The 281,967-nt window shown below is 45.5% G+C and overlaps 6 protein-coding genes, 1 long non-coding RNA gene and 18 gene segments (V, D, J or C); all 25 read left to right on the top strand.

Annotated features, from left to right (window-relative positions):
- Nucleotides 1–5,080: 5,080 nt before the first annotated feature.
- Nucleotides 5,081–6,887, top strand: LOC128338041 (immunoglobulin lambda variable 2-23-like). The segment is given in 3 exon segments: nucleotides 5,081–5,157; nucleotides 5,322–5,636; nucleotides 6,769–6,887. Coding segments are annotated over 3 exon segments (480 nt in total).
- Nucleotides 6,888–8,674: 1,787 nt separating this feature from the next.
- LOC128338039 (immunoglobulin lambda variable 3-19-like) lies at nucleotides 8,675–9,203 on the top strand. The segment is given in 2 exon segments: nucleotides 8,675–8,739; nucleotides 8,884–9,203. Coding segments are annotated over 2 exon segments (366 nt in total).
- A 3,626-nt stretch (nucleotides 9,204–12,829) lies between these two features.
- Nucleotides 12,830–13,557, top strand: LOC128338038 (immunoglobulin lambda variable 3-19-like). The segment is given in 2 exon segments: nucleotides 12,830–12,998; nucleotides 13,151–13,557. Coding segments are annotated over 2 exon segments (453 nt in total).
- Nucleotides 13,558–21,587: 8,030 nt separating this feature from the next.
- Nucleotides 21,588–23,866, top strand: LOC128338037 (immunoglobulin lambda variable 4-69-like). The segment is given in 2 exon segments: nucleotides 21,588–21,650; nucleotides 23,556–23,866. Coding segments are annotated over 2 exon segments (357 nt in total).
- Nucleotides 23,867–26,266: 2,400 nt separating this feature from the next.
- LOC128337921 (immunoglobulin lambda variable 9-49-like) lies at nucleotides 26,267–27,518 on the top strand. The segment is given in 2 exon segments: nucleotides 26,267–26,351; nucleotides 26,516–27,518. Coding segments are annotated over 2 exon segments (378 nt in total).
- A 3,947-nt stretch (nucleotides 27,519–31,465) lies between these two features.
- Nucleotides 31,466–32,140, top strand: LOC128338036 (immunoglobulin lambda variable 2-23-like). The segment is given in 2 exon segments: nucleotides 31,466–31,536; nucleotides 31,818–32,140. Coding segments are annotated over 2 exon segments (381 nt in total).
- Nucleotides 32,141–33,771: 1,631 nt separating this feature from the next.
- LOC128338035 (collagen alpha-1(XII) chain-like) lies at nucleotides 33,772–38,885 on the top strand. The gene is made up of 6 exons (XM_053279897.1): nucleotides 33,772–33,835; nucleotides 34,905–35,066; nucleotides 35,182–35,301; nucleotides 36,942–37,106; nucleotides 38,171–38,311; nucleotides 38,881–38,885. Exons 1-6 carry the CDS (start codon nucleotides 33,790–33,792, stop codon nucleotides 38,883–38,885), a joined length of 639 nt encoding a protein of 212 aa, XP_053135872.1. The 5' UTR covers nucleotides 33,772–33,789.
- A 5,118-nt stretch (nucleotides 38,886–44,003) lies between these two features.
- On the top strand, nucleotides 44,004–44,541 carry LOC128338034 (immunoglobulin lambda variable 3-19-like). The segment is given in 2 exon segments: nucleotides 44,004–44,080; nucleotides 44,225–44,541. Coding segments are annotated over 2 exon segments (363 nt in total).
- A 6,199-nt stretch (nucleotides 44,542–50,740) lies between these two features.
- LOC128338033 (probable non-functional immunoglobulin lambda variable 1-50) lies at nucleotides 50,741–54,459 on the top strand. The segment is given in 3 exon segments: nucleotides 50,741–50,808; nucleotides 53,083–53,394; nucleotides 54,455–54,459. Coding segments are annotated over 3 exon segments (363 nt in total).
- A 13,669-nt stretch (nucleotides 54,460–68,128) lies between these two features.
- Nucleotides 68,129–72,674, top strand: LOC128338032 (immunoglobulin lambda variable 3-21-like). The segment is given in 3 exon segments: nucleotides 68,129–68,174; nucleotides 69,642–69,956; nucleotides 72,349–72,674. Coding segments are annotated over 3 exon segments (687 nt in total).
- Nucleotides 72,675–76,344: 3,670 nt separating this feature from the next.
- Nucleotides 76,345–78,186, top strand: LOC128338031 (immunoglobulin lambda variable 3-19-like). The segment is given in 2 exon segments: nucleotides 76,345–76,396; nucleotides 77,852–78,186. Coding segments are annotated over 2 exon segments (381 nt in total).
- A 4,306-nt stretch (nucleotides 78,187–82,492) lies between these two features.
- On the top strand, nucleotides 82,493–86,632 carry LOC128338030 (immunoglobulin kappa chain variable 6-17-like). The segment is given in 4 exon segments: nucleotides 82,493–82,538; nucleotides 82,896–83,213; nucleotides 85,787–85,858; nucleotides 86,295–86,632. Coding segments are annotated over 4 exon segments (774 nt in total).
- A 3,981-nt stretch (nucleotides 86,633–90,613) lies between these two features.
- LOC128337924 (uncharacterized) lies at nucleotides 90,614–98,844 on the top strand. Of its 2 annotated transcripts, XR_008312474.1 has the most exons (5): nucleotides 90,615–93,524; nucleotides 93,772–94,257; nucleotides 94,932–96,296; nucleotides 96,386–96,595; nucleotides 96,859–98,844. It is a non-coding gene; the product is annotated as an uncharacterized LOC128337924 (long non-coding RNA). The 2 variants fall into 2 exon arrangements; XR_008312473.1 differs by having other exon boundaries at nucleotides 90,614–93,524; nucleotides 94,932–96,595.
- A 2,468-nt stretch (nucleotides 98,845–101,312) lies between these two features.
- On the top strand, nucleotides 101,313–104,740 carry LOC128337923 (immunoglobulin lambda variable 5-37-like). The segment is given in 3 exon segments: nucleotides 101,313–101,421; nucleotides 101,815–101,968; nucleotides 104,438–104,740. Coding segments are annotated over 3 exon segments (267 nt in total).
- A 1,496-nt stretch (nucleotides 104,741–106,236) lies between these two features.
- On the top strand, nucleotides 106,237–119,928 carry LOC128337916 (immunoglobulin lambda-1 light chain-like). Of its 2 annotated transcripts, none has more exons than XM_053279599.1 (5): nucleotides 106,237–106,586; nucleotides 106,932–107,255; nucleotides 110,093–110,378; nucleotides 116,110–116,183; nucleotides 119,378–119,928. In XM_053279599.1, the coding sequence occupies exons 1-5, from the start codon at nucleotides 106,541–106,543 to the stop codon at nucleotides 119,710–119,712; spliced, it is 1,065 nt and encodes a 354-aa protein (XP_053135574.1). In that variant the 5' UTR covers nucleotides 106,237–106,540; the 3' UTR covers nucleotides 119,713–119,928. The 2 variants fall into 2 exon arrangements, with proteins under 2 accessions (XP_053135574.1, XP_053135576.1); XM_053279601.1 differs by lacking the exon at nucleotides 119,378–119,928 and adding an exon at nucleotides 116,671–117,205.
- Nucleotides 119,929–125,057: 5,129 nt separating this feature from the next.
- On the top strand, nucleotides 125,058–125,896 carry LOC128338015 (immunoglobulin lambda variable 3-19-like). The segment is given in 2 exon segments: nucleotides 125,058–125,127; nucleotides 125,565–125,896. Coding segments are annotated over 2 exon segments (378 nt in total).
- An 8,380-nt stretch (nucleotides 125,897–134,276) lies between these two features.
- LOC128337922 (immunoglobulin lambda variable 9-49-like) lies at nucleotides 134,277–135,291 on the top strand. The segment is given in 2 exon segments: nucleotides 134,277–134,358; nucleotides 134,947–135,291. Coding segments are annotated over 2 exon segments (375 nt in total).
- Nucleotides 135,292–137,041: 1,750 nt separating this feature from the next.
- Nucleotides 137,042–140,095, top strand: LOC128338014 (uncharacterized). The gene is made up of 4 exons (XM_053279871.1): nucleotides 137,042–137,122; nucleotides 137,485–137,796; nucleotides 139,401–139,478; nucleotides 139,770–140,095. The coding sequence occupies exons 1-4, from the start codon at nucleotides 137,074–137,076 to the stop codon at nucleotides 140,093–140,095; spliced, it is 765 nt and encodes a 254-aa protein (XP_053135846.1). The 5' UTR covers nucleotides 137,042–137,073.
- Nucleotides 140,096–150,333: 10,238 nt separating this feature from the next.
- Nucleotides 150,334–248,457, top strand: LOC128337918 (immunoglobulin lambda-1 light chain-like). 6 transcript variants are annotated; one of them, XM_053279603.1, is made up of 4 exons: nucleotides 150,334–150,430; nucleotides 150,807–151,117; nucleotides 242,891–242,924; nucleotides 247,823–248,457. In XM_053279603.1, the coding sequence occupies exons 1-4, from the start codon at nucleotides 150,382–150,384 to the stop codon at nucleotides 248,149–248,151; spliced, it is 723 nt and encodes a 240-aa protein (XP_053135578.1). In that variant the 5' UTR covers nucleotides 150,334–150,381; the 3' UTR covers nucleotides 248,152–248,457. The 6 variants fall into 6 exon arrangements, with proteins under 6 accessions (XP_053135578.1, XP_053135579.1, XP_053135581.1 ...); XM_053279604.1 differs by lacking the exons at nucleotides 150,334–150,430; nucleotides 150,807–151,117 and adding exons at nucleotides 194,482–194,551; nucleotides 194,954–195,264; XM_053279606.1 differs by lacking the exons at nucleotides 150,334–150,430; nucleotides 150,807–151,117 and adding exons at nucleotides 197,284–197,343; nucleotides 197,772–198,080 and having other exon boundaries at nucleotides 242,889–242,924.
- On the top strand, nucleotides 153,035–154,285 carry LOC128338013 (immunoglobulin lambda variable 9-49-like). The segment is given in 2 exon segments: nucleotides 153,035–153,106; nucleotides 153,960–154,285. Coding segments are annotated over 2 exon segments (375 nt in total).
- On the top strand, nucleotides 156,750–160,314 carry LOC128338012 (immunoglobulin lambda variable 3-19-like). The segment is given in 4 exon segments: nucleotides 156,750–156,837; nucleotides 157,258–157,572; nucleotides 159,545–159,555; nucleotides 160,039–160,314. Coding segments are annotated over 4 exon segments (651 nt in total).
- Nucleotides 162,669–272,274, top strand: LOC128337920 (immunoglobulin lambda-1 light chain-like). Its single transcript, XM_053279609.1, has 4 exons — nucleotides 162,669–162,761; nucleotides 163,092–163,397; nucleotides 268,071–268,106; nucleotides 271,643–272,274. Exons 1-4 carry the CDS (start codon nucleotides 162,713–162,715, stop codon nucleotides 271,963–271,965), a joined length of 714 nt encoding a protein of 237 aa, XP_053135584.1. The 5' UTR covers nucleotides 162,669–162,712; the 3' UTR covers nucleotides 271,966–272,274.
- Nucleotides 219,814–257,570, top strand: LOC128337919 (immunoglobulin lambda variable 5-52-like). The segment is given in 4 exon segments: nucleotides 219,814–219,902; nucleotides 220,007–220,329; nucleotides 252,949–252,985; nucleotides 256,941–257,570. Coding segments are annotated over 4 exon segments (729 nt in total).
- On the top strand, nucleotides 222,963–224,630 carry LOC128337915 (testis-specific serine/threonine-protein kinase 1-like). The gene has a single exon (XM_053279598.1). The coding sequence runs from the start codon at nucleotides 223,006–223,008 to the stop codon at nucleotides 224,086–224,088; it is 1,083 nt and encodes a 360-aa protein (XP_053135573.1). The 5' UTR covers nucleotides 222,963–223,005; the 3' UTR covers nucleotides 224,089–224,630.
- Nucleotides 259,567–265,112, top strand: LOC128338010 (immunoglobulin lambda constant 7-like). The segment is given in 3 exon segments: nucleotides 259,567–259,580; nucleotides 260,550–260,656; nucleotides 264,493–265,112. Coding segments are annotated over 3 exon segments (444 nt in total).
- Nucleotides 272,275–281,967: the final 9,693 nt, after the last annotated feature.

Here is a 281,967-nt window from a genome sequence, read left to right as displayed (position 1 = left end):
AGGGATGGATAGGGCCAGTTGCTCTCCCCCTGCTCAGTATAAGAGAATCAGCACTTTTTAAAGGTTCCTCTTTGCTCAGTTAGAGGTTCTATGATCTTTATCCTCCTTTATTAGTTATAGCTATAAACTATTAGTTATAAGCCATTACAATGGTTCTTTATAATATAATGAGCCAGGTCTCACGATCAGTGAGACCCGGTTTGCAAGAGTGAGCGGGTAAGCCCGCTCTCCCCACACACGGACAGGGCTGGAGCCCTGGGTGGCCGGATTGTCCACCCACACGACTGCCGGCTCTGTGACGGAGCCGGCGGGGGCTGTGGAGTTCGGGGGCCACACAGCCCCCGGAAGCCCCAGTATGCCCTGCGCAAGCACACAGGGCATACTGGGGAGACCCCCGAGCCGGAAGGCTGCTTTTTAGCCTCCCGCCAGGGGTCTACTCGTGAGTAACTGCGGCACGGAGCCAGACCTGGTTTAAGCAGCCGAGGCCAGTGGTTCTCATGACTGTAGAAAATCGGGCTAGTGGAGGCTTGCCCGATTTTGCCCGATTAGTGGAGGCTTGCCCGATTTTCTACAATCGTGTGAATAGCCTCAATATCTCTTAGCGGCTTTCAGTACCATTGACCATGGATAGGCTGGCTGATATCCGTGGACGGCACTCAGTGGTATCTCTCTTTTTCATCAGACGCAGGTGAGGTGGTGACACTTTTCCTCATATTTATCACCAGTTTGCATTGGATCCCTTTGTTCCACTGGAGAACCAAGCCGTGTGTTCATTTCTGTTGTCTATTTGAATCTGCACCTTGGACATTCTTTAGATTTGTTCAAAGCAAAGTATGCAATTTCGCTTCAGTTAAAATCTTGTTGCTGTCCTGTCCTTTGCCTCTTGGGGGAGATGCTGGTCCATTTTCGCCACATGCTGCACATAGACCACACCCTGCACCTGTAGTGTGAAGCTGGAAAATATTTGCATACTTAAACAGACATTTTCCTTCTGTGCACTCATGCTTGGAGATCAAGGGCCCATTCGCAACGTTCTGTGTAACTAAGAATACAGTCCCCAAGACTGGGCAGACCTTGGAGTGCATGGATTTTGTCCAGAGACGGCTAGTCCAGTCCGGCTCGAGTTTGATCCGGACCCGAACCGGACCAGGCCAGTTTGACCCTGAATCATCGAACCTGTTCAATGTCGAACCTGTTTGCACATCCCAGACCTTAAGCAGAGTCCCAGGAAGTTGACATCTTCAGCTGCAAATGATCCAGTGATGAGACACTAAGTGATGTGATGATTTCAGTTCTAATGATGCAGATCAATGTGTGAATTAGCTTTTAGGACTAGCATGTGACAAGTCCACACACAACAGTGAGCTGGTAACGGAGTTTTATCTCTCAGAACATTAGGACACTGGAGCATGTTGACCAGTGTTCCTTTGACAAGATCAACTTCCACTTCTACTTGAAAAAAGAGACATCTCGAAATGGAGGTCACCGAGTCACCGTAGTGTGTGTGTACTTGTTCATTCAAGTTTCGTACCCATTTCCACATTATGGAATTTATTGCTCCTCTTTGAGTATACTATTGTTCCATCAATATTCCCCATTGTTTTGATTTTGCTTAGATTGACTATAATTCCAAATACAGATTTATTTGACTAGGTTGTGTTTGTTTCTTATTGGTCAGTCTGGTGGGGGATCTTTTTAGTTTCACATTGGTGTGTCTATATTAGATCCCAGTACATTTTACAATTTTTCTTGTCGCTTGTGAAAAGGCCATTTCTTTCCAGCCCTCTGAACATTTTCCAGAGTGATTTCTGCTACATGACTTCATTTTCATCCGAGACAAAGAACATTTTAAAACAATGCAGATTTGGCCTGTGACCAGTGACTTCACTGAAAGTAAAAGGTTTTGCCGTTGAGTCGGTGTCGACTCTGTGTGACCACAGAGCCCTGTGGTTGTCTTTGGTAGAATTCAGGAAGGGTTTCCAATTGCCATCTCCTGTGCAGTATGAGATGATGCCTTTCAACATCTTCCTATATCGCTGCTGCCCGATACGGGTGTTTCCCATAGTCTGGGAAACATACCAACGGGGATTCGAACCAGCAACCTCTTGCTCCCTAGGCAAGTTATCTCCCCGTTGTGCCATTAGGTGGCTATAGGGTCACTTCACTTGAGGAACCTATATTCTCTGGGAAAACATGAGACTCAAGCAGAGCCAATGACTGTAGGCCAACTTTGCATGAAAGGCGTCACCTTTTAGCTTGGGAAGATTGAAGAAGAGACGGGGAAGGTGCCAGCCAGCTAACTGTTTGCTTCTGTAAGCCAAAGTTCTCTAGAGCGCCCACCATGGCCTGGCCTCTGTTTTTCTTTACACTTCTCTATTACTGCTCAGGTAAGGAAGTACATGACTCATTTAATATAGGCATCTGGGCCTATGACCCCATAAATGCTTTTGTGTGTTTTTGTGGTGTTTGGGAGCAGAGAATATGAATGCAAGTCATTAATCTCTCTCTCTCTCTCTCTCTCTCTCTCTCTCTCTCTCTCCTTTCTTTCTCTTTGTGAAGATGTCCATTCACAGGCAACTTTGACTCAGCCTGCCTCCCAGTCCGTTTCCCTGGGCCAAACCGTTAAGGTCTCCTGTGCAGAAAGCAGTGGTGGTAGTTGGAGTAGCTACTACCACTGGTATCAACAGAAACCTGCGCAACCTCCTCGCCTTGTGATTTATGACACTACTAGCAGGGCAAGCGGGATCCCAGATCGGTTCACTGGTTCTGCCTCTGGAAACACTGGATCCTTAACCATCAGTAATGTCCAGGCTGAAGACGAGGCTGACTATTACTGTGGCGTGTGGTACAACACTGATAGCACGTTTCACAGTGATGGAATTGAAAGGGGAACTGAGACAAAAACCTTCTGTCCCATCGTAAGGAACCAAGACTACTTGGAAAGCTTCTTGTGACCAGTGTTGCCATCTGTGTGTCATTATAAAAAGCTGAAATGCATTGAAAAGCTGTCTAGTTCTTCCTGCTGCTGTACAACCAGACTGCCTGTCCACTCTCCCAGATCGCCCCACATAATTAGGTCATCCGCACAATCAAAATCTGTGTTCTATCCGGGTTTGGGGGCTGTGTGTGATCCCACTTTCTGGTTGTGGGGAAGCAAGGTAGGATGAAAACCTGGGCAACTTTTCCTCCTACCTTGCTTCCATACATTCAATTCTACCAAGTTTTTCTCCCATCACTTCTATCCCGGTTTTCCTCCCACCTTGCTTCCACACAGTCACTTCTATCCAGGTTTTCCTCTGGCCTTGCTTCCACACAACTGCAAATTAGGACCATAGACAGCTCCCAAACCCGGGTAGAATACAATTTCTGACAGTATGAATGACCTCTGTGATTGCCCCACACAATCCAACTGGAGGGCCCCATAAGCAGAGATCGTGGTGAGAATGGGCAGGTTCTTTGTAGAAGACAACTTGCTGTGTCCTCAAAGCAAACCCTATGTAGAGCAAACAGCTCCAATTGACTCAACCAGGTGAGATCCTGGATCGGATGCCACATGCCCACCACTGTTCTCTCTAACCGGGATTCCCAGATGTTGTTGACGAGAACTCCCAGCACTCCTAGCTGCAATGGCCTTTGGCTGGGGATTCTAGGAGTTGTACTCAACAACGTCTGGGAATCCCTGTTGGTGGGAACACTGGTGCCCACTTCAAGAGGCGTTAAGTATAATGGTTCTGATTCCCAGTTTAGGCTGGTGCTGGAGGAGTGTGTGTGTGTGTGTGTGTGTGTGTGTGTGTGTGTGTGTGTGTGTGTGTGCTTCCTTCCTTGCCTTCTGGTATGTCTCCAAGGGTTCATTGACTTAATCACTCTTAGGGACAGGATGGAAGGACTAGATAGGGCTTGCTCAGGTTTGGCTGGATTGTGCCCAAGAACTTTGCTTTAAACTATTAGGCAAAGCGTATGCGATGTTGGCTGCCCTTGCTTCAGCCTGCAGTGGGTGATGTTTGGCCAGTTTCCACACATAGCACCAAAGGAGAGATGCTCAAAGGCCACCTGCATGCTCACTCATGTGTGGTGAAGTGGAGCAGGAGAATGGTTTGCCACCCACGGGTGCTCTTCTTTCTGGGTCTTCCTGACTGAGTTCAATCAGGCATAGAGCTGAACTGCCAAGGAACTTCTGGCTCCATTCGAGAATCGAGTCGGAATGTTGAATAATTCCTGCCCGACCTAGGAACTGGCCTTATCCGTATCGGTTTCCTTGTGTTCTGAATGGAAAAGTGGCTAGAGAAAAGGCCTGGCCCTGAGTCGGCACCGGACGAGCTGTGCTTTACTCTACCATGGAAATAAGAGGCAATTCAAATGCTCCAGTTTACCTGGGTCATGTCTAAGACTATTTTTTTAAAATGTCAGGGGGGGAAATCTGAATAATGTCATTGGCTGTATGTATAACATCTTCTTTGGCCATCCTAATGTCGCTGTAAATGGTTCCCTCATATGACTTCCCCCCAGCCTAAGAGGTCATTCACACAATCAAAAACAGTGTTCTTCCCGGGTCTGGGAGCTGTGTGTGCCCCCATATTTTGGCTGTGTGGAAGCAAGGTAGGAGGAAAACCTGGGTAGAAGTGATGGTGTGGAAGCAAGGTCGGAGGAAAAACTACCTAGGTTTTCCTCCTACCTTGCTTCCACACAACCAAACATTGGAAGGACACACAGCCTCTACCCAAACAAGGGTAGAACACAGTTCTTGCTTGTGTGAATGACCCCTAAGTGTAGCGAAGCCATGTTCAGTTGCTGTTTGTAAAAGTTCCTGGGCCGAAACATTCATGATGAATTATGAGTGGCTACCCTGACTCCTTCCTCTTCATCCTGGCCAAAGTGGTGGCTGGTCCCAGGCTGTTTAATCTCTTCTGTATGCAAATCTGTTCTGTGGTGTCTGCCATTGCGAGAACATCATGTCTCCTCCCTGGGATAGGAAGTTCTAGCGGAGCCAATGAGAGGAGAATGTATTTGCATTTTCATGAATATGTATTATGTTATTCTGGAGGATTTAAGCGAGGAGGAGGAAGATGCCACCCCGTTATCAGCGAAAGCACAATCCCTCTTGAGAGATCACCATGGCCTGGGCACTGGTTTTCCTTACACTTCTCAGCTACTGCTCAGGTAAGGCCATGGAGGACTCACGTCAAAGATCTCAGGACCAAGAGCAAAGCTTTGCTCTTTATTATACGCATTCTTACAGGATGTTTAAAATACAATTTTCAGACACAGACACTGAATTAAGGTCGTTGAAATCTATTTTCTCTCTCTTCTTCTCCCCGACACAGGTGTCATTTCACAGGCAACTGTGACCCAGCCTGTCTCCACATCTGGGTCTCTGGGACAAACTGCCAAACTCTCCTGCACCAGAAGCAGCAGTGGGAGCTGGAGCAGCACTTATTACTGGGTTCAACAGAGACCTGGACAGGCCCCTCGCTTCGTGCACTGTAACGGCTGTAGCAGGGGAGAAGGGATCCCGGACCGGTTCACTGCCTCTGCCTCAGGAACCACTGCCCAGTTAACCATCACCAACGTCCAGCCTGAAGACGAGGCAGATTATTACTGTGTTGTCTGGTATAGCACTGGTAGCATGTTCCACAGTGGTACAATCTCATGGGGAACTGAGACAAAAACCTCCTCTCTCCCTCCCCAGAGGAGGGAGCCGAATCAAGAAACTTTAAAGAGCTGGCTTCCACCAAAAGGAAAGAAAAAAATCACACATTATCAAATGCCAGGCTGCAAAACCAACATGAACAAAAAAGATGAACACTCTGTGCTGGTGCTTTAATGGCTTGAATGTATCCCCGGCTTAAAAGTGCTATGGGGCAGGGCCTCAATCTGTTTAATCACAAGTATGGAATGCACAGACAGACCATCTAGTTCCACTCCTTTTGACAAGTCAGGGCAACAGCAACCCAGATCGCCTCACATAACCACGCAGGGATTACTCATGGTGCATCACGGATTGGGCCAAGATATTGTAGGGCATGATTTCCTCTCCCCACAGCCCTCGTGGGGCTGACCTTTTGGTGAGCTTTGGAAGTGTCACAGGGGGCAGGGAGGTTGAGAGCACCCCACTCTCTCTTCTTGTGCTTCTTGCAAACCTTGCAAGGTACTGTGGGGTAGAGGCTCTCTTGTGTGGGGCAGAGGGGTCCCAAGGAGCTGTCCCGATGGCAGCAGTGTGTGTGTGTGTATGGCGGGGATCTCACAACCCCACTGGCACTCCATTAAGATGCTGCCTGAGATGACTCCCTCATCTTGTCTCATGAAAGGGCTACCCCTGCTCACCCAACTCAAAGCCATTTCTTTGCCAATCCAAGCTCTCCAGATATCTGACTTGAAACTTCACAAGATTGTAGTACAAGAAGCCCATTTTAGGAAGGCTGTTTTAGGAAGACGAACATGGAAGAAATCCTCTGTTCTGAGTTCCCACAGGTGGTGCTGGCTACATGTGAGCACTAAGATCTGATGGAGCTGCTCTGGGAAGAGCAGCTGTCTGCTTGCATGCAGAAGGTCCCAGGTCCCCTCCCTGGTAGCAACTCCAAGATAGATAGGTCTGAGAGAGACTCCTGCCTGCAACCTTGGAGAAGCCGCTGCCAGTCTGGGTAGACAATACTGAGCTAGATGGACCAAGGGTCTGACTCAGTAGATGGCAGCTTCCTGTGTTCTTATGGTGATAGCTGGCTATTCTGGCTGTCTCCTTTAGGCGGAGATGTTGCTCCATTCTCTCCACAGTTGAAGAATTAGACTTCAGAGACCCCCTGCAGACGCAGCACCTGTGGTGTGAGTTGAAGCACAAGACTATTCAGCATGCACGCCTCCTCTCTGGGGACATTTTCTTCACTCATGCTTAGAGATGAAGTCATCGTACCCCACCCAAGAAGAGAGGCGAAGACTCATGGCTGTAAAAAGACCTGAAGTTGACTGTGTGACAATGTGCTACGAAGGATCAAAGGCTTTGGAAGGGTCTCTCCTTTAGGGAACTGCTCATTCCAGGTCCTTATATTGTGGACTGTGCACAGGAGTGAGCAGCTGTTGTTCAAAATAAGGTGCACATAGTGTGGTTTGAGTGGACAGAGAGAAGCTTTCCTCCCTCTCTCATAGTAGCAGAACCATTCATCAAAGCTCAATTCAGGACGGAGAAAATAACTTAATCCTTTGCACAATGTGTAGTTAAATCTGTGGAATTCGTTGCTGGAAGATCTGTTGAAGGCCATCAATGTAGATGGTTTTAAAAAGGGATTAGGCAAATCCACGGCTATTAGTCTCAGCCTGGCTAGCTGTATATTTCCATGAGGATCAGAGAGGGCATACCCCTGTTGCTCTGGAACACCAGCAGGAGGGGCCCGTGTCACTCTTTCCCCCGGTTGTGGACTTCCCAGAGGCACCTGATGGGCCACTGCGTGAATCAGGATGCTGGACTAGATGGGCCTTGGGCCTGATCCAGCAGGGCCTTTTTTAACGCTCTTAAGATGCATCTGAATCTGGAGGGATTCTCTGGCAAAGTCTCTCTTGCTGTTCGTAGTACAGAACAGGGTCTTAAAGATCAACTTGCTTGGATCCTAGACAGTGGTAGCTCAAGACCCTTGTGCACCTGAACTGGGTCCAGCTCCCTCGGTTCTGAAATACATGCACCTCCTCCTCCAACAAATAAGATGAATGGGAGTCCATTTTGAGAGCCTCCATTCATTGCTATTCATGATTCTAATTAGGAAAAGAAAACATGATTCTCTCTTTTAATTGTGATTGGGAGGTTGACCACACAGCTGCCTTTCTCAGGCGGAAGCAAGCCGACTCCCATAACAATTAAAGACTGCCAAAATGAGGAGGAAAAGCCAAGATTTCGGATGTTTCCCACACCTGGCATTTTCCAAAAGTCTGTATTTCTGTTTAATGACTTCATAAGAGGCAAGCCCCCTCTTAACAAGAAAAGTAAAGACACTTTGCAAGCCGTTGAATGTCCAAAGAAAATTCAATAAAAACAGTATGCAATAAAGAGTTATGTATCCTTTCTCCACGACCTGATTATTTATTTATTTAGTAAACATGTAATAAATATCAATGTATTTATTAATAAAGATTAATACCTATATTTATATTAATAAAATAATAAATATTTAATAAATATCAATATCTTTATTCATATTGATGTTTATTTATGTATCCGATCTCTATACCGCCCTTCCAAAAATGGCTCAGGGCGGTTTACATTAAAAAAATGATAAAGGAATATTTGCACAATCCAAACTCAAAATGCCCCACCTGCAACCTATCCTACACTGAGCATATCCACAAGTGACAGGTTTAATACTAAACATGTATTCTTGGCAATTCATATGACAATGCCCTTTCTTTTCATTTCTCGCAACATGTTTCACAGTAACATTTACACTTCCATGGCCTCATCTTCATCCTGGACACAGCAAGGTGCTTTCCCCGATATTTGTCGATATCTCTTCCATGCAGTTGTGTCCTGTGAATATTTGCTTTCCTAGAACAACACATATTCTCAGCAGAACTAGGAAGTTCTAGCACAGCCAATGGCCCTAGGGCAAATTTGCATGGAGGGGGTCCTTCTGCAGCTCCGGAGGATTTAAGAAAGGAGCGAAAAGGTTCCACCCAGTTATCTGGTTCCTTCAGAAAGGCAAAGCCTTCTCGCCATGGCCTGGGCTCTGTTTTCCCTTGCACTTCTGAATTACTGTTTAGGTATGATTGGTTTTAGATCAGTCTCTGTGTCAGGAGCAGTGAATCTGTTTGCGTTAATTATGCTATCATGGGGTCATCCTGTCTTTGTGCTATTTGAGGGACCAGTAAATTCATTATACTCTTTTTTCTTTCTTTTTCAAAAAGGGGTCAGTTCTCAGAGTGTGACTCAGCCTGCCTCTGCGTCTGCGTCCCTGGGCCAGACCGTGAAACTCTCCTGCACAAAAAGCGGTGGCGGCAGCTGGTACGACTGTAGTTGGTACCAGCAGAAACCTGGTCAAGCCCCTCGCTTCGTGTGGTACAGCAGCAGCACCAGGGGAGACGGGATCCCGGATCGGTTCTCCGGCTCCACCTCTGGGGACAATGGGCATTTAACTATCACCAACGTCCAAGCTGAAGACGAGGCAGATTATTACTGTGCCAGGTGGCATTACACTGGTAGCAAGTATCACAGTGGTACTGTCTAATGGGGAACTGAGACAAAAACCTGCTCTCTTCATCCCCAGAGTGTGGAACCCAGAATGCTAAGAAAGCTAAATGTGACCAGTGCCTCAATCTGACACAATAAAATGCAGTGTTAAAAAGTAAAAAAAAGAGAAACATTTAAAAAAAGGTTTAATGCTTGCTAATATACCAGGAACGAATAGGCACATTTGCCTCCAATAAAAAATGGCACCATGCATCCCTGCTTGTATATTTCTTGGGGGCTTGCTGCTTGAGCCCCATATCTCTTGGATGGCTGAGGGTACCCTGTGGGACCAATACATCTGTTCTGAGACTAGTGCGGGAGGAATTCATAGCTGGACACTCAGACTTCTGATCACACAGTCATTGACGGTGTGATTGGGTGCAAATTCAGAAATACTGCCACAGGGGCGTAGCAAGGTTGGTGCAGGCCCAGAGACCAGATTTTAAAGCTGTTCTGGTATCTCCAGGTCTTAACACTCACATCAGTTTCGGAGGATGAATACAACTGAAGGAAGCCTGGGCGGGTGTGCAGGTGGGGGAGTCAGTCATGTGACTTGCCTCTGGGGGCCCCCCCCAAGGCAGTGGGCCCCCAAACAACTGTCTCCCCTTGTCCTATTATAGTTACACCCCTGTATTGCCAGGGAAAACAGCCAAAAGCATGCCCGAACCATGTAAGGGGGGCAATTTTGGAGGCCGGCGGGGAGAGGAGGTGCCTCCGGAGGCCCCCCTGCAGCCGTGCTAGTGACCCCCGGAGGGGGTAAGTGACTAAAATTTTATTTTATTTTATTCATGATCCCTCCACAAACTGAACAAAATGGGGGGCGGGGGTTCGAGGAGGTGCCGGACCGAACAGGCCAGCCGGTTTTGTGCACACCCCTAATATCCACAAGTGTCCTTGGAAACACTAGTAAAAATTCTATTCTTTTCTATTCTTTCAGTCCCAGTTGCTTTTCGCAGTGTCTTATATGCCTCCATCACCTCTTTTTTTTTTTTTTTTGCATCTTGGACAAAGGGTTTCCCCAATATAATGAAATCTCTCCTTCATGCAAATGCCCCATGATCATTGGCTTTGCAAGCACAACACATATTCTCTGGGAAGAAACAAAGCTCTAGCAGAGCCAATGACCAGAGGCCACATTTGCATGGAGAGCATCCTTCTTGAGCTCGAGAGGGTTTAAGAAAGGCTGGCCAAGGTACCACCCAGTTATCTGTTTTCTCCATTTATCTGTTATCTGTTTCTAGCGGACTCACCATGGCCTGGGCTCTGTTTCTTCTTGCACTTCTCAATGACTGCTCAGGTAAGGGCATGGCAGTGAAACTTTACATAGCCCTTTTGACCTCGAAAAGCAAATCCGTTTGCATTCTTTGGCTGATCATTGGATTGTCATGCTTTTTGAAATGATATTTGGGAGACCATTATGAAGCGCTTTGTGAACTCATTGCCCCTTTATCCCGCTTTCTTTTTCTAAAAGGTGTCCTTTCTCAGGCAAGTGTGACTCAGCCTTCTTCCGCATCTGTGTCTCTGGGCCAAACGGCAAAACTCTCCTGCACAAAAAGCAGTGGAGGGAGCTGGGGCAGCTATTATACCTGGGTTCAACAGAGACCTGGACAGGCCCCTCGCTTTGTGCACTGTGATGCTTGCGGCAGCAGCAGGGGGGAAGGGATCCCGGATCGGTTCACTGCCTCTGCCTCTGGAGATGTTGGTTATTTAACCATCACCAATGTTCAGGCTGGAGACGAGGCAGATTATTACTGTATGAGGTGGTACAGCACTGGTCGCATGTTCCACAGTGGTACAATCTAACGGGGAACTGAGACAAAAACCTTCTCTATTCCTCCTCAGAGTAGAGAACCCAGAATAAAAAGAAGAGCTTTATGTCATGAGTACCCAAACCCGTTTGAATTATTATGCTGAAATGCATAGAAAGGTCATTGACTTCTTTGCAAAAGGAACATAGGAAGCTGCCTTCTACTGAGTCAGACCATTGGTCGATCAAATGCCGTATTGTCTACACAGACTGGCAGCGGCTTCTCCAGGGTTGCAGGCAGGAATCTCTGTTTGCCAGAGAGGGAACTTGGAACCTTCTGCAGGCAAGCATGCAGATGCTCTTCCCAGAGTGGCCCCATCCCCTAATAGGGAATATCTTACAATGCTCACACCTGTAGTCTCCCATTCAATGCAAACCAGGACACAGCCTGCTTAGCAAAGGGGACAATCCATGCTTGCTACCACAAGACCAGCTCACAATTCAGAATCACCTTCCCACACTCCCAAATCACCCCACATAATCCAACTGGAGTGTCCCGCAAGGGTCCCTCATGTTCCTTAAAGCATTTCATAGCAAAACACCGAATTCCAGATATCTCAGAGAAGTGAGTTCTTAAACTCTACCGGACTCTCATACAAGAAGTTCATTTTAGGAAATCTGACATGGAAGAGAGACCCCATGAGTCCTTGCCGGTGTTGATAGCCTGCTATTCTGGCTTTCACCTTTAGGTGGAGGCATTTGGCCATTCTGTAACTGAATATTTAGACAGACAATATTTGGACAATTAACTGAATATTTATACAATTTTACTTGCTACCAATCCTGCACTGAGAATATTCACAAGTGACACATTTCACATTAAATATGTGACGTGCAGAGCTTTAAAGATGATAATCAGCACTTCATATTTCACCTGGAAACATACCAGCAGCCAGTGCACCTGTTTAAGAACAAGCATGGTGTGGTCTCTCCGAGTTACCCCAGAGACCAATCTGGCTGCTGCATTTTGGACTCCCTGGAATTTCTGGACTACATACAAAGGCAGAAAGCCATAGAGCTCATTGCTAGTTACAGGCGTAACTGTCCTATCAGCCAAAGTGGGTGAAAAGTGCTTTTGGCCATGGCCTCCACCTAAGACACCAGCATGACACCAGGATCTAAGAGCACTCCTAAACTACATTACTACTTTTTCTAAGGGAGTGTAACCCACTTATAACAGGAGCTTCTATCCCATCTTCCAGATTATGACCCCACCTCCAATTAACACCTCTATCTTGATTGGATTCAGTTTCAATTTATTATCCTTCATCCAGCCCATTACTGCCTATAGGCAGGCATTTAGGGAGATAATACCATTTCCTGATGACGATGACATGGAAATAAGGATTTGGGTGTCATCAATATGTTGAAAACACCCAGCACCAATTCCCCTGATGACCTCACCATGTAGGTGGTTTCATGAAGGTGATAAAAAGCACTGGTGACAGAAGTATCCTTATAAATATAAAGGAATCTGAATTCAAAATACTCTAGCCTATCCTACACTGAGAATATCCACAAGTGACAAGTTTAACACTAAACATGGGTTCTTGGCAATACATGTGGAAATGACCTTTCTCACGAAACACATGTTCCTGGCAACACTTACAAAAATGCCCTTTCGCTGTATACCTCTCAGCTTTTTTCACAATGACTTATGTACTTCAACATACACGTTTTCACCCTAGACTAAGCAAAGGGTCCCCCCCCCCTATTTTAAAACACATCTTTCATGCAAATTTATCTCATGGTCCTCGGCTTTATTAGAGCAATGCGTATTCCCTGTGGAGATATCAAGTTCTAGCCAAGCCAATGACCAGAGGACATATTTGCATGACAGGGGTCCTTCTTGATCTCAGCAGGGTTTAAGAAAGGAGGTGGAAGCTCCCATCCGATTACTTGGTTAATTCACAACGTCAAAGTCCTTTGGAGAACTCGCCATGGCCTGGGCTCTGTTTTTCTTTGCACTTCTCAGTTACTGCTCAGGTAAGAGAATGGAAGATTGGCATTGCACAGGTCTCTGGACCAAGAACATAAAATCTGTGTGCATTATTAACTTTGTCATTGAATCAATATATGTTTGTGATATTTCCAGAAAATTAATTATCCCCGTTTCTCTCTGTTTCTTTTCCTGAAAGCTGTCAGTTCTCAGAGTGTAACCCAGCCTGCCTCCGCGTCTGGGTCCCTGGGCCAAACAGTGAAAATCTCCTGCAGAAAAAGCAGTGGAGGGAGCTGGGACAGCCACTTCTCGTGGTATCAACAGAAACCTGGACAGGCCCCCCGCTTTTTGTATTACAGCAGCAGGGGAGAAGGGATCCCGGATCGGTTCACTGGTTCCACCTCTGGGGACAATGGTGATTTAACCATCACCAATGTTCAGCCCAACGATGAGGCAGATTATTACTGTGGAAGGTGGTCCTACACTGGTGGTACCACGTTCCACAGTGATACAGTTGAATGGGGAACTGAGACAAAAACCTCGTCTCCTCCTCCTCAGAGTAGGCAACCAAGAATACCAACCAAGCTTGATGCGATCACTGCCTAAACCTGTTTGAATCATAAAGCTGAAATGCATAGAGGGGCCATCTAGCCCACTTCTTTCTACAAGCCAGAACCAGGTAACACCCTCCCCATTCACCCCACCTAATCCTCCTGCTGTGTCCCACATGGATTGCTCATGGTTGGGTTGGACCAAGATATTGTGGTGCCTGATAGGGGTGTGAATGGAACTGGCTGATCACGTCTGGTTCGAGTCTGATATGGACCTGAACCAGACCAGGCCAGTTTGGTCTGGCATCCCCTCAACTCCCCCCACAGCGTTTCGGTTCGGTGCAGGAGGGGTTCACAAATGGATTTAAAAAACAACAACACCGTAACCCTTATGGGGGTGTTCTTTGAGGTGGCAGCAGGGTGGTGGTGGTCTGTGGAGGTTCCCCTCCCTCTGCCACCTTCCCTTCTTCAAAACCCTTCCCTTCTGTTTGGAGGCCATTGCGTGCATGCAATGGGCCTCTGCGTGGCCTGGTCGTGGGAGAGGATGTTCGGTACAGGGTCGAGCTGAACCAGGGTTGTTTCGGCTCAACCCCGAACCTTCAAATGGAACCGGTTCGATATCGAACGGGCTCAGATTCAAACCTGTTTGCACACCCCTAGCACCTGAGACAAGACGTCAAGGGCTGCCTTGCCCCATGGCTCTGGCGGGGGGCAGCTCCCTTTCGAAATTGACCTTTGTGAGCTTAGAAGGTGATGCACGTGGGGTGGAGAGCAGGGAAGGCTGGCAAGCTACAGCCTCCTCTTCTCTCCCCAGGCTTCCTTAAAGCTTTGCAAGGAGTGTGTGCAGAGTCCTTCCCAACAAGGGGCAGATTGGTCCCAGAGAGCTGCTCTGAAGGCAACAGCCAGGGACCCTACCTTGCTGGTGCTGCAGGATTCTGCTGCTGAGACAACCATCCCTCTTTCCCTCATAAAAGCTCTTCCCCTCCTCACAGTCATTTCATTGCCAAATGAAGAACTCCAAATATCTCAGAGGTGAGACCTCTTGCTTCATAGGAATTGGACATACAACCAGGCTATTTTAGGAAGACAGACATGGAAGTCTGTGTTCACCTGTGTTCTGGCTTCCTGTGGGTGGTGAGAGCCTGCTATTCTGGCCTTCACCTTTAGGAGGAGATGTCGTTCCATTCTTTCCATCTCCGGAGAACGAGACTTCAGAGACACCCCCCCCCGCCCCCCCGAACACCCTGCACCGGTGGTGTGAAGTGAACCGGCCAACTGTTCAACATACATGCTTCCTCTCTGGGGGATTTTGGACTTCACTCTTGCTTAGAGATCAAGTAACCATGCATGCCCCCCTAGAACATAGGCTAAGAGTATTGGCTGTGAAAAGACCGACTCTTAACTGGGTGGTTCAGTGAAGGCACAGAGGCTTGGGAAGAAGGCTCTTTCCTTTGCAAAACAGCTCAAGCCTCTGGCTTCTGTGTCTGAATGAGAAGCTGGGTTTCAAAAGGAGGTGTGCATGGTGTGTGGATCAAGTGGACAGAGAGAGGTTTTTCTTTTCAGGAAAGACAAAAGAAAGTACCTCTCTACAGAAGTGGAACTATGTAGTTGAACTATATAGTTTGTACAGGGGCACTATGGGATTCACTTCTGGTGGATGCCATGATGGCCACCAATCTAGATGGTTTCTAAAAGGATTTGGACAATTTCATGCAGGATAGGGCTATCAGTGGCTACTAGCCTGCACAGTGGTATACTAGGTGTGTGCAGAACGTCCCAAGGTCAGAATGTTCCACCTCAAATCAAGTTGTTTTGAGCTCAGAACAGCCCTAAGAAGGGGAGCCTATTCCGAGCTTGGGATGGAATGACCCGTTCCGAGGTGGAACATCCTGACCCCATTCTGAGCACCATTTTGGATTCTGAAATGGTGCTCAGAATGCTGTTGGTCTGTTCAGATGGACCAGGGTCATTCTGGCAGAACAACTGGCTCACCTGGTTGTTCTGATGGAACCTTTTGCTCATTTTGTGTTCTGTTCCAAGACCGGAAGGAGAGCAAAATCCGTTTCGTGCACACCCCTACTGCATACTGCCTTTTAGGAGCAGAGGGGGCATGCCCCTGATCACTAGGTGCCAGGGAACACCAACGGGAGGGGGCAATTCCCCTCTTTCCCCCAGCTGTGGGCTTCCCAGATGCAACTGACTGCCTACTGTGTGGAGCAGGATGCTGGACTGGATGAGATTTGGCCTGATCCAGAAGGGCTGTTCTTATGTTCTTAAGCATAGCAAGTTGGAGGGTTTCTCCAGCAAAGTCTGTTCACAGTATAGAAGAGGGTCTCAAAGATCAACTGACTGGCATCCAAGACAATGGTGGCTCAAGACTCTTGTGTACCCTAAATAGATTCAACTGCTCTCACAGGCAGGAAGAAAACCAACTTCCATAACAAACACTCCCAAAGATGGGGAAGGAAAACAAAGCTCGGAAGTTCCGAGTGCTGCTCTCCATCGGTTTATCTTTATATTTATTTGCTGAATAAATTCGTAGAGCCCCTCCTAAGAGAGCACAAGAAAAGAATGTTGCGAAGTGTGGAGTGTACAAAGCAAGCTCAGTAAAAACAATCAGCAATCAACAACTGCATATTCTTTTTCTGTCCTTGGTCATAAATGGATGGTTTGGTTTTGTTTTAATGGCTGTCTTTGGTGCTTTGATGTTTTTGTACTTTTAATTGCTTTTAACATTTTTGATGTGATTTTGTGGAATTTTAGTCTTCCTTTTGTATACCACCTTGGGATAATTTTATGAATGGATTTATATATAACTAAATCAATCAAATATTCAGGTTTAAAAGGCTTCACCTGCTAACTGCACTGGGAATATTCACAAGTGACGTGTTTCACACAAAATGTGTGTTCTTGGCAACAGTTGTGAAAATCCCTTTCTTTCTATTCCTCCCAACATATTTCTCAGCATCCTATATGCCTCCCTGACCTCTTTTTCACCCAGACCAGGCATCCCCAAACTGCGGCCCTCCAGATGTTGCTGAACTACAACTTCCAGCATACCCAGCCACAAAAAATTGTGTCTAGGGATGCTGGGAGTTGTAGTTCAGCAACATCTGGAGGGCCGCAGTTTGGGGATGCCTGACCCAGACCAAGGAAAGCACTTTCCCAAATATTTCTAATCTCCCGGCTTTACTAATGCAGCACATCTTTTCAGGGAGACTTGATGCTCTATGGCAGCCAATGAGCAAAGGGCAAATTTGCATAAGGGTATCCTCCTATAACTCTGGAGGATTTAAGACAGGAGGTGGAAAGTCGTAGCTCATCACCTGCTTTCTTCAGGAAGCCAAGGCTCTCTAAGAAGCGTACCATGGCCTGGGCTCTGTTTTTCCTTGCACTTCTCAATTATTGCTCAGGTAAGAATAGGGAAGATTGCCTTTACATAGGCCTCTGGGTCAGGAACACAAATCTGTTTATTTATTTTCAATGGGTCATATGGTTTTTGTGATATTTGGGAGACCAGAAAATTAATTATGCTCTTTCCCCCATTTCTTTTTCAAAAAGGGGTCAGTTCTCAGAGTGTGACTCAGCCTGCCTCTGTCTCTGCTTCCCTGGGCCAGACAGTGGAACTCTCCTGCACCAAAAGCAGTGGAGGGAGCTGGGGTTCCTGTGGTTGGTACCAACAGAAACCTGGTCAAGCCCCTCGCTTCGTGTGGTTCGGTAGCAGCACCAGGGGAGACGGGATCCCGGATCGGTTCTCCGGTTCCACCTCAGGGGACAATGGTCATTTAACCATCACCAACGTCCAAGCTGAAGACGAGGCAGATTATTACTGTTTGAGATATTATGGCACTGGTAGCACGTTCCACAGTGGTACAGTCTAATGGGGAACTGAGACAAAAACCTCCTCTCTTCCTCCTCAAAGTGAGTAACTGACAATGCTGAGGAAGCATTATGCGCTAGTGCCTAAATCTGTTTGAATCACAAGGCTGTCATGCACAGAAAGGCCATCTAGAACCACTTCTTTCTACATGTCTGGACCAGCTAACACCATCCCAAATCACCCCACATAACGCTCCTGGAGTGTCCTACAAGGACTGTTCCTGGTCAGGGTGGGCCAAAGTTTTGTGGCACACCAAACCTGCTTTGCCCTTGCCCCCATGGTCCTGTTGGGGCCCAGCTCCCGTTCAAAGCTGACCTCTTCAGTCTTTGAAAGTGGCACAGGGTAAGTGGATAGAAGGTTGCCAGCAGACTCCTCTTCCTCCTCTTGCTTAGCTTGTGAGCAGAGACTCTCCTTCCATCTCTGATGCCCACAGTCTGGGAACCTACATTGTATTCTAAAGCCTATTCTAAAGAGGAGAGGAGAGTGTTGGCTAGAGCATCTCCTCCCCTCTGATTTTACAATATGGTGTCACTGGCATCGTAGTGACCTGGTGAGAGGGAGTGGAAGATAAGTTGGCAGTGGGCCACCTCAATATTTCCCAGCTCAGAATATTTCTCACCCAATGCAGCCCACTCCAGTTCACAATATGGACAGCCAGCCCTGCTTCTCCCCCTGCAGAGGAGAACGGAGGCCTGTTGTCCTTTCCAACTCTGTGGTTCAAAATGGCCTCGAGCAAATGCATTTCCACAATAAATCTGAACTCTGCGATGGAAGAATGAAAGCAGTGGTTCCTTCCTTGGGAAGTGTTTAAAAACTGCCTCCTTTTACATCCTGGATGAAATAAGGGCTGTGCCCAGTGTGTTTATAAAGCTCACTTATGCAAATTTATCCCATGGGGTTTGGCTTTGCAAGAATATCTGATTTTCTCAGTGGAGGGATACAGTTTTAGCCGAGCCAATGAGCACAGAGCAGATTTCCATGACGGGCCATGATGTCATCCTGCAGGATTTAAGAAAGGGAGAGGGTCACGGTCCCAACCAGTCACCTGTTTTCTTTAGGAAGGCAGACTCCTCTAGAGAGCTCATCATGGCCTGGGTTTTGTTTTTCCTTGCTTTTCTCACGTACTGCTCAGGTAAGGGTGTGGAAGATTGACTTTGCATCGGCTTCTGGGCCAAGAAGAAGACATCTCTTTGCATTATTATGTTATCATGGTATCATAATATTTGGGAGACAAGAAAATTTAATTACACTCTTCCTCCCCTCTTTCTTTTTGTATAGGTGTCAGTTCTCAGAGTGTAACCCAGCCTGCCTCTGCATCTGGGTCCCTGGGCCAAACAGTGAAAATCTCCTGCACAAAAAGCAGTGGAGGTAGCTGGGGCAGCTACTTTTCGTGGTATCAACAGAGAACTGGACAGGCTCCTCGCTTTGTGCACTGTGATGCTTGCAGCAGGGGAGAAGGGATCTCAGATCGGTTCACTGGTTCCACCTCTGGAGACAATGGTTATTTAACCATCACCAATGTTCAGCCCGAAGATGAGGCAGATTATTACTGTATGAGATATTACAGCACTGGTAGCATGTTCCACAGTGGTACAATCTAATGGGGAACTGAGACAAAAACCTTCTCTCTTCCTTGCACAAGTGGGATCCCAGAATATCAAGAAAGCTTAAATGTATCCTTTCCTGGTTCTGTTTGGATTATAAAGCTGATATGTGTAGAAAGGCCATTTCGCCCCTCTTCTTTCTATAAGCCAGCATCACTCCCCAAATCACCCCACATAACCCAGTGGGAAAATCCCCAGGGATTGCTTGTGGTCTTCAAAGCAATTTCTGTGCAATAGAATGCGCTCCAGACATCTCAGAGAAGTTAGATGTGGTACTTAACAAAAGGCTGATATAAGAAGTCAACTGTAGGAAGGGGAAGCTGGAAAAGATGCAACGTCCTGAGGTTGTGCTGGTGTGACAGCCTGAGGTTATGAATGCATGCTGTTCTGGCTTTCACCATTAAGGGGAGAAGTTGGACCATTCTCAATTTGTGGTGGAGTCAGAAGACTTCAGAGGCCACCTGCATACCTTGTACCCATGAAGTGTGAGCGGAACCAGGCAATTTCAGCATACGTGTCTAGTCTCTGGGGGATTTTCTGTTCATTCATGCTTTGAATCGAGTAACCGTGCCCTGCCCAAGAACATAGACGAAGCCTCTTGGCTTTCACAACAGAGCTGCCTACTAGGTTGACTGCCCACTTGAAAAGATTGACTGGGTTGTCAACAAAACAAGAGAAACCTTAGGCAGGGTCTTTCATTGAGAAAACGGCTCCCTTCCCTTCCCCCTTCTCTTGGCTTGTGCCCAACCTCTCTTGGGTGGTCCCCTACATCATGGAGGGTTTCGCTGGCTAAGTCACTCTTGCTGTTCACCATGCAGGGAGCATTTTCCATGTACATGGTTTTCCTACATTCAGGAACATTTTCTGAGGTCCATACCAGTAAACGAATAATGTGTGGTGGGCTTCATCAAGATTAGGGGCCATGCTGGAGGTCTTAAGAAGCCATATTTATTTATTCACTTTATTTATTTATTCACTTTATTTATTTATTTATTTATTTATTTATTTATAATATTTATACCCTGCCCCTCCAGTGCACTAATGCTCAGGGTGGCTCAGGACAATAGACACAGATGCAATGAAAGTAATAAAATCAACTTTTTTTTTTTAAAGTCAGATTAAAACCCACAATTATTAGTTTCAATTTAAAACAGAAAATTATAAAAAGCTAAAGGACCTAAAGAACCTACCAGATATAACAAAATAATAATGGAGCATTAAAAGGTCTCCTTAAAAAGGTGTGTTCTGAGATGTTTTTTAAAAACACAGAGGGAGGGAGCATGGCGAAGTTCTTCAGGGAGGGCGTTCCAAAGCCAAGGGGCTACAACTGAAAAGGCCCTGTCTCTAGTCTCCGCCAACCAGATCTCGCTTTGTGTGGTTCAGCAGCAGCACAAGGGGAGGGAGACAGGATCCCGGATCGGTTCTCTGGTTCCACCTCTGAGGACAATGGTCATTTAACCATCACTAACGTTCAGGCTGAAGATGAAGCTGATTATTACTGCACATGATGGTATTACACTGGTAGCAAGTATCACAGTGGTACTGTTTAATGGTGAACTGAGACAAAAAATCTGCTCTCTTCATCCCCAGAGTGTGGAACCCAGAATACTAAGAAAGTTTAGTGCGACCAGTGCCTAAATCTGCTTGGATTATAAAGCTGAAATGCATACAGAGACAATTTAGCCCCACTTCCATCTACAACTGGGACTACCTACCCACCCTCCCAAAGGTTCTCACAAAATCTAGCAGAAGTATACTGAAATGGTCTTCAAAGCAATTTCCCTGTAAAACAAAGCACTGCAGACATCTCAGAGATGTGGTACTTTATGAAAGTCTGATAGACGTAGTCACTTTTAGGAAGACTAGCACGGAAGAGATGCCACATTCTGAGTTTCTGCTGGTGAGCGAGCCTGCTATTCTGCCTTCCTCCTTCAAGGGGAGATGTTGATCTGATATCTTCACTTTGGGTAGAATGAGATGACTTCAAAGACCCCCTGCAGATCCTGCACCTGTGGTGTGAAGTGGACCAGGGAACTGTTCAGCATACATGTTTACTCTCTGGGGGATTTTGTCTTTAGTCATGCATAGAGATCAAGTAACTGTAGCAGACCACCCATGAACGTTGGCTCAGACTCTTGACTGGCATAACATGGCTGCCTGCTAGAAGCTGAAACATCTCTCATTTGTAAAGACTTTAACTTGCCTGGCTTGTGTGGCAAAGCAACAGAAGTTTGGGAAGCATGTTTCCGTGAGGAATCTGCTTGCTCCCAGTTCCCCACTTTCTATTTCTACCCTAACTCTGAAGTCTGTGATGGAAGAATGAAAGCAGTGGTTCATTCCATAAGAAGTGTTTTAAAAACTGTCTTGGCTTTCGTCCTGACAAAAACAGACTGTTCTCCGTCTGTTTATAAAGCAACTTTATGCAGATTTACTCCATGGCATTTGACTTTGATCACATTTTCTCAATGAAGTCACGAAGTTCCAGCAGAGCCAATGAACAGTGACCACATTTGCATGAAGGGTCAAGATGTCATCCTGGCAGATTTAAGAAAGAAGGGGGAAGGAAACTCATTCGTCACCTGCTTCCTTGAGGCAGCCAAACTCCGAAAGAGCTCACCATGTCGAGAGCTCTGTTTTTCCTGGCATTCCTCACTTTCTGCTCAGGTAAGGGTATGCACATTTCAAAGGCCTATGGGCCAACAACAGAAGTTTATTGCATTATATGTCATCATTAGGTCATAATGGGCAACATGCAGACAAAGCTAGTTAGGATTCCATCGAATTGCAATGAAATGGGCTAAAGGAAGTCATGACCAATTTGTCCCATTTATTTCAATGGTGCTTAGTAAGTGGATATTTCTGTATTTGGGAGGACAGAAAAAGAATGAAGACCTTTAATTTTCTCTCTCTTCGTTGTATTGTTTTTCAAAGGTGTCAGTTCACAGGCAACAGTGACTCAGCCCGCCTCCGGGTCAGTGTCTCTGGGCCAAACCATTAAACTCTCCTGCACTAGAAGCAGCAGTGGGAGCTGGAACATTGAATATCTCTGGGTTCAACAGAGACCTGGGCAGGCCCCTCGCTTCGTGCACTGTAACGGCTGCAACAGGGGAGAAGGGATCCCAGATCGGTTCACTGCCTCTGCCTCAGGAACCACTGCCCACTTAACCATCACCAACGTCCAGCCTGAAGACGAGGCTGATTATTATTGTTACATCTGGTATCGCACTGGTGGCATGTTGCACAATGGTACAATCTAATGGGGAACTGAGACAAAAACTTTCATTCTTCCTCCCCAGAGTGGAGAACCAAGCATGCTAAGAAAGCATTATGGGGCAGTGTTTAAATCTGTTCAGTAACAAGGATGAATTGCATAGAAAGGCCACCTAATTTCACTTCTTTCTAGAAGTCTGGACTACCCAACACCCTCCCAAATCAGACCACGGAATCCACCTGGGATGCCTCAAGGAATGCTCGTGGTCAGGGTGGGCCGAGACGCTGTGGCACTTCAAGTGAGGCATCAGATGCATCCTTGTTCAAGATTGGAACTCCAGTCACATTTAGGTTGCAGTGAGTTTCGTCACCACAACCCAAGGTTCCGGGCAGTACATCCACATTCGTAACCGCATGATCTTGGCCCTGGAACTGGAGCTGAGGGAGGAAGCTCCTCCCTCAACTTTGGCATGATTGGCTGTATGGACTTTCTTTCTGTCAAGAAAGAAGCCCGCAAATTTGATCTTGGGTTGTTGGCCTGAGTAGAACATTGCTCCTAAGCATATCATTGGAAAAATAATTCTATACTGTTGTGACATGTTCTGGTCTTCGGGCATTTCAATAAGCATTTTTTCTAGTGGCACTAGGGCTCTGAAAAGTACTTTTAAGGGAAGGCAATCCAGATCCTTTTGTGATTTAGATCTTCTGGAGCAAAAAGGGGAGGTGCTTCTGGTGTCTTTTGAAGCCAATGAGCAAGCAGTGCATTGGCATACAAATCCAGATGTGGTTTAAAAAGAGGGAAAGAAAGGGTGCTAAACAGTGCTGAATTCCCCCACAAAGGCAATTGCACACCTTTCCCATCATGCTTTGGGCCATGCTTCTCCTTCTCCTTCTTACTTACTGATCTTCAGTTTCAATTATTCAATAAGCATTTCCTTCTAGTGCCAGGAGGACTCTGAAATCTTCTTTAAGGGAAGGCAACCCAGAGCCTTTGGGGATTTAGCTCTTCTGCAGCAAAAGGGGGAGGTGCTTCCAGTGACTTTTGGAGCCAATGAGCAAACAGGGTATTTGCATACGAGGCTGGATCAAGACTCCAGGAGCTGCTTAAGAAGACGGAAAGAAAGGATGCCAAACAGTGCTGCATTCCTCCAGAACGGCAATTGCTCACCTTTCCCATCATGCCTTGGGCCATGCTTCTCCTCCTCCTCACTTACTGCTCAGGTGAGAGGATGAGTTAGTCAGGTAAAACTTGGAAATGGAAGAGCACCTTCATTCTAAAACTTTTTGATGAGTTTTCAATGGCTTGTTTGAAGACACCAGACCACCAAGTGATATGTGAATGTCTGTCTTTGTTTCTAGATGTCAGCTCATACGCGACTCTGACGCAGCCTCCGTCCCAGTCTGCCAGACTGGGGAACCCAGTGAGACTCACCTGCACTCTCAGCAGTGAGCACCAGAGCTATGTTGTTGCTTGGTATCAACAGAAAGTCGGGGAGGCACCGCGGCTTCTTGTATACCGTGATAGCACAAGAGCCAGTGGGATCTCCGATCGGTTCACTGGCTCCAAATCGGGTGGGGAGCGCTATTTGAGCATTAGTGGTGTCCGGGTAGAGGATGAGGCCACCTACTACTGCGGTGAAGCTGAAGGCAGTGGGAGCAGCTACATGTAACCCACAGTGATACATTCAGAAGGGGAACTAAGACAAAAACCTCTGCTCAGGGGAGGAACAACGTTTTTGCTCTGGAGGTTGATTCACTGCCTTTGAAAAGCATTGCCACAGAGACTCTCAGACTAGATGGAAGAATCCAAAGCCTTGCCATAGGGTGGCTGTTGCCCATGCAGAGAGGCTGATTTCTGTTGGCTCCATAAATGTGGTGATTCTTTGGAGATCCAGAAATGTGGAGATCCAGAAATGTGGAGATTCAACTTTGGGGAGTGGCTGTTTTGCTTCCTGATGTTCAAATGAGCGACATGATGAGCGAATTTGGAGGCATTCATTTTGTTTACCCACTTAAAAATTGTAATAATACAGTGCACAATCCTTCCACAAAGCATATGGAAACATAGAGACATTGGAAGCGGCCATATACTGAGTCAGACCCTTGGTCCATCCAACTCAGTACTATCTCCCCAGTCTGGCAGCAGCTTCTGCAAGGTTGCAGGCAGGAGTCTGTATCAGCCCTATTTAGGAGATGTCGGGGTGGGAGGACCTAGAACCTTCTGCATGCAAGCAAGCAGGCTCTCCTCCAGTGGTCCCTATCCCATACGTTGTTGACTATAGCTCCCAGAATCCCTAGCTGCAGTGGGCTTTGGCTGAGGATGCTGGGAGTTGTAGTCAACAACATTTGGGATCTTCTGTTAGAAGGGACATTGCACATACCAGCATGCTTCTTGCAAACATCGCAAGGACTGTGAGCAGGGAGGATGTCCTTGTAAGGGTCAGATTGGTCTAGATGAGTTGCTCTCATGGCAGTAGGTGGGGCTTCCTGTGGGTGCCCCAATATTCTGCCCCTTGAGACCACGACTTCACTTTGCCTCGTGTTAGGGGTTCCTCTGCTCACAGTCCTCAAAGCCATTTCCTTGGGAAAGAAAAAGCTCCAGATATCTCAGAGAAGTGAAATACGGTGCTTTATAATAGTCTTATATGAGAATTTCATTTTAGGAAGACAAACCTCCAAGTTTGTCTGAGTTCTTCTTGCTGCTGACAGCCTGTTATTCTGGCTTTTGCCTTTAGGAGGCGATGTTGGTCCATTCCCCCCCACTTTTGGGGAACTTCAGAGATCACCTGCAGACCCTGCCTCTGTGGTATAAAGGAAGCCAGTCAACTCTTCAGCAAGGATGCCGACTCTCTGGGGGATTTTGTATTCACTCATGCTTAGTGATGATGTATCTATGCACCACCTAAGCATGTAGGCTAAGACTAAAGTAGTAAAGTTGTGCCGTTGAGTGGGTGTTGACTCCTGTCGCCCACAGAGCCCTGTGGTTGTCTTTGGTAGAATACAGGAGGGGTTTCCCATTGCCTCCTCCTGCGCAGTATGAGATGATGCCTTTCAGCATCTTCCTAGATCGCTGCTGCCTGATATAGGTGTTTCCCATAGTCTGGGAAACATACCAGCGGGGATTCGAACCAGCAACCTCTTGCTCCCTACACAAGTTACTTCCCTGCTGCGCCATTAGGTGGCTTTTTTACTGGCTGTGAAAAGATTGGAAATTGACTGGGTTGTGCCACAAAGCGATAGAGGCTTTGGAAGGGGCTTTCCTTTAGGAAACTGCTCAGTCCATTTCTTCATATCTTGGCTTCTGATTAAGAGTGAGAAGCTGGGGTTCAAAATAAGGTGCAGAGTAAACTGGAGAGGTTCTCCTGCAAAGCCTCTCTTAGGAACACTTGCCTTCTACTGAGTCCATTGGTCCATCTAGCTCAGGCTTGTCTACCCAGACAGGCAGCGGCTTCTCCAAGGTTGCAGGCAGGAGTCTCTGTCAGCCTTATCTTGGAGATGCTGCCAGGGAGGGAACTTGGAACCTTGATGCTCTTCCCAGAGCGGCCTCTGCATAAAAATGTATGTTAATATATTTATTTGATACATTTGTCTAGTACGTTTTGAGAGAACAGAAAGAAAAGAACTTCACCAGGTGAAACGTGTACCAAACAAGTATTTGTTTGTATTCTTTTTCTGTTATTTGAATATAACTGAATAATTAGCTGTTAGATTTCAAAAGGCTTCACCTGCATCCAATCTTATGCTGAAAATATCCACAAGTGACTAATTTCACAGTAAACATGTTCTTGGCCATGCTTGTGAAAATACCCTTTCTATTCTTCTTGCTATTTCCTCAGTGTTGTATATGCTTCCACAGCCTTTCCCACCCACTCTGGAAAGAGCAAGGGGTTTCCCCAATATTTTAAAATACCCCTTTCATGCAAATGTGTCCTACGATCATGGATGTTGATACAGAAATGAAGTTCATACAGAGCCATTGACCATAGGACACATTTGCATGGACAGGGACCTTCCTTCATTCTCCAAGATTTAAGAAACGACAGGCAAGGTCCCACCCAGTTATCTACTTACTTCTGGAAGTTAAAGTACTCTAGAGAGCTCAGCTCACCATGGCCTGGGCTCTGTTTTCCTTTGCACTGCTGAGTTACTGCTCAGGTGAGAACATGGAAGGCTGTTTTTTACATAGGCCTCTGGACCAAGAACAGCATATATTTGTTGCATTGCTATTTTTGTCATTGGGTCATCATGTTTTTATGATATTTCCAGAAGTTTACTTATGTTTTCTCCCCTTTCCCCTTTCCCCTTTCTTTTTCCAAAAGGTGTCCATTCACAGAGTGTGACTCAACAGCCTGCCTCTGCGTCTGTGTCCCTGGGCCAGACAGTGAAACTCTCCTGCACCATAAGCAGTGGAGGGAGCTGGGGTAGATATTATGACTGGTATCAACAGAGACTTGGGCAGGTCCCTCGCTCTGTGCACTGTGGTCGTAGTGGATGCGGCAGGGGAGAAGGGATCCCGGATCGGTTCACTGCCTCTGGCTCTGGGAACAATTTCTACCTGACCATCACTAACGTCCAGGCTGAAGATGAGGCTGATTATTACTGTGCGGAATGGTATAGCACTGCTAGCATGTTCCACAGCGATACAGTCTAATGCGGAACTGAGACAAAAACCTTCTCTCTTCCTCCCCAGAGTGGGGAATGAAGACGATTGAGAGAACACATGGCAGTACCTAAATTGGCTTGACTCATAAAGCTGAAACGCATAGTTGTCCACCTTTCTACAAGTCAGGGCCAACTAACACCCTCCCAAACGAACCCACATAATCTACCTGGAGTGTCCCACAAGGATGAAAGCTGGTTAAAAAGCCAAGATTTCACACGCTCTCTAAAAGTTGTGATGGAGATTGTGATGCCCTGCTATTCTGGCTTTCACCTTTAAGGGGAGATGTTGCTCTATTCTCTCCACATTTGGAAGAGATAGACTTGAGAGTCTTCATCTGCAGACCCTGCATCTGTGATGTGAAATGGATCCATCCTCCATCCTGTTCAGCATATGTGCCAAATCTCCTGTTTGTGAGGTTTTGTATTGACCTTGTCGTTAAATTGTAGCCGGGGATTATGGGAGTTGTAGTTCAGAAACATCTGGAGTGTGATAGGTTAGGAACCCCACAGTTAATATATTTGTATGTCACCTCTTGAGAGAGAGAGAGAGGAAGACACTTTGTAAGGTGTTGAATGTGCAAACCAAGTTCAGTTAAAAATGGAACAAACAATTGTGTATCCTTTTTGTATTGTTCGATGATTAAAAATCTCCGACAAAGCAAGGAACATTTATTTCTCTTCCAGAATATGTGCTACCTTATGCAACCTGCTTCAGTTCTCCACATGGATGGGATGACCCTGGTTTTTGGTCCACACAAAAAGAAGATTCCCCTCTGCTCTTTCCCAACTCTATGGTTACAATAACAAATGAATCATTCTGCATTCCCAAATCTGAGAAGAGTGAAAACTTGGATTCTTTCTTTCCACAAGTAGTATGAAGATCTATCTTTGTATTTCACATGTCTTCTATCTGAAGTTAGCAACAGTGATTTATGACCACGGTGAACATTTATATACCACTTTTCAATAAAAGTTCCAAAAAACAAAAGCAGTTTACATAGATATGAAATAAATAAAATGGTTCCCTGCCCCCAAAGGGAAGATGCTCTCACAGTCTAAAAAAAGAAGAAAAGAAACACAAGATAGACACCAGCAACAGCCACTGGAGGGATGCTGTGTAGGGGATGGATATGGTCAGTTGCTCTTCCCCTGCTATATAAGGAGAATCACCATAGGAAAACAGGAAGCCGCCATATACTGAGTCAGACCATTGGTCTATCTAGCTCAGGATTGTCTTCACAGACTGGCAGCGCTTTCTCCAAGGTTGCAGGCAGGAATCTCTCTCAGCCCTATCTTGGAGATGCTGCCAGGGAGGGAACTTGGAACCTAGATGCTTTTCCCAGAGCACCGGCTCCATCCCCTAAGGGGAAGATCTTACAGTGCTCACACATCAAGTCTCCCATTCATATGCAACCAGGGTGGACTCTGCTTAGCTAAGGAGACAAGTCATGCTTGCTACCTCAAGACCTGCTACTTACTTACTTACTTAAAGGCTCTGGGTAGTGCATAGCAATATATACTTCTCCTACATTATGAACGTTCACAAGTGTTATATTCCAAACTAAAAGATTCTATGGGAATCAAGGCTTCTTTTCCTGATCAACTTTTGTTGAGCTGGGCGGTGGTTCTCAAACCTGGATCCTCAGATGTGGCTGGATTTGGGATTACAACTCCCATCAACCCCAGACACAATGGTCAAAGGCCATTTTGGCTGGGGATAATGGGCTTTGCAGTTCAACCACATCTGGCAACCCAGGTCTGAGAAACCCTCGGTTAGATTGACCACCACCACCTCATCGCTTTTCATCCTGGCCCAAGTGGGAGCTGATTCCAGCATGTTTAAATCTTGCCTTTATTCAAATTTGGTATTTAGCTTTGCTAGAACATCACACCTACTTCGGGGAGGCAGGAAATTCTAGTGGAGCCAATGAGCACCGAAGATATTTGCATTTGCATGAATGGCAATTAGGTCATTCTGGAGGATATAAGAAAAGAGAGGAAAGATCACAGCCAGGTACCTGGAAGAATTAAACACTTGAGAGCTCACCATGGCCTGGGCTCTGCTTTTCCTTGCACTTCTCAGTTACTGCTCAGGTAATTGTGTGGAGGACACATTTTCCATAGACTTATAAGCCAAGAACAGAGCATTTATTTGCACTATCCACCCCCCAGAACAGTACTTCCAGTGACTGTTGCTGGTGTCTCTTATGTTTCTTTTTTAGTTTGTGAGCCCTTTGTGGACAGGGAGCCATCTTTATTTAGTTTATTATTTCTCTATGTAAACCACTTTGGAAACTTTTGTTGAAAAGCGGTATATAAACATTTGTTGTTGTTGTTATCTATACATTTATAAATTATCTATAAATATATAAATTTATATATTTATATATCTTGGAGCAGGAAAATGAATGGAGGTGACTCATTTGTTCTCTCTCTCTCTCTCTCTCTCTCTCTCTCTCTCTCCTTGGCAAAGGTGTCATTTCACAGGCAACTGTGACTCAGCCTGCCTCCGTATCTGGGTCTCTGGGCCAAACTGCCAAACTCTCCTGCACCAGAAGCAGCAGTGGGAGCTGGAGCAGCTATTATAACTGGGTTCAACAGAGACCTGGGCAGGCCCCTCGCTTTGTGCACTGTAACAGCTGCAGCAACAGGGGAGAAGGGATCCCGGACCGGTTCACTGCCTCTGCCTCTGGGACCACTGCCCAGTTAACCATCACTAACGTCCAGCCTGAAGACGAGGCAGATTATTACTGTTACATCTGGTATAGCACTGGTAGCATGATCCACAGTGGTACAATCTCATGGGGAACTGAGACAGAAACCTCCTCTCTCCCTCCACAGTACAAGCAAGCAGCAATACTAAGAAAGCTTACAGTGATCAGTGCTTAATTTGGTTGGAATTGCAAAGCTGAAATGAACTGATAGATCATTTCGTTCATTTAGAACAACTATGTTTCCCAGAATATGGGAAACACCTCTATCGGGCAGCAGTGATATAGGAAGGTGCTGAAAGGCATCATCTCATACTGCGTGGGAGGAGGCAATGGTCAACCCCTCCTGTATTCCACCCAAGACAACCACATGGGTCTGTAGTTGCCAGGAGTCGACACCGACTCAAGGGTACAACCTTTAAGTTAAGAACAACTTGCAAAACACACTTATCACTTTCCCATGAAGATTATTGCTAACCTTCTGTTCTCAGTGTAAACCTTTGGCAAAAGCTTCCTTCGAAAACCTGCTGTTAAAGTTGTGCTGTGACACAGGAATGTAGGAAGCTGCCATATACTGAGTCAGACCATTAGTCCGTCTAGCTCAGTATTGTCTACCCAGACTGGCAGCGGCTTCTCCAAGGTGCTCCTGGAAAGAGCACCTGCATACTTGCTTATAGAAGGTCCCAGCCTCACTTCTTGTCATTATCTCCAGACAGGGCTGAGAGAGACTCCCGCCTGTAAGCTTGGAGAAGCTGCTGCCAGTCTGTGTATAGAATCTGAACCTTAAATGTTCTTTAGATTTGTGCAAATCAAACTTAGTAAGTTGGCTTCAGTGAAAACCTCGTTGCTATCCTGTCATGTACCATTAGGGGGAGATGTTGGTCCATTTTCTCCTCATTCCCCAGAGACCTCAGAGATCAGCTGCATTCCCTGCACCTGTGCTGTCAAGTGAAGCAGGAGAAAGTTCCCCATCCTTGAGCACTCTTTTTGCTCATTGGTGCTTGAGAATCAAGTGCCCATTCACAACTTCCTCTGATGGAGATAGTCTAAGATTCAGGGCTGGCCTTGCCTTGCATGTGTTGAATTCAGTCCAGACCTGACTGATATATTTTCATGCTTTGTAAATGAACATGGGACTCGGAGGATCTCGTGCTTCTTTCAGCATTTTTGGTTCCGGCAGTCACAGGCCAAGCATGAATTAAATTAAAGGGAGGAGAAGAGGAAGTGGAGGAGAGGAGAGTGTTGGGATAGAGCATCCTCTCTCCTTTATTTTTACAGCCACAGACAATTGTGGTTCCTGCCCTTCGCAGGAGGATGAGCGCTTTCTGTCCTTTCCAACCTTATAGTTGAAATAGGTCCAGAAGACATTAGGTCCAGAAGACCCATGATCACTCTGGAATCTCAAATTGAAGAAGGCAGAGTAAAAGCGTTGTTCCAGAAGCATTGTTTAAGTGGTTTCTCCCATTTCCCATTTCTCTTATCTGAACATGAAATTAATAGCTGATTGTAAAGGGTCCACCTGTCACTTCTCCCACTTAGGGACATCCAGAAGTGTCACTTTTTAGATGAAAAAATATGTTCTTGGCTCCAGTAGTCAACATTTGCTTTGGTTCCCCATCAAACCTTTCCCCCCAATGGGAAAAAGCAGCTACCATGGTCTCCTTTTCACCCTGGCTAAAACTAGAGCCATTTCCAAGGTGTTTAAACACATCCTTTTATACACATTTGTTCTATAGGATTTGACCTTGCTAGAGCATTGCGTTTCCTCAATGGAGACATAACATTCTAGCAGAGCCTATGAGCACAGACCAAATTTGCATCAAGGGTCAAGATGTCATTCTGGAGGATTTAAAAAGGTGGGGAAGGTCCTCATTAGTCACCTGCTTTCTTCAGGACGCCAACATCTTCCATGGAGATCACCATGGCCTGGGCTCTGGTTTTCCTTGCACTTCTCAGTTACTGCTCGGGTAAGTTGAAAATGGCAAACTGGGCAAAGAAGTGAGTCCGGTGGAGGCCTCACTATTTAAAGGCCTATGAGCCAAGAACAGCTGCAAAAAATGCATTGTATATATTCTCCAGACTGTTGTCTCATATATGTACATGGTGTGTGTGTGTGTGTGAGAGAGAGAGAGGGAGAGAGAGGGAGGGAGAGGGAGATTAGTATGGCTGTTGTTCCTATGACAATATATATATATATGAGAGAGAAAGAGAGAGAGACCATTATTTTGTTCTTTTTCTTTTTGTAAAGGTGTCAATTCTCAGAGTCTGACTCAGCCTGCCTCTGTGTCTGGGTCTCTGGGCCAAACAGTGACGCTCTCCTGCAGAAAAAGCAGCGGTGGGACCTGGGAACCTTACTATCGCTGGGTCCGACAAATACCTGGACAGGTCCCTCACTTTGTGCACTGTAATGGCTGCAGCAGCCGGGGAGAAGGGATCCCGGATCGCATCACTGCATCGGCCTCGGGCAACACTGGCTATATAACCATCACAAACGTCCAGGCCGAAGACGAGGCTGTCTATTATTGTTGCAATTGGTATAGCAGCAGCATGTGCCACAGTGGGACAGCCTGATGGGGAACTGAGACAGAAACCTTCACTCTTCTTCCCCAGAGTGGAGAACCGAGACTTTTCTCAGAGCTCCTTTTGATCTGGGCCTCAGACTCCTTATATTATAGCATTTGAATGGATCATCCATCTAGTCTAGTTCTCCTTCGGGTCTGAAGGAGTTCCTCCCCACCCACCAGCATTGACTATTCCATACAATCCAACTACTACAGTGTGTCAAAAATGGAATGCCGACTCCCCGACGGAAGTTCCTTGCAATAGAAATGTCTCCAGATATCAAGACTGATCTTCACAAAAGGGTCCCCGTTCTCCTCCCACATGCTGCAGACCATAACTGGGTGGGCGGACGGAAAGCTGCCACCGATCTGGGAGAGAAGCCACTGCTGGTTACGACTAGTGGTGTAAAATGAGGCAGGATCTTTCTCAGTTCACAGGGCTAATATGTCTTTCTGCTCACTCATGTATAGCAATCAAGTGCTCATGCACAACTTTCTTATCCTAGAAACAGACTAAGACATTGTCCTTACCCAGACAAGGCTGTATTGTGTGCTCATGTGCAACTAAGTGCATGTTCTTTTCTTGCCTAAGCGGAAAGGAGGCTTGGGTCATAGGAACGTAGGAAGCTGTTCTATACCGAGTCAGACCATCGGGGCCTCTAGCTCAGGATTGTCTACCCAGACTGGCAGCGGCTTCTCCAGGGTAGACCCTGCTTAGCAAAGGGGACAATTCATGCTCGCTACCACAAGACCAGCTCTCCTCCCATAGTTGATGAACACCAACCCATCAGTGATTGTCACAGATGCAGAAGACATATCCATGGAAGCTGCCTAGATTGCCTTGAAATAAATATTATTCATATGTGTAGATCATGTTTCCATATACTGCCGAAATGATTAATACTAATGTTGACATTCACACTTTGTCGGGGACAAATCTGATGACTATCTTTAAGAAGACTTTTTAAAAATCAAAATCTACCAAGGACTGTAGGATGTTGTTAAAGGTAGCATTATATTCCAAGTCTGATATTTAGAGAGCAGAACATTCAAACCTGAAATGCTCAACACCCAATTACAATACCATTCGGGAAATATGAAAAGAAAAGATAAGAAGCAGCAGCATGAAAACCATTTGCCAAGGGCAATATATGATGCCATCCATTTGAATCTGTACCTTAAAACATCCTTAGACTGGTGCAAAGCAAACTCTGCAGTTTAGCTGCCATTACAATCTTGCTGCTACCTTGTCTTTTACTTTTAGGGGGGCAAGTCCAATTTCTCCACACTCGATCGAATCAGGAGATTGTAGACACCACCTTCACACCTACACCTAGCCTAAATGAATAACTTCCACAAGGGGCACATTCTAGACTAGATCTCTAACATTTGTGACAACACCTTTTTCCTAAGTCTTCATGATTGGTGATGCTCTCCATTTTCATCTGGAAGAATCAAGGAACTCCCCCCACCATTGATTTTGGTAGATCAACACACGTTCTCAGTGGAGATATAAAGTGCCAGCACAGCCAATGAGCACAGGGCATATTTGCATAAAGGGCATCCTTCTTTCACTCTGGTGGCTTTAAAAAAGGGCAGGGAGAACCCAGTTGGTAATTTCCTTGCTTCGGGACACCAAACTCCTCTAGAGAGCAAACCATGGCCTCAATGCTGCTATTCCTTGCACTTCTCCATTTCTTCCCAGGTAAGAGAGTGGAGAGTTCACCTTCATATCTGGACTCTGGACCAATACTAGAATCTATTTGTATTGCGTTTGTGGTTTTTTATAGTTTTAATTGATTTTTAAAATTGTTTTTAAAATGGCCTCATGTTGTTTTTGATTGTTTTTTAAAATTAGTTTTTAACATGTATTGTCTTTTCTTACATAAAAATTGTGCTGTAATTTGTTTGTTGTGTTTTATATCAATATGAATCGAATTGATCTGAATAGAATTAAGAAGCACAGGGTTTAGAACATGAATAGAATTTAGAAGCACGGGTAGAATTTATGTGCTTTCAGTGCTTGTTTTTTTTTTTAAATGTTGTGCGGTTGTGAGCCATCCAGAGAACAATTTGTTATGGGGCGGTTGATAGATGAAGTTTATCATCTATTTATTTACTTATTTATTTAATAACAGGAGTTTTTGAGGTCATCCACACCATCAAAAACTGTGTTCTACCCGGGGTTGGGGAGCTGTGTGTGCTCCCAATTTTTGGTTGTGTGGAAGCAAGGTCAGAGAAAAACCTGGGTAGAAAGCCAAGCACAACTTTCTTATCCTAGAAACAGACTAAGACACTGTCCTCACCCAGACACCTTTGTGTATTGCATGCACAGAGCAACTGAGCACATGTTCTTTTCTTGCCTAAGTGGAAGGGAGACTTGGGTCATAGGAACGTAGGAAGCTGCCATATACCGAGTCAGACCATCGGTGCCTCTAGCTTAGGATTCTCTACCCAGACTGGCAGCGGCTTCTCCAGGGTTGCAGGCAGGAGTCTCTCCCAGCCCTATATGGAAGATGCTGCCAGGGAGGGAACTTGGAGCCTTCCATATGCAAAAGCAAGCAGGTGCTCTTCCCAGAGTGGCTCCATTTCACATGCACCACCAGTGGTTCACACACACGTGCAAAACTGGGCTGGGCTCCCTTACCCCCGTTTTGCACGTTTGTGTGTGTGTGTGTGAATAGCCTCAAGGTCTACCTCATGGACATTATAGGAGAAACCTGGAGAAAACAGCAGCCAGTTTAATGCAACAGACACTTTTTTTTTTTTGGTAGTTGGTGTGGCAGGACTGGAAAGCCAAACCAGCGCAGAAGCAGAGATTGTGTTTCTAGTGGATGGTTCGTGGAGTATCGGTCGACCTAATTTCAGAGCAATGCGCCATTTCCTGGGCAGTGTTGTTGACGCCTTTGATATCGGTCCTGATAAAGTGCAGATTGGTAAGTCTTGAAAGAGCAGGGTATCTATGGGTTTATAGCTTCAGGACAATCACTTGGTCCCAAAATAAGTAAACGCAAACAACTGCAATGAAGAGATACTCTCTCTCGTCCTCAGCGGTGGCCCAGTATTCCGGAGATCCGAGAACGGAATGGCACCTCAATTCGTACAGCACCAAACAGACTTTAATGGATGCAATCGCCAGGTTACCATACAAAGGAGGCAACACCCTGACAGGTAGGAATTCTCTTACTGATTTCCCCATAAGCGGCACTGGAAAAACAGGATATACAATAATACCCTATTTTTGCACATATGTACATGGGGGGATAGAGGTTTTGTTGCATCTGGTGAAAGGGGGTGTGGGGATCTAAATAAGTGCAGGATATACAATTTTAAAAAAACATAAAATAGCTGTCAGGGAAGTCTCTGAGCCTCCTCTCTGCACGGCTACTTACATTCAATTTATTACATTCAATGCTCCCTCTAACAGGGATTCCCAGATGACGAGGACTACAATTCTCAGAATCCCTAGCTGCAATGGCTTTTGGCTGGGAATTATGGGAGTTGTAGTCAACAACCTCTGGGAATCTCTGTTAGAGGGAACACTGATTACATTCACGAGGGGAGAAGTCCTTCCAGCAAAGGCAACATGGAGGAGGAGGTGCACAGAGAGACCCCCATCTTCCCTAGGGTTCCCCAGCTTCACCCCCAAGTTCCCCTGTCCTCGAGATTGGCAACAAGTTCCATTGGGAAGGCAGATGAGGCACTTTCTGGCATATGCCCCACAGGTTTGATACAGGTGCGAGATATGCAGGTACCACCCCCCACAAGTAATGGCTTTCGGCAGGGAATACTTGGGTGCGGGGTATATGCGCAAAAATATGGGATATGGTCCTGTAAGTGGTTTTCTTCAGATATCTTATGCTGACCATCATATGTTCTTTGTTCCTGATCAATGATCGGTTTTAATTGTTTTGTGGTATTTGTGAAAAGCCCTGAGCTATTTTGTAAGGGCGGTCCAAAAATCGAATAAATAAAATAAATAAATAAAATAGGGTGGACTGTGCAGTTTGCATATTATTTATTATGGTTGCGAGGTGAACAGGTTATGACTGTTCAGAATGCTGTGTGAGGGGACTTCCAGGGCAGGTGACAGGAAAAGAATGATGGACAGATATCATATTGTAATACTTTCTCCAGCCAGGGGGAAAGGGTTAAACACCCCTTCCCCATTGCTACCCTGGTCAGACTGGCACCTCTCCTCCACAATTGCATTTCAGTACAGAAACAATAGAACAAGAGAACAATCACGGATCTCCCATGTAATGTGCATTCTGAGGGGGAAGGAAATTCCTTTCTTGGGGAGGGAAGTGGCCAAAGGCTCCCCTCATGGCTGCACGCCATTGCAATGAGTTCCATATGCCTTGCATCGGTGCCCTTGTGGTTCAGGGGATACAGAGTCAGTGGCTCATGTTATTCTTTATTGTCAATTCTATAGGGATGCCTGTATTAAATTCCTCTCTTAAAAATATTATCCTGGCCATACAGACCAATTCTACTTGGAACTGTTGCTGTCGAATTTTACATTTGTTATCTCTATTAATGTGGCCAAGTTTTGTTTTGTTGCATCCAAACTTCGTAGAGCTTGTACTAGCAACTTGAATATTTTGGAGACTATAAATGTTTTATTCTTAAATGTATTTTTGGTCTAAGACCGTAATGAACTTACTCCTCTTCCTCCTCCTCAGCGCAAGTAGTCCAGAGCCTTTCTGTTCTCCAATGAATGCTTGCCCCACTTTTGTGTAGGCAACTTTTTAGGCAGAAAACGATGGCTAACAAATAATGAGTGTGTGTGTGTGTGTGTGTGATTTCAGGAACGGCTTTGAACTTCACCTTAAGCAACCACTTCAACGCACAAGCTGGTCTGAGGCCTGGAGCTCACAAAATTGTTGTTCTCATCACTGACGGCAAATCTCAGGATGATGTTAAGGCTCCAACTGCAAGAGTGAAGGAAGCAGGTGTAGAGCTCTTTGCTGTCGGTGAGTCTTATGGGGAGTCAGGCAGTCAGTATAGATATGGGTTGAGAAAAAAGTGGAGCAGTCCTCAGAATGTTTACCCCAAAGTAAGTCTCGCGGGATTCAATGGGATTTTATTCGTTTGTTTGTTTGTTTGTTTGTTTGTTTGTTTGTTTGTTTAACATACTTTTATACCGCCCAAAATGTAAGTCTCTGACATAATTTGTTTAACTGAATATATGCTTTAAGGACTGCAGCCTGAATCACTGGTTACCACACTGTAAGGCCGTACACAAGACCATAAGAGAGGTGGGGAGGGCGAGCGGGGGGAAGGCAAAGACAAACCTACCTTCCCCCCAGAAGAGCAACAATCTCCTCTTCAGTGTGCCATTTGCACACCCACACGATCCATGCTGCTCAGTCTTTGAAGCCATTCACATGATCAAAAAGAGTGTTCTCCCCGGGCTTGGGGTGTGTGTGTGCTCCCATTTTTTGGTTGTGTGGAAGCAAAGTAGGAGGAAAACCTGGGCAGAAGTGATTGGGTGGAAGCAAGGTCGGAGGAAAAGCTACCCAGGTTTTCCTCCTACCTTGCTTCTACACAACTGAAAATTGGGAACACACACAGCTCCCAAGCCCAGGGAGACCACCATTTTTGATTATGTGAATGGCCTCTCTGTGTCTCTTAAAAACGTGTGCACCTTCAGCACTATTCAGGATGGATTGGCAGGAGCACAAGGGCAACCATGCTCTTCCCAGAGCAGCCCCATCCCGTCGGGGGAACCTCTTACAGTGCTCACATGTAGTCTCCCATTCAAATGCAAACCAGGGCAGACCCTGCTTAGCAAAGGGGGCAATTGGTTGTGTGGTTGCTTGCTATCGCAAGTCCAGCTCTCCTCCCATAGTTCAGCTCTTCTTCAAAAGACCAGCTCTCCTCCCATGATTTGGCTTAGGCCAAATGGGTGCTGAATTCCAAAGGAAATTCAAGAAAGTGCTCTGACGACGCTTGTTATTTCTTGTATGACATAGAAAATGCATTATCGAAAATCCTTAGGTTATTTCAACTGCGTCCCACCTTTACACTTTTTCAGGTATTAAGAATCATGATGTAACTGAACTGCGTGAGATTTCATCAGACCCAGCTGAGACTCATGTTTACAGTGTTCGAGATTTCAGCCTTCTTGGCGATATTGTGGATGACCTCACTAATAATTTGCGCAACAGCATAAAAGGTACAGTAGGCTTCCTTTTTTCTTTCCATGCATTTTCCAACATGTTATATATGTGGCACATCCATGGTCCCCCGCCCCTCGCATATTTATTTTTAAAAATCTAATTTGTACTGTGCATCTTTACGATAGGAAGACAGTGGCTTTGTGATCTTTGGGAACACAGAAAATGGATTCGGATCATTCATCTTGCTCTTTCTTTTTGTAAAGGCTTTTCTCAACCACATTTGACTCAGCCTGCTTCCAAGTCTATCTCCCTGGGCCAAACTGCTAAGCTCTCCTGCACTAGCAGCAGTGTAGGTAGCTGGGGCAATTTTAACTGGTATCAACAGAGACCCGGCCAAATTCCTCGCCTTCTGGTCTATGGCACAACTGACAGAGTGGCGGGAATCCCGGACCATTTCACTGGCTCTTCCTCTGAGAGCATTGGCTATTTGACCATTACGAACATCCAACCTGAAGACGAGGCTCATTATTACTGTGCTGCCTTGGAGAGCACATATGGCAACAAGTGCCACAGTGACACAATCTAATGAGGAACTGAAACAAAAACCTCCTCTCTTCCTCCCCAGAGTGAGGAATCAAGAAGATGAGGAAAGGAGAACTTAATCTCTACCTAAAGGGGTTTGAATCATGGCGCTGGACTGGATTCAAAAGCTGTCTGGAGACATCATCAAGGAAGGACCCCCTACCCAGCAACTCATCCAGCAACTCAACCACAGTAGTGCTGATCTAAAAAGTGAAAAGGGGAGTTTAATGCATTGATGAGGCAAATAATTCATTCATTCCATGGAGGTGCTTTCTGTTGATTCCTGGCAGTGGAAGGTGTCCTTATTATCTTTAAATATATATATATATATATATTTCATTGTTTATCTTTGTGATTGGTGGTGGCCAACGCTCTAGAAGTGCTATCATTCTCCCTGGTTGCTGGCTTTGTCCAGCCACCATTTCTTTCCCATAATGCCTTGAGAGGTTTCCTATGTCATGACGTGACATCATTCCAAGAAGACTTCCAGAAAGAAAAAAATGGCTGTGCCAATGGACCCATGCCGAACCTCCCACTGAGATCTGGATTTGAACTGTCATCCATTCCCACTTTTGCTGTGTTAGGATCTGGCCTAATTCCAGGCAGATATCTAGGAAACATTGCCCTGGAACCATGGCCAATGCCCCATGCCAGTCTGGAACTGATCTCACAGGAGTTGGGAGCAGTGAATGTTCCCTGTAACAGGGATGCCCAGATGTTGTTGACTACCACTTCCATCACCCCCAGCCAAAGACCATTGCACTTGGGGATGATGGGAGTTGTAGTCAACAACATCTGGGCATCCCCATTACAGGGAACACTGATTGGGAGAGCCATAAGAGCATCTTCATAAGTTGTGATGAAGCTGTTGATCGGGAGGTGGCTTCTTCTCTCTGCTGGGAGTCAGGGAACCAGGGATGAAAGTAAGAAGGATAAAGATGATTGACCATTGGTAGTTTATCCATCCCTCCACATCTGAATCCAGAAAACCAGTTCCTCCTCTTTCCCCCTCCAGTATCCAGGACTGCAGGGAGATTGTAGCCCCCCTCCCCTCCAGCAAGGGTCCTCGGGGTGAGGCCGGCGGAAATGCAGGCCACTGGAGGACTGATCAAACTACAGCAGATCCAAAAGTCTTTTACCTTCACTCGCTTAAACCCTAAAAAAGATAGGCACATTCTTTTTGAAGGGAGAAACAAAAAATTGTGCTTAAATTTCCCAATGAAAGAAGCAGGAATTAAAGATGCTCAACTTTGGCTGGATTGCACCCTGCAGTTTCATTTAAGAACATTCTGCTGAGCTTCTGTGATGCCTGATATCCCACCTTTAACCTCTAGAGGGGGATATCAGTTCAGTTTTCCTACATTTGGCATCATGAGATGAGCTCAGAGACCAGCTGTACACCTGTGCCTGAGCGCTGATGTGAAGCAGGACAGCATTCAGCATGCATGAGTCCTCATTCTGGGCCTTACTGGCTGAGCTCACTAGGGCAGAGTGATCAGGTTAGCAGTCATGGGATAAGGGGACAAGTACATGTGTGGATTGCTAACTGTTTGAAAGACAGGAAACAGAGGGTAGGGATAAATGGAGAGTTTTCGCAACAGAGGAAAGTAAGAAGTGGGGTCCCCCAGGGATCTGTACCAAGACCGGTGCTTTTTAATTTATTCATAAATGAGCTAGAAGCAGGGGTAAGCAGCAAGGTGGCCAAATTTGCAGATGATACCAAACTCTTTCAGGTAGTGAAATCCAAAACGGATTGTGAGGACACATACAATAAAAACACAAAACACATTAAATCATAACAGACAAAAAAGAAGAAAAGAAAATACAAGATAGAATACAAAGCAGCTTTAAAACCCATTTTAAAATTAGTTAAAAAATCAGATCTGATCTGAAAACCAGAATTTAAAAGTCCTGAGTGAACAGTATTTATTTATTGTTCAATTTTTATACCACTTTTTATAAGGCATCCCAAGGCAGTTTACAAATACCAGATATTCCTGTTATCCTTGTTGAAAAACACACACACCCTTCTTTGCTATTCCTCTGAATGGCAGAGTGAGTTAAGCTACCAGAGCCTCATTTTCATTCCGGAGAAAGCAACTTGCCTTTCGCCAGTGTTTTAAGGTCTCTCCTTTCATACACATTTGTCCTGGGATCATTGCATTAACTCAAGCAATAACATGTTCTTGATGCTGATATGAAGTTTTGACAGAGTCAAAGGCCTTATGTCTAATTTGCATAAAGGCTGTCCTCCTTCGGCTGTAGCAGATTTAAGAAAGGACCTGTGAGGTCCCACATCCACCCATTTATTTCAGTCAACCTCCTGTAGAGAGCTCACCATGGCCTGGGCTCTGTTTTCCCTTGTCCTTCTCAGTTTTTATGCAGGTAAAGGCCGAGAGGATGCACTTCCCATGGGTCATTGGGCCAACCACAGAAATCTGTTTATTGTGTGCATTTTGTCATGGGAACATCATGGTTTTCTGATATCTGGAAGCAGAGGAAATGAATTAAGGTCATCTTTTTCTCTCTTTCTCTTTGTAAAGGTGTCCGTTCTCAGGCATCGCTGACTCAGTCTGCCTCTGCGTCTGTATCTCTGGGCCAAACAGATAAACTCACCTGCACAAAAAGCAGTTCTGGCAGCTGGGACAGCTACTTTGGCTGGTTTCAACAAAGACTTGGACAACGCCCTCGCCTTGTGATCCATAGCAACAGCCAGAGGGCAGAAGGGATCCCGGATCGGTTCAGTGGTTCTGCCTCTGGAAACACTGCCCATTTAACCATCACTAACATCCAGGCTGAAGACGAGGCTGATTATTACTGTGCTGCCTGGGAGGGCACCGGTGGTAGCAAGTATCACAGTGGTAGAGTCTAATGGGGAACGGAGACAAAAACCTTCTCTCTTCCTCCCCAGAGTGGGCAGTCAAGAAGACTTCAAAAAGAAGGATTTGCTCTGTGCAAAACTGGTTTCATTCATGGAGTTGAAATGGACTGAAAGGCCATCTGGTTCCGTTTCTTTCTTCAAAGTGAGACCACCCCTCCCCACCCACACAGAAAGACAGAAGTGCTGATCCACGTGGTCAGAAAGGGAGTGTAGGATCTTGGTGTGCTAAAAAAAGCACAACACTTTTAAGTTTCATTGGGGGGGGGGGTGGTGGCTTACTCGGTTTTGGGTAATAGTTGTGGGTGTCTTGATACTTTTTAAAAAAGTGTATTTCATCTCACAGTTGTGTGGTCTGTGGTCTTCACATCAGGAGTGCTGGAACTGGAAGAATTATGTGTCTGTCCAGCCACCATCAACCCCCCTTCCCTGCATAATGCCCTGGGAATTTTGCTGTGTTATAATGCAGCATCGTTCTAAGAGCAGCCTTTATGCTGTGGCAGTGGATGTGGAAAGGGAACGTCCCACCGAGATCTAGAATTGCTCTCACAGCACTTGGGAGGGAGAATATGAAAATGCATATCTTGGCACACCAGCTTTGTAAACTGGGGAGAAGCAGCCAGTGAGGAGTGTCTCTTTCACTCTGCTCTTAGTCAGGGGGCCAGGAAGGAGAACAAGGGGGCACAGGTGATCCAACACATGACAATTTGACCTCCCCCTGCCTATATTAGGCTGCAGAAACCAGATAAAGGCTGCATTTGTATGTAACGCAGAGCTGGAGTTGAAGGGGCCGGTGGTTAGGGTTAGGGTTTCTTGGAGCTCTGTTTCCACTTGGATAGCAACCAAGGTTCATTGGTTCATTGGAGGTTCATTGGCTGCGTGGGCTGTCCTTCATGAAAGAAGGAAGTGCACACAGCCAGTTTTCCCTTCTCTCTGCAGTCTCCCCACTCTCGTTTCCGAATTTGGATGTAATGGAGAGCTCCCTGGCTGCAGCTGAGTGCCAACTGAAAGCACTCCTTTAGATCCGAATTCGGACAGGAGGGTGGGGGCGGAGCGGGGAGTGGAACCATGGGTCCATTGGACCAGTGGTTCTGTGTGACATGTGAATGTGGCCTAACACATCTTCTCCGGGTTCCCCCAGTATCTAGAGCTGTGGGGAGAATGTAGTTCCTCCCCTCTCCAGCAGGAGTCACTGTGGTGAGTCCTGAATCATAGGGCACTGAAATGCTGACCACTGGAGCCCTGAACAAATCAGGGCCAGCTCAATAGCCCTGATGCACCCAACATATTTGGACACCTGAAGTGGGCTGAAAGATGCTTCCACTCTCATTTCCTATCTTTTCTCCCCCCATCCAATTGCCGCCATCACAGCCTGTGTGACTCCAGAAACGCTGAAATCCTCCTGCAATCTGAGCAGTGACTCGGAGAATGAAGGTACCTCCTGATGCCAACAATCATCAAGGCACGCCCAGAGCCTGGACAGGAGCATGTTCAGTATACTCGTCTTTCTGTTCTCCATCACAGTTTTTAGAAAGCGTATTAAAACTTGGCTTTTTACCCAGACTCTTATATGATTGTCTCTATTGCTGCTTCTTTGTATATTGTATTTTGTATGGTTTGTATTTTATGCTTGTATTTTAAATTTTTAGTCAGATTCATGCTTTTATATTTTAGCTTAATATTTTTAATTTGTGTATTTTTATAGTCTTGTTTTAATGTTTATGTGAACTGCCTTGGGATTGTTTTAATGAAAAGCAGTATATAAATTTAACAATAAATAAATAAAATAAATAAAATTTCTGTTCACTGAGGCTTAAAAATGGAACTCCCACACACAGTTTCCTCGTACCAAGAACATCGTCTGAAATGTTGGGAAGGCCTTGAGATGCAGGCATCTGAATTCTGTCCAGAACTGACAAGTGTGTGCTCTTGCCTGGAAAAGGAAAGTGAGACTAGCCCCTCTGAACCCCACACTGCAATATGTCCAACCGGGCATGCACCCTTTCTTCTTGTTCCTCACAGCATTTTTCTTAGTGAATTATCCTAACGCTCATTTTCACCCTGGGCAAAGCAAAGTGCTTTCTTACCAATCTGTTTAAGGATCTCTTTCATGCAGGTTTATCAAATGATCTTTGGCATTATTAAAGCACAAAATATCCTCAGGGGAGATATGAAGATCCGGCACAACCAATGGCCAATGGTCCAATTTGCATGAAGGGCGTCATGCTTTAGCCACAGAGGATTTAAGAAAGGATGGGGAGGCTTACCCACTACTTACCTGTGGACTTCAGAAAGTGCAATTCCTCTAGAGAGCTCACCATGGCCTGGGCTCTGTTGTTCCTTGCACTTCTCCGTTACTGCTCAGGTAGGGGTGCGGAGGATTCATTCTACATGGCTCTCTTGGCCAGCAATAAATCTATTTGGTGTGGGTGTTTTGCCATAGGAACATCATGCTTTAGTGATATTTGAGAAAATTAAAGCATGCTTTTTGGTCTTTCTTTTTGTAAAGGTGTCGGTTCTCAGAGTGTGACTCAGCCTGCCTCCTCGTCTGTCTCCCTGGGGCAAACAGTGAAACTCTCCTGCAGCAAAAGCAGTGAAGGCAGCTGGTATAGCTACTTTGGCTGGTATCAACAGAAACCTGGGCAGGCCCCTCGCTTTTTGTATTACAGCAGCAGGGGAGAAGGGATCCCAGATCGGTTCACTGGTTCCACCTCAGGGGACAATGGTTACTTAACCATCACCAACGTTCAGCCTGAAGACGAGGCAGATTATTACTGTGGAAGGTGGTACAGCACTGGTAGCATGTCCCACAATGGTACAATCTAACAGGGAACTGAGTCAAAAACCTTTTCTCTTCCTCCCCAGAGCGGGGAATCAAATTACACTAAGAGAGTTTACCATGACCAGCACTTCAATCTGTTTGAATCACGACACTGAAATGCATACAAAGTCCGTCCAGCCCCATTTCTTTCCACAAGTCAGAACCACTACCCAAATCTCCTCACACAATCCAGCAGGAGTGTCTCACAAGCATTGCCCATGGTCCTCAAAGAAGTTTCCTTGTAAGACCAAAAGCACCAGATACATCCGAGGAGTGAGATCGGGGCACAGGAAGTCCATTTTAGGAGGAGTTCAACATGGATGAGATGTCATGTGCTAATCCTCTAGTTGTGCTGGGGTTATATGGCTCAGGGAGGGCTGCAATGTTTCTGCATTGCAGGAGCATTGCCAACCTTGAAGGCTGCACAGATTGGCATGGGACAATGCTCCCTGTATGCGCCTTGACCATTATGGTTGGGGAGGAAGATCATCAATGGGTTTTAGGCTCTCAGGTTGCTGTGATCCGGAGTGTGCATTTAGGTTAGGAACTTGCTCCTTGGATCATGAGTTGTTACTACTCTCACTGTTTAGGTGGGTGGAAAGCCAATCCCCATGTTCCTTGATTGGATTGGATTAAATAAAGTTGAGCACCTTTATCTCCAGTTAATAGCAATAGCAATAGCACTTACATTTATATACCGCTCTATAGCTGGAAGCTCTTTATGTGGTTTACAATGATTTAGCATATTGCCCCCCCAACATTCTGGGTACTCAGAATGTTAAGCCACATGACTTCATTGGAGTGGGTGCAATGTCTGTTTCTGCTAGACAGTTTGTAGTAGTAGTAGTAGTAGTAGTAAGTTTATTATGGTCTTTAGACCAGCTTAGACGGTTTGTAGACAACACTGCTAGCTCAATACAAGCTTTGGCACCTTGGGTTTCTTTGACTTCCATCTTAGGTCAATTTTGCAAACTCTTGCTACACTCCTTTAAAGCATTAAACTGATTAAAGCATTAAGTCCCTGGTATTTTGGGAGAAGTCCTGAGTATGGAACCCTCGAGAGCCCCTGTCAGACGCTGAGGACCATACTGAGCTGGATGCACCAATATTTTATACACTGCTATAGTCCTCCTCCAAATTATTGCTGAATTCTCCAGTGGAGCTTGATGGAGGCTCTCCAGGATGCTGGGGACCTCAGCTCCAATAAGTTACATGCCAGTGGTTGGATTTGGAAGACAGTTCGACTTGCAGTTACCCGGTGCGTTGGAGGCAAGTAGAAGTAGAAGTAGAATTCCAAATTATACATTTTCAAATCAGAAATTTCAAACCTGAAATGATCAGCTATCCAATCACAATTTCATGTAGAAAATATGAAAAACAACACACACCATGAAATGCATTTGCATAGTGTATTATATGCTGTCATAGGATCTAAACCTTAAATAGTTTTTAGATTTGTGCAAATAAAATGCCGTTAAAATCTTATTGCTGTCTTTAAAAAAAAACCCCTTTAGGAGGAGATGTTGGTCCATTTTCTCCAACAGAATTAGGAGACTTCATATAGACCAGCTGCACACCCTGCACCAGTGCTGTGAAGTGAAGCAGGAGAAAGTTCCCCATACTTGAGCACTCTCTGTCTTTTTGCTCATTGGTGCTTGAGGAACAAGTATCATCTGGTGAAGAAGATAGTCTAATGCTCCAGGCTAGCCTTGAAATGCATGCGTTGAATTCAGCCCAGAGCTGATGACAAATCAGCTTTGCCAATGAATGTGGGACTGGAAGGGTCTCATGCTTCTTTCAGTTCTTTTGATTCTAGCAGTAACAGGCCAAGCATGAATTAAATTAAAGGGAGGAGACGAGGAAGTGGAGGAGAGGAGAATGTTGAACAGGAGTAAGGATCAGCAATGTATGGATCTAGATCGAAATATGGCCCAGCATGGATGCAAATATGGCTACTTTTCCCACATTAGGTACATTCAGAAGTGTTGCCTTTCAGATTTTAAAAAAAAGTGTTCTTGGCCTCAAAGGTCAACCTTTGGTTCGGTTCCCTATCAGCCTTTACCCCAATCAGCTAAAGTGGCTCCTGCTGCCTTCTTTTCATCCTGGCTGAAACAAGAGCCATTTCCAAGATGTTTAAATATGCCTTTTATGCAGATTTGTTCTGTAGTATTTGACTTAGAGTGTCACATTTTCTCAGTGGAGACATGAAATTCCAGGAGAGCCAATTGGCACAGAACAGATTTGCATGAAGGGTCATGATGTCATCCTGGAGGGTTTAAGAAAAGAGGGGCAAGGTTCTAGTCAGTCACCTGCTTTCTCCAGGAAGCTGAATTTTCTAGGGAGCTCATCATGGCCTGGGCTCTGTTTCTCCTTGCACTTCTTTGTTATTGCTCAGGTAAGGCTGTTGGGGACTTATTTTTCAAAACCCTATGGGCCAAGAAAAACAACTAAGGTTGCATTTTATCAGGGTTGGCCATCCACTAGGCAGACATAATGGCATGGATGGCCACTGAGGGCAACCACTGACATTTCTGACTTTGTTGGGAGTGCCCCTTTGCTTTCCTGCCTGGAGGAGGGATCGAGGGGAGAAAGAGGGATCTCTCTCCCATCCTGAATTTTCTTCTATCCTAGTGAATGAGTGGCTCAAGTGGATAAATGAATGAATAAATGAATGAAGGTTCAAGCTGAACCTATTTGGTTGAACCTATTCAATGAACAGAGGTTTAGGCACCTCAAGTGAACGACTGATTGATTGATTGATTGATTGAATGAATGAATGAAGTTCATTATGTCATTCTTTGTTTTCCTTTTGCAAAGGGGCCAGTTCTCAGAGTGTGACCCAGGCTGCCTCTGCGTCTGCCTCTCTGGGCCAAACAGTGAAACTCACCTGCACTACCAGCCGTGGCGGTAGCTGGGAAACGTACTACCGTTGGCTCCAACAGAGACCTGGACAGGTGCCTCGCTTTGTGCACTGTAGTGGCTGCAGCAGCAGAGGGGAAGGGATCCCGGATCGGTTCACTGCTTCCTACTCTGGGAATAATGGCTATTTAACCATCACTAATGTCCAGGCTGAAGATGAAGCCGATTATTACTGTTACAATTGGTATAGCACTGGCAACCAGTTCCACAGTGATACAATCTAATGGGGAACTGTGACAAAAACCTTCTTCCGCAGAGTGGGGAACTGAGTCTTCTAAGAGCTTCATTTGATCTATGCTTCAAACCTGTTGAATCGTAACCACTGGAATGGTCCCCATCAAGTCGTCCATCCAATTAGGAAGAATTCCTGCCCGCCCACCCATATGGATCATTCCATACAACCCAGCTTTAGTGGGTTATAAATAGAAAGTAGAACCACCAATGGAATTTCCTTGCAGAATAAATATTTGCAGATATCTCAAATAAGCGGGATCATGTCTGGGCTTTTCAATTATCAGATGAAGTCAGTTTTAGGAAGATCTAAACATGGAGGGAAGGTGCTACTTGCTGATTCTGTAACTCTCCCAGGAGATATTATTATTTATTATTTAACATATTTTTATACCGCCCAAAACTTACGTCTCTGGGCGGTTTACAACAAAATAAAAACAGGAAAAGTAAAACATTATTTAAAACAAAAAACAAAAAACAAGTTTAAAACATTACAACAATAAAAATAATAATTAAAAAATAAAACAGCATTAAAACCATTAAAACAATATTAATTAAAAACCTGGGTGAACAGATGTGTCTTTAAAGACTTTTTAAAAGCTGTCAGAGATGGGGGGCTCTTATTTCAGTAGGGAGCACATTCCAAAGCCTCAGGGCAGCAGCGGAGAAGGCCTGTCCCTGAGTAGCCGCCAGACGAGCCGGTGGCAACTGCAGATGGACCTCTCCTGATGATCTCAATGGGCGGTGGGGTTCATGACGAAGAAGACGTTCTCTTAAATACCCAGGGCCCAAGCCGTTTAGGGCCTTATAGGTTATAACCAAGACCTTGTATTTTGCCCAGAAACATATCGGCAGCCAGTGTAGCTCCTTCAAGATGGGAATAATATGGTCTCTCCAAGATGACCCAGAGACCAACCTGGCTGTGGCATTCTGGACCAACTGTAGTTTCCAGACTACATACAAGGGCAGCCCTACACAGACTGCACTGCAGTAATCCAGTCTGGAGGTTACCAGCAGATGTACCACTGTTTTGAGGCCGTTCATCTCAAGAAACGGACGCAGCTGGCGTATCAGCCAAAGCTGATAGATAGATGAATTCTTTCCACTCTTGGGAGAGTGTCCCTGGGAACCAATCAACTGCCTATTCCTGGGGGATATAGTGGACAATGGACTATATCATCATATATATAGAAGATGGGGCTTTGGTTTGGTCCAGCAAAGCAGATTTTAGAAATATCCGACAGGTTGGTTCTCTTAGCTCTGGACTGGGGAGGAAGCACTATTTAACCATCACCAAATTCCAGGCAGAGCGTGAGGCTCTACCCACTACTACTGATATGTATATACTCTTCTGGTGTGACTCACAGCGGTTACTCAACCTTTATACTTCACAGTGACACAATCAAATGGGGGAAGTGAAACAAAACCTCTTTCTTCCTCCTTTTCCTTCTAGAGACCTATTTTTGTTTCAAAAGATATTTTTAGGGCAACACAAACTCAATTGTGCTTCCGCTTTCAGAGTCTTCACTTTCCAAGGACCTGTTTATTTTCAGAAATGATGTTTAGCTCAGATTCCTTTGCTGAGCCTTCAGCTTCTCATTGGGACCTCAACCAGGCATGCACACTCAGCACTTTCTCATGCTGACTGTTGTTAACTACCTCCCAAATCAGGGGTGCATTTCAGAAGTTAGCATTTCCAAATGTTTTCTTAGCATTCCCCCTTCGCATTTGAGAAGTTCTCCCCAGGTGCTTTTCTGTCCCACAAAACACATTTCTTGCTCCACCCCCCGCCACAAAGTCTTTCCTACCACAGCCCAAATTTAAGTGAGGAGTTGCTCTTCAGACTTTGTCTCTGTCAGGTTCTTGTTCTTCCAAGTTGCTCCTCAATTTCATGGTAGTGAGCATGAACTGTCCCCTTTGTTAAGCAGCATCTGTCTTAGTTTGCATTTGGATGGGTGATTCAATGTGAACACTGTAAGATATTCCCTTTGAGAGAGAGGGCCAGTGGAGGAGCATCTGCTTTGCAAGCTCCTGGGTTCAGCAGCTCCTCCAAGGTTGCAGGCAGGAGTCTCTCTCAGCCCTATCTGGAGATGCTGCCAGGGAGGGAACCTAGGACGTTCTGCATGTAACGCAGACTGCTGTAACTCTACTGCTGAGCTATGGCCTCATCCTGGTGCTATGTTTTGTTAGATGCTATCATCCATGTCCCTTTGGCAAAGGGATTTGTGATATTATGATTCTGAAGCTGCACCCTGCAAATTCTGCACACTTGGAAAATCAAAATTACGCAATTGCTTTTTAGTTTTTAAGAATCTGATTCTATGTAGCCTGTGTGATGTCCTGCACTTAACCTCAAGAGGGAGATATTTCTACACGTTTGGCAGTATTTCATGTTCAAAGATATTTCCTCCTACATCCCCTGAATGTGTGGCATAAAATAAGACAAGATTGTATTCAGTATGCATGGATGATCCTTCCTTCCTTCCTTCCTTCCTCATGCATTGTGATGAAGTGCTCCTGTACAACTTCAATGGTTCAAATGAACTCAGGCCAAACAATACAGATATTCCCAATGGAAAGGACCAGCATGCTGCTGTCCAGAAGCAATTTAAAAGCATCTCACAGCAGCACCCCATCTTGGCGCCATCAGACTGTCTTTAAAGTGAATCAACAGACCGGGCTTTACCCCTCACCATAAACGGGAGACTTCAATCTTGTCGGCCACTCTGAATGTACATATTCCAGGCAAAAAAATGCATCCTTGCCATTAGTTATTAGCACCACCCTTTATACTTGTTCTTGGACAGCTTTCTTGTCTTCTTGCCTAAAGCAAGGGCAATTTCCTGGTATTTTTTAAAAAATAATATCCTTTATGCAAATGCATCCTTCATTGGTTTTGCTGGAACATCACATTTTCTCAGTGGCAGTAGGAGGTTCTACAGAGCCAATGCCCAGAAGGTCAATTTGCATGAAGGAACCATTCTTCACTTCTGGAGGATTTAAGAAGGGAGGAGGAAGATCCCACCCAGTTCTCCATCTCTTTGATTCAGGAAGTCTAACTCCTATTGAGTTCACCATGGCCCGGGCTCTGCTTTTGCTTGCTCTTCTCATGTATTGCTCAGGTAAGCGGGAGGATGAACTTTGCATTAAATGTTTGGGGAGGGGAATCTAATTGGTACTGCCCAAGTATAGGAGGAAGGCAGTGATTTTGTGACCTTTGATAAGACATAACATGGATGGAGGTCAGGTCATTCTTCTTGCTCTTTATTTTTGGAAAGGTGTCAGTTCTCAGCCAGCTTTGAATCAAGCTGCTTCCTCATCTGTGCTTCTGGGCCAGACAGCGGAACTCTCCTGCACTAGAACTAGTGGGGGTACCTGGCACACCTACTTCCATTGGTATCAACAGAGATCTGGGCAGGCCCCTCGCTTTCTGCACTGTGATGATTGCGGCAGAGGAGAAGGGGTCCCAGATCGGTTCACTGGTTCTACCTCTGGGGAGAAAGGCTATTTGACCATCACCAACGTTCAGGTTGAAGATGAGGCAGATTATTACTGTGCAACATTCTATCACACTGGCCAGATGTTTCACAGTGGTACGATCCAATGGGGAACTGAGACAAAAGCCTTCCTTCTTCCTCTTCAGAGTCATGAGCCCAGTACAGATAATGAGAGAGGTTTCAGGCAGAAGTCAAAATCAGTTTGTGCTGTAGGAAGAGCAGCTCTGTGACTGACACAAAGGCCAGCCAATCAACCCCTACAAATACACTTCTCCTCCAACCAGCAGGAAAACTCTCGGTCTCAACTCTTTAATATTGCACAGAAAGTTGGATGTTGCAGGGTCATAACAGAGAGAAGTCAAGACCGGAGGTGGGCTGGGGTATTGCTTTTGTGCCAATGGTGACAAATTCTAGGGAACGTGATCTGCCCACATATCTACACTTCTAAAGTGAATGCACTTTGATGGAAGAAATATTCTTGTTCTTAACTCTCCCAAGAAGGAAATGGAAATGCTCTACTTTGGATGGATTGAGCTTTAGCGTTCCATCTGAAAACACTCTGCTTAGCTTAGGCGATGTCTGCTATTCCAAATTAACCTTCAGGGGGAGCTGTTGGTCCAATTTCCCCACATTTGGGGTTACTCAGATGAGCTCAGGAATCACCACCAGCACCACCTGCATCTGTGGGGTGAAGTGAAGCAGGACTGTTTTCAGCATGCATGGGTACCTTTCTTCACCTTCTTGACTGAGCTCACTCAGGCACAGAGATCAAGTGTGAAACAAAAACTTTTAGAACCTAACCAACCACATAGTCTGCTTTGAGCTAGACCAGGATGGGACTCCAGATGTTGCTGAACTTCAACTCCCATCATCCCCAGCTACAAGCTACAAGCTGGGGATGATGGGAATTGTATTTCAGCAACATCTGGAGTACCACCAGTTGACAAGCCCTGAGCTGAACAGAGGCATCAAAAATGGAACCAGATGTGAATGGGTGCTACCCATCACCAGATCCAATGGTTCTGGGGGAAAGGCATACGGGGGGGGGAGACTTTATGAATGGGGGCTGATGTTCAGAAATCCCATTCGCTGCCATTCTTTTTCTTTTCTAGGGGGAGGCAATAAAATGAATGAAAGTGTGCACTGTATATTTATTATCAGGTGAAGAATCTCAACACCACACAGCTGCTTCACTCAGGCACAGATCCAACTGGTTTCTGCAATCTGAGAGCTGGTCTGACTGCACAGCTTTATAGTCATTACTACCTACCCAGACTGGCAGCGGCTTCTCCAAGGCTGCAGGCAGGAATCTCTCTCTCAGCCCTAACTTGGAGATGCTGCCAGGGAGGGAACGTGGAACCTTCTGCATGCAAGCAGGCAGGTGCTCTTCCCAGAATGGCCACGTCCCCTTAGGGGAATATCTTCCAGTGCTCACACATGTGTCCCATTCAAATGCAAACCAGGGTGGACCCTGCTTGGCAAAGGGGGCAATGCATGCTTGCTACACCAAGACCGGCTCTTGCAGAGCCAATAACCATTGGCGATATTTGCATGAACGGTGCCATTCTTTGGCCACAGGGGATTTAAGCAAGGAGGGGAGAGATCCGCCCAACCAGTTGTCTGCTTACTTCTGAAATTCAAACATCTCTGGAGAGCTCACCATGGCCTGGGCTCTGCTTTTCTTTGCACTTCTCAGTTCTTTCTCAGGTAGTTTGGTGGAGGGTTCACTTTACAATGTCTGAGAGCCCACAAAAGAAATCTGTTTGCTTAATATAGTTTATATAGCTTGTTATAGGAACAAAATGGTTTTGTGATATGTTACAGGGACATTTTTGGTTGATATTTGGGAGATGAGAAGATTCACTCTGGTCATGCTTTATGTCCTTTCTTTTTCTAAAGGTGTCCATTCCCAGAGTGTGACTCAGCCTGCCTCTGCATCTGGGTCCCTGGGCCAGACCGTGGAACTCTCCTGCACCCGAAGCAGCGGAGGGAGCTGGGAAAACTACTTTCATTGGTATCAGCAGAGTCCTGGCCAAACTCCTCGCTTCGTGTGGTATGGCACCAGCAACAGGGGAGACGGGATCCCAGATCGGTTCTCCGGTTCCACCTCTGGGGACAACGGTTATTTAACTATCACCAACGTTCAGGCTGAAGATGAGGCAGATTATTACTGTTTGAGGTGGTACAGCACTGGTAGCATGTTGCACTGTGGTAGAAACCAATGGGGAACTGAGACAAAAACCTTCTCTCTTTTCCTCCCTAGATAATAATAATCACTTTTTGTGGATAAAAATTGTAATCAGTGCTTGGATTTGTTTCAATCATAATGTTTGGATGCATAGAAAGGCCACCTAATCCCACTTACTTCAGCACTTCCGGAACACCTCCCTACCCACCCACACACCCAACCAGATCACCCCACACAAGGCAACTTGAGAGTCCCACTGGCAGAACTCAAGTTCATCAAAGCCAATTCCTTGGGGAACAGAGATCTCCTGAAGTCTCAGACATGTGAGATCTGGTAATTTACAATAGTCTGAGACAAGAAGGTCAATTTAGGAAGAGCTGACCCTGGAAGAAATGTCTCATTCTGATAAGTACTGATTTTCACAACCCACACCCACTGCCATTCATTTATAAACCATTCTCTGCAATAAAATGAATGAACGTTTGTGTCTGATCTTTGTAGTTCCTGGGAGGTCCTCCATCCCATACAGCTGCCTCACTCAGCCAGAAAGCCAATTTATTTCGGTAATATTTGCAATCTCCCAAACATGAGGAACAAGCACACAGACTTCACTTCCTGCCAGATTATTTACATAGGAGTTTAATGGTGCTTCATACATTTATAGACTGTAATTTAAGGGGGGGGGAGTTGTTGATCATGGGGAGCAAATGCAAGAAAAACCATATCAACCTCATGAAATCAAGCACAGTGATTTCTGTTACAGCCGTTTTAAAATCAAAAGGATATTGAGCCAATTAGATTTCATGATGCTTTTGCCTGCACTCTGTCTTACATGAAGTACATCCACATTCCAGTGTAAAGCTCAGGGGTGTTGCTGTAATTCACTGGATGGGTTCAAAGAACCCAGGGCCCCCAGCTCCAAAGGGGCCCCAGCTCCACCCCTCCCTGTTTTCCTCATTATCTCCCTCACTCTGAGGGGCTGCCAGGGAGAGGGGCAAACATGGGCCCCCTCTCCCCTAACAAAAATAGGTAAAATTCTAATTCTTGGTATCAATGCTTGATCTTCCTCTGAACATTTCTCAGAGTGAGTTGCCTGACGGTGGCATACAGGAAGTGGTGATGGTCACCAGCCTGCATGGCTTTAAGAGTGGCTTAGACAAATTCATGGAGTGACTATAAGTCTAAGGGCTATAGGCCACCTCCAGGCTCGAAGACAAGATGCTTCTAAACACCAGTTGCAGAGGAGTGACAGCAGCAGGAGAGAGGGCATGCCTTCATCTTCTGCTTGCAAGCTTCCCGGGGCATCTGGTGAGCTACTGTGTGGACAACAGGATGCTGGATTAGATATTCTTACATTCTTATTAGTTCCTTCTGCTACCACAGCCTCACTTTCATCTGGGACAACACAGGGGCGTTTTCCTAATATGTTATAACCTCTCCTTTCATACACATGGTTCTATTAGCTAGAGCAATAACATGTTCTTGGCAGTGTTATGAAGCTTCCAGAGAGCCAATGGGCACAGGTCAAATTTGCATGAAGGATGTCCTTCTTCCACTGCAGCAGATTTAAGAAAGGACCTGTGAGGTCCCACATTCACCTCCCAATTTCAGAAAATCAACTTCCTCTAGAGAGCTCATCATGGCCTGGGCTCTCTTTTTATTTGCCTTTCTTAATTTTTACTCGGGTAAGTGTGTGGAGGATTCACTATAGGTGAATCCTCCAAGAACACAAATCTTTTATTTCCTCTGTTTTGTCACAGGAGCAACGGGGCTCTCTGAGCTTTGAAAACCGAGAAAATGAATTAAAGCCATGCTTTTTTCTCTTTCTTTTGGCAAAAGGTGTCAGTTCTCAGGGAACGTTGACTCAGCCAGCCTCCCAATCCGTGTCTCCGGGACAAACAGTTCAACTCTCCTGCACAAAAAGCCGTGGAAGTAACTGGCACGGCAACTTTTATTGGTATCAGCAAAAACCTGGACAAGCCCCTCGCTACGTGCACTGCTATGGCTGCAGCAGGGGAGAAGGGATCCCGGATCGGTTCTCTGTTTCTGCCTCTGGGAACACTGGCTATTTAATCGTCGCTAACACCCAGGCTGAAGATGAAGCCGATTATTACTGTGGTGCCTGGGATAGCTCTGCTAGCATGTTCCACAGTGGTACAGTCTAATGGGGAACTGAGACAAAAACCTTCTCTCTCCCTCCCTCCCCTGAGCAGGCAATCAAGAGGACTTTAAAAAGATCTTGATCTGTTCCTGAATCAGTTTGAATTGTGGACTTTGGATGGATTGAATGGAGTCAGGGAATCAGGAAGGAAATCAAGCAGGGCCAGGGTGATTTGAGACATGGTGATTTAGCCCTCCTCTGTTTATTTCTGGCCAAAGCCAAACACCTCCTCTCCCGGTTCCCCCCAATATCAGTGTTGTGGGGAGAATGTAGTCCCTCCCCTTTCCAGTAGGGGTCACTGCAGTGAGGCCCAAATCATAGGGCACCTAGAAGCTAACCATGGGAGCATTGGTGCATTGGACCCACCCGGGCTGATCCAAAAGGCCTGATGCACATATTCTGATGCCTGAAATGGGGTGCAAGATGTCCCTCCCCTCCCTTCTTGTCCCTTCCAGTTGCCACGTGCACAGCCTATGTGACCCCAGAAACATGGCGAGACTGACCTACTATCTTAGCAGTGTGCATCGGATGAAGGTGTCTCCCAAGATGAACAGAAACCAGAGCCTGCCTAGGGCCTTGCGCTTGACCCTGGTAGTTCCAGAGCCAGCAGGACCCCAGGCCATTTCTCTGCCTCTGCACGAGGCAGCAAGTGCTATTTAACCACTGCCAACCTCCAGTCGGAGGATGGGGCTACCTTTTGCTGTGGGATGCCTCAAAGCTTACCTAAACAGCCAAGGACTCTGTCCCAATATAGTGTGCACGATAGCCTGAAAAGACCTGGGGACAGAGTTGCACCTAGGGAATTTTGGAACCTGGACCTAAAGGCCTTTGGAGGCCCCCCTCCCTTGCAAATTAAGCATCATCATGCTCGACCAGGAGACCACACAAGCCAGAACAGACTAAAGAAGATTTTTGGGGGGCAGGGGCTGTGGAGGCCCTGGACTTCGGCCCCAAAGTCCAGGGGTAAGAGCACCTCTGCCTGGGGAGTGGATGTCCCTGCCTGGACTAAGAGGATGGGAAGCTGATCTCCTCTTCAGCTCTGCAGTCCAAACGGCTCAAGCCTGGGAAATATGGATTTCCATAATCGTAGCAGATTCCCAGATCTGATCAAGAAGAGTGAAGGTTTCAGTACATTGCGCAAATGACATTCATTGGTTTCTCCATTTCAATTTCTATGCTTTGAAGAGAAAATCCCTACATAGCCCATTCAATGTTTAAGTGTCTGTTCTATCCCTCCCATTTTAAAAATCATTGAGTGGTGACGTATTCCAAGCAAAAGATGCATTCTTAGCCTCAGTTGTAAAAACTCCCTTCAGGCTGCTTCTGTCAGCTCCCTTTTCACACTGTCCAATGTATGTATTTCTCCTAGTAACTCTATGCAAATTCACCCTTTACTGGATTTGCAAGAACACTCCATATTCACAGCAGAGTTATGATGTTCTACCAAAGTCAATGATCAGAGAAGACATTTGCATGAAGGGGCCATTCTTCATTGCTGAAGGATTTAAGAAAGGAGGAAGAAGGTCCCATCCAGTTCCAAATCTGCTGTCTTCAGAAAGTCAAGCACTTTTATTGAGCTCATCATGACCTGGGCTTTGCTTCTGTTGGCGCTTCTCACTTACTTCACAGGTAAAGGTGCAGAGGATAAACTTTCCATTACCATATGAAGCATCAGAAAAACCCAGTTATTTGTATTGTGCATTGTTCTAATGGGAAGACAGTGCTTCTTCTGATTTTGAATACCACAGAAAACTGACTAAGATAATTCTTCTTCTTTCTTTTTACAAAGGTGTCAGTTCTCAGAGTGTGACTCAGCCTGCCTCCTCATCTGTCTCCCTGGGCCAAACAGCGAAAATCTCCTGCACAAAAAGCGGTGGAGGTAGCTGGGGTAGCAACTTTGGCTGGTATCAGCAGAGATCTGGACAGGCCCCTCGCTTTTTGTATGGCAGCAGCAGGGGAGAAGGGATCCCGGATCGATTCACTGGTTCCACCTCTGGGAACAATGGTGATTTAACCATCACCAATGTTCAGCTCGACAATGAAGCAGATTATTACTGTGGAAGATGGTACAGCACTGGTAATATGTTCCACAGTGGTACAGTCTAATGGGGAACTGAGACAAAAACCTTCTCTCTTCCTCCCCAGAGTGAGGAACCCAGAATACTAAGATGTGTTCATACATCTGTATGAATAATCAAATTGAAATGCATAGAAAGGCCACCTAGCCCCACTTCTTTCTACAAGTTAGGGCCACCTATCTCAGAAACAACCACCACCCCCATAACCCATCATTGTGCATGGGTCTCAAAGACACATTCATGACAAAGAAGGCACTCTCTTAAGTACCCTGGACCCAAGCCATTAAGGGCTTTACTGAATTAGATCTCTGAATCAAAGAATTGGAATGGGTAAGAAATCCATCTCGTCCCACCTCCCACTACAAATCAAGAGTACCTATGTCAGATTACAAACTGGAAAGAAGCAGACAAAATAGAAGACCATTGCCAAAGGGCATTTTTTGGATCTCATGAATGTGAAATTCGCACCTTGCGAATGATTTACATGTGCGAAGACTAAACTGTGCAATTATGCTTCCGTCTTTGAAATCTTGCTGTTGTAGCTTATGTGATGCCTCTATCTTGCTCTTAAACTCAAGGGGGAGACATTGACCCACATTTGGTAGCACTGTATGATCACAGGAACTCCATGGAGTAAGACCATGCTCACTCAGAGGCGTAACTATAGGGGGGGCAGGGGGGGCACGTGCCCCGGGCGCCATCTTTTCTGGTCACATGGGGGGGCGCCGACATGACAAAAATTTTATTTATTTTTTAATTTTTTGTTAATACAAATGTTTCCTGCTCAGTGCAGCAGCGCTGCAGCAGTCAAGGGAGCGCGTAGGCAGCCCATCCTCCACGAGCGGTCCCTTCCGCGCCACCTGTGCCCCCCCCCATTGCTTTGCTGGTGCCTGGCGGCCAGTCAGTGGCCTGGCTTGGCGGCGGCGGCGGGCGCTTCGGAGGAAAAACCTAAGTATAATGTAGTATGTTGTGGCACAGGGGGGGGCACGGGGGGCGCCATTTCAGTGCTTGCCCCGGGCGCCATTTTCCCTAGTTACGCCTCTGTGCTCACTATAACCTCAAGTGACCAGTGGGGCATTAAGAAGCCTTTCTGCCCCTTCTTGAGAAATGGGAAAGCAGGGTGGGGGGTGGGGAGCAAGGGCAGATGGTGATGTTTATCTGTACATACATCTGCCTAATGTTAGCATTTCCCAACAGTGTCATGTAGATGGTCATGTTGCTGGGGATGTGGGACATCGTGGACCTCCTGGAGATTTCTGGCAGTGAGAGTGGCGGGATATAACTGTAAATAAAAGCATTTTCGCCCATCACCAGCGCCTGGCATCGACCAAGCCCAGCCAAGAATCCTGCAGGGAGGCCGCCCTGCTCTCATAGCACCACTTCTGCCCATGTGTGGATGCCCATTGGGGGGTTAGCCTGGCAAAACATGCTATGCTTTGCCTCCAGGAGAGGTAAGATACTCCTGGTGAAGAGGAATCAGCAGCTATGGCTGCTCTTCCTTCCAAAGTCCAGGAAGAAAAGATTATTTAAAAGAAAAACTAGACTGAAGGGAAAGGCACAGGGTTTCTTGGGAACTGTAATATTTCCTGGGGCTTCTGCAAGGACCACCACTCTGGAAAAGACTACACGTCCCTGAATTCAAGCTTCAATCAAAATGAGCTATGTATCACAGGCTCATGTGATGCCTGTTTTCACAGCTTTATGCTTTAGAGGGAGATGTTGTTCCACATTTGACAGAATTCAATTACCTCAGAGTCCACCTGCACACCCTGCGCCTGTTGTGTGAAGTGAAGCAGGAGAATGTTCAGTTTACATGGGTTCCCCCTCTGGGACTTCCTATTCAATCAAGCAGAGAGATCATGTGCCCTACTGTAGATATCTTTGACTGCTCTGGGATATAGGTAGAACCAGGGACTGGCAAAGACAAATATACCTTCTGATCCATGCTGATGAGTCGATGTTCTTCCCTCACAAAGGAAGATGGGGACAGAAGTGCCTCCAGTTCTATGACCTGAGCTGATTCAGGCCAAGGACAAATTATATTCCGCCATGATGGTTGATTCTGAAACGTGTAGGATAGAGAATGTTTTGGCCATTCTCACAAGGAGGTTTTGAGATTGGTTCTTGTATTTCCTGCCTGTGGTCTCTAAAAACAAAACCCAGCAGAAAACCCAACACCTTATATCGACTAGAATATATTTTTGATATGGCTCTCTTGCTTTAACCAGAGCTGCTGCATCTGAAAATCAGCAAATTGGAGTGTGTTAACACGTTTATTACACTTGGACTAGAGTCCAAAGTGGTGCTTGGAATGTCTTGAGTGTTTCGAGCTCATTCCATCAATGCCATTCTCACAAAGAGGTGTTGAGAGTGGTTCTTGTATTTCCTGCCTGTGGTCTCTGAAAACAAAACCCAACACCTTATATTGAAGAGTATGTTTTTGTTATGGAATTGGCTCTCTTGCTTTTACAGAAGCTGTTGCATCTGAAAATCAACAAATCGGAGTATGTTTGGGCTTGACACATTTATTGCACTTGACACATTTATGACCCTTGGACTGGAGTCCAAAATGGTGCTCGGGATGTTTTGATTGTTTGAAGCTCGTTCTGTTGACCGGTTGGTCTGATGGAACATTCTGGGCATTTGCATTCCATTCCGAGCTTGGAAAAACAGTTCCATGCACATCCCTAGGCAAAGAGCAGAAGCAAGAAATGGGCACTGAATTCTTTTTAGTCATAGTAGTCACCAGTCCAGGTCTGAGACTGGCCATCAGCTCAGCTGTGGAAAGCAGAAGCCGAATGAGGGTTATGGGGCAGAATCAATGAATGTGGGAAAAGTTAACCATGTTCCCTTCTACCTGCTGATTTTCCCACACAAACTCCCACCACCCATGGTGGATGTTTCGATCACGCTTCCCGAGGTAACATTTTGGTGTCCATACTGTACCTTGCTAGCCTTTGCCACTCTGAGTTTCGCCACAATTGCACATCTTTGACAGCCTCAGCCAGTAATCCTTTCTCTCTCCCTTTTAAAAAGAATCCCTCTTCATGCAAATGTTTTTGGTGGTCATTGGCCTGGCTAGACATGATGTCTCCTCAGAGGAGGTGTGCCATATCTAGCAGAGGCATTGAGAGCACAGAAATTTGCATCCAAGGGCAAACGAATCTACATTTCTGGAGGATTTAAGAAAGAAAGAAGAAGATCTTTCATCGTGATCTGTCCTGTTCACAAAGCCACACATCTTGGAAGAGCTCACTATGGCCTGGACTCTGTCTTGCCTTGCACTTCTCACTTACTGTGCAGGTAAGATAAATCACCTTAACTAGGCAAAGAGACCCCTTTGGAAATAGTGGCTGTCTTATATAGTGTGGGGAATGATAGAATTATAAAATCTGAGAGTTGGATGGGGTGTAGGAGGTCTTCTGGGTAACCCTCTGCTCCAAGTAGGAAACTGCTAAAGCATCCTTGACAATACTCTTTACCACTAAACCATTTTCAGACTAACTATGCATATGCTAGGCAACAATAATGGATGCATTGGTACTGTGAATTCCTCACGGAAAGATGATGTTTCTGTGAAATTTGGGAGTAGAGAAAATGAGTGAAGGTCCTGTTTTTGCTTCTTTTTTTAATAGGTGTCATTTCTCAGGCAACTTTGACTCAACCTGCCTCTGAATCTGTGTCCCAGGGCCAGACAGCTAAACTCCCCTGCACTAGAGGCAGTGGGGGAAGCTGGAGCACTTATTACACCTGGATTCAACAGAGACCTGGGCAGGCCCCTCGCTTTGTGTTTGGTGGCAGCAGCTACAGGGGAGAAGGGATCCCGGATAGGTTCACTGGCTCTTACTCAGGAAACATGGCCTATTTAACCATCACTAATGTCCATCCTGAAGATGAGGCTGATTATTACTGTCTTGAATGGTATAGCACTGGTAACATATTCCACAGTGGTACAGCTGAATGGGGAACTGAGACAAAAAACTTCTCTCTCTTTCTCTTTGAGTGGGGAATTGAGAATCTGTGTAGAGATTCATTTGACCTGCTCTCAATATTTCTTTTAAACTTAAGGTTGGAGTGGATAGGGAGGCTCCAGAGTGGGTCTCTGGGACTCCCCAATTCCCCGAACTATTAACACTAACTCTCCTGGGAGGTAAAAGAAGCAGAGAATGGGAAGACGATGATGCCTGCCCTTTTCCTGCTGGACTTTCTCCCCCTGCAGAGTTGGTCTGATTCTTTTCCCCCCAACCTGCCCACCTTTTGGGGACCAAGGTTGAAAAATGGAATAGAATTCTATGAATGTCTGAATGAACAAATCTCCTTCTTCAAGGTCTTGTCAACACGACCTCAGGTCACATTGCCAATGGGACCAGAGTTGGCTGGGTTAGGACGGAATGGAAAGGAAACCATGGGTCCCTCCAACTCCAGTCCCCTGTTATGGGCGAACGTGGCCTTTGTTTTGTTCAAGTGGAACTTGAATGACTTTCAAGATCAACCCACACAGCCTACAGTGTGCCATTATATTTCACATTTGCTTGGAAATGTATTCCCTTTGTAAAACTTTGGCAAAGTCTTTAAATTGGTGATGATCAAACAATGCAAACCAGCTTTATTCAAAATCTTCTTTACACAAAGCCTATGTGATGCCTGCTATCTCAGCTTCTACCTTTAGGGGTAGGTGTTGGTCTTGTTTTCTCAAATTTGGCAGCATTAAGATGCTGTCAGAGACTTTCTGCACCTGTGGTGGTCTGTGAAGCAGGAGAATGCCATTTGAAATACATGGGTGCTCTTTGCAAGCCTTTCTTTCCCCTTATGCGAAGATAAAGCACCCATGCAGACATTTCTCTGACCAAGAACACAGAATTAGCATCTTTTCCACTCCCAGCCAGCCTTGATCACATTTTGAGTTTTAACACAGCTGCAGTTTTGTTCATTTCTGACAGTCTAAGACAGGAACCTTTTGTCGTCTTTTAAAAGAATTTCCTTCATGCAAATGTGTGTTCATTGGCCTAGCAAGAATGCAATGTCTTCCTGGAGTTGGTGTGCTGTATCTCACAAAGCCATTGGCTGTGAACAAATTTGCATGTGAGGACCACTCTTCTTCTCTGGGAGATTTAAGAAAGGAGCAGGAAGGTCCCACACAGTTTTTCTGTCTGGACCAGGTGACCAAACATCCTTAGAGAGCTCACCATGGCCTGGGCTCTGCTCTTCCTTGCATTCCTCACTTACTGTACAGGTAAAATGAAGCTGGTACCTGGGCAAAGAGGCACCATATACAGTGGTGGCTGTTTTATATTCAGGAGGGGGGGATGATGCAACCATAGCTTATGAGGTCTTCTGGTTCACTCCTTGCCCTGTGAAGGAATCTCCTATGATGTCCCTGACAGATGGCCATCCATCTTTTCTTTAAAAGCCTCCAGCAAAGGAGAGCCACACTTCATGAGGCAGGCTGTTCCACTGTTCAACAGCCTTTACAGCTAGGAAATTCCTCCTAATGTCTAGCCTGGTGTATCTTTTTAGGATTTGGAGACCACTTTACAGCCAGGGAAACATTTCTCATTCATTTTCATAAGAAAATCATTTTGTGAACTGTACCAAAGAAATATTCTTTAAAATGATGATGATGATGATGATGATGATGATGATACTTTTTAGGATTAATATTACATAGGACTATGGGGCAACATCAGCAGAATTAGGTATTGTGTACATATCATAGGAAGTAATGCTTTTGTGATAGCTGGGAGAAGAGAAAATGAACAGAAGTTGTGTTTTTTGCTCTCTCTTTTCATGAAGGTGTCAGTTCCCAGGCGTTGACTCAGCCTGCCTCAGCATCTGTGTCCCTGGGCCAAACCGCTAAACTCTCCTGCTCAAGAAGTGGTGCTAGTAGCTGGGATAGCTTCCACTGGTATCAACAGAAACCTGGACAGGCTCCTCGCTTCCTGTGGTATGGTAGCAGCACCAGGGGTGAAGGGGTCCCGGATCGGTTCACTGGTTCTGCCTCTGGGGACAATGGATATTTAACTATCACCAACATCCAGGCTGAAGACGAGGCTGTTTATTACTGTAGCAACCAGTATTACTCTGGTACCTTTTGGCCATCCCACAGCGATTCATTCTAATGGGGAACTAAGACAAAAACCTCTTCAGGGCAGGGAACTGATAATTCTTCAAGAGCTTCATCTGACCAGTCTTTGAAACAATTTGAAACATAGAGTTGGATGGGATAGAGTGGGCTGTCCCACCCCCACCCTTAGAGGGGTAGAGAGAGACTTAGATCCTGTCCTCATGACCACAGCTGCCTAGGTTGGACAGGGCTACTCCAGGTAGTTCTGGTCTTCTGGGATTGGCTACCCAGGTTAAAAGTGAGGTAGGAGGAGAAGAAACCCTTTCCTTCCTTCTCCTGTGGGCATCTGCACAATCACCACTTGCAAAACTGCTCTCGGGCAGTCGGCGGCCATCTTGATCAGAGAGTTGGCCTGAGCGAGGGGCCATACAGAGTGGAGCTGATGCCACACCGAGGGCTGTCATTTTACTGCTTGTGCAGTGCATTGTGGGCTCCTGGAGGACCCAGCGTAAGTTTCCCCCTCCCATCTGAGTTCTGGAGCTTGCCAAGAAGAGGCTCCTGTCATGTGCGAGCAGGAAGGTAGTAGCCCCCTTCTGCTCCCGCCATTGAAAACAACCTTATACTGTGTATAAGGGAGTTGACCTCTGTTTGTTTTGTTTTATTACAGCCAGATTTTTATGTGTGTACTGTCCGTTTTTCAATATTGTAAGCCACTTTGGAGAAGAAGGTCAAAAAGCAGGAGAGAACTCTGCTAATAAATACATTAATGAGCAAACGTATGGATAAATATCTTCCCTCAAGGCAGGAAGGACCACCACCCCACTTGCCTTACACAGGTCTGCAAATTTATCCTTATGCAAGTCTAGTTGGGAAAAGTTAAACATGGGAGAGAAGATACATCCTGATACTCAATCCAAGACCACTGACATCTGGAACAGGCACTCATGACTGCAGCCTTTACCACCCTGGGATCACATCTGTATATCTCATTGTTCACAGAGACACATTCATCCTTCTGTGTGGATTCTATGCTTTAATTCCACCTTCAGCTAATTGTGTACTTAGAAAAATAATAATACATACACAAGAGGGCTCCCTGTCCCCAGAGGGCTCACAATCTGAAAAGAAACCTAGGATAGACACCAGCAACAGCCACTGGAGGGATGCTGTGCTGGGGATGGAGAGGGCCAGCTGCTCTCCCCCTGCTCAGTCAAGATAATCGCCTCTATTAAAAGGTGCCTCTTTTGTTCAGTCACCTCTTCCAACCTAGGTGTTTGCTCGCACACAACTCCCAAAGCTGGGTAGCACACTAATTATGTTAAATTAATGTTGTAATGAATGTCTACTATCTACTGAACTGTTTCATCACAACTAAAAATGGATTCCTTGTACTCAAACTGGAAATGGACAAGGAAGAGATACCATTTCCTAGTTGACTGATTGATTAAGTGCTGTCATGTTGGTGTCAACTCTTAGCAACTACATAGGTAGATTCTCTCCAAGATGATCTATCTTCCGCTTGGCCTTGAAGGTCTCTCAGTGGTGCATTCATCTTTGTTGTAATCGAGTCCATCCACCTTGCTGCTGGCTGTCCTCTTCTTCTCTTTTCTTCAACTTTTCCCAGCATGATGGACTTCTCAAGGGAGCTGGGTCTCTGCATAATGTGTCCAAAGTATGATAGTTTGAGCCTGGTCATTTGTGCCTTGAGTGAAAATTCTAGATTGATTTGTTCTAGGATCCATTTGTTTGTTTTCCTAGTAGCACCTGAAAATACCTGAATCTGCATTTGGCAATGACTTTAAAACTGGTGACAATCAAGCTATGCAATTCAGCTCTATTTAAAATCTTCTGTACACAAAACCAGTGTGATGCCTGCTATCTCAGCTTCAACCTTTAGGGGTAGGTGTTGGTCTTGTTTCCTCAAATTTGGCAGACGACCTGCGTCTGCAGTGTGAAGTGAAGCAGAAGAAGGCCGTTGGGTATACATGGGTGCCTCCTTGCAGGCCTTCCTGCCCCCTTCTGCAGAGACATCAAGCACCCATGCACACCCTCCCTGCCAAAGCACAGAGCAAGGCTGGTCTGGCCTAGAAAAGGATCTGGTGGGCCACTGTGTGAAACAGGATGTTGGACTAGAAGGGCCTTGGGCCTGATCCAGCAGGGCTGTTCTTATGTTATATGCCTTCTGTCTTATGCCTTCCATAGTGTGGGGAGCTGAGGAGCAGGTGGCGTCAGACGTACCACTTGCAGAATCCAAATCTGTGCCACTTTAGTCAACTTTTCTATTCTCTCTTTTTGTGTAATTCTATCATTTCCTATAATGTCCTCAGCAGCGATAGAGGAAGATGCTGAAAGGCATCATCTCATGCTCTGTGGGAGGAGGCAATGGTCAACCCCTCCTGTATTCTATCAAAGACAACGACAGGGCTCTGTGGTCGCTACGAGTCGACATTGACTCGACGGCACATTTTACCCTTTACCTCTGGGTTTAAACAAGGCTCCCACTTCAGTGCAAACTGTAGCAATTTGGAGCTGAATGCAATCCTTCTGGTTGATTTCTGATGCAGTTCCTTCTCCATTTCTGTATCAGCCTTTTCCATTCTGAGATTTGCCACCGTTGTATCTTGATTCATACTTAGCAACTGACACTGGGTGGGGGCCTTTTCTCATCCTGTTGGCAACATCTCCATCCATGCACATTTATTCCATGGGCTTTGGCCTGGTTAGAATACGATGTCTTCCCAGAGGAGGTGTGAAATTTTGAGGAGAGCCAATGAGAAGGGATCGATTTGCATGAAGGGCCATTCTTCATTTCTGAAGGATTTAAGAAAGGAGTGGGGAGGCCCCACACAGTTATCTTTTTGCTTCAGGAAATCCAACTCCTTTGGGGAACTCACCATGGCCTGGGCTCTGTTTTTCCTTGTGCTTTTCACTTCGTGCTCAGGTAAGGCAAACCCAGATAACTGGGAAAATGGTCACTTTTTTAAAAATGGTGGCTGTCATAAAGAGCAGAGGGATTATAGAAACATAGAACTGGAGAGTTGGAAGGCATGTAGGTGGTCTTCAAATCCAACCCAAAGCACAGAACAGCAAACTGTTATACATTTCTGACAATATCCTTTACGACAAAATCAACAATAACAATACCTAAGTATTGCATAAATTACCCAACAAGTAGCACACAAATATTGCGATCCCCTGATAACTGAGCAAAACGGCACTTTTAGAAAGCTGTGATTCTCTTTATTGAGCAGGGGGAAGAGCAACGAGCCCTATCCAACCCCAGCACAGTATCCCTGCAGTGGATGTCGCTGGTGTCCATCTTATGCTTCTTTTTAGGTTGTGAGCCCTTTGGGGACAGGGAGCTGTTTTATTTGGGTTTTTAAAAATATCTATATAAATTGCTTTGGGGACTTTTGTTGAAGAGCAGTATAGAATTATTCATTGTATTTGTATTTGTAATACCATCTCAGACTGACCTTCCATAGGTCTTTGGACCATCACGACAAATTTATTTGTGCTGTGCATTCATTGTAGGAAGAGACTGCTTCTGCAACATCTGAGAGCACAGAAAATGAGTGATGGTCATGCTTTTTTCCCTTGTTTTTTGTAAAGGTGTCTGGTCTCAGGGAAGTGTGACTCAGCCTGCCTCTGCGTCTGTGTCTTCGGGCCAAAGGGCAAAACTCTCCTGTACTAAAAGCAGCGGTGGTGCCTGGTTTGGGTGCTATATATGGGTCCAGCAGAAACAAGGACAGGCTCCTCGCTCTGTGTTCCCTTGTACCACCACCAGGGCAGAAGGGATCCCGGATCGGTTCGTCAGTTCTTCCTCTGGAAACACAGGCTATTTAACCATCACTAATGTGAGGACCGACGACGAGGCTGATTACTACTGTGCAGACTGGTATAGCACTGGCAGCGTGTCTCACAGTGATACTCTCGAATGAGGAACTGAGACAAAAAATGTTTGCTCTTCCTCTTTGAGCAGGGAATTGGCAGGAGCTTCACTTGATCTCCTCTCAAAATGTTTTAGAACTTGGAGTTAGAGCAGATACAAAAACCACATGGTGTCATTCGAATTTGCCTTTAAAAATTAACCCCACCAATGATGAATGTTTATCAGCAACCTACTTTGCTGAAATTTTGTCCCCTCTTTCATTCCCCTATTGCATATTACCCCACTGAGTTTTGCCCCATCAAGGATTTTTTCATCCTTGGCACCAGGCACCATTTCTAAAGAACCCACCCCCTCCTCACCCCTTCAGGCACGGTTATTCCCTGGGCTAGAAAGTGATGCCTCCTCAATGGAGGTGTGTCCTTTAAAACAAAGCCAATGGGAGTGCACAAATTTGCATGCAGGGGTTTAGACACTGTTTCTGGATGATTTAAGGATGGAGGGGGAACATCCAAATGACTTGTCTGTTCAGTTCAGTGGGCCAGACTGCTCTCAAGATCTCACCATGGACTGGTCTCTGCTTTTGCTTGCCCTTTTCACTTACTGCTCAGGTAAGGTGAAAGCTGCAGACTGGGAAATGGGGCACCTTTCCAGGGGGTTGCTCCTTTGTGAGGAGATCTACTGTCCTTCCTGCATTCTGTCCCTGCCAGTGTCCCTTTGTGAATTCTCCTTGCATTCTTCTCCTTCTCCTTCTTGATTTGGTCAGTGAACTATTTCCTTATTCATTTTGCTATGTTACTAACCACATTGTGAACTGTTTACATAGAAGGTAATGGTAAGTATCCTATGCTGCTTATAAGAATAAATAGGGTGTTTAGAGATAACCTTTCATTGGCCTATGGGCCAACGGATATATCTTAATTGTGCATCAATCATAGAAAGATCATTTTCTTGTAAAGGTGAAGACAATGCACGGAAGTCATGACTTCTGCCCTCTCTTTCTGTAAAGGTGTCCATCCTCGGGCAACCTTGACCCAGCCTGCCTCAGTGTCTTCATCCCTGGGCCAAACATCAAAACTCTCCTGCTCACAGAGCAGTGGTACTAGCTGGAATAACCACATCAGCTGGTATCAACGGAAACCTGGACAAAGCCCTCGCCTTTTGGTCTATAGCAACAGCAACAGGGCGGAAGGGATCCCAGATCGGTTCACTGGTTCTGCCTCTAGGGGTGTTGCCTATTTAACCATCACTAACATCCAGGCTGAAGATGAGGCTGATTATTACTGTTGTGACGTGTACAACGCTGGTAGTTTTTGGCCGTCCCACAGTGATGCAGTCTAATGGGGAACTGAGACAAAAAACCTCCCGTATCCCTCCCAGAGTGAGTCACTGAGAATTCTTAGAAAGCTTCATTTGATTTGGACTCAAAATAATTTGAATTTTAGATTAGCAAGGAATAGAGAGTCCACATAGTCTAATGCCAACTGTCCAGTGAGTGAGGAGAATGTCTGGCTGTATGAAAACCACCCAGTGCTTAAGGTGATTTAAACCCATCCTTTCCGAAATGAATCAGATTATCCACTTGGCAAATTCTATAAATTCCTTTTGGGCAGATTTAGTTAGCATCTTGTCACGCATAGCGTAAGTGGTACCTGCTATCTCAGCCTCCGCCTTTAGGGGTAGGTGTTGGTTTTCTTTCCTTTAATTTGGCAGAATTAGGAGACTTCAGCGCCTCCCTGCTTGAGCGGTGTGAAGTGAAGCCGATGAAGGGAGTTTGGTATACATGGGCTTTTCTTGGTGGGTCTTTCTACTCACCTCTGAATATGCATATTATGGTGTTATTTAGAACAACTAAAGTGATTAGAAATAACATTTCATAGGCCTATGGACCAACAAAAGTATGTATGTATGTATGTATGTATGTATGTATGTATGTATGTATTTGATTTATATACCGCCCTTCCAAAAATGGCTCAATATTTTTCTCATGTATTTATTACTGTGAAGTTAAGTTATACTCTTGTAAAAGCAGATACAATACAAACCACTCCTGCTGTCTGCTTCCTCTTTTGGTAAAGGGGCCAGTTCTCAGGCCACGTTGACTCAGCCTGCCTCGGTGTCTGTGTCCCTGGGCCAAACAGCAACACTCTCCTGCACCAGAAGCAGTGGAGGTAGCTGGAACGACTGGTACAACTGGCATCAACAGAAACCTGGACAGGCTCCTCGTCTTGTGTTCTCTGGCAGCGGCAGGAGGGGTGAAGGGATCCCAGACCGATTCACCAGTTATTTCACTGGGAATGTGGCTCACTTAACTATCACGAACAGCCAGGCTGAAGATGAGGCACGCTATTACTGTTGCGACTGGTATCGCCCCAGTGGTGGCATGTCCCACAGTGATACAGCCTAATGGGGAACTGAGACAAAAACCATCACTCTATCTTGCAGAACAGGGAACTGGGAATTCCTAGAGAGCAGGCATAGCCTTTGGACAAGCTGCTATATTTGGTTTTGGTTTGTGTGTGTGTGTGTTTTGGACAATTTGCTCAGATGGTTTCTCCACATTTCTGTTGCCACAGCTGCTGCACCTTTTTCACATTTAAGCCGCCAGGAGTTCCTTTTCTTTCTTTCTTTCTTTCTTTCTTTCTTTCTTTCTTTCTTTCTTTCTTTCTTTCTTTCTTTCTTTCTTTCTTTCTTTCTTTCTCCCCCCCCCTTCTCCCTCCCTCCCTCTTCCCTTTCCTTTCCTTTGAGGAAAACCTGGGCTATTTGCCTGCTTGAGAAGGTCTCAGGGCTATTGAGCTGATCACTTCTGCCCTATCCTCCTGGCTGCCAGACTTCAGTACCTTGGAGAGCTCCCAAGAGCAGGCCAGGAGCCCATGTTCCCTGTTACAAGACTCCCAGACATTGTCAACTGTAACTCTGATCATCCCCAGCTGCAATGGTCTGTAGCTATGGATGCTGAGGATTGTAGTCAACAGGGTCTGTGAAGTCCTGTTACAGGGAACACTAGAAGTAGAGGCTATTTCCTTCCTTGCCTGCTTCTGAGTGTCCCAGGGCTATTGAGCTGTCCTATTCTGTGCTCTCCTGGTTGCCCTTGAGAAGAAGCCAGACAAAGGGGGGAAATGCAGTGAGGCAGTGGTGAGAGGTGAATGGAGGAAAGGTAATGGTGGAGTCAGTCTTCAGGACACTGGACAGGTCCCAAGGAATAGGCTAGCTCAACACCAGTCAGAGATAGACAGCCATCAAGGACTTCTGACCCCAGATTACCCTCCTTGGTCTCTCTGCCTGGAGAGTGCTACTCTGGGGCTGATTCTGCAGTAGGCTTGGTTCTGGAGACGCTCCAGGGACCCCAAGCCCTGAAGACATGTTCTTGTGGGGTCCAGCTCCAGGGCTCTCTCAGGTTTTGGCCCGGAGTTATGATCCAGGGATGAGCCTAGTGTTGGACCTGCCTCCTCAGACTGTGACCGAGAGTCACTGCTGTGAACAGGAGTCCCATCAGACTGGGCCACAGCAATTGCTGGGGTCAGAGTGCGGGGAGGAGATGGATCTTCACTTTATTCTGGCAAGGCAGGTATTAGGTTCTGCAGAGAGGCCCCTGGAAAGCCTGTGTGTGTGTGTGTGTGTGTGTGTGTGTGTGTGTGTGTGTGTGTGTGTGTGACAGAACTGTGGGTCCATTGGACCTGCAGTTCTGTGCTATGTCTGAACCTCGATGCAGTGAATATGTCAAGAGTTAAGCACTTTCCTTCTACCTGCTGACTGAGTTGAGCACTTCCCTTCTACCTGCTTAATTCCCCCTACAGATCGATGCTGGATCCCTCATTAGTGATGGATGTTCACCAGGAGAAAGGTTTTCTGAAGTAGCATCTCTTCCACTCCCAGGAAGCCTTGATCACATTTTGAGTTTTAACACAGCTGCAGTTTTGTTCATTTCTGACAGTCTAAGTCAGGAACCTTTTGTCTTCTTTTTAAAGAATCCCCTTCATGCAAATGTGTGTTCATTGGCCTAGCGAGAATGCAATGTCTTCCTGGAGTTGGTGTGCTGTATCTCTCAAAGCCATTGGCTGTGAACAAATTTGCATGTGAGGACCACTCTTCTTCTCTGGGAGATTTAAGAAAGGAGCAGGAAGGTCCCACACAGTTTTTCTGTCTGGACCAGTTGACCAAACATCCTTAGAGAGCTCACCATGGCCTGGGCTCTGCTCTTCCTTGCATTCCTCACTTACTGTACAGGTAAAATGAAGCTGGTACCTGGGCAAAGAGGCACCATATACAGTGGTGGCTGTTTTATATTCAAGATGGGGGGATGATGCAATCATAGCAAATGAGGTCTTCTGGTCCACATCCTGCTCTGTGAAGGAATCTCCTATGATGTCCCTGACAGATGGCCATCCATCTTTTCTTTAAAAGCCTCCAGCAAAGGAGAGTCACACTTCATGAGGCAGGCTGTTCCACTGTTCAACAGCCTTTACAGCTAGGAAATTCCTCCTAATGTCTAGCCTGGTGTATCTTTTTAGGATTTGGAGACCACTTTACAGCCAGGGAAACATTTCTCATTCATTTTCATAAGAAAATCATTTTGTAAACTGTATGATAGAAAAATTCTTAATGGCAGTCTTGATGATGATGATGATGATGAAGATGATGATGATGATGATACTTATTAGGATTGGGCAAAACAACAACAAAATTGCATATTGTGTACATATCATAGGAAGTAATGCTTTTGTGATAGCTGGGAGAAGAGAAAATGAACAGAAGTTGTGCTTTTTGCTCTCTCTTTTTATGAAGGTGTCAGTTCCCAGGCGTTGACTCAGCCTGCCTCAGCATCTGTGTCCCTGGGCCAAACTGCTAAACTCTCCTGCTCAAGAAGTGGTGCTGATAGCTGGGATGACATTCACTGGTCTCAAAAGAAACCTGGACAGGCTCCTCGCTTCCTGTGGTATGGTAGCAGCACCAGGGGTGAAGGGGTCCCAGATCGGTTCACTGGTTCTTACTCTGGGAACACAGGCCATTTAACCATCACCAACATCCAGGCTGAAGACGAGGCTGATTATTACTGTAGCGATGCATATCGTAGTGGTGGTTTTTGGCTGTCCCACAGCGATTCATTCTAATGGGGAACTGAGACAAAAACCTCTTCAGGGCAGGGAACTGAGAATTCTTCAATAGCTTCATTTGACCTTTCCTTGAAAAAAATTGAAACATAGAGTTGGACTGGAGAGAAAGTTCCATTGCTGTGGCTGACACTCCCCTGGGCTATCAGCACTTACAGTCATGTGAGGGAGAAGAAACAGAGAGGGAGAAGCAGTTGATTTTGGCTCTGCTTGAGTGGATTGTCCCACCCCCTACCCCACGAGGGTACGAAATGGTTATTCCAGTGAGCTCTGGTCTTCTGGGGCAGTGGGAGCCCTCCTAACGCAGAAGCTCCATCCCTGGGTAGCCCAGATCAGCTACCCAGGTTAAAAGTAGGGTAGGAGAAGAAGGAACCCCTTCCTACCTCCTCCCCTGGTCCTCTGCACCACCGTCACTTCCAAAACTGCTCCCGGGCAGGCGGTAGCCATGTTCATCAGAGAGTCAGGCTGAAAGAGCGGCCAGGCAGAATGGAGCTGATGCCATGCCGACGGCAGTCATTTCACTGCTCGCGCAGTGCATTATGGAACCCTGGAGGACCCAGCACAAGTTTCCCCCCTGCCATCTGAGTTCAGGAGCTTGCCACTGCATTGCTCATGTGGGCGCATGTACGATAGGGCCGAGAGGAGGCTCGTGTCACGTGGGAACAGGAAGGTAGGAGCCCCTTTCTCCCCCACCGTTGAAAACGACCTTATACTTTGTACAAGAGAGTTGGCCTCTGTTTGTTGTGTTTTATCACAGTTGGGTTTTTATGTGTTTCCTGTCCATTTTTCAATATTGTAAGCCATTTTGGAGCAAAACAGGAGAGAACTCTGCAAATTAAAAAAATGAACAAATGTATGGATAAATCTCTTCCTTCAAGGCAGGAAGGACTAGCCACCCACTGGCCTTACACCAGTCTGCAACTTTATCCTTATGCAAGTCTAGTTGGGAAAAGTTAAACATGGGAGAGAAGATGAGAGTCAGCGTGGTGTAGTGGTTAGAGTGCTGGACTAGGACTGGGGAGACCCGAGTTCAAATCCCCATTCAGCCATGATCCTAGCTGGGTGACTCTGGGCCAGTCACTTCTCTCTCAGCCTAACCTACTTCACAGGGTTGTTGTGAGGAGAAACTCAAGTATGTAGTGCACCGCTCTAGGCTCCTTGGAGGAAGAGCGGGATATAAATGTAAAAATAAATAAATAAAATAATAAATAAGATACATCCTGATACCCAGTCCCAGCCCACTGACATCTGGAACAGGCCCTCATGACTGCAGCCTACCTAGGTGTTGCAAGACTTTACCACCCTGGGATCACATCTGTTTATCACCTTGTTCACAAAGGCACATTAATCCTACTCTGTAGATTCTACATTTTAATTCCACGTCTAGCTGATTGTGGCCATGCAATGCCTCAGCAGCAGCAAAGGAAGCACCCTAGGTGGGGATGGAGAGGGTACCTGGAAGCCACTCCATGAATGGTCACTTATTAGCTGCTGCTTGCTGTTGGCTCCGGCCATGTGGTTTAGCTCAACATGCTCCAAAAGCATAGGTCATATTGGTGTATCCAGTTTATCATTGTCATCATCGTTGTCGCTATCGTCACCCATTATTTATTTTCATTACTTATTATTAATTAATTATTATTAATAATTGCTATTGTTATTTCTCAAATACGTTGACCGCCCCAAGTTTCCATCTCTGGGCAGTTGATAGCAACATAAAACAAATTCAAAATGAAAGCCTTAAAATAATTTTAAACCATGGTCCAGTTAGAAAGCTTGGGTGAATGTAATAAGTCTTTACCAGAGATAGGGAGGCTCTTATCTCAGCAGGGATGATCTCAATGGGCAGTGGGGCCCATGGCGAAGATGTTCTCTTAAACTTTCAACAGTCAAGTTGGCATACTTGGAGACTAATCAACTTGGAGCAAAATGGCTGATTTACATTGTTTAATAGCAGGCTAGCTCATCTGATCATCAATTGGGTAGGACATGCATCCTGCCCAACTTTGGGGGCTGTGTGTGCCCCCAATTTAGCAAAAAGTCAGGTGAGTCAGGAGGTGGGGAGGATCGTGCTGTCCTACCCAGCATTTGAGTGGTTATAAATATGCCTTATTAAAAGTTATCCTCCCCAGCTCCTGGCTCACAAAGGATCACTCTCTTTCTCCCACCCCGACTATTAATATGACCACTACTACTACTATTACGAATATTTATATACCACTTTTTGACAAAAGTTCCCAAAGCGGTTTACTTAGAAAAATAATAGTACATAAACCAAGATGGATATCTGTCCCCAAAGGGCTCACAATCTAAAAAGAAATGTAAGAGAGATACCAGCAACAGCCACTGGAGGGATGTTGTGCTGGGGACGGAGAGGGCCAGTTGCTCTCCCCCTGCTCAATAAAGAGAATCACCACTTTTAAAAGGTGCCTCTTTTGTTCAATCTCCTCTTTCAACCATGTTGTTTGCTAAAACACAACTCCCAAACCTGGGTAGCACACTAGTTGTTCTCAGTTAATGTGTTAAGGAACATCTGCTATGTACTGAATTGTTTCATCCCTATTAACCGTGGAGTGGGGGTGTTATCAGGTGAGAACCAACTATTTCAAACCGGAAATGAACAAGGAAGAGATGTCATTTCCTAATGGCACATGAAATTACCTGACTCTACATTTGGCAATGTCTTTAAAACCGGTGACGATCAAGCTTTGCAATTCAGCTCTATTTAAAATCTTCTGTACACAAAGCCTGTGTGATGCCTGCTATCTCAGCTTCAACCTTTAGGGGTAGGTGTTGGTCTTGTTTCCTCAAATTCAGCAGATGACCTGCACCTGCAGTATGAAGTGAAGCAGAAGAAGGCCGTTCGGTATACATGGGTACCTCCTTGCAGGCCTTCCTGCCCCCTTCTGCAGAGACATCAGGCACCCACGCACAAACCTCCCTGCCAAAGCACAGAGCAAGGCTGGTCTGGCCTAGAGAAGGATCTGGTGGGCCACTGTGTGAAACAGGATGCTGGACGAGAAGGGCTTTGGGCCTGATCCAGCAGAGCTGTTCTTATGTTGTATGCCTTCTTTCTTATGCCTTCCATAGTGTGGGGAACTGGGGAGCAGATGGGGTCAGACGTACCACTTGCAGAATCCAAATCTGCGCCACTTTAGTCAACTTTTCTATTCTCCCCTTTTGTTATATATGACTGTGATTCCATCATTTCCTATAATGTCCTCAGCAGCGATATAGGAAAAGAATCTCAGAGGGAAACTCGGAAATCAGACACTTTTTAAAATAGTGCTTTTTACAATTCAGATTTTAAAAAGTGTCCGGTTTCCGGGTTTCCCTCTGAGATTATATGACGTTTCATCACATCCCTTAAGATTCTCTGAAGTTACATCACTTGCCCTCCAATTCTCTCATGTTATATTACTTTTCTTCCGGGTTTCACGGTGACTCTTTCCTGGTTACTTTAAAAAAATGAATTGGATGGTGGGGGGATGGGGGGAATGCATGCTCACAAGCCTGGATGGAACAAGAGGTCTCCTCCAAGAAAGTGTGCTATGTCTGGCACAGCCAATGGGCGTGAAGAAATTTGCATGAAGGGGTCTTTCTTCATTTCTGGAAGGTTTAAGAAAGAAGGAAGAAGGTCTTCACCAGCGATCTGTTCCTGAAAGCCAAACTCACCATGGCCTGGACGCTCTTTCTCCTGGCACTTGTCACTTATTGCTCAGGTAAGAGAACATCTGCTAACTGGGCAAAGAGCGACCTTTTAATGGGGTGGGTTTTGAATGTTTAAAAGGTGAGAGCAGCCATTCCTGTTCAACCCAGCATAGGATCCTGCTCAGTGTGTAGTGGTAGTGGTAGATGTCGTGGTGGTAGTGGTGGCAGCATGGGTATTGACTGTGAATCCCTTTGAGCCAATGAACTGTTTTTTACATTCCTTTTGCTAGATAAACTACTAGGTCAGCTGATCCCAACTGGAGGCCTCCAGATGTTGCTGAACTACAACTCCCGTCAGCCCCAGCTACAATTTATTGTGACCGGGAATTATGGACGTTGTAGTTCAGCAACATCTGGAGGCCCCCAGGTTGGGAACCACGGTTCTAGGTGAACCTTTCATTGTACAGTGGTATAGAAACATGGACAAGGATGATGTTCAGGACTTTTAAAGTGGCCGTTGTGCTTACGACGCAGAATAGTATTTATATTTTGCATTTCTCATAGAAAGAGCATCTGTGATGGTTGAGAGCACAGAAAATGAGTGAAGATCATGCCTTTTCTTTTATTGTAAAGGTGTCAGTTCTCAGGCAACGGTGACACAGCCTGCCTCAGAGTCTGGGCTGCTGGGCCAAACAGTTAAACTCATCTGCACTGGAAGCAGTGGTGGTAGCTGGGAAGGCTATTACCACTGGATACAACAGAGATCTGGGCAAGCTCCTCGCTATGTGCACTGTAATGGCTGCAGCAGAGGAGAAGGGATTCCAGATCGGTTCACTGCCTCTGCTTCTGGAACCACTGCCCAGTTAACCATCACTAACCTCCAAGCTGAAGACGAGGCAGATTATTACTGTGGTGCCTGGGAGAGCACGGGTGCTTGGAAGTTCCACAGTGGTACAGTCTAACGGGGAACCGAGACAAAAACCTTCACTCTTCCTTGCAGAACAAGGAACTGAGAATTCTCAAGCAGCTTCAGTTGATAACTACAGTACTGTCAACAACAACGAGGAATCAATTGGCATTGGCCCATGGGCCAACAGAATTCAAAATATGATGGTTAAATGGGCAGTGGTTCAAGAAGCAGTGGTTCCAGAAGTGTGTGTATCATAGGGAGAGCATGTTTTTGTGGTGTTGCTGAGCACAGAGAGGAGAGCTGGTCTGGTGGTAGCAAGCATGACTTGTCCCCTAAGCTAAGCAGGGTCTGCCCTGGTTGCAAATGAATGGGAGACTAGAAGTGTGAGCACTGGAAGAGATTCCCCTCCGGGGATGGGGCCATTCTGGGAAGAGCCTCTAGGTTCCAAGTTCCCTCCTTGGCTTCTCCAAAATAGACTGCGACCTTGGAGAAGCTGCTGCCAGTCTGTGAAGACAATACTGAGCTAGACAGAATAATGGTCTGACTCAGTATATGGCAGCTTCCTATGTTCCACAGAAAATGAGTGAAGCTCATTGCTTTCCTTCTGTTTGGAAAGGTGCCAGTTCCAAGCCAACAGCAACGGTGACTCAGCCTGCCAGCATGTCTGTGTCTCTGGGCCAAACAGCGAAACTCTCCTGCACCAGAAGTAGTGCCTCCTGGAGCAACCACTATGCCTGGTATCAACAGAAACAGGGACACGTCCCTCGCTTCGTGCTCTATCAAACCACCAGGAGGGGCGAAGGGATCCCGGATCGGTTCACTGGGACTTACTCTGGCAATGTGGCCTATTTAACCATCACTAATGTCCAGGCTGAAGATGAAGCTGATTATTATTGTCACGATGAATGGTACACTGGCAGTGGTTATATGTTTCACAATGATATAGTCTAATGGGGAACTGAGACAAGAACCTTCTCTCTTCCTCTCTGAGCAGAGAGCTGAGACTTCCTCAAGGGCTTCATTTGATCCGGTCTGACCCCCGGGGGCAAGGCAGCATTTTGTGTTTTCCCTCAGGTGCCCGAATATCTTGGAATCTCGCCGGCTGGGATAACATGTAGCTCTCTTCTCTGTTCCCAGTTTAGGAGTGCAGAGAAGTTTCTTCAACGAAGTAGCAGTTCTGGTTTTTCTGAATTCCTTCAAGGAGAACTAGAAATAAGTTTATTTATTTGTTCATTCATTCATTCATATTTATTTGATTTATATACTGGCCTTCCAAAGGTGGCTCGGGGAGGTTTACATTAAAATAAAAAACACATAGTTAGAATCAAAAACCAATTTAAAACAGATTAAAATTACAATTTAAACTTGATCAAATGAAAACTAAATATAGTTAAAATCCAGGCTAAAAAAGGTGGGTCTTTAAGAGTCTCCTGAAGGCCTCCACAGAAGACAATCCTCTTATCTCCACGGGGAGAGCGTTACACAACAACAGAGAAGGCGCTATCCCAGATCGCCCGCAGATGAACTGGTGGCACCCAAAGACGGACGCCTCCTGATGATCTCAGTGAGCGGTGGGGAACTGGTAGAGAAAGGTGTTCCCTCAGGTAAACAAGACCTAAGCCATTTGGGGTTATAAATTGGAAATTATTTCCAAATTCCAGGGTTCTTCCCCTTGAGAAACTTCGGAGAATTGTCTCAGATGGATTCTCTGCTTCCTTTTTGCATCCTTTGGTTCCCTGGCCATTTAAAGCCTGCAGCCTTGTCTCTCTGTTAAAAACGAAGCTCCCTAAACGCAAATGTATCCTGGACTCACTGATGCCTTTTGAACATGACGTCTGATCAGAGGAGGTGTGGCTTTTCGAGAACAGCCAATGGGAGTGGGCTAATTTGCATGCAGGTGAGATTTTTCATTGCTGGAGGATTTAAGAAAGGGGAGGTCCCTCTCCGTTACCACTTTGCTTCAGGAAGCGAGACTCCCGTTGAGAGCTCACCATGGCGGCCTGGGCTCTCTTTTTCCTTGCACTTCTCAGTTATTTCTCAGGTAAGATAAACGCTGCTGCCTGGGTAAAAAGTCACCTTATGGAAGATGCCACCTTACCAAGCACCTCATAAAATATGGCTCTCTTTCCTTTACCAGGGGAGAGCAACTGGCCTTCTTCTTCCAAGTGTAGTATCCCACTCAGTGGTTGTTGCTGGTTCCTCTCCCACCGTTCTTTTTTGACATTTGTGAGTCTATTTTGGCCACGGAACCTCCCCCCTCCCATTCATTTTGCTTTGTAAACCACGAGGACAACTTTTTATTCAGAATTTTTTTTATTGAGCAATGCTCTACAAATAGAACAGTTATTAATAAAAGGACACTCTTTGCATAGGCCCCTGGGCCAACAGCCAATGAAATCTAGTTGTGTTGTGTTTTTATCATGGGAAGGTGACACTTTTGTGATATTGGAGAGCTCAGAAAAGGAATGATGAACGTGCATTTTTCCCCTCTTTCTGCTTTTTGTTTGTTTTGCAAAGGTGTCTGTTCACAACCGACGGTGACTCAGCCTGCCTCGATGTCTGTGTCTCTGGGACAGACAGTTAAACTCTCCTGCACGAGAAGCGGTGGTGGTAGCTGGGGAAGTGTCTATTCCTGGTATCAACAGAGAGATGGACAGACTCCTCGCTTTCTGTGGTATGGTAGCAGCACCAGGGGAGAAGGGGTCCCGGATCGGTTCGCTGGTTCTTACTCTGGAGACACGGCCCATTTAACCATCACCAACCTCCAGCCTGAAGACGAGGCTGATTATTACTGTGCTGAATGGTATAGCACTGGTAGCATGTTTCACGGTGGTACAATCTAATGGGGAACTGAGACAAAAACCTTCAGTCTATCTTAGAGAGGGAGGAATGGAGAATTTGTAAAGCACTTCAGCTGATACCACAAGTCAGGAAGGCTATTCTCAGAAAGCATCCCTAAAAGGGGCTTTTTCAAATGATAGTGATGGTTACTACTAAGAACATAAGAACAGCCTTGTTGGATCAGGCCCAAGAAGGCCCATCTAGTCCAGCATCCTGTTTCACACAGTGGCCCACCAGATGCTGCTGGAAGCCTACAGGCAGGAGTTGAGGGCATGCCTTCTCTCCTGCTGTTACTCCCCTGCAACTGGTACTCAGAGACATCCTGCCTTTGAGGCTAGAGGTGGCCTATAGCCCTCAGATTAGTAGCCGTTGATAGACCTCTCCTTCATGAAGTTATCCAAATCCCTTTTCAAGCCATCCAGGTTGTTGGCTGTCACCACATCTTGTGGCAGAGAATTCCACAAGTTGATTATGCGTTGTGTGAAAAAGTACCTCTGTTTGCTGGTCCTAAATTTCCTGGCAATCAGTTTCATGGGATGACCCCTGGTTCTAGTGTTATGTGAGAGGGAGAAGAATCTCTCCCTATCCACTTTCTCCACAGCATGCATGATTTTATAGACCTCAATCATGTCTCCCTGCAGTTGTCTCTTTTCTAAACTAAATAGCTCCGGGTGTTGTAGCCTTGCCACATAAGTAAGGTGCTGTAGGCCCCTGATCATCTTGGTTGCCCTCTTCTGCACCTTTTCCAGTTCTGCAATGCCCTTGTATCTAACTGTTGTTAGGTTGAGGATGGTTGCGAGGGGAGGAGAGCTGGTCTTTGTTAAGCAGCATCTACTAAGCTCTAGGTGCCCAACTCTGTTTGTGCTCGAATTCCACGCAGTCTGAGCATTCACACAACCCCGAACCTCATCCCCTTTCACCTAGGTAAAAGACTGGGTAAAAAACATGGGCTACCAGAGGAGGCAATGCCAGGATCGGCTTCAATCCTGGTGCTCCACACAAGGAGCCCTACCCAAGGCTGCGTAGGGCTGCTCATGAGAATAGCCTCAATGTGTTATGTAACAGGATGTGACAGCATTATGAGGGGAATGGAGACCTATCCAATTGTTACGTTTCAGTTCTGTATTTTGGACACATGCTTCCCCCCACAATAAACAGTTTGTTTCCTCTGGAAGGTGTGGAGTATGGTGTGTGGATGAGTGGAATAGCCCCTCATTTAAAGGCATGTACAACACCTCTATTGGGCAGCAGCGATATAGGAAGATGCTGAAAGGCATCATCTCACATTGCGCGGGAGGAGGCCATGGTCAACCCCTCCTGTATTCTACCAAAGACAACCACAGGGCTCTGTGGGCGCCAGGAGTCGGCACCGACTCGACGGAACACTTCACCTTACATCTGATGCACTGCTACATCCAAATGTGATGAATGTTCAAGGGGGTGTCAGCTTTCTATAGGCACTGCACTGCTTGCATCTTCTGCCTCCAGCCTGTTGGTGGGGATATTGGTGCATTTCCCCCACATATGCTGGACTTAAATTATTATAATAATCAGAAGTTCTGCACCTGTGGTGAGAAGTGAAGCAGGGAGCTTTTTATTCAAATGTGTCCCTTTTTCTGGCCCTTGCTGCTCACTCGTGCTGCTCGATCAGCCCCATCAAATACCTCCGAATGGAGCCGAGGTCGCTATCCTCCTGATTCCCTTCCTACATGCTGATGGGTACGATGCATGTAATCAGTTCCAAACTTTAATTCAGGGACAAACTGCATTCTCAAAATTCACCACTCTAGCTCTACAGGATATTCTCCAACAAGGCGAATATGCAGTGACCAATTTTCCCAGCTCGGAATTTATTAGTCTTTAGACGAATCAGCGGGAGGAAAGAGTGTGCATTTCCTTCCCTTCTTGCCAGACCTCCCATTCACTGCCCTCTCTGCAATTCAGTGTCTACATTCTCTTTTCTGAAACCTTTTCCTGTCAATTTATTAACGGGCCACAACAAAAAGTAATCTCTGCATTTCTCTCAAACCTTTGGGTAAAGGGCTAGGATTGTGTTTCTTCCCCACACCCATCATAAAGCTGGAATTTTTGAAATAAGACATGTTCTTGAAGGCTACAGATCAGAGGCACAGAAGTTACACATGTAATGCTTCTATGCGCGCTCACTCTGTGCCCGGATGCTTGGGCCAATGTGTAGGGGTCAGGCACTGGGGTCTGTGAGATCCCATCCTGCAGATACTCATTAAGTGTAAATATGGTATCTACTGTTTCTAACACAGCCAATGGGATTAGGAAGATTTGCATGCAGGAGGGGTCCTTCTTCCTCTCTGGAGGATTTAAGAAAGTGCAGCGGGGGAGATCTCGCATAGAGAGATCACTTTGCTTCAGGAAGCAATAGGGCTTTGAAGAGCTCACCATGGCCTGGGATTTGTTTTTCCTTACACTTCTCACCTACTGTGCAGGTAAGGCCAATGCAGCTAAGTGCAGAAAGGAGATCCAATGAGTAGCGGTTCCAAAATATTTAGCAGGGGGAGAACAGCTGACTGTCCAGTCTCACACAGCATCCTTCCCAGTGGCCATTACTGGAGTCTCCCTTATGCTTCTTATTAGATTGGGGGCCCTTTGGGGGGCAGGGCATTATTTTCTCATGACCTTTCCTATGCAGACCACTAAGAGCAATAAATAAAACAATAATAGAAAGAAACTGTACATAGGCAAAGAGTGTTGTACGTTGCATTTTATCATAGGAAAGGAGTGCATTTTGAGCAAAGAAAATGTACTAAGTAAGCTTGTCTTTTTCTCCCCCATTTCTTTCCAAGGTTCCAGTTTGCAGGCAACGCTGACTCAGCCTCCCACGGCGTCTGTGTCTCTGGGCCAAACAGTTAAACTCTCCTGTTCCGGAAGCAGTGATGGGAGCTGGCTCGGCTTCTCCTGGTATCAGCAGAAACCTGGTCAGGCCCCTCGTTTTGTGCACTGTAGTGTTTGCAGCAGCGGAGAAGAAGGGATCCTGGACAGGTTCAATGCTTCTGAGTCCGGGGACACTGGCTCTTTAACCATCAGTAATGTCCAGGCTGAAGATGAGGCTGATTATTATTGTGCTTGTGTAGAGCTCAGTAGTGGTTGGGAGTTCCACAGTGGTACAGTCTAATGGGGATCTGAGACAAAAACTTTCACTCTTCCTCTCAGATCAAGTCACTGAGAATAATTAACGAACTTCAGCTGAACTGGTCTCAGTGCTGTTAGAAAGACAGGGTTGGAACAGACGGAATGCCTAACAGTTTTGCCCCATCCCTGGGTAGTAGCAAGAATTCTCTTGAGATGGAGAAGAAGCCGAGGGAAGGAGGCTGGGGTTGAAGCAGGGCATGATGAATTAGGTGGTGTGGTACCCTGTCATAGGAACATAGGAAGCTGCCATATACTGAGTCAGACCATTGGTCGATCTAGCTCAGGATTGTCTGCACAGACTGGCAGCGGCTTCTTCCAAGGTTGCAGGAAGGAGTCCCTTTTAGCCCTATCTTGGAGATGCTGCCAGGGAGGGAACTTGGAGCCTAGATGCTCTTCCCAAAGCAGCTCCAACCCCTAAGGGGGAATCTCTTCCAGTGCTGCTCACACATCAAGTCTCCCATTCATTTGCAACCAGGGCAGACCCTGCTTAGCTAAGGGGAAAAAGTCATGCTTGCTGCCACAAGACCAGCTCTCCTCTCCTGTCAAGGCAGCAGCTCATTCCTGCCTGGAGCCTCCCTGCTGTCCCCACTTCCACCGGTCCCCAGAGCATGGCTTCTGCCACAGCACCTGCACCCTGACCCAGCCAGGCCTCTGTGTACAGCTGAGTGGCTGGCAGGGGTCTGGAGACAGCAGAGGCATGGACAGGGAGATTCCAGGCTGGAATCTCTGCACTGTCCCAGTAAAGAGAATCTCCTTCTTATCATGCTCATGATTCTACGTCAGTGCTTCTCCCATTTGATCCGGCGTTTTCAGAAAAAGTCGCTTAGAACCAGCATTTTAAAAACCTGAAGACAATACTGAGCTAGATAGACCAATGGTCTGACTCAGTATATGGCAGTTTCCTATGTTCCTATGCGATAAGCTAGAATTCGCATCACAAAGCCCGGTTTGTGTGTGGAGTGGGTCCAAAATCCCGAAGGGACTTGGAGGTAAGTTTGGCTGGTGTGTGAACGCACACACTGTCTTCTGAAGGAGATTTATTTGGGGCAGAAGCCCTGTGTGTGAAGCCTTCTGGAGTTGACACCGACTCGATGGCACAACCACTTTGGGATATTTTTTCTTGAAAAGCGGTATATAAATATTCTTTGTCATCGTCCAAGTAGTTGTGCAGCCCTAAGGGACAGATTTCCAAGAGGCATGGTGGGCTTCAGGGGGAAGGAGAAATGGTTGGAAATTACCACCGCCCCATGAGAGATGAGGCTGCATTCTTCTGGATTCAATCAACATTGCAACAGCCCAGTGCTAGTCTAGAGGTCAGCCACTTTCCCCCCTCGGTCATGCAGTTCCCTTCCAGGACCCAGGATAGAGAGCTCCAGATATCTCAGACCACCGAGATCTGGAACTTTATGTTTATCTTTAAGTTCTGTTTAACTTTAAGTTTCGTTTAGGAGGAGTGAGAGATGCCGTGCTTTGATTCCCAGATTGTCCTGGGGCTGAAGAACAGGGCAGAGTCACTATCTCCTTCCTTGCCTGCTTGCAAGTATTCTGGGGGCGTTGAGCTGGACTAGGTGGAAGTTTTGATTTGGTCCAGTGAGGCAGATACTATTTTATGCTGACGCAAGATATTTTAATGCTGTGAAAACAAGACAAGCTGCAAGAAAACCCCAACGCTTCACACATCGAAAGCCTGCATCTTCTCCATTTAGTCTGTTGGTGGAGATCTTGGTCCATCTTCCTCACTTTTGGTAGAATTGCATTAAAGATCTGCACCTGTGGTGGAAAGGGAAGCACAGATGGGAGCCTTTTTCTGCTCCTTCCTGCTCATCCATGCACAGAGTTCATACCTGTTCAACCAAAGCAAACAGACAGTTGAAAGGAACAGAGTCTCCATTCTTCTGCCCATATCATAAATTCTCCCCACCACTGATATGTTGGTGGAAAGTATCTACATTTCCTTCCCTGCTGCGGACTGAGCCTGGCAAATAGGAACGTCAGAAGCTGTAGCATAACAAGTCAGACCATGGTGGGTTTGTCTACACTGACTGACAGTGGGTCTGCAAGGTTTCTAGTAGGGGTCGTTCTCAGCCCTACCTGGAGATGCAGCCAGGAATTGAACCTGGGACTTCTGAATGCAAAGCACAAACTGTACCACTGAGCTATGGCTCTACCCCCTAAGGGGAATACCTGACAGTGCTCACATGTGGTCACCCATCCAAATGCAAACCAGGGCAGACCCTGCTTAGCAAAAGTGCCCTGTCCATTGCCTGACCCCCTACACATTAGTCCACACAGTCTCTGCACATAAGAGAATACTGAAGGGCGGCTGAACTGGCTTAAGTGTTGGGGTGGTTTTCTTGCCGTGTTGAATCACAGTTGGAGAGATTCTATCCTGCATATCCTCATGCAGCATAAATATAGTATCTGCCTTTTCTGGCAGGGCCAATGGGCGTGGACACATTTGCATGCAAGGGACCCTTCTTCCTTCCTGGTGAATTTAAGAATGGAGGGGGAAGATCCCGGGCAGAGTTTTCTGTTTCCATCTGAAAACTAAACTGCTTTGAAGTGCTTGCCATGGCCTGGGCTCTGATATCCCTGGCACTCCTCAGTTATTGTGCAGGTAAGAGAAACCCAGGTAAAGAGGCAAACAGACACCTTTAAAGGCAACGCTGCTCTTATATTGAGGAGGGGGAGAGCAACTGTCCCTATTCAGAGAAGCATTGTATCCCTCCCTCCCGCTGTCTGTGGCCAGTACCTCCTCTGTGTTTCTTTTTGACTGGTAGCCACTATGGGCCAGAAGACTATTTTCATTCTGTTTACTATCTAACCCACTTACCGATAATAGAATTTCGGGATAACTTCACATAAGTCTATTGGCCACGTTTCTATCTGTATTGTGCATTTTATATGTTTGTGACTTTTGAGAGAAGAAAATGTATCAAGCCGCCTTGGGGTTATCTTTTTAATGAAAGGCGGTATATAAATGTAAAAATAAATAAAATAAAATAAAAATATCAAGGTTGTGCTTTTTGCTCCTTTTATTGTTTTCCCCAAAGGTCTCAGTTTACAGGTGAGTGTGACTCAGCCTGCATCAGCGTCTGTGTCCCTGGGCCAAACCATTAAACTTTCCTGCACTAGAAGTGGTGTTGGTGGTAGCTGGGGAAATGACTACTCCTGGTATCAACAGAGAACTGGACAGGTTCCTCGCTTCCTGTGGTATGGTAGCAGCACCAGGGGTGAAGGGGTCCCGGATCGGTTCACTGGTTCTTACTCTGGGAACACGGGCCATTTAACCATCACCAACATCCAGGCTGAAGATGAGGCTGATTATTACTGTTGCGAAACTCATAACCCTGGTAGTGGTTGGACGTTGCACAGTGGTGGAACCAAATGAGGAACTGAGACAAAAACCTTCACTCTTCCTTTCACAGAGCAAGGAACTGAGGATTCTTAAACGGCTTCAGCCGGTCTGGAAATAATTTGAAATTTAAATTTGGGACAGATTAAGGGGCCACAGAGTTTCTGTGACTCCCCCCCCTTCCACCATAGGCTTTCAACACCAACTGTCTTGTGAGGGCGAAGAAGCAGAGAGAGGGAAGCTCTCAGTGCCTGATCTTCTTCAGTTGGATTCAACCCTCCTTCTCTCAAGGGCTATCTTACATCCTTTCCTGTGAGGGAGTCGAGTTGGTCCCCCATTAAGTTAAGGTTGAAATTTTATATATTTCCTGTATATTTCCAATATCATAAGCCACTTTGGGGACCAAAGCCAAAAAGTAGGATAGAAACCTACAAATTTATGAGTGCATGCAGGGGGCAGGAGCAATGAACGAGAAACCATTCTCTGTGCAGTCTTTGTTATATTTGACACTGGCTGCATCTTGTTTCATCCCTGGCAATTTGAACCCCAAACCTGCCCTTTACTTTTTAAAAGAATCACACTTCATATGTGTTATATAATAGCCATTGGTGTGCTAGAAGATGATGCTTCCTCAGAGGAAGTGTGCCATTTCCAGCAGAGCCAATGGGAGTGGATGAATTGCATGTGGAAAGCATCCTTTGTTTCTGGAGGATTTAAGGAAAGAGGAAGGTTCTACATGTGTGCCTCTTTGCTGCACAGAGTGAAACTCCATTCAAGGATTGACCATGGCCTGGGCTCTGTTTCTCCTTGTTCTTCTCACTTACTGCTCAGGTAAGAGCAACCTTGCTAACTGGATAAAAGGGCACCTTTTAAAGTGGTGCCTGACTATATTTAGCAAGGAGAGAGCAGTTTCCCCTGTTGAATCCAACACCGCATCCCTCTCAGTGGACTGGGATTTCTGCCTGCATGTGAGCGAACATTGGACAGAGCAGGGAGTGAGCCTGTCAGAGAAAGGAGCTGCCTCAGTAGAGCTGATCAGAGCAAATCATAATGTCAGCATTTCTTTAAAAACTTTGGCCAAGTTTCTTTTCCTTTCCTTTTTGTAATACTGGAATTTTTGGAATAAAATAGATGTTTGCAGGTTGCAGATCAGATGCATGGACTGGAGGCTGCACAGGTACTGCCTTACATCTTTACAGGTGTTGGGACGAGTGTGTGGGGGTCAGGCAGTGTGGCATAGTTGAGGAGGTCTCATTCCACGGATACTGACTGAGCATAAATATGCTAGCTACAGGTTCTAGTACAGCCAATGGGAGGCTGAAAATTTGCATGAAGGGTCCGTTCTTCCTCTCTGGAGGATTTAAGAAAGGAGGGGGAAGGTCCCACACAGTTATCTCTTTGCTTCAGGAAGGAGCCATGGCCTGGGCTTTGTTTTCCCTTGCACTTTTCACTTGCTGCGCAGGTAAGATGAATCCAGATAGCTGGGCAAAGAGACACCTTCATAAATGGCGGCTGTCTTATATTTAGCAGGGTAAATAGCAGAGAGCAGCTGTCCGTCTTCAGACCAGTACAGCATCCTTCCCAGTGGCCCTTATTGGTGCCTCCCTTATTAGCTTGCAGCCCTTTTAGGGGCAGGAAACTATTTTCTCATTCCTTTTCCTATGTTAACAACATAAGCCTATTGGCCAGTATCATGCAGCATAACTGTATATTGCATTGTATCGTAGGAAGAGAATGCTTTTATGACATTTTGGGGCAAGGAAAATGTACTAAGGTTGTGTTTGTTTCCTTATTTCAAAGGTGCGAGTTCTCAGGCAACGTTGACTCAGCCTGCCTCAGAGACGGTGTCCCCTGGCCAATCAGTTAAATTCTCCTGCGCTGGAAGCACTGGTGGGAGCTGGTACTACTTCTCTTGGTATCAACAGAGCCCCGGGCAGGTTCCTCGCTTTGTGCAATGTGCTGGTTGCAGCAACAGCAACAGGGGAGAAGGGATCCCGGATCGGTACACAGCTTCTCAGTCAGGGGACACGGGCTATTTAACCATCACTAACGTCCAGGCTGGAGATGAGGCTGATTATTACTGTTCTGCTTGGGAAAACAGTGGTAGCGTGTCTCACAGTGGTACAGCCTAATGGGGAACTGAGACAAAAACCTCCACTCTTTCTTTCAGATCAAGTTACCTACAGTTATTAAAGAGCTTCAGTTGATCTGACTCCTGCTCAGGCATTCAAGAGAAACGCTGATGAAGATGCTTACAATCCCTTAACTAACAGGGATTAAACCTGATCCAAAGTAAAACTAGGAAACTGTCGAAGATCAGGACTAGGTACTATGTTGAACTTGACAATATAATTCTTAATTAGCACAGCTGGCCCTTGTCATCAGCAGACTCACGGATCGCAATTTCACATATATGTGGTTGGGTCAAAGAAACACATTTTCTTTTTTCATGATTTTTAAAAAGGCAAAATTGGCTTATCCACAGTTCCTGGGTGGCCAGAAATGACTTCCGCTGTCATTTCTGGTGCCATTTTGCAGAATGGAATCATTTTGTGGCTCTTTTTTGTTTTAAAAATATATAAGAAAAATAAGAGGATTTGGGGGGTAGGGGCTTGCTGGGAAGCTGGGGGCCTGGAGGTGCAGTGCTTTATCCCCCCCCCCCCGCTTTTTTGCTTTTCTGGTAGTCTTTTTAACCAAACTCCTAATTCCCATAGCGTTTAGGTCTCATTGTTTGCAGTTTCCATGACAGCCACATGTATCCCTGTATTTATACATACAAGAGAGAGAAATATAATTACATGTGTATATATTAAAATTCTAATCACACACACACACCGTTCCTTTACTTCTACTCCAGGAAAAGTTTCCCCTGCTGCTGGTGATTCCAGCTGGTGATCACCATTCCCCTAGTGATGCTTGCTATGCCGCTTATTCCCACCACCCATCCCCATTTGGGGCTAGATTTCTGCCCATGCAATTGTGGAAAGGGACGTGGGACGCAAACCCCCCAGTTCCCTGATGTGCCTCCCTTCTTGAAATCTTTCCCCTTTACAGTACTGCTGTCTGCATATACTTTATAACCCTATGGGTTGCCAAAACCCTTTGCATGCAACTTTGTATATATATAGTACAAACAACTCCTTTGTATATAATTGTGCTTTTGCAACGTACTGTATGCTTTGGCAGTTAGTTGGTTAAAAAAAAAATCGTTGTCTTAAATACGTGCTTTCTGGGTGGTTTCCCAACATCTTAGGAAAGTAGGGAAGCGACCTTCTACTGAGTCAGACCCTTGGTCCATCTAGCTTAGGACTGCCGACACTGACTGGCAGCAGCAGCAGCGTTCCGAGGTTTCAAACAGGGGTCTCTCCCAGCCCCACCTGGAGATGCTGCCTGCCAGGACTGAACCTGGGAGGACCTTTTGCAGGCAAACACGACACGACAGGCAGCAATCTGGTGCTGCTCCTGATGCGTTCTACGCAGGCGCAAAATCCGTCTCGCGAACTCATTAACATATTTGTCTTTGTTGAAACGATCACAACCGCTGTATAAACCACTCTAGTTGTTTAAAAACAACAACACCCAATTAAAAAACGAAAATAAGAAACAGCGATTTTAACACCCTCCGAGAGTGCCCGTGACGTCAGAAGCTCCGCCGTCCAGCTTGTACTGCGCATGCGGAAAAAAGTCCCTAAAGTGGCCATAAAAATGGAGGCTGGTACTCGAGCTGCGCAGGCGCAGAGACTGCAGCGCCACGGCGGCCATGACACGAAAGGCAGGAGGCTGCTCCCAGACTCTTTAGTTCTTTTCTTCTTCAGCCTCCACTTCGTAACAGCATCTGGGAGAGCTGGCACATGCGCAGTAGTTCAAGACGGGAGAATTTGGCGGTCTTTCCAGGCGCGCGCCTCCCGCTACTCTCCCTCCGACTCCAGCGAGCCCATCCCGCTTCCCGGATTGGCTGCCTGGATGACATCAGGCGTCTCCCATTGGAGGACTGCTTGACAGCCGACTCCGCCTCCCGCAGCTGAGGCGAAGAGCCTCGAGCGCGCCTAATTTGAGATTGCTGATTTGAGACAGCTGAGGCGGGAGGAAGGACGAAGCGGTCCTTGCTCGCTGCCTCAGGAGAAGGAACCCAAGGGAAGAAGAAGAGGACTCGTCGAAGACCACCTCAGCCACGCTGCCAGACCCCTAGAAAGGAGCGCCGAGGCAGTGGCAGGAATTAGGGGGCTTCAAGCTCCACGGCCACTTTGCCATGGGAAAACCTCTGAGGAGAAACTAGGTCGAGGACAAGCCTGAGAGGCACTGCAAGGAAGGGCTCCATGCCCAGCCTTGGTCCTCACCAAAAAATTATCTGAGGGAAGGCTGTCTTCAGGACAGTGCGAAGAAGGGCTTTATGCCCAGCCTGGGACTCTACCTCAACAATAATAGGAATAGTTTCTGAGGGAAGGCTGTCTTCCGGACAGTGCGAAGAAGGGCTTTATGCCCAGCCTGGGACTCTACCTCAACAATAATAGGAATAGTTTCTGAGGGAAGGCTGTCTTCCGGACAGTGCGAAGAAGGGCTTTATGCCCAGCCTGGGACTTTGCCTCAACAATAATAGGAATAGTTTCTGAGGGAAGGCTGTCTTCAGGACAGTGAGAAGGAGGGCTTTATGCCCAGCCTGGGACTTTGCCTCAACAATAATAGGAATAGTTTCTGAGGGAAGGCTGTCTTCAGGACAGTGCAAAGGAGGGCTTTATGCCCAGCCTGGGACTTTGCCTCAACAATAATAGGAATAGTTTCTGAGGGAAGGCTGTCTTCAGGACAGTGAGAAGGAGGGCTTTATGCCCAGCCTGGGACTTTGCCTCAACAATAATAATAGGAATAGTTTCTGAGGGAAGGCTGTCTTCAGGACAGTGCAAGGAAGGGCTTTATGCTCAGCCTTGGACTTTACCTCAACGATAATAGGAATAGTTTCTGAGGGAAGGCTGTCTTCAGGACAGTGCAAGGAAGGGCTTTATGCCCAGCCTGGGACTTTGCCTCAACAATAATAGGAATAGTTTCTGAGGGAAGGCTGTCTTCAGGACAGTGCAAAGGAGGGCTTTATGCCCAGCCTGGAATTTTACCTCAACAATAATAGGAATAGTTTCTGAGGGAAGGCTGTCTTCCGGACAGTGCGAAGAAGGGCTTTATGCCCAGCCTGGGACTTTGCCTCAACAATAATAGGAATAGTTTCTGAGGGAAGGCTGTCTTCAGGACAGTGCAAGGAAGGGCTTTATGCCCAGCCTTGGACTTTGCCTCAACAATAATAGGAATAGTTTCTGAGGGAAGGCTGTCTTCAGGACAGTGCAAAGGAGGGCTCCATGCCCAGCCTGGGACTTTGCCTCAACGATAATAGGAATAGTTTCTGAGGGAAGGCTGTCTTCAGGACAGTGCGAAGAAGGGCTCCATGCCCAGCCTGGGACTTTGCCTCAACAATAATAGGAATAGTTTCTGAGGGAAGGCTGTCTTCAGGACAGTGCAAAGGAGGGCTCTATGCCCAGCCTGGGACTCTACCTCAGCGATAATAGGAATAGTTTCTGAGGGAAGGCTGTCTTCAGGACAGTGCAAGGAAGGGCTCTATGCCCAGCCTGGGACTCTACCTCAACAATAATAGGAATAGTTTCTGAGGGAAGGCTGTCTTCAGGACAGTGCAAGGAAGGGCTTTATGCTCAGCCTTGGACTTTACCTCAACAATAATAGTAATCTCTGTTGCCTCAGGAAAAGGAGGAAACCACTTAAGTCATGCTACTCTGTCAGAATTTTTTTTTTAATGTGTGTGAGAATGTGGGCTTCAAGCCCCCTGCCAGAAAACAGTCTCTGAGGGGAAATGGAATTTCTAAGTGGGGAGTTCACCTCTCTGCTTGTGCTTCATCTTGCCTAAAAACCTCAACTCCCCTCTGAGGATGCTGCAGCCGTGCTGACGTGTACAAAAGCCCTGCCACCTCATTGCCCACATTTATCGCATTTTGTCTGCAGAGGGTAAAACGCGACAGATTCTCCCCGTCCTCAGAACGCTGGGGCGCCACAGTCTTCTGCATCACGGTGAAAACCTGTCCACTATTAGAGCGTTCTTTCTCTCTGCATACTAATGTTATAACGGTGGACAGCGTAGGGCAGGACTTCTGAGCGCAACGGCACAGGGGCTGTAGCAGAGAATCCCGTGAGGCCTGGGGCTGTGTAACAACAGACTGGGCCATTTTAGTCTGAGGCTGTCAAAAGAAACCTGAGACTTTTTTATTCTCCCGACAGCTGTGTAAGGCAGCATGACTCCTAAGATAGTAGCTGGCTTGAATGGAACACCCTCCATGCGTGTTAGAAGCTTCAGGCTTCTAGATTCTGCCAACACCTTTCTGAGGCAGCATGATCTCTAAATCTTCCAGTGGGCTTGAATGGAACATGCTTCATGCATGTGGGAAGCTTCAGGCTTCTAGATTCTCTCAACTGAAGAGAGAATTCTCTAATTAGCCTCTCAGATTTGGTTTAATGAGTCATTCGTTTTTATCTTTTTATATCTGTGAACTGCAATAGCCATCTAGGTCAGGCGGTATAAAAACCTAAAACATAACACAGCTGTGGGAGGCAGTACAATCTCTATTATGGTGGCTGGCTTGTAAGGAAGACGCTTCATGTATGTTAGAAAAATCAGGCATCTTTATAATTCTGCTAGCCTTATCAGGCAGCATCTCCGATTTAGTGGCTGACTGGAATGAATACACTTCATGTGTGTTCTGTTCTACCCCCTCAACAACGCTTTGTGGCAGCTTTGGCAAAAAGAAATAGAATCGGCGCATGTGTCCAATAACTACTATGCCTGAGTAGTGCATTTGGAACATTTTCTCTTCCCAAGAGACCTGACTGGCAAGGAAAGTCTCAAAAACAGAGAATGGAGCAACAAAAAAAGGAAACCCAGGTATCAGGACAAAATATACCAGAAAAAGAATCCCTAGCTGCACCATTGCATGTTTTGATAAGGCTTTTCATAAGAGGGCTGAAGAATGTATAACAAAAATATTTATTCAATATTTATTAGACAATGAAAATTACAACCTGATAAACAAACAGATCTGGGGAAGGAATATAGGCAAAATCCCAATAAGATAAGGCTGGGAATTGCCCTTACTATAAAATAAATGACACACTTTGCTCTTTTCAAACAGACTTCAAGAAACAACCAAAGGAGGCAACGTCACAGAAACCAGGAAGACATGAAAGCAGCCAACCACACACACACACGAAGCTTCAGGCTACCTTATTGTCCCAAGAATAATAAATGTTCTGTGGGCAGCTCACAACACCACATGGCAAAACATCCAATAAACACACATACAACATGACAGACAAAGCACAACACAAAACAGCTGTGGCAGGCAGCATCACCTCTCAAATAGTGACCACCTTTAATGCAACACACTTCATGCGTGTTAGAAGCTTCAGGCTTCTTTATTCTCCCAAACAACTTTGAAGGGCTACAGACAGGCTGCCTTTAATGGAAAATGCTTCATGCATGTTCCATTGTATCCTCTTGACAACGCATCATAGCGAATTTGGCAAGAAGAAACCGAGTCGGCCCATGTGTCCCAAAGACTTCTGTGCCTGAGTTTGCTTCTGGACCATTTTCTCCTCCCAAGAGGCCTACCTGGCAGGTAAGGCTCAGAGACGAGGCCCCCCCCCACCCAAGAGCACTATCTTTATAGAGGAGACAATCTGCCAGACCCCTCCGCCCCAGCTGTATCACTGTACAGAGACTATATGTTTAGTCAATATGTAGAAGTTTTGTTTTTACAATCTGCCAACACTTCCCCTGCAACCCCCGAGCTGTATCACTGCATTATGTGCAGGTTTCTGATGTTGATGCACTCCTTAGGAAAATCCTCATAAGATAAAGATATGATATTGCCCTCACTTCAGAATAAATTGCACAACCGGACCAACTAAAAGTGAACTCTCAGGTTGTATGAGATGATCTCACAGGAAAATAACTTCCCTTGCTGTGGAATTGTATTCTATGATGAAGTGCCTCATCAGACGACTGAAGACTGTATACCTGAAATGTTTGCTCAAGATTCCTTAGACATGGATTGTCACGGGTTAATATAAAAATGAAACAATTGTGATCAGCTCATTATCCACAAATTCTGATATATAGTAATTAACTTTGTATTTAATTTGTGATGCTTTATTGTAAACTGCCCAGAGATGTATGGTTTGGGCAGTTTACAAATATGCTGAATAAACAAATAATCCTTAGCAACTGTCTCATGTTACAAGATAAAGATGCCATATTTCCCACCCCAAAATCTTTCTTCCTTGCCTACAGATTTCTTTCCTCCAGACTGCAGGAAAGAAGTAAAGGAGTCTCAAGAGAGAACAAGAAGAAGCAACAACATGCAATATAAGTCAAGCCCTAGAAGATACTGAATATAGGGGCTCTCCACAGGAATCCCAGGCTTCTTTATTCTCCCACCAACTTTGTCAGGCATCATCATCAGAAATGGTGGCTGTCCTGAATTTAACATCCTTCTTGCGTGTTGGAAGCTTCAGGCTTCTATATTCTCTCCATGGATTTGTTGGGCAGCGTCATCTCTAAGATGGTGGCTGTCTTGAATGGAATGTGCTTCATGCGTGTTCCATTCTGTCCCCTGAGCAATGGTTTGGCAAGAAGAAACAGAATTGGTGCACCTTTCTCAAGGACCTCCATGCCCGAGTGGTGATGTTGAAACGTTTTATTATTATCCTATTATCTTACAAATTTGATACTTAACGCAATTCAAAATAAATGACATAACTTGCTCTTTTCCAACAGATTTCAGGAAAGAATGAAAGAAGGCAATGACACACAAGTCAAGAAAGAACAGCAAGCAGCTCGGGCAGGAACGGAAGAAGGCAACAAGAGAGTCAGCCTTGGGGCTGCAGGATTCAAGGCCCAGAAATCACAAAATTTCTGGGGTTGTCAACAGAAGCTTCAGGTTTCTTTCTTTTTTCAACAGAAGTGTGAGGCAGCATAAACTCTTTAAGATGGTGGCTCTCTTGAATGGAACATGCTTTGTGAGGGTTGCTTTCTGTCCTCTCAGTAAGCTTTTGCGGTAAGTTTTGGCACAAAGAAAGAAGAGTTGGCACATTTTTCCTTACAACTTCCATGCTTGGGTGCTGACGTTTGAATGAAGTGGCCTCTGTGATAGGTAAGGATCAGAGACAGAGATTGGACCAAGGTGAAGTGCACACAAGTGAACAAAAAGAGAACTCTCGGGGTATAAGGGCTGCCTAGTGTAAAAATGGGTTTAAAATGGCCCACAGTTGAAAATAAAAGTTGTATCTTGTTCTTTCCCAACAGATTTCAAGTAACAGTGCAAGGAGGCTACAAAAGTCAAGCCAGGCTCAACCGATCTCGTTTGTCATGAGGAAGAACTTCATCAAAAATACCTGACAAATCTCTAAGACAGTGGCTCATATGAAGAGGAACATGCTTCATTCATATTGCATTCTATCCTCAGAAAGTTCTGTGAGACCCGGGGCTATGTCACTCAAGGCTACTGGCTTGAGTTCCTTCAGTCTCTAAAAACTGTAAATCCAGGAGCTGTAGAACTGATGCTTCATGTGTGTTCTCCCAACAGCTTTGTGGACCATCATGATCTCTGAAACGGTGGCTGGCTGGCAAGGAAAGGAACATGCTTTGTCTTCCCAGGTACGTTCTGCAGCATGCCTGGCAGGAAGAAAGAGTTCACGCACATTTCGCAGTGATCTCTATTCCTGAGTGGTGATTTTGCTTCAAAGACAGAATTAAAAAGATGGTGTGCCTGAAAGACAGAGACAGTACCAAGGTAAAGACCAGCCAACAAAAAGGGAACTCTCAGGGTGTAACGGAAAGGTGTACCAATGCCTTATGACGAGGTTCCTCATCAGAAGAATATATACAAGATCTATATCGTCAGGAGATGACAAGCAGACTAACTTCCTCAATAATACCACTCATGAGTAATTAAAGTAAGTTACTTTAGAGTAGACTAATGAGTTACTTTGGAATAGTAGACTAATCCAGCTTCCTTTGGGTAATTTTAATAAGATGTCATGCTATCCAATATTTACTACATTTTGATTTTTGCAAGACGGTAAAAATGAAAGAACTACGAGAAGTATATTGCCAATAAATCTAAGACTTAATCCTTAGCAAATTTCTCTTATTGCCTGCAAGATGTGATATTGCCTGCTCTTCAAAATAAATGACATAACACATTCCTTTCCAACAGATTTCAAGAAAGAATGAAAGGAGGCAACAATGCAGAAGCCATGTCAAGCAAAACTTTGTGAGCCCTTTTGGGTCAAAGAGCCCCCTTCTTTTCTTACATAAATCACTTTGAGAACACCTTGTTGAAAAGTGGCGTATAAATATTTGTAATCATCATAATAATTGTGCTATCAGTTTAAGGCTCTCTTTCAGATAAATATCTAAGACACTGGCTGTAACCAGAGGCTTCAAGCATGAGTTTCTTACTTGCTTTATCTTCAGAGAGCCCTGGGAGGTAAGTTAGTTTGGCATATGCTTTGCTGATGAACTGTTAATGCCTAATAAAGAAAGAAATATACAAATAATATTTCTGTCCTACACATTCAACACACTGCTGCTAAACCTATCACTTCTAAATGCCACCCTGTTCTACTAAATAGAAGAAGAAAAAACACCTGAAACACTACTAAATGCAAAATAAAATAAAATAAAAATAAGAAATAAACCCACTACTAAATGCAAAAGACTCCAACCTCACTAATAAATGCAAAACCACACAGATAAGCGCAATAAAAAGAATTAAACAAGAACCACAGATAAAACAGACATAACACAACAACCAGGATTAAAAACATTAAAACGGGAAACCCAGTTACAAGCACCATTAAAATTACAATATTTGAAACTGAGATTAGAGGAAAAGTCAAATTTTTCTTTGGGTAAATTTTCTGAGATGGCTCCTTTGTGTGAGTATATTTTCAGTGGATCTGAAAAATATCTTCGTAATGTTTGGAACTAACACTAATATTTAACACTTGTACATTTAAGGATATTTTGTGGTGCATTTTGAATGTTGATATATAAATCAGTTCCAAAGAAGAGAGATTAAATATTAATGTGTCTTTAGCTTTTTTTTTTTTTAAACCCCAGCAGGTTGATCTAAATGGATTGTTACATGGAGTATAGATGAATTCCTCAGAAAATCAGAAGTGTATAAAAATGGCTAATGTCAAAGTGGTCGCTTTTACCTGGACTGCCATGTAGATTGTAGGTGAATCCCCCACTTAGGAGGATATGGCAAGAAATCAGAAGTGTATAAAAATGGCTAATGTCAAAAAGGTACGTATTCAGCCATGTTGAAAGTTCCATCCCAGCAGGTTGCTTTTACCTGAACTGCCATGTAGATTGTGGGTGAATCCCCCACTTAGGAGGATATGGCAAGAAATCAAAGTGTATAAAAATGGCTAATGTCAAAAAGGTACGTATTCAGCCATGTTGAAAGTTCCATCCCAGCAGGTTGCTTTTACCTGAACTGCCATGTAGATTGTGGGTGAATCCCCACTTAGGAGGATATGGCAAGAAATCAAAGTGTATAAAAATGGCTAATGTCAAAAAGGTACGTATTCATGTTTAGATCTTTTTTCCAGATATTCTTTTTCCCTAGCAGGTTGGTTTATATGCATTGCTATGTAAACTGGGGATGAATTTAGGTTTCATGTGAATATCCTACCCCGGAGGGCAGACTGTTTAAAAATGCCTGTCAGTGATATGTATTGACTTATATTTAGATGTGGTTTTTTTGCTTATAAGGATGTTGGATGTACAATTTCAAGCTGTGTAAACTAGACTCTCTAGCTGCTTTTCCTCCCAAAACAGACCTGTGTGGACATATTGCAAATTGTTCTTACTGCAATATCGTAGGGACGTAGGAGCTGAAGTCCTACGCTCAGGGTGAAGTGCTGGTAACCTCTCCCCTGTAGTTTCAGCAGTGGCTGCAATGGGCTGTGATGCTTCCTTGGTCTACATTATTGATGGACATGGACAGGGTCATCTCGTATTACTTGGAAATTGTGTTTTCTTTATGTGAACAATATGTGGATTTAATACTCTGTAAAACATTCATGTGGAACCCGGGTTCTTCTTTTCTGTAATGTGTATATTAAATGTTTGGCCTAGTCAAATGTTTGAAAGAAGTTATTGTAAAAGTAAAAGACTTGAGTTCACCTTGTACACTTCTGCTGTTGCTAAACTTTTGGACAACCCCGTGGTTCTGAAGTGCAACTCCCTGACCGGATGCAAAAAAAGCGAGGGCCCTCTTCCTTGGAAATCTGTGGTGAATCCTGATCCTTGGGCTGCTCCAAAGAGAGCAATACATGACAGAATTGGACTGGCTTTTTTTTTTTAAAGTGAGGACCCATTAATTAAAGAGCAGCAAGTACTGTGCGGTTGGTTTCTGCCTGAGGGACACATTAAGTGCTTGACAATACAAACTTCAGAATAAATAAGGGGACAATATTCCTCGGAGGCCAATTCCTACCTCATCCCAGCAATCTTCTATGTCGGAAGGGTAGGGGGTGGGTGGGGGGGGAGGCAGGCCCGAGTGCTGCCAGTTCCAAGTGCTGCCAGTTCCAAGTGCTGCCAGTCTTGTTCTGTAAGGCTTCTAAAAACATGCAGCCAGGTACACAAGGTGTAATTTGAAAAGAAAAGCAGTTTAAAAAACAACTTACAGTTCAAAAATTCAAGTCTTGCAGAAGTTGTATTATGTTAGAGGTGATGTAAAAAGAGATTGAGAAAAGTCCAGTGAGTAGCCCAGGCTCCGGAACCCAGCTCCTGATCAAGTGTACGTACCCATTTTTCCTTCCACTGACAAAAACGCACCCTACAGTGTCTTCACCAATGAATATCACATTTCGCAGCACTCCGTAGGCTTTTAAACGCCATGGAATGTGATCCTAGATGGTAAGGGATGCACGCTACACACCTTGCACTCACCTACCATTGGGCCGTTGTGAATGTTCCTTTGAAACAGGTCCTGGGTCAGGTTTTTTCAAGCCTGTCTCAGCAAAGAGAGTAATGCAGTTTTGACTCACTGAGGCTGTGCTGCAGAAGAAGGCCTCTGAGCTCTGGTCTAGCAAGCCAACCAGTTGTTAGACACATCTTAGTGGCACTAGCCACCCTTTATAGTTGCTTTGCGGTGGGTGTTGCCCTCTTGGCATGCAGACAGCTTCCGTTGGAAGCTTTAATAGAGTACACACCTTTCTGATCTCTTAGATAATCCCATTTATTATCACTCTGTCCTAAGGTTCCTCCTGATCTCAACAATGGGGTTGCCCTATTCTGCCTCGACCAGCAGATGCTGGTCCTCTTGGGCATGCTAGCTCCTTATTCCACTGTTAGTGTGTGCACTCTCTCTATATATAAACACACCCCAATAATTATTGGCCAAAAAGAGAGAGAGGATTCTACATTGTGCAGTGTTTTCGCTGCAGCAGACATCCCCTTTAGAACAGGTCACATTTTTAATTATAGGTAGCCAGACTGCTCTGTTAGTGGAGTGTGGGGGCTTGCAAAGTCACAGGGCCATAACATGAACAGGACTAATTAGAGAGTCAGAACTGAGCAAGCTTTTGAGTTCACCAGAAAGCTGCTTGAGGTTGGATGTTGGGCAAAGCAACAATCCGGAAGAGAGTGAGGACAGCGGATGCTCTGCCACTGAGCGAGGGCCCCACCCGACCCCCTGGCAATTTAGGAAGCTGCCTTCCAGGAAGTCAGACTATTGATCCATCAAGCTCAGTATTGTTTCAGGCCTGCTCAACTTAGCCCCACCCCCCCAACCATTTTTGGACTACAACTCCCATAATCCCCAGCCACAGTGGCCAATAGCCAGGGATTAATTTTAAAAAAATTTGATATTTTATATCCCGCTCTTCCTCCAAGGAGCCCAGAGCAGTGCACTACATACTTAAGTTTCTCCTCACAACAACCCTGTGAAGTAGGTTAGGCTGAGAGAGAAGTGACCGGCCCAGAGTCGCCCAGCAAGTATCATAAGGCTGAATGGGGATTTGAACTTGGGTCTCCCCGGTCCTAGTCCAACGCTCTAGCCACTACACCATGCTATTAGTTGTATGGCATTGTTTGTATGGCAAAGGCATGGTGTCATATGGAATCACAGGACGTAAGCTATATGCCTGGGTCAACAATACAGAAAAAAGTCTGCAGCCTTCCTGTGGGGGAGCAGCTGGTTTGCCTTCTGCAATCTCTGGCAATTTTTAAAAAGCATTTGAAAACCCATCTTTTCAACCAAGCGTTCTCAGCTTCTTAAAATTTGTCAGTTTTAATTTTGTGGTTCTTTGAACCTGCTTGAGTAATTACAAATTATTCTCTGGGAGACTCACAGCAATCTTGTGTGCTGAAGTACAGTTCCCTCCTCCATTTCTTCTCGGCATATACTAGTCTGAACTTTGTCACATCCGCATCTTTCCCCAACCTTGACTATTTAATCCAGAAGCCTTTCCTCATCCTTTATAAAGGAATCCCCCTTCAACCTCCCCCACTTTTTGAACCCTCCTTCAGTTATTTTATATTCATTGGTCTGTCTAGACTCATGGTGCCTCATCATAGGAAGTGTAGCTGAGCCAATGAAAACAGAAAAATTTGCATGAAGGGGCCGGTCTTTGTTTTTGGAGAGTTTAAGAAAGCAGGAGGAAAGGTCCAAGTGGATTATGCTTCAGGAAACTAAACACTTTTGGAGAGCTCACCATGGCCTGGACTCTGTTTCTTGTTGCATTTCTCACTTACTGCTCAGGTAAGCTAAAGCCCACTAGCCAGACAAAGATGCACTGTATGATATTATCGTATGATTTATCAGGGGGCAAATGATTGTTGCATACTGGCAACTACTCCCTGGTAATCCCAGCAGAGTTTCCTTCCCAGGCTCTGCTTGTGAAACACCACTGAGTTGTTATACTTTTAAAAATTGTTCTTAAACTGCTCTGTGAGCTTTTTATGGGTAAGTGCCACATTAATCCTCTGAATAACTGCAATAACAGCAGTAAGAAGGGTGTTCACATCTATATTTACTTAGGCCGATGGACCTTCAAACATAATGTGGATTTATCACAGAAGGCTAATGCTTTTGTCTTGTGAGAGCACAGAAAGTGAACGAAGATTGTGCTTTTTGCCCTCTCTTTCTGCAAAGGTGCCAGTTCTCAGCCAAGTTTGACTCAGCCTCCCTCGGCGTCTGTGTCCCTGGGCCAAACAGCTAAACTCTCCTGCTCAAGAAGTGGTGCTAGTAGCTGGGATGACATTCACTGGTATCAACAGAAACCTGGACAGGCTCCTCGCTTCCTGTGGTATGGTAGCAGCACCAGGGGTGAAGGGGTCCCGGATCGGTTCACTGGTTCTTACTCTGGGAACACGGGCCATTTAACCATCACCAACATCCAGGCTGGAGACGAGGCTGATTATTACTGTTGTGACTGGCCTAGTGCTAGTAGCATGTTCCACGGTGGTACAGTCTAATGGGGAACTAAGACAAAAACCTTCACTCTTCTTCCCCAACATGGGGAACTGAGAATCCTCAATGAGCTACATTTCATCTGGTCTCCAAATTTCTCTGAAACTTGAAGCTGGAATAGCTAGAAAGGCAAAATAATATCATTTGGGGTGGGGGCGGGGCACCCAAGCTACTAGCCAAGAAAGGGAGGCGAGTGATGCCTGCTCAGCTGCAGTGGACTATCCCACCCACCCACCTCCATATCTTTGAAGGCCACCTAACATAATAAGGTCATTCACATGAGCAAAATCCCTGGTGGCTAGATAGGGCTGGCAGGGGGGGATATACCTCCCTCCCCACACCCACAGTCTCCTGCAGTCTTGAGCTGCACCCTGCTGCCACACGCACGGTTATCTCTGCAGCCTGGCCTCCCGAAATCCCACAATGCACCACGCAAGTAGTGCGGTCCATTGGGGGATTCCCCTGCAAGTCTGTGTCTGTTCGGGTTATGACTGGGTACCTAGGTAGAAGGGTATGCTTGTGCCCTTCTGCATAGGTAATAGCCCGGGGGGAAACCTTGGGTCACCCCGTGGGGCATTGCTGGGATCGGCCCCAATTCCACACAAGCAGCTCTACCCAGGTAGGGCTATGTATGCCCGGATAGGATTGCTCATGTGAACAACCTTGATGTGTTACATAACGTGGTAACAATGTCACAGCATTGCAAGGGGGATGGTGACTTTTCTAATTCTTCTGTATTTTGGATGTATCACCCCCCCCCCCGCAACAAACACATTTTGTATCCGCTGAAAGGTGTGGAGTATGGTGTGTGTGCATGAGTGGAATGGCACCTCATTTAAATGCATTTACATCTGATGCACTGATGAAAAATGTGAATGTTCAAGGGGGTGTAGACAAACGTTCAATGAGGTATGGACTGTTTAAAGGCACTGCACTGCCTGCATCGTCTGCCTTCAGCCTATTGGTGGGGGTGTTGGTCCATCTTCCCCACATATGCTAGAATGAAACTATTATGATAATACCAAGGAAGTAGACACTGCACTGCCTGCATCTTTTGCCTTCAGCCGGTTGGTGGGGTTGTCGGTCCATCTTTCCCACATATGCTAGAATTAAATTAGAATAATAATCAGAAGTTCTGCACCTGTGGTGAGAAGTGAAGCAGGAAGCTTCTCATTCAATTGTGTACCTTTTTCTGGTCTGTACTGCTCACCTATGCAGAGAGATCAAACTTCATCAGCCCTAAGCAAGTATGCCTGAATGGAGCAGCCGAGATCTCTCTCCATGCCATCCTTCTCTATCATAAGGCCTCTCCACACTGTCTTACCCCTCTGATTCCCTTCCTCACTGATCATGGGGAGGAAGGAGTGTGCATTTCCTTTCCTTCCTGCCAGACCTCCCATTCACTGCCCCTCTCCGCAATTCAACATCCTCCTTCTCCTTTCCGGAACCTTTTCTAACTGTCGATTTATCAGCTGACCACAACAAAACGTAATCTCAGCATTTCTCTACAACCTTTGGGCAAATGGCTAGGGCAATTGCCTCTTGATAAAGCTGAGATTTTTGAAATAAAACATGTTCTTGAAGGCTACAGATCAGAGGAAGAGAAGCTGCACATGTTATGTAGTACTTCTATGCATGCTTACTCTGTGCAGATGCTTGGGCCAATGTTTAGGGGTCAGGCACTGGGGTCTGTGAGATCCCATCCTGCAGATACTCATTAAGTGTAAATATGGTATCTACTGTTTCTAACACAGCCAATGGGATTAGGAAGATTTGCATGCAGGAGGGGCCCTTCTTCCTCTCTGGAGGATTTAAGAAAGCACAGTGGGGGAGAGAGAGAGAGAGATCTTTGCTTCAGGAAGCAATAGGGCTTTGAAGAGCTCACCATGGCCTGGGATTTGTTTTTCCTTACACTTCTCACCTACTGTGCAGGTAAGGCCAATGCAGCTAAGTGCAGAAAGGAGATCCAATGAGTAGCGGTTCCAAAATATTTAGCAGGGGGAGAACAGCTGACTGTCCAGTCTCACACAGCATCCTTCCCAGTGGCCATTACTGGAGTCTCCCTTATGCTTCTTATTAGATTGGGGGCCCCTTGTGGGGCAGGGCATTATTTTCACATGACTTTTCCTATGTAAACCACTAAGAACAATAAATAAAACAATAATAGAAAGAAACTGTACATAGGCAAAGAGTGTTGTACATTGCATTTTATCATGGAAAGGAATTTTATCAGGAAAGGAATGCATTTTGAGCAAAGAAAATGTACTAAGTAAGCTTGTCTTTTTCTCCCCCATTTCTTTCCAAGGTTCCAGTTTGCAGGCAACGCTGACTCAGCCTCCCTCAGCGTCTGTGTCTCTGGGCCAAACAGTTAAACTCTCCTGCTCTGGAAGCAGTGATGGGAGCTGGCTCGGCTTCTCCAGGTATCAACAGAAACCTGGACAGGCCCCTCGCTTTGTGCACTGTAGTATTTGCAGCAGCAGGGGAGAAGGGATCCCGGACAGGTTCACTGCTTCTCAGTCCAGGGACACTGGCTCTTTAACCATCACTAATGTCCAGGCTGAAGACGAGGCTGGTTATTATTGTGCTAATGCAGAGCTTAGTAGTGGTGGGGAGTTCCACAGTGGTACAGTCTAATGGGGAACTGAGACAAAAACTTTCACTCTTCCTCTCAGATCAAGTCACTGAGAATAATTAACGAAACTTCAGCTGAAAATGAAAACATCCAAAGCACCAGAACTAGAGGAGAAGCACCAGTGCTGCTGGGTATTCTTCTAAAACAGCCCAGATACTGAGGCGGTGAGAGGAGAGGCCATTTTCAACTAACCGCCCCCCACCCCCTTCCATCTGAAGCCCACCTTGCTTCCCAATAGTATGTCCTGAGGGTTGTGCAGCCTTATGGGACAAACTTCCAAGAGGCAATGTGGGCTTCAGAGGGAGGGGAAGCTGTTGAAAATTACCCCCACCACCTGAGCAATGAAACTGCATTATTCTTGATGTCAATCATCATTGCAACATCCCAGTGCTAGTCTGTATCTGAGCCACTTTCCTTCCTCAGTCATGCAAGTCTCTTCAGGGACCCAGGATAGAAAGCTACAAATCAATAAATATATACATGTCCGTCTTTGAGGCAAGACCACTCACCCACTGAGCCACATAGATACACACCCACAAAACCTGAGCTGAGTGTGAGGGCACAGTTTCCAAAGGAGGTTTCTTGGGCAATCAAGAGCTCCACATATCTCAGATCACTGAGATCTGGAACTTTATGTTTATCTGATGTAAGTCTAGCTTAGAAAGAGTTAGACATGCCATGCTTTGATTCCCGGATTGTCCGGGGCCTGAAGTAGACGGTGGGGTTACTATTTCCTTCCTTCCTTCCTTCCTTCCTAGTATTCTGGGGGCGTTGAGCTGGACTAGGTGGAAGTTTTGGCTTGGTCCAGTGAGGAAGATATTATTTTATGCTGGTGCAAGATATTTTAATGCTGTGAAAACAAGACAAGTGGCAAGAAAACCCCAATGCTTCACACATCGAAAGCCTGCATCTTCTCCATTTAGTCTGTTGGTGGAGATCTTGGTCCATCTTCCTCACATTTGATAGAATTGCATTAAAGATCTGCACCTGTGGTGGAAAGGGAAGCACAGATGGGAGCCTTTTTCTAGTCCTTCCTGCGCATCCATGCACAGAGTTCATACCTGTTCAGCCTTAGCAAACACACAGTTGAAAGGAACTGAGTCTCCATTCTTCTGCCCATATCATAAAACCTCCCCACCACTGATATGCTGGAGGAAAGTATCTACATTTCCTTCCCTGCTGCGGACTGAGCCTGGCAAATAGGAATGTCAGAAGCTGTAGCATAACAAGTCAGACCATTGCAGGTTTGTCTACACAGACTGGCAGCGGCTCTCTGAAGTTACAGGCAGGAGTCTCTCCCAGCCCTACCTGGAGATGCAGCCAGGAATAGAACCTGGGACTTCTGAATGCAAAGCCGAAGCTGAGCTACGGCTCCATCCCCTTAAGGGAATACCTGACAGTGCTCATTTGTGGTCACCCATCCAAATGCAAACCAGGGCAGACCCTGCTTAGCAAAAGTGCCCTGTCCATTGCCTGACCCCCTACACATTGGTCCATGTAGTCTCTGCACATAAGAGAATACTGAAGGGTGGCTGAATTGACAAGTGTTGGGGCGGTTTTCTTGCTGTGTTGAATCACAGTTGGAGAAATCCTACCTGCATATCCTCATGCAGCATAAATATAGTATCTGCCTTTAGTGGCAGGGCCAATGGGCGTGGGCACATTTGCATGCAGGGAGCCTTCTTCCTTTCTGTCCAATTTAAGTACAGAGGCAGAAGGTTCCAGGCAGACTTTTCTGTTTCCATCTGAAAACTAAACTGCTTTGAAGTGCTCACCATGGCCGGGGCTCTGATATCCCTGGCACTCCTCAGTTATTGTGCAGGTAAGAGAAACCCAGGTAAACAGGCAAAGAGACACCTTTAAAGGCGAGGAAGGGAAGAGCAACTGTCCCTATTCAGAGAAGCATTGTATCCCTCCCTCCTGCTGTGTGTGGCCAGTACCTCCTCTGTGTTTCTTTTTGACTGGAAGCCACTTTGAGCCAGAAGACTATTTTCATTCCGTTTACTATTTAACCCACTTACCGATAATAGAATTTAGGAATGACATTATTTAGGTCAATTGGCCACGTTTATATCTGTATTGTGCATTTTATATGTTTGTGATTTTTGAGAGAAGAAAATGCATCAAGGTTGTGCTTTTTGCTCCTTTTATTGTTTTCCCCACAAAGGTCTCAGTTCACAGGCGAGTGTGACTCAGCCTGCATCAGCGTCTGTGTCCCAGGGTCTAACCATTGCACTTTCCTGCACTAGAAGTGGAACTGGGGGTGGTCGGTGGGCAGATGAGTATGCCTGGTATCAACAGAGACCCGGACAAGCTCCTCGCTTCGTGCTCTTCCGCACTACCCAAAGAGGAGAAGGGATCCCGGATCGGTTCACTGGTTCCTACTCTGGAAATGCGGCTTCTTTAACTATCACCAATGTCCAGGCTGAAGATGAGGCTTATTACTACTGTGGGGACTGGTATAACTCTGGAAGCTGGATGTTCCACACTGGTACGGTCTAATGGAGAACTGAGACAAAAATCTTCACTCTTCCTTTAAGAGCGAGGAACTGAGAAGTCTTAAATGGCTTCAGCTGATCTGCTCTTGAAATAATTTGAAACTGTATTATTTATGTATTTATTTATTACATTTATAGCCTGCTCTTCCTCCGATGTGCTCAGAGCCATGTACATGCTTATTTTTATCCTCACAACAACCCTGTGAGGTAGGTTAGGCTGAGAGATACATAACTGGCCCGGAGTCACCCAGTGAGTTTCATGGTTGAATGGGGATTTGAACTCAGGTCTTCCCGGTCCTAGTCCAATACTCTAACCACTACGCTATGTTGGCTCTCGCTTCCTTTTGTTAGGGTTACCTTAGAGAGCACCTTCTGCATGATCCTCACTGCACATTAAGGTCATCTGAAGAGGTCCATCTCCAGTTACCACCAGTATGTCTGGTGATGACTCAGAGGTGGGCCTTCTCTGTAGCTGCTCCTGGGCTGTGGAATGCACTCCTGGCAGAAATCCATAGTTTGAGTTCATTGTTGGCCTGGCCTTCTAGGGTTTTTAAACTGTCCTAAATGTTTTAGGATCGACCATTCATAGTCAAGGATCCAGCAGTCAAGAAATACGCTGCAGACTAGCACTTGGTAGGGTTGCAATGAAGGCCTTGAAAAGGATATTTAGATGCCATGACGTGTCTACACCTACAAAGATTAGAATCGTTCAAACAATGGTATTCCCCATGACATTCTATGGATGCGAAAGCTGGACTTTGAAGAAGCAAGATAGAGAAAGCATTGACGCTTTTGAACTTTGGTGCTGGAGAAAACTTTTGAGGAGACCATGGACAGCCAGGAAAACAAACCAATGGATCATAGAACAAAAATCACATGACCCTTTTCTCCGTTAACTCCATTTGCTCACATTTGGACATACAGATACTAGAACTGGACATGAAGGGACCTCTGGTTTCATGTTACGTGTGAAGGTGGCCTAAATCTGCATTTGGCAAATTATTTTAAAAGGTGGTGAGCAAACTGCAATGCAGCTACATTTGAAATCTTATCACATGCCCCTATGTGATGCCTGCTCTCTCAGCTTCCACCTTTAGGGGTAAGTGTTGGTCTGGTTTCCTTTAATTTGGCAGATTTAGATGACTCCACAGGTCCCCCTGCACCTGTGATGTGAAGTGAAGCAGAAGAATGTCGTTTGGTATACATGGGTGCTCTTTGCAGGCCTTGCCGTCCTGATCTACAGAGAGATCAAATCCACAGAGACACATTTATCTGCCCAAGAACACAGCTAGGATTCTGGGCTGGCCGAGAGAAGTATGCAGGTGATGAGTTGAGGATACTGCAAAGCAAGATGGGAGTTGAAGAACCTCTTCCTCATCTAAATGTATGAAATGATTTTCATCTTCACTCTGGATTCTGAGGGTGAAGGTGTTCCTTGTGGCATTTTAATCTGATTTTGCATTGGAAGTCATGATTATCCCAACTTGTGCTCCAGGAATGATAATCAGCCCTGCAAAGGAACACAAAAGCCAGACGAGACGCTGTGGGGAAGAATCAGTGAATACGGAAAGAATTAAGGACTTTCTATTCTACCTGCTAATTTCCCCTTACAAGTTCCACTCACCCATGATGTCTGCTCAGCCATATTTGCTGAGGTAACACAATCCTTCTTCAGTGCCCTGCCAGCCTTTTAACATTCTGAGTTCCGCCACTGTCTCATTGGTCAATATAAGCATCAACAATCTAAGCCAAGAACCCTTCAAGAATCCAGAAGCCTGTGCTAAGTAGGGTCCACCATAGTTGGCATTTGGATGGGGGACTCCATGTGAATACTGTCAGATATTGCCCTTACGGGATGGGGCCTTAGTAACTCAGTACTGGAGCATCTGCTTTGCAGGCAGAAGGTCCCAGGTTCATTCCCTGGCAGCATCTCTAGGTAGGGTTGGGAAAGACTCCTGCCTGAAACCTTGGAGAGCCACTGCCAATCAGCGTTGACAATGTAGAGACCTCTGCCAGTCAGTTCCCCTAACCTAGAGGACCAATAGTCTGACTCGGTATAAAGCAATTAATCACCTATCTCCCTAACCTTTAGTCTTCTTTTAAAGAACCCCCCTTCAGTTTCATGCAAATTTGTGATCACTGGCCTGGTGAGCTGAATTTGTGACAATTGGCCTGGTGATGTCACCTCAAAGGAGGCATGGCATATCTAGCAGAGCCAATGGTACTGGACAAATTTGCATGCCAGGGAGCATTCTTTATTTCTGGAGGATTGAATCAAGGAGGCAGAAGATCCCACAAAGTTGTCTCCCTTCTCTAGGAAGCCAGACTCCTCCAAAAAGCTCATCATGGCCTGGGCTCTCTTTTTCCTTGCACTTTCCACTTACTGTGCAGGTAAGGTAAATCTTGCTAAATGAGTTCATCAGCACTGCTTAAAGTGGTGGCCGTCTTACATTTAGTAGGGAAAGTAATAGAATCAGAGAGTGGGAGGGGATTTAGGAGGTCTCCAAGACCTGCTTAGAGCAGGAAACAGCTCCAGCATCCTTGACAATGTGCTTTCAAACAAAACAAACAAGAAGGAGAAGAACAGAAATAATAATAAAATATATATAGAATGTTTTGGTTGAGCATTGCATAGGCCTTTAAGATGAAATCAACAGCAGCTATAGCAAGAAGAAAAAGAAGGAATATATATTGTTTGGACACATTTTGCATCATTGATTGGGTCAAAGCAGCAGTGTATCTTAGGAAATATGATGGTTTTGTACTGTTTGAATGACAGAAAATGAATGAGTGTTTCAAGCCATGCTTTTTGCTCTCTCTTTTTGCAAAGGTGTCCGTTCTCAAGCAACCTTGACCCAGCCTGCTTCCATGTCTGTGTCCCCGGGCCAAACCATTAAACTCTCCTGCTCACAAAGCAGTGGAGGCAGCTGGAACAACTACTTCTTTTGGCATCAGCAGAGACCTGGACAGGCTCCTCGCTATGTACATGGTGAAGGTTATAGCAGAGGAGAAGGGATCCCGAATCGGTTCACCGCTTCGGAGTCTGGGAGCACTGGCTATTTAACCATCACCAATGTCCAGGCTGAAGACGAGGCTGATTATTACTGTCAGGACTGGTATGGCACTGCTAGCATGTTCCACAGTGGTACAGTCTAAGGTGGAACGTTGACAGAAACCTTCACTCTCCAGAATGGGGAACTGAGAATTCTTAAAGAGCTCCCGTGGTGTCAATACTACTTGAAAGAGAGTTGGTGGAAAAGTCATATGTTACCATTCCTGGGACTGCCACCTCCCGAGCTATTAGCACCAACTGTCCCATAAAAGAAAAGAAGCAGAGAGGGAACATAGGAAGCTGCCATATACTGAGTCAGACCATTGGTCTACCTAGCTCAGTATTGTCTACCCAGACTGGCAGCGGCTTCTCCAAGGTTGCAGGCAGGAATCTCTCCCAGCCTTGTCTTGGAGATGCTGCCAGGGAGGCGACTTGGAACCTTCTGATGCTCTTCCCAGAGCGGCTCCATCCCCTAAGGGGAATACCTTACAGTGTTCACACTTCTAGTCTCATATGCAACCAGGGTGGACCCTGCTTAGCTAAGGGGACGAGTCATGCCTGCTACCACAAGACCAGCTCTAAGCATGAGAGGTGCCTATTGTGCTTCAGTCGGACTTTCCCCTCTCCCTGAAGGCCATCCAACATACTATCCTTGGAGACAGCTGGTCTGAAAATCGCCTTGACCATTGACAGACCTGTTCTCCATGAATTTGTCTAAGCCCCCTTGAAAGCCATCTGAGCTGCTGGCCATCACATTTCGTGGCAGAGCATTCCATTTGCTTTGCTGAAGTTGAATTGCACGTACTTACTGGGTTCCTTTTCAAAAGTTGCCAGCTATTTTGAGGATAAAGGTCAAAAAGCAGGACAGAAATGTACATTATTTTTTTTAAAAGGTGAATCCACGTCCTTTCTCAAGGTGGGATCACTTACCATCTGCCTCTTACAGACTGACATGCACAACCAAAAGAGCAGGGGCGTAACTATAATAGGGCAAGGGGAGGCAGTTGTCTGGGAGCCCACTGCCTTGGGGGGGGGGCCCCAGAGACAGGTCACATGACTGACTCCCCCAGCCGCACACCCGCCCGGGATTCCTTCAGTTGTATTCATCCTCCGAAATTGATGCGAGTGTTAAGACCTGGAGCTACCAGAACAGCATCTCTTTCTCTAGTACCATTAAATGACTTGCATATGCCCCTACAAAAGAGTACAAAGTCTCCAAATAATGTTTCTTGGAGTACAAAGAATTCAGGGCATGAGGCCATCGAGGGACTGTAGTACAAGCCACAGATGCCCACGTGCCCTCCCATGCTGCCCACATGGGCAAAGGGGGCTGGGGAGTGCCAATGTCAGGCTTCACCTGAGGCACTCTGATCCTTGGGTCGGCCCTGATAACTGGGCTAACAGCAGCAAGTTGTATTTATTTACTGTATTTTCTATGCAATATTGTCAAATATTGTATATGGGGCCAAAGTAAAAAACCTGTTTGGATGGTTAGATAGATGGATGGATGGGTAGATGATAGATAGATGGATAGATCTCCTGGTTGAAGGCAGGACCGTACACCCACTGGCCTACGTGCATCAACTCATGCAACCCAACCAGAGTGTTCCATACACAGAGTTCAAGGTCACCAAAGAAAGTATCTTAGAAAACAAAGAGCTCTAGATGTCTCAGACAAGAGAACTTGAGATCAGAAAAGCTCTGTAAGTTAAATCTCATTTAGAACGAGTTAGAGATGCCATGATTTGATTCCCGGATTATCCCGGGGTTGAAGAAAAGTTGGGTGCCATTTCCTTCACTGCCTGCTTGAGAATGCCGTGCAGGCCAAGGCAGATCATTTCTGGGCTCAAAGTGTAGGGACTAGCTGCAGAGCTGGTTTGGTCACAGCAAAGCAGGTTTTGGCTTATGCCACTGCAGAGTTGTTGAGCCATAGAAGTAAGTCTGGATGCAAAGAAATCAACCCCAAACCTTTAAAGCCAATTCCATGACTCATCAATACTCCATCGATAGATATCTTCTTAAATCCTCACTGGGGCTGCATTGAAATTGCTAACTCAGGAGGAATAGTGAAGTGATAGCCTCAGGAACAGCAAGGAGGGGAGAATTTAACAGAATCAGTGTCAGGATGTTTGTTGAAGAGAAGCAACAGTTCCTAAGGAGGTTTCTGCAGGGTCTTTTTCTCTCTTTCTCTCTGTGTGTGTGTGTGAGAGAGAGAGAGAGAGAGAGAGAGAGAGAGAGATCCTTTTTTTGTATGAAATGCTGACTGAGATGCATCTTCTGGCTTCAGCCTGTTGGTGGAGATGTTGGTCTAGCTTTCCCACAAATGACAGAATCAAACTATTATAATAATTGGAAGTCTTGCATCTGTGGTGGAAAGGAAAGCTGAGCACCTTTCCTTTGGACCTTTTCCTGGACCTTTCTGCTCCCACATGCAGAGTTCAAACTTGATCACCGCTAAACAAGTAGCCCTGAACAGAGTCTAAATCTCTCTCCCTGCCCTCCTAAAGCATAAACCTGCTCCCTGATGGCCGCCCAGGTTGATGAGCAGAAGTGTCTGTTTCCTTCCCTTCCTGCCTTCCTGTGTGAGCATAGGCTCTGTGCAGATATAGGGATCGGGCAGAGAGATTGCATCCTGCATATGTTGATGGAGCAGAAATATTGGCTAGTTCTAGTCGATCCAATGGGAGTGTGTCCATGATGAGTGGGCCCCTGTACCCAAAGGGTTCACAGTCTAAAAACATACCCAGAGGAGACACCAGCAACAGCCACTGGAAGGATGCTGTGCTGGGGTTGGATAAGGCCAGCTGCTCTCCCACGGCTAAACAGAAGTGTCTCTTTGCAGGGATGTTGGGACCACTGTGTAGGGGTCAGGCAGGGAATCATGATGTGTGACCTCCCATCCTGTATGCATATACTGAGCATAATATATTATCTGCTGTTTCTAGCAGAACCAATGGGAGTGGAGAAATTTGCATCCTTCCTCTCTTGGAGAATTTAAGAATGGAGTGGGACGTTCTTACACTGTTATCTGTCTCTATCAGGAAGCCAAACTCCTTTGAAGAGCTCGCCATGGCCAGGGCTTTGCTTTTCCTTGCCCTTCTCACTTACAGTACAGGTGAGATAATTTTCCATCCAGCATAGCATCCTTCCAAGTGGCTGCTGCTAGGATCTCCCTTATACTATTTTTATTTTTAAAAAATTGGAGTCCCTTTGTATCAGGGCACTATTTTCTCAGTCTTTTTGCTATGTAAAGTGTGTCGTGGATTTTTAATTGAAAAGTAGTTTATACATATTCTTAATATTAGTAAAGATGACTTTAAGGGTGTTCAGAAATAATTTTATTCTAAATAACAAGAAGGTCTGTATTGTGTATTGTTCTTAGAAAGAAAATGGGTTTGTGAGAGCAAGAAACCTGAATGAAGGTTGTGCTATTTGCTTTCTCTTTTGCCCACCAAAGGTGTCAGTTCTCAGGTGTTGACTCAGCCTGGCTCAGTGTCTGGGTCCCTGGGCCAGACAGTGAAACTCTCCTGCACAAAAAGCAGTGGGTCCATGTGGGACAATGACAACACTTGGTATCAACAAAAAACCGGAGAGGCTTCTCGCTTTCTGTGGTATGGTACAAGCACCAGAGGAGACGGGGTCCCGGACCGGTTCACTGGTTCTGAATCTGGCAACACCGGCTATTTAACCATCACAAATGTCCAGGCTGAAGATGAGGCAGTTTATTACTGTTGCGACCAGTATCATGCTGGTAGTTTTTGGCCGTTCCACTGTGATGCTGTCTAATGGGGAACTGAGCCAAAAACCTGTTGGGGCAGTGAACTAAGAGTTCACACCCATTTCGGAGGATGAATACAACTGAAGGAAGCCCGGGCAGGTGCGTGGCTGGGGGAGTCAGTCATGTGACTTGCCTCTGGGGGGGCCCAAGGCAGTAGGCCCCCAGACAACTGTCTCCCCTTGCCCTGTTATAGTTATGCCCCTGGCTCCAAGTACATGTTTTCATAAGTCTTTGGAACATGTATTTAGGGGTGATTCAGATGTACAGTGCCTAGAAACAATTTAGGGATATGCCAAGAGGGTGTTGGGGTATTCATGGAGGATGTCCTGAAGGGCATGATTCTAGTGCTTCCTACTTATGTGCCATAATGTTTCAAGCAGCCTAATGTCCGAAAAGTACTGTTGTTAACCTCAGCGTGGTTTTTTTAACCCCCTTGAGGAAATTGCCTTTCCCCCCTTTTATTAAAGTGGGAGTATTTGGAGCAATGTTTTTGTTATAGATACAGAAGCTACACATGTACAGTGCAAAATGTGAGGCACGGTATATGAGATCCCGACGTGCACACCTACAAAGATTAGAATTGTTTGGACAATGGTTTTCCCTGTGACACTCTATGGATGCGAAAGCTGGACTTTGAAGAAGCAAGAAAGAAAAAGCATTGATGCTTTTGAACTTGAGTGTTGGAGAAAACTTTTGAGGAGACTATGGACAGCCTGGAAAACAAACCAATGGATCATAGAACAGATCAATCCAGCAGTTTCACTCGAGGCACACATGACCAGGCTCACACTATCCTACTTTGGACACATTGTGCGCAGATCCAACTCCCTTGAGAAGTCCATCATGCTGGGAAAAGTTGAAGGAAAGAGAAGACGAGGACAACCAGCAGCAAGGTGGACGGACTCGATTATGACAGCAATGAATGCACCCCTGAGAGACCTTCAAGGCCAAGTGGAAGACAGATCATCCTGGAGAGAATCTATCTGTGTGGCCACTAAGAGTCAACACTGACTTGATGGCACTTAATCAATCAATCAATCAATCAACCTGCATATACCCACTGAGCATAAATATGTTATCGCTCTTTCTAGCAGACCTAATGGAATTGGATATATAATAAAATAATAAGATGGTTCCCCATCCCCAAATGACTGATGCACAAAGTAGACACCAGCAACTGCCCCTACAAGGATGTTGTGCTGGGGATGGATAGGGCAGGTTGCTCTCCCCTCTGCTAAGTAAAAAAGAATCACCAGTTTGAAAATAGCACTTACACTTACATTTATATACCACTCTATAGCCAGAGCTCTCTAAGCGGTTTTACAATGATTTAGCATATTGCCCCCAACATTCTGGGTACTCATTTTACCGACCTCGGAAGGATGGAAAGCTGAGTCAACCTTGAGCCCCTGGTCAGGATTGAACTTGTAACCTTCTGGTTACAGGGTGGCAGTTTTACCACTGCGCCACCAGGGGCTCTTTATCTTTTAATAGGCTCTTTTAAAAGTGCCTATTTATCTAGTGTTTGTATCTGTGTGTAGGGCTCAGGCAGTGAGGCTCCGTATGTGACATCTCACAGGGAGTAGAGCTGGTCTTGTGGTAGGAAGTATGACTTGTCCCCTTAGCTAAGCAGGGTCTGCCCTGGTTGCATTTGAATGGGAGACTAAAAGTGTGAGCACTGGAAGATCTTCCCCTCAGGGGATGGAGCTGCAGCAGAAGGTTCCAAGTTCCCTCCCTGGCAGCATCTCCAAGTCAGGGCTGAGAGAGATTCCTGCCTACAACCTTGGAGAAGCTGCTGCCAGTCTGTGAAGACAATACTGAGCTAGATAGACCAATGGTCTGACTCAGTATATGGCAGCTTCCTATGGTCCTATGATCCTGCATGTACTCATTGTGCATAAATCTGTTATCAGCTGTTTGTAGCAGAGCCAATGGGAGGGTGGCAATTTGCATTCTTCCTCTCTGAAAGATTTAAGAAGGAGAGGGAAGTTCTTACACTGTTATCTGTCTCCACCAGGAAACCAGATTCCTTTGAAGAGTTCACCATGACCTGGACTCTGTTTTTCCTTGCACTTCTCTCTTTCTCTGCAGGTAAATACTGCCAGGTACCTAGGCAAAGAGGTGCCTTAGGAAGTTGTGCTTCTAATATAATGAGCAGTTGGGGATTGCAGTTGTCTTCAATCTGTCCAGCAAAGCATCCTTCCCAGTGGCTGCTACTGGTGTCTCCCTTATATTTCTTCTTTAGATTGGGGGTCCCTTTGGGTCAGAGAACTATCTTATTCATCTCGCTCTGTAAATGATGATGTTCCCTTTCTCTTGAAAAGTGTTGTGTGTGTGTGTGTGTGTGTATGTCTGTATATAATATTACACACACACACACACACACTGACATTTTCTTAATATGAATAGTAAAGACTACAAGAGCAGTTTCCAGAACTGATTTTACTTACATCTATGGATCAACAGCAACAACCATGTCTGTACTGTATATTATTTATCATTGGGAGGTGATGCTTTTGTGAAAACAAGGAAAATGAGTGAAGGTTATGCTTTTTGCTCTCTCTTTTTCTGCCAAAAGGTGTCATTTCTCAGAGCGTGACCCAGCCCACCTCCATGTCTGCGTCCCTGGGCCAAACAGTAAAACTCACCTGCACAAAAAGCAGTGGGGTCAGCTGGAGTGGTGGCCCAGCCTGGCATCAACAGAGACCTGGTCAGGCTCCTCGCTTTGTGGTCTATCAAACCACTAGCAGGGGAGAAGGGATCCCGGATCGGTTCACTGGTTCCTCCTCTGGAAATAATTATTATTTGACCATCACGAACGTCCAGGCTGAAGACGAGGCTGATTATTACTGTTGTGAACAATACAGCTCTGGTAGCAGCTGGCCGTCCCACAGTGATACAATCTAATGGGGAACTGAGACGAAAACCTCTTCATGGCAGGGAACTAAGAATTCATTTGATCTCTTCTCATAACAATTTAAGCATTAGACTTGGGGTGGATAGAAAAAAGAATACCCTCACCCTCCTCCACCCTGGGCATGAACACAAACTGACCTCTGAATGAGAAGAAATGAAAGGGAGGCTGGTGAAGCCTGTTTTGCTTAAGTTGGATAACTGCCCTGATCCCCACCTTGAGAGACAGTCAATAAATAATATTTTCAGGGCTCTGGTCTGATTTTGTCTTCTTTTGTTAAAGTGGGATTTTAAGTGGAAGTACTTGTTTGGATTGTTTTGTTTAAGGGGTCACTCAGATGAATAGCCATCACACATGATTATGGATATGTCAAAAGGGTGGACACCCTGATAAAGGGATGTGAGAACAGGTTTGACATGGAACCAATTTGGTTCAGTATTCAACCGAACCCCTCCCTGGTTCAGTTCTCTATCAAACCCAACCCCTCCCGGCTGTTCGGGGAAGGGGGGGTTCACAATAAAAAAAACTCTTAAAAATTAAATTGTACTTACTGCCACCCGATCCGGGGGCTTAGATTCGGCTGCTGGGGGCGGGGTGTCTCCAGAAGTTCCCCTTCACCCCCTGCCAGCCTCCATTTATGTCCAAGTTGCTCAGTTCACATGGTCTTCCGTGCCTGCCCTCCATTGTAGCAGCCATTTTGGAGACTGCCATGCATGCCCAATGGGTCTCTGCATTTTGGGGGTCACCACAATGGAGGGTTTCATCACCTCACCAAATTATATTTCCCCGCATTTTAATGTAATGCCTGCAGAACCTCTGGCCCATTCAACTGGAGATCTTCATTTGAGATCTGGCCATTCAACTAGAGATCTTCCGTATGAATGCGGCCTTTGATTCCAAACTGCAAAGGAACAGGGAGATTAGGCCGGGGGCAGATATAAATAAATGCAATGACATCAATCTGAATCTGCAAACTGGGCAAATGCTTTACGTTGGTGTGGATCAAACTCTACAGTTCTGATTAATTTAAAATCTTGTTTACACCTAGCCTACGTGATGCCTGCTATTTCAGATTCAACCTTTAGGGGTAGGTGTTGGTCTTGTTTCCTCGGCATCAGCAGAATGAGTCTCCTCACAGTTTCATACTCCCTGCTCCCTGATTGTCTCCCACACTGATAAGCTGGAGGAAGGAGTATACATTTCTTTTCCTTTCCTTCCTGCCTGAGCTACAGTTGACTTCCCTTCCCTGTAATCCATTCTCTGTTTTGAAACATTTCAACTGTAGACTTATCAACTAATCAGAACTCAAAATTATTCCTGCATCTTTTGTAACAACCTTTGAGCAAGTTGCATTTTTAATTCCTAGTGCAATGAGAGACTTTATTATTTATATATTAAATAATAAAGTTTCTCATTCTTTTTTGAGAAGAAGTATTACTTATATATACCTCTTCTCAAAATAGAATTTCTCCACGAGGTTGCACAGAAACCATAAAGTCAGAAGATGGTCCCTGTTCCCCAAAGGGCTTACCGTCTAAAAAGATGCACAAAGTAGACACTGGCAACAGCCACTGGAGGGATGCTGTGCTGGGGATGGATAGGGCCAGTTGCTCTCCCCCTGCTAAATAGAAGAGAGAATCACTACTTTGAAAGGTACCTCTTTATCCAGTTAGCAGAGGTACATGAACCACTGTGTAGGGGTTAGGCAGTGAGGCAAAATGTGTGAGATTCCATCCTGCATGTGCTCATTGAGCATAAATACATTATCAGCTGTTTCTCTCAGAGTGAGTGGGAGGGGGCAAATTTGCATCTTTCCTCTCTGAAGCATTTAAGAATGGAGGGGGAAGGTCCTACACAGTGATCTGTCTCCATCAGGAAACCAAACTCCTTTGGAGAGCTCACCATGGCCGGGGCTATATTTTTCCTTGCACTTCTCACTTACTGTACAGGTAAGATGAACACAGGTAACTAAACAAAGTGACACCTTTAAATGCAGTAGTTCTAATATATTTATAAGGGCAAACGAGCAACTGTCCTCATTCCGTCCAGCATACCATCTTTCCTAGTGTCTCTTGCAGGTCTCTCTCTCTTATATTTCTTCTGTATTTGGAGTCCCTTTGGGCACTATTTTCTCATTCCTTTCGCTATGTCAATTGATTGATGCACATTGTCTTGAAAAGTGGTCTATACATATTTTTAATATTGCAGTAAACACTTTGATAAGAGTGACCGGAACTAATTTTACTTAGGGCTATGGATCGATAAAAAACAACAACCCCACATGTCAGTGCTGTATATTTATCATAGGAAGGTGATGCTTTTGGGACATGAATGAAAGTTGTGCTTTTTGCTCTCTCTTTTTTGCCAAAAGGTGTAAGTTCCCAGACAAGTTTGACTCAGCCTGCCTCCATGTCGGTGTCCAGGGGCCAAACAGTGAAACTTGCCTGCACAAAAAGCAGTGGGACCAGCTGGGACAACGACAATGCCTGGTATCAACAAAGACCTGGACAGGCTCCTCGCTTTCTGCACTGTAGTGGCTGCAGCAGCAGAGGAGAAGGGATCCCGGATCGGTTCACTGCCTCCGCCTCTGGGAACACCATGTATTTAACCATCGCAAATGTCCAAGCTGAAGACGAGGCAGATTATTACTGTGAGGATGAGTACAACACTGGTAGTGGTTGGGCGTTCCACGGTGGTACAGTCTAATGGGGAAGCGAGACAAAAACCTCTTCAGGGCAAGGAACTGAGAATTCTTAAAAAGCTTCATTTGATCGGTACTCAAGGCAATGTAAAGTGAAGAGCTGGAATGGATAGAAAATCCATGCCCCCACCCTCCCTGTCACTGGGTATGAACACAAACTTTCCTGTGTGAGTGAAGAAACAGAGAGTGGGAGGTTGGTGATGCATGCTTTACTTCAACTGGAACACAGCCCAGTCTACCCTGAGGGACATTCAATAAATTGTCCTTTGAAAGATTTGGTCTGATTTTGTGTTCTTTTTTTAATGTGGAGATTTCCTATATTTACTGAGGATTCTTCCTGCCCGCCACATCTTGTAAGTAGCTTTGGCGAACATGGGTGAAAAGCAGGATAAAGATCTTTGGATGAAAGAAAGAAAGAAAGAAAGAAAACATCTCTTTCTTCAATTCAGGGCCAGCACCTACTGGCCGACACAGATCAATACAAACACAAGGAATATGTATATACTACTATAACTAAACCAATAAAACTGTTGTAAACTGCCTAGATAATTTGGTAGTGGGTGGTACATAAATATGCTAAACAAACAAACAAACAAACAAACAAACAAATTGGCTCCCTGTCCACAATGTTCTCACAATCTACAAAGATCAAGCCACACAACCCAACAGAGTAGCCCAAGAGCTGTGTGTAAGGTGACCAAAAACGGTCTTACTGGGGCACAAATTGCTCCAGATATCTCAGAACAGTGGAGTTTTGAACATTTTGCTCATGTATGTATGTATTTAGCATATTTCTGTCCCACCCAAAACTCACGTTATGTGGATGCAACTCCTGTTAGGGAAGAATTAAGCAAGGGAGAGATCCTTCCCAGATCATATTAGGATTGATTGTAATATTCATATTCAAGTTGACATATGTGACTCTTAAATAGATTTACTGGCATTGATGACTTGGAGCAAATATTCATCCATTTTACACTCTTTTACAGTGTGGTTCTCCATAGCTTTCATGTTCACTCTTCAATGGACCTTGGCTATGGACTGAACTGTTTGGTTGGTGCTATAGGTGGACCCATGTTACAAACATTCTCAAATAGAAAACTATGATACCAAAGTGCGAAGAAACTAGGGGTTGGGGGGATGAAAGTTATTTTCTAGGGGCATATGCAGTGACATGCATCTGAATCTGCAAACTAGACAAATTCTTCTGGTTGGTGATTATCAAACTCTGCAAAGCAGTTGATATTTGCCTTACTGTGCAAAAACAACCAGAATACACCCTTCACTGAATTCATAATTATACTTCATTATCTGATCTTTGTCTTGTGTGCTACAACCCTTCCCTCTATGGATTGTACATTGCACACACGGAGAAGGCCAAGCATCACCCCAAGTGGGTCATTCCAATATGCACCCATGTTTCTTTAGCAGGCCAAAGGGCAGGGAAATCAGACAATGGCTGTTTTTGCATGTAACGGGGGACTGGAGGTGAAGGGACTTGCGGTTTCCTTACCGTTATGTCCGAAGGCATGCAGCTCCATTGCACGACCTGAAGTTGCACTCACACACCAATTTAAACCCTCAGTTTATAGTGGATGTTGCTGCTCAAAACTGAGGGTCCATGGACCTCTGTTCCATCCGAATGGAATGGAGGATGCATTTGTCCGGACTGGAGTGGAGGAAGGAATCTCCGCCCTCTCTCCCTGTGTGATTGGCTGTGCAGACTGTCCTTCAAGCATGAAGGAAGCCCGCCCAGCTAGTTCCCCCTCCTCTCTACAGTCTCGCTGGCTGCAGAAAGGATGCTTTCCCTGTTGTCTGAATACATCCCGGGGGGTGGGGGACTTGCAGTTCCGCATGCTGTGCGAATGCGGCCAGTATATAATCCAAATTGTCTCTTCTTGACCATTTACCAGCAATCATTTGGGCTGAGGTTACATATGGCGGTCTCTTCAGCTCCCTGACAGCCTTCTCTTCTGTTTTATAGTGTTCCTCTTCATGCAAATTTGTTTGGTGGTCATTGGTCTTACTAGAGTGTGATATCTCTGAAGAGGAAGTGTGCCATTTCAGACAGAGCCAATGAGCATGGACAAATTTGCATGCTTCATTTCTGGAGGTTTAAGAAAGGAGGTTTGCTTCAGTTTGCTTCAGGAACAGGAAGCCAGTCTCTTTGAAGACCTCGTCACCATGGTGTGGATTCCAGTTTTGCTTGCACTTCTCAATTACTGCTCAGGTAAGATAAAAGCTTATTAAGCAGGCAATGGGACACCTTTTTCAAGTGTGGCTCTCTTATATTTCTCATGGGGAGAGGAACCATCCATATTCATCACATCATAATGTCCCTTCCAGTGGCTGCTGCTAGCGACTTCTCTCCTCCTCCTCTTCCTCCTCCTCCTCCACAATAATGATGGTGATAATGATATTAATAATAGTGTTTAGATTTTACACACGAACGTGTAGTCCTGTGGAACAACAACAAATATATTTTCATAGTATATATATTACAGGAAGATAATGCTTTTGTGAAAGCAGAAAAAAATGAATGAAGGTTGTGCTTTGTATTTATTTTTATTTTATGTTGTGTATAGGTGTCAGTTCACAACCAACAGTGACTCAGCCTGCCTCTGCATCTGTGCCTCTGGGCCAAACCATTAAACTCTCCTGCTCTACAAGTGGTGGTAGCTGGAGCACTGCTTACTCCTGGTATCAACAGAGACCCGGACAGGCTCCTCGCTTTGTGCTCTATCGCACCACTACCAGGGGAGAAGGGATCCCGGATCGGTTCACTGGCTCTTACTCTGGAAACACGGCCCATTTGACCATCACCAATGTCCAGCCTGAAGATGAGGCTGATTATTACTGTTGCGACTGGTATAGCACTGGTAGCATGTTCCACAGTGGTACAATCTAATGGGGAACTCAGACAAAAACCTTCACATGTCTTCCCCAGAGTGGGGAACTGAGAAATCTTAAGGAGTTTCATTTTATCTGGTCTCACTATATTTCAAAGACACCATTGACATCAATAGAAAGGCACAATAGTCCAATTTCTGGGAATGTCCCTCCCCCAGGAGAGGAGAGCTCTCTTGAGAGGATTGCTGGTCTTGTGGTAGCAAGCATGACTTGTCCCTTTAGCTAAGCAGGGTCTGCCCTGGTTGCATATGAATGGGAGACTAGAAGTGAAAGCACTGTAAGATATTCTCCTTAGGGGGTGGAGCCACTCTGGGAAGAGCAGAAGGTTCCAAGTTCCCTCCCTGGCAGCATCTCCAAGACTGGCCTGAGAGAGACTCCTGCCTGCAAGAGAAGCCACTGCCAGTCTGTGTAAACAATACTGAGCTAGATGGGCCAAGGGTCTGACTAAGTATATGGCAGCTTCCTATGTACCCTCTTACCCCATAGGCTCTTCCTATGCGCTCTTACCCCTGGACTTCGGGGCCAAAGTCCAGGGCCTCCACACCCCCTGGGGCCCCCCAAATCCTCTTTAGTCTGTCCTTGGTAGTGTGGTTTGTGCCCTCAAGAATGATGCTTAACTTGTAGCGGAGAGGCCTCCAAAGGCCTTTAGGTCCAGGTTCCAAAATTACCTAGGTACACTTCTGTGCCCCCTCCCAAGTTATTAGCACCAACTGTCCCATGAAGTAGACAATACTGAGCTGGATGGACCAATGATCTGACTCAGTATATGGCAGCTTCCTATGTTCCTAAGCTTAACAGAGGGTGTGAAGTTACCATGGTCAACCGTCAGGCTTGTCTTTATCCCTGGAAGTGACCAGTGCTCTCCTCTAATCTCCTGACTATCCAAAGCCCTTTCTCAAGTCTGGCTATCATTTGCAAGAAGTGATGGGGTGCCCCTCTTGACTGCCTCACCACTGCACTTGTATCAGTCTGGGAGACGGAGACGACAGAGACGAAGTGTGTGAAATGGACCCCATGACACAGCCTATGTAAGGTCTATTTTAGCCTGTAGGGGGAGATGTTGGTCCAACTTCCCCACATTTGATAGAATTAAATAATCATAATAATGGAAAGTCCTGCACCTGCGGTGGGAAGTGCAACAGGAAATTGTTCAGTACAAAAGTGCACCTATTTCTGGTCCTGATGCTCACTCATGTGCAGATATCAGACTCGTTTCTTAAAATAAAAACACCTCTGGGCAAGTTGCCAGATTGCCTTATGTAGGCCACACAGAATAGGTGTGGGCATAATTACTTGGCATTGATCAGACAGGTGTTATCTGTACAGTGCAGAAGTGCAGTGGAAGAGACCTGAACCTACATTCTCTGCTAAAGTGAAGTTGATTAGTATGACTTGGTAATTGGCAGGGGTTTCAGGATGCATCCAGACCTAGACTGGGGCAAAGAAAGAAGATGGACATTCCCCCAGGAAAAAAAAAAAAAAAAGATCTAGCAGGTATTCTATTTCTGCTCCGATAATAATACTAAACAAGTTGTTCTAGTAAGAACTAATCTGCCTACTTCTCTTTCACTATCTCTATAGCTGGACTCAATTTGTTTCAAATTGTTAGACCTCTTACACCTCAAATGTTCACACATCCGCCATCTTGGATCGGGGTGGATGACATCATCACAAACTACACCATTGGGGCATCCCTATGTGTCCTTACAACAGTACCCAATTTGGTCCATATTGGTCCAGGCGTTGCGAAGTTGGGATGAGAGGAGAGCTGGTCTTGTGGTAGTAAGCTAACCCTTAGCTAAGCAGAGTCTGCCTTGGTTTGCATTTGAATGGGGGGCTACATGTGAGCGCTGTAAGATATTCCCCTCAGGAATAAGGATGGAGCCACTCTGGGAAGAGCATCTAGGCTCCAAGTTCCCTCCCTGGCAGCATCTCCAAGATAGGGCTGAGAGAGATCCCTGCCTGCCGCCTTGGAGAAGCCGCTGCCAGTCTGGGTAGACAATACTGAGCTGGATAGACCAACGGTCTGACTCAGTATATGGCAGTTTCCTATGTTCCTATGTACCTCCACCCTGAAAGTCATTCAATAAATTAGTCTTTGAAGGAATTGCTTTGATTCTGTCTGTTTTGTTGAAGTGTTGTTATAGTGTCATTTTTTTAAAGTGTTATTGGTGTTGTTTTTTCAAAATAGAAGAGAACCAGCACTTTGAAAAGTGCCTTTTTATCCAGTTAGAAGTGGATTTTGGATCGATATGTAGGGCGCAGGCAGTGATGCCCAGTATGTGAGATCCCATCCTGCATGTACTCACTGGGCATAAATATGTTCTCGTCATTTCTAGCAGGACCAATGGGAGTGGGTCAATTTGCATTCTTCCTCTCTGAAGGATTTAAGGAGGAGGAGGGGGTAGTTCTTACTCTGTTATTTGTCTCCATCAGGAAGCCAGGCTCCCTTGAAGAGCTCACCATGGCCGGGGCTCTGTTTTTCCTTGCGCTTCTCACTTACTGTGCAGGTAAGATAAAGCCAGGTACCTGGGCAAAGAGGTGGCTTAGAAAGTCGTGCTTCTAATATATTGAACAGGTGGGGAGGGCAATTGTCCTCAATCTGTCCAGCATAGCATCCTTCCCAGTGGCTGCTGGTGGTGTCTCCCTTCTATTTCTTCTTTAGATTTGGAGTCCCTCGGGGTCAGGGACTATCTTCTCATTCATCTTGCTCTGTTGGTGATGATGTGCCCTTTTCCTTGAAATGTGGCTTATAGATATTCTTCATATGATAGTAAAGACTACAAGAGCGGTTTTCAGAACTAATTTCACTTAGGTCTGTGGATCAGCAACAACAGCCATCTCTGTACTGTATATTATTTAAAATAGGAAAGTGATGCTTTTGGGAATGCAGGGAACATGAATGAAGGTTGTGCTTTTTGCTCTCTCTCTCTTTTTTTGCCAAAAGGTGTCAGTTCTCAGGCCAGTTTGACCCAGCCCACCTCCATGTCTGCGTCCCTGGGCCAAACAGTGAAATTCACCTGCACAAAAAGCAGTGGGGTCAGCTGGAACGGTGGCCAATCCTGGCATCAACAGAGACCTGGTCAGGCTCCTCGCTTTGTGGTCTATCAAACCTCCAGCAGGGGCGAAGGGATCCCCGATCGGTTCACTGGTTCCTCCTCTGGAAATTCTTACTATTTAACCATCACAAATGTCCAGGCTGAAGATGAGGCTGATTATTATTGCTGTGATGCATACCTCAGTGGTAGTTCTTGGCTGTCTCACAGTGATAAAGTCTAATGGGGAACTGAGATGAAAACCTCTTCAGGGCAGGTAATGGAGAATTCATTTGATCTCTTCTCATAACAATTTAAATATTAGACTTGGGGTGGATAGAAAAGGAATGCCCTCACCCTCCTCCACCCTGGGCATGAACACAAACTGTCCTATGAATGAGTTGAAATTATGAGAGGGAGGCTGTTGAAGTGCTTCAATTGGATGGCGGTCCTCATCCCCACCCTGAGAGGCATTCAATAAAGCATCATTTCAGGGCTCTGGTCAGATTTTGTCTTTTGTTAAAGTGGGATTTTAAGTGGAAGTACTTGTTTGGATTGTGTTTAGGGGTCATTCAGATGAATAGCCATCACACGTGATTAAGGATATGTCGAAAGGGTGGACACCCTGATAGGGTCACTCCCTGTTCATGAGAGCTGCCAGGCCATATCATTTGAACCCGACTAGTGTCTGAAGACAATTGCTGTTCACTTCCAATGGAAGATTGGAAAAGAGCCACCTTTATTCTAATGTGCATTTAGGAACACTTTGAGTAGTGGTTAAAAAATTGGCAGTGAAATAAGTGAAATGAAATAGGTTTTTGTGCAGTCGAGAACAGAAATAGAAGATAAAAAAGGCAAAGAACAAGATGCAAAGAAACAAAGACGAAGATGAATAGTTCCCTTTCTGTTTTCATAGGAACATAGGAAGCTACCGTCTACTGAGTCAAACTGATCCATCTAGCCAGAGGTGCGCTTACCCCTGGACTTTGGGGCTGAAGTCCAGGGACTCGAAAGCCCCTAGACCCCCAAATTCTCTCTAGTCTGTCCCGGATAGTGTGGTCACCCGGCAGAGCATGATGATGCTTAATTTGCGGGGTGGGGAGGGGGCTCCAAAGGCCTTTAGGTCCAGGCTCCAAAATTACCTAGGTGCACCTCTGCATCTAGCTCAGTTTTGTCTACACCAGGGATTCTTAACGTTGGGTCCCCAGATGTTATTGGACGTCAACTCCCATAATTCCCAACCAAAGGCCACTGGGGCAGGGGATTACGGGAGTCGAAGTCCAATATTATCTGGAGACTCAACATTGAGAACCCGTGGCCTACACAGGCTGGCAGTGGCTTCTCCAAGGCTGCAAGCAGGAGTCTCTCTCAGCCATATCTTGGAGATCCTGCCAGGGAGGGGACTTGGAACCTAGATGCTCTTCCCAGAGTTGCTGCATCCCCTAAGGGGAAGTGCTCACCCATCAAGTCTCCCATTCAAATGCAAACCAGGGCAGACCCCTTATCAAAGGGGACAATTCATGCTTACTCCCACAAGACCCGCTCATAACCTTTCTAGGCGCCAAGCTAGCCATTTGTTCCCACAACACTTCCCCTGACTTTTGGTGACCTTATTCAAGAAGCAAGAAACGTTGTGGGGAATAATACATGACTGTGGTCAAGCACTTTCTCTCCTACCTTCTGATTTCCCCTTACAGGTCCCCCCATCCATGATGCCTGCTTACCAGCAGTCATCTGCAGGATGATTGCTACAGATGCAGATTACTAGCAGGACCCCTGCTAACTTGGCAAAGAGGCACCTTTTAATGTGGTGGTTCTCTTTATTTAGCAGGGGGAGAGTAACTGGCCCTGTCCACCCTCAGCACAGGACCCCTCCAGTGACTGTTGCTGGTGTCTATCTTATGTTTCTTTTAGATTGTGAGCCCTTTGGGGATAGGGATCCATCTTATTTATTTGTTGTTTCTCTGTGTAAACCGCCCTGAGCCATTTTTGGAAGGGCGGTATAGAAATTGAATGAATGAATGAATGAATCTCTGCTGAGGTAACATGCGGTTTCCTCCTCAGTTCCCTGTGGCTTTTGACACTCTCTCTTTGATCACAGCTGCATCTTTAAAAAAAAAAATCCTTGACCATTTAAACCTTTTCTCATCTCTTACAAGGTCTTCCCCCTCCATGCTCATTTTATTCTGGTGGTTTTGGCTTGGCTAGAACATGGGGGTCTCCTCAGAGATGGTGTACCATTTCCAGCACAGCCAATGGCATAGGGTGAATTTGCATGGGGAGGAGGGTCATTCTATCTCTGGGGTGGGTTTAAAAAGGTGGGGAAATGCCCCACCCAGCTATCTGTCCATTTCAGGGAGCCAACTTCACCATGGCCTGGGCTCTTTTTTCCTTTGCACTCCTCACTTATTGTGCAGGTAAGAGAAACCCTCTTAAATGGGGAACGAGGGATCTTTTAAGGGCAGCTTCTCCTGCTGAAACTGTGGCAGGACTAATCTACCTAACCTAACCTAACCTAACCTGTTAGTCCAACTGTTTTGGACTAACCTTCCCTAGACTGCTGCCTCAACCTTCACAAGCCGTGTTCTTTTGTCTTTCTGTTTCCCAAAGGTGTCAGTTCCCAGGCAACATTGACTCAGCCGGCCTCTGCATCTGTGTCTCAGGGCCAAACGGCTAAACTCTCCTGCTCACAAAGCCGCGGGAGCACCTGGGGCAGTTGGTACTCTTGGTATCAGCAGAGACCTGGACAGGCTCCTCACTTTCTGGTCTATCAAACCACCACCAGAGGAGAAGGGGTCCCAGATCGGTTTACTGGCTCGGCCTCCGGAAACACAATCTTTTTAACCATCACAAACGTCCAGGCTGACGATGAGGCTGTTTATTACTGTAACGACCGGTACAGCACCGGTTCTATTTGGGCGTCCCACAGTGATACAGTCTGAAGGGGAACTGAGACAAAAACCTCTTCAGGGCAGGGAACTGAGAATTCTTAAAGGGCTTTATTGGATCTATTCTTGAATTCATTTAAAACAAAGTTGAAATGGATAGAAAGGACACAGAATACCATTTCTGGGATTCTCCCACCACCCAGGGCTCTTAATACAAATTGTCTTGTGAGGGAGAAGCAGCAGCGAGAAAGAGGCTGGTAACTCTTTTAAGTGGACGTGTGGTACAGCATTTACAAATGGAAAACTATGGTCACATCCACACATCATGTGGAACTCTGACGGACCTGCATTCTGCTCCCCCTCCCCACTATCTCCTTTCTGCATCTGGACAACAGGGAGAGTGCCCTCAGCAAGACTGCAGAGGGGAGGGGGACAGGGCTATGTGGGCTGTCCTTCATCCATGAAGGACAGCCCACACAACCAACCATGCCAGAGTTGTGGGAGGAGCTTCCTCCCTCAATTCCGGTTCCAGATGACACAGCCTGGAGTTCCAAATTTGCTGCTCTGGGAAGAACATCTAGGATCCAAGTTCCTTTTTTGGCATCTCCAAGATAGGGCTGAGAGAGATTCCTGCCTGCAACCTTAGAGAAGCAGCTGCCAGTCTGGGTAGGCAATACTGAGCTAGATGGACCCATGGTCTGACTCAGTATATGGCAGCTTCCTTTGTTCCTGTGAATGCAGCCTCCACTGCTGCATTTAGATGGTGCAGAGGCTCCTTGGACCCTTGGTTTTGAGCAGCAATACAAAATGAAGTTTCCAATTGGAGCCTTCTGGGCACAACCTTGGGTCGTGCAACAAACAGGACTGGAGTTGCATGCGTTCGGACAAAATGGTAAGGAGACCGGAAGCCCCTGCAACTCCAGTCCCCCATTACATGTGAATGCAGCCTTTGGGATGGTCCTGGTTGGCTGGCCTGCTCCATATGATAAAGGAGTACACAACATGATGAGTGTGTACATCCCTTCTCCCTACAGCACACCATTACTTAACCAGGGGAAACAGGTTGTGTGAACCCACACAACAGAAATACTACTCTAAGTGGATGACTCATGTGCATGCATCCTTAAGAAACAGCACACTTTGATGGAGACATGCACAGTTAATGTATGCACATTTTTATCCTGTGCAGCAAGCCAGTCAGAAAACGTGCCATCTAAGCTGATGCCTTCTAACATAATCCTCTTTTTTAGCACATTTGTCAGGCCAGTCGGACAACATATCATCCAAACTGGCCCCATCATGGATGCTTGCCAGCAATCATGTTCAACTGAGATAACACACCGTTCCCGCCTCAGATCCTTGCATGCATCTGCCACTCTGAGTGCGTCACAGGGACATCTGTTTTCATCCTTGACCATTTAAGCCTTGACCTTTTCCTCTTCTTTTGTAAAATATCTCCATGCACATCTGTTCTGCATTTGGCTAGAATGTCTAGAATGTGATGTCTTCTCATAGGAGGTGTGCCATTTCTAGCAGAGCTGGTGGGAGTGGACAAATTTGCATGTGTGGGTATGGAGGGGGTCATTTCCCCCCTCTGGAGGATTTAAGAATGGAGGAGGAAGGTCCCACCCCATTATCTCTTTGATTCAGGGAGTCACACTCATCTGGAGAGCTCACCATGGCCTGGGCTCTGTTTTTCCTGGCGCTTCTCAGTTACTGCTCAGGTAAGAGAGACTCCTGCTAACTGCCTAAAGAGGCACCCTTTCAAAGTGGTGAGGCCCCTTCATTCAAGCAGGGCGGGGGAGCAACTGTCATTTGGCCCACCATACAGTCCACCCAAGGTATTCTTGGAATCTCCTCTTTGGCCATAGAACTATTTTCTCATTTATCTCCTGTTTAAAGCACCACATGAACATTTATTGCACAGCATTCTACTGCTACTGCTGCTGCTGCTGCTGCTGCTTCTACTACTACTACTACTAATAATAATAATAATAATAATTGCTGCAATGAGCCACTGGAATATTTGCAAGAATTACACATTGCCAGCAAGTAAGAATTGGTGGAATCATCCAATTGAGAAGGGCACAGAAAATGAGGAGGCAAAAATCCTTTGGGATTTTCGGATACAAACCGATAGGCATTTAGCACTCAACACGCTGGATCTGACAGTCATCGAGAAGAATCGGGTTCTGATCATCGATATTACAATCCCAGGGGATAGACGGGTCAACGAAAAACAATAGGAGAAAATAACCAAATACAAGGACCTTCAGATTGAAATTGAGCGGCTCTGGGAAAAGAAAACAACAGTGGTGCCAATAGTTGTTGGTGCCCATGTTGCAGAACCAAAGGAACTTGAACACCATCTTGACACCCTGGGCATCCATTAAATGACAACACATCAGCTACATAAGGCCACACTACTTGGGACAGCACGGATACTACAATGCTATCTTTAATTTTTCTTTAGTTGTCCTAGACCCTTGGAAAGGGCCCGATAATTAAAGTACCAAATCCAGTCAATAACATCTGGTAGACTGTGTGTAAATAGCATCATCATCATCATCATCATCATCATCATCATCATCATCATCATCATCATCATAAATACTTTGAGCTATTTTACATTGGCTGCTGGACCAATTCCAAAGTTTTACTTTTATATTTAACATGTTGTAACCTTTGAAAGCCCAGAAAAATGTGTGAGGATTCTTCATTGTGCTCTAATTATTATTTTTTCTTTTGAAAAAGGTGTCCATTCCCAGAGTGTTACTCAGTCTGCCTCTGCTTCTGTGTCTCTGGGCCAAACAGCTAAACTCTCCTGCAATAGAAGCAGTGGTGGTAGCTGGTACAACTACAATGCCTGGTATCAACAAAGACCTGGACAGGCTCCTCAGTTCCTCTGGTATGGTAGCAGTACGAGGGGAGAAAGGGTCCCTGATCGGTTCACTGGGTCTTACTCTGGAAACACTGGGTATTTAACCATCACTAACATCCAGCCTGAAGACGAGGCTGATTATTACTGTGGTAACTGGGAGACCACCAGTAGTAGAAAGTATCACAGTGATACAGTCAAATGGAGAACTGAGACAAAAACCTTCTCTAGTCCTCTCGGAGCAAGGAGCTGAAAATCCATTCAGAGCTTCATTTGATCTGGTCTCAAACTCTTCAAAGGACAGATTTGGAATAGATAGAGAGGAGGCTGCAAAGGCCCAATTCTGTCGATGTTCCCCCTCCAGGGATTTCAACTCCAATTATTCTGTGAATGAGGAGTTGCAGAGAAAGGGAAGTTGGTTATGTCTACTCGGAAATAGTAATTCCACCCCTCAAACCCCAGCGACTTCAACCCAACCCCCAAGAGCCATCTGACCCACAAAGGAACTGAACTGATGTTTTATTTTCATAACATGGAAGTTCTACATAGGCACAATATTTTCCCAATATTTTATGCTGCTTTGGAGCTAACCAATGTGAGGAAACTGTCAGAACTGCTGGAATGAAGATGAGCTTTTTGATAAAGTTGGAATCTTTATTATTTTGAAGTTGGAAAACTGTTGGGGCTTTGGATGAGACTCGGACCTCCTATGGAAATACCAGTCTTCTGATATTACAAAGAGGAGTGGTTTTAGCCACTAACTGAATATCTTCATTGCTGAAAATAAATAAAACTTTTCAGATGTCAATTAGCGATGTGCAAACTGGCTCGACGGCTTGACGGTTCACTGTCGAGCCGGTTTGGTTTGAAGGCTCAACGTCGAGCTGACTACCCCCCCTCCCGGTTTGGCTCAATGTGGAGCCGAACCACCCACTCCCGCGGCAGTCTGGGGGGGTTCACGAGCCTTTTACTGTAATAATAATTAAAAAATAAATAAACTGGGCCAGCCGGATCCGTGCACATCCCTAATGGCAATATCGTGTTTCTCCACCCAGTTTTGCTGATTAGTATTTCAATTTCCATTCATGACATTGAAGAAATGTACATTGATGCAACCTTAAGCAGCTTGTGTGATTTGAAACTCTGATTCTGTAATGGTTAGGCAGAAGTAAGTTTCAGGTATCCCTGTAAGCTTTAATTTCAAGTATCTTCCAGCAGCTGAAAAATCCTTTGCATACTCTGCATCTTTGTGAGCCTTGAAGCTCATATGGCGCGGTGTGAAAAGTTGAATGCGGCCCAGCCTGTGAAAGGCCTGCTCTTATGCCTTTAGCCAGTAGAGGGAGAGCTTGACCCATCTATCCCACATCGGGTCATTTAAATAATTAAATCATCATCATAATTGAAAGTGTTGCATCTGTGCTGGGAAGTGAAGCAGGAAGTTCAGTACAAATGTGTGCCTGTTTTTGGTCCTGATGGTCAGTCATGCACAGAGATCACTCTCTCTCTCTCTCTCTCTCTCTCTCTCTCACACACACACACACACACACACACACACACACACACACACACACAGTCACTTTCTCTCTCTCCATTGGCTACAAGGAGAACACGGAGGCATGCATTGTGATGAATCTGCACAAAAAGAAAACCTGAGAGAAGAGGGGAGGGGCTGCTTCCCACATGCCGTGAGTGTAATTTGAAGTGGCTTCGCTCAACATTTACCCTGAGAGCTAGTGGAAGCTATGCGTGGAAAAGCTCCTAGTGATGATGCCGGGGTGGGGAGATGGCAGCTTAAAATTAAGGTTTCCGTTTGATTTTTTTAAACTTGTGAAATTGACCAAAAAGAAGACAAAGAGCATTTGAATATTTGCAAAAATCCACATGCCTCAATATTTCTGAACATGCATCATATAAGACCATAACATTCATGATCAATACGCTTCACCCAATATTTGTCATCAGCAATTTGTTCGTTTGCTTTTTATGGAAATTATACATAAAGAAAAGTCCCTTTCCCCAATGTGTGCAAATTCAAACATGGCACAGCCTATGTGAAGCCTGCACTTCCACTTTTAACCTTTAGGGGGGAAGATTGGTCCACCTTTACTGCAATATGAGAGAATTCAATGATCATAATAACTGAAAGTTCTGCACCTGTGGTGGGAATGGAAGCCGGAAATTGCTCTGTACCTATTTGGGTGACTATTTTTGGTCCTTCTCTGTCATGCGCAAAGCCTTAAGCAAGTCACGTGAACTGAGCATAGCTCTGTCTCCAAATTCATCTTCATGTCATCAAAGCTCCTGAGACAAGAACAAAACATTTGATTTTTGATTTATTTATTTTTTTAGAATGATGCCTCCCAGCCCCCACCCCCTCCATTTAGCAAAGCTGGAATGTTTGGAGTAAAATCCTTAAAAAAGAAAGGAAAAGGGGGGGGGGGAGTCCAGCTCACTGACCCAGAGACTGAAGAAGTCCTACTCTGTGCAGAGGTCTGTAGCAATATCCTGGCAGTCAAGTATGAGTTCCCACGCTCCGTGCCACTTATTGTTCAAACCGAAACCATCAGGGAGGCAAGGCTTACAAGGAAAGACTACAACATTTATGGGTTTTTGAGCAACTAATGGGAGACATGACAGAGGTTCATAAACCTATCCATGATTATAGAGAGAAGTCCTGCTCCTTCTTGTATCTGCTCCATGTTCTTTCGCCAGGATGGAACATGCTGCCTCCTCAGAGGTGGTCTGCCATTTCTATCAGAGCTGATGGGAGTGGTCAAATTTGCATGTGGAGGCCATTTTTCAGTTCTGGGGGATTTAAGAAAGGAGGACAAATGCCCCCCACATAGTGATCAGTCTCCTTCGGAAAGCCAAACTCCTTTGAAGGGCTCAGCATGGCGGTCTGGGCTCTGCTTTTCCTTGCTCTTTCCAGTTACTGCTCTGGTAAAATCAACCCTGCTAAGTGGTCAGAGAGGCACCTTTTCAAGTGGAGAACCTCTTTTAGTTAAGAACCTAAGAAGAGCCCTGCTGGATCAGGCCCAAGGAAGCCCATCTAGTCCAGCAACCTGTTTTGCTCAGTGGCCCACCAGATGCCGCTGGAAGTCCACAGGCAGGAGTTGAGGGGCCACTGTGCGAAACAGGATGCTGGACTAGATGGGTCTTGGACCTGATCCAGCAGGGCTGTTCTTATGCTCTTTTGCAAGGGTAGAACAGCTGTCTCCAGAGATGCCCAGCAGAACATCTCCCAGTGACTTCGGCTATCTCCCTTGATTTTTTTGCTTAGGATTTTGAGCCCCTTTGGTCAGAGAACTAGTCTCTCCTTTCCTTTGCTATGTGAATCACTAAGTGGACTTTTCATTTAACAGCATGAGGAGGAGTAGGAGGAGGAGGAGGAGTTGAGAACTAACGTTACACAGACCTGGGTCACCAGCAATACTCCTATTGTCCTTCCATCATTTTGTGTTTGAGAGCATGGAAAAAAGAATGAATGTTGTTCATTGTGTTCTTATTATGATGTTTCTTTTCTTTAAGGTGTCCATTCTCAGAGTGTGACTCAGGCTTCCTCGGCATCTGTGTCTCTGGGCCAAACCCTGAAACTCTCCTGCACTAGAAGCAGTAGAGGTAGTTGGGGCAACGACTACAACTGGTACCAACAGAGACCTGGGCAGGCCCCTCGCTTTGTGCACCGTCCAGGCGGCAGCCGGGGAGAAGGGATCCCGGATCGGTTCACGGCCTCTTCCTCTGGGAACAATTTCTACTTAACCATCACCAACATCCAGGCTGAAGACGAGGCCGATTATTACTGTGGTGATGGAGAGACTGCTGGTGCTTGGAAGTTCCACAGTGATACAGTCTAATGGGGAACTGATTTGAAAACCTTCCACTCAGAGTATTTTATTAAGAACTTCATCTGATCTGGCCCCAAGCTCAGATAGAAAAAGAGAAGAGAAGAGAGGCTGCATAGGCCCATTTCTGGGACGATTTCCCCTCCAGGGCTCTTAACACCAGGGACCCATCCCCACGTTATGTTCAATACTCGTACAATGAGTGTACCATGTACACAGATCTGTACACAGGTACAGCCACAAACATGTTGTGTTGAATACAGGTGCGGAGGTACTCATCCTATCTGGGCCATGCATCTGAAGGGCCTTGATCCAGGTTCACTTTTAAACTGAACACAGGCCCAGTCATTCACACAAACACATGCACAAATGTACAGATATGTCTGAATTGCTCTCAAGTATCCTATGAATGAGAAGAAAGCGAGAGGTGGTGGTGGGTGGCATCTTCTCTGCAGGGGTGGCACCAGAAAAATAATAATTGAGGAGAGCACAGAAGGAGCAAAGTGCATTATTGGTAGGCAAACTGTGCCGGCCATGTTAGATTGTAGAAATAGAAATGGGGCATGGTGGGGTTCATGCAACTTTCCTGGGGCACCAGTGCACCTTCTGAGCTGCTCTTGCTTCTTTGCTTTAGAAGTACTGCTTTAGGAGAAGAGAGCTGGTCTTGTGGTAGCAAGCATGACCTGTCCCCTTAGCTAAGCAGGGTCTGCCCTGGTTGCATTTGAATGGGAGACTCCATGTGTGAGCACTGTAAGATATTCCCCTCCGCAGGGGATGGAGCCGCTCTGGGAAGAGAAGAAGGTTCTGAGTTCCCTCCCTGGCAGCATTTCCAAGATAGGGCTGAGAGATATTTCTGTGTGCAACCCTGGAGGAGCCGCTGCCAGTCTGGGTAGACAATGCTGAGCTAGATAGACCAACGGTCTGACTCAGTATATGGCAGCTTCCTATGCTCCTAAGTACTGTCTTGATGTTACAAGAATGGATGATTCTAGCCACTTACTGAATATCTTTGTCATGCCACTGGTCTCCCCACAGCTGTTTTACCTCTCCTTCTCGCCTCCCCCGGCAGAGCCTCAGAATTTTTGAGGAGAGGGGGTTTGGTTCACTTGAACCCTCCTCCTCCTCCAGGCTCCTCGGGGTCACTGTGACAGTCTCTCTCCAGAGGCCTCAACCACTCAAGCTCCAACTGCCCCTCATCACTGGCCAAGCCTGCCTTGAATTCCTCCTGGCAACTGATGTATCCTACGCCCCCGCTAATTGGACCTCCCCCCTGCCATATCAGGCTGCTCTCACCCATATCCCCCTCAGCTGCGCTTCTGTCGGCTGCTGCCTCCTCCCTTGAAGCATCTCCCTTGTGCATTGCGGATAAGCTGGCCCTGAATTCGTCAGTTCCTGTTCACTACAGGAGAGGGCAAGTCACAGCTAAGAAATCAATCCAGAAGCTTGATTTTGTTTTTAAATGCGAAGAAAACGAAAAGCAGCAAAATATTTGCAAAAGCTTCACATGCATTGATACTTCTGAAGTGCACCATATAATTCACCCATAGGGAACAATGTGGGACTCAAGTCGTCTTCTCCCGCTTCTGTTGTTAAATATTCCCCTTCATGCTAATCTGTTCCGTGTTCTTTAGCCTGGATGGAACATGCTGTCTCCTCAGAGGTGGTTGTGCCATTGCTGTCACAGCTGATGGGAGTGATCAAATTTGCATGTTGAGGCCATTTCCCTCTTCTGGGGGATTTAAGAAAGGAGGGTGAATGTCCCACATGGTGATTAATCTCCTTCAGGAACCAAAACTCCTTTGAAGGGCTCACCATGGCAGTCTGGGCTCTGCTTTCCCTTGCTCTTTTCAGTTACTGCTCAGGTAAGATCAACACTGCTAGCTGGGCAGAGAGGCAGTTATTTGAAAAATGGCGGCTCTCCTTTCTTTAGCAGAATGTCCCCCATCACTGTTGTTGCTGCCCTTGATTCTTTCTTTTAGGGTTGTGAGCCCCGTTAGTCCGAGAACTAGTCTCTCCTTTCCTTTGCAATATTAAATCATGAATTGACCTGTTATTTAACAGCATTAACAACAATAATAATATGGTGTTGAGAACTAATAGCACATAGGCCTCTGGGTCACCAGGATTACTTCTACTGTGCTTTCAACATTTTGTGTTGCTTGAGGGCACGGAAAAACAATTGAAGGTTGTTCATTGTGCCCTTATTATTTTTCCCATTTAAAAGGTGTCAGTTCCCAGGCAAGTATAACTCAGCCTGCCTCCGCATCTGGGTCCCTGGGCCAAACCGTGACACTCTCCTGCACCAGAAGCAGTGGGAGCTGGGAAAGCTTTTATCACTGGTACCAACAGAGACCTGGGCAGGGTCCTCGCTTCGTGCACCGGCCAGGTGGCAGCCGGGGAGAAGGGATCCCAGATCGGTTCACTGCCTCTGGCTCTGGAAACAATTACCTTTTGACCATCACTAATGTCGAGGCTGAAGACGAGGCGGATTATTACTGTGGCGAATGGGAGAGCACTGGTGGTTGGAAGTTCCACAGTGATACCGTCTAATGGGGAACTGAGACAAAAACCTTCTCTCTTCCTCTCAGAGCGAGGAGTTAAACATTCATAAAGAGCTTCATTGCACCTGGCCACAAACTCTTTAATAGACAGAAACACCCCACTGGGTCATTTTTACCACTGTCCTCCCTTCAGGGCAATAACAACTAAGCGTCCCGTGAATGAGAAGAAGCAGAAGGAGGGCAGCTGATGATGCCTGCTTCAGAAGGACAGTTTCACCCTCCCACCCCACTCCATCCAACCAGTGAGACTCTCTTTCATTTAGCTGAGGGGAGAACAACAGTCCCTGTTCAGTCTGGCATCATTCCCTCCAGTCTCCTTTAATTTCTTTTAATGTTGGGAAGTCTTTTTGCTCATGGACTTGTTTACTCATTTCTTTGCTATTTAAATCACCAAGTGAACTTACTATTAAACCTACTACAACCACCACCAGCATTACTACTACTATTACTACTAGTAGTAATAATAAAGGTGCTCAAAACTACAGTCACATAGGCCCCTGGACCAAGAGAAATTTTGTGTTGTGATGCTTAAGAGCACAGCAAAAATGAATGAATGTTGTTCATTGTGCTCTTATCGTTATTTTCTTTTTCAAAGGTATCAGTTCACAGGCCACACTGACTCATGCTGTCGAATGGGCCAGCTGGGGTGATGCTTTGCTTGACTGGCCTGTTCCACATGATAAAGACTGGCGCACTATATGCCAGTATTGATTGATTGATTGATTGATTGATTGATTGATTGTTGGATTTATATACCGCCTTTCATTAAAAACAACCCCAAGGCAGTTTATGCACACACATCGCCCACCACTCCCACTTCCTTTATGACCCTCTCCTACACACACTCCAAATACTACTTTAAGGGCATGAATCCTGTCTCTGCGCAGTTCAGAAACGGCATGCCATGTGCCCATAATTAAAGTTTGATGCAAAGCTTTCTAACGTAGGCCCATTAGGCAAAGCATCATCCAACTTGGCATGGTCCATTTTAATCGTCCCTGCTTTTTGTTTTTAATTTTGTTTTACCCTATTTTTTAAATCTCAATCTTCTATGTAAATGATTCTTTATATGTATATGCATGTATGTGTTAATATTGATATCTACCCTCAGGGTAGATTTATTTGATCTAGATTGTGTATTTGATCAAAGATCGCAATAAACTGAACTGGCACAATCTACCATGTGTGCATCCTTTCAGCATGTGGGGCAGGACAGTAGAGGTGTAAATCATCCAAACTTCCCCCATCAAAAATGTTTACAGGAATCATATATGCTGAAGGAACATGATGTTCCCTCTTCAGTTCCTGCCTCCATCTAACTATCTAACTCTGACTTTGCCACCGCAGGTGAACTTTTATCCATCCTCATCCATGTATAAGCCAGGAAGTTTTTTTTCTTCTCTTTTCAAGTATCCACCCCCATGCAAATTAAGTCTATGTTCATTAGCCTGACTTGCAGATTATGTATCCTGAGACACAGCCATGCCGTTTTTAACCAGAGCTGATGGGAGTGGGCCAATTTGCATGCAGATTCGCCCTCCTGGAGGATTTAAGAGAGGAGATTCAATGCCCCCTGCAGTTACTCCTTTGATTCGGAAAGCCAAACTCACCATGGCCTGGGCTCTGTTTCTCCTTGCATTTCTCACTTACTGCTCAGGTAAAGGAAACCGCTGCTAGCTGGGTATCTCCCCTTTGATCATAACACTCTTTTCTCATTTCTCTCCTATTTAAAGCACTGTGTGAACAGTTTATTGACTAGCATACTACTACCACCACTGATGATGATGAAGAAGAAGATGGCGATGTTTTGAGCTACTTTACATTAGCCACTGGACCAATCACAATGTTTCTCTTTTACATTTTAACATGTAGTAATGTTCGAGAGCACCGAAAAATGAATGAGGATTCTTCATTGTGCTCTTATTAATCTGTGTTTTCTTTAAAACAGGTGTCCATTCCCAGAGTGTGACTCAGCCTGCCTCTGCCTCTGTGTCTCTGGGCCAAACAGTTAAACTCTCCTGCACTGAAAGCAGTGGGGGTAGCTGGGATTACTTCAGCTGGTATCAACAGAGACCTGGACAGGCTCCTCGCTTCCTCTGGTATGGTACCAGCAGCAGGGGAGAAGGGGTCCCGGATCGGTTCACTGGGTCTTACTCTGGAAAGACTGGCTCTTTAACCATCACCAACGCCCAGGCTGAAGACGAGGCCGATTATTACTGTGCTAATGCTGAGGGTACTGGTAGTAGCTTCAAGTTCCACAGCGATGCACCCTAATGAGGAACTATGACAAAAACTTTCACTCTTCTTCTCAGAGCAAGAAACTCCGAGTTCATTAAGAGCTTCCTCTCTTAATCGGGCCCCAAACCTTTTCAAAGGCAGAGTTAGAATAGATAGAACGGCTGTATTGGCTCATTTCGGTGACTGTTCCCCCACTCAGGCTGTTAACAGCAACTGTCCTGTGAATGAGAATACACAGAGAGAAGGCCGTTGTTGTTGGCAGCTTTGCTCCACCTCCCAACAGCCATCTGACCTGCAAGGGAGCTGGTCTGTCATTGTTTTGTTTTCTGAAAGTACAAGTTTTAGGTACTGTATTTCCCCCCTATATGTTATGTTGCTATGTGGTCGCTAAGAGTCGACACTGATTTGATGGCACTTAATCAATCAATCAATCAATCAATCAATCAATCAATCAATGTTATGTTGCTTCGGAGCACAAAGTCTTTTTGAAAATCAGTGTCAGGAATCTGACAGAAAATGCTCAAGTGAAGACTGGCTTTTGGATACGGTTGGAACCTTCATTCGAAGTTGAATAATACTCTGTATAAGCTCATTCTGAAAATGGTGAGAGTCAGATCTCTCCGGGAAACGCCCAAGGTTAAAAGAATGTGTGTTTTTGACCACTTACTGAATACCTTCATGGCTGAAAATAAATATGGCTTTTCCAATGGCCGCATCATTTTTCTCTACCCAGTTTAAATGACGAATGTTTCAATTCCCATTCATGACACTGAAGAAAATCATAATAACTAGCTGGCCTGGGCACAGAGCATCTGTGCCTATAGTTCTCCTCCCCCCCACCCCCAATTCCTCTCCCTCGTTCTTGGCTCTCCTCCTGTTGTCGGACCCCCTGGCCACTACAGCTTTCCCTCCTCCCCCCAGCCTCCCCACCGCCTTCTCTCCCCTCCCCTGGCTGCCGCCACTTTCCCTCCCCACACATGCCCCTGCTGTTTCTCCCCCATCCGCCACAGCTGCTTATTCTCTCCCCAGCTGCTGCCACTTTCTACTTCCCCCCCCCCAGCCTCTGCCGCTTTCTCTCCCCCCTGCCACCACTCTCTATCTCGCTCCCTCCGGCACTGCCACTACTTTCTCTCCCCTTCCCAGCAGTTCACTCTCAAACTCCTGTGAGAGCTGCCACAGAAAGCATCAGGCATGGGTATGCCTTAGCAAATAATATATAGAGATGCAACGAAATGAAAGCAGTTCCTGCTGTTGTAGACACTGGTTCTGCCTGCAGAGATAAGTTACAACTCTCCCCAAATATGATGAATTAAATGATCAAAATAATGGGCATGTCCCCTAAAAAAATTCTTATTTTCCAGTTCTCACTAGAAAGTGATTACAAGTCACCTGGTATTTCTGAAAGATGATCAAAACCTCCCACAATGAAAGTCCTGCAGCTGTGGTGGGCAGTGAAGCAGGAAACTATTCAGGACAAATGTGCACCTATTTCTGGTCCTGATGATCACTCATGCACAGAGATCACATTTGTTTCTTTAAAAAAATAAATCTCTGGCCAAGTTGCCAGATGTTTTTCATTCATGCAGAGTAGAGACCACAGATTTGGAGGCAGCAGATATTTTACATCTATGCTCATAGGCTCTGTGGAGAAGTCTGGATGAATGCATGGAGGTCAGGGTATTTGACATAAGAGATCCCATTTCCCATGCACTCATTGATCAGAGAGGTATTATCCATCCAGGGCTAAAGTGTGGTGGGAGAGGTTTGAATCCACATTCTGTGCCCAGCTTAATATCATTCATGCTAGACAGTGGCTGCATTCACACATAACGTGGAACTAGGGTTGAATGGGCCTAAGGTTCTCCAAGCATTACAGACGAATGCAGTTCTGCATGGTGACGTACCCAAGGTTTCATTTTCATTATCCCTGTCTGAACTCTCGGGTTGTAGCAAGTTTAATCACCGTAACTCGAAGTTTGATGTAGGCTGCGTTGCGTCCAAATTCCGAACTGCAGGCTGCACCACTTTGAGCCAGAGTTGAGGGAGGAAGTGATTGGCTGTGTGGCTGTGTGGGCTGTCCATGCAAGAAAGAAGCCTGCACAGCCAGTTCCTCCGCCTCTCTGAAGTCTCATTGACTGCAGAGTGGGTGCTCCCAGTTATGGCCTATTTCGGACAGGAGACCGGCGGGAGGAGGGGGCAGAACTAGGAGCCCCATGGAAGCGAAAGAACAAATGGATGCTGAGGTAACATACAGTTCCCTAGTCAGTTCCCTGCCTGCATTTACCCCACGGAGTTGGCCACCAGAGCATCCCTCTTTTGAGCCTTGACAATGACGCCAGAGACCTTTCCTCTTCTGATTTAAAATATCTGCCTTGATGCAAATTTGTTTCATATTCATTAGCCTGGTTGGGACTTGCTCAAAAGAGGTGTGGTTTCTATCACTACTGCCGGGAGTGGTCATATTTGCATGTGGGGGCCATTTTCCCCTTCTGGAGGATTTAAGAAAGGAGGGCAAATGACCCACACAGTGATCAGTCTCCTTTAGGAAGCCAGACTCCTTTGAAGGGCTCACCATGGCGGCCTGGGCTCTGCTTTTCCTTGCTCTTTTGAGTTACTGTTCAGGTAAGATCAACTCTGATGTCCGGGCACAGAGATGCCTTGTCAAGTGGTGATGCCTTTTACAAAAGAATAGTCTCTCCTTTCCTTTGCAATATTAAACCACTAAGTGAACTTGTTATATAAAATAACAATAACAATATTGATGGTGGGGTTAGAATAAATAATGAATAAATCTCTAGGTCACACCAGCAATATTTCTATTGTGCATTCATCATTTTGTCTTGTTTGAAAGCACAGAAAAATGTTTGAAGATTGTTCATGATGGCCTTATTACCCTTTTTTCTTTTAAAAAGGTGCCAGTTCACAGGCAACGTTGACTCAGCCTGCCTCTGCATCTGGGACTCTGGGTCAAACAGTTAAACTCTCCTGCACCAGAAGCAGTGGGAGCTGGGACAGCTATTATCCCTGGTATCAACAGAGACCTGGGCAGGGCCCTCGCTTCGTGCACTGTGGTTATAGTTCATGCAGCCGGGGAGAAGGGATCCCGGATCGGTTCACTGCCTCTGGCTCTGGGAACAATTACCTTTTGACCATCACTAACGTCCAGCCAGAAGATGAGGCTGATTATTACTGTGCGGAATGGTATAGCACTGCTAGCATGTTCCACAGTGATACAGTCTAATGGGGAACTGAGACAAAAACCTTCTCTCTTCCTCTCAGAGTGAGGAGCTGAGAATTCGTGAAGAGCTTCATTTCACCTGGCCCCAAACTGTTTTTAAAAAGAGAGAATCGGAGTAGATCGAATGGCTGCAAAGGCCCATTTCTGGGACTGTTCCCCTTCTGGGGCAGTTTTCTAACCAAGTGTCCCATGAATGAGAAGAATGTTGGCGATGCCTGGATCAGAAGGGCGGTTCCACCTTCCCACCGCACCCCAAGAGGCTTGATCTGACCAATGAGGGAGGTGGGCCCATTTTCTTTTATCTTGTCAAAGTAGGAGATTTATCTATGTCCTGTATTTCCTGAATCTCTTCTGCTGTTTGGCACAGCTCAAGGTCTTCTTGAAAGCTGATTTGAGGAAGTTGCCAGAAAACTGCTGATGTGAGGAGGGGCGTTTTAACAGTGCTGGAACATTCTTTTCAAAGTTGAAAAATGTTTTCGACCATCTCTGCATGTCTCTGAACACTTGTTAACTAACGTCATTGCTGAAAATATTTTTTTAATGGCCATATAAGACCATAACATTTCTGATGAATTTGCTTCTCCCAATTCATTAGTTTGTTTGTTTTACAAAAACTATACTTCAAGAAAAGTCCTTATGTTTTCCAGTGTGTGAAAAGTTGAACATGAATGGCGCAGCATATGTAAAGCCTGCTCTTCTGCTTATAGCCCATAGGGGGAGAGGTTGGTCCACATTTATCACATAGGAGAAAATTCAGTGATCATAAAAATGGAAAGTCCATTTTTCCTAGTCTATGCTGGGAAAGGAAGCCGGAAATTGCTGTGTGCAGAAGTGTGTACCAATTTCTAGTCCTTCTCCCTCTCTCTCTAAGCAAGTCACGGGAAGTGATCACAGCTCTGCCTCCATATTCCTCTTCATATCATCAAAACTCCCTACTGATTTTCACTCCCTGTTCTCAGAATGCCTCCATCTCTGGGAAGTTGGGGGAAGGAGTGTGTCTATCCTGGCCTGTCCTCCTTGACACACATATGGTCCCCACCGCCTCCAGCTTCTCCAGTCTCTTTTAAAAAACGTTTTATTCTAACAGTAGAGTTGTGAACTAATCAGAACAATTAAAAAAAAAAAAACTTTAGAAAGTTCCATTTTCCCTCTTTTATGAAAGTTGAAATGTTTGGAGTAAGATTTGTTTCTTTTTCTTTTTTTAGAGTACAGATCACTGGTACAGAGGCTGAGGAAGCACAGCTTCAGGGAAGCCCAACCTGCGGTCTGTATTCTACCAAGAAAACTACAGGGCTGTGGTCACCCAGAGTCGACACCGACTCGACAGCACACTTTACTTTACTTTAGCAACTAATGGGAGACATGATAGAGATTCATAAACTTAGATAGGGTTTATGGAGAGAAATTATTTTCCCGCTTCTGTTATAAAATATCCACCCTTCATGCAAATCTGTTCCATGTTCTTGAAGCTGGGTGGGAAATGCTGTCTCCTCAGAGGTGGTGCACCATTTCTGTCAGAGCTGATGGGAGGAGTGACATTTGCATGTGGGGGCCATTTTTCCCTTCTGGAGGACTTAAGACAGGAGGGCGGAAGTCCCACACAGTGATCTGTCTCCTTCAGGAAGCCAAACTCCTTTGAAGGGCTCACCATGGCGGCCTGGGCTCTGCTTTTCCTTGCACTTCTCAGCTCCTGCTCAGCTGTAAGTAAGTAAGTAATTTTCAGTTCAGTCACTGACTAGCAAATACAGAAAAGCAAAAGTAAAGAGAAAACGAATTGAAAATACATAACATCCCTAAAAGTTCCTAAAAACATTTAAACATATTGGGGGAAACACCAACATCGTTTACAGGGAAGCAGGAAAAAAGAAAAAAAGCAGACTCAACAGCTATCCTCAACAGATAATACTTGGTTGTTCAGGTGCATAACACGGTTTGGGAGTGATCTCAGCTTCTCTCTGCCTTTGCTCCTCTCATGATTCATGGATCTGGCTCCCACTGAAAGATAACGGTCACTCTCCCCAAATGCTTAAGGTGGGCTGACTTTATTTCGGGTTTGCATGCTTAACCATTCCAAAAGGAACAGCAAAATAATTCTCTTTGCATTTGATTCTGAGGAGAAGCCTGTATGTGTTTCATGACAACAGTGAGTATACAACACTCCAGTTCCATCCATCTACATTCTGCCAACAAAGAAAAAACCTTATTGAGGTCTGTGAAATGCTGCATGCGACATACCCTATGTAATATGCCTGTACCTTCTGCCTTCGCCTGTAGAGGGAGATGTTGGTCCACCTTCCCCACATTTGATAGAATTAAAGAAGCACAGTAACTGAAATGTCCTGCACCTGTGATAGGAGGGGAAGCAGGAAATGGTTCAGTACAAATGTGCATCGATTTCTTTGCCTGATGCTTGTGCTTTCAAGCACAGAGACCCCACTTGTCTCTTTAAAGAAAAAACCTCTGCGCAAGTTGCCATATATTTCTAATAAGGGCCATCAGATAGCTTTCATTTCATTTCCCTTCAAGTGCCCTGCCTGCATTTTTTGCTTTGAGCTTGCCACAGCTATGCCTTTCTCCATCCATTCCATCCTCAGTTCCATAACAGCCTTTAACTCTCTGAATATTGCCTACTTGCATCATTCCCCCACATCCCTGCAACCCCACCCCCCTCGTTATTCCTGATAATTCTCTTCTTTTTAAAGAACCCACCCTGGTCATGCAGAAGTGCCCCAAATTCAATACTCTCACTAGACGGTGCTGTCTCCTCCGAGGTGGTGTGCCATTTCTACCAGGGATAATGGGAGGGGTCAAATTTGCATACGGGGCCATTTTCCACTTCTGGGGGATTTAAGAAAGGAGGGTGGATGTCCCACATGGTGATCAGTCTCCTTTAGGAAGCCAAGCGCCTTCGAAGAGCTCACCATGGCCGCCTGGGTTCTGCTTTTCCTTGCACTTCTCACATACTGCTCAGGTAAGATCAACCCTGCTAACTGAGCAGAAAGACATTTTTTAAAAATGTTTTCTTTAAAGTGGTGACTCTTTTAATTAGCAGGGCAAGAGTCACTGTCCCGAATGAGCACCAGCGGAACGTCCCCACCCACCCCCCACCACCGTGACTGTAGTTGTCTCCCTTGATTCTTTCTTTGGGGATCGTGAGCCCCTTTGGTCAGATCAATCATCTTTATTCGGTCCATTGACCAGCAAGCCTTTGGTTAGAGAACTAGTCTCTCTCCTTTCCTTTGCTGTGTCAATCACGAAGTGAACTTTGTATTTAACAGTATGATGATGATAATAATGGCATTGAGAACTAACTTTACAAAGACCTCCGGGACACAAGCAATATTTCTGTTGCACATTCATCATGTTGTGTTCTTTGAGGGCATGGAAAAATGAATGGAGGTTGTACATCATGCCATCATCATCATCATCATCATCATCATCATCATCATCATCATCTATTTACACACAGTCTACTAGATGTTATTGACTGGATTTGGTACTTTAATTATCGGGCCCTTTGCAAAGGGTTAGGATAACTAAAGAAAAATTAAAGATAGCGTCATAGTATCTGTGCTGTCCTGAGTAGTGTGGCCTTCTGTACCTGATGTGTTGTAATTTTATCAATGACCAAAGTGTCGAGATGATGTTCAAGTTCTTTTGGTACTGCACCAAGGGCACCAACAACTATTGGCACCACTACTGTTTTCTTTTTCCAGAGCTGCTCAATTTCAATCTGAAGGTCCTTGTATTTAGTTGTTTTCTCCAGTTGTTTTTCGCCAACAAACACGTCTACCCCCTGGGATTGCAATATCAGTTATCAGAACCTGATTCTTCTCGATGACTGTCAGATCTGGCGTATTGTGCATTAAATGCCTATCAGTTTGTATTCTAAAATCCCAAAGGATTTTTGCCTCCTCATTTTCTGTGACTTTCTCAGTTGGATGATTGCACCAATTCTTACTTGCTGGCAATTTGTAATTCTTGCAAAGGTTCCAGTGAATCATTGCAGCAACTTTATTGTGTCTTTCCTCATAATCAGTGTTGTTGTTGTTATATTTTCCTTGGTAAAAGGTGCCAGTTCACAACCAACATTGACTCTGTCTGCCTCCGCGTCTGTGCCCCTGGGCCAAACCATTCAACTCTCCTGCACCCGAAGCAGTGGAGGGAACTGGCAAAACTTGTACGGCTGGTATCTACAGAGACCTGGGCAGGTCCCTCGCTTTGTGTTTGGTGGCAGCAGCACCAGGGGAGAAGGGATTCCGGATCGGTTCACTGCCTCTGCCGCTGGGAACATTTTATATTTGACCATCACTAACGTCCAGGCTGAAGACGAGGCGGATTATTTCTGTTGTGATAGAGAGACGACCGGTCATTTGAAGTCTCACAGTGATACAGTCGAATGGGGAACTGAGACAAGAACCTTCTCTCTTCCTCTCAGAGCGAGGAGCTGAGAATTCGTTGAGATTCCTTTCACCTGGCCGTGAACACTTTCAAAAAGACAGGGTTGGGATAGATAGAAAGGCTGCAGAAGCCCGTTTCTGAGACAGTTCCCCTCCAAGGCAATTAACATCGACTGCCCTGCGAACACACAAAGAGGGTGGATGGTGATGTCTTCTGTTCCACCCCACAAATCACGCCCTAGAACCATCTGATCCAGGGTGAATGGGAGTCTGATTTTGTTTCATATTGTGAAAGTGGAAGTTTCTTCTGTGTCCCAGGGGCAGAGCAACCATTCTGCAGGGTGTCCCTTCCAGCACTTGGGCCTCCCCTTCTCACCACCAGCCAGTTGGTCGGCTGCAGCAGCGGTGGTTCCTGCTTCTTCAAATCAAATCGAATCCTTTCTTTAGGTCATTGACCAGCATAAAATAAACCTTTCACAATAAAATTGATTTAGGTGGTAAATTCTTTGCGTATTTTACAAACAATATAGCAGAGCACACATCTTTTTGAGACTCGGAGCTCATATGGGAAAATCCAGTCTTCTGATGTTACAAAAATGGATGTTTCTGACCGCTTACTGTATAACATCATTGCTGGAAATATTTTTTCCCCCACCTGGCATCATAATGTTTCTCTTCCCAGTTTCAATTCCCATTCATGACACTGAAGTGCATAATAACGCAATTGACCCTAAGCATCTTGTATGATTCTGGACACTGATCCTGGAATGTCTACGCAGGAGTAGATTGCAAATCTCCCTGAAAGCTTTGATCTGAAGCATCTTACTTGTGGGTTTTGGCTTCATTTTCTTCCTCTTCAGAGCAAACAGCACCACTGATCAACTGGCCTTGAACTTTTCAGTTCCTGGTGATTAAAGGTGGGTGGGCAGTGGGAGCTTAAAATTCAGGTTTCCCAGAGTTGGATTTAAAAAACAAACAAACTGTGAAATTGACCAAAAAGAAAACAAAAAGCAGTAGAGAATCTGCAAAAATTCTCATGCTTCGAACCCCTGATAACTGAGCAAAGAGACACCATTTGCAAATCTCCCCCAGAATTTTCATCGGAAGCATCTCCCTTGTCCATCGCTGATAAGCTGGCCCTGAAATTGTCAGTTTCTGTTTGGGGCAGGGGGCAGCTAAAACATCAGGTCTCCAGGAGGGTGTGTGTGTGTGTGTGTGTGTGTGTGTGTGTGTGTGTGTGTGTGTGTGTGTGTGTGTGAAATTGACCACAAGGAAAACAAAAAGCAGCAAAATATTTGCAAAAGCTTCACACACATGGATTCTTCTGAACACGTACCACATAAGACCATAACATTTCTGATGAATTTGTTTCACCCAATATTTATTGTCAGCAATTTGTTTGGTTTTCCAAAACAACCATAATAAAAAGAATACATACAAAGAGTTTGTTTGTTTGTTTGTTTGCAGAATATGCATAGTAGACCCGGGCACAGCCTGCTCTTCTGCTTTGAGCCTGCAGGGGGAGATATAGGCCCATCTTTCCCACATATGTTAGAACTAAATGATTCCAATCATTGAAAGATCAGCATCTGTGGTGGGAAAAGGGGAGTTGGAAATGCTTCAGTACAAAAGGGTAGCCCTTTCTGGTCCTTGTGCTCATCCGTGCCTCAAGATCAAGCATGGGGGGACCAAAACAGATAGCATCAACAGGGCCTGCTTCCCAATGGCCACCCCAGATCAGCATTTTTCATTCCCTGCTGCCAGATTGCCTCCTTCTCTGAGAAGCTAGAGGAAGGAATGTGTGTGTGTATCTTGTCCTGCCCTCCTTGACGTACAGTTGGTTTTTACAGCCACCAGCTTCTCCAATCTATTTTTGATTGATTGATTGATTAAGTGCCATCAAGTCGGTGTTGACTCTTAGTGACCACATAGATAGATTCTCTCCAGGATGATCTGTCTTCCACTTGGCCTTTCAGGTCTCTCAGGGGATGTATTCATTGTTGTTGTAATTGAGTCCATCCACCTTGCCGTTAAAAACTTTTAATTCTAACTCTAGAGTTGACAGCAATCAGAAATACCCAAGATCAGGATAAAATGCTTTACAAATCCTAATGAAGTTACCTTTTTTCCCTTTTAGGAAAGCTGGAACTTTTGGAGTAAAAAAAAAATTCTTTTATTTTTTAGTATAGCTCTCGGACACAGAGGCTGAAGAAGTCCAGCTTGTACGGATGTGGGCTGCTGTGCAGAGGTCCGGGCCAATGTCCTGTCAGGCAGACAGTGGCCCCATTGAGCATGAAGTCCCTTTCCTCCGTGCACAGAATGATCGAGCCAAAATGATTGAGGAGGAAAGGCGTACGAAGAACGGCTACAACATTTATGGGTTTTTGAGTGGCTAATGGGAGACATGAAAAAGGTTCCTAAACTTAGAAATATTTTATAGTTCTCCTCCCTCTTCTATTTTAAAATATCCCCCTTTGTGCAAATCTATTCCATATTCTTTAGCCCGGATGGAACATGCTGTCTCCTCAGAGGAGGGGTGTCATTTCTGTCGGAGCTATTGGGAGTGGTCAAAATTTGCATATGGGGGCCATTTCCCCCTTCTGGGGGATTTAAGACAGGGGGACGAATGTCCCACAGAGGGATCAGCCTCCTTCAGGAACCAAAACTCCTTTGAGGCACTCACCATGGCAGTCTGGGCTCTGCTTTCCCTGGCACTTCTCAGTTACTGCTCAGGTAAGATATATTCTGCAAACTGGGCTGAGAGACACCTTTTCAAGCAGTGACCCTCTTTTATTAAGCAAGGGGAGAGCATCTGTCCCCAGAGATTTTCAGCAGCACCCCCCCCCCCCAGTGACTCATGTTATCTCCCTTGATTTTTCCCTTGGGGGTTTTGAGTCCCTTAGGTCAGAAAGCTAGTCTCTCTTTTCCTTTCCAATGTTAAATCACTAATTGCACTTGTTAATGACCTAACATTACATAGGCCTCTGGGGCACCAGCAATCTTTTTATTGTGTGTGCATCATTTCGTGTTGTCTGAGAGAATGGAAAAAAATGAATTAAAGTTGTTCCTTGTGTTGTTGTTATTGTTGTGTTTCTTTTCTTTTACAAAGGTGTCCGGTCTCAGAGTGTGACTCAGCCTGCCTCTGCGTCTGCGTCCCTGGGCCAAACAGTGAAACTCTCCGGCACCAGAAGCAGTGGGGGGAGCTGGGGTGGCTATTATGCCTGGTATCAACAGAGACCTGGGCAGGGCCCTCGCTTGGTACACTGTGGTAGTGGCTGCAGCCGGGGAGAAGGGATCCCGGATCGGTTCACTGCCTCTTACTCTGGGGACAATTTCTATTTGACCATCACTAACGTCCAGGCTGAAGACGAGGCTGATTATTACTGTGGCGACTATGAGAGCACCGGTGGTTACAAGTATCACAGTGATACAGTCTGATGGGGAACTGAGACAAAAACCTTTTCTCTTAGACTGAGGAGCTGAAAATTCATGTAAAGCTTCATTTCAAAAGCTTCAGGCAGTTACAACCAAGCATCCTGTGAATGAGAAGACGAAGACGGAGGGCAGCTGGTGATGCCTCCTTCAGAGCGATGGTTTCACCCTCCCACCCCACCCCACCCCAAGAAGCACCTGACCAGTCAGGGAGGTGGTCCAGTTTTATTCTATTTGGTGCAGGTGGAAATTTTATCTATATTTTTCTGTATTTTCTCAATATCTTATGCTGCTTTGGAGACACAATAGGGCTAACCCGGCAACCACCTGGCCCACTTGAGCCAAGTTTGCCACAGCTGTAGGAACACATCCGTCCCAATTCAAGATGGCGGACCCATGGATGTTTGAGTAACAAGTGGGCTACCTTGTGAACTGCCTAACTGATATGGAACAAATTTAGTCAGCTTGTAGGGATAGTGAAAGGAATGCAGGCAGATTAGTTCTTACCAGAACTACTACTTTTAACTGTGAAATTGACCAGAAATGCCCACACCCAAAGCAGTCAAATATTTGGAAAAATTCACATGCCTGATACAATGAATGTGCCATCATATAAGACCATAACATTTGTGATGAATACACTTCACCCAGTACCTATTATCAGCTATTCGTTTGTTTGTGTTTCATAGAAATTATAAGAAAAAGTCATTTTTCCACTAGTGTGTGAAAAGTCGAACATGGCATAAAGCCTGCTCTTCTTCTTTCAGCCTCTAGGGGGAGGAGTTGGTCCACTTTTACTCTATATGATAGAATTCAATTAGATAGATAGATAGATAGATAGATAGATAGATAGATAGATAGATAGTCCTGCATCTGTGGTGGGATGGGAAGCCAGAAATGGCTCTGTGCAAGTGTGTACCTATTTCTGAGGCTTCTCCTCAATAATGCGTTGGCCACCCCTAAGCAAGTAGCATGAAGAGAGCATAGCTCTCTCTCCATATTCCTTTTAATATCACCATCAAACCTCCTCACCAGTTTATACTCCCTACTCTAGGATGGCCACCTTCTCTGAGAAGCTGAAAGAAGGAGTGTGCACATCCTGTCCTGTCCTCCATGATGTACAGTTGGTTCCCACAACCTCCAGTTTCTCCAGTCTCTTTTTAGAAACTTTTTATGCCGACTGTAGAGTTGTCAGCTAAGCAGAACGAAATGTTTTGAAAAATCTTTATAAAGTTGCCAGTTTTCTCTTTCAGGGAAGCTGGAATGCTTGGGGTAAAATCTCTTTCTTTTTTGAGGGTGCTGATCGCTCATACAGAGGCTCTGCTTCAGGGGGTCCCAAACTGTGGTAGTCTTGATGCTGCTGAACTACAACTCCCATCATAAACAGTCACAATAAATGGAAGGTGGGGATGATGGGAGTTGTAGTTGAACAACATCTGGAGTATCACAGGGTGGGAAGCCCTGAACTACTTGTAGGGCTGTGGGCTCCATGCAGACGTCTGGACCAATATCCTGGTAGTCAGGAAGTGGCCCCATCCCATGAGGAATGAGCTCCCATCCTCCATGCACATTTTGGCAAAATCAAAACCATCAGAGAGGTAAGCCTTAGGGAGGAAAGGCTGCAACATGAATGGGTATTTAAGCGACTAATGGGAGATATGGTAGAGCTTCATGCATGGTTTATAGAGAGGAAGTTCTTCTCCCTCTCCTGTTGTTAAATATCCCCCTTCATGCAAATCTTTTAGCCTGGATGGAACATGCTGTCTCCTCAGAGGTGGGGGCGCCATTTCTCCCAGAGCTGATGGGAGTGGCCAGATTTGCATGTGGGGGACCATTTTCGCCTTCTGGAGGATTGAAGAAGGGAGGACAAATGTCCCACAGAGTGATCAGTCTCCTTTAGGAAGCCAGACTCCTTTGAAGGGCTCACCATGGCGACCTGGGCTCTGCTTTTCCTTGCTCTTTTCAGTTTCTGCTCAGGTAAGGTCGACCCTGCTAGCTGGGCAGAGGGGCAGCTTTTCAAGTGGGGAACCTCTTTTACTCAGCAGGAGGAGAGCAACTGGGCCCTCTGATTGCCAGCAGCACGTCCCCCAGGGATTCTTGTTGCCTCCCTTTATTTCTCTCTCTCTTTAGATTGTGAGCTGCATTGGTGAGAGAACTAGTCTCTCCTTTCCTTTCCAATGTTAAATCACTAATTGCACCTTTTTTATTTAACATAACAATAACAATAACCATCATGAGGAGGAGGAGGAGGAGGAGAAGGAGGAAGAAGAAGAGGATGCCTCTTGGGGTTGTTGTTCATTTTGTGTTGTTAGAGAGCATGGAAGAATAAATAAAGATTGTTCATTGTGCTCGGTATTATTATTAGTTTCCTTTTTAAAAGGTGCCAGTTCACAACCAACATTGACTCAGCCTCCCTCCGCATCTGGGGCCCTGGGCCAAACCGTGAAACTGTCCTGCACCAGAAGCAGTGGGAGCTGGTACAGCTATTATCCCTGGTATCAACAGAGACCTGGGCAGGGCCCTCGCTTCGTGCACTGTGGTTATAGTTCATGCAGCCGGGGAGAAGGGATCCCGGATCGGTTCACTGCCTCTGGCTCTGGGGACAACTACCTTTTGACCATCACTAACGTCCAGCCAGAAGACGAGGCTGATTATTACTGTGCCGAATGGGAGAGCACTGGTGGTGGCAAGTAGCACAGTGATACAGTCTAATGGGGAACTGAGACAAAAACCTTCACTCTTCCTTGCAGAGCGAGGAGTTGAGAATTTGTGAAGAGCTTGATGGAAGGTTCTTCACTGTGTCTTTCTTATTATTTTTCCCTTTTAAAAGGTGCCAGTTCCCAGGCAACTATAACTCAGCCTGCCTCCACATCTGGATCCCTGGGCGAAACTGTGACACTCTCCTGCACCAGAAGCAGTGGGAGCTGGCAAAGCTTGTATCACTGGTACCAACAGAGACCTGGACAGGGTCCTCGCTTTGTGCACCGGCCAGGTGGCAGCCGGGGAGAAGGGATCCCGGATCGGTTCACTGCCACTGGCTCTGGGGACAACTACCTTTTGACCATCACTAACGTCCAGGCTGATGACGAGGGCGATTATTACTGTGGCGAATTTGAGAGCACTGGTGGTTGGAAGTTCCACAGTGATACCGTCTAATGGGGAACTAAGACAAAAACTTTCTCTCTTCCTCTCAGAGCGAGGAGTTGAGAATTCGTGAAGAGCTTCATTGCACCTGGCCCCAAACTCTTGAAAAAAAGTCTAGAGTCAGAATAGATAGAAAGGCTGCATATGCCGATTTCTGGGAAACTTCCTCCTCCAGGGCAATTTTACAGCCAAGTGTTCTGTGACTGAGAAGAAACAGGGGTGGGTGAGGCGCTTGGTGATACCCGCTCCAAAAGGATGGTTTCACCCTCCCAAGAGTTATCTGACCAGTGAGAGAGATGGTTCCATTTTCTTTTTTCTTTTACCTTTCTTTTATCTTCTTGTATCTTTATTTTATAATTAAGTGGAAGATTTATCTACGTAGTGTCTATTCTGAATATTCTATCTATTCTGCTTTGGAGCTCAAGGACTTTTCATAAGCTGATTTGAGGAATCTGCCAGAAAGTTGCTGGCGTGAAGAGAGACTCCTTGATAATGTTGGAATCTTGAGTCCCAAGCTGGAAAATGCTTTGCTTACGGTCATCTCTGGATCTTTGTGAGCCTTGGAGCACATATGGATCAAGTTGAAAAGTTCTATGTGGCCCGGCCTGTGACATGCCTGCTCTTCAGCTGTTGGCCTCTAGGGGGAGAGCTTGACCCATTTATCTCACAGAGGGTCATTTAAATAACTACATAATTGAAAGTCCTGCACCTGTGGTGGGAAGTAAAGCAGGAAGTTGTTCAGTACAAATGTGTGTCTATTTCTGGTCCTGGTGCTCATTCATGAAGAGAGATCAGACTTTTTTCTTTCTTTTTTAAACCTCAGGGCAAGTTGCGATTCATCTCTTTATCTCTTTATCTTTTTCTCTTTTTTTAATGTGGTCTACTAGCATATTACTTGAATGCATACAGGGTCCATGTGTGTGTCTACATCAATGCGTGGAGGTCACGAAATGGGATGCAATGAATGAGTGAGATCCCATTCTCTCTGCACTGACTGGTCATGCAGGTGTTGTTTGTACCAGACTAATGTTTCATGGAAGAGGTCTGAACCCACACTCTCTGCTTAATTCTTGTTGATTCACATCACCAGGCAATAGGTGGTGGTTTCAAGAGGCATAGGAACAGGAAGCTGCCATATACTGAGTCAGACCATTGGTCCATCTAGCCCAGTATTGTCTTCACAGACTGGCAGCGGCTTCTCCAGGGTTGCAGGCAGGAGTCTCTCCCAGCCCTATCCTGGAGATGCTGCCAGGGAGGGATCTTGGAACCTTCTGCTCTTCCCAGAGCGGCAACTCCATCCCCTGCGGAGGGGAATCTCTTCCAGTGCTCGCACATCAAGTTGCCCATTCATAAGCAACCAGGGGGGACCCTGCTTAGCTTAGGGGACAAGTCATGCTTTCCACCAAAAGACCAACTAGATTTGCTTTGTCCCGAGCTAGATTGGGACAAAGCAAGAAAAAGAAGTGTTCCCCAAGTTGTCGGAAATATAACATCTAGCAGGTATTCTATTCCTGCTCCAGCAATAATACTAAACAAATGGGTACAGATCAGAGAACAGACATCAAAGAGAAATGTGATAGTCCCTATCTGAGCAAACCTGGAGATTAGTTTTAGGCGATGCACAAGGCGTCGGGTCCATAGAAGCCAAAGGGTGTAGCATCGCCTAGTGTAATGTTTACTTAACAGCCCCCAAATAAACCTTCACCTATAGGTGGTCGAAGATCTTTTCTTCTCCAGTTCCAAATCCCTTTTGCTGGAGAGCAGATGGACCAAACACACACAAATGGGACACTCCTTTGTCAAGCTATTTCCTGGAAGTGTCCTCTACCTTTCAATATCATTTCCACAGCACTTTAAAATGGGCCAGCTGGGATGGTTTATTGCCTGCTTTGCATGATAAATATGAGCAGCACTCTACAGAAGGGCAGACACACAAATACCCCACAGCATGTCATTCCTTAATGGGGTGCAGAGATGCTCATCTCAAATGCTACCCTATACACTCTCCAAATACTACTCCAAGATGATGTCCCCACCTGATTAAGGGAGTGTTCATCTAAGCTGGCTGATTCTTAAATAAACTCATATTTGCACTTTGCAGCATGTGGGGTCAGGCAGGCAGACAAAAAGAACTAAACTGTCCCCCTCATGAACGTTCGCAGCAAGCACATACACGGAGATAACATGGAGATCCCTCCCCAGTTCACTGCCTGCATTTACCACTCGAAGTCTGAGGGAAAGTGGACCTTACCCACCCCAACACACACCAGCCTTGACATTTTAAGGCCAGAACTTTTCCTCATCAGATTTAAAATCTCATCCTCCATGCAAATTTGTTGCATATGCATAAGCATGTGCTCAGAGGAGGTGTGCCATTTCTGTCAGTGCTGATGGGAGGGGTCAAATTTGCACGTGGGGCCATTTCCCCCTTCTGGAGGATTTAAAAGAGGAGGGCGAATGTCCCACACAGTGACCAATCTCCTTCAGGAAGCCAAACTCCTCTTGAGAGCTCACCATGGTGTCCTGGACTCTGCTTTTCCTTGCTCTTTTCAGTTCCTGCTCAGGTGAGATCAGCCCTGCTAACTGGACAGAGAGGTGCATTTCCAAGTGGTGACACCCTTTTATTTACCAGGGGTAGAGCAGTTGTCCCCAGAGATCCACAGCAGAACATCCTCCCGTGAAGTTTTTGTAGTCTTTGATTCCTTCTCTTACGATTGTGAGCCCCTTTGGTCAGAAAACTAGTCTCTCATTTCACCCACGATGTGAATCACTATGTGAACTTTTTATTTTACAGCACAGCAGTAAGAATAATTAGTACTAACCATCGTGTTGAGAACTAACTTTACATAGACTTCCCTGTTACTAGCTGTATATCTATTGTGCATTCTGTTGTTGTTGATATTGTTGTTGTTTGAGAGCATGGGGTGGGAATGATGTTGTTCCCTGAGCTCTTCTTCTTATTGTGTTTCTTTTCTTTTACAAAGGGGTCCATTCTCAGAGTGTGACTCAACACCTGGCCTCCACCACTGTGTCGCTAGGCCAAACAGTTGAACTCTACTGCACCAGAAGCAGTGGAGGTAGCTGGCACGCCTGGTACAACTGGTTCCAGCAGAGACCTGGGCAGGGCCCTCGCTTTGTGCACAGGCCAGGTGGCAGCCGGGGAGAAGGGATCCCGGATCGGTTCACTGCCTCCAGCTCTGGGGGTATTTGGTATTTGACCATCACTAACGCCCAGGCTGAAGACGAGGCGGATTATTACTGCGGCGAATGGGAGAACACTGGTGGTTTGAAGTTCCACAGTGATATAGTCTAATGGGGAACTGAGACAAAAACCTTCTCTCTTCTTCTCAGAGCGAGGAGCTGAGAATTCGTGAAGAGCTTCATTTCATCTGGCCCCAAACTCTTTTAAAAAGACAGAGTAGATAGAATGGGTGCAGGTGCCCATTTCTGGGACTGTTCCCCCTCCAAGGAACTTACAACCAAGTCTCCTGTGACTGAGAAGATGCAGGTGTTGGGTGGTTGGTGATGCCTGCTTCAGAAGGACGGTTTCACTCGGCCCATTTCTTGGAATCGCCCTCAACTCCCATCCCCAGCCAAGGCTCTTAACACCGAGGACCCATTCACACGTTATGTTCAACACTCTTCCAACAAGTATACAGTGTACACAGGTACAGTCACTCAAATGTTACGTTGAACACAGGCACAGAGGTACACTTCCTATCTGTCCCATGCATCTGAGGGGCCTTTATCCAGGTTTTCTTTTAAAATGGACACAGGTACAGCCATTCACACAAACGTATGCATGAGTGTACAGACATGTCTGAATCGGGCTAAACTATCCCGTGAACGAGAAGAAAGGGAGAGGGGGTGGTTGAAAGCATCTTCTCTGCAGGGCCTCATTTGTTTCTCTACTTCAAAAGTTCTCTTCTGGTGTTACAAGGATGGGTGTTTCTGATCACTTCCTGAATATCTTGATTGCATCCCATGGTGATGGGATGCATCATAATGCAATTGGCCTTAAGCTGTTTTATGTGATTCTGGACAGGGGTTCTGTCAGGTCCATGCAGAAGTAAGTGGCAAATCTCCCCCAGAATTTTCATCGGAAGCATCTCCCTTGTCCATCGCTGATAAGTTGGTCCTGAATCCATCAGTTCCTATTCGTTACAGGGGAAGGCAGGCCGGGGGCAGCTAAAACATCAGGTCTGCTCTAGGAGGTGTTTTTTTTTTTATTGTGAAAATTGACCACAAACAAGGAAAACAAAAAGCAGCGAAATAATCACAAAAGCTTCACACACATGGATTCTTCTGAACACGCACCACATAAGACCATAACATTTCTGATGAATTTTTTTCACCCAATATTTATTGTCAGCAATTTGTTTGGTTTTTCAAAACAACCATAATAAAAAGAATACACATGAAGAGTTCTTTTTCTTTTCTTTTCTTTTCTTTTCTTTTCTTTCTTTTCTTTTTCTTTTTTTTTTTTTTGCAGAATATGCATAGTAGACCCGGGCACAGCCTGCTCTTCTGCTTTGAGCCTGCAGGGGGAGACATTGCTTCATCTTTCCCACATATGTTAGAACTAAATGATTCTAATGATCAAAAGATCATACTCTCTACTCTAGGATTGCCTCCTTCTCTGAGAAGCTGGTGGAAGGAGTGTGCACATCCTGCCCTGTCCTCCTTGATGTGCAGTTGGTTCCAACAATTGCTCCCCTACACAGAGACCACAAATACTGCTTCAAGACGATGTCCCCATGTGATCAAGGGAGTGCTCATCTAAGCTGGCCGATTCTGACATGCACTCAGGATGTAGGGTCAGGCAGGCAGACAAAAAGAACAACTAAACTGGCCCCATCATGAACGTTCGCAGCAAGCATATACACTGAGGTAACATGGAGTCCCCTTCCCAGTTCATTGCCTGTATTTACCACTCAAAGTTTGAGCGAAAGTGGACCTTACCCACCCCAACACACACACACACACCAGCCTTGACAATTTAAGTCCAGAACTTTCCTCATCAGATTTAAACTCTCTTACTCCATGCAAATTTGTTTCATGTTCATAAGCACGTGCTCAGAGGAGGTGTGCCATTTCTGTCAGTGCTGATGGGAGGGGTCAAATTTGCATGTGGGGGCTATTTTCCCCTTCTGGAGGATTTAAGAAAGGAGGCGAAAGTCCCACACTGTGACCAATCTCCTTCAGGAAGCCAAACTCCTCTTGAGAGCTCACCATGGTGTCCTGGGCTCTGTTTTTCCTTGCTCTTTTCAGTTCCTGCTCAGGTGAGATCAGCCCTGCTAACTGGACAGAGAGGTGCATTTCCAAGTGGTGACACCTTTTTATTTAGCTGGGGGGGGGGAAGAGCAGCTGTCCCCAGAGATCCCCAGCAGAACATCCTCCAGTGACTTTTTTATGGCCCTTGATTCCTACTCTTACGATTGTGAGCCCCTTTGCTCAGAGAACTAGTCTCTCCTTTCACCCACGATGTGAATCACTACGTGAACTTTTCATTTTACAACACAACAGTAATAATAATTAATACTAATAATAGTGTTGGCAACTAACTTTACATAGGCCAGTGGGTCACCAGCAATGCTTCTATTGTGCATTCATTATTTTGTGTTGTTTGAGAGCACGGGAAGGGGGGGGGAACTAAATTAGTTCATTGAACACTTATTATTATTGTGTTTCTTTTCTTTTACAAAGGGGTCCATTCTCAGAGTGTGACTCAACAGCCAGCCTCCGCCTCTGTGCCTCTTGGCCAGACAGTGAAACTCTCCTGCACCCGAAGCAGCGGAGGGAGCTGGAACAACTGGTACAACTGGTATCAACAGAAACCTGGACAAGCCCCTCGCTTTGTACACTGTGGAGCCTCAGCCTGCAGCAGGGGAGAAGGGATCCCGGATCGGTTCACTGCCTCTGGCTCTGGGGGTACTTGGGATTTGACCATCACGAACATCCAGCCCGAAGACGATGCAGCTTATTACTGTGGCGACTGGGAGAGCACTGGGGGTTACAAGTTCCACAGTGGTACAGTCTAATGGGGAACTGAGACAAAAACCCTCGCAGAGAGAGGAGTTGAGAATTCGTTCAGAGCTTCCTCTCCGCTGGCCCCAAACGCTTTAAGAAAGAGAGAAACAGAATGGCTGCAGGGGCCCATTTCTGGGACTGATCCCCCCACCCCAAAGCAGTTTTGCGACCAATTGTCTTGTGACCGAGAAGAAACAGATGGAGGGTGGTTGGTGATGCCGGCTTCAGAAGGACGCTGTCACCCTCCCACACCACCCCAAGAGGCATCTGACCAGTGAAGGAGGGGGTGTCATTTCCTTTTACCTTGTCAAAGTGGAACATTTATCTATGTACTCTTTTTTCCCCTCAATATCTTCTGCTGCTTTGCAGCTCAAAGTGTTCTTGAAAGCTGATTTGAGGAATCTGCCAGAAAACTGCTGCTGTGAGGAGAGGCTCTTTAAGTGCTGGAACCTTTGTTTCAAAGTTGAAAAATGCATTTGATCATCTCCGGATCATTTTGAGATCCGGCTCTCCTATGGAAATGACAGCTATTACGAAGATGGATCTTTCTGAGCCCTTGCTGAATAGGTTCATTGCTGACAATAAATATTTTTTTCCCCACCTGTCATCATGACATTCCTCTCCCCAGGTTCAGTTTCCATTTATGACTTGGAAGTGCATATTTATGCAATTGACCTTAAGCAATTTGTGTGATTCCACATCCTATAATGTTTACGCAGGAGTAAGTTGCAAATTTCCCTGAAAGCTTTCATTTGAAGCATCTTCCTTGTAGGGTTTGGCTTCACTTTCTTCCTTTTCAGAGCAACAGCACTGCTTAACAACTGACCTTGAATTTATCTGTTCCTGCTGATAATCGGGGAGGTGGGAGGTAGCAACTTAAAATTTAGGATTCAGTTTGAATATTTTTTTTAATTGTTAAATTGACCAAAACAAAAACAAAAAGCAGTTGGAAGTCTGCAAAAATGCACATTATTATTATTATTATTACATTTATATCCTGCTCTTCCTCCAAGGAGCCCAGGGCGGTGTATTACATACTTGAGTTTCTCTTTCACAACAACCCTGTGAAGTAGGCTAGGCTGAGAGAGAAGTGACTGGCCCAGAGTCACCCAGCTAGTATCATGGCTGAATGGGGATTTGAACTCGGGTCTCCCCGGCCCTAGTCCAGCACTCTAACCACTACACCACACTGGCTCCCATGCCTCAATATTTCTGAATGTGCATCATATTATACCATAACATTTGTGATGAATATGCTACACCCAATACTTATCATCAGCAATTTGTGTGTTTTTTAAATGGAAATTATACATAAAGAAAAGTCCTGTTTTCCCAAGGTGTGGAAAGTCAAACATGGTGCAGCCTATATAAAGCTTGCACTTCCACTTTTAGCCTGTAGAGGGAGAGATTGGTCCACTTACCACACATGAGAGAATTCACAGATCATAATAAATGAAAGTCCTGCACCTGTGGGCTGTGGTCGGAAGGGAAGCTGGAAATTGCTCTGTACAGAAGTGTGTCGCTATTTCTGGCCCTTGTCCCCTCATGCGCAGAGCTCACACCTGGGCAGCCCTAAGCAAATCACGTGAAGTGAGCATAGCCCTGTCTCCATATGCCTCTCCATATCATCATCAACATCAGCCCACCCTGGTGCTTTTCACTCCCTGCTCCCAGATTGCCTCCTGTCCTGTCCTCCTTGATGTACCGTTGGTTCCCACAGCCCGTCCAGCTTTTCCAATCTCTTTTAAAAAAAAATTTATTCTGAAAGTAGAGTTGTCAGCTAACCAGAAAAACCAAAACCAGGACAAAAAACATGTGATTTTTGTTTTTTTTAAAGTTGCCTTTTATCCCCCTAAAAAGCTGGAATGTTTGGAGTAAGCTTCTTCTTTTTTTAAATAGTCAAGCACACTGACCCAGATGCTGAAGAGGTGCTATTTGTATGGAGGTGGGCTCTGTGCAGAGGCCTGGACCGATATCTTGGCAGTCAGACTGTGACCCCATCCCACAAAGAATGAGGTCCGATCCTGTGAGCACATATTAGTCAAACCAAAATGATGGAGAAAGCAAGGCTTTCAAGGAAAGGTGACAACATGTGTGGGTTTTAAAGGGACTATTGAGAGACATGATCGCGGTTCATAAACTTATGCATGGTTTCTAGAGAGAGGTCCTTCTCCCTCTTCTGTTGTTAAATACCCCCCTTCATGCAAATCTGCTCCGTGTTCTTTAGCCTGGATGGAACATGCTGTCTCCTCAGAGGTGGTTGTGCCATTTCTGTCACAGCTTATGGGAGTGGTCAGATTTGCTTGTGAGGGCCATTTCCCTCTTCTGGGGGATTTAAGGAAGGAGGACGAATGTCCCACAGAGGGATCATTCTCCTTTAGGAAGCCAAATTCCTTTGAAGGTCTCACCATGGTGTCCTGGGCTCTGCTTTTCCTTGCTCTTTTCAGTTACTGCTCAGGTAAGATCAACCCTGCTGGCTGGGCAGAGAGGCAGTTTTTTGAAAAATGGCGGCTCTCCTTTCTTTAGCAGAACGTCCCCCGTGATTGTTGTTGCCACCCTTGATTGTTTCTTTTAGGATTGTGAGCCCCGTTAGTCAGAGAACTAGAGAACAACAGAGAACAACAATAATAACAATAACAATATGGTGTTGAGAACTAATTGCACATAGGCCTCTGGGTCTCCAGGATTACTTCTACTGTGCTTTCAACATTTTGTGTTGCTTGAGGGCACAGAAAAATGATGGAAGGTTGTTCATTGTGCCCTTCTTATTATTTTCCCCATTTAAAAGGTGCCAGTTCCCAGGCAACTATAACTCAGCCTCCATCCGCATCTGGATCCCTGGGCGAAACTGTGACACTCTCCTGCACCAGAAGCAGTGGGAGCTGGGAAAGCTATTATCGCTGGTACCAACAGAGACCTGGGCAGGCCCCTCGCTTCGTGCACCGGCCAGGTGGCAGCCGGGGAGAAGGGATCCCGGATCGGTTCACTGCCACTGGCTCTGGGGACAACTACCTTTTGACCATCACTAATGTCGAGGCTGAAGACGAGGCGGATTATTACTGTGGCGAATGGGAGAGCACTGGTGGTTGGAAGTTCCACAGTGATACAGTCTAATGGGGAACTAAGACAAAAACCTTCTCTCTTCCTCTCAGAGCGAGGAGCTGAGAATTCGTGAAGAGCTTCATTTCACCTGGCCCCAAACTCTTGAAAAAAAGTCTAGAGTCAGAATAGATAGAAAGGCTGCATGGATGGACCCCCTTTCTGGGACTGTTCCCCTTCTAAGGCAGATTTGCAATCAAGTGTCCCGTGAATGAGAAGAAGCAGAAGGAGGGGAGTTGGTGATGTCCTTCAGAAGGACAGTTTCACCCTCCCACCCCACCCCATCTGACCCGTGAGGAGGTGGTCCCATTTTCTCTTGTTAGAGTGGAAGATTTATCTTTGGGCTGTATATTCTGAATTTCTACTGCTGTTTTGGAGCTCAAGGTCTTCTTGAGGAATCTGCCAGAAAACTGCCGATGTGAAGAGGGGCTTCTTAATAGTCCTGGAACCTTCATTTGAAAGTTGGAAAATGCTTTCGATCATCTCTGTTTCTTTTGAGACTCGGATCTCGCATGGAAATGCCCGTCTTCTGACTTTACAAAGATGGACATTTCTGACCACTTGCTGAATAGCTTCATTGCTGAAGATAAATGTGTGTGTGTATTTTTTCACCTGTCATCGTGACGTTTCTCTGAACAGGTTCAATTTCCATTCGTTACATTGAAGCACATGATAACACAACTGAGCTTAAGCGGTTTGTGTGATTCCAGACGCCGATCCTGTGACATTTAGGCAGGATTAAGTTGCCAGTTTCCCTGAAATTGAGAAACATCTCCTCCCATCATCTGCCTTTCCTTCCTGCCGGGTGTGTCTGAACATTTACACACAATCTACATATTTCTTTTGCAGATGAACCATTTTTCCCACATGACTGATAAACATGTAGAGTTGGCACATGCACACTCATGGAGTTGGCAGTTCTTTATCTTCTGCACACAACACACAGCCAGGCACTCAGGCTAAGTATCACTGAAACTTGCCCATGCTTGTCTTTAATCTTTTGGAGAGCCAGTGTGGTATAGTGGTTAGAGTGCTGGACTAGGACCGAGGAGACCCGAGTCCAAATCCCCATTCAGCCATGAGACTTGCTGGGGGACTCTGGGCCAGTCCCTTCTCTCTCAGCCGAGCCTACTTCACAGGGTTGTTGTGAGGAGAAACTGAAGTACGCAGTACACTGCCAACAAGGGAAAAACCTTGTTTGGGTATGTGAAATGTTGTGTGTGACATAACTGATGCAGCCTGTATCTTCTGCCTTCACCTTTAGGGGGAGATGTTGGTCCACCTTCCCCACATTTAATAGAGTTAAAGAATCACAATAACTGAAAAGTCCTGCACCTGTGACAGGAGGGGAAGCAGGAAATGGTTCAGTGCAAATGTGCACCTACTTCCGCCCCATGTGAAGAGACCTCACTTGTCTCTTTAAAGAAAAAAACCCTCTGGGCAAATTGCCATATGCTTCTAATTTCTGTAAGGTTGCCAGATCTCTTTCATTCCATTTCTCTTCAGTCCCTGTCTGCATTTATTGCTTTGAACCTGCCACAGGTGCGCCTTTCTGCATCCTTTCCTTCAGCCTTTAACGCTCTGAATTTTGCCTACCTGCATCCCCCGCCCATTCCTGATAATTCTCGTCTTTTTAAAGAAGTGTGCCATGTTCAATACCCTCACTAGACAGCGCTGCCTCCTCAGAGGTGGTGTGCCATTTCTACCAGGGATAGTGGGAGGGGTCAGATTTGCATGTTACCGCCATTTCCCCCTTCTAGGGGATTTAAGAAAGGAGGGTGGAGGTCCCACATGGTGATCAGTCTCCTTCAGGAAGCCAAACTCCTTTGAAAGGTTCACCATGGCAGTCTGGGCTCTGTTTTTCCTTGCCGTTCTCACATCCTGCTCAGGTAAGATCAACCCTGCAAACTGGGCAGTGAGAGACTAGGCAGTTTTTAAAGTGGAGACTTGCTTTTCTTCAGCAGGGGGAGAGCAGCTACCCCCAGAGATCCCCCATCCCCGTGTCTGTTTTTGTCTCCCTTAATTCCGTGTTTTGTGATCATTTGTCCCTTTGGTCAGAAAACTAATCTCTCTCCTTTCCTTTGCTGCATTAATAACAAAGTGAGCTGTGTGTTTAACAGCATGATGGTAATAATAATAATAATAATAATAATAATAATAATAATAATGGCGATGAGAACTAACTTTACAAGGAGCTCTGGGTCACCAGCAATATTTCTGTTGTGCATTCATCATTCTGTGTTCTTTGAGAGCATGGAAAAATGAATTCAAGTTGTTCATCGTGCTCTTACGGTTATCCTTTTTTTCCTTTGTCAAAGGTGCCAGTTCACAACCAACTCTGACTCAGTCTGCCTCCGCGTCTGTGTCCCTGGGCCAAACAATTAAACTCTCCTGCACTAAAAGCAGCAGTGGGAGCTGGAGCAGCTATTATGCCTGGTATCAACAGAGACCTGGACAGGCCCCTCGCTTTGTGCACTGTCCGAGTTGCAGCAGCAGCCGGGGAGAAGGGATCCCGGACCGGTTCACTGCCTCTGCGTCTGGGGACAATTACCTCTTGACCATCACTAACGTCCAGCCTGAAGACGAGGCTGATTATTACTGTGCCAACTGGGAGACCACTGGTGGTAGCAAGTATCACAGTGATACAGCCTAATGAAGAACTGAGACAAAAACTTCTCTTTCTCTCAAAGCAAGGAGTTGAGAATTCATAAAGAGCTTCATTTCACCTGGCCCCAAACTCTTTTTAGAAGTTATTAAGGATACCCTGGGATAGAAAGCATCGGATAGAAAGGCTCCAGAGTTACTAACATCCACTGTCGGGCAACTGCCCTGCAAACACACCAAGAGGGTGAGTGGTGATGTCTGCTGTGCCCCACAAATCACCCCCAAGAACCATCCGATCAAGTGACTCACACTCAGTTGCTGAGAATTCATGAAGAGCTACATTTCCCCAGGCACTGCCTCTTTTTAAAAAGACAGAAGAGGGGAGAGGGTGTACGGGGCCCCCATTTCTGGGAATTTCCCAATTCCATGGCTCTTAACATCAACCGTCCTGCAACCACACAAAGAGGATGAGTGGTGATGCTGCTTTGCTTTGGGCGCATGGCTCTACCCCCCGCCCCCCGCCCCACAACATCACCCCTAAGAACCATCTGGTCAAGTGAGGCTAGGGATCTATACCATGTCCACAGTCTTTGAAAATAGGCCAGTTGGGATGAAATTTTGCCTACTTCACATAATAAGGATGGGCACACTACATGGGCCCGGACACACGTACCCTCAGGGCTCCATTCATTTACGGGTGTAGGGTAGCTCATAGCAACCACATATCTACACACACTCCGAATACTACTGCCAGTGCATGAACCCTTTCTCTACTGGATAAGGGAAGAACACATTAGGGTGGGGAAATTCATGCTCACGTACTGTGCACATCTTTATCAGGTCGAGCGAAAACAAAGAGGCAAAGCGTCATCTAAACTGGCCCCTGCTAGCATGCATTCATGATGTTTTAGCATATGAGGTAGCACAATTGGGGGAAAGGATCATCCAAACTGCCCCAGCATGAAGGTTTACAGCAATCGTGCTTGCTGACTCACTTTGCTACTCAGTTCCCTGGCTGGATTTACCACTCTGAGTTTGCCACAAACTTTCCCCCCTCTCAGCTTTGACAATTTAAGTCAGAGACCTTGTCTCTTCTGATTTAAAATATATCCCTTCATGCAAATTTGCTTCATATTCACTAGCCTGTCTAGAACTTGCTAAAGCGGCTATCCTCTCAGAGTTGCTGTGTGCAGTTTCTAACAGTGCTGATGGGAGGAGAAAGATTTGCATGTGGGGGCCACTTTTCCCTTCTGGCTGATTTTAAAAAGAGAGGGGTAATGTCCCACACAGTGATCAATCCCCTTCAGAAAGCCTTTGAAGAGCTCACCATGGCAGCCTGGCCTCTGCTTTTCCTTGCTCTTTTCAGTTACTGCTCAGGTGAGATCAACCTTCATAGATGGGCAAAGGAGCACCTTTCCAAGCAGGGAATCTCTTTTACTTAGAAAGGTGGGGGGAGTAGCTGTCCCCAGAGATACCATGCAAAACATCCCCGAGTGACTGTTGCTCTTTGATTTTTCTTTCTTTCTTTTAGGATTGGGAAGCCCTTTGGTCAGAGAAATAGTCTCCCTTTTCCTTCCCTATGTATCTCACTAAGTGAACTTTTTATTTTAACAGTATAATAATATAGTGTCAAGAACTAACTTTATATAGAATGCACCAGCAATATTTCTATTGTGCATTCATCATTTTGTGTTGTTTGAGAGCGTGGGGAAATTATTGAAGGTTGTTCATTGAGCACCTATGATTATTTTTCTTTTTAAAAGGTGCCCGTTCCCAGGCAACTATAACTCAGCCTGCCTCCACGTCTGGGTCCCTGGGCCAAACTGTGAAACTCTCCTGCACCAGAAGCAGTGGGAGCTGGGGAAACTGGTATGCCTGGTATCAACAGAGACCTGGGCAGGCCCCTCGCTTTGTGCACTGTGGCAGTGGCTGCAGCAGCCGGGGAGAAGGGATCCCGGATCGGTTCACTGCCTCTGGCTCTGGGAACAATTACCTTTTGACCATCACTAACGTCCAGCCTGAAGATGAGGCTGATTATTACTGTGGTGACTATGAGAGCACTGGTGGTAGCAAGTATCACAGTGATGCAGTCTAATGGGGAACAGAGACAAAAACCTTCTTCCCCAGACATGTGGAACTGAGAATTCTCGAAGAGCTGCAGCTGACCTGGTTTGAAACAGAGAGCTGGCATGGACACACCGCCCCCTCCAGGCTATTGACACCAAGAGGTTTCCCAGACTGCAGCAAGAAGTACCAAAAGTCCAGCCCATTTGAGCACTGCACCTAAGTGCTATTTTTTTACAACACATATAATGCCCGATGTCTACAAACCGTTGGGGCAGGGTGGAAGCTGAATAATGCCATTGGTTGTATGAACTGCATTTTCTATTGCCATCCTTATGTCACTATCAATGGTTCCTTGATATGAACTCCCCCCTCCTGCTCCGCCCCCGCCTAAGTGTAGCGAAGCTGTGTTCAATTGCCGTTTGGAGAAGCTGCAACTGTCCTTTGAAGGAGAAGAAGCAGAAGGAGGGAAGCTGGTGGTGAGGCCTGCTTGGCTTCAGCTGGACTGTCTCTTCTCCCCAAGAACCACCCAACATACTGTTATGGGAGGGAGCTGGTCAGATCTCACTTGGCTTTATCAAAGAGTATCCCGTATGTTTTAATGTGTAAGACACACCCCTGTCTCCAACAGAGAGCAGATGTCCACATGCTTCAGGTGAGCCTTGGGCTTTATTTGGGACTTACCCCAAGTACCTGCCTCCGGCCCAGAACTGAGAGGACCAATCCACCTTGCTTCTGATCCTGGAGAGAAATCTGTCTGTGGTCACAAATGGTGTTGAGTGCCGTTCCACAGAGGGCTGACCACTGCACTTACAGATATCCCGCAAAAAAGAAAAAAGAAAGAAAGAACTAGGAATGTAAAATAATCTCTGTGCATGAGTCTAAAGAGCCCCTGGTGGCGCAGTGGTAAAACTGCTGCCCTGTAACCAGAAGGTTACAAGTTCGATCCTGACCAGGGGCTCAAGGTTGACTCAGCCTTCCATCCTTCCGAGGTCGGTAAAATGAGTACCCAGAAAGTTGGGGGCAATATGCTAAAATCATTGTAAACCGCTTAGAGAGCTCCGTCTATAGAGCGGTATATAAATGTAAGTGCTATTGCTATTGCTATTGCTATTGATGTAAGTCATCTATTCCTAAGGCCCTGTTTGTGTGTGTACACACGAAAAAGCTTTCCTTCAATTTCCAAGGTCCTTCCTTTCCAGTCACCTGGTTTTGTCTGATAAGGCTTTGGGGACCAAGGTCAAAACCCAGAATGAAAAAGTGCAAATTAAACAGGCAAACATATATCACTCTTCACAAAGTCACTGACCCACACACATCGACCCCCATAACTCAGCCACAGTGTTCTGTAAGTATCACACAAGGTCACCTAAGATGTTTTCTGGGAGAACAGAGCACTCCGGCCACCTCAGAAAATGCTAACATGCACTCATCCTTTCAACATGTGGGGTGGGCAAAGCAGACAGCTGGCCCCCTCACAAACATCCACAGCAATCGTATATGCGGAGGTAAAAGGTAGTGATTGCTCCCTGCCGGAATTTACCACTCCAAGTTTTGCCACAGATTCATCTTTTTTCCTGCCTGCTCAGTTTAAGCCTGGAACCTTTCCTCTTCTCTTTTGAAATATCCATCCTGTGGTCAGTAGCCGGGCTGAAAGGTGATGTCCCTTCAAAGAAGCTTTTCAACTGAAAACACATTTAAGATCCTTTTCTCTTAAAGAATCCTTCTTCATGCAAATTTTTTCCGTGGCCCTCAGCCTGGCTAGAATGTGAAGTCTTCTCAGAGGAGGGGTGGCTTTTCTCTGAGAAGCAAGGAGAGTGGACAAATTTGCATGTTGGCGGGCATTCCCCCTCCCACCCACCCCCTGCCCCTGGTAGATATAAGAAAGTAGGGGAAAGATCCCACACATTTATCGGTTTGCTTCAGGAAGCCAGACGTCTTGGGAGAGCTCGCCATGGCCTGGACTCTGCTTTTCCTTGCTCTTCTCACTTACTGCACAGGTAAAACGCCCCTTGCTTCTGGAGCAAAAAGGCATCTTTTTGGGTGGTGTCTCTTTTACATTTAGCAGAGAAAGAGAGAGAGAGCAACAGTCCCTGGTCTGTCCATCACAGTGTCCTTCCGAGTAGCTGACCTTGGTCTCTCCCCATGATAGTCTCTCGGACATAGGGCTTCCCCTGAATCGGCAAACTATTTTCTCCTTCTTCTTGCGGTCACTGTGGTGGTCATTAGGTGACCTTTTTATTGACCAGTTTTATATTTGGAAATCATCATAATATTGATACACTTTAAAGGGTAATAATGACCAACTTTATCTAAGATAAATAGCATCTAAGGTATCTGGACCTTACATTTATTATAGGAAGATGATGTTTTTGTAATATTTGGGAAAGCAGAAAATTTAAAAGTTGTGGCTTTTTGCTCTTTTTGTAAAGGTGCCAGTTCACAGCCAACGGTGACTCAGCCTGCCTCCATGTCCGCATCTCTGGGCCAAACAGTGAAACTCTCCTGCACCAGAAGTGGTGGAGGGAGCTGGGATAGCGACTACTCCTGGTATCAACAGAAACCTAGACAAGCTCCTCGCTTTATGCTCTATCGCACCACTACCAGGGGAGAAGGGATCCCGGATCGGTTCACTGGCTCTTACTCTGGGGACAATGCCTATTTGACCATCACTAATGTCCAGGCTGAAGACGAGGCTGATTATTTCTGTGGTGATGAAGAGGGTACAGGTGGTTACAAGTTCCACAGTGGTACAATCTAATGGGGAACTGAGACAAAAACCTCCTCTGTTCCTCTTAGAGCATTTTGTTAAGGGTTTTGTCAGATCTAGCCCCAGACTCTATAAAATAGAATAAAATAAAAAGATAAGAAGACGGAGTTGGAATAGACAGAGAGGTTGCACAGGCCCATTTCTGGGACTGTTCCCCTCCAGGGCTTTTAACACCAAGAACTCATTCATACATTATGTTCAACACTGGTTCAGCGAGTGTACAGTGTACACAGGTACAGACTTGTACAGGTGTTCACATATTATGCTGAACACAGGTGCAGAGTTGCCATGCTTTTGTGGGGCCTGCATCCAAGTTCTCTTTGAAAAATGAGGACAGGCACTTCCATTCACACAAACACATGGATGATTCAGACATGTCTGAATCAGGCTCAAGTGTCCCATGAATGAGAAGAAGCACAGAGAGCGTGTCTGGCAGCATCTTCTCTGTAGTGGAGGCAGGGACCAGAAAAATAACTGGGGGGTGCACAGAAGAGGCAACGTGCATTTTTGGGTGGGCAAGCTGTGTCTCCCATGTTAGATTGGATGAAAAAGAAATGGGGGTCATACATTGGGGGTCATGCAACTTCTCGGGGGGGGGCTGCTTGTACACTCATGCCCACCCCCAGCAACCCTTGTTTCTCTGCTTCAAAAGTACTGTTCTGATGTTACAGAGATGGGCATTTCTAACTCCTTACTGAATATCTTCATTGTTGAAAATAACTTTCTCCCCAGATAGTAACATAATGTTTCTCCACTCAGTTTCCATTTCCATTGATGACAAGGATGAAATGCATAATAATGCAATTGACCTTAAGCTGTTTATGTGATTCTGGACATGGGTTCTGTCAGGTCCATGCAGAAGTAAGTTACAAATCTCTTTGAGAACTTTAAACTGAAGCATCTCCCTTGTACATTGCTGAAAAGCAGTCCTAAATTCATCAGTTCCTGATCATTACAGGGGAGGGCAGGTGACAGCTGAAAAGTCAGGTTTACACAAGTTTGATTTTTTAAAGAAAATTGTGGAACTGAGCAAAAAGAAAACAAAAAGCAGCAAAATATTTGCAAAAGCTCACATGCATGGATATTTCTGAACATGCACCATATAAGACCATACTATTTCTGATGAATTTGCTTCACCCAATATGTATTATCAGCCATTTGTGTGGATTTTCAAAAAAAATTAATAAAAAGGATATGTATAAAGAGTCCTTTTTTTATGTAAAGTTGAACCTGGCACAGCCCTGCTCTTCTGCTTTGTGCCTGCAGGGGAGACGTAGCTCCATCATTCCCACTTATGGAAATTCTTCAGTACAAACGTGCAGCTATTTCTGGTCCTTATGCTCACTTGTGCCTAAAGATCAAACCTGAGGGACCCTAAGCAAGTAGCATGAACTGGGCCTATTTCCCAATGCCCCCCCCTCCATATTATTTATTGTTGCATTTATTGTTGCATTTATGTATTATAATGCATTTATTGTTGCATGATCAATCCTCCCTGCTGATTTTCTCTCCCTGCTACCAGATTCTCTCCATCTCTGAGAGGCTGGAGGAAGGAGTGTGTGGATCCTGTCCTGTTCGGCGTTAAAAAATAAATTAATACAATACATACAAAGGGTTCTCCACCTCCCCCTGCTCCCAGTTCAAAGTTGAACCTGGCACAGCCTGCTCTTCTGCTTTGAGCCTGCAGGGGGAGACATAGCTCCATCTTTCCCACATATGAATAATAGGACTAAAAAAGAAAATAAGATTCCAAGGATTGAAAGATGTGGTGGGAAGGGAAGCTGGAAATTCTTCAGTACAAAAATGCATCCATTTCTGGTTCTTGTGCTCCCTGGAGGACCCTAACCAAATAGCATGAACTATCCCAATGCCGCCCCCACTATTTATTTATTTATTTATTTATTTATTTGTTATTTGTCAATTTTGTACACCACCCCAAACATTCATCTCTGGGTGGTTAACAACAACATAAAACAAGTTAAAACATACACAAAAATCTTAAAACAATTAAGGCAATCTAAAAATGAAAAAACCAGGTTAAAACTTAAAAATGTAAAAAGCTGGAAAAGCTTGGCTGAAGAGGTGGGTTTTCAAGCGCTTTTTAAAAATGGTCAGAGATGGGGAGGATCATATTTCAGTAGGGAACACATTCCACGGTCTCGGGGCAGCAACTGAGAAGGCCCGTCCCCGTGTGGCCACCAGCCAAGCTGGCAGAAACTGGAGATGAACCTCTCCAGACGACCTCAATGGGTAGTGGGAGTCATAATGAAGAAGATGTTCTCTTAAATACCCAGGGATTTCCACCCCAAGCCCAAAGAGGCACTAGCTCTGTTAACAAGGAGTGGTGGTAGCAACAGCCATTTTTGAACTTACCAAAGGTAGAGAAGGAAAGTTTTAGGAGAAGCCTTGCCAGAAAGCTCAGCGGGGGATGATTCAGCATTTTTCTTCCCCTCCCGTGAGCTTGCTCTGAGACAAAGATTTTAATTCGCTACAGCCTGATTCTGTATAAGGCAGCTTCCTATGCTCCTGCTATGGGAGGTCCTGTCGACTCAAAGTCATCTGGGAACTCAGTCATAGCATCCTCCTCCTCTGCCTCATCTCCTAAACTGTCTGTTTTACCCCTCAGTTGGAGGGCTCCAGATCTTGAATCATAGGAATGCAGGAAGCTGCCTTCAACTGAGTCAGACCCTTGGTCATCAAACTCAATGTCATCTACATGCATGTAGCGGTCAAACTAAAACCATCAGGGAGCCAAGGCTTACAAGGAAAGGCTACAACATTAAGGGGTGTTTAATAGGAGACTAATAGGAGACATGATAGAGGTTCTTAAACATATGCATGGTTTACAGAGAGGAAGTTCTTCTCCTTCTTCTGTTGTAAAATACCCCCCTTCATGCAAATCTGCTCTGTGTTCTTTAAACTGAATGGAACATGCTGTCTCCTCAGAGGTGGGGCGCCATTTCTGTCAGAGCTGATGGGAGTGATCAAATTTGCATGTGGGGGACCATTTTTCCCTTCTGGGGGATTTAAGCCAGGAAGGTGAATATCCCACACAGTGATCAATCTCCTTAAGGAAGGCAAACTCCTTTGTAGGGCTGACCATGGCGGCCTGGGTTCTGTTTTCCTTGGCCCTTCTCACTTACTGCTCAGGTAAGATACACCCTGCTAACTGGGCAGAGAGACATGTTTTCAAGTGGAGACAATCTTTTTTTTTTTAGCAAGGGGAAATCAACAGTCCCCTTGGAGTCCCAGCAGAATGTCCCCCAGTGACTCTTGTTATCTCCCTTGATTCTTTATTTTTGGATTGCAAGCTCCTTTGGTCAGGGAAGTAGTGTCACCTTTTCTTTGCAGTGTTCAGTCACAAATTCCACTTGTTAGTTAACAGCATAATAATAACAATAATAACAACAACAGTGACAATAGTAATTTTAAAAGCTGAGAACTTACTTTACATAGCCTTCTGGCTGGGTCACCAGCAATATTTTTATTGCGCATTCATCATTTGGGGTTCTTTGAGAGCACGGGACACGCTAGCTCACATGCCTCAGTATTTTTGAATGTGCATCATATTATACCATAACATTTGTGATGAATATGCTACACCCAATATTTATCATTAGCAATTTGTGGTTTTTTTAAAATGGAAATTATACATAAAGAAAAGTCCTGTTTTCCCAAGGTGTGGAAAGTCAAACATGGTGCAGCCTATATAAAGCTTGCACTTCCACTTTTAGCCTGTAGAGGGAGAGATTGGTCCACTTACCACACATGAGAGAATTCACGGATCATAATAAATGAAAGTCCTGCACCTGTGGGCTGTGGTGGGAAGGGAAGCTGGAAATTGCTCTGTACAGAAGTGTGTCAGTATTTCTGGCCCTTGTCCCCTCATGCACAGGGCTCACACCTGGGCAGCCCTAAGCAAATCACGTGAAGTGAGCATAGCCCTGTCTCCATATCCCTCTCCATATCATCATCAACATCAACCCACCCTGGTGCTTTTCACTCCCTGCTCCCAGATTGCTTCCTGTCCTGTCCTCCTTGATGTACCGTTGGTTCCCACAGCCCGTCCAGCTTTTCCAATCTCTTTTTTAAAAAATTATTCTAAAAGTAGAGTTGTCAGCTAACCAGAAAAACCAAAACCAGGACAAAAAAACATGTGATTTTTGTTTTTTTTAAAGTTGCCTTTTATCCCCCTAAAAAGCTGGAATGTTTGGAGTAAGCTTCTTCTTTTTTTAAATAGTCAAGCACACTGACCCAGATGCTGAAGAGGTGCTATTTGTATGGAGGTGGGCTCTGTGCAGAGGCCTGGACCGATATCTTGGCAGTCAGACTGTGACCCCATCCCACAAAGAATGAGGTCCGATCCTGTGAGCACATATTAGTCAAACCAAAATGATGGAGAAAGCAAGGCTTTCAAGGAAAGGTGACAACATGTGTGGGTTTTAAAGGGACTATTGAGAGACATGATCGCGGTTCATAAACTTATGCATGGTTTCTAGAGAGAGGTCCTTCTCCCTCTTCTGTTGTTAAATACCCCCCTTCATGCAAATCTGCTCCGTGTTCTTTAGCCTGGATGGAACATGCTGTCTCCTCAGAGGTGGTTGTGCCATTTCTGTCACAGCTTATGGGAGTGGTCAGATTTGCTTGTGAGGGCCATTTCCCTCTTCAGGGGGATTTAAGGAAGGAGGACGAATGTCCCACAGAGGGATCATTCTCCTTTAGGAAGCCAAATTCCTTTGAAGGTCTCACCATGGTGTCCTGGGCTCTGCTTTCCCTTGCTCTTTTCAGTTACTGCTCAGGTAAGATCAACCCTGCTAGCTGGGCAGAGAGGCAGATATTTGAAAAATGGCAGCTCTCCTTTCCTTAGCAGAACGTCCCCCATGACTGTTGTTGCCACCCTTGATTCTCTCTTTTAGGATTGTGAGCCCCGTTAGTCCGAGAACAAGAGAACAACAACACAGAACAACAACAATAACAATATGGTGTTGAGAACTAATAGCACATAGGCCTCTGGGTCACCAGGATTACTTCTACTGTGCTTTCAACATTTTGTGTTGCTTGAGGGCACGGAAAAACGATTGAAGGTTGTTCATTGTGCCCTTATTATTTTTCCCATTAAAAAGGTGCCAGTTCCCAGGCAACTATAACTCAGCCTCCATCCGCATCTGGGTCCCTGGGCCAAACCGTGACACTCTCCTGCACCAGAAGCAGTGGGAGCTGGGAAAGCTTGTATCACTGGTACCAACAGAGACCTGGGCAGGGCCCTCGCTTTGTGCACTGTGGCAGTGGCTGCAGCAGCCGGGGAGAAGGGATCCCGGATCGGTTCACTGCCTCTGGCTCTGGGGACAACTACCTTTTGACCATCACTAATGTCCAGCCTGAAGACGAGGCGGATTATTACTGTGGCGAATGGGAGAGCACTGGTGCTTGGAAGTTCCACAGTGATACTGTCTAATGGGGAACTGAGACAAAAACCTTCTCTCTTCCTCTCAGAGCGAGGAGTTAAACATTCATAAAGAGCTTCATTTCACCTGGCCACAAACTCTTTAATAGACAGAAACACCCCACTGGGTCATTTTTACCACTGTCCTCCCTTCAGGGCAATAACAACCAAGTGTCCCGTGAATGAGAAGAAGCAGAAGGAGGGCAGCTGATGATGCCTGCTTCAGAAGGACAGTTTCACCCTCCCACCCCACCCCATCCAACCAGTGAGGGAGGTGGTCCTATTTTCTTTTGTTAGAGTGGAAGATTTATCTATGTACTGTATATTCTGAATATTTTCCACTGTTTTGGAGCTCAAGGTCTTCTTGAGAGCTCATTTGAGGAATCTGCCAGAAAACTGCCGATGTGAAGAGGGGCTTCTTAATAGTCCTGGAACCTTCATTTGAACGTTGGAAAATGCTTTCGATCATCTCTGTTTCTTTTGAGACTCGGATCTCGCATGGAAATGCCCGTCTTCTGACTTTACAAAGATGGACATTTCTGACCACTTGCTGAATAGCTTCATTGCTGAAGATAAATGTGTGTGTGTGTTTTTTCACCTGTCATCGTGACGTTTCTCTGAACAGGTTCAATTTCCATTCGTTACATTGAAGCACATGATAACACAACTGAGCTTAAGCGGTTTGTGTGATTCCAGACGCCGATCCTGTGACATTTAGGCAGGATTAAGTTGCCAGTTTCCCTGAAATTGAGAAACATCTCCTCCCATCATCTGCCTTTCCTTCCTGCCGGGTGTGTCTGAACATTTACACACAATCTACATATTTCTTTTGCAGATGAACCATTTTTCCCACATGACTGATAAACATGTAGAGTTGGCACATGCACACTCATGGAGTTGGCAGTTCTTTATCTTCTGCACACAACACACAGCCAGGCACTCAGGCTAAGTATCACTGAAACTTGCCCATGCTTGTCTTTAATCTTTTGGAGAGCCAGTGTGGTATAGTGGTTAGAGTGCTGGACTAGGACCGAGGAGACCCGAGTCCAAATCCCCATTCAGCCATGAGACTTGCTGGGGGACTCTGGGCCAGTCCCTTCTCTCTCAGCCGAGCCTACTTCACAGGGTTGTTGTGAGGAGAAACTGAAGTACGCAGTACACTGCCAACAAGGGAAAAACCTTGTTTGGGTATGTGAAATGTTGTGTGTGACATAACTGATGCAGCCTGTATCTTCTGCCTTCACCTCTAGGGGGAGATGTTGGTCCACCTTCCCCACATTTAATAGAGTTAAAGAATCACAATAACTGAAAAGTCCTGCACCTGTGACAGGAGGGGAAGCAGGAAATGGTTCAGTGCAAATGTGCACCTACTTCCGCCCCATGTGAAGAGACCTCACTTGTCTCTTTAAAGAAAAAAACCCTCTGGGCAAATTGCCATATGCTTCTAATTTCTGTAAGGTTGCCAGATCTCTTTCATTCCATTTCTCTTCAGTCCCTGTCTGCATTTATTGCTTTGAACCTGCCACAGGTGCGCCTTTCTGCATCCTTTCCTTCAGCCTTTAACGCTCTGAATTTTGCCTACCTGCATCCCCCGCCCATTCCTGATAATTCTCGTCTTTTTAAAGAAGTGTGCCATGTTCAATACCCTCACTAGACAGCGCTGCCTCCTCAGAGGTGGTGTGCCATTTCTACCAGGGATAGTGGGAGGGGTCAGATTTGCATGTTACCGCCATTTCCCCCTTCTAGGGGATTTAAGAAAGGAGGGTGGAGGTCCCACATGGTGATCAGTCTCCTTCAGGAAGCCAAACTCCTTTGAAAGGTTCACCATGGCAGTCTGGGCTCTGTTTTTCCTTGCCGTTCTCACATCCTGCTCAGGTAAGATCAACCCTGCAAACTGGGCAGTGAGAGACTAGGCAGTTTTTAAAGTGGAGACTTGCTTTTCTTCAGCAGGGGGAGAGCAGCTACCCCCAGAGATCCCCCATCCCCGTGTCTGTTTTTGTCTCCCTTAATTCCGTGTTTTGTGATCATTTGTCCCTTTGGTCAGAAAACTAATCTCTCTCCTTTCCTTTGCTGCATTAATAACAAAGTGAGCTGTGTGTTTAACAGCATGATGGTAATAATAATAATAATAATAATAATAATAATAATAATGGCGATGAGAACTAACTTTACAAGGAGCTCTGGGTCACCAGCAATATTTCTGTTGTGCATTCATCATTCTGTGTTCTTTGAGAGCATGGAAAAATGAATTCAAGTTGTTCATCGTGCTCTTACGGTTATCCTTTTTTTCCTTTGTCAAAGGTGCCAGTTCACAACCAACTCTGACTCAGTCTGCCTCCGCGTCTGTGTCCCTGGGCCAAACAATTAAACTCTCCTGCACTAAAAGCAGCAGTGGGAGCTGGGACAGCTATTATGCCTGGTATCAACAGAGACCTGGACAGGCCCCTCGCTTTGTGCACTGTCCGAGTTGCAGCAGCAGCCGGGGAGAAGGGATCCCGGACCGGTTCACTGCCTCTGCGTCTGGGGACAATTACCTCTTGACCATCACTAACGTCCAGCCTGAAGACGAGGCTGATTATTACTGTGCTAATGCTGAGGGTACTGGTGGTTGGAAGTTCCACAGTGATACAGCCTAATGAAGAACTGAGACAAAAACTTCTCTTTCTCTCAAAGCAAGGAGTTGAGAATTCATAAAGAGCTTCATTTCACCTGGCCCCAAACTCTTTTTAGAAGTCATTAAGGATACCCTGGGATAGAAAGCATCGGATAGAAAGGCTCCAGAGTTACTAACATCCACTGTCGGGCAACTGCCCTGCAAACACACCAAGAGGGTGAGTGGTGATGTCTGCTGTGCCCCACAAATCACCCCCAAGAACCATCCGATCAAGTGACTCACACTCAGTTGCTGAGAATTCATGAAGAGCTACATTTCCCCAGGCACTGCCTCTTTTAAAAAGACAGAAGAGGGGGAGAGGGTGTATGGGGCCCCCATTTCTGGGAATTTCCCAATTCCATGGCTCTTAACATCAACCGTCCTGCAACCACACAAAGAGGATGAGTGGTGATGCTGCTTTGCTTTGGGCGCATGGCTCTACCCCCCGCCCCCCGCCCCACAACATCACCCCTAAGAACCATCTGGTCAAGTGAGGCTAGGGATCTATACCATGTCCACAGTCTTTGAAAGTAGGCCAGTTGGGATGAAATTTTGCCTACTTCACATAATAAGGATGGGCACACTACATGGGCCCGGACACACGTACCCTCAGGGCTCCATTCATTTACGGGTGTAGGGTAGCTCATAGCAACCACGTATCTACACACACTCCGAATACTACTGCCAGTGTATGAACCCTTTCTCTACTGGATAAGGGAAGAACACATTAGGGTGGGGAAATTCATGCTCACATACTGTGCACATCTTTATCATGTCGAGCGAAAACAAAGAGGCAAAGCATAATCTAAACTGGCCCCTGCTAGCATGCATTCATGATTTTTTAGCATATGAGGCAGCACAACTGAGGGAAAGGATCATCCAAACTGCCCCAGCATGAAGGTTTACAGCCATCGTGCTTGCTGACTCACTTTGCTACTCAGTTCCCTGGCTGGATTTACCACTCTTGAGTTTGCCACAAACTTTCCCCCCTCTCAGCTTTGACAATTTAAGTCAGAGACCTTGTCTCTTCTGATTTAAAATATATCCCTTCATGCAAATTTGCTTCATGTTCACTAGCCTGGCTAGAACTTGCTAAAGTGGCTATCCTCTCAGAGTTGCTGTGTGCAGTTTCAAACAGTGCTGATGGGAGGAGAAAGATTTGCATGTGGGGGCCACTTTTCCCTTCGGGCTGATTTTAAAAAGAGAGGGGTAATGTCCCACACAGTGATCAATCCCCTTCAGAAAGCCTTTGAAGAGCTCACCATGGCAGCCTGGCCTCTGCTTTTCCTTGCTCTTTTCAGTTACTGCTCAGGTGAGATCAACCCTAATAGCTGGGCAAAGGAGCACCTTTTCAAGCAGGGAACCTCTTTTACTTAGCAGGGGGGGGAGAGAGAGTAGCTGTCCCCAGAGATACCATGCAGAACATCCCTGAGTGACTGTTGCTCTTTGATTTTTCTTTCTTTCTTTTAGGATTGGGAAGCCCTTCAGTCAGAGAAATAGTCTCCCTTTTCCTTCCCTATGTATCTCACTAAGTGAACTTTTTATTTTAACAGTATAATAATATAGTGTCAAGAACTAACTTTATATAGTGCTCTGGGTCACCAGCAATATTTCTATTGTGCATTCATCAGTTTGTGTTGTTTGAGAGCATGGGGAAATTATTGCAGGTTGTTCATTGAGCAGCTATGATTATTTTTCTTTTTAAAAGGTGCCAGTTCCCAGGCAACTATAACTCAGCCTGCCTCCACGTCTGGGTCCCTGGGCCAAACTGTGAAACTCTCCTGCACCAGAACCAGCGGAGGGAGCTGGGGTGGCATTTATGCCTGGTATCAACAGAGACCTGGGCAGGGCCCTCGCTTTGTGCACTGTGCATGCAGCAGCAGCAGCAGCAGCAGCAGCAGCAGCAGATTATTGGCTTGCATGGTTGTATGCAGAAGCCGGGGAGAAGGGATCCCGGATCGGTTCACTGCCTCTGGCTCTCGGGGTACTTGGTATTTGACCATCACGAACATCCAGCCCGAAGACGAGGCTGATTATTACTGTGGCGACTGGGAGAGCACTGGTGGTTTGAAGTTCCACAGTGATACAGTCTAATGGGGAACTGCGACAAAAACTTTCATACTGTTCTTCCCCAGAGTGGGGAACAGAGAATTCTTAAAGAGCTGCAGCTGACCTGGTTTGAAACAGAGAGGTGGTGTGGAACCGCCTTCTCCAGGTTATTGACACCAAGCACTTTCCCAGACTGCAGCAAGGAGTGCTCAAAGTTCAGCCCATTTGAGCACTGCACCTAAGTGCTAATTTTTTACGACACATATAATGCCCGGTGACTGCAAATCGTTGGGGCAGGGTGGAAGCTGAATAATGCCATTGGTTGTATGAACTGCATTTTCTATTGCCATCCTGGCATCACTATCAATCACTATCAATCAATCAATCAATCAATTTTTATTACAGCCATTGGCCAGCCAAGAGATAAACATCAGGATAACAAATATTACTAATATACACAAATAGTAACTGGTAATAACACACAATAAAACAGTATACAAGCAGTATACAAACAGTATACATCACTATCAATGGTTCCTTTATATGAACTCCCCCCCACTCGCCCCCGCCTAAATGTAGCGAGGCTGTGTTCAATTGCCGTTTGGAGAAGCTGCAACTGTCCTTTGGAGAAGAAGCAGAAGGAGGGAAGCTGGTGGTGAGGCCTGCTTGGCTTCAGCTGGACTGTCTCTTCTCCCCAAGAGCCACCCAACATACCGTTATGGGAGGGAGCTGGTCAGATCTCACTTGGCTTTATCAAAGAGTATCCCATATGTTTTAATGTGTAAGACACATCCCTGATTCCAACAGAGAGCAGATGTCCACATGCTTCAGGTGGGCCTTTGGCTTTATTTGGGACTTACCCCAAGTACCTACCTCCGGCCCAGAACTGAGAGGACCAATCCACCTTGCTTCTGATCCTGGAGAGAAATCTGTCTGTGGTCACAAATGGTGTTGAGTGCCGTTCCACAGAGGACTTACCACGGCACTTAACAGATATCCAGCCAAAACCAAAAAAGAACTAGGAATGTAAAATAATCTCTGTGAATGAGTCTATTGACGTAAGTCATCTATTCCTAAGGCCCTGTGTGTGTGTGTGCGCACACACACACACACACACACACACACACACACACACAAAAGCTTTCCTTCAATTTCCAAGGTGCTTCATTTCCAGTCACCTGGTTTTGTCTGATAAGGCTTTGGGGACCAAGGTCAAAACCCAGAATGAAAAAGTGCAAATTAAACAAGGAAACATATATCACTCTTCACAAAGTCACTGACCCACACACATCGACCCCCATAGCTCAGCCACAGTGTTCTGTAAGGAGCATGCAAGGTCACCTAAGATGTTTTCTGGGAGAACAGAGCACTCCGGCCACCTCAGAAAATGCTAACATGCACTCATCCTTTCAACATGTGGGGTGGGCAAAGCAGACAGCTGGCCCCCTCACAAACATCCACAGCAATCGTATATGCGGAGGTAAAAGGTAGTGATTGCTCCCTGCCGGAATTTACCACTCCAAGTTTTGCCACAGATTCATCTTTTTTCCTGCCTGCTCAGTTTAAGCCTGGAACCTTTCCTCTTCTCTTTTGAAATATCCATCCTGTGGTCAGTAGCCTGGCTGGAAGGTGACGTCCCTTCAAAGAAGCTTTTCAACTGAAAACACATTTAAGATCCTTTTCTCTTAAAGAATCCTCCTCCATGCAAATGTGTTCCGTGGCCCTTAGCCTGGCTAGAATGTGAAGTCTTCTCAGAGGAGGGGTGGCTTTTCTCTGAGAAGCAAGGAGAGTGGACAAATTTGCATGTTGGAGGACATTCCCCCCTGCCACCCACCCCCTGCCCCCGGTAGATATAAGAAAGTAGGGGAAAGATCCCAAACATTTATCGGTTTGCTTCAGGAAGCCAGACGTCTTGGGAGAGCTCGCCATGGCCTGGACTCTGCTTTTCCTTGCTCTTCTCACTTACTGCACAGGTAAAACGCCCCTTGCTTCTGGAGCAAAAAGGCATCTTTTTGCGTGGTGTGTCTTTTACATTTAGCAGAGAGAGAGCAACAGTCCCTGATCTGTCCATCACAGTGTCCTTCCAAGTAGCTGACTTTGGTCTTTCCCCATGATAGTCTCTCGGACATAGCGCTTCCCCTGAATCGGCAAACTATTTTCTCCTTCTTCTTGCAGTCACTGCGGTGGTCATTAGGTGACCTTTTTATTGACCAGTTTTATATTTGGAAATCATCATAATAGTGATACACTTTAAAGGGTAATAATGACCAACTTTACCTAGGATAAATAGCATCTAAGGTATCTGGACCTTACATTTATTATAGGAAGATGATGTTTTTGTAATATTTGGGAAAGCAGAAAATTTAAAAGTTGTGGCTTTTTGCTCTTTTTGTAAAGGTGCCAGTTCACAGCCAACGGTGACTCAGCCTGCCTCCATGTCCGCATCTCTGGGCCAAACAGTGAAACTCTCCTGCACCAGAAGTGGTGGAGGGAGCTGGGATAGCGACTACTCCTGGTATCAACAGAAACCTGGACAAGCTCCTCGCTATGTGCTCTATCGCACCACTACCAGGGGAGAAGGGATCCCGGATCGGTTCACTGGCTCTTATTCTGGGGACAATGCCTATTTGACCATCACTAATGTCCAGGCTGAAGACGAGGCTGATTATTACTGTGGTGATGATGAGAGTACAGGTGGTTGGAAGTTCCACAGTGGTGCAGTCTAATGGGGAACTGAGACAAAAAACCTCCTCTGTTCCTCTTAGAGCATTTTGTTAAGGGTTTTGTCAGATCTAGCCCCAGACTCCATAAAATAGAATAAAATAAAAAGACAAGAAGACGGAGTTCAGATAGACAGAGTGGCTGCACAGGCCTATTTCTGGGACTGTTCCCCTCCAGGGCTTTTAACACCAAGAACTCATTCACACATTATGTTCAACACTGGTTCAACAAGTGTACAGTGTACACAGGTACAGACTTGTACAGGCATTCACATATTATGCTGAACACAGGTGCAGAGCTGCCATGCTTTTGTGGGGCCTGCATCCAAGTTCGCTTTGAAAATGAACACAGGCACTTCCATTCACACAAACACATGGACGAGTGTACGGATATGTCTGAATCATGCTCAAGTGTCCTATAAATGAGAAGAAGCACAGAGAGCGTGTCTGGCAGCATCTTCTCTGTAGTGGAGGGACCAGAAAAATAACTGGGGGGTGCACAGAAGAGGCAACGTGCGTTTATGGGTGGGCAAGCTGTGACTCCCATGTTGGATTGGCTGAAACAGAAATGGGGGGCCATTGGGGTCATGCAACTTCTCTGGGGGACTGCTTGTGCAGCCATGGCTCCCCTGGAGCGACCCTTGCTTCTCTGCTTCAACAATACTGTTCTGACGTTACAGAGATGGGGGTTTCTAACCACTTACTGAATATTTTCATGGCTGAAAATAACTCCCCCCCCAATAATGACATCATGTTTCTATTTCTATTCAGATAAAATACATAATAATGCAATTGACCGTAAGCTGTTTATGCGATTCTGGACACTGATTCAGTAATGTCCATGCAGACGTAAGTTGCAAGTCTCCCTGAGAACTTTAAACCAAAGTATCTGCCTTGTGTATGAATGATAAACTGGCCCTGAATTTGCCAGTTCCTGTTCATTACAGGGGAGCTCAGGTGGCAGCTAAGAAACCAGGTTTTTAAAAGTTTGATTTTTTTTTTAATTGTGAAATTGACCAAAAAGAAAACAAGAAGCAGCAAAATATTTGCAAAAGTGTCACACGCATTGATATTTCTGAGGGTGCACCATATAAGACCATAACATTTCTGATGAACTTGCTTCACCCAATAGTTATTATCAGCAATTCCTTTGGATCTTAAAAAAAAAAACAACCACCATGTAAAAAAGGATACATATGAAGAGTACTTTTCTTCTCTATTTGCAAAGTTGAACCCGGCACAGCCTGCTCTTCTGCTTTGAACCTGCAGAGGGAGACGTTGCTTCAATTTTCCCACATATGGTGGCGCAGTGGTAAAACTGCCGCCCTGTAACCAGAAGGTTACAAGTTCGATCCTGACCAGGGGCTCCAGGTTGACTCAGCCTTCCATCCTTCTGAGGTCGGTAAAATGAGTACCCAGAATGTTGGGGGCAATATGCGAAATCATTGCGAACCGCTTAGAGAGCTCTGGCTATAGAGCGGTATATAAATGTAAGTGCCATTGCTATTGCTATATGTTAGAACTAAATGATTTCAATGATGGAAAGATCAGTGCCTGAGGAGTGTCTATCTTGCCCTGTCCTCCTTGATGTAGAGTTGGTTCCCGCAGCCTCCAGCTTTTCCAACCTTCTTTTAAAAACTTTTTAGTGTAACTCTAGAGTTGTGAGCTAAGCAGAAATATCAAAACCAGAGCAAACTGTTTTTAAGAATCCTTATCAAGTTATCTTTCTCCCCTCCCAGCAAAGCTGGAATGTTTGGAGTAAAATTCTTTTCCTTCTTTTTAAAAATCAAAATGCACTGACAGAGAGGCTGAAAAAGTGCTACTTGTATGGACGTGGGCTCTGTGCAGAGGTCTGGAGTAATATCTTGGCAGTTAGGCAGTGGCCCCATCCTGCAAGGAATGCGGCCCCATCCTCCATGCACATAAAGATTCAAGCAAAATAATCACAGATATAAGGCTTACAAGGAAAGGCTGCAACATTGGCGCAGCGGGGAAATGACTTGCCTAGCAAGGTTGCCGGTTCAAATCCCCACTATTATGTTTCCCAGACTATGGGATACACCTCTATCGGGCAGCAGCGATAGAGGAAGGTGCTGAAAGGCATCATTTCATACTGCGCAGGAGGAGGCCATGGGAAACCCCTCCTGTATTCTACCCAAAGAAAATCACAGGGCTCTCTGTTCGCCAGCAGTCGACACTGACGTGACGGCACACTTTACCTTTGGGAGCCATGACAGAGGTTCATAAAACTTAGTTGTGGTTTATAGAGAGAAGTTCACTCCATTTTCTGTTGTAAACTATACCCCTTCATGCAAATCTGTTCCATCTCCTTTAACCTGGGTGTAACACGCTGTCTTTTTAGAGGTGGTATGATGCCATTTCTGTCAGAGCTGCTGGGAGTGGTCGAATTTGCATGTGGGGGCCATTTCCCCCCTTTGGAGGATTTAAGACAGGAAGGCGAATGTCCCACACTGTGATAAATCTCCTTCACAAAGCCTTCACCATGGTGGCCTGGGCTCTGATTTTCCTTGCACTTCTCAGTTATTGCTCAGGTAAGATCAACCCTGCTAGCTGGGCAGAGAGGCACATTTTCAAGGGGTGGCCCTCTAATATTTAGCAGGGAAGAGAACAACTGTCCCAGAGATCCCCAGCAGAAAGTCTCCCCGTGATTCTGGTTATCTCCCTTTATTTTTTCTTTTATGCTTGTGAACACCTTTGGTCAGAGAACTAGTCTCTCTTTGGCATGGTTATATCACTCATTGCACTTGTTATTTAACAGCATGATGATGATGATGATGATGATGATGATGATGATATGATATAATGTTGAGAACTAACTTTACATAGGCCTCTGGGTCATCAGCAATTTTTCTATTGTGCATTCATCAGTTTGTGTTGTTTAAGAGAACTGAAAAATGAATGGAGGTTGTTCAATTGAGCTCCTATTCTTATTGTGCTTCTTTTCTTTCACAAAGGTGTCTGTTCACAGAGTGTGACTCAACAGCCTGCCTCTGCGTCTGCATCCCTGGGCCAGACAGTGAAACTCTCCTGCACCAGAAGCAGTGGAGGTAGCTGGAGCAACTGGTACAACTGGTTCCAACAGAGACCTGGGCAGGCCCCTCGCTTTGTGCACCGACCCGGTGGTAGCCGGGGAGAAGGGATCCCAGACCGGTTCACTGCCTCTGGCTCTGGGGGTACTTGGGATTTGACCATCACAAACATCCAGCCAGAAGATGAAGCTGATTATTACTGTGGTGACTGGGAGAGCACTGGTGGTTTGAAGTTCCACAGTGATGCAGTCTAATGGGGAACTGAGACAAAAACTTTCACTCGTCCTCTCAGAGCAGGGAGAGCTGGTCTTGTGGTAGCAAGCATGACTTGTCCCCTTAGCTAAGCAGGGTCCACCCTGGTTGCATATGAATGGGTGACTAGAAGTGTGAGCACTGGAAGATCTTCCCCTCAGGGGATGGAGCCGCTCTGGGAAGATCATCAGAAGGTTCCAAGTTCCCTCCCTGGCAGCATCTCCAAGACAGGGCTGAGAGAGACTCCTGCCTGCAACCTTGGAGAAGCTGCTGCCAGTCTGTGTAGACAATACTAAGCTAGATGGACCAAGGGTCTGACTCAGTATATGGCAGCTTCCTATCTTCCTATGTTCCTATGTAAGCTGAGAATTTGTGAAGAGCTTCATTCCATCTGTCCCCAAACTCTTGAAAGAAAGACAGAGATAGAAAGGCTGCACAGACCCATTTCTGGGACTGTTCCCCTTTCAGTGCAATTACAACTAAGTATCCTGTGAATGAGAAGGCGCAGAGGGAGAGGTGGTTGGGGAATTCCTGCTCTGCTTCAGATGGGTTCTCTCTTGTGCCTTGCTGATAAGATGGTCCTGAATTCATCAGTTCCTGTTCGTTACAGGGAAGGGGAGGTGACAGCTAAAAAGTGAGGTTTGCAGAAGTTTGATTTTTAAAGAAAATAATAATTGTGGAATTGACCAAAAAGAAAACAAAAAGCAGCAAAATATTTGCAAAAGCTCACAGGCATGGATATTTCTGAACGTGCACCATATAAGACCGTAACATTTCTGATGAATTTGCTTCACCCGATATTTATTATCAGCAATTTGTTTGGGTTTTCAAAATAATAATAATAATAATTAAAAGGATACGTATAAAGAGTTCTTTTTTTTTTTAATGTAAAGTTGAACCTGGCACAGCCTGCTCTTCTGCTTTGAGCCTGCAGGGGGAGACATAGTTCCATCATTCCCACTTATGTAGAACTAAATGATTCCAGTGATTGAAAGATCAGTGCCTGTGGTGGGAAGGGAAGCTGGAAATTCTTCAGTACAAACGTGCAGCTATTTCTGGTCCTTGTGCTCACTCGTGCCTAAAGGTCAAACCTGACGGACCCTAAGCAAGTAGCATGAACTGGGCCTATTTCCCAATGCCCCCTTCAGTATTATCAAACCTCCCTGCTGATTTTCGCTCCCTGTTCCCAGATTATCTCCATCTCTGAGAAGCTGGAGGAAGGAGTGTATGTATCCTGTCCTGTTCGGCGTTAAAAAATAAATTAATACAATACATACAAAGTGTTCTCCACCTCCCCTCGCTCCCAGTTCAAAGTTGAACCTGGCACAGCCTGCTCTTCTGCTTTGAGCCTGCAGGGGGAGACATAGCTCCATCTTTCCCACATATGAATAATAGGACTAAAAAAGAAAATAAGATTCCAAGGATTGAAAGATGTGGTGGGAAGGGAAGCTGGAAATTCTTCAGTACAAAAATGCATCCATTTCTGGTTCTTGTGCTCCCTGGAGGACCCTAACCAAATAGCATGAACTATCCCAATGCCGCCCCCACTATTTATTTATTTATTTATTTATTATTTGTCAATTTTGTACACCACCCCAAACATTCATCTCTGGGTGGTTAACAACAACATAAAACAAGTTAAAACATACACAAAAATCTTAAAACAATTAAGGCAATCTAAAAATGAAAAAACCAGGTTAAAACTTAAAAATGTAAAAAGCTGGAAAAGCTTGGCTGAAGAGGTGGGTTTTCAAGCACTTTTAAAAAATGGTCAGAGATGGGGAGGATCATATTTCAGTAGGGAACACATTCCACGGTCTCGGGGCAGCAACTGAGAAGGCCCGTCCCCGTGTGGCCACCAGCCAAGCTGGCAGAAACTGGAGACGAACCTCTCCAGACGACCTCAATGGGTAGTGGGAGTCATAATGAAGAAGACGTTCTCTTAAATACCCAGGGATTTCCACCCCAAGCCCAAAGAGGCACTAGCTCTGTTAACAAGGAGTGGTGGTAGCAACAGCCATTTTTGAACTTACCAAAGGTAGAGAAGGAAAGTTTTAGGAGAAGCCTTGCCAGAAAGCTCAGCGGGGGATGATTCAGCATTTTTCTTCCCCTCCCGTGAGCTTGCTCTGAGACAAAGATTTTAATTCGCTACAGCCTGATTCTGTATAAGGCAGCTTCCTATGCTCCTGCTATGGGAGGTCCTGTCGACTCAAAGTCATCTGGGAACTCAGTCATAGCATCCTCCTCCTCTGCCTCATCTCCTAAACTGTCTGTTTTACCCCTCAGTGGGAGGGCTCCAGATCTTGAATCATAGGAACGCAGGAAGCTGCCTTCAACTGAGTCAGACCCTTGGTCATCAAACTCAATTTTGTCTACATGCATGTAGCGGTCAAACTAAAACCATCAGGGAGCCAAGGCTTACAAGGAAAGGCTACAACATTAAGGGGTGTTTAATAGGAGACTAATAGGAGACATGATAGAGGTTCTTAAACGTACGCATGGTTTATAGAGAGGAAGTTCTTCTCCTTCTTCTGTTGTAAAATACCCCCCTTCATGCAAATCTGCTCTGTGTTCTTTAAACTGAATGGAACATGCTGTCTCCTCAGAGGTGGGGCGCCATTTCTGTCAGAGCTGATGGGAGTGATCAAATTTGCATGTGGGGGACCATTTTTCCCTTCTGGAGGATTTAAGCCAGGAGGGTGAATATCCCACACAGTGATCAATCTCCTTAAGGAAGGCAAACTCCTTTGTAGGGCTCACCATGGTGGCCTGGGTTCTGTTTTCCCTGGCCCTTCTCACTTACTGCTCAGGTAAGATACACCCTACAAACTGGGCAGAGAGGCACCTTTTCAAGCAGTGACAATCTTTTTTTTAGCAGAGGGAAATCAACAGTCCCCTTGGAGTCCCAGCAGAACGTCCCCCAGAGACTCTTGTTCTCTCCCTTGATTCTTTATTTTGGGATTGCAAGCTCCTTTGGTCAGGGAAGTAGTGTCACCTTTCCTTTGCAGTGTTCAGTCACTAATTGCACTTATTAGTTAACAGCATAATAATAACAATAATAATAATAATAATGGCAATAATAATTTAAAAAGCTGAGAACTTACTTTACATAGGCCTCTGGGCCACCAGCAATTTTTCTATTGTGCATTCATCATTTTGGGTTCTTTGAGAGCATGGGACAATGCATCGAAGTTGTTCGTTGTGCTCTAATTCTGATGGTGTTTCTTTTCTTTTACAAAGGTGTCCAGTCTCAGAGTGTGACTCAGCCTGCCTCTGCATCTGGGTCCCTGGGCGAGACAGTGAAACTCTCCTGCACCAGAAGCAGTGGAGGGAGCTGGGGTGGCTATTATCCCTGGTATCAACAGAGACCTGGGCAGGGCCCTCGCTTCGTGCACCGGCCAGGCAGCAGCCGGGGAGAAGGGATCCCGGATCGGTTCACCGCTACCTACTCTGGGAACAATTTCTATTTGACCATCACTAACGTCCAGGCTGAAGACGAGGCTGATTATTACTGTGGCGACTGGGAGAGCACTGGTGGTAGCAAGTATCACAGTGATACAGTCTAATGGGGAACTGAGACAAAAACCTTCTCTCTTCCTCTCAGAGTGAGGAGCTGATAATTTGTGAAGAGCTTCATTTCCCCTGGCCCCAAACTCTTTTCAAAAGACATTTCTGGGACTGTTCCTTCTCCAAGGCAATTACAACCAATGAGAAGAAGCAGAGGGAGGGGAGTTGGAGATACCTGCCTCAGAAGGACTGTTTCACCCTCCCACCCCACCCCAAGAGGCATCTGACCAGTGATGGAGATGGTCTAATTTTGTTTAAGTTTGTTAAAGTGGAATTTGTATCTATGTGCTGTCTTTTCCAAATGTCTTACGCTACTTTGGAGCAAAAGGTCTTTGGGATATATGCTAAATTGAGGAATCTGCCAGAAAGTGGCTGAATGTGAAGATAGAGTCTTTGATAACGTTGGAATCTTGAGTGCCAAGATGACAAATGCTTGGCTGACGATCTTCTCTGGATCCTTGTGAGCCTTGGAGCTGGTATGAATTGGTGTGAAAAGTTAAATGTGGCCCCGCCTATGAAATGCCTGCTCTTCCGCTTTTAGCCTGTAGGGGGAGAGCTTGAGCCATCTTTCACATTTAAATAATTAAATAATCATTTAATTATTCAAATGGTTTAAATATTTAAGGCCATTTAAATGAATATTCATTGTAACTGAAAGTTTTGCACCTGTGGTGGGAAGTGAAGCCGGAAGTTGTTCAGTACAAATGTGGTACCTCTTTCTGGTCCTGATGCTCACACATGCGTAGAGATCACACTTGTTCCATTTTGGTTTTTGTAAAACTTGAGTGTGTGTGTGTGTGTGTGTGTGTGTGTGTGGAGGTCAGGCAGTGGGCACAGTTAAGGAGTGAGTCCCCATCTTCTGTGCACTGACTGATCATACAGGTGTTGTCTGTACAGGGCTAAAGTTTAAGTGCAAAAATATGACCCTCATATATGCTGTGGTCAGATGTTGTTCCCTCTTCAGCTCTCTGACTGCATCTACCTACTCCTCTGAGTTTGCCACAGGTGCGCCTTTATCCATCCTTAACCGTGGACACCAGGAACATTTTCTCCTTCCTTTTAAAATATGGCCTTCCATGCAAATTGGCTCTATGTTCATTAGCCTGGCTAAGAGGTTGTGCACTGTTCCTGCCAGAGCTGATGGGAGAGGCCAAATTTGCATGCAGAGGGGGCGTTTCTCCCTTCTGGGGGATTTAAGGAAGAAGAGTGAATGCCCCATGCAGTTGTTCCTTTGTCAGAAAGCCAGATTGCTCTAGAGAGCTCACCATGGCAGTCTGGGCTCTGTTCTTCCTGGCACTTCTCAGTTATTGCTCAGGTATGAGAAACCCTACAAACAAGGCAGAGAGGCACCTTTTCAAGTCGTATTTTCTTTAGCGGCAGGAAGAGCAAATATCTCTGCTTGATCCAGCATAATAATGCCCCTCTGGTATCTGTTGTTGTCTCCATATATTCCTGCTCAGTCCAGCATAATTACCCTCTGATATTTGATCATAATCTCCCTCTGATATCCCTTTGAGACAGAAAACTATTTTCTCATTCCCTTTGCGAGGTCAATTCCTAGGTGAACTTTTTATTGAGCATTTTATTTACGTGTTTATGGTATTCAGAGCGAACCTTGCATAAGCCACTGGGCAACCAGCAATATTTCTCTTGGGTACTAATCATGGTGTGATGATGAGAATCCAGAAAAATGAATGGAAATTATTCCTTGCACTCTTTATTAGCATTACTTTTTCTTTCTAAAAGGTGTCCGTTCTCAGGCAAGTGTGACTCAGCCTGCCTCTGCGTCTGCATCCCTGGGCCAGACAGCGAAACTCTCCTGCACCAGAAGCAGCAGTGGTGATTGGGGTAGCTACTTCGGTTGGTATCAACAGAGACCTGGACAGGCCCCTCGCTTTGTGCACTGTAGTAGCTGCAACAGAGGAGAAGGGATTCCAGACCGCTTCACTGCTACTTACTCTGGGACCACCACCTCTTTAACCATCACCAACATCCAGGCTGAAGACGAGGGTGATTATTATTGTGGTATCTGGGAGTGGACCGGTAGTAGCAAGTGCCACAGTGATACAGTTTAATGGGGAACTGTGACAAAAACCTTCACTCTTCTTCCTCCAAGTAGGGAAGTGAGAATTCTTAAAGAGCTTCAAATCTCTTTGAAACATTCAGTTGAAATGGACAGAAGAGCTGCCTGGATTCTTTTCTGAGCCCCTCCTCTGGGCTGCTGACACCAAGAATCTGGTGGAAAAAAAGACATTTGCAAGAACTTCACACACATGGATACTTTTGAATGTGCACCTTGTAAGGCCCTGATATTTGTGATGAACTCATTTCACTCAGTATTTAATATAAGCCAAAATGCATGCTGCTTTGAATAAAAAGTAAAAAAGAAAAATCCATTTTTTCAGGGTGTGAAATGTTAAGGAACATAGTACATCCTAAGTAACACCTACTTCTCCATTAGCCTGCAGAGAAGAGGTTAGGCCATCTCCAAAACACAAGAGAATCTCCCATGCTTCTTCTTGGTCCTGTGGAGTTACTTGACTCCCCAGTGGTATAGCCTGGCTGTTGGGGTCTGGCCCTCTTTTAAGAAAGCTTCATCAGGAGTTTTCCCAGACAGCAGACTTTACTGCAGATTAACTGTACTGCAAGTTCAAAGTTGCCCCCAAAACCCAATGCACAAAGTCGCATTTTTTAAACCCCAGAAATAAATTGCGCTACACTTTAAAACACTATTAAAAACCCAAATTGTGAGTGAAGCCCTCCCTGATAGCTCACAGGGACTTCAGAATAAATTTGACTGATATGTGAACAGACTGCCTCCATTCCAGAGGAGATGTGAATAAAAAGCCAGGTGTGGAAAAAGTCCAAGGATAACTTTCTGCTCCCCAACCACCAAGCTAGAAATTGATCCCTTTGAGAAAAAGAATGGCTATATTTCCTCCCTCTTGCTAGTGAGCTGGCTTCCTTATATACAGGTCTGTCTGAGAGACCCTGACAAGCTACTCCACATCCTTCAGGTGTGCATCTGCAGAGGCCTCCATCCTGTGAATACTTGGTAGGTCTCTTTCAGGTCTTAAAGGGCCATGCTCTTCCCCTAGCTGGCTCCTCTTTCTTCTTTCCCAGGGGCTGCTGGCCCAAAGGTGGAAAGGGAAGCAAGAAACTGTTCAGTACAAATCTGTACATTTTCCTCACCTTTCCTGTCTCCTCATGTGCAGAGATCACAGCTGCTAAGTCCTAACCATGCTGGACTGAAGAGAGCCTAGTTCTGTCTCTGTGTTCCCCTCCATATCATAAAGCCTCTCTGCTACTTTCCCTGTTTCCTCCATCTTTGGAAGATGGAGGAAACATTTCCTCTCCTTCCTCATGTACAAAGTTGATTGCCAGAGTCTCCAATCCAGCTTCTCCACTTCTTTCTAGAGAGTATTCTCTGTTAACTGCAGATCTGTCGATGGATCGGAAACAAAAACAAAGCAATGCAAAAAAACACATCCACATTAAAAAAACAACAAACAAACCTTTTGGCAACAGGCCTTTTATCCTTTCAATGCATACAGCTGGAATGTTTGCAATAAAATTCCCTTTTTAAAGAAGGATACAGATGATATCCCTTTTTAAAGAAGGATACAGAGACTAAGGACAGGCTATCGGTATGGACGTAGACTCTGTGTAGACATCAGGAGCAATGTTCTGGGGAGGACAGCTGCTCTTGTGATAGCAAGCATGGATTGCCCCCTTTGTTAAGCAGGGTACCCCATGATCTGCTTTTTAATGGGAGATTACATATGTGTTCAAACCAGAGCTGATGGGAGGGGACAAATTTGCATGCAGAGGGAGCATTTCTCCCTTCTGGGGGATTTAAGAAAGGAGAGGAAATGCCCCATGCAGTTATTCCTTTGTTAGAAAGCCAGACTCACCTAGAGAGCTCACCATGGCGGCCAGGGCTCTGTTCTTCCTGGCACTTTTCAGTTATTGCTCAGGTATGAGAAACCCTGCAAGCTGGCCAGAGAGGCACCTTCTCAAGTGGTGATTCTGTTTTCTTTAGCGGGAGAGAGCAACTGTCCCTGCTTGATCCAGCATAATAATGCCCCTCCGGTGTTTGTCTCCCTTGGTATTTTTTGTTAAAGATTTTGAGCCCCTTTGGGACAGAGAACTATTTTCTCATTCCTTTTGCTACATAAAGCCCTAAGTGGTTGCTTAATGGTGCATTTTATTTGTGTGTTTTGGGGGGGTGTTTAGAACAAGCTTCACACAGGCCACTGGGGCAGCAGCAATGTTTCTATTGGGCACTTATGTTGTGAAGATGTTGGGCATCCAGAAAAAAAATGAATGAAAATATGTTCCTTGTGCTCTTTGTTGTTATTATCTTTTCTTTTAAAAAGGTGTCCATTCCCAGAGTGTGACACAGCCTGCCTCTGCCTCTGGGTCCCTGGGCCAAACGGTGAAACTCTCCTGCACCAGAAGCAGTGGGGGTAGCTGGGGTAGCTACTTCTACTGGTATCAACAGAGACCTGGACAGGCCCCTCGCTTTGTGCACTGTAACGGCTGCAGCAACAGGGGAGAAGGGATCCCGGATCGGTTCACTGCCTCTGCCTCTGGGACCACTGCCCAGTTAACCATCACTAACGTCCAGCCTGAAGACGAGGCAGATTATTACTGTGCTAATGATGAGGGTACTGGTGGTTGGAAGTTCCACAGTGATACAGCCTAATGAGGAACTGAGACAAAAACCTTCACTCTTCTTTTCTGAAGAAGGTGTTGAGAATCTGTAGAGAGTCTCATCTGACCTGACCTGACCTCAAACTCTCTTTTGAAAAGGCAGAGTTGAAATAGACAGACAGCATAGTAGCATTTCTGTGACTCTTCCCCCTCCAGGACTATTAAGACCGACTGCCCTGTGAGTGAGAAAAGACCTATGAGGAATCTGCCAGAAAATTTCTCATGTGAAGATCAGCTTGTTCATAATGTTGGGATTTTAATTCCCACGTTGCGTACGTGCTAGAACTTTGTATAAGATCATCACTGCTTCTTTGTGAGACTCAGAGATCTCATATGGAAATGCCTGCCTTCTGACATTACAAATATGAGTAGTTTTGACCACTTACTAAATATCATCATTGCTGACAATAAATATGGATTTTCAAAGGGTTTTCATATTTCTCTACCCAGTTCATTGAAGAAACGCAGAATAAGGCAACCGAACTTAAGCAGTTTGTATGATTCTAGACACAGATCCTGCAGTGTTTATGCAGAAGTTGCAAATCTCTCTGAAAACTTGAATTTGAAGCATCTTCTTTGTACATTGCTGATATACTGGCCCTGAATCCATCAGTTCCTGTTGACTGTAGGGGAGGCAGGTGGCAGCTAAAAAATCAGGTTTCCAGAAGTTTGATTTTTTTTAAAAAATTGTGAAATTGACCAAAAAGATAACCCAACACAGCAAAATATTTGCCAACGCATCACACGCAGGCATACTTCTGAACATGCACCATATACAGCTATAACATTTCTGATGGATGTGTTTCACCTAATATTTATTGTCAGCAATATTTTTTTTTAAAAAATAGAAAGTACATAAAAGGAGAAGCCCCATTTCTAGCAGAGTGTGAAAAGCTGAACACGGCATAACCAATGCAATGCCCACTCTTCTGCTTTCTGCCTGTAGGGGGAGAGGTTGGTCCATCTTTTGCTCATATGATAGAAGTAATCAATGACCAAAATAATTGAAAGACCTGCACCTTTGATGGGAAGGGAAGCAGGAAGTGGTTTAGTACTATTTCTGGTCCTGATGCTCACTCGTGCACAGAGGTCAAACCTGATCAGCTCCAAGCGATTAGCATGAACGGAGCCTAGTTCTGTCTCCATATCCTGCTCCATATCATAAAACCTCCGTGCTACTATATACTCCCTCCTCCCTGGTTGCTTCATTCTCTGATAAGCTGGAGAAAGGAGCCTCCCTGGTCCTGTCTGATGTGTGCGGAGGTCACTGTAATGGCCTTCATACATGCACGGGGCCCAAACTGGATCCCTGCTGACCCAAGATGATATGGGGGGAGTGCTGTCAGGGCCTAGGGGAGGCACCGCCGGCCCCAAGGAGCCACAACCCCATGGCGGCAGGTGAGGAAACCTCCTGCCCACCCTTAAAAAACCCTGTAGGGTACCCCTGGTGATTGTAAATGGAATTACCTTAATGGATTCCCCTTTACAAGCACTAGAACTGGGGTTGGCTCGGTTCGAGCCCGGTTCTAGGCACGAACCGATCCGCTGGCTGGTATGTCAGAACTAGTATGTGGACTGGATATTCCCGTTTGTGTTCGGTTTGAACTCAAACCGAACCACCCAGAGCGATTCCGTGCAGACACCTATTAATTGGAATACTGCTGTGACCATAAGCATACAAGGCACACTCATATTTCTTCATGTTGGGCAAAGGTTTGTCCAGATCCAGTCAAATGATGGATGTTTACCAGCAATCATGTTTACTGAGGTAATATGTAGTTCCCTCCCCTGTTGGCCTTTAAAGCATCCTCCTCCATGCAAATTCGTTCTGTTGGCCTGCACCTGCCTAGAATGTGATGTCTTCGCAGAGGAGATGTGGCTTTTCTCTTAGAACCAATGAGAGTGGGCAAATTTGCATGTTGGGGACATCTTCCCCCATGATGGTGAATTTAAGGAAGGAGGGGCGGATGTCCCACACCATTGTCTGTTTGCTTTGGAGAGCTCACCATGGCCTGGGCTCTGCTTTTCCTTGCACTTCTCACTTACTGCACAGGTAAAACATACCTTGTTGTCTGCACAAAGAGACGTCTGCTAAAGGGGTGGCCCTTTTCTATGTAGCCCGAAAGAGCAACTGTCCCTGTTCAGCCCAGTTGAGCATCCCACCCAGTGACTGCCACTGGTATCTCCCTGTGTTTAGTTTTAGACCTTTATCCCCTTGCAATCAGCAGATTATTTCCTCATTCCTTTTACTAGCTAAACCATCCCTTTTGACTGAACCTGCAGAATTGATAAATGATAATATTACTAATACTGAGGATTAACCTTACATTGGCCTCTGGATCATCTTCAGCAAATCGATTTGCTCCGTGTGGTTATCAAAGGAAGATAATGCTTTTGTGAGTGCTGAAAGTACAGGAAAATGATGGCAAGTCATGCTTTTTGCTCTCTTTCTCTTTTTTCATTTTTTTTCCTTTTGTAAAGGTGCCAGTTCCCAGGCAACTTTAACGCAGCCGGCCTCCGAGTCTGTGTCCCTGGGCCAGACAATTAAACTCTCCTGCACTAGAAGCAGCAGTGGCAACTGGTACAGCTACTACAACTGGTTTCAACAGAAACCCGGACAGGCTCCTCGCTTCCTGTGGCATAGCACCAGCACCAGGGGAGAAGGGGTCCCGGATCGGTTCACTGGCTCTTACTCTGGAAACATGGCCTATATGACCATCACCAACGTCCAGCCTGAAGACGAGGCAGATTATTACTGTGGCGAGTGGGAGAAGACCGGTGGTGACAAGTTCCACAGTGGTACAATCTGATGGGGAACTGAGACAAAAACCTTCTCGCTTCTTCCTCGGTGTGTAGAAGAATTTTTGAAGCATGTCCTTTGATCAGAAACTCTGTGAAACGTAGACTTGAAATGGGCAGGACGGCTCCATATTCTCATTACTACAACACACACACCCCACTGACTTCCCTGCTAAGCGCCAACTGTCCTGAGAGGGAGAAGAAGCAGAGAGAGGGAGTTGGTGGTGCCAACTGCTCAGCTGGACAGTTCGCCCTCCTCCAGAGCCATCGGACATCCTGTCCTGGCTCAGAGAGAGCGGGTCTGATTGAGTCTTTTTTTGTTACCATGGACGGTCTTATGTATTTATCCAAAGAGAAGCAATGACAGCTGAAATGTTAAAATGCCCCTTTTCAAAGATGGGTTTTCAAAAATTAAGAAATTGGATCCTGAGGGAGGGAGCATGGTGGAGCTCCTCTGGAAGGGTGTTCCAAAGCCCAGGGGCCACAACTGAAAAGGCCCTGTCTCTAGTCGCCGCCAATTGGATCACTGTTAGTGGCTAGACCATGAGCAGGGCTTGGGATATGGGTGGATGCAGTCCAACAAGTATCCCAGCCCAAAGCATGTAGGGATTTAATGATCAAGACCATCACCTTAATTCTAGCTTGGAAGCAAACCAGAAAACAGTGAGGCTGACTCAGGATGGGTGCGACACTTGTGAAGTGACTCGCACACACAATCATCTTTGTGGCAGCATTCTGGACCAGCATTCTGGACCAGCTGAAGCTTCAGAACAGTCTTCAAGGGTAGCCCCATGTAAAATGCATTGCAGTAGTTCAGCCTCAATGATATCAAAGTGGCTGAGACCAGGTCCAACATCTCCGAGGAGGGTTGCAGCTGTAGCTGCTGGTAGAAGGCACCCCTACCCACCATTGCCACCTGTGCCTCCAGGCACAGTATCAGGTCCAGATGCACCCACAAGCTACAGTTTCCTTCAGGCGGAGTGTGACCCCCATCCAAGACCAGATTTATGTCCCCTCTCAGACAAACAGTTTTATCAACCCACAGCACTTCCACCTTATCTAGGTTACGTTTGCCCTCATCCAGCCCAACAAAGCCTCCAAAACCTTGGTTCTGAACATCCACTGCCTCCCTGATATCTGATGATTTAAATGACAGGTTGAGCTGGGATGCCATCAGCATATTGATGGCACTGCAGTCCGTTCCGATGGATGACTTCTCCCAGTGCTTTAATGTAGAAGTGAAACAGCAAGGAGACAGAATTGATCCCTGTGGAACTCTGTAGGCCAGAGGCCAAGGGATGCAACAGGCCTCCCCTAGCACTAACGTCCGAGCATGAATTTCCAGGTGGGACTGGAGCTACTGGATAACTGTGGCCCCAAGCCAGAAAGGTGGCCCAGAAGGATACCATGGTCAACGGTGTGGAAGGCCACTGAGAGGTCCAGGAGAATCAACCGAGCCACACTCCCTCTGTCTATCTCCTAGTGCAGTTCATCCACCAGGGCGGCCAAGGTAGTATCCATCCCACATCAGGGCCAGAAGCCAGGCTAGACTGGGATGGACCTAAGCTTCATCCAGAACCCACTGGAGCTAAGATGCCACCACTCACTCCAGCAGCTTGGCCCCAGAAAGAGAGAAGCTGAAAGTTGTTTAAACCAGCTAAGTCCAGTGAAAGGTTTTTGGTTGTTTTTTTTTTAAAAGAGGGACATAATTAGCACCTCCTTCAGCTGAAGGTGGAGCCCCCCACCGGCCCCTTATTTCAGAGAAGATTTCACCACCCACAGACCCTGCCCCTCCCTGGCCGCTTTCAGCAACCAAGAGGGGCAGGGGTCCAGTATACAGGTGGTAGGTCTCCGATTTCCAAGCAGCGGGTCAACACGTAGCCATGTCAACTACTGCATGATTTCCATGCAGCCGTGTCGACACATAGGCGATAAGTTTCGCTTCGTTTTAAAGAATTCTCCTCCATGCAAATTTATTCTCTGGTCTTTACCCTGGCTAGAATGGGATGCCTTCTCACAGGAGGGGTGCCTTTGCTACCAGGGCCAATAGAAGTGCACAAATTTGCATGTGGGGGCATTTCCCCTCTTCTGGAGGACTTAAGAAAGATGGAGGGGATAACCCACACAGTTATCCATTTGCTTCAAGAAGCCAGACTTCTTTAGTGAGCTCACTATGGCCTGGACTCTGTTTTTCCTTGCATTTCTCAGTTACGGCACAGGTAAACACATATCTTGCCTTCTGAGGAACGAGCCACCTTTTGGAGTGGGGACTCTTTGATATTTAGCAAGAGTGTCCCTGATCAGCCCAGAATAGCATCCCTCCTAGTGGCTGATGCTGGCATCTCTCCGAGTATTTCCTTGTTAAACTGTTATCCTCTTTGGGTCAGCAAACTATTTTCTCATGCCTTTTACTGTGTAAACCATGAGGTGACAGAACTTTAACCAAACAGTGATATATTTGTGAATATAAAGAATAAAGCGGATTAATTTTGCATAGGCCCCAATACATTAGAATACATCTAATGTATTGGTTGCAAATATTATAACCAAGAAAGCCAAGATGGGGTATTTGACATCTCTTGTGGTCTTTGAAAGGACAGAGAAATGATCAACATTTGTGCTTTATGCCTTTTTAAAATTTGGGGGTTTGTTTGTTTGTTTGTTTGTTCAGGTGTCCGTTCTCAGAGTGTGACTCAGCCTGCCTCTGCATCTGGATCTCTGGGCCAGACCGTGAAACTCTCCTGCGCCAGAAGCAGTGGAGGGAGCTGGAACAGCAACTATTACTGGTATCAACAGAGACCTGGACAAGCCCCTCGCTTTGTGCACTGTGGTAGTGGCTGCAGCCGGGGAGAAGGGATCCCAGACCGGTTCACTGCCTCTAACTCTGGGCTCAATTTCTATTTAACCATCACCAACCTCCAGGCTGAAGATGATGCAGATTATTACTGTGGCGAATGGGAGAGCACCGGTGGCAGCAAGTTCCACAGTGATACAGTCTAATGGGGAACTGAGACAAAAACCTTGTTCCCCAGACGTGTAGAATTCTTGAAAAGCTTCATTTGATCAGGTCTTAGTGCTCTTTGAAACATAGGCTTGAAATGAACAGCAAGGTCACATATTCCCATTTCTGGCAGTGATTTTCTTCATTGCAAAAAGCAGGGAGAGGAGAGCTGGTGATACTGTGATTCAGCTGGACCATCCACCTTGCCGGAGGGCCCTCCAAGGGTACATTTAAGAATATTCACCAAGACACTTAATAAGATGGATAGAATCCTATCATTATAATCTTTCAGAATCCTGAAAAATTCTCCTCAAGTACAGTTAATGCATTGGAGAATATTCCTTTCCCAGTCTAAGGACAGTATGGTTGTGTGTCTGCCAGATGCACAAGCACAAAAACTGCACAAATGATACTGCACAAAAGTAAACCCTGCATTTCCAATCAGCTTTCTTTGGGGTGACATTATTTGAACAATATCATATGAATTGATACTTTAGAACATAAGAACATAGAACATGCCCTGCTATGGAAACTACACTTAAAGAAAAGTCCTTTCCCCCCCCCCAGTGTGTGAAATGTCCAATGGCCTATGTGAAGCCTGCTCTTCTGCTTTTAGCTTGCAGGGGGAGAGGTTGGTCTACTTTTACCGCACGTGAGAGATATCGGCAATCATAATAATTGAAAGTCCTGCACCTGCGGTGGGAAGGGAGGCTGGAAATTGCTCTGTACAGAAGTGTGTACCTATTTCTGGCCCGCCTCCTCAGTCATGCATTGAGCTCAAACCTGGTCGGCTGGTAGAGCTCAAACCTGAATAGCTCTGTCTATCACCAAACCGGCCCAATCCAAGCCCAGCACAGCATCCGCCCAGTGGCTGTTGCTGGTGTCTACTTTATGTTTCATTTTAGATTGTGAGCCCTTTGGGGACAGGGGGCCATCTTTTTTATTTATACATTATTTATTTTTCTGTGTAAACTGCTTTGAGAATTTTGTTGAGGAGCAGCATATAAATATTTGTAGTAAGTAAGTAAGTTCTTATTTATACGCCCTGCTCCCTGATTGCCTCCTTCTCTGAGAAGTTGACAGAAGGAGTGTTTGCATCCTGTCCTTTCCTCCTTGACGTACACTTGGTTCCCTCAGACAGCCTCCAGATCCTCCAATCTCTTTTAAAAAACTTTTTATTCTGACTGTAGAGTTGTCAGCGAACCAGAACAAAAGATTTGAAATTTTTGTTTTAGGCAAGTCGCCTTCCCCCCACCCACCCCTTTTTAGAAAAGCTGGAATGCTTGCTGTAAGCTTCTTCTTCATCATCATCTTCTTCTTCCTCCTCCTCCTCCTCCTCCACCTCCTCCTCCTCTCCTCCTTCCTCTCCTTCTCCTTCTCCTCCCTCTTCCTCTTCTTCTAATAGCTGAGCTCACTGGCACAGAGGCTGAAGAATCCCTATTTCTATGGAGGTGGGCTCTGTGCAGAGGTCTGGAGCAATATGCTGGCAGTCAGGCAGTGGCCACATCCTGCAACGAATGAGATCCCATCCTCCATCCCCATATTGATTCGAGCAAAACAGTCACAGAGAGCAGGCTTACAAGGAAAAGCTGCAACACGGATGGTTTTGTGACTAACATGGTAGAGGTTCGTAAACTTAGACAAGGTTAGTGGAGAGAAGTTCTTCTCCTTCTTCTGCTCTAAAATATCTCCTTTCATGCAAATCTGTTACATGTTCATTAGCGTGGATGGAACATGCTGTCTTCTCAGAGCTAATGGGAGTGGTCAAATTTGCATGTGGGGGCCATATCCCCCTACTGGGGGGCTTAAGAAAGGAGGGTGAATGTCCCACACAGTGATTAATCTCCTTCAGGAACCAAAACTCCTTCGAAGGGCTCACCATGGCCATCTGGGCTCTGCTTTTCCTGGCTCTTCTCAGTTACTGCTCAGGTAAGATCATCCCTGCTAGCTGGGCAGAGAGGCATCTTGTTAAGTGGGGAACCTCTTTTATTTATCAGGGGGAGAGCAGCTGTCCCCAGAGATCCCCCCAATGACTCTTGTTATCTCCCTTGATTCTATGATTCTTTGGTCAGAAAACTAGTCTCTCTCTTTTCCTTTGCAATGTTAAATCATTAATTGCACTTGTTATTTAATAGCAGAATGATGATGGTGGTGATGATGAAGCAGGTGATGATGATGGTGATGAGAACTAACCTTTTGGGCATTCTATTGTGCCTCTATTTCTATTGTGCATTCTTCATTTTGTACTGTTTGCGAGCATGCGTAAATGAATTAAAGTTTCTCATTGTGCCCTTATTATTATTATTTCCTTTTAAAAGGTGCCAGTTCCCAGGCAACTATAACTCAGCCTGCCTCCGCGTCTGGGTCCATACGCGAAACTGTGACACTCTCCTGCACCAGAAGCAGTGGGAGCTGGGACAGCTATTATCCCTGGTACCAACAGAGACCTGGGCAGGGCCCTCGCTTCGTGCACCGGCCAGGCGGCAGCCGGGGAGAAGGGATTCCGGATCGGTTCACGGCCTCTGGCTCTGGGGACAACTACCTTTTGACCATCACTAACGTCCAGCCAGAAGATGAGGGCGATTATTACTGTGCCGAATGGGAGAGAACCGGTGGTGGCAAGTAGCACAGTGATACAGTCTAATGGGGAGCTGAGACAAAAACCTTCTCAGAGCAAGGAGCTGAGAATTCATGAAGGGCTTGCTTTCACCTGGCCCCAATCAAATACTTTTTAAAAAGACAGGGTTGGAATCGATAAAGAGGCTGCAGTTGCACATTTCTGGCACTGTTCCCCATCCGTCCGGGGCTCTTCACTCCACGGGTGCATTCTTACATCTACACTCATACAGTGAGCATACACAAGCACATAGCTGTACACAGGTACTGTCACTCACTGGTTATGATGAGCAGCAGCAGTGGCCAGGGCAACCACCGGGGCTGCCTATTCAGCCCAGTGACCCCTGCTCACTTGGCAAAGAGGCACCTTTTAACGTGGTGATTCTCTTTATTGAGCAGGGGGAGAGTAACTGGCCCTCTCCACCCCCAGCACAGCAGCCCTCCAGTGACTGTTGCTGGTGTCTATCTTATGTTTCTTTTTAGATTGAGAGCCCTTTGGGGACAGGGATCCATCTTATTTATTTATTATTTCTCTGTGCCATTTTTGGAAGGGCAGTATAGAAATTGAATGAATGAATGAATATCTAGTCCAGCATCCTGTTTCAGACAGTGGCCCACCAGATGCCATTGGAAGCCTACAGGCAGGAGTTGAGGGCATGCCCTCTCTCTTGCTGTGACTCCCCTGCAACTGGTATTCAGAGGCATCCTGCTTCCCTCATCTCTGATAAACTCTACAGATTGATTTCTGAACTTCTCTATCTACTATCCTAAAAAGAGCCATCACAGCAACAATTCTTCACTGCAGCCGCTTCATCAAGCCCACAACGCTTCTCCCCAGAGCTAAAAATACTCCAGGACCAGTTGCTCAATTTTTATCACTAAAAGTTTTTATCACTAAGAGCTAAGCTCCCTCCATTTCCTGGCAGCCCCAGATCCATAGCAGGGGATCCCAAAATAAATGCTGGATGCTGACATTCATTCATTCCCCCCATCACCTCCCCTGAATACATTAAAAAAAAAACAAGAAAACAACAGCTAACTGAGTTTAATATGATTCCATTTTGCGAAACTTTCTGGGAATTTCCCCCTTTACTTCTACCTGTGGCCTCAAGAGGGAGATGTTGATCCATTTCCCAGACATCTGCTAGAATTAAATTGTCACCCAGAGCACCTGAACAGCCATTGCATTAATGGAACCAAGAAATGGTTCAGTGCAAATGTCTGTTCTTTTAACTTAACGGAGCGTCTCTGTTTCTCGGTTCCTCCTTCTATATATTTGTTCTCTGGGCTATGGCTTCACTGGAACACCTCTGAGGAGGGATGTCAGTTCTAGAAAAGCAAATGGGCATTCATAAATTTGCATGTTGGTGGACATCTTCCCCCCCTTATGGTGGATTTAAGGAAGGGGGGGGGATGTCTCTCACCATTGTCTGTTTGCTTTGCTCATCATGGCCCGGGCTCTGCTTTTCCTTGCACTTCTCACTTACTGCACAGGTAAAACATACCTTGTTTTACCAGACAAAGCGGGTCTGATTGTGTCTTTTTTGCTTGCTATGGATGGTTTTATGTATTTCTCCAAAGAGGAGCAATGACAGCTGAAATGTTTAAATGCCTCTTTTCAAAGATGGGTTTTCAACCATTTCTTAAAGATCCTGAGGGAGGGAGTATGGCAGAGCCTTTCTGGAAGGGAGTTCCAAAGCCAAGGGGCCACAACCAAAAAGGCCCTGTCTCTAGTCCCCACCAATAGGAGCTCTGTTAGTCTTTAGGCCATGAGCAGGGCCTAGGATGCAGATTGGAGGTCCCTGGAATATTCATATGGGTGGATTCAGACTGACAGGAACCCCTGCCCAAAATATCTAGAGATTTAATGGTTAAGACCATCACCTTGAATCTAGCTCGGAAGCAAACCAGCAAAGAGTGAGTCTGTCTCAGGATGGGTACAACACTTGTCAAGTGACTTATGTACACTATCATCTATGTGGCTGCATTCTAGACCAGCTGAAGCTTCAGAACAGTCTTCAAGGGTAGCCCCATGTAAAGTGCATAGCAGTAGTAGTCCAGTCTATAGGATATCAAAATGACTGAGGTGGGTCCGACTTCTCCAAGGAGGGTCACAGTCCTTTTAGCAGCCTTAGCTGTTGATAGAAGCCACCCCTGCCCACCATTGACACCTGTGCTTCCAGGTGCAGCATTTTTAAAGGAGGGACATAATGAGCACCTCCTTCAACTGAGGATGGCACCACCCCATATTTCAGGGAAGAGTTCACCACCCACTGCCCCTGCCCCTCCCTGGCTGCCTTCAGCAACCAAGAGGGGCAGGGGTCCAGTATACAGGTGGTTGGTCTCCGATTTCCATGTCGACACATAGGCAATTCGTTTCTCTTCATTTTAAAGAAGCCTCCTTCATGCAAATTTGTTCTCTGTTTATTAGCCTGGCTAGAATGGGGTGTCTTCTCAGAGGAGGGATGTCTTTTCTACCTGGGCCAATGGAAGTGCACAAATTTGCATGTGGGGGCATTTCCCCCCTTCTGGAGGACTTAAAAGATGGAGGGGATAACCCACACAGTTATCCATTTGCTTCAGGAAGCCAGACTCCTTTAGTGAGCTCACCATGGCCTGGACTCTGTTTTTCCTTGCACTTTTCAGTTACGGCACAGGTAAATATATATCTTGCCATCTGAGGAAAGAGCCACCTTTTGGAGTGGGGACTCTTTGGTATTTAGCAAGAAAGAGCAAGTCTCCCTGTTCGACCCAGAATAGCATCCCTCCCACCGGCTGAGGTTGGCATCTCTCTGAGTATTTCTTTGTTAGACTCTGACCCCCTTGCGGTCAGCAGACTATTTTCTCATTGCTTTTACTGCGTAAAACCATGAGGTGACAGAACAGTGATATATTTGTAAATATAAAGACTAAAGCAGATAAATTTTGCATAGGCCCCAATACATTAGAATACATCTAATGTATTGGTTGCAAATATTATATCTTTAAAAAGCAATGATGTGGCATTTGACATCTTTTGTGGTATTTGAAAGGACAGAGAAATGATTTAAATGTGTGCGTTATGCTTCTTTACATTTTGTTTTCTGTCAAGGTGCCAGTTTGCAGTCCACTATAACTCAGCCTCCCTCCGCATCTGGGGCCCTGGGCCAAACCGTGAAACTCTCCTGCACCAGAAGCAGTGGGAGCTGGGAAAGCTATTATCCCTGGTACCAACAGAGACCAGGGCAGGCCCCTCATTTTGTGCACTGTGGTAGTGGTTGCAGCAGCCGGGGAGAAGGGATCCCGGATCGATTCACTGCCTCTGGCTCTGGGAACAATTACCTTTTAACCATCACTAACGTCCAGGCTGAAGATGAGGCTGATTATTACTGTGGCGAATTTGAGGGCACTGGTGGCTGGAAGTTCCACAGTGATACAGTCTAATGGGTAACTGAGACAAAAATCTTCTTCCCCAGACACATAGAACTGAGAATTCTTGAAGAGCTTCATTTGATCAGGTCACAAAAATCTTTGAAACTTAGGCCAAATTAAGACAGAACAGGAAACCAGAGGTCATTTCACCTCTGGTTATTATACCTGAATGTCCAAATGTGGGCAACCTGAGTTTAGGACAAAAAGAGACCAGCGGTTTCCTTCCCTGAACTCCAACCTTCAGTTCAGACTGGAGTTTTGTCACCATAAACAACATTTCTGTGGCACCACCCAATCAGCAGTCAGCACATTTGCATGGGCTCTCACTTGGAGAGGATGAAAACAAGCTGGCAGGCCCATCTGCCTCAAGGAGCTGAGCTGGACTGGCGTTTGCACTGGCAGCAACATGGCCATGGCTTTCTTGCTCTTTGTGTTCTTCACTCATTGCACTGGTAAACCAAAGTTTCTTGCTCCCGGTCTGACATTCGCTGCTACTTGCAAACCACCCACAGAACTCAGTGGCGAAAGACCCACTGAGTACCATGAAGCGAGATGACCATCACTGGTGTGTTTTCTCTTTCCTCAGGTTCCTTTGCCCTCACGCTTGCTCAGCCAACTTCCCTGTCAAAGTCTCTTAGAGAGACTGTTCAGCTCTCCTGCACTCGTACTGATGAAGGGACCCTTGGGGGAGTTGCCTGGTATCAGCAAAGCAACGGAGAGAGGCCAAGATACCTTCTGATGTACAACACAGAGACAAGCAAGGACCACGGTTCTGGGGTTCCCACTCGTTTCTCCGGCTCTAAGGATTCCTCCAATAAAATTGGCTACTTAACCATCACCAATGTCCAGGCAGAGGACGAGGCTGACTATTACTGTCTTGGCTGGACCAGTACTGAGCACACTGTGAGACAGCTAGATGGGGAACTCAAACAAAAACCAGCCTGCTGCTTTGGATGTGGGCCCACCTGCTTCACACACGGCTGAAATATGCCTTCGCAGTCAGCCTGCTGCTGCTGCAATGTCCGTAACAGTTCTGCCGGAGAATGTTTCGCATACATGGGTTCTATTTCTGGGACTTCCGGATTCACTCAAGCACAGAGACCTTTCTCTGCCCTGGAGATTTGCAGAAAGACTTTGCTGCCATAGTCATGCATGGCTTGCCTCTTTGCTTGCCTTCTGCAAATCTCCAGGGCAGAGAAAGGTTTGCTGACTACAGAGGAACTGGTTCATACTTTATGCATTGTCTACCGTAGAGAGCTAGTCTTGCAGTAAGGACCATGAATGATCCCCGTTGCTAAGTAGGGTTTGCCTTGCTTTGCATTTGGATGGGTGTCTACACGTGTGGGTGCTGTCTGCTGTAAGGTATATTTGTTGTTGTTTATGTGTAGGTGGGGCTACACATTAGCCCCATGTGACCAATTAACAGGCAGCATATTTGCATAATAGGTTTTGGTCACTCCTCCGCTCTGGATATTTAAAGACACAGGTCAATGAGAGCACCAAATAATCCTTTGCCTTCGGAAGTCAAACCTGCTTGGTTTTTCCACCATGGTCTGGCTTCAGCTTCTACTCACACTCCTCATTCATCATGGCTCAGGTGCTGAAAGATGCTGTTATCTCTGCATTCCGGCTTCATGATTCTGCCACTCACTTTCTGCATATCCTTGTATGTTTTCATTTCTGGTACAGTAAAGGGATTGTTTATTGGAATTTCTCTTTGCTTCTCCCTTCAGGTTCCCTCACTCAATTCACCTTGACTCAGCCTGCTTCTCTCTCGGTATCCCTGGGAGGCACAATCCGGCTCTCCTGCAGCATTGACAGTGGTCACACATTTGGAAGTGTTGTCTGGTTTCAGCAAAGAAATGGAGAAAGCCCCAGATACCTACTGAGGTACAAGACAGACTCTGACAAACATCAAGGTTCTGGGGTCCCCAGCCGTTTCTCTGGCTCCAAAGATGCCTCCAATAAAATTGGCTACTTGACGATCAACAGTGTTCAGGCAGAAGATGAGGCAGACTATTATTGCCATGCTTGGACAACTGGGGTAGCGTATACACTGTGCAGCAGCCAGGTGAGAAACTCAACCGAAAACTGTTTCTCGCACATGAGTGTGCAGTAGGTCTGAGCTGCATTCAACTCTTATTCACCCTCCTTCCCCTTTTGATGAGACTTTACAGTCTATGACTTTTAGCAGGCTTTGGGCTAGACCTCTCCATGGACAAGGGGGGGTGAAGGTATCGCCTGCTTCGTGGTGTCCCCTGCACATTTGAAGTTGGGGGTGGTGAGGCCACGTGTAGGTTTGGATGCCCTGCAGAATGGATGCAGAGGAACTTGATGCCCCTTTAAGGCTTCCACTCTCCAGGCAAGGAGGGGGAGCTCAGGAGGAGGTGCCAAAGCTCAGAGGTCTTTGAGGGCTCAGTCTGCCCCTGGATACTGTTGACACACTTTGACCAAAGGAGCTGTCCATGGTGCTTATCCTTGCTGCTCTCATGGGCCCTTGACTACAGGACAGGACAAGAAAGATGATGTCCTCTACTCCAGGGATTCTCAACGTTGGGTCCCCAAATGTTATTGGACTTGAACTCCCATAATTCCCAGCTACAGTGGGCTTTGTCTGGGGATTTTGGGAGTTGAAGTCCAATAACAGTTTTAGGGACCCAACATTGAGAATCCCTGCTGTACTCCATTTGGGAGTTCATTCCCCACTCTGTGGTGTTGTTCATGCAAGATGAAGATGCCTGTGGTAACAGCGGAAACACTCTCCTGCCCTGCCTTCTCCACCTTTGACCTCCTGGGAGGCATGCCTGTATAGCCATCCTTTTATTTATTTATTTATTTAAAAGATTTCTATACCGCCCAAAACTTGCGTCTCTGGGCAGTTTACAATTCCCACTCTCCCACTTGAAAATAAGTCTCTATCCCACTTGAAAATAAAATCTAGGGCATGCTAGCAACTAGGCAACCATGAGGCATGATCAATAGGTCACTCGGTTTGGCACAAGCAATGTGATGGAGTGTCAGCACTCAGTGCAAGTGAAATGCAATTCGGTGTGGCTTTGAAGATGGCCCTACCTAGCCAAATTATACTGCTAAACATGCTACTCTTAGGCGAGAGAGCTGCTGACTCCAGGATAGTTTGGATGTCTAGATGAACTCATGATGAAGGCGTCATGGTGATTATCCTGTTGTAAGATATCATTGCACCAGCTCTGGTTATCCAGGGATTGCTTAGCATGAATTCTTTGGGTTCTTCTCTGGATCTGTGCAGCAGAGTGGATCTGTGTATCACCTCTTACTTTGGGCATTAGAGGGCACCATCTCCCTCTTGCTGGGCTTCACCTGTCTATTGACACAGAGTCACTTTTCACCTTCTATAGACACAACTGCTCAACTGTGCATATGTAATGGACTGTGAAGTCTTAACACTTGCATCTTTTCCAGTGAGTTATGCAAAGAAGCAAGACAGGGGCATGAGAAAGCAGAGTGCCACTGGAAGATCCAATCCGGCCAATGGTTTCTGAGGTTCACAAAGTGCATGCTTGATGCGGGCCTCATCATTCCAGAAGGGATGGAGGAGCAGAGCTATATCCCACAGATCTCACTTGCTGCATTCATGTTTCTGGTGCAACATCTCCTTCCACCCAGTCCCTAGTTGCGAGAGCTACTTCTGAATTCTGCTCTTCTTTGCCTTGATCTTCTTATCAAACTCCCTGCTTCTTTAGGAACATAGGAAGCTGCTTTATGCTGAATCAGACCATTGGTCCGTCTAGTTCAGTATTGTCTACACAGACTGGCAGCAGCTTCTCCAAGGTTGCAGGCAGGACTCTCTCTCAGCCCTATCTTGGAGCTGTTGCCAGGGAGGGAACTTGGGACCTTGATGCTGTTCCCAGAGTGGCTCCATCCCCTGAGGGGAATATCTTACTGTGCTCACACTTCTAGTCTCCCATTCAAATGTAAACTAGGGTAGGTCCTGCTTAGCAAAGGGGACCATTCATGCTTGCTACTAGTTCTCCTCCCAAAAGAGGAGGAATAAGTGACTTGCTGATTTTCTATCCCACCAGTCAATTTTTCCTTTGGGTCTGGCTACTTGGCTACTGTGTACATGGGGAAGGGGTTTCTGCCTGCCCTTCCCTCAATACTCAACCCCAGCTCCTAGGATTAGGGCATGCCGTTCAAATTAGGGCCTGCCATTTTAAATATATATTTAAGAAGGTGCAATAGTAACCAGGCCATTATTTGGAAGACTGAACAGCTCATTTGGTTGTGCCATACCCATTGGATAGTGTGTGTGTGCACTCACTCTTCACTGCTCCTCGATTGCAGCTGTATCGCTGTAGCTAGCCAACCCATTGGCTTCCTTCTGTGAGGTCATGTGCACACAGACCAATCAGGAGAAAGATGCTTAGCATAAGGGGCCGTGCTTGCCGGCTTCATTTGGGAGGCTGGTATAAAGGGAATGCAGACAGTGCCGGGTAATTTAACACAGTCTTTGTCCCCCAGAAATCTAAGATCTCTTCACCATGCTTTGGACATCCTTCATCGTCCTGCTAGGGACTTGGTGCGCAGGTGAGGAGACTAGGAAATGATCGTTGGAGCCAGTTGCTTGAACTGACAGCCACAGCAGAAGCTAATAGTGTTCTTTTCCCCTTAGGTTCCCGTTCCCAGCCTGTGTTGACCCAGGTATCTTCCATGTCCGCCCACCTTGGGCGGACAGTGAAACTCTCCTGTTCTATGAATGGGGCACAGGTGCAAAACTATGAGCAGTCCTGGTACCAACAAAAACCTGGCAGTCCTCCAAAGTACCTTGTCTATTACTATAGCAGCCCAAGCACAGGCTCTGGGGACCTCAGTCAGTTCTCCTCATCCAAGGAGAGCTCCCAAAATACTTGGTATTTAACCATCAGCAACGTCCAAGCAAAAGACGAGGCCGACTATTACTGTGCTCTCTGGTATCACCCTGGCAGCGTGTCGCACAGTGATGCATTCATATGAGGAACTGAGACAAAAACACAGAAGGCAGAGCAAAGATACTTGCTCTCATGCCCTGTTTATATTTGCACTGGCCTCAGAACTGTAGGGTTGACTACTAGGGTCAACTCATGGTCCAGTTTCAGTGATCCCAGGGATGTATGCATTGGTGCAAGCTCACACAGTCCCTGTTGTCCTTGTAATAATAATAACTAGCTGGGCCGGGTGCAGACCATCTGAGCCTCTAGTTTCCCCTGCCCACCCTCCACCGCCATTTTGTTTTTCCCCGCCACCATTTTGTTTCCTGCCTTGCCCGCCTTTCCGCCGTCACCGATGCTTTCCTCTCCCCCTGTCAGCAGCTCACTCATGAACTCTAGTGAGAGCTGCCACACATGGGATTAGTGACAGGTACGCCTTAGAGAAATATATAGATAGGTAATTGCAACAATGATAATGATGAAGACTTTGGGCATCCATCCACCAGCTCCTCTTTCAGATTGTCCTGGTTTCCAGTGGTTTCAGGGATCTGACCCAGTTCTTCTGGCCTAGTTCTCAGCCAGCAACAGCTGAGAGATACAAAGAAAGGTGGAGATCTCTCAGGCCTATACTACTTCAGAATGCAGAGAGTAAGCAAAGTTACAAAGTTAATTCCTCCTCAAATATTGATGCATCCACCATCTTGAATTGGGGGGGATGACATCATCAGAAACGACGCCATTGAGGTGTCCCTATGTGTCCTGACAACTTTACCAAATTTGGTCCAAATCAGTCCAGACATTGTGAAGTTGATAAGAACACACACACAGAGACACACCTTGAAGATCTCATGAGCTTACTTAGGGGGAAGTATGCTAAAAATAAATTGAACATGCGCTGTATTTTCCACACTATTTGCTCACGTGGTACATCGTCAAAGAATTTATCTCACAACTTTGGAACCATAACGTAAGGCTGCTTGCAAAAGACTTATGATGACTTGGGCTGCTGTTCTTAGCCTTTTCATCCTGGGCTGCAGAGGTAAGAGCGTGGTGGAAAGTCCACAATGCACTTGTTCTCATGACCATACTGGGGTGGGCTAGAGGGAAGGCATGCTCACATCCTATCCCTTCCAGATGTCCCAAGCCCCTGGTTTGGTTTATTTACTCAACCCCCACATAATCAGGCTGTCGCACACTCTGGGAGGGAAGAAAACCCTGAGCTGGGTCGTCCAGCATCCCCGAACACAGCAGAGAGATAGCCCTCAGTGCTGCAGCAGCACCCTTTCCCTGGCCCTGCAAGCCATAGGACTCTATGGTAAATATGGCCGCTGGCTGCCCAGTTATGTGTGCATTTATTTTCTACCCAATCCTTTCTCCAGGTTCCCACTCTCAGCATCTCTTGTCCCAGCCACCATCAGCATCTGTGTCAGCAGGGAACACTGTGAGACTTCCCTGCGGCATGGCCAAAGGAGCCAGTATCAGCAGCTACACCGTGTACTGGTACCAGCAGAAGCCTGGGAACTCCCCCCGGTACCTTCTGTGGTATAATTCGGATGCCAACGTTCACCAAGCCTCTGGGGTCCCCTCTCGTTTCTCTGGTTCCAAAGACGCTGCCAGTAACACCTGCTACTTAACCATCACCAGGACTCTGGCAGACGATGAGGCTGATTATTACTGCGCCGTCGAATACAACGGGCAGCAGAACTTTCACAGTGACATAATTCAATGAGGAAATGAGACAAAAACCTCTCATTGGATTCCCTAAGGGGGTTCTGAACTGGGCAGGCATTTCATGCCCTGCAGAGACCCCATCAGGCCGTTCTTAGAGCATTTAGTATTAGGAAGAAGCACATTTGAGTTTATTCCCACTAAGAAGTTATTCTTTTCCATCAGCTTATGTCAGATCTCCGTGGATTGTGGGTAGAGAACATACCGGCATGCATATTGTGCATTATGCTGCTGGTAGGTTGCGCATGAGATATTGCGCAGTGAGATATTGTGCAGTGAGATATTGTGCAATGCCCCACTGATGGGGGTGTGTTCAAGTGCAGAGCCGATCCATGCTGCTAGGATAAATGAAGAGCCTCCATGGATTGCATTTGTGCTGTAGGACCCTTCTCCCATCATTTGGACTGAAGGTGGAATAATAAGGAGTGTGTAATCATACAAACGCAAACCACGACGAACCCATCTTAGCAAAGCGGACAATTCATGCTCTCTCTCACAGGACCGGAAGAAGCATTGCTCTTGCCATAGGGAGCATGAGGAGTCCACTTTGCTAAGCAGGGTTCATCTTGGTTTGGATTTGGATGGGTGACTACATGTGAGCACTGTCTGCTGTAAGATATACCCCTTAGGGGATGGGGCCATAACTCAGTGGTGAAGCATTTACTTTGCACACAGACGTTCCTGGGTTCAATTTCTGGCATCTCCAGGTAGGGCTGGGGAAGCTGTTCTCCAGGGTTCCTGAAACCTTGGAGAAGCTGCTGCCAGTCAGTGTAGACAATACTGAGCGAGCTGGACCAAGGGTCTGACTCGGGATAAGGCAGCTTCCTTGGTTCCTAAGCCATTGACTAATAAAGTTCAACAAAAACTCCTTTCCCCCCAGAATTGCCATATCAAAATGTTTAGGGGGAAATGGACTCTCCCCCCCCCAGTGTTTGAAAGCGTTATTTTAAATTAAGAGGATCTTATGGTAAATTAAGAGGATGTTATGTATGCACGTCTGTATTTTCTGTATATAAAGAAATGCTGGTTATGATGTTTGGTGATTGGTCACCGACTATCATAAAAGGAAATGAAAAATGACTGTATGCACATCCAATTAATTTCCATTAATTAGCACCACATAATTGGGGATGGGGGTTTTTTAGCCCTCTGCACTGGTAACGGCCGAGTTGGGTTTGCCAGGTTACCGAAACACTTTGCAAATGGCAGTGAAGGCCACTAGAGGGCAGGCTTGGTCTAGAAACGACTGTCACTCATAAAAATGGGCTTTCTGCAAAGATCTGGTGGGAGGGAGTCATCCACAGTATCATGTAAAGCAGGGATGCTCAGCGTCGGCCTTCTTGCAAATGTGGGCCTACAACTCCCATCTTCCCTTAGCCACTGTGGCTGGGAAGATGGGAGTTGTAGTCCAACAACAGCTGGACGGCCGAAGTTGAGCTGCTCTTGTGTAAAGCAACTTCAGCTTTTGGACTACATCTCCCATCATCCTTGAACATTGGCCACCATGGCTGGAGATGATGGGAGTCGTAGTCAAAAAAGCAGCTGGAGGGCTGGAGTTGTGCAACCTGATGTAAAGTAAAGCTTTTCCCAGCCATAGTGAGATGTGGGCAAACTAAAGGAATCCACAACCTGACATGAGAGGCCCTTTGTACCAATCTTACAGTGGTGGCTCAAGACCCCTGTTCACCTAGGCGGGGTGCTAAACCCCACTGCCACTGATGTGCAACCTGCTCTCCCTCTTTCCTTTTTAAAAAAAAAGCAGTGGGGAAGGCGGGCATCTTGGAGTTGCCCCAGGAATCTGCTGCCTGAAATGAGTGCTTCACCTTGCCTCATGGAAGGAACGCCCCTACTCTCATATGCATTGTGCAAGTATCAACAACCAATCAGGAGGGAGGGCATTTGCATAAAAGGGACATTCAGTAGCTCTGGTGAGATTTAAGGGGCCAGGAGAGAGCCACCCAGAAGCAAACGTGGTCGCTTGAGAAATAAGAGTCCACGTGCTTTGCCCGCCATGGTCTGCTCTCCAGTCTTCCTTCTCCTCCTCTTTGTGCTCACTTACTGCCCAGGTGCTGCATTGGGCATTACTTTGACTTCTCTCTTTAGTTTTGCACTAATTTCATTCATGGAATCCCAACGGGGGTGGGGTGGGGACATGTTACTATATATCCTTTATTCTTTACTTTCTAGTCCAGATGAGTTGATCCTTGAAGGGTTGGTGGATGAATAGTCCTTATTTACGCCATGACTTTCTGAGGGCGATGGGGAAGAGAGCAGAGTAGTCATGAAGTCCCCTCCAGTTCTGTTTTGCGATGGCCTTTTCTTCTTTTCATTTCAGGTTCTGTCGCCCAGAACGTCCTCACTCAGCCGACATCAGCTTCTGCATCTCTCGGACAAACTATCCAGCTCACTTGCTCAGGAGGAAACTTTGACAAGCGTTATGTCTACTGGTACCAGCAAAAAGCTAACAGTGCCCCTCAACTAATTATATACAAGGATAGTGAAAGACCAACAGGGATACCTGACCGGTTTTCAGGAAGCAGCTCTGGTACCATGGCCACTTTAACCATCACTGCCGTCCAGGCACAAGACGAGGCTGATTATTACTGTTGCAGCAGCTTTGTAGAGTATGGTCCGTCTCACAGTGACTGAAGCAAAGGGAGAAGTGAGACAAAAACCTCTTGCTCTCAAGGAGAAATGCTCTTTGGTCATTCTGTTAATAGCAATATATGAACCAGCTGGGGTGTCAGTATCATCTAAGGGGACAAATGTCCATTGTAATTTTTGCAGTGTCTACAGTACACCCCAGACATGGAAAAGAGGTTATATCATTGCAAGACTTGGAGTTTTCGTTGAGATATCATGCTTTGATTGTCCTGACCATCGAACCAGCAATGGCCAAATTTGCAATGGTGTTTTAAAAGCTTTTAAAAGTTTGAAAGACACAATACCTACTATAAAATTTTATTGATGTTGTCAGAGGAATGGGAATGTGTGATCACACACAGAAAGTAGTAAGTCTCACAATCTCTATTTTCCAAATCTAGGGGAAGAAATGTTGCCAAAACCCACCAGGAGTGTCCGCCTTCTGTGGTGCTCCCAATGGCCAAAATTTGTGGGCTTGGCTCACGGACTATAACAAACACTCATTGGATGAGTTTTTCAGCAGGTTTCAATTCTACCCAAGGGAGACTATATTAGTTCAGGAGCAAATTCCAGAGGTGTTCATCTGTGGCACCAAAACCAATAGTCTTGTGACACAATAAAGGCAAATAGGTTCAGAAAAGGTAAAGTTGTGCTGTCGAGTCGGTATCGACTCCTGACAACCACAGAGCCCTGTGGTTGTCTTTGGTAGGATACAGGTGGGGTTGACCACTGCCATCTCCCGTGCAGTATGTGATGATGCTTTTCAGCCCCTTCCTCTTTCGCTGCTGCCCGATATAGGTGTTTCCCATAGACTGGGAAACATACCAGCGGGGATTCAAACCGGCAACCTCTTGCTCGCTAGGCAAGTCATTTCTCCACTGGGCCATTAGGTGGTTATGGGTCCATACAGGCATAAAATTGGTACATTTGAGCCCACTTTGGTGTTTCCAAAGTGTTGTGTCACCTGAGATGAAGAGCCAGATTCTGTTTTGCCCCAGACCCCTGTTGGGGAGTAGCCCACTACCATTTTGAGGAAAGAGCCACAAAATGGTTCCGGTCATCAAAATGGGGGCCAGAAAAGACCTCAGTTAGGACATTGCTTAACCTACTTCATAGGGTTGTTGTGAGGAGAAATCTAAGTATGTAGTACACCGCGTTGGGCTCTTTGGAGGAAGAGCGGGATATAAAATGTAAAAAAAATAAAAAAAATAAAATAAATAAAAATAAAATAAATTTCCGGCCACCTAGCAACCGCAGATAGGCAAATTTTAACTTTTTTTCGATTTGCAGATAACAAGGCCAGGTACAAATGGCCCGGCCACAGATACACAAAACAGCGGGTGCCGGGACCATGGATGATGCGAGAGAGCTGCAGCCATGCATAGATTCACTCCAAGTCCTTAGTAGACCCAGAGCCAACCTGCCTTTAAAAGGGCTCCAAACCAGCAAGCGTGTCGGTTGCTAAGATAAGAGCTTTCCTGCTCAGTCTGTGAGCTACCATACACCATATAAATATAGAACGACTACAAACATACATGAAGTCTTTATAATTAGAAATATAACCCAAGGTATTAGTCATTATGAAACTTGTTCACATCTCAAGCATAACTGGCATAACACGTTTATAAAATCCAGGTGAAGCATGACGGACCAAAGAAGAACATGAAACTCCCCAACCAAACCTCAAAAGTCAGAAACATTCCATTTCCACAGACCCTTTTCAGTTCCAGACCCTGTCCAGACTATCAAAATAATCCAAAGCCTTGAGAAAATGCATTATTTTCCCGGAAAAACCAGACAAACTCTCCCACTGGAGGAATAAGCTCTCATAGAGCTAAAAACAAAAAACAAAAGACTAGAAGCACACAGCAAGATAAGACGTTCATATGCTAGAAAACTGCAAATCCTTTTACTAGTAGGAGAGCTAGGAGAGCTGGTCTTGTGATAGCAAGCATGACTTGTCCCCTTAGCTAAGCAGGGTCCACCCTGGTTGCATATGAAAGGGAGACTAGAAGTGTGAGCACTGGAAGAGATTCCCCTTCTTAGGGGATGGAGCTGCTCTGGGAAGAGCATCTAGGTCCCTAGTTCCCTCCCTGGCAGCATCTCCAAGAGAGGGCTGAGAGAGACTCCTACCTGCAACCTTGGAGAAGCCGCTGCCAGTCTGGGTAGACAACCCTGAACTAGATGGACCAAGGGTCTGACTCAGTACATGGCAGCTTCCGATGTTCCTATGGTGCACTAGCTACTTGTGCTATATCTGGAGTTTCCATTCTAGGCAACCTCGCCATGCTTCACTCCTACAGATGCTCGGCTACAACTCCCATAATCCCTGACTGTTAGCTACTAAATCTGGTGGGAGGTGTAGTTCCTGAACAGCTGGAGGGGTGTGTGTGTGTGTGTGTGTGTGTGTGTGTGTGTGTGTGTGTGTGTGGAAAGGGGGGTGGGGAGGAAGAGGGGAGAGATTGCGTGCATGCATGCATGTAGATTGTGTGTGTGTGTGTGTGTGTGATTGCTTGAACTGGCATAACCAACCTCGAAATGGTGGTACATCTGCTGGTAACCCCTAGGCTGGATTACTGCAATGCGCTTTATGTGGGGCTGCCTTTGTACAAAGTCTGGAAACTACAGTTGGTCCAGAACGCGGCAACCAGGTTGGCCTCTGGGTCGTCTAGGAGAGACCATATTACTCCTGTGCTGAAGGAACGACACTGGCTGCCGATACGTTTCCGGGCAAAATACAAGGTGCTGGTGATAAAGCCCTAAACAGCTTAGGCCCTGGGTATATAAGAGAATGTCTTCTTCGCCATGAGCCCCACCGCCTGTTAAGAGCATCTGGAGAGGTTCGCCTGTGATTGCCGCCAACTTGTCTGGTGGCTACTCGGGAACAGGCCTCCTCCATTGCAGCCCCTGGACTTTGGAATGCGCTCCCTGTCGAAATAAGAGCCTCCTCATCTCTGGCCACTTTTAAAAAGGCATGCAGACACATTTATCCATCCAGGCTTTTAATTAGATTTATAGTTTTAAAAATCTTAATACTGGGTTTTAAATATTTTTAATGTTTTTAATGAATTTAATTGTTAATTGATTTGATGTTTCAAATGATTTTAACTGGAAATCGCCCAGAGACGCAAGTTTGGGGCAGTATAGAAATATTTTAGATAAATAAAATAAAATAACCGCTTGCTTGGGTGTTATTGGGTTATGGACCCCAAGGACTCAACAGAGATGAGCACATCCTGCCTTTAAGTAGCCCCACCACCCCACAGACCAATCAGATTGAAGCTGGGAACATGAAGGAGGAGGGTAAATGCTACGCCTCCAGCAACTGGGCTGATATAAAGGGCACGCGTATCAGGGAGTGACGTTTAGTGCTGCTACAGGTTTGGTTTCCTTTCCTTGTTGGAGCTCCAGATTTCTACGCCATGTTCTGGGTTCCCACTGTTAGCCTCCTCGTGATGTGCTGTACAGGTAGGAATTGGTGACCCACCCACCCCACCCCGACGATGCTGCAATGATGAATCCAGCTGAAAGTGATGCAAGTTTAAGCATTTCCTCCATGCTTTTCCCCGCAGGTTCAAACTCTCAGCCCACGCTGTCACAGCCTTTGTCAGACCCAGTGTCCCTAGGGAGCACGGTGAAACTCTCCTGTGCCATGAGCAGCGGATTCAGCTTTGATAGCTATGTGTCCTGGTACCAGCAGAAGCCTGACAATTCCCCACGGTACCTCTTACGTTACTTTTCAGAGTCATACAAGGACCAGGGCGCTGGGGTCCCCACTCGATTCTCTGGCTCCAGAGATACGTCCAAGAACACTGGCTACCTAACCATTGCGGGAGCCCTGGCAGAAGACGAGGCTGATTATTTCTGTGCAACATGGCATAATTCAAGCCAGACGCTCACAGTGATGTGATTCAATGGGGAAATGAGACAAAAACCTCCCATTCTATTCCCTATGGGGGGCTGCCTTGGGCTGTTGCAATGCGGCATGAAATGCGGCATGTCAGAGCTACTAAAAACATTGAAATCTGAGTTGAACCCATTGCAATTCATTCCCACTGGGAAATAGTTTTTTTTTCCAAAAGGCAAAATCACAGATCATAGGAAGCTGCCATATACTGAGTCAGAGCAACTGGACCATCTTGTGCAGTATTGTCTACACAGACTGGCAGCAGCTTCTCCAGGGTTGCAGGCAGGAGTCTCTCTCAGCCCTGTCTTGGAGATGCTGCCAGGGAGGGAACTTGGAACCTAGATGCTCTTCCCAAAATGGCGCCATCCCCTGAGGAGAAACGGTGCTCACACTTCTAGTCTCCCTTTCATATGCAACCAGGGTGGACCTTGCTTAGTTAAGGGGACAAGTCATGCTTGCTACTACAAGACCAGCTTTCCTCCCCAAATCATGTGACATTGATGTAGGAATGGATTTCTGGGTACAATACAGCACTCCAACCCAAACCAAAAATAAGCACAGGGCAATATTTTCACATGCTACTCTTTGTGGGTAAGAGGTCCCCAATGTTCTTGAATAATATTAAACTCACTAGAGGGTAGGTATAGGAGAGGTCCCTATTTGTACAGACTGTGCCCTTGTGGAAACGGGAATATCAAGACAGTTGGCCACATGTTTCTGTATTGTTCTTTCTATCCTGAGCTGCATTTCAAATACATGGTTCCTCTCATTCCTGTACGGCTGCAATTAAATTCCGCCTGTGGTGTGTCAGAAACGGTCAATTTTATACGTCCCTCCTTTTTCTTTCTTTTGAATTTTGTTTTATCCTATACCCTTTTATCTCAATCGTCAATGTAACAGATTCTACATGTGTATGTGTTTACATAGAAACCCTCAAGGTTTATTTGATCTGGATTTTTAGATCTCTGTTAGTGGGGAGGCCATGAGCAGAGCCTGAGATGATGAATGGAGTAATAATCCCTACTCCACTCTATGCCTACATCGAAGTGTGGACTAATGTGGTCTGATACCTCCTAAAAAGGACAAGGGAAATGAAGGACTGTGAAACCTTAGCACAGCTTTCATGCTCAGAATTTTTTGGAAGTGTGTTGGAAGACGTCTACTTCAAGTAATCTTTGACACCAGCTGTCTGTGAAATGTGATTTACTGAAGCTCTCTAGATATTGACCTCAGCCTCATGGAACTCAATAACCATGGAATCTCCAGTTATGACCACTAAATGGCACCTTTGAGCTCTACAGAGGTAGAGGTGATTAGGTAGGCTCAAAGGCCCAGGAGGGAGTTTGCAAATAACTCCCCAATCACATTGTTGCTTTATATGATCCTTCCACAACTCCCTGGGGATGGAAGTGGATGGGGATAACTGCCTGATTGCAGTGATCCTGTGGTTTTGTTCAGCAGAGTGAGAATCTGACTCTCTCTCTCTCTCTCTCTCTCTCTCTCTCTCTCTCTCTCTCTCTCTCTCTCTCCCCACATCCTAGGTGAAGCTGAATTGCTATAGCAGTGAGAAGAGAAACACACAGCCTTCAGATTTTTTCAAGCAATAAAAGGAAATTATTAATGAAACAGCAGAGGTAGACAGAATGTCAAAAGCAGTGCAGCACAACAACAACAGCTGTTGCTGGACTACCCTCCCATCATCCCCAGCCACAGTGGCCAATAGGGATGATGGGAGACCCAGCCCCATATGACCCCATTCTATGGAAACACCCCACACATTCCAGGAGAACCTAAGCCAGGACCTCCACCATGGGGACACAGCCTTGCTATCTTCCCCTAACTTGGCAGAGTCCCCTTAGGACCTGCAGTCGTATTAGAAGCCCTCCAGCATTGCCAGAGTCGGCACCTAGGAGATCAGGCATGGCCCCTTTAAGACATAGAGCCTTCCCTAGAGAAGGGACAAAGTCAGCTCCCTCTGCCCAGGCAGCAGCTGAAAAATCCAACAATCTGCTTCAGGAAACTGCTGGAGCAACACTCTCTAGTAGTGTTCCACTATCTTCTGTGATCTGCTGGAGCAACAAGCCAATAGCATCGCACCATCCAGCTCTTGCGATCCTGCTCAGCACTCGGGGCTGATGCCTTGCTCTTGGAGAGTGAGGAGAGAGAGGCACTCCTTGTACGGCATGCAAGAGTGGTCCCGAAGAGCTGTTCTGATGGCTGTGGATGGGAGCATCTTGGCATTCTACTGCCGCCCCAATAATCCACCACCTGAGTCAACCACCTCACCATGCTTCATGAACACCATGCCCTGGGCTGGGTTCTGAAATCCCCACGATTGTTTTGGTTGCCCTTTGATGTACCTTTTCCACTTCTAATCTCTCTTTTCTGAGATGGGGTGACAGTCAAGGATGAACCAGAATGGCTTCAGTTCTAGTATAAGATCCTTGTTCGGATCTTATACTAGATCTGAACAAGATGGAATAATTCACGAACAACTCCTCTCAGGTCTGCTTTGTGACATCACATGGATCAGGGAGTTGGAACAGAAGACCGTCGAGGTCCCTTCCAACTCTAACATTCTATGACATCATTTATTACACAATGCTCAACGTTCCGCATCTTCCAAGAACTAGGCAACCTCCAGATGACCACCATGGAATACACATGAACTGGCTGGAAACATACGTTAGCCACGTGACCAAAGTCATGGATGATGCTGCAATCCTCAAGAAAAGAGGCTACATTATGGGAGGCAATTTAGGAGAAGGCTCTTACGCCAAGGTGAAATCGGCCTATTCCGAACGACTGAAGTTCGATGTTGCTGTAAAAATCATAGACCGGAAAAAGGCTCCTCAGGACTTTCTGGAGAAGTTTCTTCCAAGAGAAATCGACATCTTAGCCAAAATGAACCACCGATCCATCATAAAAACCTATGAGATCTTTGAAACGTCGGATGGCAAAGTGTACATCGTGATGGAACTTGGCTTCCATGGGGATCTGCTGGAGTTTGTCAAGACCAAAGGGGCCATGCCTGAGGAAATTGCACGCAAGATGTTCCGTCAGTTATGTGCGGCCATAAAGTATTGTCACGATGCCGACATTGTCCACCGGGACTTGAAGTGTGAAAATCTCCTTCTGGACAAAGATTATCACATCAAGCTTTCGGACTTTGGCTTCGCCAAACGGTTGGCCCGTGATGACGAGGGCAAAGTGATCCACAGCAAAACCTTTTGTGGTTCAGCTGCTTATGCAGCCCCAGAAGTGCTTCAGGGCATCCCCTACGAGCCCAAGATCTATGATATATGGAGTCTCGGCATCATCCTGTACATCATGGTTTGTGGCTCCATGCCTTACGATGACTCCAACATTCGGAAAATGTTGAAGCTCCAGAAGGAACACCGAGTACATTTCCCCAAGTCTAAAAACCTGACTACGGAGTGCAAAGACCTGATCTATCGCATGCTGCAGCCGGATGTGACCCGACGACTGCGGATCGAAGAGGTGATCAACCACATTTGGATGCTGCCCGCCAAATCCAGAGCTGTGTCCATGGTGTCTGTCGCCAAGAACGGAGAGAGCTCTCGGATGGCGGGCGTACAGAAGGCGGAGCAGAAGGCAGATCTGGAAAGCATTTTCAAGCCAGAGCCACCCGTCAGACTCGAAGCACTACAAGAAGCAGAGGAACTGACAGAAAAGCAAGACGACATCAACCGACTAACGGCCCAGTTGCAGGAAGCGGAGTTCTAATAGTCACATGCAAGGGCAAAATAGAGAGAGCTACATCTATGATGTAAACTGAGTTTTAGTGAGGAGGAGCAAATGTTTCCTCTTTCTTTCAGTGTCTGTCTTATAAGTCATTCGAAAGGCAGAAATACAGTATTTCTAAATACTTACTTTTCTATTTTTCCTTAACTCCTTTTGTGTTACTTTTATTTTAAGAAGCAAGCTTTTATTCTATTTTATTTTATATTAGATATATAAATAAAAGAAAGTATAAATGTGTGTTTGTGTACACACACGCATACACACACACAATTATACTTTATTTTACTTTATGGATCTCTAAAAGACTGCTAAAAAAATTTAACTTAAGGAAGGATCGCTTTTTATTTTTGCTTAACTTCTACTTTGCGCTATTTTCACTTAAGTACATTTGCCCTGCTTTTTATTTTCTAAATAGGAACTACATTTAGAGAAGTAACTACTTTTCTACTTTTTTTTTCTTTTTTACTTCAATACCTACTTTTCCTACAGTACTTCTAAAGGCAGAAATAAAGCATAAAACCCCAGATCCATGTCTTCTGTTTAATTACCATCTATTTGATTATCATCCATCATGTCATCAGTGGTACTGATAACATGTCCATTGGTTTCCCTGACCTCAAAAACATGGGATTTAACACCATATTTATTCACTTCTGGACAAACTATAAGCAGCTGGAGATGGACCTCCCTCAGTGACCTTAATATAAAGTGAGGATTGTGCTGAAGAAGATACTCTCTTAGTGTACCTATGCCATTTAGGGGGGCTTGTAAGGTAATTCCCAGGTAATTTTGCAAAGTAAACCTGTGGTCCTTTTAATTACAGAGATATAAATCTGCAACAGATCTGTGTTTCCTTTGTTTTTTTCTGTTTTGGTTTTGTTACCCTGCCCAACTTCTCAGTAAGATGTTCCAACATTAAACAACGTTAAACCCGTGACAATTACTGTGTGCAGTGAGGTACAGCAATGAGTAACATAATCACACAGTCTGATGATGATGATGTTGAGCTTCCTCCCACAACTCCTGTTCCAAGGCCAGTAGTCTGCCGTTACGAATTCAGACGTACTGCAGGCTGCTGGGAACCTCGGGTTGAGGTGACAAACACTTATTCAACCTGAGGGTTCAGACTGGAGACCCAATCTTCGTTTCATTGCCATGCCTGACTACGGTTCCCTGCATTTGTGTCTGCAGAACCACAGGTCTGTTCAACTGCAGTTCTGCGTTACGTGAGAATGTGGCCAAAGAGTTGGACAGGACCATGGGAGTCTTCTAGTCGAACCCCTAGCTCAGTGCAGGAAAAGAAGTGGGCAGGTTACCTTATGTACTTCTCAAGATCTCTAACACATAAATGCTCACGATCTGTGGCACCACCACCGTCCAGAGTCCAAAAGAGGACAAGAGAGATCACATTTTATTTTCTAACAACAAACTCTTTGTGGTTTCTTGCCAGGAGAAGATTATTCTTCTGCAACAGATGTACTAATCTGAGGAGCACTAGTTGGTTCTGGTAGAAAGCTGAATAACTGATTTATTTAAGGTATCGTTTTAAAAATCACATTAAAAATCACATTATACAGCACAAAAGTAGAGAAGAGAAGCCACATTTGCAATAAGGTTTCAGGGTGTTTTAAAGGTTACAGTGCAGAACTGTGGTGCTGGGGAAGGAGTGCATTAACCCTTTCCCTCCTCAATTTCCCTGATCTAAACTAAGCTGCACACCTGACCTTATCACTATTCCCTCCTAAGACAGGTAAAGAGTTCAGATTCAATGGACAAGGGGGATTTTAGACCACGAAGCCCGAGTGAAGAAGAAGTGCTCAGAGGAGGACACATCCTGCCTTTATGTCTGCACAAGCAGGCAAGGTCCAATCAGATCTGAGTTGATAAATGAGAAGGTGGAACACAGCTGTCCTGCCTCCACTAAAAGGGTGGATATAAAGGGCGTCTGCTGAAAGGGCTTCCAGTGTGGTGAGATTTTGTTCCATCTTCTCATTGGGGTCCCAAATCTCAGCAAAACAAAGATGTTCTGGACTCTTCTTCTGAGCCTTCTAGTGATGTGGTGCACAGGTGGGGAGCAGGTTAAGGAGACATTGAAATTGCCGCTAAGGTGAATTCAGCTGATGAGCATACTGAGCGTGATGGTTTCTTCTATATTTCTTCCAGGTTCGAATTCTCAGCCCACACTGTCACAGCCATCATCGGTGTCGGTGTCACCAGGAAACACAGTAAAACTCTCCTGTGTCGTGAGCAGCGGGACCAGCATCAGAAGCTACTTTGTCTCCTGGTACCAGCAGAAGCCAGGGAATGCCCCACGGTACCTATTAGCATATTATTCAGAATCTTTAAAGCACCAGGGCTCTGGGGTCCCTGCTCGTTTCTCTGGCTCCATAGACACCTCCAGTAACACCGGACATTTAACCATCACTGGAGTCCAAGCAGAAGACGAGGCTGATTATTACTGTGCAACATATGATGGCAGTAGCAGCACGTTTCACAGTGATGAGATCTGATGGGGAAACGAGACAAAAACCTCCTGTTGTATTCCCCAAGGGGGCTGAACTGGATATACACATGTCAGAGAGGAACAGTCAGAACCATTAACCTCGGGTAGAGAGTAAGCACAGCATAGTGATGGAAAAAGAAGGAGCTACAAACCAGAATGTTCCCAGTTCAAACCTCTGTCTTGAAATGAGAGGCTATGGGGAAGGCTTCAGCCCTCTTCCCCACACATAACCTACTACCACTACTACTAGTAGCAGTAGTACTTATGCACTGTTTTCCAGCAAAAGTTCTCAAAGCAGTTTACAGAGGGGGAAAATAATAATAAATAAGGATGCTTCCCTGTTCCCAAAGGGCTCACAGTCTAATGAGATGCACAAGGTGGACACCAGCAACAGCTACTGGAGGGATGTTGTGCTGGGGATAGAGAGGGCCAGTTCCTCCCCCCTCCCCTGGTTAAACAGAGGAGAATCACCGCTTTAAACAGTGCTTCTTTGCTCAGTTAGTAGGTATTAGTCCAACACATGCGTACGCCACACAATCAGAATGATTAAACCGATCTTCTAGAGAAAAATATACACTGTACCGTTTATGCTTGGACTGAATACTCTGCTTCCCCACCCCCACTTCTCACTCTGTTTATAAGCCGGTTGTGGACTGTAATACATTTAATTGACTGAAGACCATTAAGGGGCATGCTTGATCTAAATACACAGAATTCACTACCTGTTTATTAGTGTTACGAGGCAAGGACAGACCAAGGCTCGTCCCCTGCCAAGAGTTGCATCTTTCCCTATTTTCTGCACAGAAAACATTGCCAAGGAGAAATCTGGAATACCCTTAATTGATGTCCCTGCACAAGATTTCTGTGTAGCAGAAGAATCCTGAATATCCCCCTTTATAAATGTGCAGCGAGAACGTAGAAGTAAAGTTTGCTATGCAGGAAGTCTGAAATAAGACTTCATAATTGTTTAAGGTTTTCGCAAAAGTGGAAAGACACTAAAATACCCTTAAAAGAAGACTGGTTGATAAAAAATTTGGAATATGCCGAGATGGCAAAGCTTACAGCACTTATAAGAGATGAAAATTTGGAATGCTTTAAAGAAGATTGGGGACAATTTTTGCTTTACTTAAAGAATTATTTTTCAAATATGGACTTTTCAGTAGGGTGTGAAATATAGTAATAACAGCAAGTTGGGTTGGGTAAAATCGAGTAGTATTGTGGAGTATGTATGTTTTGAATTATTATAGCAATGGTTTATATGTATATTTATTGTGAACCATGCAGATAGGCAAGCGGGAAGTCAATATTTACTTATGTGTAGAATTAGATAAATGAATGCAATTTGAATGTAAAAGCTACATGATAAAATCCAATAAAATTTAAAATGCAAAAAAAAAATTGTTTAAGATTTCAAAGCAGTTGTGCTGGCACCAAATCGAATCGAGGCTTTAGTGCTGGGAATGTGGTCCATTTACTCTTTTCCATCCCCATTCCTCTGATGGATACTGAGTTTCATACCTGGCCTTATGAGCATTATTACCTTTAAAGATTGCTGAGAGTTCAAATACAACTAAAGAGGCAGCAGGGAAGTTACAACACCAAGCCAGGGTGGAGAAGCACACAGAGAAGGATGCATCTTGCCTTAAACACTCCATACGAAGACAGAGACCAATCAGATCAGAGCGGATACATATGAAGGCGGAGCATAGTTGCCCTGCCTCCACTTATAGGGCAGCTATAAAGGGAAATTGCTGAAAGGGCTTCCAATATTGTAGGATCTGTTTCCTCTCCTCATTGGGGTCCCAAATCTCATCACGATGTTCTGGGCTCCTCTTCTGAGCCTTCTAGTGATGTGGTGCACAGGTGGGGAGCAGATTAAGGACACCTTTCACTTTCTACTAAGGTGAATCGAGCTGATGAGCAGGTCGAGTGTGATGATTTCTTCTTTTTGCAGGTTCAGAGTCTCAGTCCCTACTGACTCAGCCACCGTCGGCCTCGGTGACTCCAGGGAACACAGTTAAACTCGCCTGCACCATGAGCAGCAGGACAAGCATCAGTGGCTACACTGTGTACTGGTATCAACAGAAACCTGGGAACTCTCCACGTTACCTCTTATATTATTATTCCGATTCCAGCAAGGGCCAGGGCTCTGGGGTCCCCTCTCGTTTCTCTGGCTCCAAGGAGACCTCCAGTAACACCGGCCATTTAACCATCGCAGGAGCCTTGGCAGAAGACGAGGCTGATTATTACTGTGCAGTCTGGCACAGCAGCGCGTGCCACAGTGGCACAATCTGATGAGGAAGTGAGACATAAACCTCTCTTCCAGCTCTCTGCTGTCTGAAATGTTTGTAATTGAGCCATGTAATTTAAGGCATGCTCTGTAAGCTTTAGGGTGGAGATCCACCATTGCACCATTGGTATCGTTAAACCATTGCACCATTAAGTTATCAGGCACTGTTGTGTAAAACGGACAAGGGAAGGGAAGCTAGTAATGCTGTGCATGACCGGCGAAGGTTTACATTTCCAAGTATGATGCCATCTGTAGCACCGTTATTTAACCATGTGAGGGAGCTCGTCACCTATGTTTTACATTCTACAAAATAACATAGAGAAGGTCTCCAAAGAATCGGATGCCTTTGAAGTAGTTTCAGGAGGGTAGATTCTCAGAGGAATATAGGAAGCTGCTTTATACTGGATCAGGCTCTTGGTCCATCTGGTTCAGTGTTGTCTACACTGACTGACACCGGCGCTCCCAAGGTTTCAGGCAGGATTCTCTCCCAGCCGTACCTGGAGATGTTAGGGATTGAACCTGGGACCTGCAAAGCAGATGCTCTTCCACTGAGCTACTACCCCACCCACAACTCAGGATTATGGATTGCTTGGATTTGGGGTCCTTTCAATTTTCTGCTTGCCCACATCTCTTGGATCAGGGCCTCCAAAAAGTAGAGATGTGCATGAAATAAATTTTTAAATTCATTTCGAATGTGAATTAGATTCAAATTTGGTCCAAAAATTCTATTCAAATTCAACTCAATTCAATGTGCCTTGAGGCGATCTCTTTGATGCAACCACATTCTCTTCCTTGGAAATGAAATGTCCTCATAGACACCTCTAGGTGACCAAGCTAATGGAGGCTGTGCTTCAAGCTGAGGAGGTGCAAAGTGTCACTTATATACCTTGTAAGACAACCAATCAGCAGGGAGAATATTTGCATTTAAGGGGAACTTCTACAGCAGTGGTGGGGTTTAAAGAATGTGTGAGAGCCACCCAGAATCACCCTTTGTCTCAGGAAAGAAGAGGTCACCTCCATTGTCCACCATGACCTGGTCTCCACTCCTCCTCCTTCTCTTAGTCCTCACTTACTCCTCAGGTGCTGACAACATTTTACTTTGGTTTCTCTTTTTGATTTAAGAATCACGGCTCCACCTTTTCTTTAAACAAATAGAATTGTCATTCTGTTGTCCATGTCTTAGTCTTGACTGTGATCTAGACTGTGTGGGTTGTATCGTGGCGATGTGGATGGATGGATGGATGGATGGATGGATGGATGGATGATACTGCCTCAACCTGGCTGACCATGTGGACTAGATGGCTTCTGGGCGTATTCCAGTTCTATGGTATTGCAAAGCTTTATCTTTGTCCCCTTTTTGCCATTTCTCCCCCAGATTCTGTGGCACAATATGTGCTTTCTCAACCACCATCAGCCTCTGTATCCCTGGGGCGAACTGCAGAACTCACCTGCTCAGGAGAAAAGTTTGATAAGTATTATGTTCACTGGTACCAGCAAAAAGCAAATGGTGCCCCTCAACTAGTTATATACAAGGATAGTCAAAGACCTGAAGGGATTTCTGACCGATTTTCCGGCAGCAACTCCGGCTCCATAGCCACATTAACCATCACTGCTGCACGGGCAGAAGATGAGGCTGATTATTACTGCCAGGTGTGGGATAGCGATAGCAGCACGGCTCACGGTGATACAAGCAAAGGAGGAAGTGAGACAAAAACCTCCTGCTGTTGAAGAGAAATGTTTTGGGTTTTTTTAAAAAAATTCATTCCAAGCAGTCATTTCACAAAAAGACCCCGCAGGCTGAAATTCCACCCAAGAGTATCTGTCCTGGGCAGGCATTCCTTAATCGACCCCGAGTTCATGGCAGTGGCCTCAGGGTGACCCAGGCAGGTTACTTCACATCACCTTGAAGGCTGCTGCTTCTTCTGTCTTGTCCTGATCTCTCTCCAGGGGTTCCAGGCCCTCTACTCTTAACAGTCTTCTCCCACCATCTTAAATATGGAAGTGGACCCAGATCCACGTCTCCAAGCTCCGCCCCTTCCCTTCAGCCACGACTTTATTACGTTGCCGCACAGCCTTGCTTCTGTTTGTCTTCCCTTCCTATTCCCCACACTCACCGTCCCGTATCGCCCACCTCCACCCCTCCTCCCCTCCCCTTCCCCTTCCTCCAGTTGCTGGACCTGCCCCTTCTTCACCTCTGGGCTCAAGCCAGGTTGCATCACATCAGTGGCACTTGACGTGGCTGGTGACACATCATCAGAGTGGGACAGGTTGGGGCTCAGCCAACTGCCGCTTTGCCCACCGGGCTTTGGCAGTGCGTCGCTCCTGGCTGGCTAATCCGGAGGGCCGAGCACAGAGCCTCCACCTCCTAGGTATGGAGCTTCAGGGGCAGGGGCTGGTTCCCGCAATATCAGAGCATATGAATTCTGTGACCAATTCCAGAGGGGTGGACGTGCTAGTGCACACGCCCAAATCACATCCATCAACATCGGAAACAGCAGCGTGGCCAGCAGTCTTCTTTCTAATAGGGATTCCCAGATGTTGTTGACTACAACTCCCGGAATCCCCAGCTGCAGTGGCTTTTGCTTGGGGATTATGGGTACTGTAGTCAACAACATCTGGGGATCCCTGTTAGGTGGTTTTCCCAGGGTGAGGCTCATCCATTGCACTTCGGGAGTGCTGACCCCTGCGATTTCCCCAAATGTGGGAAACTTGACTGCATAATTTGTGGTACAGTGCTCACATGTGGCCTCCCATTCAAATCAACCCAGGAGGGCCCTGCTTAGCTAATGGGCCAAGTCATGCTTGCTACCACAAGACCAGGTCTCCTCTCCTTCAACCAGGTCTCCTCTCCTTAAGAGTGTCTGTAATAAAGTCAAACAACATGAAGCTACCTGCCTTTGTGTTCTGATTGCACTGCAATTATTCCTGCAAATATTCCTTCTCTGTTTAGAACATGGATGCACAACATTTCTGGCCCTGGGCATTCGTGGCCAGACTCAGATGGATTTAAGCACATTATTGGTACTTCCAGATGTAAATCCTGGTGTTGAATGAGTGTGTGTGTGTGTGCGTGCATGTGTGCATGCACAACTGTAAAGACAACTGCAAGAACATGGAAGAACATTGGCATGACTGGAATAATAACCAGGTTTCAAAATCCTTTAGGAACAGCGAGTGATGAAAAACCTAATACATCGACTCCTTGTCCTAGGCAGAAAAAGAAGCCACTCCTGAGGAAATCTGTTGGAATGTTTTGGAAATTTCTGGAGAAAAAAGCCCTTTTATGAAACTAAAATCAAACTAAAAGTACGGAGCAATGTTTTTGAACATTTGTGAACAAAACATCACAATCTATAGCATAGGCATGCACGGAAGACGTGTTTTTACCTTTAAAGTTATGACATATCACCGCAAAATTAGCCCCTTGGGGGAACTCCTCACATTTCTTCTATATCCTGTATTGTAGCAAAGATTGAAAGTTGATCTGTTTGGATCTTATTTAGTCCATTGGACCCGCTGTTCCATATGACATGTGTGTGGTCTTTGATTCCTAATGGAACTGGTTAATGGAACGCATAATCAACTTGTGGAGTTCTCTGCCACAAGATGTGGTGACAGCCAACAACCTGGATGGCTTGAAGAGGGGTTTGGATCACTTCATGGAGGAGAGGTCTATCAACGGCTACTAGTCGAAGGGCTATAGGCCACCTCCAGCCTCAGAGGCAGGATGCCTCTGAGTACCAGTTGCAGGGGAGTAACAGCAGGAGAGAGGGCTTGCTCTCAACTCCTGCTGGTAGGCTTCCAGCAGCATCTGGTGGATCACTGTGTGATACAGGATGCTGGACTAGATGGGCCTTGTTGGGCCTGATCCAGCAGGGCTGTTCTTATGTTCTTATGGTTGTTCTGCTTAACTGATTTCAAAATATATGAACCATTCCAGGTGCAAAGATTACAAGCAAGCAGATCTAGGCTAGAGATGAGGAGGGATTTCAGAACTGTAAGAGCTGTTTGACAGCAGAACAGTAGGCTCTCCTTCATTGGAGATTTGTAAACAGTGGCTGCAAAGGACATCTTTCATGGTCACTGAAGCCGGAGCGGTGGGCATTTTATCACAATCAGCTGAAAAAGCACTCAGAGAGGGGGACGTCCTGCCTTCTCCATACGAAGACAAGGACCAATCAGCTCAGAGCTGATTCATTGGAAGAGTGAACAGAGTTGCCCCACCCCCACCAATAGGAGAGATATAAAGGGGGATGGTTGAAAGGGCATCCAGTGTTGTGCGGTTTGTTTCCTCTTCTCATTGGGGTCCCAAATCTCACCAAGATGTTCTGGGCTCCTCTTCTGAGCCTTCTAGCGATGTGGTGCACAGGTGCGGAGCAGGTTAAGGAGACACTGAAATAAGGGTGAATGTGAGTTCAGTGGACAGAGTGTGATGATTTCTGCAATGTCTTTTTTTACAGGTTCAAATTCTCTGCTCACACTGTCACAGCCACCATCAGCCTCAGAACCATCGGGAAGCACGGTGAAACTCTCCTGTCTCATGAGCAGTGAGACCAGCATCAGTGGCAAAAATACGTACTGGTACCAGCAGAAACCTGGGAATGCCCCACGATACCTCTTATATTATTATTCTGATTCTGACAAGCACCAGGGCTCTGGGGTCCCCTCTCGTTTCTCTGGCTCCAAGGAGACCTCCAGTAACAGCTTCCATTTAACCATCGCCGGAGCCCTGGCAGAAGACGAGGCGGATTATTACTGTGCAGCATGGGATAGCAATGTGTGCCACAGTGGCTCAATCTTATGAGAAAGGGAAACAAGAACCTCCCGCTCTAATCCCTGGGGGGCTGAACTGGCAAGGCACATAACACAAGGCAAGCTGTTACTTTCAGAAACAGGAACCTGTAGATAGGGTGGCAGTGTGGCATCACGAATGAACAGAACGAGATGCAGGTCAGGACATCCCTGTCCTCAGATCTCACTTCAGCCATGAAATCACCGGGAAGTCACAGATGAAGCCACTCCCCTGGGGAAATGATCCTCCCTCAGCCTTGTTAAATGTGGGGAGGGCTCGGTTTGCAGAGAAGGGCCAAAGGAATTGACATGGTGGGATGAACTTTGAAATGATAGACCAAGTAATTGCCAGGATCTCTCAAGAGTAGGTGTTGAGAGACAGAGATCTTCGTTTTCAGTTCTTCGTTTTTTAACTTTTGCTTATAATTTTTAATTAGAAACTTTTTTTTTAAAAAAAATTGCAACTAATAAATGTGGTTTCAGCTTGGGTTTTCAATGTGTTTAATTTCACTGTTTTATATTGGATGTATTGTATTAATGTTGTGAACCACCCTGAGCAGTAGCGTACAGGATATTTTATTTTGAATGCATGCATGCATGGATAAATAAATATTTCAAATGAATGAATGAATGAATGATCTGGTGTATAGCTGCTGCTCCCCTCAAACTCTGCACAGTGTCTGGATTGCAGATCTGCGCCCAGCCTCCTGATATATGGACACATGGCTTGCCATCCCATGGTCGTGTGTCCAGGCCCATCCAAACAGCTGCAAGCCAGCCAGCTGCTTTACAGACTGATCCTAGCCACAGCCTCAGCAGTTCAGGCAGGGTATGGCAACGTCTCAGTCAGAGACTAGCCGGCTGCTTTTCGGGGGACAAGCAGGAATGCTTTTGTTTCCACCTGGTGGCCCTGGGTCAAAATCCTCTTGCCTGCTTCTTGCTGAGCTTGGCGTTGGCCATTGGAGTGGGGACGCTAAGGCATTGAGGTCTTCTTTTACATTTTGTCCCTGTGAATCCTCACACCTTGAAAATGGCTGGGTTCCTCCTTCATTGGTGACTGCCAGGAATTCAGCATCAAACAGCTGCCACAAGAGATTTCTTGTCGAGATTTGCATTAGAAACAGGGATAGCGTCTGTGTGGGCGCAGATTAACCGCGTGGGGGAGTGCTTCAGCGGCACTGTCGATTGCAGCACACCAGAAGACAAAGTGAAAGAGTCAATTCCTTCATTTGTTGACCTGGGTAGAGACCTGCGAAAGCGGAAATACAATACAGAGAAGAGAGAAGATAGTCAATAAATAGCCTCTTGTTATAATGAATGACTGGGCAGGGGCTGGCAACCTGGACTCTCCAGCCGTTCTTGAACCACAACTCCCATCATCCCCAGATCCAATTACTAGATTACGGCTGGGGATGATAGGAGTTGAAGTTCGACATCAGCCGCAGAGTCCAGGCTGCCTACCCTGCCATTATAACAAAAAGATAGACGATTGGCTATCTTCTGGCTTAGACATCTCCACCTCAGTGTTGCTGCCCAGAGCTGTTCTCCTGAAATAATTGACCCCTCTGAGGAATGCCGAAAGGAATCGCTTGGCTGAAAAGCTTGGGTGATTCAGAGGGCACTCTTGGCGGTGGTCAGGATGGGATTGCGGACTGTTTTACCTCTCCTTCCCACCTCCTTTCCCTGCTCTTCTTCAAGGGACTTTTCCTGACGGGACAAGGGGGCAATTTTATACCCTTTTACCTGTAAGCCCCACTGTAACTTCCCCTTGCCCCCGCCCCCGGACATCCATGGGAAGAGGAGGAGCATAGGTTAGTGCTGATATCTACTAATTTGAATATGAGGGAGGAGCGTGGTGTCTTGCTGATTTAAGAGCGGGTAGGGAGGGGTGTCCCAGAAAAGTTCTTGGCTTCAGGAAGCAGAGCTCATCTGGTTTTCCCATCATGCTTTGCGCCACTATCCTCCTGCCACTCCTCAGTTTCTGCTCAGGTAGATACTCCAGTGGGAAATATATTTCTCTGAGTCATTTTAGCCAACAGACATTTAATGTCTCATGAGACGTTTCCTTCTTTTTCAGGATCTTTTGCAGCGTATGTCGTGACGCAGCCATCATCCGGTTCAGTGTCTCTGGGAGAGACTGGCCGAATCACTTGTTCAGGGAATGGCATTGGGGGCAAGAGCGTGCAGTGGTACCAGCAGAAACTTGGCCAGTCCCCAATGCTCATTATATACGATGACAGCACCAGGCCCACAGGGATCCCAGACCGATTCTCTGGCTCCAACTCCGGCAACACAGCCACCTTAACCATCAGCAGGGCCCAAGCAGAGGACGAGGCAGATTATTACTGCCAGGTGTGGGACAGTAGCACAGCTCACAGTGACACAGACCAAGGGGGAAGTGAGACATAAACCTCCTGCTACCAAGGGCACCTGCTATCTCATTGTACATTGGCATGGGAGACCTTTGGGTGACGGGTGAACTCGTACTGTGTGGAACAAAGGTGATTGCCGTGAATGAAGTTTTTTCTCTTTCTGTTCTGTTTGGATTAATGTTTTCACGACTTTTGCTGCATGGTTTTATGAGAGCATGTGGATGTGTAGTGATCAGCCTACCCTCCTTCTAAAGAGTTAGGAGGGAGTGAACCCTTGTCTCGACTGACAGGCTGGTGAACTCCAGGGTAGCCAATCAGTAAACCAGATGGGTGGGACTTAGGAAGCGGTTGCTGGGAATTCTAAGAACAAGAAGGGTGGTCTTTGTTGGAGAGAAGCGGGTGCAGAAAGGCTTAGTGAGGGGCAATGGTGTTTTGCTTCCTCGTGATCGAAACCAGCATTTTGCTGCATGGTTTTATGAAAGAATGTGGAGGAAAAACAGATCTCTGAGGTGGAAAGTTCAGCACATGCTGTGCGATTATATATGGGATAGACCAGTATTGCCCAAGCTTTTTCATCCTGAAGAACACTTACTTTGCCCAGCAAAGGGGACAATTCATGCTTGCCACCACAAGACCAGCCTCTGTGAAGATGTAATTGATGGGCACAGTATCCATTGGAATCCAAGAGCCAGTTCACACAATCAGAATCAATGAGATCGTTCACACAACCAGACCTACAGAGGTAGGACTGGGCTCCCGCACGTAGGGCCAGTCGAGTGATGTGCCATGTTCACTCCTGATCCCATCGCTCCTCCCCTGAGTAGCCCTGCTTCTAAACCCGGGCTTACAGTGAGGTAGGTGGACCCTTTCTACCTCACTGACCAGTCATGTGGGCACTTGGGCTGCCAGCAGCCATCTTGGCCATAGAGGCCAGGGGAAAGAGTGGCCCGGCAGCAGGGAAGTATCCCAATGCTCACACAGTGCATTGTGGGAAAATGAAACTTGAGGTAGGCACCAGCAGTGGCTACTGGAGGGATGCCATGGTGAGCCAAATAGGGCCAGTTACACTCCCCTTGCTAAATACAAGGAAATCACCACTTTAAAGTGTGCCTCTTTGCTCAGCTAGCAGAGTCCAACTGGGCCATTTTCAGAATGGCCAACTGTTCTGGGCCATTTTCAGTCCTCTCTGGGCCCCTCTGCGCTAGCAGCGGCCATTTTGGAGGCCACCACACATATGCACTGACCATCTGTATGACCAGGTCACACAAATGGCCAGTGCACATGCACGCTGGGCTCCAAAGTGGCCATTGCCTGGGCCAAGAGGCCCAGAATGGGCCGGAAATGGCCCAGAACAGGACGAAAACAGCCCAGACTGGGCCATGTGAGACTGGGAGAGGCTGGCCGGAAGAGTGGGACCACTGGAGACACCCCCCCCAGCAGCTGTGGCAGCACCCCCTGCCCAGAGATGGTGAGTGTTCTAAAAAAAAATATTCTGACTGTAGAACCAGCACGAATTCGAGCCAAGCCAGGGATCAGTTTGATGGGGGCAAAACTGAACATGCCCAGTTCTGTTCAAGTCCAGTTTGGACTCAAACTGAACTAAGCAAACCAGTTTTGTGCACCCCCCTAATATTTACCTGAATCCAAGACTATTCCCCCCCGCCCCAAGTTCCTTGATGCTAGAAATTGCGGGGTCGTCTTAAATTCAGAGTCCCCTTCCTGTCAGGTAAATTATAGGTATAACCTGCATTTAACCTTTATTTCTAAGGGAACCATCTTAAGTTCAGTATCATCTGACCACTAATGTGTTAAATAAAATAAATGAATGAATGAATGAATCTTCTTTTGGGGTAGATACAGTAGGATTGTGAGACTTTTCTATCCCAGCTTATATTTTGCCACTGGCTGAACAGAAAGGTGTTTGAATTCCTCTCTTGCAATCAGTCATGCAAAACATCTGAAACCCAGAAGTTTTCAAGTAATCATTTGTCTCTTGGCTAGGGGGACTGTTCATACTTCCTTTTTGTGTGTGTGACCGGAGGTGACAACTCATGCACATCTGACCTCTGCTGGTGATGACTTGCCTTTCTTATTCCTGGTTTTCTATGGAGCTGGAAGCTGGAAGGAGCGGCTGTTGCCTTCATCTCTTTGGTTTTGCTGCCATCTTCAGGTTGCTCCTAAGCAGGAAAGATCCATCATATGTCTTGGGCTGTAAATTTCACCCTGGGAAATGCAGTTTGGCAGTTCAACTCAGAGACACCAGATGGAGATGTGACCTAAGCAATAAAATACTTTGGAATCATTTGCCTGATTCACACCCGGACTAGCAAATCCAGCTAAACGTGCAGGGAATCTTCTACAGCCTGGCTACCGGTAGAGGGTGAAAGCTGACAAGAGATTCCTTCTCTTTTGCCTTGTCACAGATAGAACTTCCTTCTTTGCGATGTCAGATCCTCAACATGGTGCCTGCCTGGAAGGAAGTTAAGAACATAAGAACAGCCCTGCTGGATCAGGCCCAAGAAGGCTCATCTAGTCCAGCATCCTGTTTCGCACAGTGGCCCACCAGATGCCACTGGGAGCCCACAGGCAAGAGGTATGTGCCTGCCCTCTCTCCTGCTGTTACTCCCCTGCAACTGGGACTCAGAGGCATCCTGCCTTTGAGGCTGGAGGTGGCCTATAACCATCCATCTAGTAGTTGTCGAAAGACCTCTCCTCCATGAAGTTATCCAAACCCCTCTTCAAGCCATCCAGGTTGTGGGCTGTCACCACATCTTGTGGCAGAGAATTCCACAAATTGATGATACATTGTGTGAAAAAGTACATCTGTTTGTTGGTCCTAGATTTCCTGGCAAAGTTGTATTGCTAATCGTTAGTAACATCCTTGGCTGATGTACTGTATTTACCTGAATGCAAGACTAGCCCCCCACCCCACCCCCGGTTTTTAGAAATTGGGAGGGTCTTCTTTAAATTTGGGGTCCTCTTCCTTTCGAGTAATGCAGGTATAACTTGTATAACTTCTACTGTTTAACGGGGGGCGTCTTAAATTCAGGGTCTTCTTCTATTCTGGTAAATATGGTACTGCCCAAAGTTCCATCCACTAGTGCCCCATACTAACAAGCTGGAGGGGTGGAAAATGAACCGTAACTTCCAAGGTACCCTCAGCCGCTCTCTCACTGCCTTCTGGATCTGGATTGGGGATAGAATTCCCCAGCCAGGCAATTGATCAAGGTAGGGAATTTCTCTCCCACACCAAACAAATGACCAGCAGTTGATCGGTTCCGCAGACGTTCTGTCCAATCGCGAGGAACCGCAGTTGGGCGGGTTGATGAAACCAGGGGTCCAAGGTTGGGACTCCAATCTGAACCCATGGGTTGAATGAAACTTCAACCCAAGGTTAACAGCAGCCTGCGGGTAATTCAGAACTGCAGGCTGTTGGCCTCAGAACCAGAGTTGAGGGAGGAAGTTCCTCCCTCAACCCCAGCCCGGTTGGCTATGCGGGCTGTCCTTCTGTCAAGAAGGATGCCCACACAGCGAGCTCCACCGCATCTCTGCAGTCTCACTCACTGCAGAGAGTTAGCTCTCCTGAACATCTGGATTCAGACGGGAGAGTGGGGAGGGGGCATGGAACCGTGAACCCAACAGACCTGCAGTTTTCCATTTCCATTTCCTGCAGTTTTCCATTACATGCAAATGTGGCCATGGTTTAGAACTCCATAAAACACCACAAAGCAATACACAGAAGGCCATCCAAAGAAGGAAGTGAGGGAATGGATTCCTCCAGAGAGGGAATTCCATAGTCTGGGGCAACAATAGAGAAGGCCGTGTCCTGCATGTGGGACAATTAAGCTTCCAAAGGTGTTGGCAGGTGGACCACAGCTTCTTACCCCCCAAAGATCTTGTTTTCTCAGTTCTAGGCTGCTTAGGGGTATTCACCAGTACCCTGATTCATACCGAAGATGTTGGAGGAGAGAACTTTATGCAGTGAGGAGAGAGAGGAGCTCGTGATGAGTATCTGGAGACTGGTGCCTGAGGTCCAAAATGAGAGGAGAGCTGGTCTTGTGCGAGCAAGCATGACTTGTCCCATTAGCTAAGCAGGGTCCACCCTGGTTGAATATGAATGGGAGACTAGAAGTGTGAGCACTGTAAGATATTCCCCTTAGGGGATGGAGCCGCTCTGGGAAGAGCAGAAGGTTCCAAGTTCTCTCACTGGCATCTCCAAGATACAGCTGAGAGAGATTCCTCCCTGCAACCTTGGAGAAGCCGCTGCCAGTCTGTGAAGACAATACTGAGCTAGTTAGACCAATGGTCTGACTCAGTATATGGCAGCTTTCTATGTTCCTATGTTTATTAGGGAAATTACATTAGAGGTAATAATTGAATAGGGACAGGGATCAAAATATGGGATTGTCCCTCAGGCATAATGGCAGCTAGAGCACATGCAGATGTCCAGAGTAACTGCCCCTTCTTCCAAAATAGCTGGATACTTCAGTTGCCCTCTCACGCTTTCACCACTAACTGCTGCCACAAACCGACAGATGTTTCTATAATTATGTGAATGGGCTTTGGGGGCATCATGTGCCTTTCAAGTCTGTTGCACAAAGAAGACAAGATTAGACGACAGGATGTCCCATGTGACAAAACTGACATCCTGTGGTTTGGGAACATGTCAGTTGCACACGAGAGACGGTTCATCAGTGGAGCATTACGGGCCATGGTTCCTCTACAGGACTAGAGAAGGAAATGCTTCTCAAACTAGTGCCTTTTACTATGGGAGCAGTGCTATGAAGGCTTGCATCTGGAGTGTGGACCTTCTCATCCTTTGGGCAGATGGAAAATGATTCTTCCTTGGGCATATATTAGAATCCATTTTAATCAAAGGGTTGTCCAATGGATATTAATGGGGTAAAGAGCAAGCTTCATGGAAACACAACAGGATATCACCTAATTCCCAAAGAATCCATGGTCATTGGGCTATTGGTTTTTCAGATACTGCTTTGGAGTCTGGAAATATGAATTTATATGATATCGTTAGAACAATTGGATTACACATTTCCCAATCCAAATCAATGGTCTGTCCTGGAAATACCACTTCTCTACATCATTCGAAACTCTGTTTCCTACCCAGCATGATTCAAGAATCTTTCTGAAATAACACCCAACGATCCGGGAGTATTTGATAAGCGGAATGGATTTCCTGGAAAAATGGGTTCCTTCTAATGCTGTCTTTGATTCCACTCAATGTTCATCCTTCAAAGAAGGGAGCTGAAATCACATCTCATTTGGAAATGTACCACCTGGAATTTTCTAAAGGAGAAGGATTATGCAAGAGAACATCTTCAATCTCCTGGTCTAAAATGTCAGAAGGGATACAGTGGAGCTGTGATTCGGGTAAGCAGGATAGTACCTTCCCCATGGGCATGATCTCTCTTTGATCGTTTCACCCTACTTGAAAAATGTAGGTACCTTGGTGAACTAAGTAGTGATTCTGCCAAAAAAACTATTATTAGTTGGGTATTTGTTTGAAGCAATGCCCGGTGGCCATTTCTGAAGTGATACAATGGAAATATGGAATCCAATCTGTTATGTGGAATTATATGGAGTAAGGTTGTGTTTGGGGCACCCCTTATATTTATGGAGTTGAGTTATTTTGGTGGGGAAGTTGTTACAAATATAGTAACCATATCTGGCTAAATTGCCCAGATCACACACAAATTTGAAGAGAAAGGGGGTAGTTGCATATGCACGCAATGATGGGATGTGATAGTTACATTATGTGCTTATGAGTTAGAAAGACAAAAGAAGTAAATACACTTGAGTCACTACAGAGAGAGAGAGAGAGAGAGAGAGAGAGAGAGAGAGAGAGAGGAAAGCCACTAACTTTGGAATAGATCCAAGCCACACAAGAAAGAATCCCAAGCGAAAGGTCTGCAGTTTAGAGACAGAACTCCTGCAGAAAGTCCCAACTTCCATCCCTGGCAGCATCTCCAGCTAGGATTGGGAAAGTCTTCTGCCTGGAAAACTGGAGCGCTGCTGCCTGCCAGTGTAGTCAATGCTGAGCTAAACAGACCGATAGTCTGACTCGGTGTAAGGGAACTATCTATGTTCCGATAGCAGTAGAATGAGCTATGGAAGAACTTGAGTAGAAGGAAGCCAATGTTGAAAAGACTCCCAAAAGACTCCCAAAAAAAGAACTTCTAGAAGAAGCATCTGGTTTAAACCAAAACCACTCTTAATGGATGTTACATATGGTGGCTGACATCCAGACAAAATTATTCCTGAGTGGTCTTCTTGAAATTAAATAGACCTTTAGAATAAGGCCTGAGAAGTGCTTTTGGGGTAGCTTAGTCTGGTGGTTAGCCATTCCTTTTGCCCCTAGTACGATATCAGCAGCCACCTAATGGTGCAGCGGGGAAATAAGTTGACTAGCAAGCCAGAGGTTGCTGGTTCGAATCCCCACTGGTATGTTTCTCAGACTATGGGAAACTCCTATATCGGGCAGCAACGATACAGGAAGACGCTGAATGGCATCATCTCCTACTGTGCAGGAGGAGGCAACGGTCAACCCCTCCTGTAGTCTTGAACAGCTGTCCATACACTGTTCAGTTGCCCGACTGGGATAACATCCTTGTTTCCTGATGGATTATTCTCCTCCCAAGCAATATGAAGCATTTTGACAATGAAGAAAGATGGGCACTAATCCCTCAGAACATCTGCTCTTCTATCATCTTCCACTTCAATGTCATCACCAAGATGGAGCGCTCTGCCAGAAAGCAGAAGCAAACATCCGGTGCCAACATTTTTTGTATGGCCGTGAGTCACTGTGTGTATATCTTCGGCGGCGGGACCCACCTGGAAGTCACAAGTAAGTCACTTTAAAACTCACGTACAATGCCGTTCTATTCATTTTCCAACTGCTTTTTGGGTTACTTTTCCAAATTTGTCCTTTCCAACCTGTTGGCTTGGTGTCAGGCAGGTCGTGTCTCTCATGGTGAGTGGTGCATTGATTCGCTTTAGAAGACCAACGGTCAGCTTTGCTGCTTCTTCCTTGCAGCCTCAATGTTCCTCAAATCAACTTGTAAAATGTGTCTTGCCTTTCCAAAATGATTGTGCTTTCTATCTTTTGCCCACGTACTTTAGAGTAAGTGCCTTTCAGCAAACAGACTAATGTGGGAGGAACATGTATTAAACCAGGCTACCCGTCCCCTGTTTCTTTAGATCATTTTATTTTCCATTTCAGGAAGTTTTATATATGTTTTATATATAATCCAGTCATACTGTACTGAATGGGGTTTTTTGGTTGTTAATATTCAGGTTTAGCTTTCTTTCCTATTGAGGGGAGAATATCTGGGTAAAAATTAAGTCAAAATGAACAAACATTCATTATTATGTGGTCATTTGATATAGTGGTTTAAAAAAATTGCTTGGAGCAGACACAAAAATGTCATGCCATTTTATGATCGAGCACTGACAAAATTAATCAAATGTGTAGAAATTTAATACAAGATAATTTCAGAAATGATCTTCTTCGCTTCCCCCCGTTGTTATGGCTGAATTTAGAAAATATTGGCTACCATAAGTCAACTGAAGTAAAGAAATAGGAGAATTAAATAATGGGTTTTTCTGTGAAAAAAATCAAGTTGAGTTTTATTCTGTAGGCAGCATCAGGTTTTTGAAATAGGCAGGTTAATTTGGTTGTATTTTTAAAAGAGGGTACAAAATAGATCTTTTAAGTCATAAGAAAGAATTGTGCCCATTTTGTTCACCTAAGAGTTTATAGCTGTCTCTCTGAGTGCAAAGACCCTAAGCCCAAGCCAACTCCTACTAAACTGAGTAAAACATATACAAAGAGAGGGTGATGGTTTATGGTAACCTTCTGCATCTTAAATTCTTCAGCAATAAGTGTCAGTATAACTATCTTCCCCACAATCGGTTGCTGACCCCAAATCTTGAGAATTTAAGACAAAAACAAAAACTGCAGATCGTCATGATGATACAGTCCAAAGGAAACCAAAATATAATATCCCCATTTGACTGACTAAAAAGTCATAAGGAAGTTAACAAATTTTTGTGTCCATCCAAGTTTCTGCGTTCATCAGGTCGGATGCTTAGCAACGTGACCATAAGTAGCTTGTGATATGATGGAATGGAGACAGTCTATTACAAAATGCAGACAGGGGCCGTTTTGATCTTTCCTAGCAGCAAACATCCCCCCCCCCGCCCCTGTGCTCTTCATTCCATTTTATTTTGTTTCTTGGCTAAACATCCAGCCTGATGAGGAGTTTGGTTGAACTCAAACGTTTGCTCAAACATTGAATGAAAACGTTTTTCATTAAATAAAGGTTACTTTTGAATCTTTAAAAAGTACTACTGATAGGTCCACCAGGACATTCTTCAAGGCGAGCTCTATTGAGCTGAGCATTGTGTTCAGAGGCTTTGCACAAAAGAACTTCCAAGCTGATTTTGCTAGCTGTTAGATGATACTTGCCATAACAGCCAGCAAAATGTCTTAGACAGCTGCAGCATGTGCATAAACCAAAGATCTCATGTAGTCTTTTGTAAAACCTGGTTGCAATCCTGCCAAACTTAATTGTTTTAAGTCACATTAATTTCAGTGGGCAAAACTAAGCACAGGCATAACTCCTGTTCAATCAGCGGAATGTAAAAGAGACAGGATTGTGCCATTTATTTTTAAACCTTGCTCATTTCTTGCTTGGCTGCCTTACACCTGAAGAACTATAAATCTGCTGTGAAGCAGATTCGCTCTTCAGGTACCCCAAGGCATAGTGCCATGTGTGGAAAACCTCCTGGAGATTCCTAGATCATCCTGGCCAGTCACAGAAGATTGGCAACCCAAGGAATTCTATTGATTCTTCTGGGAATATTTGCAACTGGAATGTTATCTTTTCATCAGTGTTCCTGGCAGGGTGAAGGCTTTGTAATGCTGAACTCAAGAGCCTTCAGTATAAAGATGATTGACAGGATTGTATCATTAAGTTTTCTGCTGTTGCCCATGTTGGGAGCAAGATTCAAGTATCATGGCATAGCCCACAGACTTCTAGGACTCTCATAAGCCACCTGCATAAATCAGAGCAGCGCTTTCTAAATGAACCACAAAATCTCGCTCGTGTTTAAAGAATGTGCCGTTGATTGGAAGCACATTGTTCTGGTGTGTGACAGCAGGATTGGAACATCTTCCGGAAACTGATGTCTATGGACTATACTCTGATACTTGAGCTTTGTGTAAAGATCTTGGGTCAACAGTGGAGAGCTGGAGGCTAAAATTGTACCTAGAACTAAGCCCTATTTAACACAGCAGCAGGACATCTGAGTTAAAATGTGCTTCTCTGGGCTGTGAGAGTGTGCAGAATTGAAATGAGCAAGTTGTGAGTTCTATCTGTCCTTTAATTAAAAGCTTAAGGCAGCAATCCTGAGTAAAATATGAGGGCTGGGGTTATCAAACGTGGGTTCCCAGATTGCTTTGGACTACAAATCCCATCATCCGTTTGCCATTGTGGCTCAGTGTGATGGAACTTGTCACCCAAGAACATCTGAGGACCTAAGTTTGAGAACCCCTGTACCACAGAGTAAAAACCATTGCATTTGGAGGGAGGAACTTACTTCTGAGTACACGTGCATAGGATCAGTTTGCACAATATGCAGATGGGCTGCAGTGAAATCCTAGGTACGCTTCCTTGTGAGTAAGCCTACTGGATGCAGTGCATCTTGCTTTTGATTAAACTTGCACAGGACTGAATTGCACGGTCACGATCCTCTGTTCCTAACATGATCGTAAGTCCCACTAATTTGCAGTGAAACTTGCTTTCATGCCAACGTGCAAAAAATCAGGCAATGAGGCATACTTCTAAATTGTGTTTTGATTCTAATAGCTTAGTCTTGAAATGGGGCATTTAGACCATAATTCCAGCCATAATAATTTGAGTTATGAAACCCAACAAATAAATTGCATTCATGCTATTAGGTCTTCTTTGCAAGGGTGATTATGTCTGAGGTCTTTAGTAAGTGTGGTGTGATCAATAGAACCTTTGTGTTCAGTTTTACCTGAATAACATATAGCTAAATTCAGCAGAAGCTGGGTTTGTGTATTATGACACAACATTTGGCATTCCTAGATTCGGCCCCCCCACCCCCGATTTTTAAATAAATTTTTGAAGTAAGTTGCTAGTCCTCAAGTTCAAAAGAGGGGAGGGGAGATTGGAAGGAGACTAGATAGACAGCTTTGCATTGATCAGTGTCTACTGGATGCATGCACAGACCTCTGTCTCTCCCCGCTGGTTCGTATACCTCCACCTCACTTCCAGTTTCATCCCTTTCCTTTCTAGCAAGTAACTCAAATATCTGCCTTATGGGAATTTGCTCTGATATAAAATTGCAGCAATGTAATAGAAAGTCTTGTGGGTGGAGAGCTGGTCTTACAGTAGCAAGCATGAATTGTCTGCTTGGCTAAGCAGTTTCTACCTTGGTTTGCATTTGGCTGGGGGACTGCATGTGAGCATTATAAAATATTAGGGTTCGGGTCACAGTTAGGGTTAGGGTTAGAGTTAAGGGATACAGCCATAGATCAGTGGAAGAGCAACACCTTTGCACATAGAAGGTCCCAGGTTCAATATCTCGTAGCATCTCCAGGTAGGGCTGGGAGAGACTCCTGCCTGCAACCTTGGAGAAGCTGCTGGCAGACAGTGTAGACAATACTGAGCTAGATGGCCCAAGGGTCTGACTCTGTATAAGGCAGTTTCCTATTTTTGTTCCCACCACCATCCAGCTCTGAACACATAACACCTCAGATGCTCCCTTCAGAATAGTCTTAGACCAATTGCCTCGTCGGCCACACCCAATCTTTTCTAACTCTCGATTCTGTCCCTCCCGAACTCAGGATCTCTGCACCTTGAACCTCTCTGAGCCAGTTGTCTTGTCATCTGTGCAGCATGCAAATCTACAGAGATTCAGGAACAGATCCTGAATCCAGGGGTTCACAAACTTGGGCTGAGATGTTCTCCTACTGCAGCTATAACTTATAAAGCAAAAAGACCCTTTTGTTAGTACAGCCAGTTGGAAAGGGAGAATCATCAGCATGTCCTTACGTTCTGCTGATAAGATCATTTCAGGGACATAGGAACATCATCAGACCATGGGTCTATCTAGCTCAGGATTGTCTTCACAGACGGGCAGCGGCTTCTGCAGGGTTGCAGGCAGGAGTCTCTCTCAGCCTTATCTTGGAGATGCTGCCAGGGAGGGAACTTGGGGCCTAGATGCTCTTCCCAGAGCGGCCTCATCTCTTAAGGGGAATCTCTCCCAGTGCTCACACATCAAGTCTCCCATTCAAAGGCAACCAGGGCAGACCCTGCTTAGCTAAGGGGACAAGTCCTGCTTGCTATCACAAAACCAGCTCTCCTTCCAGGGCCAATCTTAGGATTCTTGTTAGCCCATGGTGCAAAAGCTAAAGGTATTTGCTGGGAGCAGGGTGACACAGCCAAGTCAATTTTGAGGCAGTTTTTGAGATCTTCTGCAGTAGAGCACATTCTCAAGTGGTTTGGTTTCGTTCCTAACATAATTCCTCCATGTCAAAAAGAAAGCAGGAAGGAAAGAGCTCAGATGATTTGAGCTTTTGCTTTTCAGTTAAACTATCATATCATGGGGTCGGGTGGGGTGCGGATTAATGCATAAGCTGCACTGACAGTCAGTCTCTCGCTTTACAGGATGACTTTGGTACTAAAGATATTTCCATTTCCCTTTTTTCTCTAGCCGCTGGGCAACCAGCAGTGCCTCCGAAAGTGCATCTCTTCCCTCCATCGTCTGAGGAGTTAACGAGCAAGAGGAAAGGCACCTTGGTCTGCCTGATTGACGACTTCATTCCAGGCGCCATTGACGTCACCTGGTTGGCTGATGGGAGCCCGATCACGAGTAACGTCGAGACCACCCGGCCGACCAAACGCAACGACAAGTACGTGGCCAGCAGTTACCTGTCTCTGACTGCTGCCGAGTACGAGAAGAAGAGTGAATATACCTGTAAGGTGACCCATGACGGAAAGTCCTACCAGAAGAGCGTGCAGAGGGAGGCCTGTTCTGCTTAACCCTTTCGTGCCCACAGGGTTGTGCTGAATCCTGAGCTCCTTTGCCTCAGGAAGAAACCTAGACATGCCCCATGCAGTTACCTCCCCTCCCCGCTGCCCCCTCCCCATTTTCCCCTCTGTACTCCCAGTAATTTACAAGAAGTCCCCTTCCCCCTTAGCTTCTTAGACACCTGTGTTGGTAGGATGAATAAAACCAAAAAAATATGCCATTTTGCTGCCTCTGTATAGATTTCCTTTGGTGATGATGAAAAAGAAATATCATTGTTAATGTCATCTTGCAGTAAATAAAACAGACAAAGCTCTGCCCTTCTGGTTCCATATGTACAATTCATTTTCTCCCTATAGTTAAGTGGGATGTATTATCCAGTGGTGGTTTTCCACATTCCCTCATGCTGGGAAGTGGCTTTAGTCCAGTGTTGCCTCTAACAGAGATTCCCAGATGTTGGTGACTACAACTGGCATCTTCCCCAACTGACCCACATCATCATTGGCCCACATCATTGTTGACACCACGTCATTGGCCCACAAAAGAGCTTTTGTCTGGGGATGATGTGATTTGTAGTCCACAACACCTGCGAATCTCGGTTAGGGGGGACACTAATTCAGACAATCACACCCTTGAAGGTCGATTCAAGCAACTGTATTTAGGAGGAACAACAGAAGCCAGTTGTATGGAGCAACACAGCAAGGCAGTTTCGGGAAGGACATAGCTCAGATGAAGAGCATTTGCTTTGCGCTCAGAAGAACCCAGGTCCAATCCCTGACATTAGGGCTGGACATAAGATCCATCTGATGGACATCTTAGATGGACATAAGATCCATCTGAGCCCCTGGAGAGTGGTTGTCCATCACTGTAGGCCAGTCTAAGCTAGATGGACCACCAAAGCTCTAACTTGGTATCAGGCAGATTTCTCTGTAACCAATCAACAGACTTGTGGACGACACTCTCTGAACATACTGCAAGTTCTCAGCTTGTGCAAAGCTAGGAGTGGAAGAGTTGATTGGACTTGGAGCAAATATCACTTCCAAATTCAGAATCACTAACACAAACGGGAATCCACCCTTTACATAGCATGGATTAGAATATTGCAAATGTCCTCAGGGCTATTATTTATTTATTTATTTATTTATTTAACACATTTTTATACTGCCCAAAACTTATGTCTCTGGGCGGTTTACAACAAGATTAAAAAAATGATTAATTAAAAACAAAAGCAAAAAAATTAAAAGCAAAATTAAAAGCAAGTAAAACAGAAATTTTAAAACAATATTCTAAAAACAACATTAAAACAATCAAAACAATATCAGTTAAAAGCCTGGGTGAACAGATGTGTCTTTAAAGATTTTTTTTTTTTAAAGTTGTCAGAGATGGGGAGGCTCTCATTTCAGCAGGGAGCGCGTTCCAAAGCCTCGGGGCAGCAACGGAGAAGGCCCGTCCCTGAGTAGCCACCAGAGGAGCCGGTGGCAAATGCAGACGGACCTCTCCTGATTATCTCTATGGATGGTGGGGTTCCTGACGAAGAAGCGGTGATGATGTCATTTCTTGCATCTTTGCCATCCCAGTCCTTGTCTAAGCAATGCAAGGCAATGCACATGGTTCCCCCACCTTTTCCCCTTACAACTGTTCTGCGAGGTAGGGAGGGAGGGAGGAAAAGGCTGAAACAGCAGCATCTAGTAATTTCTTGGCTGAGCAGAAACGATGACTGCTATTACTTATATACTGCTGTTCAACAAAGAAATGTTCTTAAAGCAGTTTACATGGGCACCAGATTGGACCCATTGAATGGAATCATAGAGCTTTAGTCCTGGAGGGGGTCTTGGAGGATTTTTAATTCGTTGGAGTAAACACAAGATTGGCTCCATTGAATAGAATCATAGAGCTCTAGTTCTAGAAAGGGCCTTGGTGGTCTTTTAGTTAACTTGAGTAAACACTAATTTGCACCCACTGAATGGAACCATAGAATTTTAGAGTTAAAAGGGAGCGTGTAGTTCTACTAGGCCAATCGCTACTCTCTTCCAGCTGCAAACATTATTGTATGATAAGGAGCATAATGGATTTAGGAATATGCTCCAAGTATGTGCTCCAGCCATGAGGAGCTTCATACTAAGGAGAATGTGGAGTGGAAGAGATCTATGTCCAAGGTTCAGATCCTAGAGGGGCAGAACAGCCAAACGACATGGCCTCCTGAGTGTGTCACAATGTATAAAATGTTGGGTTCAGATAGCAAAGATCTAGGTTCAAACTCCCAGTTGAACCTTGAAGGACACAAGGAGGAAAAAATGGCAAACCACAGTTTTAAAAAAATTCATGCATGGCGGAAAATGCTGCAGGTATGATGAACAATAAGGAAAGGGAGACAAAAGAACATGACACAAAGAAAGAGGGGCTGAAAATGATGGACTGTCCCCTGCCCACATGCCTGTCTGCAGTCCCCAACAAAATACCAATGGGTTGCTTTGATGTAGCAGAATATTCACAAGCACTCCAACACCTCAGCTGCCAAATGTGGAAGTTCAGAACAAAATGCTTACAAAGAGGAAGGTCAATACTAGAGAGGTTCAGAGTGGCTTATAATCTTGCGAAACGGCTACTGAAAACAGGTGTTCTGTGGCTGACTTTGTAAAGCATAGTAATAGGCAACAGCCTGATTCACACAAGTCATTGGCATCGAGGTTTAATCTAGGTTAGTGACACAAGTGTGACTGTGGGAACCCGCACCAAGGTGGTTTATGGTGCTAGATGAATATGAGATTCCCGCCATGTTTCACACCATCATGCTAATGTAACCCAGATTAAACCTACATTGGAATGATTGTGTGAACCAGTCCAATATTTTGAAAAAGGGCCAAAGGGAAGTAACAGTAAGAGGTCATGACTTCTCAGGACCAGTAGAGCAACAGCTTCAAAAATTACAGAAATTGCAGGCACTGCAGATCTTAGACTGAGCTGGATTCCATGGCAAATATTGATAAATAAAAGGATTCTGACGTGTTCCAGTATAAGCAACATTTCTTAAAATAAGGAATATATGAAGGTTCAAGAACAATGTTTTGAGAGCAATCCTACACTCAGATTCAGTGCACAGAAGATGCTGGTCCATTCCCTGCAGGTCACTTCCTGATAGGGATGTGCCGAAACACGATTCAGAAGCCGAATCGCCGACACAATCCCTTTTACAAAGAGGGTTTCCAGAGCCCCTTTAAGAAGGAGGAGAGCAGGTCCATACCTGCTCGTCCATCACCCACCTCCACTGTTGTAATCCCAGTATTCCTCACTGATATCTCTGTGCGCCGGCAGTGCATCTCCCAGCTGCCCCTGCATGTGACACCAGCATGCACATGGCCTCTATGCATGTGCAGAGGCCATTTGAATGGTCAGCAACCATGTTGACCACAGAAATGGCCAACATGCATGCGCAGAAGCCATGTGCATGTCAGTGTCACGCACAGGGGCAGCTGGGAAACGCCCCACCAGCAAGTGGCGATATCTACGAGGAGCACCAGGATTTCAGCAATAGTGGCATGGAGGAGGAGCAGATATGGACCTGGTCTTCTTGTTCAAAGGGCTGTGGAAGCCCCCATTTTTTGTGCCAGCAATTTTGACTACGAATTGCATGTTAGCACATACCTACTTTCTGATAACTTCCTCATAAACAACAACTTAGTACAACTGCACCTAGGTGGCCAGATTTGGCTTTTAAAAAGCCAAATTCTGGCTTACGGCCCATTTGACCCACGAGTATACCCCTTAGGTTCTGGCAACTCTGAACTGCACACCTTGCAGGAGTGGTCTACCCGGGTAGACCAGTCCTCCAAGGTGGGCTGAAAGACTAAGTCAGTGGAGGGATGGTCTACCCACTGATCCCAATCGGTAGACCAGCTCTCCTATTTTTCCGGGGAGAGCTAGTCTATCAGTCGAAGTTGACAGGTAGACCATCTGCTCCAGACTGGGCACATCTACCCGCCTCATGCAACTGGTCTACCCAGCAACCCCAATTGGTAGACCAGCTCACCCTGGGAAAAAGCACCATTTTGACAACAATTTTTCCAGAAAAACAGGCCTAAAAATGGTGCTCTAATCACCCAAATCAATTTGGGTGATTCAATGGTGATTCATCGGTGATTCATTGAGACAGACAGCTAAGCCAGCTGTTCTCAATGAATCAATTCAATTGTTCTTCAATTCAATCGAACTTTGAATCGTATCACAAAATTTGATCCATGCACACCCCTACACTTTATGAATCTGGCATCAAATTCTTGATAGATTATCACCCCTTAGTGAAAACATGCAGTTTGCTCCCAATTCTACTTTAGGTTAAATTCTGTGGGAACCTTTCAGAGACAATCAGCAAGTCAACAATCAACCAAGTATAACAGCTTATTTAGCTAGAAGGCTGAGATAAACTAGCAGCTAATTAAGGAAGTTCATATTTACAGTCCAGTGAATGGGGGATTAATTTATAAGAAACTATCTGAGCATAGCTTTGCTGTCTACAAATTTACCTACCTACCAGCACTTTTATATAAGCAACACATTCTACATCAACTAGACTGGAGAATCCAATGGTGCAAATTCTATGGTTTTCCATCCTAGAGATGAACCTGGCAAGTATATAATTTTTCTTTCCAATCACATCATCAACTGCACCTTCCTTGGAAATGGGGAAGGATTCCACCTAAGGCAAGCAAAGGGTTTCCCAACTCTTTGCTTTCCTGCCCTGTAGGATAGGTGTCAAGGACCTTTCTCTGCTATGAACTAGAAGTAGGTTTTTGTACAGCTCTGTGTCACTGTGGTGGATCTTCGGAGGTGGGACCCAGCTGACAGTCACAGGTAAGTCACTGGTTTTCTCTTTACCTTTTCCTTCTCTTGTGCCACATTTTAACATTTCCATTATTTTCCCCACTTTTTCTTTGACTCCTAGCTGACCGTAGGTTTTCCACCATTCAACTCAGGCTGATCCGTAAATAGGAATTGAATTTAAGCCTAGCTAGAGCTGGATATTCTAGGACCATTTTGTATGACTTTTCATTCCTCTTCCCCAAACCCTGGAAATTTTGCAGGAAAAAAATTCTCCCCCTCTTTTTCTTGGACTGGCTTAACATGAACTACTTTTAAAATCTCTTTTGTGACTAAATTCAAACTCTGGGATAACTTTAGTGGAGAATTCAAAACGTAGTAGAAAAGTTTCTTTGAGGTGCAGCATTAGGGGTGTGCATCTTTTTGAAGTTCTAATCAGATCCAATTCAATCAGCTTGCTTTGATCCGATTTAAATTAGAGCTGAATTGGATCCGAATTGAATCTTCTGTCTCTGCATATCCCTATGTGGTATCTCTGAGTAGCACATATGGCTTAGGTATTTGCTTCTATGCAGGAAGGTAGATTAGGTTATTTCTGGTCGGGAATTCTGTGATTCCATTTTTAGATTTCCAGCAGGAATACAATAATGGAGTTATATAAAGTGATATCTTACATGATTAATTCGTAATTCAAATCAGCATGTTCTCAATCTTTTAAAAAAATAGTGTTTCCATATTTTATTTGATTAATGCAGATATAAGTAAGTTGGAGGTCAACATTCTGAATAACATCACCAAAACTAATAAGAGATTCAACTTGGTGGAAATTTTCTGAATACAGGTTATTCTAGGGGTGGGAATTCAGACAAGGAAAACAGCGTGAGGAAGAAAGTTAACCATCGCATACCACTGTCACATTGAGAACTGGACTTGCTTGTGACTCCTTTAAAATTAAAAAATGTTGGGATTTCCAGTCATGCATGTGTCAATTGATTTTCAATCATGGATATGTCAGTTCACAACTCTGTGGGAGTGTATTGACATAAACCAATTGTAGATCACAGTCTTATAAGTTGATCTGTAATTGTTTGTGTGAAAGGAAATTCTGAACTCAGAGGGTCTAACTTCCAAGTAGCATTGTTGGTTAGGAGTCCATAACTGGACCCTGGATATATTTGAAATCTTTTTTTTAAACCTGCAATAACCATTATGACACATTTCCTTATGAAGGGATTGTTATCTCTCTCTTGGGGTGACTTCATGTGACTACTGGCAAGTAGAGAAGGCAGGGAAGTGTTGGTAGAAATTCGGCATCTGGAAGCATCCACTCTTGGCGGGAGCTGTGTGAACCCACCCAAGTCTGGTTCCTGAGCTGTCTATCTAAAATTCTACATACTGACTTCTTCCCCTGGATTTGAAGTTGAACAAAGAAGTCAATAGAATGTCAGGTGGGCAGTTTGGAAACCAGAGTTGGCTGGGTTCACACAACATACTTGCTGGGATCTTGTCCAGTTTCCACTTTCTACTAAAAATTTCCCATCCTACTTATTTCTTGGCAGTCATCTGAAGCCGATCCTCCCTCCCTCTCCCTCTCCCCCCTTCCTCCCTCCCTCTCCAATTGCTCAGATAGTTCTATATGTGGCAACAAAATGTAAGCATCTATTCCAAAATAATCATTGCAGCTGGTTCCCCAGTGTGAACGGCTATCTTTCTTCTCCATATATTGTGCATGAACACTTAAGTGCAAAGGAATATTTGGTGTTGCATGCTTCATTTTGGCTAAGTACAAGAATTGCTAAGTACGAGAACTAAGTACAAGAACATACTGGAACCACCTTGATCAAGGGTGCACAACTCCAACTCTCTAGTTGTTGTTGAACTACAACTCCCATCATTCCCAGTCACAGTGGCCAATAGTCAGTAATGATGGGATCTGTAGTTCCAAAACAGCGGGAGGGCCCAATTTGTGCAGCCCTGCACTTAAGTATGCCCTTAAGTAATATTGCCTGGACTCCATCTGGCTGTTGGGTGTGGGAGGAGAGGCATAATTTAGCACATATCACTTGATGGGAGGAAGGAGATACAGGGGATCTAAAGAAAGGTAGATGATGACTCTCCCCTTTTATACTACTAAACCTTCGTAGTAAGCTAGTAATATGAAAGAAACAGATAGAGATAATTCCCTGGAACCTACAGTAGGAACCCACCTTCCCAGTTCTAAGCACAGGACTAAAAACTCAGTCTCTGTGGGCCGTGAACAACTGTTCACACAGTGGGCTTTTTCTCATGATCGAAAGCTGGGTTGAAGAAGTGTCTAGCTAGACTCCAAGCCCCATGTGTCTCCTGAGAAATAGTTGTGTGTCGGCGAAAATGGAGGTAGGGAGAAGAGGGGAAAGTGGAGGTAGGGAGAAGAGGGCGGTTTTGTGTGCTAGCTGTGAATGGGGCAGAACTGTGATGGTTCCCCACACTGTGTCAAAGGTGGAGGGAAACCATGTTGCCTGGACCAGGGATTCTCAAGGTTGGGTCCCCAGATGTTATTGGACTTCAGCTCCCATAATCCCCAGCCTCAGCGGCCTTTGGTTGGGGATTATGGGAGTTGAAGTCCAATAACATCTGGGGACCCAACCTTGAGAATCCCTGGCCTAGACCATTTTGCCCAGATCACAGCTAGACTCTCCACCTACCAGCTGTCGGTCAGGAGAACCAGCCTAATGACGATAGTTAAAAACATCTGTAAAAATTGTTATAACCTTTTTGCTTCAACTGATGAACTATACGAAGACTAAGACTATGGCTTAAGAATCTGGAAGTTTAAGGACTGAAAAAGATTCTGAAGTCATGGAATCCATCCCACTGAACCAAAATGGGTTTCCTTATGCGAAATATCCTGAGACCAAATTCTTTGATATTCTGATGTAACTTTGGGCAGGTTACGACTTTCACCTAGCTGCTTCTTTTCTCTCTTTGTAATCATCTACATTGGGGTCTTGTGGACTATTTGCCACTTGGGCCGGGGATGATGGGGGTTGTAGTCCAACAGAGGCTGGAGGGATGACGTGCAGCCCTGCTTAAGTGGAAACTGGTTTCTGCTCACAGATTCAAAGTGCTCAGTCATGGCAACCATGCCTGTTGCTGCAATGGAATATGGGTTCAGTCATGTCTTTTATTAGTCCAATGAACCCCCCAAAATATATTACTTCTTTGAGAACTTGGAAGGTATAAGGTCTTGACTGACTTTTTTATGGCTGAGATCAACACAAGTTGATTTTGTTCATGAATTGAACATGGAGAGCAGATACAATAATGACTCATCCTATTCCCACACAAGTGGATATAAGAACATAAAAACATAAGATATCTCAGGTATTTTCCAAAACTGGGCTGAACCACCATCAGTTCAGTGGTGATCTGAAAATGGGCTGAAATATTTAACAAGCCAGTTCAACAGGCCCAAATAGATTCACTGGCCAAACTAGTCAGACATTGACCAGTGATCTTATTGGGGCCTGCAGAATACAGGTCTTGCAGTCGTGAGCATGAATTGTCCTCTTTGCTAAGAAGCATCCATCATAGTTTGCATTTGTATGTGTGAGAGCTTTCTGCTGTGATCTAGTCCCCTTAGAGTTACAGCACAGTGGTAGAACATCAGATGTTTCTAGGTTCATTCCCTGGCACCCGTGTGAAACAAGATGCTGGACTAGATGGGCCTTGGGCCTGATCCAGCAGGGCGGTTCTTATGTTCTTATACTTGCCTGAAACCTTGGAGAGCTGCTGCCAGTCAGTGTAGACAAGACTGAGCTCGGGAGACCAAAGGTCTGACTCAGAATAAGGCAGCTTCCTATGTGCCACAAGAACCTTGCATCAAAGAACGTTTGCTTTTCATTTAAGCTAAGGGGGGAATGGATTCAGAAGCTGCACTGACTTTCTGTTTCTAGTTCTACAGGATGACTTTGCTATTAATGATATTTCCATTTCTCGTTTTCTCCAGGGCAACCAGCAGCGCCTCCCACAGTGCATCTCTTCCCTCCATCTTCTGATGAGTTAACGAGCAAGAGCAAAGGCACCTTAGTCTGCCTGGTGGACGACTTCACTCCAGGCGCCATTGACGTCACCTGGTTGGCTGACGGGAGCCCGATCACGAGTAACGTCGAGACCACCCGGCCGACCAAACGCAACGACAAGTACATGGCCAGCAGTTACCTGTCTCTGACTGCTGCCGAGTACGAGAAGAAGAGTGAATATACCTGTAAGGTGACCCATGACGGAAAGTCCTACCAGAAGAGCGTGCAGAGGGAGGCCTGTTCTGCTTAACCCTTTCGTGCCCACAGGGCTGTGCTGAACCCTGAGCTCCTTTGCATCAGGAAGGAACCTAGACATGCCCCATGCAGTTACCCCCCTCCCTGATGCCCCCTCCTCATTTCCCCCTCTGTACTCCCAGTAATTTACAAGAAGTCCCCTTCCCCCTTAGCTTCTTAGACACCCGTGTTGGTAGGATGAATAAAACCAAAAACATGCCATTTTGCTGTCTCTGTATAGCTTTCCTTTGGTGATGGTGAAAAAGAAATATCATTGTTAAATGTCATCATGCAGTAAATAAAACAGACAATGCTCTACCCTATTGGTTTCATACGCAAAGTTCATTTTTGCCCTGCAGTTAAGTGAAATGCATTAATTCAGTGGTAGTTTTGATGTTCCCCTATGTTGGAAAGTGGATTTAGACCAGCGTTCCCTGGAATAAGGATCCCCAGATGCTGTTGGGTACAACTCCCATCATCCCAAACTGCGGTGGTCTTTGGCTGGGGGTGATGGGATTTGTAGTCAACACCAGGGAATCTCTGTTGCAGGGAACACTCCCAAAGGAATCTTGATCCCATACATGGGACAATCGCAACCTTGAAGATCGATTCACACAACTGTATTTTGGGGAAACAGCAGAAGCAACTGGTGTGAAGGGTTTCCTCAAGGTGTTGGGAAGGAACAATAGCTCAGGGAAAGAATATCTGCTTTGCACACAAAAGATCCCAGGATCAAACCTGGATATCTCCGGGCAGAGCTGAGAAAGACCAACTGACCAACGGAAGAGCCAACTGACCAACGGAAAAGCCATTGCCAGTTATTGTACAGTTGGACCGTACTGAGCCAGATGAATAGCCTGGCTTGGCATAAGGCAGCGTTCTGTCTAACTTATAAGCAGGCTTGTAGAGAACCACTTATGAATGTACTGCGACTTCTAGCTTTGTGAAAGGATAGGAACCAGGATTCCCTCTAACAGAGATTCCCAGGTGTTGTTGACTACAACTCCCAGAATCCCCAAGCAAAAGCTATCGCAGCTGGGGATTCTGGGAGTTGTAGTCAACAACATTGGGGAATCCCTGTTTGAGGGAACACTAGAAACAGAAGAGTCTGTGGTACTCTACATTAATAAACGAGAGGAAATGTCAGTTCTGAAGTTAGAATCACTGACACAGACAGGAATCCTCCCTTTACAAGGCATGCAATGAAAAGATAGGAATGTCCTGTGTTACCATGGTGATTATTTCATTCATTACATTAAAAAAAAAAGAAATCCCACACTTTCGAAGCTGTGAAAGGCAACCAACATGGTTTCCCCCATCTTCTCTGTACAACGGTCATTTGAGGTTGGGCAGGGGGAGAGAGAGACAGAGACAGAGAACCAGGTCTCTGAACTTCTTAGCTGAGCAGAAATTCCAACCTGTTCTTCCTCACTGATGGTTTCCTGTTCCCGGATCGTCCATAGCCCTATTCACACATTAAGTTCATCTCTGTTACACTCTGTGCACAGTATTCACAGACACAGATATATACACAGGTAGAGTTATGTGCATGCTATGTTGAACACAAGTGCTTGTCTTGTGGTAGCAAGTATGAATTGTCCCCTTTGCTAAGCAGGGTCTACCCTAGTTTGCATTTGGATGGGAGACTACATGTGAGCCCTGTAAAATATTCTCCTTAGGGGGTGGGGCTGCTCTTGGAAGAGCATCTGCATGCTTGCATGCAGAAGGTTCCAAGTTCCCTCCCTGGCATCTCCAGATAGGGCTGAGAGAGACTCCTGCCTGCAACCTTGGAGAAGCCACTGCCAGTCTATGTAGACAATACTGAACTAGATGGACCTATGTTCCTATTCTGAATTTTGGGTAGCCAGTATTTAAGTTCATAGCAACCCTGCGAGTTAGACGAGGTTGTGTTAGAACGACTGGCTAAGGTCACCATCGAATTTACTGTACGAACAGGGATTCCAACCCAGGTCCTAGTCCAATACTCGATTCACTGTCCCGCACTGCCCCAGTGCAGACATCCCTTAAAGTAAGGAAGATGCAAAAATTCTAGATTAATGTTTTCAATGCAGTTCCACATGCAGATTCAGAATGCAGAACACACCAGTCCATTCCCTGCAGGTCATATTCTGATGACATTTTGGTAAAAACCGTCGTGGGTGACCACAAACACCATGATGCAGTACCATTGAGATCTATCCATTCATTCATTCATGTATTGTTTTTCATTTGGTATATTTGTAGAATACCCCAGACTTGTGTCTCCACATTAAGGTGCACATTTGAGGAAATCTCTGGGGTCTTTGTAAGACAGGAAATATGGGAGCAGAAAAGTGAGAAGCCAGATTTCCCAGAAGCAAGCCAGACTGGACATCTGCCCTCCAGTTTGGGAATACGACTACACCTTAGCGCAAGCATATATTTCACAATAATTCAATGTTTGGCAAAAGTCAGTGCTGTCCTGAAAGAGATAAGTGCTCCAATCAGCTGATAAATTAGAATTAAACAGACTCCTCTTCCTGATGGACAACTCCGACGAGTCTCCTCAAAATATCAATTTATTTTTCTAGGCTTACGTGGACTACAAAGCCCATGATGCAAGTGATTGTGGTCAAAATTCATGTACAAGGGGGCATTCAGGGCATGGATAATGCTAAGGATCAGCATTATGGCCGTAGAAATGGGAGACTCCCGAATCAACAGAAGCAGTGCACATTGTGGTTTGGCATTCCACACTCCTGATATATAATTGTCACCCCTTAGAAAAAACATATAGTTCAACTCCAGTACAATTTAACCTATAGTTCAGAGAGGAATCTCTTGGAGGCAATTATAATCTCCAGCCAGAGTATCACAACTTATTTCACTCAGAAATTGAGACAAACCAGCAGCTGATTAAGGAACTTCGCATTTACAGTCCAGTGAATGAGGGTTTAATTTATAAGAAGCTCTCTGAGCATAACTTTGCTGCCTACAAATCTGAATTTTGTGTAAGCAATATATGCTACGTCTGCTAGGCAGCAGAATCCAATGGTGCAAATTCGATGGTTCTCCTTCTCTGTCATTTAAACCAGAAGCTCATCCATCTGCTGGGAATGGACTGCAAACATTAGGATCGCTTGAACGACCTGGCATTCCTATGAAGGGCTAGTAGGCCTTTCTTCAGGTATTCCTAGGGATGAACCAGGTAAACATATTTTCTTCCCAAGCACACTATTAACTGTGCCATCTTTGAAAATGGAGAAGGATTCCTTCTAAGGAAAGCCAAGAGTTTTCCAATTTTTTGCTCTCCTGCTCTGTAGGCTAGGTGTCAAGGACCTTTCTCTGCCCTGGAGTAGAGGTAGGTTTTTGTACAGCTCTGTGTCACTGTGGTTCGTCTTCGGAGGTGGGACCCAGCTGACAGTCACAGGTAAGTCACTGGATTTCTCCTGATCTTTTCCTTCTCCTGTTCCTCATTTTAAGATTTGTTCCATTTTTCTGTTTTTTCTCGGACTTAGGGTTGACCTTAGGTCTTCCGTCATTCAATCCAGGTTGATCCGTTAATAGGGGATGAATATTAAGCCTAGCCAAGATGGGAGGTTCAAATCCTATTTTATATGCCTCTTCTCTCCTCTCCACAAGCACTTGAAAATTTACTGTTAGAAAAATAAATGTTGAGGCTTGCTGTAGATATAGTACTGTGAAAATCTGTTTTGTAGCTAAATGCAGACTCTGGGATGACTTTACTGGGAAATGAAAATGTAATTGAAAATATCTTTGAGATGCAGTATTGGCAGTGCGCACTGCTCTGAGGGTCATATCAGATCCAGTTTCAATCAGCCCTATTTGGACCGATTTAAATTGGAGTTGAATTGGGTCTAAATTCAATCTTCTGCATGTGCACATCCCTCTGTAGTATTACTAGGTTGCCAATACAGCTTAGGTATTGCATATTCTGCTTCTTTGCAGGAAGATAGATTAGTTTATTTTTGATGGGGACTTCTAACTCTGTTGTTCCACTTCTAGATTTCCAGCAAGTTTAAAATGGAGTTATTTAAACTGATATCTTACATGATACATTCATAATTCAAATGAAATAATTCAAATATTTTTTAAGAAAGAATAGCTTCACCCTGTTTTATTTTATTGACACAGATATAGGTAAAATAGGAAGTCAACTATCTGACTAATATTTCACCAAAACTAATAAAAGAAGGGACCAACTTGGTGAGAACCTTCTGAATGCAAGTTCTTCTAGGGGAGGGAATAAAGACCAGAAAAATAGAATTGCCAGGGAGCAGGTAGTTAACCATCTGTTTATCATGTATCACTGCTCCAAGGAAAATTGGTATTTCTTGGGGCTCCTTTTAAACTTAAAACAGTTGGGATTTCCAAACACAGATCCGCTACATCATGTCAGCCTGCAACTTACATGTCATCCAACTACAGAACAGCCTTACAGGTTGATCTCTAATAGTTTATTCGAAAAGAAGTTCTGAACTCAGTGGGTCTTACTTCCAAGGACTGTGCTTGGTTAGAAGTGAATAATTAGGCTCCTAAATATCATGTAACTTTAAAAAAAAATTCTACACTAAGCATTATGACACATTTCCTTATTAAGGGTTGTTGGTTCATTCATTTGTTTGTTCATTCGTTCATTCTCTCTCTCTCCCTCTCATTAAAATAACTTTTGGCGGGGAAATGTATGCTTATCTTCCAGAATAACTTTTCACAAATGTAAGCTGCTATCTTTCTTCTCCAAATATTGTGCACGAAGACTTAAGGGCAAAGAAATATTAGGAGCAGTGTGTGATGGTGTTACGTGGAGACAGCCCTAGCGGCTTCCATGAATGCAACTTCATTTTTCCTAAGTACAGCTTCTCCATGTTGCAACCATATAGATCGAGGCTGCACATCTCCCGCCCTCCAGCGGCTGGTGAACTAGAACTCCCATCATTCCAATCACAGTGGCCAATATGCAGGGATGGTGGGAGTTGTAGTCCAAGAACAGATGGAGAGCCACAGTTCTGCAGCTCTGCTGTTGATGGTTATATGGAGAGGAAAAACGCATCTGAGTGCATGTGTGAACAAGTCCAGAGTTACACCAGAATATCAGAATATTTAGTATCAGATTATTTGCCATATATAAACCCATTTCAGTTCAGAAGGCTGGATTCAGTGACAACCAGATTTATTTCAACCCACTTTCTGTGGGAAAAGTCATTGTCTAAGTAGTTGTTTAGCATATTCATTAAGCAAAAAGGTTTTCGCCATACTCATTAGGCTGGTTCTCAGGATAGACAGCTGGTTAGAAGAAACATCCAGGCAGGCTCTCAGCCATGTGTGGTCGTGTGTCAGAAAATATGGAGGTAAGAGAAGGGGGAAGCCATCTTGTGCAAGCCCTAATCTAGGTAGGGCAGTAGTGGCTTGGAGTTCCACTGGACACTTCTCCTACCTAACCATTGATAGTGAGAACTAGTCTGTTGCATAAAAGGATGTTGATTGCATGAAAGGCAATGGCCCAGGAGTACTTTCTTCAGAGTATGCTGTTTAGGACTGGGTGGGTTCCTAGATGCCATAGAATTATGAATATCTGCTTATTATACATTATTAAATTTATTACCAAAGGTAAGTGGTGTGAAAGGGGAGCAGCATATGTCTACCTTCTTTAGATGATTCATACACCCTCCCTCCCATCAAATGAAAAGCGCTATTGAATTTCATATCTGGTGGTTTCTTCTCCTTCCACACCCACCAGCTAATGGAATCCTGGGTACGATTCTTGAGCGTAAACTTATTTCTGCTCACAAATTGACAATGTTCATTTGTGGCAACCATGATTGTGTGGCTTCAATATAATATGGGTTCAGTGACATCTTTCATTGGCCTGGTTAGGGTTAGCTTCTTTTAAGGGTTTAGGTTAAGGTTAAGGTTAGGGTTAGAGTTAGGTGTCTACATAGCATTTTTGTGGGGGTGGACTTTGAATGAATAAGATTTTGACAAATTGTTTTATGGCTGAGATCAACACAAGTGAATTTGTTAACAAATTGAACATGGGCAAAAGAATGACCCATCCTATTTCCAGTAAACAGTTGAAGGTATCTTCAGAAATGGGGTTGAACCACCATCAGTTCAGTGATGACCTGTATATGGACTGAAATGGTGGCAAAGCCAGTTCAGTAGGTAGGAATCCAGTGAATATTGATTTATTCTTCCAAGTGAGCAATAGCAAAGGTCTTATTCATTCCCTATGTAAGAGGGCAGGGTTTCTTAACCTTGGGCCCCCAGATGTTGTTGGACCACAACTCCCACCATCCTCAGCCACAAAGGCCATGACTGGGGATAATGGGAGTTGTAGTCCAACAGCATCTGGGGGTTCAAGGTTAAGAAACCCTGTAATAGGGCAAAAGGGTGGTGTGAAAATGGGTCTGATGGTGACAATGCAGAAACCTGTCCTAATTTTGAGTTCTTTTACAGTGACAGTAAGTTGATATGAAAGGAGAATGCTCTAGCTTATGTAGCTTGTAAGATATTCTAGGCAAGGTCAGCTCCACCAGGGAGGCGAGACAAGGGAGAGCAAGAGCCCCCTCAGACAATTGGCTCCCCACACACACACCTTCTCCCCCAATTCTGTTCCAAACGTCTAATATGTGGGGCATAGTTCTCCCATCCATAAATGTACTATGCCCCTTTGGTGGGACCCACCACTGCCATCACCACTGCTGATAGGTGAACTAATAAAAATACCCCAGGAATGACTTCGGTGCAAGGTCTAGCAAAATGCTAGAAATGGCACTACACCAACACCTAAAGTCCCCATTCTACAGAATGGCTTCTCAAAAAGGAATTCTTGGTGGGTTACGTTAATACCTTCATCATTTCCAGGAGCCTTCTAGGCCATAATGAAATATTCGGCCACTCCAAAGCACTTCCTATATAGAAATTTGACATGGATTCATAATATCTTCTATTTATTCATTTTGATTTGCTTATAGTTGCAAGGAAATTGAGCTTTTCCTGCTGCCAGTTACTGTAGACAATACTAAGCTAGTCAGACCTCTGGATTGATATGGTATAACGCAGCTTCCTATGTGCCACATGAACCTTGAACCAAAGAAGGAGACCACATCATTTGAGCTTTTGGTTTCATATAAGCTATGTACTGTAGTGTGGGGAAATGGATTCAGATGCTGCACATATTTCATGTCACTAACTCTTCAGGATGAATTTGGCATTAATGCTCTTTTCCTTTCTCTTTTTCTCCAGGGCAACCAGCAGCGCCTCCCACAGTGCATCTCTTCCCTCCATCGTCTGATGAGTTAACGAGCAAGAGCAAAGCCACCTTGGTCTGCCTGGTGGACGACTTCACTCCAGGTGCCATTGACGTCACCTGGTTGGCTGACGGGAGCCCAATCACGAGTAACGTCGAGACCACCCGACCGACCAAACGCAACGACAAGTACGTGGCCAGCAGTTACCTGTCTCTGACTGCTGACAAGTACCAGGAGAAGAGTGAATATACCTGTAAGGTGACCCATGACGGAAAGTCCTACCAGAAGAGCGTGCAGCGGGAGGCCTGTTCTGCTTAACCCTTCCGTGCCCACAGGGCTGTGCTGAACCCTGAGCTCCTTTGCATCAGGAAGGAACCTAGACATGCCCCATGCAGTTACCCCCCTCCCTGCTGCCCCCTCCCCATTTCCCCCTCTGTACTCCCAGTAATTTACAAGAAGTCCCCTTAGCTTCTTAGACACCCTTGTTGGTAGGATGAATAAAACCAAAAACATGCCATTTTGCTGTCTCTGTATAGCTTTCCTTTGGTGATGGTGAAAAAGAAATATCATTGTTAAATGTCATCATGCAATAAATAAAACAGACAATGTTCTGCACTTCTGGTTTCATAGGCAAAATTCATTTTCTCCCTAAAGTTAAGTGAAATGTCACATCTACGTTCTGCATCCAGGACCAGCATTTAATGCCAGCATTCCTCTAAACCAGGCCTGCTCAACCTTGCCCCCCCGCCTCCAGCTATTTTTGGACTTCAGCTCCCAGAATCCCCAGCCACAGAGGCCAATAGCCAGGGATTATGCGGGTTGTAGGCCAACATCTGCAAGAAGTCCAGAGCTGAGCAGCCCTGGTCTAAGCAGTGCACATGATTTACGCATTTTATCCTTACAACAGTCCTGTGAGGTAGGGGAACAGAGAGAGAGAAAGACCGAGAAAATGACCCAGGTCACCTAGTGAACTTGGCAGAGCAGAAATTCCATCTTTTCCCAGCCCCCTCCACATGTTACGCTTTTCTCTCGGACAGTTTCTCTATAGTATACACAGCTAGGCTAGCCAAGGTCACCCATTTACCATGTATGAGTGGGGATTCCAAACCCAGTCCTTGTCCAATACTCTTTTAATTGTCCCACCTATGCAGAGTAAGGGGTACGCAAGGCATGTGGAATTACCTTGTGGAAACACAATCTCGGAACCATAGTTCAGAACCATAGAAGTTTAGAGCTGGAAGGGACCTTTGCAATTTTATAGTTACATCATGTAAACAACACGTTGGACTCACATAAATGACCCATAGGAATCTGGAACTGGTAGGCACCATCGAGGTCTTCTGGTTACCTTGAGTAAACATCATATTAGAACCACAGAGTACAACTATACAATTTCAGAGCTCGAGATGGCCTGAGATGTTTTCTAGTTATCTTGAGTATATGCCATACTGGAACCCTCAATTAGAACAATAGAGTTATAGAGCTAGAAGGGACCTGTCCACTGGGCCCATCACTACTGAGTGCCAATGGCTAGACAAGGTCACCCGCTGACCATGTATGAGCAGGGTTTCGAACCCCAGTTATAAATTGCCCCATACTGCCTCCTATGGAGAGTAAAAGGTAGAAAAGGGGTGATTAAGCCATGTTGAATTGCCTTGAGGAAATGTAATATGGGAACCATAGATTACAACCATAGAATTTTAGAGCTGGAAGGGTCCTAGGAGGTCTTCTAGTTCACTTCAGCAAACACCACATTGAAATCATAGAGTAGAACCATAGAACCTTTGAGCGGGTAGGGACCTTTGAAGTGCTTTAGTTACGTTAAGTAAACAACACATTGGACTCATAGAAATAAACCATCAAATTCTAGGAAAGGTGGGCACTGGTCTTCTGGTTACCTTGAATAAACAACACATTAGAGCCACAGAGAAGAAGTGTAGAAATCTGAGAGCTACAAGGGACTTTAGATGTTTTCTAGTTAGCATGAGTATACACCATATTGGAACCCTAGTTTGGACCATAGAGTTTTAGAGCTAGAAGGGATCTCAGAGGCCTACAAGACCTATCACTACTCTCTCCCAACTGCAAATGTTATAATATGATAGGGAGCATACATGGCTTTGCGAATAGACTCCAAGTATGTGATTTAGTCGTAAGGAGCTCAGTACTATAGGGCAGGGTTTCTTAACATCTTGGGGCCCCAGATGTTGTCGGACTACAACTCCCAGAATCCTCAGCTGCAATGGCTTTTGCTTGGGGATTATGGAAGTTGTAGTCCAACAACATCTGGGGGCCCAAGGTTAAGAAATCCTGCTATAGGGAGTGGAAGAGATTTACACCCAAGGATAAGATCATATTAAGGGGCAAATTAGCCAAAGGAAATGGCATGTTGAGTGTGTCATAGAGTAAAAATTGCTGGAATTAATTTTAATTTTATTTTATTACATTTATATTCCGCTTTTCCTCCAAGGAGCCCAGAGCGGTGTACATAGTTAAGTTTCTCCTCACAACAACCCTGTGAGGTAGGTTAGTTAGGAATTGATCCTGAAGGAGGTATGTTCAAATTCCACACTAAAACATGAAGGTTAAAAGCAGGAAAAACGGGTGCGCCAAGTTAAAACACTTCATGCATGGTGGAAAATCCTACAGGCATGATGAATAATAATCAAGGGGGACAAATGAACAATGTGTGAACAAAGAGCTGATAATGATTGATTGTTCCCTGCCCACATGCCTGTCTGCAGTCCTCGCCGAAATACCACTTGAGTGATGTGACATCATGGAATGTTCACAAGCATTCTAATACCTCAGGGTCATTCCCGCAATCAAAAACTGTGTTCTGCCCTGGTTTGGGAGCTGTGTGTGCTCCCACTTTTTGGTTGTGCAGAAGCAAGTTTAGAGGAAAACCCGGGGAGAAGTGATTGTGTGGAAGCATGGTGGGAGGATATCTTGGGTAGCTTTTCTTCCTACCTTGCTTCCACACAATCACTTCTTAGTGAAAACATACAGTTCGCTCCCCATTTCCCCATTTCGCTCCCAGTGGGAACCTTTTCGAGACCATCAACAAGTCCAGCCTAAGGTATTATAGCTTATTTCACTAAGAAGTTGAGACAAATCAGCAGCTGATGAAGGAAGTTTATATTTACAGTCTAGTGAATGAGGGTTTAATTTATAAGAAGCTCTCTGAACATAGCTTTGAGTAAGCAACATATTCTTATAAGTCAACATATTGACTTTTGAGTAAGCAACATATTCTTCATCTGCTAGGCTGGAGAATCCAATGCTGCAAATTCTATGGTTCTCCTTCTCTATCCCTCAAACTATAATGGGGCTCATCCATCTTCTGGGAATGGACTGTGAACATTGGGATCGCTCGAATGACCTGGCTTTCTTATGAAAAGCTAGTAGGATTTCCTTCATCTCTTCCCAGAATTGAACCAGGCAAGTATATAGCTTTTCTTTCCAGTCACACCATCAACTGCACCTCCCTTGGAAATGTAGGATAGGTGTCAAGGACCTTTCTCTGCTATGAAGTGGAAGGAGGTTTTTGTACAGCTCTGTGTCACTGTGCGTATATCTTCGGAGGCGGAACCCAGCTGACAGTCACAGGTAAGTCACCCGGTTTCTCCTTACCTTTTTCTTTTCTTGTGCCACATTTTAACATTTCTGTCATTTTCCCCACTTTTTCTTTGACTCCGAGCTGACCTTAGTTTTTACACCATTCAACTCATGCTGATCCATCAATAGGGACTGGATTTCAGCCTAGCTAGCGTAGGCTTTTCAAATACCATTTTGCATGCCATTTTCTTTCCTCTTCCCCAAACCCTGGAGATTTTGCTGGAGAAAAGTTCTCCTCCTCTTTCTCTTGGGTTACCTTGACATGAAATACATTGGAAATCTCTTTTGTGACTAACTTCAAACTCTGGGATAACTTGACTGGGAAATGTAAAAGATAGTAGAAAAGTAGATTTGAGATGCAGTATTGTGGGTGGTGTGGCGGGGGTACATAGCTTCAAGGGTCAAATCAGATCCAAATCCAATCAGTTCTATTTAACCCAGTTTAAATCAGGGCTGATTTGAGTCCAAATTGCATTTTGTTGGTGCGTACATCCCTATGAAGTATCTCCAAGTAGGCAGTATTTCCTATGTATTCCATATTTCATTTCTATGCAAGAAAGTAGAGTATATTGTTTTTGATGGGGACCTACAGTTCTATGGTTCCATTTTTAGATTTCCAGCAGGATTAAAATAATAGTTGCATAAAGTAATATCCTACATGATAACTTCATTATTCAAATAATCAACATGCTCATAATCTATTAAAAAGATTGTGTTTCTATATTTTATTTGGTTGATGCAGATATAGATAAGATGGAGGTTAATTTTCTGAATAACATTTAATGATAGATGGGAACAACACCATGTGAGTTTTCTGAGTACAGGATCCTCTAGGGGAGGGAATTTAGATCAGGAAAGCATTATGTGGGGGAGAGTTGACCAGCTGTTCCCCCTGAACCACTCTTCCAATGGAAACTTGAGTTTCTTGTGACTCCTTTAAAATTTTACAAAGTTGGGTTTTCAGATCCTGAATCATCTACATCACATCGACTTTTGAGTCTGTGGGAGTGCAGGGACATAAACCAATTCTGGATTGCAGATCAAACAGTTTGATCCTGAATAGCTTATGTGAAAGGAAGTTCTTATCTCAGAGGGAGTTCAGAGTAGTGTGTCAAATAGTGGGCTTGGTTGGAACAGAGTGATTAGGCTCTTATATGTAAATATATATATATTTTAAATGTATGCTATGGCACATTTCCTTATTGAGGGCTTCTTCTTCTTCTTCTTCTTCTTCTTCTTCTTCTTCTTCTTCTTCTTCTTCTTCTTCTTCTTCTTCTTCTTCTTCTTCTTCTCTGCACTCCCTCTCTCTCTCCCTCTCCCTCCCTCCCTCTCTCTCAAAATCTGGGTGGCTTCATACAGCTTCAGGCAAGTAAAGAAAGTAGGGAGATGTCCATAGAAAGTCGGTAACCAGGTGCATATATCCACAGTGAGACTGTTCTGTGTACCCACCAAAGTATGGTTCTCGCACCATCCACCCAACATTCTACTGACCTCCTCCACCCACTGGTCAAGATTTGAAGTTGGGCGGAGAAGGACAATGAATGTCTGGCTGACAATTTGGAAACCAGAGTTGAGGGGGTTCACATTACATACCTGATGCTCTCACTGTGTGCTCCCACTCCCAACTTTCTACCAACATTTCCCCACCTTCCTTACTTGCTGACCATTGTCTGAAACTCTCTCTCTCTCTCTCTCTCTCTCTCTCTCTCTCTCTCACCTCCCACCCTCTCTCTCTCTCTCCAGATGTTAAAATAATTCTATTTTGTTTCTTGTTAAATCAATCTTGTTAATTGTTGGAAGATTTCTATAGCACTTCAGCTGGTTCCCCAAATGTGAGTTATTAGGTTTCTTCTCTGTATATTGTGCATGAATACTTATGTGCAAAGAGACAACAGAATAAGTCATGGTGTTAGGTGGAGACAACTGTAGCTGCTTCCATGATTTTAGTTTTTGCAAACTACACGGTCTCCATGCTGTAAACAAACCATGTAGATCAAGGGTGCACAATGTCAGCCCTCTGGCTATTGTTGAACTATAGCTCCCATTATTCCCAGTTACATTGGCCAATAGACAGGGATGATGGGAGTTGTAGTCCCACAACAACTGGAGGGTCAGATGTGCCACCCTGCACTTAACGATCATTCCCAGGACTCCATATGGCTGTTGAGTGTGGGAGGAGAAGGAACAACCAGATACAAGACTCCATGGCACTTGTCACTTGATGGGAAGGAGACGATATGGGTGATATAGAGAAAGGCATGTGTATACTGATCCCCTTTTACACTACTAATCTTTGGTAATTAACTCATAAAATGAAAGAAACAAATATAGATGGTTCTTGAGTACCTATGAACCCACCTTCCCAGTCCCAAGGGCAGGACTCAGAAAGAAGTCCCTCGGTACTGTGGACATCCTTCCACACAATGGGCTTGTTCTCATGACCGTCAGCTGGGCATGGGGAGCATATGACCATGCTCCAAGCCTCATGCGGTCCCTGAGAAATGGAGGCTTGAGGAGGGGGAAGTTATGGCACGACAGCCATAATCTGGGTGATGTACCCCACACTGTATCAAGGTTTGAGAGAAAGCATGTTACTGTACATACCATCCAATACACTTTCTATATGGAATTTCCCTTAGCTTCATAATATCTTTTATTCATCCATTTTGATTTAGCTATTATCCCATAGAAAAGCTTTCCATCAGTATGTTGAAGGCCTCCATTGATTCCCTTGGCCACACTGATCCAAAATCAGCGAAGGAATTTATTGGGGTTTTCAGCCTTGTCATGGATGATGTGGGGACCTGAAACTCTTGCCTACTTTATAGTGGAAGCCATTGGTGAATGGAAGGGAAATCAAAGCAAACAGCTACTTTGCGAAGTCAAAGAACCTACCAGATTTTGTTGGCTGGCCAAAAGGAACGGCTTTTTTTCTTTTCTTTTTTTAATGAAGCAAAGGGAGTCAGTCATTTGAGACAGTGGATGACTGCAGAACCTGTTCTTAATCTCAGCTCTTAGCTCAGTAGAGAGGAGAGCTGGTTTTGCAGTATCATGAATGAATTCTCCCCTTCAGGATGCACTTTGTTTGCATTTGGTTGGGTGACCACATGTGACCACTGCCTATTGTACAATATTCCCCTAGGGGACATGGCTGCATCTCAGAGGTAGAACATCCAAAGGTTTGGGTTGATTCCCTGGCAGCATCTCCAGGTGGGCCTGGGAAAGACACCTGCCTGAAACCTTGGAGCGTTCCTGCCAGTTACTGTACACAATACTAAGCTAGTTGTACTTCTGGAATGATGTGGCATAAAGGAGCTTCCTATGTGCCACAAGAACCTTGCAACAGAGGGGAAGCCTAGATGGTTTGAGCTTTTGGTTTTTATCTGAGCTATGAGCTAAGGAGCTACTTTTATGAGTTAAGGTGGGAGGGGGAATGGATTCAGAAGCTGCACTGACTTTCTGTCCCTAGCTCTTCAGGCCAGAGTGACTTGGCAATTAATGATTTTTTCATTTCTCTTTTTCTCCAGGGCAACCAGCAGCGCCTCCCACAGTGAATCTCTTCCCTCCATCTTCTGATGAGTTAACGAGCAAGAGCAAAGCCACCTTGGTCTGCCTGGTGGACGACTTCACTCCAGGCGCCATTGACGTCACCTGGTTGGCTGACGGGAGCCCGATCACGAGTAACGTCGAGACCACCCGGCCGACCAAACGCAACGACAAGTACGTGGCCAGCAGTTACCTGTCTCTGACTGCTGCCGAGTACGAGAAGAAGAGTGAATATACCTGTAAGGTGACCCATGACGGAAAGTCCTACCAGAAGAGCGTGCAGAGGGAGGCCTGTTCTGCTTAACCCTTTCGTGCCCACAGGGCTGTGCTGAACCCTGAGCTCCTTTGCATCAGGAAGGAACCTAGACATGCCCCATGCAGTTACCTCTCCTCCCCGCTGCCCCCTCCCCATTTTCCCCTCTGTACTCCCAGTAATTTACAAGAATTCCCCTTCCCCCTTAGCTTCTTAGACACCTGTGTTGGTAGGATGAATAAAACCAAAAAATATGCCATTTTGCTGTCTCTGTATAGATTTCCTTTGGTGATGATGAAACAAAAGAAATCATCGTTAATGTCATCTTGCAGTAAATAAAACAGACAAAGGTCTACCCTGCTGGTTTCGTACTCACACTTATTTTCCCCTCGATAGTAAATATTGAAAGTTCAATGCAACAATATCAGGTGCTCATTTGGGGAGGGAGAGATCATGGATTGTCCCCTTTGCTGAGCAGGGCCAGCCCTGGTTGGCATTTGGATGGGTGGCTACATATGAGCACTGTCTACTGTAAGATAGACCCCTTAGGGGATGGGGCCATAGAGCATTTCCATTGCATGCAGAAGTTCCTAGATTCAATTTCTGGCCTCTCCAGGTAAAGCGGTCATAATTCTGAGCTAGATGGATGAAGGGTTTGACTCAATAGGAAGCATTTCCATGGTTTCTGGGAGACTCAGCCAAGCGATCTGAGTGATCCCCGTACAGATTCACACAGAAGATCAAGCCTCATCCATGTTGTCTCTTGAGTGAGGCAGGAGTGGATCCGATTTCACTCTGGATCCATGTCCCACATCAGGGTGGGCCTTGAACAATGCCCATGAGTTAGCGACACCTGCTAGTTACTTTTCACAACAGGCTTAGATTTGACACTCTAACCCCTCCTAAGCAATTCACGTGGCCTTCAGAATGCTGTTAGCAGAGTCACTAGGCCAGGCCAAGTGGGAAACTGTGGTTTTGTCCAGAGTGAAAGAGGAAACCAAAGAATAAACTGTGTATTGACTAGAAAGAGGTGACCCAACACATTTTAAATGCACAAATGGAATTAACATGATTTCTCCTAGATACTGGCTGACATACAGAACAAAGGATTCACCAACACAGCAAGAGAACAGCCTAACAGAATTTCCCAACTAACTGCTGTAGCAGAGGGGGCATTTCTGATGCCCTCCTCTTCCCCAGGAAGCGAAATGTCCCACGCCAAAATATGTTCCCGAGGGCTGCACAATCCTCAGGGACATATTTTAGGGTATCACAGAGGGCTTCCTCAGGAAGGAGAGGGCCTTAAAAATTGTTGTTTTCCTGGTGCAGTTAGTTGGGAAATTCTATTAAGCTGCTCTCCTGCTATCCCACAACTTCTTCGTTCTGTATGTCAGACAGTGTGGCATATTCAGAGATTTCTCTGTAGCTAAAGGGGCTACAAGTTTGGAGATCAGTAACTCTTCTAGATTCCACCTCTAGGCTGTGGTCCATCATTTAACAAGAATCATCATAGTTCCCATTATTCAGTGCCCACAGCACTTTCCCCCTGGGAAAGAACATGGGTGGTTGATAGGCAACTATCTATGCATCACAGATTACATCCTAGAAAGTCCTTGTGACTACATCAGGCTAGTCCTGAGTTGAGTTGGTTCGGGTATTAGGCTGAATCCCAATTCACCCCATACTTCTTCCACCTATCTAAAAGGAATAATGTTTAATGGCTGTGGTCCACTCCACAATGTCACACCTCCTCAGAGCATATTTTATGTTTCCAAGATGGAAAATAAATTTGAAGGGGAAATGTCTCCATTTGTCAAACCCCTGAGCATCACCCAGCCACTTAGCTGCGGAAGAAATCTCAACGCATTTGGAGGAGCATTCCAAAATGAAACCTGACTTCACAAGGGCATTTGAGATGGATGGATGGATTTATTTATTACAGTCAGTGACAAGCAATCGGCAAATAAAAATATAAGGACATTTGAGATATCTGGTGTTACTTGGTTTGAGCTCACTGGAAGCCATTTAGAGCCAGAACACATGTATACAGTGGTCCCAAGTTCACTGTTCACACATCCATCCCATTCACAGGACCATGCATACCTGGGTACAGCCTCTGACCTGGGTATGCATGGTTGTCTGAATGGAGTGATTGAGTGTGAATGGGCATGTACACAAATGCCCATTCACACGCCCATGCATACCCAGGCTATACCCGGGTATGCATGGTCATGTGAATGGGGTTATTATGTTATACCTGTGTTCAGATGTCTATACACACAGACATGTTTTTAGGTGAATGACTGTACCTGTGTCCACTTCACATGTCAGCCTGGATGCAGGCCCCTGAAATGCAGGATACAGATAGGAAGTATGCTGTTGTGCCTGCATTAAATATAAGACGTTAATCATTGGGTGTAGATCTGTAACAGTATACACTGTACACTCATTGTCTGAGTGTTGGACTTAACATGTGAATAGAGCTGAGGTGACTACTGCATGCAATGGCTGATATCCTCTCTGCCTATCACTTACTAGCAGAGGACATCACAACATAAAGATGTCCAACCAAGCATAAGGTTTCCATCCCAGCTTGATCACTTAGGGGGACCAACTCAACCAGATGAGAAAACTGTCCACACTACAGAATTATGTGATGACTGGTTCTGAGGACCATATTTCTCCATCGGTCTCTGCGTGATTATCATCGCTTAGGTCTGAAGTTGACTGGTCCCCTTAGCTAAGCAGGGTCTGCCCTGGTTGCATAAGAATGGGAGACTAGAAGTGTGAGCACTGGAAGAGATTCCTCTTAGGGGATGGATCCGCTCTGAGAAGAGCTTCTGGGTTCCAAGTTCCCTCCCTGGCAGCATCTCCAAGACAGGGCTGAAAAAGATTCCTGCCTGCAACCATGGAGAAGCCGCTGCCAGTCTGTGTGGACAATACTGAGCGAGATGGACCTATGGTCTGACTCAGTATATGGCAGCTTCCTATGTTCCTATAATCTGAAAGTGCTGATCACTCATAAGGATTAGGAATAGAAAGCAGTCTTTCTTTGCTGGTCAATTCCTCATATGTGTACCACATAGGTGCTCAATAGACCTTCCTACAAAATCCATGATGCAGTGCAATTTTGTTATACAATAAATGCACAGAATTATCCAGGGCCTATTATGCATAGCAGTGCATCATATGGGAGAAATCACCTTCCACATCTTTTAAATTATCAAGCCATTGCAGACACTTCTATTTCGCTCTGCACCTCATTTTACTTCAAATTCAATGATAACCCTTCAGAGCCAATCAACTAGGCCATTTTAACCTATTATGATTATTTTTCTCAAAGAGTTAAGACACACCCGTGCCTAATTACAGGGAAGTTCTTAATTATAATCAGAGGTATGGTCCATTGCATTGGGTTTAAGCTATACTGCCAAATGTATCAATGGCAAAGATTCACTGACCAGATTCACCTGTAAGACATCTTGCAAGAATCACATCATACATCCATTGGACTGCATGAACCATTGCAACAAATTGGATTATTCTCCTGCGTGGCTCCAACTATGGCTGAGGGCTCTCATGTGACTGCACATAACTTTGGATCCAATGTGCAATAAAGCCACAGGTACAAGCGTAAAACACTGGTACCAATAAGCAGCTCCTTCCAAGCAATGAATGATTCAAGATGGCGGCATCCATTGGTTCAACGGGAGCCAAATCCCCTCCTTGGGATCACCTGGCGGTTTGAGTATTGCAAATTCGGTATCTCTTCAATGATCTCGGCTGTACTTCTGGCATCCTGGCAATGAGCTATTATAGGGGATGCTCTTTCACCTCCTGCTTGAGACCCTTCTGAGCTCGATGGGAGGTTTTTGCAAAGGCATGTACCACTGTGGTATGTCTTTGATGGAGGGACCAATCGAACATCATCAGTAAGTAGTGGAAACATTCCTATATTATCTTTCTTTCTTTCTTTCTTTCTTTCTTTCTTCTTTCCTTCTTTCCTTCTTTCCTCCCTCCCTCCCATTCCCTTCCTTTCCCTTCTCTCTCTCTCTTTGTCTCTTTTTCTTTTTCTTTCTTTCTTTACTTTTCTTTTTCTTCCTTCCTTGCTATTCCAGTATCCAAGAAGCATATCTATAGATAATACATATGTGCGCGCACACAAACACACACACACACACACTGTTTATATATATTGCCTGTTTTTAATCTCTTGTGATTCATGTGTCATTTTTGTATTTATGGAATACCATTTTCTATAGAAGGATGGCATTTCCACATTTCATGTGAAAGGCCATTTTTAAACTGAATCTGCATTGCAGCTTTGTAGTTGTTTAATCTGCTTGAGAAGTATAGAAAGAAGAAACTCAGTAAGAGATCACTCGGTGCTTTCTAACGAACAAGATCAGGAATCTGGCCCAGTTATGTCATTTTCTTTAGCCATGTTGTGATTCCCTTCTCAGCAAAAGCTCCTGAAAATGAACCCACAGGGTCCAGTTTTCTTGGTATCTCTTTATTAGTGTGGAATGTGCATACACAGTATTGATCTTTCCATCACTCACCTCTATGTAAAATGAGAAAGAGATCCAGGGGGCAGGGGGGCAGCAGATGTGACTTAGTTATTTCCAGACAAGGCACAAAATCTTATTAACTGAGTCTTATAGCCATGAAATGAGACACTTAAGATTTCTCTAGCTATTCTCCTATCAGCCTAGTAATTGATTACTTTTAAGACCCACTAAAATCTCACTGAGGTTCTAACACCTGGCTGGTGGAAACCCAGCCTTGCAGTAGGAAGCATGAACTGTCCCCTTTGCTAAGCAGGGTTCACCTTGGTTTGCAATTGGATGGGTGACTGCATATGAGCACCATAAGCTATTCCCCATTGGGAATGGAACCCTAGCTCAGTGGCTTTGCATGGAGAAGGTTCCAAGTTCCCTCCCTGGCAGCATCTCCAAGATAGGGCTGAGAGATACTCCTGCCTGCAACCTTGGAGAAGCCGCTGCCAGTCTGGGTAGACAATCCTGAGCTAGATGGACCAATGGTCTGACTCAGTATATGGCAGCTTCCAATAAACCAATGGCTTTCCATTACTGGGCTCCAGACTCAAGTAGACTTGATCCAAACTATGGGCCTTTATCACACTTTTTTCCCCTCCACACTTTTATATACAGGATCATCTCTCTGTACAGTATATGAAAAAAAAAGTGTACTTGGTCATTTAATTGGCGAAGTACAGTAAAGTCTTTATTTTGCTGCAAGTGCTCTCCTTTATTTATTTTTATTTCTTTTATTTCTTTTATCCCTCTTATATCCCTGTCTTCCTCCAAGGAGCCCAGAGTGGTGTACATGGTTGTTTATCCTCACAACAGCCCTGTGAGGTGGGTTAGGCTGAGAGAGAACTAATTGGCCCAGAGTCACCCAGCAAGTATCATGGCTGAACAGGGATTTGAACTCAGATCTCCCCCAAACTAGTCCAATGCTCCAACCATGCTGGACATTGAGGTGAACGAAGTTCAGAAATGTATCCCTTTCATTCAGACAGGAAGATGATTTAAAAGCGGCAAAATGAACTAATGTTTTGAACAGTTCTTCCTACTTTCAGCAGAGAACTTTTCAAATCCTTGATCCTTGATTAAAACATTTACTAAGCTGTAGGGCATTAAAGACGGGGATAAGAGGTGAATAAAGCATTCATTGATCATAGAGGAAGCCACAGAATGTATCTATTTTTACTTTCTTTTTTCTTTTCTTTTCTTTTTTCTTTTCTTTTTTGCTTCCTGGCTTTCTTGGCTAGTTTAGTTAACAATTGCAAGGAGCTTCTGACTCACTAGAAAGAGTTTCAGATTCAGTTGCTTTATTTAAAAAAAAAAAAAAAGTACATGGTTCCTATTAACTCTCTGAGATCAGTACAGCAACTACTGCTGATTTCAGAGATGACCAACTTCTGACTTCAGTCATTATTCACACCAAGAACAGCCATAGGTTTAGCCCCACTTGTGCTTATGGATACCTACTACTCCCTTTCTAAATTGATAACTCTGGGGTATGAAATGCCAGGGCCGACCTTGGACAAAGAATATATTATATGAAGAATCATATTGACCAGGGCTCTATTCCTGTTGGCGTCCCTTCCTGTTGGTCTCCAAGTTCTGAGTTCCAATCCTGCTAGAGATCTAAACTTGATAACTGTACCAAAATCCTGCACAACTTTGATGCAGGCATGATGCAATGTCTTGCAAACAGTAGTCCTGGATGGGAGATACCAAAAAAACCCTACAATATCTGGAGTACTGCGTACAGCTTTGGTCACCGTATCTTAAGAAGGACATTGTAGAACTGGAAAAGTTGCAGAAGCGGGCAACCTAGATGATCAGGGGCCTGGAGCACCTTCCTTATAGGGCTAGGCTACAGCATCTGGGGCTCTTTACCTTGGAAAAGAGGCGACTAAGGGGAGACATGATCGAGGGGTATAAAATTAGGCATGGAGTGGAGAGGGTGGGCAGAGGGAAATGTGTCTCCCTCTCTCACAAGACTAGAACCAGGGGTCACCCCATGAAACTGAAGGTTGGGAAATTTAGGACTGACAAGTGGAAGCACTTTTTCACACAGTGCATAATTAATCTATGGAATTCCTTGCCATGGGATGTGGTGATGGCCACCAGCTTGGGTGGCTTTAAAGGGGGCTTGGACAGATTCATGGAGGACAGGTCTACCAATGGCTACTAGTCTGGTGGCTGTGGGCCACCTCCAGCCTCAGAGGCAGGATGCATCTCAATACCAGTTGCAGGGGAGCAAGAGCAGCAGGAGAGAGGGCATGCACATACCTCTTGCCTGTGGGCTTCTCAGAGGCATCTGGTGGGCCACTGTGTGAAACAGCATGCTGGACTAGATGGGCCTTGGGCCTGATCCAGCAGGGCTGTTCTTATGTCTTAGGATGGAAGGAATGCTCATCAGATCTGCAGATGGGACAAAACTGGGAGGGACAGCTAACCCCTCCAAAAACAGGAATGAACCCAAAATGATTCCAATGGAATAGAAAACTTGCCTAAAATTAACAGTATTAAATTCAACAGAGATTAATGCAAGGTTCTGGACTTAGGCAAAAAAATAAATAAATAAATTCACAAGTGCAGGATGAGGGAAAGCCAGATTGGAAACAGTATATCTGAGTCAACAGCCATCTATCGGGGTTGCTGTCCTTTAATTTCCTACATTGAGCAGAGGGTCGGAATAGATTGGACCCCTCCAACTCTATGATTCTCTAGAGCTTTGAAATTCTGGCTTAGTGGCATGCCCTAGCACTAAATCGCTGCGCCTAGGGGAGAATCCAAGGATAAAACCCTTAAAGACAATTTAATATGCATTTCTTGATTAAGACAAATGAACATAAGAACAGCCCTACTGGATCAAGCCCAAGGAGGCCCATCTAGTCCAGCATCCTGTTTCCCACTGTGGTCCACCAGTTGCTTCTGGGGAACCCACAGGCAAGAGGTGAGGGCATGCCCTCTCTCCTGCTGCTGCTCCCCTGCAATTGGTATTGAGAGGCATCCTGCCTCTGAGGCTAGAGGTGGCCCACAGTCACCAGACAAGTAGCCATTGATAGACCTGTCCTCTGTGAATCTGTCTAAACCCCTTTAATGTCATCCAAGCGGGTGTCCATCACCATATCCCATGGCAAAGAATTCCACAGATTAATTATGTGCTGTGTGGGAAAGTACTTCATTTTGTTGGTCCTAAATTTCCCAACCTTCAGTTTCATGGGGTGACCCTTGGTTCTAGTGCTGTGAGACCGTAATAATTCTTTCAGTCCACACCATGCATAATTTTATACACCTCGATCCTGTCTCCCCTTAGTCGCCTCTTTTCCAAACTAAAAAGCCCCAGACGCTGTAGCCGTGCCCCATAAGGAAGGTGCTCCAGGCCCCTGATCGTCCTTTTGAAGATTGTGCAAAGAATAACCGCTGAAGTGGCTAATGTGAACTGGGGGGTGGGGGGGATTTCATGTGGCTGTACTATTATTACTTTTACTACTACAACTTCTTAGTACTCATTGGCATGATGAGGGAAATTACTCAAAGCCATTCAGATTAAAAGAACAACTTGTCTTTTTAAAATTTTCCTCATCATGTCAGCCATCATCATCAACAACAACATCATCATCACCATCATCATCATCTACTATTTTAATGATATAATATTGTAAATGAAAGCTACTTAGATATTCTAATTAGTTGTGCACCTTATCCAGTCCAGATTAGGCACTTTCAAATGTCTGTAATTTCAACCGGAAATTGAAGTACAAGTTCAGATCTCTCCTGTTGGAATCAATGGGGCCTATAAGCACTTTGGATTGGGACTGGATCGAGTCCATATAGTTATTTAAGCAATAGACCGGAGTTCAAATCCCCATTCAGCCTTGAGACTAGCTGGGTGACTCTGGGCCAGTCACTTCTCTCTCAGCCTAACCTACTTCACAGGGTTGTTGTGAAAGAGAAACTTAAGTATGTAGTACACCGCTCTGGGCTCCTTGGAGGAAGAGCGGGATATAAAATGTTAAAAAATAAAATAAAAATAAAAATAATGGTGAGTCAATAAGTTGTTTGGAACAGTGAAGGAAAACTGAGTGTTAAATAGTTAAACAAATGCTTTTGGAGTTTTGCTTTGGGTTTTTTTTCTGGCCTGTTATACAGTTTGATACTGGTAGTATCCATCTTGGGTAGCTATTTTTTTTTACTTTGTACCTGGACTGCCAGCACGCAGAACAGGCCACATAAGCAACCCTGTGAGCCAACAGATACTGTGGACGTGTCATATCCAGAGCCCACCGTGACCAGAAACTCTCGCTACTGACAGTTAACTGAAGGGGATTTCCGACTGTTTCATGCGAACAGCTGTGGGATGCATGAATAGTTGTGCACCGAAGGGCAGGGAAGAGACCATACCCGAAGAAAAATGTCAGCCCTGAGAACAGGCCCATCCATTGGCAACCAAGAAATGAGACGCGTTCGTGGACAAGAGACAGAGGAGGAATCATGAAAGGGTTCTGTTGTGGGGTGTGCAGGAAGGAAGAGAGGGCAGGCAGGAAGAGAGATGGGCTATTTTGGGGGGAGAGTCATCCTACAGTTCGCTGCTTTTGTTCAATGCACTCAGCAGATGTTATTGCAGCTTGATTCCTTAGTGGGTCGTATGTCTTCTCAACATTTCACAGACAAAAATAAGGGCACGCTTCTAAAGCCCAGTTCCCATAATAAGGGGCACTGCTTGAGGGCCCTTCCCCACCTGTTACTCACTGCTGAAGGTTCTGTTCCATCTCTGTCTTTATTTGACTTCTTCATTTCACAATTTATATATACACCTTTCTATGAAAACACACTCAAGGCAGCCCAAAAGGACAGCAAGTAGGGTGGCCACATGTCCAGGATTAGCCAGGACATCCAGAAATCGGACATCCTTTCCAGGATGTAGGGAAAGGAATATCCAGGAACTTAAGTAGGATCAAAAGAACATAAGGATATAAGAACAGCCCTGCTGGATCAGGCCCAAGAACCAGGCCTATGACAGTCGATTTGGGAAGGCTGAATTGTAAGTGAGGCTGGACTTGAGCAAAACCTGTTCAGAAGATGCTGTCTTTCTAAGTGGCCACAAATCAAAAACTCTACTGAAGGCAGCAGGTATAGAAGACATACCTGGGACACCAGGTTTAAAAGAAGAAAAATTAAAACATTGCAAACCCAGTTGTATTTAAACAAGTCATTTTATAAACTGTTATTAAATGGAGTAAACCCTGAATACCAGTTCCTTTCATTTCTCACTGGCCGTTTTGTTATTGTCATAATTCAATTCAGTTTATTACAATCAAAGTTCAGCATTACTGTCATAATATTCATTACACATATTTGACTGTGTTTTTTGAGGTGAAATGTTCTGAACCCTCTCCTGTGCAGCACCGTAATGAAATCCACAGTGGCCTCAAGCCAGGCCATAAGCTTAGTAAAACACTGAGGTCATTCACACCATCAAAAACTGTGTTCTACTTGGGTTTGGGAGCTG

This window comes from Hemicordylus capensis, chromosome 15, assembly GCF_027244095.1.
Source record: "Hemicordylus capensis ecotype Gifberg chromosome 15, rHemCap1.1.pri, whole genome shotgun sequence".
Taxonomy (NCBI): Eukaryota; Metazoa; Chordata; class Lepidosauria; order Squamata; family Cordylidae; genus Hemicordylus; species Hemicordylus capensis.
The sequence above is the reverse complement of the archived record's forward strand: the minus strand, read 5'-3'. Positions and strand labels throughout refer to the sequence as shown.

What these genes read in the sequence shown, in the direction of transcription:
- LOC128338035 (XM_053279897.1), top strand. Translation starts at nt 33,790, where the DNA reads ATGGCCTCAATGCTGCTATTCCTTGCACTTCTCCATTTCTTCCCAG. An exon ending in TCCTGATAAAGTGCAGATTG is followed by an intron (nt 35,067 to 35,181) that starts GTAAGTCTTGAA and finishes TCTCGTCCTCAG; the next exon opens with CGGTGGCCCAGTATTCCGGA. An exon ending in TGTAGAGCTCTTTGCTGTCG is followed by an intron (nt 37,107 to 38,170) that starts GTGAGTCTTATG and finishes ACACTTTTTCAG; the next exon opens with GTATTAAGAATCATGATGTA.
- LOC128337916 (XM_053279599.1), top strand. Translation starts at nt 106,541, where the DNA reads ATGGCCGGGGCTCTGATATCCCTGGCACTCCTCAGTTATTGTGCAG. An exon ending in AAGCTGGATGTTCCACACTG is followed by an intron (nt 107,256 to 110,092) that starts GTACGGTCTAAT and finishes CTTTTTGCAAAG; the next exon opens with GTGTCCGTTCTCAAGCAACC. An exon ending in GATTATTACTGTCAGGACTG is followed by an intron (nt 110,379 to 116,109) that starts GTATGGCACTGC and finishes TGTCTCCACCAG; the next exon opens with GAAACCAGATTCCTTTGAAG.
- LOC128338014 (XM_053279871.1), top strand. Translation starts at nt 137,074, where the DNA reads ATGGCAGTCTGGGCTCTGCTTTCCCTTGCTCTTTTCAGTTACTGCTCA. An exon ending in TCTTTTCAGTTACTGCTCAG is followed by an intron (nt 137,123 to 137,484) that starts GTAAGATCAACA and finishes CCCATTTAAAAG; the next exon opens with GTGTCAGTTCCCAGGCAAGT. An exon ending in ATTTCTCACTTACTGCTCAG is followed by an intron (nt 139,479 to 139,769) that starts GTAAAGGAAACC and finishes TCTTTAAAACAG; the next exon opens with GTGTCCATTCCCAGAGTGTG.
- LOC128337920 (XM_053279609.1), top strand. Translation starts at nt 162,713, where the DNA reads ATGGTGTCCTGGGCTCTGCTTTTCCTTGCTCTTTTCAGTTACTGCTCA. An exon ending in TCTTTTCAGTTACTGCTCAG is followed by an intron (nt 162,762 to 163,091) that starts GTAAGATCAACC and finishes CCCATTTAAAAG; the next exon opens with GTGCCAGTTCCCAGGCAACT. An exon ending in AACCCAGCTGACAGTCACAG is followed by an intron (nt 268,107 to 271,642) that starts GTAAGTCACCCG and finishes CTTTTTCTCCAG; the next exon opens with GGCAACCAGCAGCGCCTCCC.
- LOC128337915 (XM_053279598.1), top strand. Translation starts at nt 223,006, where the DNA reads ATGAACTGGCTGGAAACATACGTTAGCCACGTGACCAAAGTCATGGAT.
- LOC128337918 (XM_053279602.1), top strand. Translation starts at nt 233,223, where the DNA reads ATGTTCTGGGCTCCTCTTCTGAGCCTTCTAGCGATGTGGTGCACAG. An exon ending in TCTAGCGATGTGGTGCACAG is followed by an intron (nt 233,269 to 233,359) that starts GTGCGGAGCAGG and finishes CTTTTTTTACAG; the next exon opens with GTTCAAATTCTCTGCTCACA. An exon ending in AGCATGGGATAGCAATGTGT is followed by an intron (nt 233,681 to 242,888) that starts GCCACAGTGGCT and finishes GTCACTGTGTGT; the next exon opens with ATATCTTCGGCGGCGGGACC.